The sequence below is a fragment of the Diabrotica undecimpunctata genome, chromosome 3, assembly GCF_040954645.1.
Source record: "Diabrotica undecimpunctata isolate CICGRU chromosome 3, icDiaUnde3, whole genome shotgun sequence".
Lineage (NCBI taxonomy): Eukaryota > Metazoa > Arthropoda > Insecta > Coleoptera > Chrysomelidae > Diabrotica > Diabrotica undecimpunctata.
Window position 1 is genome coordinate 66,780,726 of NC_092805.1, and position 235,429 is coordinate 67,016,154.

A 235,429-nucleotide genomic window follows, 5' to 3' on the forward strand; every position below is an offset into this window, starting at 1 on the left:
ATATATATATATATTTATGGTTGGAGTCAATAAAAGGGCTATTGGTAAACTATTCTTTACGTCAAGCTTTCAATTGTGTTTACAATCTTTATCAAGAGAGCTTCTAAAAAAATACAAAAAATCTTACAAAGTGAAACTAGAAAAATAAATTTTAACTCACCAAATAAAATTAGTTTTGTTAGTAAATCTAAACTGCTAACTATTTTAAAAAATATCTAATGAATGTCTCTCTAAATTTAGTAATTTTGAAAACTTTTTGAACAAAAATAATTGAATTTATAAATAAGTTAGAATAGCGACCAATTACAAATAAGCCTCAATGTCATGAATGCCAACTTACAATTTTCATTTTTGACAATTATATTGCAAAAAAAATAAAATTTTGTTTAAAAAATTCTTTTTTATTTAGTAATAAAAAAGAATATTTATTCATCATTGATAGATGTCTAAACAATGTAACAAGTATATGGAATATTAAATTAAAATGTGATATTTTTGTGAATAAACTATAGAGAAATAATATAATTATAAATTTTGCTTAGATTTCGAATTACTGATCTTTTGTTTAAATTATTATCACTTCTGCTAATACAAACCATTTCTAAAAAAGTCCTTTTGAATTTATTACTTTCATTACATAAAATTTGAATGTTATCAAAATCCATAATATGGTCTTTGTCGATTACATGCTCTGCTAAAGCACAAGATGGTTTTTTTAATTCTACAGTCACTTTTGTGAGAAATAATACGGTTTGACAGATTCCTTTCGGTCTCACCAACATACACAGCTTCACACTGAGTACAACTAATGCTGTATACTACATTTGTTTTATCTAATTTATCTATAGGATACTTAATTTTGGAATATAAAGATGAAATAGTTTTGATGTTCTTTGTTGCTATTTTTATATTGTCAATAACCTTTAGTGTTTGTATTAATTTAGGTGTTAATGATGGTATAAAAGGTAGTGAATGATAATAGGTTTTCTGATTATTGGATACAATGTTCTTGTTCTGAGATTTAGCAAAAAATGGTGTTAAGTTATTTATATTAAAAATATTAGAAAAAAGCATCCTATGTAGCATATCTGGAGGATGAGAGTTCTCAATTAAAATATTTTTTAACAACTGAAGATCTTCTTGTAGATAATCTGGATGGGAAAGCCTTAAAATATGTTATTTTAATCCTGTTGTAAGGTTCATTTTCATCTTATTTGGATGATGTGAGTAATAGCTTATAAATCTATTACTACATATAGGTTTTCTGAACCAACTAGTTTTCAACACATTGCCTGTAGTTCTTACAATTCTCATGTCAAGGAATGGTAGAGAATTATCTACCTCTTCCTCAACTCCAAACTGTATATGTTGATTATGATTGTTGAAAATGTTAACTGTTTCATGAATTTTGTGTTTAGGAAGTGCCAAACTAAATCATCTACATATCTTTTAATAAAAGGAATGAAAAAAGTGCAATTGTTGATACAATCACTAATAACATCATCCATGACATAGCTACTTAGAATGGGTGAAAGACTAGATCCCATAGGACTACCAAAAATTTGTTTATAAAAGACACCATTAAATATAAAAATATTAGAATCAAAAACAAAGTTGATAAGTGTTTTGAAATGTGATAAGTCAATATTAGTATGTTGCGAAATCTCATTCCAATGTTTTTCAACACTACTTAGGATTAAATCTAAAGGTTATATATATATATATATATATATATATATATATATATATATATATATATATATATATATATATATATATATGTTATTTTGATTAATCAGAAACTATTAATAATATTATCGGAAAATTATTAACACTAATCAAAAACTAGGTTAATGTAATAAATGTATCAAATTAAGCGGTAATTATTAATAAAATTTGTACACCCGCTTAGTAATTATAATGAAGTTTAAACGATTAGTCGCAGTTTGATTGTGTATACTCTAAGGTTTAATGAGAGGTATGGGAGATATGCAAATAAAACTTAAAATGAAGAAATGTATAAAATATAATTAAATACAGAAAAAAATCATTGCAATTGTTCACCAGGGAGTATTTATCACTGTTAGCCAAATTGAAAACATCCAAGAAGAAAATTATACTCAAGACTAGTAAAGATTATCAAAGGCCAAGTGTGACATAATAGAAATTGTAAATGTTCAAAACCTACTACAAAAATCACTTGAATAAATAACGACTGAAATAAAAGTAAACGACTTTACAGGACTACATGATAGCGAGGAAAGAGGACTAACATTTCTCACTATATATTAACAAAACCTAAGGTCTACATTTAAAATTTCCGAGATCATCAACAATAAAAAAGGAAGTGATAATTGCGATTAAGATAAAAAAGTTGAAATTCTCCAGGTCATGTGATGAGAGGAGATAAGTACATATACCTACAGTACAAACTATAATACGGGGAAAACACAGTATTGGAATAACGTCCATTTCATGGACGTTGAATAAGCTCAGATTGAATAAGCTGAGAAAATAGTATAAATGTGATTCCTTTGACCTTGACAATACCCGTAATGATTACCAACCTCTTAAAAGAAGATGGTACCTAAAAAAGAAGAAAAAATTTTTGACACTATTCACGAAACTCATATTTGCGGGAGGAGGGTTAACTTGAATAACAAAAGAACAGAAAATATAAGAATACCACTACAAAAGTTATCGACATTTATTTAAATATGTGTGAACCATGCCAAAAACAATTAATGTAATTCGAGATTTTAAGTCGACTTTACTGATATGCAGTCAAAAGCAGATATTGAATTTAAATGTTATATTAATACCACCTCACCAATTTTGTACAGCTTAGTAAAACGCTAAAAATTAAACATGTCGAGGAAGTTGCTTATAATTTATTGGATGGGTTTACAATATTTGGAGCACCGTGTATATTATTACACAGTGACATTGAACGAGAATTCGCCAATAAAATAATTGTATTACATGTGGAATAAATCAAAAATTGTAATGGAAAGCTGCGACACCACAAACGCGCGCGAATACTTACGTATTCATGATTAGTGGGTAAAGTACAAAGAGATTACAACAACTCATAACACTATCAGTGCTGTGACTACTGCAATCCCCAATCCCCGAAAGTGTAATACCATGGTGCCCAGGAGATCTATGGTATAGGAGGAAACGTGTTGCCTTAATCTTTGCCCTAGAGAGCTCGCGAACTTTGGGATTTATAGTCTTAGCACGGTAAAGGCTCACTGCCGTATTTGGCAACATTTCGTCACAACTCGTGGAAACCAAAATGGCCAGCGAAACTAAAAAAGAGATGTTTCTAAACCCTACGGAGTTTAGAAACCAACACGTACCAGGAACAAGCAGATGGGCGATTCCTGGCGTAGAGTCTGCCTCCGTTCTAAATATTAAGCTAGTGGGTTTCCCGACCACTAACGAACAGACTAGGTCCTATAGCATTAGAGGTCTGGAAGCTCCGAAGAGTCCTGCACGCGAACCTTCAGCGCAATAAGGCAGTATCGATAGAACTTACTGTTCCTGTGGGAAGAGTCGATATAGCTTTAATACAAGAGTCCTGGGTTTACCAGTGCCAAATAAGAAGTCTACCGAGCTTATAGATAGTCGATCTGCCAAAGTTCCAAAGACTTGTATAATAGTAAAATGACATATTAAAATACTGTCATTGACGAATTTATGTTCTAGAAATTTAAAGACGGTAAAGATGAATATCACAGAGGGAGGGAATATGAAGGAGATAAGTCTCGGATCAGCATACCTTCTATGTGATGACCCCAAACAATCACCACCAAGGGATCTGAAACAGCTACAGGATTGCAAGATAAATGGAATGTAACCACTGTGATCTGCCATTATGCGAATGCGCACCACCAGATCTGGAGCAGGTCAAAAGGCAATAAAAGAGGTTAGTCATTACTGCAGTTTGCTATGGAATATGATTCCGACATATTGGCATAGTATTGAGGCACAGTTAAAAAGAAGATAAGACCTAAGAAGACCTACATATGGTTTCCAAACAATTTCAGAGAGAGGTTATTTCAGATGAATCACATCCAATGGCATTTCAGATGAAAGTTTAATAATAAGAATGTAAAAAAAACAAGGAGATACTAAATACATGTATATAATTAAACTGTCAAGTAATATAAAGCTCACAGGTTATACTCAAGTAGACTTGATCGTCAACAAACTGTAACAAGCAGTAGATGAAGCTACTATCAGAAATCTGTGTCAACTTCTACAGTTCCATAAATCAACATTTAGAGCAATGACCTGTGCTAATGAATATATTAAGAAACACTTTGATGTTATGAAGACTATCGAGGGCATGTGGGACGTAGTAGACTTGTCTATAGTCAGTTTCAATAATGTGTCGAAGCATCCCATGGTCCTCGACATCTCGACCGCGTTTTCAAAAAAGAGACTGACAAAACAACTATCAGTAACTGCATAGGGAAACAAAACGAAGACCAAATTGGTAGGGTTAAAGCGAAGACAAGGTATACACTGGACTTAGACATTGCTGCCAAACAATTTCAAGAGGTTGTCATGTCAGCATTTGAAGATAACCGATAACAGAAATAGTGAGGAATTAAAACAAGAAAGTGCCCTGAAGCAACAGCCCTGCAAATGAAAGTGCATAAGTCTGACAAAGCTCTGACTGAATATAATAAGAAACTGAGAAGAGACCATAAAAGATCTATTCAATGTGCACATTCCTTAGTCTGAAACAAAACTTTAGAAATTTATAATTCTAGAGAAAACTGGCTTGTAGTAAAAGAAGTGGTAAATCAGTACAAAGATAAATAATATACTCATTCAAGCCATATAAATCACTGTATCTGGACAGGATTTATCCAATACTTCTACAGAAACGAAATGACCAAAATATACCCAAATATACATAAACGGAAGTCTGAAAACTCTAAAAAAAAAACTGCTCAAGAAGCACATTAGATATGGTGTATTGGTTGAAAGTCTGATACCACTGCAAAATGGCACTGCACCATGCACTACAGAGAATGGAGTACATTTTGGAAAATCCAAGAGATGATGCTGGGTGCACTTCTAAATATAGAGGGAGCATTCAAAAACACCTCCTATGAAGTAATCACATGGTGATTACTTCTACTTGGGTTTCCTAGCATACAGACGTCTATTACTCCCTTATCAATAGTACTACGGAAAGTATGAATCACAAAAACAAAACAAATGAGCTTATTAGTGTAATGATAAAAAGTGGTCAACTAATTGACTAACAGATAAAAATGAATTCATTAGCTGCTTTTAATGGCCCAGGAACCAATAGTTATAACCAACCAATGAACTTACTATACAGGCTGTCCCACCTTGCACCACCCACCAAGTAGATATAACCTCAGTGTATTGCAACTCAATTCCCACACAGTATGCAGCATCACCTAGCAATGAAGAATTCGCATGATTCGATGAGAGCGAGCAAAATAAAGAAAATCCTTGGCAAGAAGTCAAAAAAAACCTTAAAAAGTTTAAAAGCTTGTGTCATGTATTGATTTGAAACAAATCACCTTGTGAACCTCCATACCTGTCTTCAGATGCCACAACTACCCATCCAATCATTAATTCCCAACCAGTATCCAGAGCAGTTAAGACGATAGGTTGTCATCATGGCTTCATGCTCTAGAATAAGATGTAGATAAGGTAAATCCAGCAAAGTGCCGCGGTGGGAGTGATCCTCATGGCTCCTGAGATACCAATGCATGCCAACGCTGGAGGTGACTCAGCTGAGCCTTAGCTGAAGCCAGTCTAGTCTGGGGCCATCACACAATGGCCGCATACGTCAGGATATACCTTATCATGCACTGATACATCCAATATGAAATTTTCGGAGCAGAACCCATTTGACTCCGAAAGCTCTTCTGCACGCCCAGAAGGCTGCCCTGCCTTCTTCACCTTAGCGTCGAGTTGTTCCTTCCATGAAAGATTAGAATCCAGGATCACTCCTAGGTATTTCACTGAACTGGAAAACGATACAGTTTTACCATAGGTCTCTAAGCTCTTGTAGGTCCGATGGCCCATCTCAGAGTGAACAGAACCACAGCAGTCTTCTCAGAGTGTCTGCACCCGACACCATTCCTTAACGAACCCGAGGCTCATCTGGGCGACCTCGTGCACCGTTCCCGGGAAGAACCCTTCAACCAGTATAACTACGTCATCAGCGTAGGCTTGCGCATATATACCTTGTTGGGACAGTCGCTAAAGAAGGCTATCAACCACCAGACACCACAACAAGGTGGACAAAACTCCTCCCTGAGGCGACCACGAGATGTCGACACCCGAACGCAACCACCGTTTCGGTACACAGCTATCTGTCTCGGAGAAAGCAGAACCCGGATCCACCTGATCAAGCTGCAGTCAACCCTTCCCAACCTTTCCGCGGCATCACACATGGAGTCAAAAGAAGCGCAACTAAAGGCGCCCTCAATATTCATAAAGATACCCAGGCTGTATTGCTTCCGATCTAGCACCCGCTCCACCTTAGATTCCCTCTAGACCCTTTAAAAGGAAAGATAAGGGGCTGATTGGTCGGAACGATTTAGCAAGGGTAAAATCGTGTTTACCCGCTTTAGGAATAAATACGACCCTAGTCCTTCTCCAGGGTAAAGGAATATATCCTATCGCAAGACAGGCCCTAAATATCTGACTAGTGTGGGGGCAATAAGGTCTAGACTCTGCTGAAGCAGAGCCGGAATAATGCCGTCCTCGCCTGGTGATTTAAACGGGGCGAAATCCCTAACAGCCCAACACACCTTCGTATACGATACTACCTCCTTCGCCATCCAAAAATGGCCCATTCGTAGCCTAATCGTAGTTAGGGCATTATCATCATCCTTGCTCTCTGGGAAGTGAGTGTCCAAGAGTGTCCTTAGGAACTCCTCGTCAGTGGATGATAGATTTCCACTGGCAAAACGCACCTGACCCACGGCAGGAGTAGGATCTTTGGAGAGGACATAATGGAGCTTAGCTGCAGCGGACTTGTATTTCACGCTGTCACAGTACGCTCTCTTTGATCTCTTAATCAGAGACTTGTATTCCCCCTGAGCCTGTTTAAAGGAGTCCCAGTGCTGTCCCAGTAAAGTGAGTCCCGATCAGTCCTCTTGACTTTGTTGAAGAGAGCCCGAGTCAGCCTGCGCTGCCTTGCTACCAAAGATGTCCACCAGGGAATAGTCGAACCAGCAGCCCTCTGTACAAGAGGGCAGCTAGCTTCAAATACAAAGGTCAGGGCTCCAAATAAGTGATATAAATAGTACAACAAAACATGACGGTCCTAAACTTGCTGGCAACACTTATACCAAAAATGTAAGATTCATTAAAATAGAGTGGAATACCAATAGACTTTCACAAAAAATGAGGTTGAGTTATTTCTACTACACAACGAAATTGACATTCTATTAATCAGTAAGTCTTGATGTAAGTGAAACTTACATCAAGATACCTCACTACGCAACCGATTCCTCAAACCACCCAGACGCTGGATCGGCTGTTCTGATAAAAAATACCATTACACATGCAGAACTACCAAAGTATGCTTGAAATTACTTGCAAACTACAGTTATCAAAGTCAGCATGAGGTTTTATGAACTAACAGTCGCAGCAGTCTACTGTCCACCCCAATACAACTTGAAGATTTCAAAAACTTTTTTAAAATTCTAGGACACAAATTTATTGTAGGGAGAAACTTCAACAGCAAACATGTATTATTTGGATCTCGTCACACAACAACTAAAGGCAGAGAACTAGTAAACCTAATACATGAAAACAACTACCACACTTTGTCAACAGGCTCTCCAACATGCTGGCCAACGAATCCCAACAAAACACCTGATCTGATGAATCTATTTATCACGCAGGGCATCTCTCCTGCTTACATGGAAGTCATGCCAAGCTATGCATGCCTTTCATCCGACCACTCCAAGGCTGCACAGTGGGAGAACTAACTGGGATAAATACTCTATTAAATTAGAAGAAGATATCAGTCTACAAGTAAGCCTCAAAACAACAAGGAGGACAGATAAGATAATAACAACCTTAAACAACACTCTCATAGAGGCCATACAAAATGCCAAACCTGAGAATAATACAGGTAGCAAAGCCCAACACATCCCAGCCGAAATAAAAAAAGGTGGTAGCTCAAAAAAGGAAAGATAGGACCAAATGGCACTGAACCCATGCCCCAACAGACAAGACTACATTAAACAGGCTAAGCAATCAACTAAAATCAAACTTAAAGAGGCACAAGAATTGTCATTTAAAAACTACATACCAAATCTTAACCAGCACAACAACTCAATAGGGAAACCGATCAAAAACTCCAAAAAATCTAAAACTCTGAGAAACCAACACTACAGTGGGCCAGAAGTAATGAAGAAAAAACAATGCTATTTGCCAAACAGCTAGCTTAAGTATTTACTCCCAACAACGAAGCTCCAGACATTGAAATTAAAAGATACATAAATAACATTCTAGCGGACATACCAGTAATTAGACCACTAACCAAAAATTAAATTCAAAAAGAAATTCAATATTTAAACATTAGAAAATCTCCTGGGCTGGACAAAATAACAGCAAAGATGATAAAGGAACTGACAGATAAAGAAATCATATTGTTTAATCACATCTTTAATGTCATTCTATGGTTAAATTACTGACCAAAGCTCTTTAAAACCACAGAAATAATATGGATTCCAAAAGAAGGAAAAAATCCAAACGGGGTTTTATTATATAGGCCAATAAGTCTACTACCAATCGCATAAAAAATACTTACTGTTACAAAAAATTAACTCAGACCCCAATACGGAGGAATGGATACCCAACCACCAGTTTGGATTTCGAAAAAAACACTAAATGATACAGCAGGTTCATAGAATAGTACACTCCATAAATTCTGCAATGGAAAGCAAACAGTACTGCACAGCTACCTTTCTAGACGTTAGTCAAGCCTTTGACAAGGTTTAGCACACAAGTTTGATTTTCAAATTCAAAAAATATATTCTTATCACCTACCTGAAACTGTTAAAGTCCTATCTGAGAATTCTGAACAAGAGTGAATGAAAGTAATTCCAATAATTATTCTATAAAATCTGGTGTCCCACAGGGCAGCGTTCTTGGACCAATATAATATGTGTTATACACAGCAGATCTACTGTCCAATAATGAAACCATCACTGATACATTTGCAGATGATGCTGTCATCCTTGAAGTCGACGAAAATCCAACTATAGCATCCAACATATTCAAACAAGTGGAGAATTAAAACGAATGAAACAAAACCAGTCCAAGTTACTTTTACCATGAGAAGAGACCAGTGTCCCTGTTTCACTTAACAATATCCAACTAAGCAACTAAATCCTCTAGCACCAAATACCTAGGAATACTTCTTGACTCAAAACTCAATTGGAAAGAACATATTCTTAAGAAGTGGAAACAAATTGACCTAAGAATGAAAGATCTCAACTGGCTAGTCAGTAGTCGGACTCATGCACCCTAGTATTAAGACCTAAGAATTTCGTTCATATATCAGAAGCACCCTGAAGGACTAGAATCACACAGTAATCCCTTACTTTAACCTCTAATAGAACATAATGCCAATAGCAGACTTAAAAGGAACTGGTTAACTGAGATGATAAACAGTTAAAATGGTCTTGTCACTGGAGAAAACCTCACCAAACCAATAGGATCCCTTTGCTCTGCAGCCAGTAAATTAGAGCTATGAAACTTGACTGTAAAATTTTGAAATACCCAAGTAAATGTGGAAGGGACATTAAAATCAATCAAAGACAACAGATTATTGCAGCTGTAGAACACTGATTTGCTATTCGTGGGATTGCAGGTGAACTTGAAGTTTCGCTTTGAGTATTGGGATCACGAGATACATTAGAGTGAGTACGAGAATTTGGAGTATCATGCATATTGTGAGACTGGCGAGTATTTTGAGAATTATGATTTTCTTGTGAGTCTTGAGAGTGACGAGTGTTTTGGAAATGAGTGTTTCTAGTGGGTAGACTACGAGAATCTATATTTGTTCTGAAACTCTAACTATTTGAGTTATGAGTAGAAGCGTTAGAGAAGTGGAGCAATGTGTGATGTCTCCTGTTACATTTAGCGCAATTTGACGCAGAGGTACATGAGCTTGCTGAATGACCACTAGCCAAGCAGTTGAGACACGCTTTCTTTGCCTTGACCGTTTGAAAACGCTCATCTTCAGACATATTTAAGAATTCCCGGCAAGTGTATATTTTATGAGAGTTATTTTGACATAAGAAACATTTAAAATACTGATTATTACTACTATACTGCAAATTATTGCTAACTGTGTTAAGAGAAGTAAAACGAGAAGGTTGTTTTTGTTTCGGAGAATGAGAGTATTCAGGAACAAGATTTTCGAGAATTTTGCATTTTCTTTCAATAAATTCAAGGAACTCCATTAAACTTGGGAGTTTGTTTATATTACGCTCGGTTTCAAATGATCTTTTAGTATTATAGTCTAATTTTTGAGTAAAGAGATTGATGAGAATTAAATCAGTGAGTTGATTCGAGATGTTGAGGTTTTCTAAGGCAGCGAGATGGCTTTTAATTTGAGTTAAGAAATCCCTTAGAGCATGTGCATTGGGTTTTGTAATGAGTGGAGCATTTAATAAACTGTTCAAATGACTGTTTACTATTAAATATTTATTTTCAAATCTATTGCATAAATTTTGTATTGCAATTTCAAAATTGGAATCAATTATTTCTAGATTGTCAATTAACTTTAACGGTTCATTCCTTAACACTGATTTGAGATAAATAAGTTTTTGAGCATTAGATAACTGTTTATCATTTGTTATTAATTTGGTGAAAACATCAAAAAAGCTGGGCCATTCTGAGATTTCGCCCGAGAAAAAAGGTATTTTTAATTCTGGCAACTTTACATTTTGAATTGTGCTAACAGATGGTATTACAGTTACAATAGGTTGAGTTTGAACTGGTTTTGCAGATAATTGCGTGATTTTCTCGTACAAATATGAATCTAAATTATAATACTGTTCTTCAACTATGTCTCTATCTGAACAATATTTATCAAAATCTTCTAATTCAAGTTCCTTTTGTAGGTTGAGATACTCGCGATAAGTTTCATTTAATACATTTTTGCGTGCAATATATTGACCGCAATCTAAAACTACATTTTGGTTTTTTGAGACAAATGTTTGAATTCTAGTAATACAAGCTTTAGTATGCCCTCTCAATTTTATAATTTTTGCAACATCAGTCATTTTGAACGTGAGAAAAAATAATACAAATTTTAAATACAACAAGAGATACTTAGTATCATGAACTAAATAATATTACCATAAAAATCTACTTATAATCACTGCGAATCTAAAATCTAAAAATAAAATGACATGCGACGATGCAAAAAACAATTCGTAAAAGTTACAATAAATGATCAAACCGCACATTAAGTCCAACCGCGACCTCACATAAACTCCTTATCCCTTGCAAGTGTCGATGTCGATATACCGGCCTCCCGGCGCTAATAGAACAACCTTGGATCCTGGAACCGCCAAAACTCCAATGTGTGTATATGAGAGAATAAAAACTATGTCTTTTCTTTGTGAAGAAATGAGGAAGCGAGTGATGTTTTTTACGAATAGTGTGAGAAAATCTTGAGTACTGCGTGAAAACGCCTTTGCAGAAACGAGAGATGATCGCCCTCGTGCTATAATTAATGAAAATTCAGCTTCCAGCTTTACATAAACGGGAACAGTTGCTGTATCCGGCTCGTTAGGAACATGTAGAACACCGGGGGATTTTATCTTCTCCTCCTGACGTGTTGCTCACTACCTGTTGGGGCAGTACCTTCGATCTGGTTCTAATTATATCTATTAATTAATTAAAATGTGTTACCTTACATTTGGCGATCACACTTCCCGTATTACACTTTAAAAAACATCTTACTACTTGAGAAACTTTATTTTGCGTTAATTGAACATTGTGTGTTGAAAAATGAGCGAATTAATTTTAATTAATCAAAAATGTGACAGTGACACAATGACTGATGTTTTTTTTCTAATAAAATTGAGAAGAGAATACGTGATAATCTCGCAATTATGTGCAAAGAGTATATGCAACATCTATCGTGCATTCTCGGGTACAACTCGACTTAAAACTAAAAGTAGTATTTTTTAAAAAAGGGTGTTCGTCATTTGGATCATAATTTTAGGTTGCGCTACGCAACATAGTCCCCCTCTTGATGTGAACGCATCAAAAAAAAAATATATTTATGTACAATTTGAAGAAAGGTATAACTAATCTAAAAAAACTATTAAAATTCTTGAAGGTGAGTCATAGGAAGAGGACACAGTTTAGCAATAGAGCGAACGTATAACCCTTCAGGAGTTCTGACCTTAACAACTCTTACCTTGTTGTCCTTTCCCGGATATGTCTCAACTACCCGTGCTATAGGCCATTTGAGAGGAGGCGAGTTTTCGTCCTTAAGCAAGACGAGATCATCAGGCTTTATGCCTACCTGAGGAGTGAACCATTTAGGTCTATTGTGAAGCCTGTTAAGATAATCGCGAGTCCAAACCTTCCACATATGCTGCTGAATTCTTGTGCATTTATTCCACAAAGACAATTTATTTTCTTGAATATCAGAGAGATCTAATTCAGGATAAGACATTAAGTTAGATCCAATAAGGAAGTGTCCGGGAGTAAGAAAGGAAAAATCGGACGGGTCGTCTGAGAGCGCACAGATAGGGCGTGAATTGAGCACTGCTTCAATCTGTGAAAGTACAGTGGATAGTTCTTCGAAAGTAAAATTGGAGTTACCCATTATTCTTACGAGATGATATTTGAAGCTCTTTATGGCAGCTTCCCAAATACCACCGTGGTGTGGTGAGCGTGGAGGGATAAACTTCCATTGAATTTGACATGAAGTAGCGAAAGAGCGAATAGATTCAGAGGTATCACCTTTGAGAAGCAACTCATAAAGTTCTTTCAATTGATTTTTCGCACCTAGAAAGTTGGTGCCATTATCGCTGAAAATGATACTCGGATTACCCCTTCGGGCGATAAATCTTTTCAGAGTCAATAAGAACGCTTCAGTAGAAAGACTGGAAATTAATTCCACATGCACGGCGCGAGTAGCTAAACATACAAACACTGCCATATAGGCCTTAGTAAGGGGAGCTCTCTTGAGTTTAGAGGTCTTGATTGGAAATGGACCACCAAAATCAACTCCAACGTTTATAAATGGACGTGCAATTTGAACTCTTTCCCTCGGGAGATTAGCCATGATTTGGGAAGCGACTTGTGCGTTAAAACGGTAACAAGTGAGACAATTTTGTATTATACGTTTGATTTGTCGAAGACCATCAAGAGGCCAGAATTTCAATCTAACATTGGACAGTGTATTTTGAGGGCCAGAATGTAGAAGTCTTCGATGTTCTCGGGTAAGTAATAAATTGACAATATGTGATTTTGAGGGCAACAGTAGAGGGAATTTCTGATCATAAGAAACATCTGAAAAGAGAAGACGACCGCCTACTCGTATCATTTGAGACGAATCTAGAAAGGGATTCAATTTACGAATAGACTTATCGTTAAGCAGACGATTATCCATTAAAAATTGGATTTCCGAACTGAAGAAATGAGACTGGGTCAATTTGATAATCATTAACTCAGAACTAGAGAGTTCATTTGGAGTGAGAGGACCTGTACGTCTATGAGACTTAGCTCTTACATTGTGAATAAAACGAATGCAGTATGCAAAAGCTCTCTGAAGTCGAGTGAAACATGAAAATTTGCAGAGGGCATCATACACTTGTGAAGCTGGTTTTCTGATCAGATGAGTAACCCTTTTGAGTTCAGGCAGTTCATCAACATTAATACTCGAAGGATCATTATATACAAAGAGGTTGAAATCAAAGTGTGGATCTGACAAAAATTGAGGACCATTAAACCAAAGATCACAATCAAGCAACTGCAAGGGTGTAGCACCACGAGATAATATATCCGCAGGGTTGTCTTTCGATCGTACATGTCTCCATGTATGGTTGGAGGTGTTCTTGAATTTGAGTTACTCTATTGGCTACAAAGGTAGACCAACGAGAAGGGTGTGAATTAATCCATGCGAGGACGACTTCGGAATCTGTCCATAAATTGACAGAATTTATCTGAGATTGGGATGGAATCAAGACAGAAAGAATCTTCGTAACAAGATTAGAGAGTAATAATACTCCTAGAAGTTCTAATCGAGGAAGAGTCACAACTTTTACAGGACTAACACGACTCTTTGAGGAGATTAGATTGCAAGAGATAAAGCCATTTTCATGTGATGTTCTTAAATAAACGCAAGCACCGTACGCGCTAAGACTTGCATCCGAAAACCCATGTATTTGAGTACTTGTTACATTGCTAGAATTTTGCAGCAACCTAGGAATCTTGAGATTGGAGAGGTGAGGAAGTGTTTGTAAAAATAGATTCCATTGTGTAAGCAAATTTGGACTGAGGTGGTCATTCCAATTCGACCTTTCTAACCAAATCTTTCTCATAATTAATTTAGCAGATACCACTACAGGGTTAATCAATCCGATAGGGTCATAAATGGAAGCAATTAAAGAAAGAACTTCTCTTTTTGTATAGGTATCCTTAACGGTAACCTTTGGCACAAGAACTGAAAAATGATCGGAGTGAGAATTCCAACATAGGCCGAGAATTTTGTTCGTGTTATTTTCAGGATTGATTACATAACTAGCTTCATTAGAGATATGAGACATACCTGCGAGAAATTCAGGTGAGTTTGCACACCATTTATGAAGCGAGAAACAAGCGAGGTTCAAACATTCGGTTAATTGACGATGAATTTCGAAGAGTGTTTCAAAATCGTTACAGCCATACAGCACATCATCGATATAACAGCAATTTAAAAGAGCATCACTAGCCAAGGGAAATTTGTCGGAATGTTTTTGAGCTAATTCCTTAAGACATCTAGTGCTGAGAAAACCGGAGTTATTTAATCCATAAGTGACAGTTTCAAGTTGAAGACATTTCAAATCCTCTTGAGGTGAATCACGCCATAAGATGTTCAACAGAAATACCTGTTCGGGATTTACTCGAATTTGTCTGTACATATGACGTAGATCTGCTACAATACAGTATTTAAATAATCTAAAATTTATCAAAATATCGAATAATTCGCGTTGTACCGTATAACCAGGAAGCATTATGTCATTAAGACTTAGATTTGAGGTAGTTTTCATACTGCCATCAAAGACAACACGCAACTTATTTGTTACGCTATCCTTTAAAACGCAATGGTGAGGAATAAAGTATTTTAAATCAGAGTGAATATTTCGAGTGGAGAGAGGCACATATCTGCAATGTCCAAGTGCAATATATTCATGAATAAATTGTTTATACTGTGCGTATAATTGATCTGACTTGATCAGTTTCTGTTCGAGGTTTAGGAATCGCTTCTTTGCGAGGAAAAACGATTCGCCCAATTTTTTATATTCGTTGGGAGATTTGAAAGGGAGATCTACTTGGAATCTACCAGATGATAATATTTTAAGTGACGATTTAAAAATATCTTCCGCTTGTTGCTCCGAAGGAGTTAGGATTTTTGGAGTACAAGTAGAAGACGAGATTTCTTCTATTTCCCAAAACGACCGTACGAGTGAATCGGTATTTTGAGTTTGAACGAACAAGGATACTTCATTTCGAGGTTGAGTATTTTCTTGAATGTTAAGTATAGAATATGAGTCAATTGACCCAGATGATTGAGGTACATTTCCACCTACAAGATAACCGAGATGAGTATTTGTTAAGGTAGGAAGATTAGGGCCTAATTTTATTAACCCGTAAGTAAGTAAGTCGAAATAAACATCTGCTCCAAGCAGCATTTGAACTTCGGCAGGAGTACAAAATTCTGGATCAGCTAGGTGAATGTTTGGTGGAATTTTGAGAGCATTAAAATCCAATGTAATTTGAGGGTGCTTACAAGTGATGGTTGGGAGAATCGCACAAGAGAGTGTAAAATGTTTTGTGGGATTAACATTTGAGAAAATATTTAAATCCACCATTTTATTCGACGTCGAACAGATTTCGGATATTCCAGAAATTTGAAGACTTTTTGTGTAAGGAATACATTTCAAGCGACTTGCTAATTCCTCAGTGATAAACGAAAGCTGACTAGCTGAGTCTGTAAGGCAGCGAACCTTAACGGGATTATTATGAGAATCATAAATTGTAACACATGCTGTTTGGAGTAGAACCTCCTTTTTGCCTGAGAGTGTAGAGAGAGATGATGCTCGGTAGACATCATTAGACTGAGATTGATTTGCTATTCGTGGGATTGCAGGTGAACTTGAAGTTTCGCTTTGAGTATTGGGATCACGAGATACATTAGAGTGAGTACGAGAATTTGGAGTATCATGCATATTGTGAGACTGGCGAGTATTTTGAGAATTATGATTTTCTTGTGAGTCTTGAGAGTGACGAGTGTTTTGGAAATGAGTGTTTCTAGTGGGTAGACTACGAGAATCTATATTTGTTCTGAAACTCTAACTATTTGAGTTATGAGTAGAAGCGTTAGAGAAGTGGAGCAATGTGTGATGTCTCCTGTTACATTTAGCGCAATTTGACGCAGAGGTACATGAGCTTGCTGAATGACCACTAGCCAAGCAGTTGAGACACGCTTTCTTTGCCTTGACCGTTTGAAAACGCTCATCTTCAGACATATTTAAGAATTCCCGGCAAGTGTATATTTTATGAGAGTTATTTTGACATAAGAAACATTTAAAATACTGATTATTACTACTATACTGCAAATTATTGCTAACTGTGTTAAGAGAAGTAAAACGAGAAGGTTGTTTTTGTTTCGGAGAATGAGAGTATTCAGGAACAAGATTTTCGAGAATTTTGCATTTTCTTTCAATAAATTCAAGGAACTCCATTAAACTTGGGAGTTTGTTTATATTACGCTCGGTTTCAAATGATCTTTTAGTATTATAGTCTAATTTTTGAGTAAAGAGATTGATGAGAATTAAATCAGTGAGTTGATTCGAGATGTTGAGGTTTTCTAAGGCAGCGAGATGGCTTTTAATTTGAGTTAAGAAATCCCTTAGAGCATGTGCATTGGGTTTTGTAATGAGTGGAGCATTTAATAAACTGTTCAAATGACTGTTTACTATTAAATATTTATTTTCAAATCTATTGCATAAATTTTGTATTGCAATTTCAAAATTGGAATCAATTATTTCTAGATTGTCAATTAACTTTAACGGTTCATTCCTTAACACTGATTTGAGATAAATAAGTTTTTGAGCATTAGATAACTGTTTATCATTTGTTATTAATTTGGTGAAAACATCAAAAAAGCTGGGCCATTCTGAGATTTCGCCCGAGAAAAAAGGTATTTTTAATTCTGGCAACTTTACATTTTGAATTGTGCTAACAGATGGTATTACAGTTACAATAGGTTGAGTTTGAACTGGTTTTGCAGATAATTGCGTGATTTTCTCGTACAAATATGAATCTAAATTATAATACTGTTCTTCAACTATGTCTCTATCTGAACAATATTTATCAAAATCTTCTAATTCAAGTTCCTTTTGTAGGTTGAGATACTCGCGATAAGTTTCATTTAATACATTTTTGCGTGCAATATATTGACCGCAATCTAAAACTACATTTTGGTTTTTTGAGACAAATGTTTGAATTCTAGTAATACAAGCTTTAGTATGCCCTCTCAATTTTATAATTTTTGCAACATCAGTCATTTTGAACGTGAGAAAAAATAATACAAATTTTAAATACAACAAGAGATACTTAGTATCATGAACTAAATAATATTACCATAAAAATCTACTTATAATCACTGCGAATCTAAAATCTAAAAATAAAATGACATGCGACGATGCAAAAAACAATTCGTAAAAGTTACAATAAATGATCAAACCGCACATTAAGTCCAACCGCGACCTCACATAAACTCCTTATCCCTTGCAAGTGTCGATGTCGATATACCGGCCTCCCGGCGCTAATAGAACAACCTTGGATCCTGGAACCGCCAAAACTCCAATGTGTGTATATGAGAGAATAAAAACTATGTCTTTTCTTTGTGAAGAAATGAGGAAGCGAGTGATGTTTTTTACGAATAGTGTGAGAAAATCTTGAGTACTGCGTGAAAACGCCTTTGCAGAAACGAGAGATGATCGCCCTCGTGCTATAATTAATGAAAATTCAGCTTCCAGCTTTACATAAACGGGAACAGTTGCTGTATCCGGCTCGTTAGGAACATGTAGAACACCGGGGGATTTTATCTTCTCCTCCTGACGTGTTGCTCACTACCTGTTGGGGCAGTACCTTCGATCTGGTTCTAATTATATCTATTAATTAATTAAAATGTGTTACCTTACATTTGGCGATCACACTTCCCGTATTACACTTTAAAAAACATCTTACTACTTGAGAAACTTTATTTTGCGTTAATTGAACATTGTGTGTTGAAAAATGAGCGAATTAATTTTAATTAATCAAAAATGTGACAGTGACACAATGACTGATGTTTTTTTTCTAATAAAATTGAGAAGAGAATACGTGATAATCTCGCAATTATGTGCAAAGAGTATATGCAACATCTATCGTGCATTCTCGGGTACAACTCGACTTAAAACTAAAAGTAGTATTTTTTAAAAAAGGGTGTTCGTCATTTGGATCATAATTTTAGGTTGCGCTACGCAACAGCAGCCAATCTTGGAATTGAGTAATTTGTGCAGAAACATATCAGCTTGGGTTCGCTTTATGAGACAATTTAGGAAGGTTAAATATGTTTCTTATCCCAGAGTATAAACATTCACCTATAGGTCTGTGTAGTTTAAAGCTTAACTATCCAATAAAATTATTTTGAACTCTCAAGATTCAAGGAATCTGGTGATAGATGGGCTGATAGCTGATACAGTTACCAATTCCAAGCAGACATATGCCTAGGAGAAGGATGGGGAAGAAGAACACATACCTCAGGCTGCAGGGATAGCCTGCTTGACAGAAATGTGTAAAACTACAGATTTGGCTGTAGGAAATTTCAGTAGTGGTGGAAATACATTTCTATTCCGCTAGGAGAATATATCTCTATATTCCAGGCCGAGATACATGCACACCTCGCAGTGTGCAAGAGATATTAACATGAGGGCTTTCAAACTGAAACATAACAATATATGCGCACTCTAGGCTAGTGTGAGAATGTCATGAAGGACTCAATAGACTGGCAGATCATAACACTGGCAATGAATAAGTCGATGAACTTGCCAGAACATCAGCTACAAAATACTTCAGTCCAAAGCCAGCATTAGGAGTGCCAAAAATTACTGTCTCTGGACATAAAAAATCTTGCCTGGGCACAACTTAACTATTACCAGAAATGTAAACCAGGTAAGCACATGGTAAAATGTATATTGGACAGAGATGCTGTAATACAGCTGGAGTACTGTGGAAAAGAAACAGGAATCAGCTCAGAGTCATAACAGGGCATAACTTCCTTACTGGACATGTGCCAGTCAAGGTACATGTGCACCCGATGGAGCTGATTCATGAATACATATGCTGCAAACGCTTGTGTGCTTGTGAGGCATTAAATCACAAGTGGCATACACTTTTTGGGGACTTCAATTGAGTCCAAAGCATATGGTACCAATCCGCTAGACCCATACAAGCCTGTACATGGTTCCAGAATTCTGGAATGGGTATCACGAAATAACAAAAGTTATTTATAATCACATAAAAACAGTTTCCCAAAAAAAGTCCAGATCATTGTGACACATTTTGAAGCCCCCATTATAAACCAATAAAACTTCGAGTGACACTGAGGAGTAGGCAGATTGAGACCTCAGTGCCGTTTGACGCTTCTTGTACTTATACAGAATAAGATACTGGTATGTCACGAGTGAGGGGAGTAGGCAGATTGAGACCCCAAACTCGAACGGAACCGTATCACTCTTGATAATGGCTCCAAAATGGGTGCCGAAACGTCGAGTTTTCAATTCTCAACGCAGTTCTACAGTATACTCCCTCTATAACGAACACGGTTATTACGAGGTTTCGCTTATAACGAGGTACATGAGATGTCCCGTGAAATTTGTATTCAACTATAGCGCTCTATAGCGAGGCAAATCTGGTTATAACGAGAGAAAATAAGATCAAAAAACGTGTTTTTTACGTTTTTGGCCCGGCGGTAGCTATAAATAAACCCTTTTAAATGCCGCCCGCAATAAACTCTTCGGAAATTTACAATTTATGATTCACAAGTGTCATTGTAGGGGGTTGACCATTCACACTTAATAATAAGAAGGTCCTAATAGACAACATGTGGAAAGTGCTTTGAACGTTGTAAGAAACTACCCAAAGACAAAACGCAAATGAAAAAGCATACAACTGTTTCACATCTTTAGAAAATATGAGAGATAGAATACTGGACAATTTAACGCAGTCAAAAATGACAGACTTCTTCCAATTGCAGAAGCAATAGTTTATGTTATCCTTGAAAATACACTTTATACAGATTTACAGAATACATATTTTTTGTTTTAACGTATATCATTGACAATAAAAGTAAACAACTTTTTTTCAAAAACGCCATTCAAACAATATTTAGCATCTTATGTTGCTCCGAATGGCTTCACTATAGGAAGTTAATGTTTTAGAAAACTACATATTCGTATGTATGCACAGTATTATTGTTGTTTGATATAACGAGATCGGCTTATAACGAGGTAATTAGTCTGGCATTTCAGTTCTCGTTATAGAGGGAGTATACTGTATATATATATATATATATATATATATATATATATATATATATATATATATATATATATGTATATATATATATATATATATATATATATATATATATATATAATATATATATATTGGATTTGAAATTTCCGCGGGAGCTATATGTGGTTTCAGTTGTTTTCCGGGTTTGACTCCGCGTTAAATCGTTTTGGTTTTTAGAAAAACTATTGTTTTGGCGACGTTTCGGCAAGGTCACACTTGCCATTGTCAAGTCAGATTAGTTCTGCTTCTTCTTGATGTTCCAGTCGAACAGTTCGACTTTTTCTATTATACTGTGAACTGAATCACCTTCATTTTGGGTGTGACAACGAACAAGGTACTTGTTAGTAATAGAATCGATGTCCAAAATATTGACAGCAAACAGGTACATGGCTATTAGAAATTTTTTTTTGTTGGTTCCCACAGTTATCGGAATAAATAATTACATCAACTTCTGGGCTGGTTATTGACAATTTATTCTTTTAGATATTAATAAACGCAAGATCCGATTTCTATTGCCCCTCTATTCCCCATCATTTTATTTCAAGATTTTTAAAAAATTTAAAACTTTATTAATTTCACAATTTTTTGAGAATTGGTCTTTTTTCGCCTTTACTTTTACCACTGTAAAGTTATAACAGTTTAAGCGAGATTTGTAAAAAAAATGCAGAACTTTGTCCTATTGGTACAGGTAACACTGCTTGTAAGTCATAAGTAGCCAGATGTATATTGTTATCAGAATTTTTTGTGTTCAGTTTATCATTAGTTTTTTCTTTACGACTAAGATCATTTTTGTCTAAGTGACTTTCAATAGTTGTTTGCATATTGTTTTTCTTCTGCTCCGGCATTTTTAAAAGATTCGCATTGGTCACAAAGATCTTTTTTCAGGATAAAAAACCATATATTAAATTGGCTGTTGAAAATACGAGAATAAAAATCGTAGGTTGCTGACTCTTCTTCTTTTGCTTCTTTTCGTTCCTTTATATAGTTCCTGTAAAGTTCCGCAATAGTTAAACCACCGTCTATGTATTGCCTCGAAGAATCAGTTGTAAGATAGTGAGTTTCAATTTGTGGAATTGAACTTATATGGCTACAAACAGGATCCAAAATTTTGTCACTTGATTTTCTTGAGACTCTCGTGCTTCCCACTTTTATCTTCTGGTATAATAGTAGTTTTTTTACTTGAAACTGCTTTAATTATAGAGCGAATAGCTCTTTCATTTATTCCAAAAGTATTAATCAGAAACGTTTTACAAAGCTGTTCTTGTTTTCCCTTGCCTGTAATGAAAAATGCACAATTTGTATTTCTGAAAGTGGTTTTTGATGTAGAAATACGTCAGAAGCTCAACTTATGTGGCTAAATACAAGAAGCCAAAAAATCTCGCTGTCTTTGCAAGGACCCTAATTACCAATACTCTTTACTGTGTCTCTCTCTTCAGATACCCTATTTGGACATTTCAAACGGCAACATTACGTCAATGTTGCCTCTCAATAAGGAGCAATCCAGATAAAAAATGACACAGAATACAGTTACGTCAATATTTCCGCGTATTTGTGAAAACACCTTGGATCAACAATAACATAAAATACAATTGCGTCAATGTAGCACCATAGGTAAAAGCACAAACTCGGCCTATTGAAGCACAACTATACATTATGTCATTGTTTCTCCGAGATCGGCTGATTTTTCAAATATGAGGCATCTGCTCCCTGGTATCCTAAAGCTGAACAACACGTCTGACAGTGATCTGACGAATGGGGTAACAAAGTTTGGACCCAATCACGACATAAACTCTTTTTCAATAAATTTGCAGTTATGTCAATGTTCCACTGCGACAGCGATATCTAGATTAATAATTAGATTCTTAAGTTGCCTTGAAAGTATTAATGTTTGGACAGAAAGGATCCAATAGGAGGTCATTGCAAGAGCTGAGCATATTCGACAAGGGAAAATGATGAGCATAATCAGTCCTATGAAAAGGTGCAGTGCAGTGTGTCGAGTTCTATGTATTGTGTTTAAGTGTACATTGGCTAATAATGAGGGACAATTAATAACATTGTTTAGAATTTTAAACAAAAATAACATATCAGCTCTCAACCTGCGGTTCTTCAATGTAGCAATTGAGACATTATTATAGTTCTATATATATATATATATATATATATATATATATATATATATATATATATATATATATATATATATATATATATATATATATATATTCATATCTATATATTCATATATTATAGTTATCTATGAAATAATTTTCAGTATTTTTTATATTAATATGTGCTTTAAAAGCTAAAGATCTTAGAAACTTCCTCTGAACGCTCTCCAATCCATCAATGTATACTTGATGAAATGGGGACCAAACAACAGAGCAGTATTCAAGACCTGAGCGTACTAGAGAGCAATACAATAATTTGAATACAATAGGTGAGAGATCATGGCTGTTACGATAAATAAAACCAAGGAAATCCTGTTTCCCTAATTTTAAGAAAATTGCTTCTAAATGTCAATGCACAATCCAATAATACACCCAAATCTCTTATCTCAGTAACTGAATCCAAGAGTACATCATTAAGAACATATCTATTAGCTATTTGATTATTTATATGACCATAAACATATATTATTTACATCATCTTGCAGAAGATCTCTATCCGATTTATTATGTATACAACGAAATAATTTATAGCTTAACGAAAATAGTAGGTGCTGTTATCTACCTCACTTTCTGTTATTCTGGGTCTTTGAAGGTTAGAAAACTTCACTTTTGCAACAAAAAATAATTGATGTTTTAAACAAGTAATAAGGAAAGACAAATATTAAAATCGTGCACTGTTTATAGCATAATTTTAAATTTAGTCCAGTTTTAAAATTAAAATATAATTGCATCTGATATGACTAAAAATATAAAAAATGTTAATAATTATAGGGCAATTGTTTGTAAAACTAATACAAATTTTTTAAAACTAATTAATTAATCCCTTCATTAACCTTATCAGAATTTAATTATCCTGTTTATGTCAACAGACTAGAAAATACATTTGTGCAAACTCCTATGAAGTATTTTGTTTTTGATTGCTATTCTCTTTTTATGGAGGCGTTAAATTTGACGTCAGCCTTGACGTTTGGCATACCAAAGTGGGTAATAACAGTTACAAATAAATATACATTAAATATTCATACTAGTATTAATAAGAAATGAAGGTTGTTGATTTTATTCAAACTACAAAAACATACCAAAATCATATAACTATGTGGCAAAGTAGTCGATGAAACAATTGAACATACACAAGCACTGTACAGTTTATTAACACATCGTTATATTACATTTAAAGATAGTTTCCACAAAATTAAAATATATTTTAAAAACTTGAATATAAATTCACATTATATATCTATCTTACTGACAAATGAATACAAATCAGAGTACATAATAGACCATATTGAGACGTCACGTGAAGTGTGATTTCCATACATCGTACATCGTTGCCAGGTTGCCACATAAATAGTATGTATCGTCTTAACATGAGTTAGAATCTATGGAGAAGCTATGAGCATATTAACGTGTGTATTAAAAACGGCGTAGGTAGGCGTGGCTAACGATGATACCAATATGGCGGTGGGATCATGGCCGGACTCAATAATATTAAAACTACTACAAAAATATGACTAGTTATTCAGAAGATTTAATCATAATCTAAAAAAGTGCAATATATTTTTTATAAACTATGATTTATTTATCCAGCGGTAAACACTAAAAATACGATATATTATACATAAAGATAAATTAATACAGTCAAATACTATTAATTTATTCTCTGAAGTACGGGCCATTACTTTGTGTACATATTTGTATACTAACCCGTAGAACGTTATCACACGTTATTCCTGAAGATTTTTTATTAACATTGCTTCTGCTACTGCAACTTCGTTGAGAACAAGAAACCATTATTATGCACTATCACAATATATTATTACAGTTTCTATTAAAGTATTATAAAACTAAAAATATTCGAAAAACAACAAACGTAAACAAACATATACGATCTGTCAAAAGTGACAAAACAATCTTAACAATATGGCCGAAGTGAGGTCGTTTTTGGTCACGTGATGCCCTCTCCATAGATTCTAACTCGATGCGTCTTAACCATAAATGGGTTGAGTTTACCAAAAGTACAAGCTGAAAATAGCCGCAAATGTCAAAAATATTTCGGTTTGGCAGTGTTGACATGTTTTTATAATGCATAATATGTTGTATGCTTCAAATATAAAGAGATAAAGCTTTTAAAAAGTACATTTTGATTATATTATTTTGTGAATTCTGTAATTTTTAATTTATATGAAACAATAACGAGTAAATATTTGTCTCTTTCGAGATTAATTGCAAACATCTGTCGTAATCTGGCAACTGCTGATTGGACGATTGTCAAATGTATCCTCGAATGTATCAAAGGGTAATTGCTAAAAAAATTTATATTAATTAACTGCAATTAATCTACAAAGAAACAAATATTTACTTATTATTGTTTTATATAAATCAAAAATTGCAGAATTCATAACATAATATAAACAAAATGTACTTTTCTAATCCTTTATCTTTTTATATTTGAAGCATACAGCATCTATATTATAAAAACATGCCAACACTGCTATACCGAAAATTTTAGTTCCATGTTTGACATTTGCGGCTATAATCAGCTTGTACTTTCAGTAAACTCAACCCATGATACTATGATTAAGAAGATAAGATATTGCCAATGACGTATAATATATATTATAGACTAAGCAGTCCCGTATTCTCCCTATATAATCGGGTGTCCTAAAGATCTCCACTCAAGGTATGTTTACCAAAACAGCGGCGTGCTCATTTCTATTTTAATGACAATAATTATTTTTTTAATTAAAATTAAATATTTATGATTTTTTTGTAGTATTATTATTAAATTTTTTTCTCTATAAGAGAAAAAATTATTTTTATAATGTTTGTAAAGTACATTACCTGAATTTTAATCATTTTACCAAGAGGAAATATTGAAGTTTTGCCTAAAGATTAAAAATTCTCATGTTTTAAATTGTATTAAGGACTATTGATTATTATTTAGTGTGAAGGAAATTTTGATAAATAAATCTAATCAGGTTTGCATTTTTATTAAGTGCTGCGAGTCTATTTAGAGAGTCGAAAGATTGCTAGAAGTCTATAAATAGTAAGTGAAAATTTATATCACGTTCATGTCACTTTTCAATCAGCTGTGTTGGCATCTATGGTTGATTTTCTTTTTCTGAAGCCTGGCGGATATTGCCCTAGTGTATTTTCGGTAATTTATCTATTTCCCAATGTGCTTGACAATATTTTGTATGTGGTGTTCAGTAACATGATTCCTCTGTAGTTATTGATATCCTTCGGTCTCCTTTTTTAATATCGTTATTAGATGACCCTTTCTCCACTACATCAGTATTCTTTCTGAGTTCCCTGTATTTTTTATTAGTTTAAGAATCCAGTGCATCAAATTGTCTTCTTAATTTTTTATTAACTCATTTTTTATTATTTCCTGGTGGTTTTCACTGTTGCAATAATTTCCTTGTATAAAGCAACTTGTGAAGTTTATATTAAGGAATTAGGAAGAAAATTAATAGGTTACTTGAGTGCAAACAAACAACACCACTTTTGAATTCTAATTTCGTGTTTTGTTGTAATGAATAAAAAACAAACAAAAAAAACATCAAATCAATTATACATTTTTAACAAAAAACATACAAAAAAAATAAATCATAAAACATTTTGCAACATAATTAGTAATTTAATTAACGCATTAATGCACACAACGTAATAAATACAGTTTCAATTACTTTCTAAGACATACAATATGTTGTATATAAAGATACAATATGTTATAATAATAAATAAGTTGTATACCAAAGACTTGGATAATTGTAATGGTGGTGTGAATATACAAAATAGGACAAGATAATGCCCTGCCTAAATCGCACAGGCCGATCAGTCGTACATCATTTTTGTTGAAGGCAACAGAAAAAATTCTTAATAGACATATTAAGGGAAGACCTTTGAGGGATCATTCTCTCAATGGCAACCAGCATGCATATCAAGAAGGAAATCAACAGAAACAGGAGTGGACAAAGTAGTTCAGAAAATCAGTCACTCAATTAATAATGGAGAGAATATTTAGAAGGCACGTTTAATAATGCCCTATCAAATAGATCCACTATCAATGTGTGTTACTATGTGTAACTGGATCAAAGCAATGCTGGAAAATATATTGTTGAGTGATTAATGAGGGCTATATGCCTTGTTATCATTAACTAAGAGGCGTCCGAATGACCCCTAATGGACTGTATTAATTTCACCAACGCTTGATTTTAATCACACCCCGTCCCGGGATGGTAAGTTTGTCTAATCCTTTTTTAATATAAATTAGAATAAAAAGTTGAGTATAGTAAATACAGATTTTATTTCTGAATAAACGCTAATACTAAAAGCATGGACCTTATATAAATATTAATTTAGCACAATTTTGTACCGAAATATGAAGTCATTAAACACTATACAGATTGAACGAATTTAAAACGGAACATACAAATTAATATATGTCTGTTTGAACTGCATTTAAAATAGTGGACCAATATAAAACTTGGACAAAAATAAATCCATACCCGGTGATAGACATTGTATAAAATATAGTTCAACTATCTGTCTCCTTTAAAGGAAAGAGGAGCTTGCCTAATAGTCGGAGAGATAGAGCCGAAATTTTGAACTGATCAGTAATATCACATTTCTCTATTGGAATATATTCATTGTAACTGAGTTAAGACTTTGCCTTACAGGCGGACGCCCCTCGTGGTACAGGGGGTGGCTATACAGGGATGAAGTTGTCATTTTTTTCGGAAAAATTAACGATCGATAATATGGCTGAACATTTGCCCAGAGTAAGATCTTGGTATAACTAGACGAAATCCCAAAGGGCGGACGCGAGAGTGGATACATAAGGGGTGGCGGAGAGGGGTGAGGTTGCAATTTTTTGTGGAAAAATTAACGATAAGTAATATGTCTGTTATTTTCATGGCTCATTATTTAGCCCCTAAAAACTCTAAATCCAAAAGAGCGGACAGCTGGGTTGGTACAGAGAGCCATAAAACGGGGTCAAATGTACCACTTGCCTGCGCATTTTAGGTCTCGGTAACAATTTTCAAACTGATTTTATTATGATATTTTTATACCGATTGATTTGAAAATTTGTATGCTCACTTCTGTTACTATTCTGAAAAGCGTCAAGTAGAGTTTTCCTCAAAATTTTCCAAAAAAATTTCCGTAAATGAAAATTTTCGTATTTTTTGAGGTAAAATCTAATTTGTAGAATCCTTTCGATTTTCTGTCAGTTATACCATGAATTTTTCCAAAAATTTTCAAATGATTTTTCCGATAAGAAAAAAAAAATTTAGAAAAACTTTAAAAATTTCGTCATTTTTCTCACTCTCACTGATGTCATCACATTCATCATCTTCGTCACTTTCACTTTCAATAATATCACATTCATTATCTGCTTCATTTTCAATCACTACTTCTCGAATTGATTCTGGCATCTGAGGTCCACTAAACCATTTGAATTTATATGTTTCATCTTCAAACTCCCAACCATGTTCTTCAACAATCAATTCTGTTGGTACTTTTTTATGAGCATTTGTCCAAATATTTGAAATATAATGGGCTCGCAGTAGATGTTGGTGTAATTCATCTTAACATGGTGGTAAGCTTGAAGCATCGAAATTTTTTAGTTTTTTTTTTTTAAAGGCTCGTTTATATCATGCAACTTATACTGCCGGTTAAATAGTGAAAATCTGACATCGTTTACTTTTCTTTTTGGAATTGTTCTCGTCAGTCCTGTTCCATATAAGTGACATATGAAAGTTTCTAAGGTTTCAAAAACTTCATTACAATCGAAGTCAGTTCCACCAAGTTGGATAAAAGCATCTTGATAATTTTTACATTTAGCGCATGCGTCTAGAATTACTGATCTAAATGGAACGCGCATCATTATTATTTTAATATTTTAAAATAATAATGATGCAAAATTAATGTCCAAACAGAATTTGTAAAATTATAATTAACTAATGAAAAAAAAATTCAATCAATTTGAAAGTTAAAAAAAATATTGAAAATATCTAAGTACAAAGTAAATTTCAAAACTTAAAAAATTGATAATTCCACTATTAAATTGATTTTTATTAATAATTATTTGTAAAACGTTAAAGGAATTCTACAAATTGAATTTTACCTATTGATAAATAGAAATAATATATTTTGTATTTGATTATTAATGTAATAATAAATAAAATTTTTCTTATATCTGAACAACCATTATTTATGCAATATAAATTTAAAAACCTTTTTATTGTAATAAAAAATTACTAATTAAAATAATTAATAAGTAAAATTACTATTTGTTATACCAAAAATATTTAATAGTTAACATTATAAAATTACTTTAATTTAATAAAATATCAAATATCAAACATTTATTCAATTAAAAATTAATTCGTAAAATCTTTATATTTAAGAAAAAATGTGATTTGTAAAGTAAATCTAAATAAATAGTTTGAAAAAAAAAACATTATCATAATATCATTTTAAAACTACAAAATATTCTATAAAAGATTCAGACGATGACGTAGAGTTTTATCAAATGTTTTAGAAAAGTTTTTCTAATTTTTTTTTCTTATCGGAAAAATTGTTTGAAAATTTTTGGAAAAAAATCATGGTATAACTTACAGAAAATCGAAAGGATTCTATAAATTAGATTTTACCTCAAAAAATTACGAAAATTTTCATTTACGGAAATTTTTTTGGAAAATTTTGAGGAAAACTCTACTTGACGCTTCTCAGAATAGTAACAGAAGTGAGCATACAAATTTTCAAATCAATCGGTATAAAAATATCATAATAAAATCAGTTTGAAAATTGTTACTGAGATCTAAAATGCGCAGGCAAGTGGTACATTTGACCCCGTTTTATGGCTCTCTGTACCAACCCAGCTATCCGCCCTTTTGGATTTAGAGTTTTTAGGGGCTAAATAATGAGCCATGAAAATGGCGGACATATTACTTATCGTTAATTTTTCCCCAAAAAATTGCAATTTCACCCCTGTCCGCCACCCTTTATGTATCCACTCTCGCGTCCCTCCTTTGGGATTTCGTCTGGTTATACCAAGATCTTACTCTGGGCAAATTTTCAGCCATATTATCGATCGTTAATTTTTCTGAAAAAAATTACAACTTCATCCCTGTATATCCACCCCCTGTACCACGAGGGGCGTCTGCCTGTAAGGCAAAGTCTTAACCCAGTTACAATGAATATATTCCAATAGAGAAATGTCATATTACTGATCAGTTCAAAATTTCGGCTCTATCTCTTGGACTATAAGGAAGCGATAAGTGGTTTGACAGCATAATAACTGCTTGTTTAGTCTAGTTTTCACAGTGATTCTAGGCAACCTATTTGGGTGGAGTTTTGACTTGTTCTTGAATGAATTCAGCATCCAGCAGCCCGCTGAAGTATTGGATTTTTATAATATAATTATTTGACAACCTTTTGTTGGCCAACCACCTAGAGCGGAGTTGAGCCGAAATACATTGATTTCGTATGTTCCGTTTTAAATTCGTTCAATCTGTATACCATGACGAAATAGTTCAGAATTCAAATAAAATGTCAAAATGTTTTTATATCTACCAAGTCCTGTCCTGAGCAAGGTTAAAACTGGAATCCTGGCTGTCCTTACAGGTCCTTCTTGTTGTTGAACCTTAATGTGGTTGTAGCACTTATAAACACTTGGATTTATTCTTGCATGAATACGGCACTCTTAGCTAATTTTTACACTATTACAAATACTTCAAATTATAATGTATGGTATTGATACGAGTTACCATAGATGAACTATTACTATTCTCCACGCTACGTGCGAATACTTTCCAACTACTTGCGAACATATTTCATCGATAAAAAAACCATGATTCTCATTTCGAGATAACTAGCAACATTTTTATAACCCTCAACGGTGTAAGGCACTTCTCGACTCTCAATCTCCGAATCTTAGCGGAAACGACAACGACAACGTCTGTACGCCCCAAAAGTGGACTGGTACTGACTGTTTAAAATTGATTCGACCTTCTTCCAATGCATAATAATTCCCGTGATCTGTGACGTAGTTTGTTTACGTTTAATTTCTAAGAACATGGCTTTCGAAAAATAGCCTCTGTTTATCTAGGTAGATTCTCGGAACATTCTCCCCCCGCTGGCTTGGCCAGAAAAAATCCATATATTGAACTCCCCAGCAACTTAGACGAATTTCAATGCGAATGATACCTTACACGTAAAACTAAACTACAAACGATAAAAATATATATATAATACAATGTTTAATCCAATCCTATAGGACTACAATTCTGAAGATGGTAATCGACAGATTTTGGTGATTGGTCTCACATACTCTCCGACCTGAGTTTTTACTTTAACGGACCTAACTTTGTTATCCCGTCCCATGTAAGTCTCTATAATTCGTCCCAGAGGCCAAAGCAAAGGAGGATTGTCTTCATTTTTAACAAGTACTAACTCATTGAGCTCAAGATTTTTGGTAGGTATCCTCCACTTTGGTCTATGCTGTAATTGATTTAAGTAATCCTTAACCCATCTTTGCCAAAATAATTGCTGTGTTTGTGCAATCTTCTTGTAAAGATTTAACCTATTTTCCTTCACCGAAGTAACATCCAATTCTGGATACGCTGTCAAATTGGTGCCAATCAAAAAATGTCCTGGGGTAAGACATGTAAAATCATTTGGGTCATTAGATAATTGGGTAAGGGGTCGTGAGTTCAATATAGCTTCAATCTGTACAACTACTGTATAAAATACTTCAAAAGTGACAACATTTTTTCCAATTAAACGATAAATGTAGAACTTTGCACTTTTAATCCCACTCTCATGTAAACCTCCCCAGTGTGGAGCCTTTGGTGGTAAAAATTTGAATTCTATTAAATTTTCTAAACAATAATTTTTTATATGAATGTTTTGTTCCTTATTTATTAAAAACTCATGAAGTTCTTTAAGCTGATACCGTGCTCCAAAGAAATTGGTTGCATTATCACTATAGATAACGGTAGGATTTCCTCTACGAGCAGTAAAGCGTTTCAACGCTAAAAGAAAATCTTCGGTAGTCAAACTTGAAACTACTTCCAAGTGGATAGCATGAGTAACCAAGCAAACGAAAATAGCTATATAAGATTTTATAATTGGCGCTTTTCTAAGGTTAGAGCTTTTTGTTAAAAAATATCCACCGTAGTCAATGCTTACCTTTTTAAAGGGCCTAGAGACAGTGACCCTATCCTTGGGCAAGTCTGCCATGATTTGTGTCATTGGTTGACATTTAAAACGAAAACAAATCATACAGCGATGTATCACTGTCTTCGCCTCTCTTAAACCGTTTAGAGGCCAAAATGTTAACCGAAAATTTGACTGAGTGGTTTTGCGCGCCTGCATGTCCTAATTTTATATGCATATCCCTTATCATAAGCGAAACAATTCGGTTGTGAGCCGGTAATAAAATAGGATGCTTTTGATCATAAGGAACCTCAGCATTCTCCAATCGCCCGCCCACACGTTAAAAACCATCTTCTAAATTGTACATAGGTGTCAACGCCGCTAAGTTTTTATTTGAACAAATTTTATTTGCTTTTAAATCAGAAATTTCTTTACTAAAATATTTTTGTTGAAGCTCCCGTACTATAAGATCTGTTGCGTTATTTATTTCCCTAGGAGTTAAATTCTCGGTAAGTTTATCTAAACCCGTTTTCGAAAGCCTACAATTTTTTATAAATCTTAAAACATATGCGAAAATGCGTTGAGTTTTTTTATACGAGGAATATCGATCAGAAGCCAATAACCAAATGCTATCATCTACTTGAATAGCTGACAATACGACGTTTTCGCTTCGGGAATGTTTTGCAACTTAAAGTTTATTCTAAACTGTTCGTAGTTTATATTTACTAATGACAAAAAGGGTGGGCCATGCCACCACATGTGCGAAGCACCCAACAGCTCTTTCACTGCCACACCTCTACTAGGTAAGTCTGCTGGATTCCAATTAGATCGCACATGGTGCCAAAGAAAATTCTTACCTATTGACTGTATAGCCGCTACCCGATTCCCAACGTAAACATTCCATCTCGACGAACTGGAATTAACCCAATATAAAGCTATCTCCGAATCCGACCAGATATGGCTTTCTTTGATCAAAACACGATTTTTAAAAATATCTAGAAGAGAACTAACCAATTGGGTACCTAAACTAATTGCACATAATTCTAGCCTGGGAATCGTCGTTTTCGATAAAGGTGCAACTCGCGATTTTGACGTAATCAATACCGACGAAACTGTTTCATTGCTATAAATCGTTCTCATATATACTACTGCCGCATATGCGGTCTCACTTGCGTCACAAAATGCGTGCAATTCTATTTGACTAATATTTTTATCTACAAAAACTAAGCGAGGAATATTTATTTTTTTCAATTCACTAAAATCAGAGCAAAACTCCTTCCAAATCTTTAATAAATGCGGTTCGGTAATTTCTGAATCCCAATCTAACTTTAACAACCAAAGCTTTTGTATCAAAATCTTTCCTCTAACGATAAATGGTGTCAATAATCCCAGTGGATCAAAACATTGAGCAACCAACGATAGAATTTTTCTTTTCGTGATTGGCCCGGTTTTGTTAATTACCGGTACGACAAAGCTTAAGGAATCACTAACGGAATTCCATCTCAAACCAAGAACTTTATTGGAGTGTTCTTTTGATAAATCTACATCTTGTAATTCCGAATTTTTTGCACGATTTTGATAATTTTTGGATATTTCGGTTGAATTTAAAACAACTTTATGTAACGTAAATCCAGATTTGTTGAGCACTGTGTTCAAGTCAATATTTAGTTTATTTAATTCCCCTATGGTATCACATCCAGCTATGATGTCATCCATATACGTTTGTTGTGTTAACATGAGCGACACTATTGGATAATTATCTTTATTTTTATCTGCGATACCTTTCAATACTCTCGTAGCCAAGAAGGGAGCACAGTTCGTGCCAAAAGTTAATCTTTGCATCTCTATACATGACAGCTGCTCTCCGACATTATTTCTCCACAATATATTTAACAAAAATCTGTGATTTGGATTTATTTGTATCTGCCTAAACATTTTTTCAACGTCCCCTACTAAGACAAATTTGAAGGTTCGAAATCTCAATAAGATATCGTACAAATTAGGTTGCACCTGATATCCTTTTAGCATGGTATCATTAAGTGACAGACCGGTAGTGGTTTTCCCACTTGCATCGAAAACAATCCTAACTTTAGTCGAAAGACTCTCTTCTCGAATCACTGCGAAATGAGGTAAAAAGTATTTATTCAAATTATTATTAAATCTTTCCAATGGAATTACTTTGGCGTGATTTAGTTGTAAATATTCTTCTATAACCGATTTATATTCGGCAAAGTGAACTTTATTTTTACCCAGTTTCTTCTCGAGATTGAAGAAACGGTTCCTAGCCATAGCTAGCCAATCTTCTAACTGTTCAAAATAGTTATTAGCCCGAAACGGCATATCTACTTGATATCTTCCGTCCGGAAGTATAACCGTGCTATCTACAAAAATTTGCTCGGCCATTAACTCATCTGAGTTTAAACTTTGCTTTCCTTTCGGTATGTCCTCTGAGTACCAGAACTTTTCTATAACGTCTTCTAGAGCTTGCGAATTTCCCGAAGAGATACACACGGCGCTGTATCTTCGCTTGTGTGATGAGATTCTTGTGAGCTTGATTCAAAACACGCGTGAATTGAATGTTTTTCCTTTTGTAAAGGACTTTTTACGAACGAATTTGGTATTGTACCGGCTACTATCCACCCCATTCGAGAGTTTTGAAGCGTAGGCATATTTTTACCTAAATGATGCATACCCTCAAGTAATAATTTGTAACAATAGTCTGCTCCAATTAACAACTCTATATCTGACTTTACGTAATAGCGACGATCTGCTAAAACAAATTCCGATGGAATGCTAAATTTTTTTACGTCGATGTCAAACTGAGGTAATTGACAAGTTATTTGATCCAAAATACCACAAGACATTTTCAATTTTTCCGAATTATTCAATGAGTTTATTACAATATTAATTATTCTGTGAGACCTCGCTACGCTAATCCCGATTCCGGTAATAAAGGAATTACTTTCTTTTGCAGGGTATTGTAATCTTTTTGCAAGACCTGCCGTAATAAATGATAGCTGACTTCCAGGATCAATTAGCGCTTTTACGATTATCTTACGACCATATTTGGAATACACACAAACACTGAGAGTTCCAAGTAATACTTTATTGTCAATAGAAGTCGATGAAAGAGCTGTCGGCATAGAAGCGCCTTCTTGGAACCCGGCGGACAAAGTATTTGGCGAATCAGAGTTATTTATGGTCGGTTCACCCACTGGTGACGAAAAATGTAAAAGTGTATTATGCTTCTGTTTGCAAACGAAACATGAATGTTTATTCTTACAGGAAGCTACAAAATGCCTTCCAAAGCAATTTACACACAGTTTTTTTGTTTTAATGAAATTAAATCTTTCTGATACAGATAAATTCTTAAATTTTTTACATTGAAATAACAAATGATTTTGTAACGAACAGAAATTACAGAATATTTTGGCATCTGTGCCAGTTGCAACAACTTTATAATTTGTCTTGTTTTGCGAAAAAGAACTAGAAGATTTATTTTTTCCCGAGGATATAACGTCTGGATTTCTAATTGGAGCTAAATTCTCCAGATGCGTTGATCTTTGTTGAATTTGACATAAAAAACTTTCCACTGTGATTTCTACATTCCGATCACGTGAAAACTCTAATGCCCTTAACGTAGCCGAATCAAGTTTCTGTTCTATCAAGGATATAAGTATCCAGTCTAACTTATTCCTATCTGTTAGCCCTAAATTATCTAGAGCTTTTAGTTTATTTGATACATGTGCATACAATTCTCTGAGCTGCACATGGTTTGCATTGTGAGGTAATGTTTTAACATCGAGAAGTTCTAAAAATAATGTTTTTGTTAAGATATGTTTGTTTCCATACCTCTCTATTAAAATATCCAAAGCCAATTGCAAATTTTCAGCTATAACCGGAAAATTCGAAATTAATTTAGCCGGTTCACCACGAACATACGATTTCAAATACATGAGTTTCTGAATATCCGACAAAGAAACGTTTTGTAAAATGGTTACCTCAAAAATTTGAAAAAACGAATCCCATTCTGTTATTTTACCCGAAAATGGTTGTATTGAAAATTCTGGAAGTCTAACCGCTACCGGCGAGATATTTTTTGCTATATTTGGGATTACCGCTTCTAAATTTGAACTAGATTTTCCCAACAGCTCTATTTTTGTACTTAAGATATCGAAACACTCCATATACACAGTGTCCGTATCTTCCCGCATTTCTAACAAATTTTCATCTATCAAATTAGCTTCTAAGTATTTGTAAGCTTCGTTAAAATCTCGATATGCTTCTTTAAGCATATCTAATTTGACAGTTATCGCGAATTTACTATTAACTTCATCTAAGTGATCCCTAATCCAAGTTTGTACACGGGTAATGTTTGCTTTACCAATTTTTTTATTGGAGCGAGCTGTTAGTTCATCCATGTTACCCACAAATATTTCCAAACAAATATAAATCGAAAATTGATATAAAACCTGTATTTACCTCAAACTCTTATATTTTTTTTTATATCCGGCTCGAAGGACCAAAAATGATTAATGAGGGCTATATGCCTTATTATCATTAACTAAGAGGCGTCCGAATGACCCCTAATGGACTGTATTAATTTCACCAACGCTTGATTTTAATCACACCCCGTCCCGGGATGGTAAGTTTGTCTAATCCTTTTTTAATATAAATTAGAATAAAAAGTTGAGTATAGTAAATACAGATTTTATTTCTGAATAAACGCTAATACTAAAAGCATGGACCTTATATAAATATTAATTTAGCACAATTTTGTACCGAAATATGAAGTCAGTAAACACTATATACCATGACGAAATAGTTCAGAATTCAAAAAAATGTCAAAATGTTTTTATATCTACCAAGTCCTGTCCTGAGCAAGGTTAAAACTGGAATCCTGGCTGTCCTTACAGGTCCTTCTTGTTGTTGAACCTTAATGTGGTTGTAGCACTTATAAACACTTGGATTTATTCTTGCATGAATACGGCACTCTTAGCTAATTTTTACACTATTACAAATACTTCAAATTATAATGTATGGTATTGATACGAGTTACCATAGATGAACTATTACTATTCTCCACGCTACGTGCGAATACTTTCCAACTACTTGCGAACATATTTCATCGATAAAAAAACCATGATTCTCATTTCGAGATAACTAGCAACATTTTTATAACCCTCAACGGTGTAAGGCACTTCTCGACTCTCAATCTCCGAATCTTAGCGGAAACGACAACGTCTGTACGCCCCAAAAGTGGACTGGTACTGACTGTTTAAAATTGATTCGACCTTCTTCCAATGCATAATAATTCCTGTGATCTGTGACGTAGTTTGTTTGCGTTTAATTTCTAAGAACATGGCTTTCGAAAAATAGCCTCTGTTTATTTAGGTAGATTCTCGGAACATTGAGTGAATAGAAGATTGTCACAAAGGTGCAAGGAGAGGTTTTGGCCAAAACTGCTAAGGGTGTCCACAGGGGGAGTGTTTTCTCCCCTCCTCTGGTCACTCCTGGTGGATTACTTGATGTCACTTTTTGACGCACACGGGGGAAGAAGTACATGCCTATAGGGATGATCTAGTAATTATGGTAAGAGGAAAATATGGTAATTTTCTTTCCAGCACACTCCAAAGATCATTAAATATCCTTAGTAGGTAGTATGACATGGAAAAATTCTCTATCAATCTTAGTAAAATATGTAGGAGTAATATTAGATAAGCAGCTTACATGTCACGCCTAGTTGGAAAGAATAACCTACAAAGCAAAGGTTTCCCTTTCTACATGTCAAAGAGTGTGTGGAAAAATTTGGGGTTTGAAACCCAAACCGATGTACTGGCTATATATGACTAGTCAGATCTATGATTACGTATGGCGCACTTATATGGTAGTTTAAATAACAACAAAAGACCACTTAATAGAAGCTGAATAAGCTTCAAAGACAAGCATGCTTAATCATAACACGAGCAATGTTGACTACCCTAACTGTCTCATGGAGGTCATGCTTGATCTCTCTTCATTACATATATAGATGGAGAAGGATGTGAAGATAGGAGCATACAGAAGGTGGATAAGATGTCAGGAAGCAGGGCAAAAGGATACCTGGATCAAATCTGGAGAGATAATTAAAAATTACCTAGATTTAGAAATAGTACCAGATGCAATGCAACCTAAATATAATTTTGAAAAATCAAAAAAAAATGCATTGGCCATTGATAAATTGTTGGCAGCACCATCAAAAGTTAATGAATAGACTTTTATGCCTGAATTATAAATAAAATTTAAGCAAAGATTTACTAAGGATGCTTTTTCTTATCCACAAAAACTCTCAATTAAAAAATATGCAACTGGCACTTTAAAATTGTCATTTAAGGCTACTAACATAAACACCAGTGCCTCTCATGCTTCTGGTATATTATCAGATTCTATATCTGTACCAAAATCTACAGAGCCAATACATTTTTTCCCATCCCATTTTACTAGCTTACGAATAGACATTTCGTTCAGCACTAAATTACACACAAGTGTAACACAAGTGTTTTATTTTGCTTCCCTGCTTCTTCAACTTTGTTTTTTAAAGCATTTAAAGCTTCTTTGGAAAATCCGGGTGCGCCATCAACAGTTTGGTACCATTTTGTTATGGTTGATGGGTGTGGTAATGAATTATTAAAAGCTCTTCTTACAAAATCATAGGCTTTTGCTGAATACAATTTAAAGCCAGTGCAAATGACCTTAATTCTGGAGAATATTTGACACATTTGGCACCCTTTAAAAATCGTTGAAACAATGCTTCGGCTGATTCTGGTAAAGAGGCCTAAAACAATAAAAAATACAAAAATAAAAGAATACAATAATAATTTAATTTTGTTCTTTATGGAATATGTGAAAGTAAACTTACCAACATCACAGATTCAGCATTTTCTGTAACATACAGTTTTTCTTTTAATGATTGTACCAATGCGTTTAATGTTGTTGCTTGTGGTTTTCATCTTTTAGTAGATTTTCTTAGGGTGTCAATTTGTTTCTTCTTTTGCTATATACATGTTTACTGATTCCATGTATCTTTTTCTTTTTCTTGGGCAGTCTAAGTCCGACATGGAAAAATCCCCCACATAATGCTTCCTAAAAATAAAAAGATTTAATGAAGGAAAAATTGCTTATTCAAGGATATAAATATAATGCAATGCAAATGAAAAATTAAATGAATATTGCCTCTTGTTATTTTTTTTAGCTATTAATTCTCTATCTGCAGCATGCCCTTCAATATTTTCCTTGCCTAAGAGTTCCTCAGTTTCTGAGGCAGACAAAGTTAGTTCACTCCTAGCAGTTCGAAATTTAAATTGTGGGTGTCTGATGGACTAGGGAGAGCTTTAGTTTCTACCACCTCTTTAACGTCTTTAGAAGACCTGTAACAAAAAAAAAAAAAAAATTTAGAAGAAAAAATAAACAGAAAATTTATATAAATATTGAATACCAATGTAAAAATTTAATAAAAACATTGCCCACCTTGGTATAGGTACTGGTTTTGCATTTTCTTTTAGACGAACAAAGCTAGATTTCATGATAACATCATTTGGATCAAAATGATCACAACAAATACGCGACCATCTGGAAGGCTTGTTATTATTGAATTGTAAAATGTATATCCAAATTTCCTGTTTTTCTTCGTCAAAAGGAAATCTATGAAAAAAATTAGTAAGAAAAATTATATTTAAATGATTTTAATAAAAAAAACGACAAAAAATTTAATGGAAATTGTTATTTCAGTATAATGCATAACAATTTATTTATTTATTAAATAAATAACAACTAAACGCCTCCACTGGCTATCAAAACATAACCTAATATTTATAAAACATAAATATAAAAAATAACTTACTTGAAAAGTGATAAAGTTTCGCTCTTCGAACTTCAGCGACCACAAACAAGACACCTAAATGGCATTTTACTAAAATAGTAGGTAAATGACTCTCAAAATTTTTAAATAAAATTTGCTTGTCACAAAAAATATGTAAACACACAACTTCATATCAAAACAATAAACAATAACAAAGGTATTCATGTTGTGGACACTTTTTAAAGCATTCACGGAGTCTATATATTATACATTGGATATTGCGCATAAGTCGTGACGTAATTGGAGACTTGCACGTTCGTAATGTCAGTTTTTTGTATGTGTCAATAAATAATCTTTATTAAATAGTTTGGAGATATCCTTTTGTGTACGATTATTGTAGTTATTAAACCTTTATTTAATATTATTATTTTGCTAATTAAATAATTTCATCACAGAATGCATAAAAATCCCATTTAACTTTAACAAGAATTCAAATTCTACTCTCCAATGACGGCATGCGCGAACACGACCGATTTTGTGCTACGGGAAGATCCTATCTTGTTAGTCATAGTCTTAGATTAAAGAAACCATAGATATAACGTTCTGGCAAGAAACAGATGCGCAAAGCCTGCCAAATATTTCACGTTAGGGCTAATGGGTGGGAGGAGTGACAGGTACGTATTCAGCATAATTTTGGAGTAATGAAATAACGGCGATTTAATTATTAAATAATTTATTTAAAACAATAACTAAAACTAATATGAGTTAATTTAAAGTAAAGTATTCGGAAGTTTTGCGGATATTAGTGATTATATATATATATATATATATATATATATATATATATATATATATAGTGTGACAGGTACGTATTCAGCATAATTTTGGAGTAATGAAATAACGGCGATTTAATTATTAAATAATTTATTTAAAACAATAACTAAAACTAATATGAGTTAATTTAAAGTTTTAAAGTAAAGTATTCGGAAGTTTTGCGGATATTAGTGATTATATATATATATATATATATATATATATATATATATATATATATATATATATATATATATATATATATATTATATGTCAATGGTGAAGTTAATTGGGTTAGCAGCTGAAATGAAAGCCAAAGTGTGCTCTTTACAACGAGTTCGTTATATTTCATTAAATTTCTTTAACACCTTCAGACGAAAAGCTATTTGAGGTTTGGAGGCCATGATGGTATACAAAAAAAACCATGTTTAAAATTTTAGTGAATAAAAAACACATCGAGTTATTGGTATGTGTAGTGCAATCGAAGGCTGAATTCCCCATACAAATTAAGTGCATACTTTCCTGTGAGTCAGTACAATAAAATTATTTTAAATACATTTCTGTCCCATATCCGGGGCTATTCTACGCGAACGAAACATTGGTGGTATTAGCAACCAGAAAATAGTGTTAATTTATTATACAGTATCCTCTTACTGACAGTCTTATCTAATAAATTTTTATTATAATGGTGTATTCTAATGTTGGTGTAAGTTAACACAATCATTTTAACTAAATTAGTAAAATGTGACGTTAAAAAGTTTTGTTCGGAGAAATGGATCTTGTTATTCTCAAAAAGCTTTTTATTTAAAATATTATAAAATACTTGGTTATTTACAACATTTACATTTATTCTTTTACCTATGTTGATGTGATATTGTAAAACTTTTTCTGCGGTGCTACAAATTAAAACAACATCAGCTGAAGGGTAAGTTAATGCATTCCATTTATCTTTCTGATTAATGAAAGAAATCATAAAATCATTTCTGTCTCCACACAGGCTCTCAATACAGTCCTCGCATTTTAACTGGGCTGCAATTTTACGGGCATACCCAGAAATGTATGTTATTACCTCTTTTTTATATTCAGAAACATCTATACAAAATATAATTTCAGACAGATTATTGGTCTCGTCCAATGCGTCATCAAATTCATCAACCATTCTCTCCTTGCTACATGATTTATTGATTATTTCACAAGGCTTCATAATTGAAATCATTTGCAAAGGAATACAATTGCCCATAAATGAATCTCTTAATTCAAGATGCAGCATCATTTTTTTATACGCGCTTTTAAATTGTCTAACTGTTGGGTTATTGTTGTGACCCCCCATCGATCTAATCAACCCAAAGAATAATTCGACATGATCTTCACTCAGCTTGTATGTAGGAATGTATGCTAACAATTTTGTTTGAACTAATTCTTTATATAAATATCTTAAACTTTTGATGCAAAACAAAAAACCAATAATACCCATTTTTCTTCTACTTTTACATACCAGTTCCATATCTATAAATGTAAGTGATTCCAAATAATCTGAGGTTTCCTTTAAGAAGTTTTCCATAGAAATGTAATTTTCTTCATTAATAGGTTGCTTGTATCCCTTTTGGTAAATAGTTCTAGAATTAAATATATCAAATAATTTATTAATAACTCGGATAAATTTAACAGTTGCTTCGGAGTTTTTAAATGTTTCTATTTGTAATCTTTGATTTAAAAATTCGATAGCATCAGCTACAGAATCGCTAAGTAGTTGTGTTGCTAATCTTACTTTCATTTTTTGATTTTTATATGTTACGTGCTCTTTTCTCAATTTATTAGCTAAATGAACACCCTCCTCTTGTTAAATTTCATTAAGTTTTACTACATAATTCCATTTTATAACTTCACCGTTGCCATCACGTAAAAATAATTTACCTCCTAAGGTATTGCGTACAAGTTTAACCATATGGCAAGGATAAAAAAATACAGCAATTTCACGACCTGATGTAGGATCTAAAAAGGTAGATTTCAAATTTGTTATGTCGAAAATACATCCCAATTCTTTAGCCATTGTAACATTATTGGCTGCCCCGTCAAAAGTGACAGAAATTATTTGGATACCTGTTTCATGAATCAGACTTAAGCACTGAAGTAATAAATTCTTCTTTTGAACGCCTGTTAGACTGTCAGTTAGAAAATATCCTAGCGGTAGCTTCCACGAGTCATTAATACTAACTAACATGAAAACAAATGCGTCTTTAGCAACTAAATTGCATTCAGTTTCAATGTCAACTCCAAAATCAACGTAGCCGTAATGTTTATTTCCATCCCACTGTATCTGTCGACGAATGGCCATCTCATCTATAGTTAAACTACACACAATCGTATGCTCTGATTTGTCAGCCTTTACTTTAAGTAATTCGAATACTTCGGCAGTAAATCCTGCGTCCCCATTTAAGTTTTGGTACCATCTAGAAATTGTTTTTGGGTGTGGAAGTGCTGAGTTGAAAGTATCACGGACAAAACTGTAGGCTTTTGGGGAATAAAAATTTAACGTAAGTGCAAACGTTTTAAGGTCAGTTCCATATTTGCCTTGATTAAAAATTTGCCTTTTTAAAAATTCTTGATTTGGTCCAATTTGGCTTAAAATTTCTAAACTTTCATCTGACACTTTTCCTTTCAAACTATTGATTATTATATTTAACTTTGCAACCCTCTTCTTGTAATGCTGAAGACTTACTCTAAGCTGTTTTATAGTTTTATTGGCTTTTTCTAAACGATCTTTCATTTTTCTCTTTCTTGGTGTGCTTTCCTACGACAATTATGAATAATTTAGATAGGTACTTACACACCACATAAATTCTAATTAACAAATGCTTTTTGCGTAAAATTAAAAAAAAAATATTTTTCTTTTACAACTTTAATACCCTGTATATCTATTTATTTTTAAGTAGTAAAAACTTACTTGTTCTTTTTTTGATTTAGGTGAACTTGTTGGCGTTGTTTGTGTAATGTTAGAACTTCCACTAGGTTTTTGTGCGTTTAATAAGAGTTTCTGAAAAAATGCTATATTATAACAAATGTTACAAAATTCAGTAAGTTCAACTTAGTCAGTTAGCTAGACCGGTTAGCATAAAATTTACCTGTTTTTTAGGTTCCGGTTGGTATGGATATGTAGATATTTCTACATTATGTTCTTCACGCATTGCAGTATTTTTTAAAATTGGTTGATTCTAAAAATATATAATAGTTTAAAGACTTCAATAAGTTATATTGCATGCATATGGATTTCAAATTTATTTATTGTAGGTACCTTAGTGGTTACAGCATTTTTCTTTAGATACATTTTAAACGGCGATTTTTCTCTGTCCAACGAATCTTCAGTAAAATGCAAATTACACATACGAGGGATTTTTGGTATTTCTTTTCCCTCTATATTGGAAAACAATATCCATGCCTCTCGTATTTCTTTAGATGCAGGGAAACTAAAACGAGTTACATTAACTAACTATTGATAGCAACTACCTCACCGAAAATTACAAAAAAAAATAATATCTATATAAGAAGAATGTAATGGTTTTTATAATTGATAATTACTTTATATTATGTCACTTTCAAATAAACCGTAGAAGTATCAAAATGATGACGTTAAGCGAAATTAAATATCATCACTCATTAATCTGAGATCACCACTCAAAACAAATTGCAGTTTATAAAATTTAAAAGTCCGGTTCTGAAGTACAGCGTCGAATACTTCCCCTCGATACAAATATGGCTACTAATGAATACAATATTACAAATAGAATATTTTAAACTTACCTAAATAGGTGAACTGACTTTTTGTCTTTCACACAATTTGCAGTTGAATGATAAATACAGTTCTTAATTATACACCGTGGAATTTTATAAAAAAAAGACACTAACACAGCCGAAAACTGAATACACAAAACACACAATTTAACGTAAAAATTTTAAAATAGTGAACAAGTCGTTGCCGGCGGACCGTATAGGGGTATACTCTGTCTGCTATTTTGATTGGCAGGACAAAGGAGTGTAGATTAAGGGGAAACGGACAGGCTGCGCACTTGTCGATGTTATATCTACGGTTTCGTTAATCTAAAGTAGACTTTACACTACATGATTTTATCATATGACAATATCATATGAGATTTGTTATGATTCCTCGTTTCTATGATGTTTTAAAAAATCGTGTTTACATTGCATGATAAGTTATGACTTATGATATGAGTGACAATGAGTGAGGTTTTATTGATTTTTTTTCTTTATGGTCATAGAGATATTAGACACAGTATAGATATCAACTATTAGATTTTGAAACCATTATAATGGAAGATCAGACGCCTTTGGTCTTGCAGGTGGCTCTTACAAAGAAATCGTGGACAGGGTATATCAAATTTAGTGTTGATATTATACCAAATTAAAAATAATTAATAAAGAAACTAAACTAAAATTATGACTAAGAAGACTATAAACCACTAAACTAAGAATAAAATAAACTAAATAAATATTAAAAGAAAAATACGACACAATAGCACACATTAGATAATAGGTTCAATATCAATGCAACAAACAAAAAATAAATAAATAAATAAAAAATGTTGTCTCTGGGTAAGGGAATGTTACTGAATTGACATAAGAATAAGGCGCGATATTTAAATATGTTGGTGTTACCCGTATTATTACCGAAAATCATATGATTTTATCATGCGGAATAGGCACCGTCCTATTCTCCTGTGACAAGCTATGACGAGCCGCATGACACTGCTTATGACAAAATCATATGACAAATCACACAGTGTAAACATGTAAATTTCACTTTATGACCAAACTTATAGACAAATCACATGATAAATCATGTAGTCTAAAGTGTGTATAAGGTCATAGTATCATGACTCAACCCATAGATAAATAATATAGTTGGTCCTTATCATCGGTCCTTATGGCCTATACATGATAAGGTCCATTCCGTATAAACCAGATATTTTACATATCTCTGCTATAAACCTACGACACAAAAGTTCCTATGGCACAGAATGTATAATAGCTTAAATAAACTTTTATTACAGACTTCTTTCATTGAAAAAAGAAGAATCATTATAAATATAATGGACAGTGGAAGTGTGACGTCACAACTGTCAATTACTTTCCAAACAAAAGTTGAAATGCCCAATCTTTAGACTTTTTAATTTCTATAAAGTTAACATTTTGCTTCCTCTGCTGCTTTTTCTTTTAAGTATAGTGTTTTTTACGATAATACCATGATAATTCAGTGTTCTATTTCTATGAAATATAGTTTAAAAGTTTAAATTAAAGACATTCTAACCTTACTTTATTGATACATGCATTTTATTGTTATTTTTATAAAACAACATGCTTTATTATTTACACAACCTTGTAAAATTGTTGTAGTAACTATTAGAATACTTAGATATTGCAAAAAGCGTAAAGATTCTGTAAAAAAATGAAAAAATAACGAAAAATACAAATTATCCACACTAAACAAGATTTGTTTGGAGAGTGAAACTGACAGATGTCAATAAAATCTACGTCATCACTTCCACGGTCCATAGTGGAAGTGGAAAGGAGTACAATATTCCATGATCTACGCATGTCCTCAAAATGTCAAATAATATGTTGGCGCGAATTCACCAGATTCATTTGTAAACAACATATTTTTGTAAAGTAAGTAACGTGTAACGTTGACGACGATTAAAATATTTCTTGTTCTTATCTTGTACTTGGCATCTAATAAAATAAAATGTCAGTATTTTGTTTTGAGTGCGGAAAAACTTTTTCATTTCAATACAATCTGAATAAACATTCCAGAACTGTACGTAATAAGGAACCTGAGAATATTGAATATATGTGTGATACAAAGTATTCTTGTGTTGATTGTAATAATGACTTGAGAAAACATTTGGTTGATAATCATAATTTCGAGAATGGTGTGGAAGATTTATATTTTAAAACTCATATGGGTATGTAGCAAGTAGATACTCTTTTACGACCCCGGTAGAAGACAGATCTGCTAAAGGGACGCAACCCTGCCTTAAGCAAGCCTTGACTTTCTCCACAGTCCCCTACCAAGGCGAAGTCATGTCCTAACCCAAAATTTCCATCAAATTCGTACATATCCATTACACATCCTAACCCACTACCAATACCATAGCACACTACCACCTAGCATTGAAACTTCCGTGTTAACGAATAAAACAATGATTGGCGCATCACCTAGTGATCGGGCGCGGAACTATATATACATGGCGCTAAATTCAAAAGTTTAGTAATATTGCCTAGGATTGTGAACTCACTTTAAAGTAAAGGAAAATCGATATAATCCTAAAATAACAAGAAAAATCCTTATCATATACGATAATAAATATTTTTCGTATACTTTTTGGGTTTTCTTGTTATGATGAGACTATATTTATTTTCCATTACATTAAAATGTCAAAGTGATTAAAAAAATTAAAGAATAAAATATAGAATAAAACCTTTATTTATAAAAATATTACAAGAAATGTTATATGTGTTACAAGAAATATGAATAATACAAGCCAAGTGTAGTATAATTTAGTTTTCTTAATGTTTTGACAACAACTGGTCAGTATTTAAATAATTATTTTGTCATTCTTATGTCAAGTTTTATGTGAATAAAAGCCTAATTCTGCAAAAGGCTTTTTACGATAATTTTAGTTGCATAAATTTACAACAGAGAAGTACTTTAGACAGGGACGGACTAAGACCTAGGCAACCTAGGGCCGGTAAATTTTGGGGCCCGGAAATTAGGTTTTTAATTTTTATTTTGATTTACCAGAATAACGCGGTATTGATTAATTAAAAATCCACCAAAATAAATAAATACATCTTTGGAATCATCTTCTATTCGATTCACCAAACAACGCTAATGACAAAAGGAACGAATAATTGACAATGACCACATCAACCTCATATCAATTTTTATAACAAGATCTAAAAATTACCGGAACCATTGACACTGGACTGGAAAAAACAAATGATAAATGAAGAAAAATATTGGAATGAAGTACGTAAACGCATGGTAGCGACAATTAAATTTATTTCTTTATATTCTTTAGCGTCTCGTGGTAAAAATTAAGTGTTTTTAGTAAAAATAATAGTAATTTTATAGGTCTTTGGCATATGTATCTGGGTTTGATCTATTTCTGCAGGAAAACATGCAAAAATATGTAGACTGCGGCACCACTACCAAACTATTTGTCGTGTATAATATGTGATGAATTTATTTCTATTATATAGAAAGATTTACAACTCAAAATAGTGAGCGAAATAAAGGAAGCCAAATTTTAAGAGCAAACACTTAACTATTTAACCTATTTGTGACACCATGCGGTTTGCTCGTACCGATGCTTTAAAATCCTTAAAGGAAAATTATGAAGAAATTAAACATTATTTGTGCATTTTTCTTCAAATAAAGATGAAAACCCGCTAACAAGGTGCGAAGCTGCCGATTTATATACAAACTTCTAATAATACGAATATGAATATGGTTCATTGATAGATGAAATCTGTTGGAGATGATATTGACCATTTATAAAAAGAATCCGAAAGAGTTAAAGGAACTGCATATACTAATGATAAAAAACGGCATAAAATATGAAAAATATTTTATCATGAAATTCCACAAAATAAAGTAAAATTTAGTGGCAAAAGCTCTACACGTTTAGAGCTTCTGTACGAGTCCTCTGATAATTCCTGGTAGGAATTCCTGGTCAATAAAAATTTTCGGATTACTACTTTTGCGATTTTTGTTTATTTTATTTAATAGTTGACCAAACTGACAAATAGGCCCGGAATTATAATTTTGCCTAGGGCCTTCTTTAGCCTCAGTCCGTTACTGACTTTACACCAGATAAACTAGAGGCTGATCCAAACTGTCAAACTTTTACCAAAGAATTCAAACATTGGTATAAAACATTCAAGAATTTTTTGAAAAGCAATGAATCTAAAGATAAATCGCTAGAAGATAAAAATAAGTACATGCTTTTAATAAATTTTGTCTCGCATACAGTCTATGATTACATAAGCGAAGCAATCAATCTGGAAAACCCATTGCTTTTTTCACACATACCCTCACAGATTCTGAATGAAAACATTATGCAATTTAAAAAGAAGCATATGCGTTGAAGTATTAAAAAAATGCAGACATTATCTGGTAGGAAGGCAATTCAAACCATTCACAGATCAAATCACTATTTTGTTTATATAGAATGCCGGCATATATAAAATCTGACAAGAGAACTAGCTTTACTTCACAAGAATTTATTAATTATCTACACTCTAAAGGAATATGTTCAAGTAGAACAACACCATATAACCATGAAGGAAATGGTTAAGTCGAAAGATACAATGAGTTATATGAAAGTTGGTGAATCTAGCAGTGAAAACCAAAAATTTAGACATCACTAAATGGGAAACTCCTTTACCAGGTGCTCTGCACTAGATACGACGTTTACTGTTGAATTGAATTGTTATATTATTGAATCACGATAATGATAAAGATGAAAGTCCAAATAACACACTAGAGAATTCTACTACTAAATCAATACCAGATGAGACAAAAAATTTACCTGTTCAATAACCTGATGATAATTATGAACCAAGATTGGAAAATTTAGATTTTCAATCTAGCTGTAAATCAGCTGCAACTAAAAAAAAAACCAAGATAATTGCAATATTTTGTTCAAAAATAGGGACGGGTGAATGTAGTATAATTTAGTGTTCTAAATGTTGTGACAAAATCTTGTCAGTATTTAAATAATTTGTTTGTAATTCTAATATCAAATAAAAGCCTAATAAGCAACAAACATCAGCCAGACATTCTGAGTTCTTTGTAGCACTTACACCCTAATCTAATAACACAAACTACCAGCGGTCAGTGAGAACTCTTACAGTCTGGCATTCTACTCACAGAGAACACAAGAACTCTGCTAAGTTGGAAACAGAAAAATTAAATGATTTAGTTCTAGAATGAAGTTTATATACATATTTTTTTATTCTTATTTATATATAATATACATATATAATTATATATATATATATATATATATATATATATATTTATATATATAATATATATATATATATATATATATATATATATATATATATATATTTATATATATATATATTATATATATATATATATATATATATATATATATATAAGTATATATATATATATATATATATATATAATCTTTGCAGACAAGTTAAATAGTAAACTCTTAATACATGAACAATATAATATAATTAAAAAAGAAAATCTAAAATAATATTTCCCTATACTGGGATTTAATTTCATTCGGTTTTACCAATGAACCTTAACCACATAAATATTCAAAAGAACTACAACTTGAATTTGTCAGCACATGCGTTCTGGCTAAAACAGAACCTCACATTTAAACTTTCTAACAATCAAAAAATTTAGTTATTGCCGACAATTCAAAGAATTGCCTCCTTTTAAATGTAGTTACATTGGGTTTTTCGATTAACCTTGGGTAAACCTTTACGTTTTAAGTTCAAAGCTACTATACATTTCCAACGTTAAAAAAAACTTTTTTTTGCACATAGTAACAAAAAACATCATTATGTTGTTACTAGCAAAGTTTTTTAATATTCTAACTCTACAATTCTAAGTTAAGGCAGGTTTACACGTATCCAGTAACTGGCGCCAGTCTCACTGGCATTCCAGTGCTTGACTAGGACAGCGCTGAACAGGTAAGTTTACACGTATCCAGTAGCTGGCGACAGTCTCACTGTCACGTCTGTTCCTACTATGTGAAGTCAGTCGTTTGTTATCATTTGCCAGTATCGTGTCGTGTTACTTTTGCAAAAATGGAGCTACAGCAAAAGCAGTTGTTGAAAAGAAAATGTGTTAAGAAAATGTTCGTCCTATTAAGGGAGGAGCTGATTAATATGTTGGAAGAAGAAGTGGTAAAGGAAAAACGATTGTGGGTAAGAAAATGGATCAGTGATAGATCTATAACAGGAGCTTCGTCTTTCTTATTAAAACAACTAAGAGTAGAGGATCCCACTGAGTACTGGCGTTACGACTTACGTCAGAAAATTTTGACCAACTACTTTCTCTAATAGAAAGTTCTATTCAGTATCAAGATACCGTGATGAGAGAGGCATTACCTGCAAAAATAAAACTTGAAGTAACATTGACTTATTTAGCTACTGGAATGTCTTACCGAAGCCTGAGTCACTTATACCGTGTGCCCAAACCTACTATCTCAAAATTTATACCCAAAGTGTGCAGGGGAATTTATGCAGCCTTAAAACAATATATTAAGGTAAAGTATTTATTAATTTTATTTACAATTGGCAATATTATAAGCTATTTTAATGAGATCCCTAGCGTCTTCTGCTTCGTCAAGGCTTTCAATAGGTGATGGAACACTGCAGCAGTCATCCTTGCAGTGGGAAGTAAAAGTCGATGAAGTTGCAGCACTGGATGGACTACCTTCTGGCAGTGCACAACTTGCAACTGGCGGGAAGCGTGGTGGATAATTTCTCAAAGATATAGGATCCCATTCAAATTGAGTATTTGGAAGTTGTTGCATCGATTTTGGAAATTGTTGCATACATTCAGAAAACTGCGAATTTTGATTAGCATTTAACTTCTTCGCTCGTATATCAGCAAGTCGGCATTGACTCAGTATGCTCTGTATCTTTTCCTGGGCACTTGTTGCCTGTTTATCTGATATCTTTTGTAATTGTGATGCAACACTCTTTCCAAATATTTCAAGGTCGTTTGGTTCCACTATCGGCATATTATCCTCTTGCATATTTTTTAAATCCTTAACCATTAAGGCCATTTGAGATAATTTGCTGCGTTTAGTACTAGTCGTTGAGATTATTTATATAAAGCTTTGACACTCAACATTAATAACACACATATAAAATAATGGACAAAATACATTTTAAATAAACGAAGTTTTACTATCCTGAATAAAACTTTAAAATGTATTTTGTCCATTATTTTATATGTTATATATTATATGTGTGTTATTAATGTTGAGTGTCAAAGCTTTATATAAATAATCTCAACGACTCGTAAGTTGCACTGACGAATTGTGATATATTGTAAATATTTACACATTCCTCTTATTACAGTGTTTTGAAAAAGGAATAAAACAATTCCGAAAGCTAGACCAAAAGTCAAAAGAGTGTTGCTGTAACATCCCGGCCAAACTTCTGACTGCATATATATACATATATATATATATATATATATATATATATATATATATATATATATATATATATATATATATATATATATATATATATATATATATATATATATATGAATATATATATATATATATATATATATGAATATATATATATATATATATATATATATATATATATATATATATATATATATATATATATATATAGAAAAAAGTGAGAACTTACATGTATAACATATGTATAATTGATCAATATCTTTCTTCCTGTTTTGAGCATGATAATCCATAACTTGTTGAATATATTGCGTCCCGTTTGAGATATTGATTTTCTAGAAAAATGAAAATGCGCAGAAACAAACGCAAATTTTAACAGTGTTCAATACGGTGTTTAATAAAATAGCATGATATTATTCGGGAATTAAAAATGGAAGACCTATTATCGAGTATTGTTAAAGAAGCTGGAAATTTAAAACTATACAACCTCAAACAACGAGCACAAGAAGCGCATGGTAATTTTTTTAGTTTTAGTAATATGTGTTTTAATGTTCTTTGGAATGTTTGTCCATCAGTGTTTTTCCAAGAATTGTATTTTTGGCATTAGGTATTATATCTGTATGTATCAGAAGCTCATTCAGTATGAAATATATCGCTGATATTCAAATAAATAGAGACAGCCAAAAATATGTTCTTGGAATAAAAATACTAAAAAACTGCATCGGAGTACCTACTTTAAACATACAAAAGGTTGAATTATTTATTAAGGCTTATTATATATTTTTAATAAAGGAATTAATTTTGAATACTAATTTTAATGACAATTATGACAATCAATTGGATATATTACATACTTATTTCACATTTCCATTTACTTCTAGAATAGAAAATTTGCAAGGTTGTTATTCTATTTTCAGCAGATTTACATTTTTTATTGTATCATAATGAGTATCTATGTCTGAGAGTTTGGTTTACAAATCTCGAAGTATCTGCTTTAGGTAACATTTCCATATTTGTGAATGTTTTTGAAATTTTTTAAATTAACTAGAATCTAAATCATTTAAATCTAAACATTTTAAATAGAGTAGTTATTATATTTTCAAACATCTTTAATATCTTTTTCTGCAATGTTACCATGGCTTAGTGATGATGATATCCAATTAATATAATAGGCATAATTTTTTTTTCGAGATCACATAGGTATGTACTATTCGGTAATAAATGAATCAACGTTTATCTGAACGTTTATCAAATCTGAAGAAACTACCAAAAATGTTATACATAGGCATCCAATCCGATACCCTATTAAATAGTAGTTCTTCTAAGGAGTTGAAACAATGTCAAAGTAGTAAACAGCTAAAAAAATTCGCATCCTTTATCAAAACAGGCACTGCAATTTTTTATCTGGAGATCTGCTACTGTATAGTTAATATCTAGATTACTTTTTCAATCATAACGTTATTTTTATTCGGCTCTTTATTTTACTAAATTTCTGTTTTGGGTCTTTATTGGCTTGAGGTAGTATAAATTTCAACTGTAATGAATATTGATAAAAAGAGTAGATGATTAGTTTACAATCCATCAACCTAAAATGTTGAAGAAAGAACTCGAGGATTACTTAAAAATGTCGTAACGATATAATTTTTATGGTCGGAAAAAGCTGGAGCGTTTTCTTTTCAAACGCTGTGAAAGTTCTCAATCCAATGACTATTGGATATATATATATATATATATATATATATATATATATATATATATATATATATATATATATATATATATATATATATATATATTTATTATTATTTTCTCATTTTTGTCACTTTGGTTTTAAAAATCAAAGAATGGAAAAATAATAATATCTTTTTTAATATTGTTTCGATAATTTTATACATTATTTAATTTTTGTAACTATTTTATTTATCATTGAATATTTAGTACATATAGTAGTCATGGGCGTAGAGATGAAAGGGACAAATATAATGATTGTTATTTTAAATTTCTTTTATGTATACGTTTATATGTATGGAGATAAATCTCAAAAAAGGTCGATTTTATTTTTAAATTAAGATTTTTTGGCATATATATGATACTAGTGACGTTATCCATCTGGGAAGAAAGAGTTATTCTTTCACCGAGAGTTAATTTAATAAGATTTTCACAATTAAGTAGGGATTTTGAAACGGTGCCACAAAGAATCAAAAAAAATCCAGTGACCTAATGATTAATACAAGTGCTTTCAAATAATATATTAATTTCTCCATGGTCCCATTTAAAAGTATCTTACAAAATGGCGCCAAGACGCTATTAATAAAACTGAGGCTTAGTTCAGTTACCTAAAAATTTAGTAATTCAAGTTTTAAGGTTCAGAAAAGAGTTGTTCGGGCGATTTGTGTTGTAATTATCTATTGTTATGTTATATATTTGTTATGTTGAATATGTTGTAATTATCTCCACAATTTATGAGAACAAACTATATACTAAGATTTTTGAGCCTTTTAATATTTATTAGTAAGGACTCAATAGTTATTATCTGTCTGTTTTTCTGCCTTTATGTGCTATAACTATAAAGGAAAAATCCTAAAAATTTGATACTTGATACATAGCTTGGTCCAAGGTCGAACCTTATTGAATTTCTTCTTCTTATTCTTATTCTTTATAAGCAATTCTGCTTGTTCATTGGCGAATTAATACATCTATGGAAGGTCGTCAATCCGTCTTTTGCCCGGCCGTCCGATACTTCTGGTGACTTACCTCTGGCGCTATTTTGACGACACGGGTCTCCCCCATTCTGCTTATGGGGTTATTCCATTTTAACTTTTTCTGTTTATTGTCTATTCGCTTGTACACTGTACGATACATTTTCTTCCAATGTACCGTAGTAATGTACCTAGGTAATGTTTCTTCTCAGCGTATTTCCTGTAACTCTTCTCAGTACTCTCACTCTAATCTCTGCCGTTTCCAGTAGCATTTGTGTTGTGGCTGTGTCGGGTCTTGTTTCTGAGGTATATGTCATTATTGGTCTTGCACTGACTTTATAAATTCTTGACTTCATCTCAGTGTTAATGTGTCTGTGTCGCCATATAGTGTTATTAATTCATCCTGTCAGTCTATTTGCTTTTTGTACTTGATTTCTCACTTCTTTGTCCAAGACTCCATATCTGCACAATGTAGCTGCACATTAGTAATAATGGTATTTTATTTCCATTACTTTTCATCAAAATAGTGATTCAATTAGACAAGGAGACCCAATGTCACCTAAACTTTTAAATACGGTGCTAGAACATGCTTTTAAGAATTTGGATTGGATGACAAAGGGAATAAAAATAGATGGAGAATATCTAAACAACTTACGTTTCGCCGATGATATACTTATAATAGCTGAAGATCTAGTTATGGCAAGAGAGATGGTACAGGAACTCGTTGTGGCTACAGAAAATGTAGGTTTAAATATAAATATCTCGAAAACAAAAATCATGACCAATTTGGTACCCAACCAGAACATCAGTATTGGTGGGAAAGAAATAGAACTCGTAGATAGATATAAATACCTGGGACATGAAATTATGATTGGCAGGGATAACCAGACTCATGAACTGAAGAGAAGAATCGGCCTTGGGTGGGCAGCATTTGGAAAATTGAGAGAAACTTTTAAAAGTGAGCTGCCCACATGCCTAAAGAGAAAGGTATTTGATCAGTGCGTCCTCCCAGTCTTGACGTACGGAGCAGAAAAACTTACCTTAACAAAAGCAGCAGCTACCAAACTGAGAGTCACGCAGAGAAGAATGGAGCGGTCCATGTTAGGAATAACTCTGCGAGACAGAATAACCAACGAAGACATCAGGAGAAGAACCGGAGTGACTGACATCATCGAGAAGATAGCCAGACTAAAATGGAGATGGGCAGGACACATAGCCAGAATGACAGATGGGCGATGGACAAAGAGGTTATTGGAATGGAGCCCAAGGGAAGACAAGAGAAGCGTCGGTCGACCACCTACAAGATGGACTGACGATTTAAGAAGACTCAATAAAAACTGGATAAGAGCGGCGCAAGATAGACGGGGTTGGAAACATGAGGAAGAGGCCTATGTTCAGCAGTGGACTCTTGAGGCTGGATGATGAGTGATTCAATCCTTCATTTACTATACTCCTCTATACTTGTCTATATATAGCAAACGATGCACCGTATACCTATATACCTAATTTTGTTTCTCTTTTTGCTCTCTCTTACCTATATCATTACATATGTAATGATTGTGCAGATTGACTCCCATATAAATTTGTAACGGCGAACGCGTGTATAGAAATATAACTTCTACCGGCAGTCCCACTGCACTGCCACACCCGTTTTTTTAATGGGTATTTTTCGGTATAGTATTTGCATATTGCAATTACTATGCCGAAAAATACGTTGTTAAAGATGCAAATAAAAAACTAGCCAGAAACAAATTACTTGGATCAGATATTCTCCCAGCTGAACAATATAAAAAAAAGGTGTCCTCGATGAATCCTTATTTAACAGTTAACAACTTTTATAATATTAATTTTCGTGTGGACATAGGTGCAAATGTCTCTTGTGTCCAAGAAAGTGACGTTTTAAATGTCATTAACAGTATCACGAGTGCTGCTACCGGATGCGATAAAATAAATATACTAACAATTAATATGTGCCTTCCGTTTTTGGCCGTATTTGACACATATTATGAATGCTTGTATTATAAGAGCAGAGTTTCCATCGATGTGGAAAACTGCTAAAATTGTATCGTTACCGAAAACTAATAATCCGACAGGTTTTAATTAAATACGGCCAATTAGTATACTACCTACGTTTTCAAAAATACTTGAGAAAATTATTTTAAATCAGCAACTACAGGTTCAATTAGATAAACATAAAATTCAGTCAGAAAATCAGTCCGGTTTCAAAAAGGATCATAACTGTACTAGTGCCCTTCTAAAAATAACTGATGACATATTTGGAGGATGCGATACTGGCTTAATTACAGTGCTGATTTATTGGATTATTCCAAAGCTTTTGATACGCTTGACCATTCTCTGTTGATTTCAATGTTTAAGCATATTGTCTATGCAGTTTATAGACAAGTTTAGTATTGTTTAAGTATATGTCTAAGCAGGCATCTGATGTTATTCAGTTATCTCAATAATAGAAGTCAAACTATTTATTACAATGGTATGACATCGAACTATCTTAAAACAAATAAAGGGGTACCACAGGGCTCTATATTGGGTCCGAAATTATTTAGTATATATACTTCAAACTTTCCTGCTAATTTTCTCTCCTGTAATCAGCACTATTTTGCTGATGACACTCAGATCTACTTATCCTTTAAGCCTGATGAGTTTAAACAGGCAGTAACTGCAATTAATTTCGAAAGAGTTTCTCAATTTTCTTCTAGCCATTGTCTTCGTCTTAATAACAATAAATCTGTAGGTATAGTTTTTGGTCCAGTGACACAAAAAGAAATATTTCTGAGAGATGTGGCTCATATGATCACCATTGATAATTCTTCGATAGAATTTAAGGCAACTGTCAAAAACTTAGGCTTACATATAGATCGAAACTTAAGATTTGGTGGTCATATAGACAAGTGCTGCAGTAAAGGTATGTACATTTGAAATTTATATTCCAATCTCGTCAAATATTGACTAAAGCCTTAAAAAAATTGCTGTGTGATACCTTGGTGTTATCACACTTTAATTATTGTGATACTATTTATAATTCATGTATTACAAAACGTGATAGTTATCGTATACAAAAAATGCAAAATTCTTGCCTTCGTTTGATACATGATATCCGTAGAAATCAACCAATAAGTTACAAACTTAAAGAAACAGGTTGGTTAAGTATGAAACTCAGTCGACATTCAGCTTGTTAATTCCAAAAAATTATTATTTTTAAAAGCCCACCATATCTCTATAATAAAATAAAATTTTGTACTGATGTACAGTATATTAACATTAGACATAAAAACACCATTTCTATCCCTTATCATCGTACACAGCACTACAAGCGATCCTTTACATATCATATAGCCCAAGTTATGAATAATTATACCACTGCTCTCAATTTTACTCAAAAGAAATTTAAAAAGTTCGTTTTTGCAATTCATAACATTAGCAATTATTGTTGTTACTGCACAGTAAATCAGCATATGCAAATATTCCAATGTATGAGCTTCCCCGATGTAATTGGGTAGGACTTCAGTGTTCACAATTTGTAACAGCGCACCTAGTTTTTTACAAGAATTTATTTTTGGTAGTGGTGGTCTGCTAACTGGGTTCGTCCCATTAAACTCTTGTACGGCACGTGCCATTTCACTTACCAGGCTATCATGCAACTCGTTACTATCCTGCTGCGTATTAACAGGTTGAGTTTCTTGTATGAGAGGTTCAGGAGTCTGCCCATTACAGTTTTCATTAGGGATTTGATCTATAACTCGCTCTGGGTTATGGATCTCCCGTTCGACTTCGCTTCTGATGGTATCGCGTCTAGTCTCTGGGATAATATTATTTCTTATAATTACCCGGTATTGATCTGCTATTCTCTGTTCAGATACTTGAATCTCTGGGTACTCCCTGCAAAATTCGGCATACAGATGTTGTCGATAGCCGATCGATTCTTGACCGAGGTTCGTCACCTTGGAATAGAAGCGCAAAATGTTTTCGTTTATAGAAACAGTCCACGCTGCCTCGGTCGTCCCGCTTAAGTGAGCGCTGGCTGATGTTCCAGCTCAGCATCTGCAGCGAGTAGAGCTTCTGCTGTTGTTTGGCTCACTTGTGGTTCTTCTTGTTGTTGGGCTATAGCTGATTGTATGACAGGGGTCCGCCTCTTCAAGAGAGAAAAAATATATCTTCTGTCTCTCTCTTACCTATATCTTACATATGTAATGATTTTGCCGATTCACTCCCGTACAAATTTCCAACGTCGAACGCGCGTATAGAAGTATAACTTCAATAATTTTAACTAAAGTTAACCTAGAAGATATAAAGCTAATTTTTGCTAGCCAAATTTCCGTTTAAGCACAAGAAATGCAGATAAATAAATAAAAACTATCTACCTTATTAAGTTATCTTAATACTTACATCCAACATCATTTATGGTAATTTCTTTAACTGAATTTAAATTTAAATAATATGTTGTAGAAAATCTAATACGTAAAACAGCTATGAAATGCCTTAACCAATAATCTATTTTTAACTATATTTTGATATATTGTCATTTTTGATTTAAAAAGTAGTAATATTAGAATTACCTTAAACAAAATTTCAACTTTATTTGTAACGAATCGGTAAATATTTTTAGATTTGCTTCAATCGCAGAATTGTTTAATGAGAAGTCCTTCACACGAATTAAGATCAGTATGTTTCGTGCCATTAAAATTATCATTCGAAAGTAAGAAAAGCAAATTGGTGTCTTTAGCTCTATCTGGATTTAACGTAAGTATGATCTTTCAATTTATGCAAACTTGTTTATAAATTGTTATCTTACATATTGACTTGTCCATACATTCAATGTATAATAAGTATATATAAGAAATACAGGATATTAGTGACTGTCGATATAAACAAAACCACCAGTTTATTAGGGCTGCAGTCAGAAGGTTAGAGATGTTAAGACACTGTAATATATATAAAAAAATGTGTAAATATTTACAAAATATCACAATTTGTCAGTGCAACTTACTAGTCGTTGAGATTATTTAAAATAAACTTTGACACTCAACATTAATAACACAAATATAAAATATAATAATGGACAATATAGGTATTCTAAAAATTTTGGCCAGGATAGTAAAACTTAGTTTATTTCTGACATATTTTGATAGTATGTTTTAACTCTAATACATAGAGAACAGAAAGAAAAAACAATGTGATTAAAGTGTAATTAGTTGTTCTTGATATTATATTTATTTTCAAGAAACAAGAGGCCCATATTGGGCTAGTTTTGATTTTTAATTATTAAACCTGTCTTAATGGTATGCAACCAGTTATGCATACAAGAATATGTAGAAGTTAATATTTATTTATGTTTTTTTATTTAAATATATTTTATTATTTAAATAGTATTTAGAATAGTATTTAAATATATATTATTTTGTTTATTTTAAATAATTAAATAAAAAAAAATGAAATTTTCTTCATGAAATAAAGTAAGTTTTACTATCCTGACCAAAAATTTTAGAATGTATTGTCCATTATTATATTTTATATTTGTGTTATTAATGTTGAGTGTCAAAGTTTATTTTAAATAATCTCAACGACTAGTAAGTTGCACTGACAAATTGTGATATTTTGTAAATATTTACACATTTTTTTATATATATTACAGTGTCTTGAAAAAGAAATAAAACCATTCCGAAAGCTCGACAAAAAGTCAAAAGAGTGTTTCTCTAACATCTCGGCCAACCTTCTGACTGCAGCATTAATAAACTGGTGGTTTTGTATATATATATATATATATATATATATATATATATATATATATATATATATATATGTATATATATATATATATATATATATATATATATATATATATATATATATATATATATATATATATATAAACTAAGGAACACTCGAAGAGTGGTGGGTTTTTCGGTCAAAGTGGAGAAATAAAAGACAAAGAAGGTGGCTACTTCATCTATTTATTGAAGACGTTTCGCTTCTTAATCAAGAAGCATCATCAGTTCATCTAAAAAGAACAATATGAAAAACCAAACATCCATGGAAAAGTTATGGACAATGGATATTAAATATTATGTTGTATAGACAATTAATTGAACTGAATACAGTTTACAAATTAACTCAACTTAGCACAGCAAAAGACATGTGGTAATGGTACATGTATATAAAAAATATGTGAAAAAATCTAAGTAAAAAACATTAATTTATAGAGAACCAAAAATATCATATGATATTTTCACTTCCAAAAGTATATAATTATTTAAATTTGACTTTAACTTTAGGTAACATTATTAAAATTGAATTATAGATATTTAAAAAAATATACAGTATACTCCCTTTATAACGAACACGGTTATTACGAGATTTCGCTTATAACGAGGTACATTAGATGTCCCGTGAAATTTCTATTGAACTATAACCCTTTATAGCGAGGTAAATTTGCTTATAACGAGGAAGTAATAAGATTGAAAAACGTGTTTTTTACGTTTTGGCCCGGCCGTAGCTATAAATAAATACCCTTTTTAACTGCGGGCCGTCCGCAATAAACTTCTTACAATTTATGATTCTTAGTCGGAAATGTAAAATTTATGATTCACAAGTGTCATTGTATTGGGTTGACCATTCACACCTAATAATATGGGTCCTAATAGACAAGATGTGGAAAGTGTTTTAAAGGTTTAAAGGGCAGAAACTTTATCCAAGGACAAAACGCAAATGAAGAAGCATAAAACTGTTTCACATCTTTAGAAAATATGATAGATAGAATACTGGACAATTTAAAGCAGTCAACAATGACAAAATAACTTTATACGCTTTATACATTATACATATTTACAGAATACAGATTTTTTGTTTTAACGTATATCATTGACAGTAAAAGTAAACAACTCTTTTTGTTTTAATGCATTTCATTGACAATAAAAGTAAACAACTTTGTTTTAAAAACGCCATTCAAACAATATTTATTAGCATCTTATATTGCTCCGAATGGTTTCACTATAGAAAGTTAATGTTTTAGAAAACTGCATATTCATATGTATGCACTGTATTATTGTTGTTGGATATAACGAGATCCGCTTATAACGAGGTAATTAGTCTGCCATTTCAGTTCTCGTTATAGAGGGAGTCTACTGTATAATGAAGTTACCACTCTTAAGCTTCTCAGTCGCTGTCGGTGAAATGCGACTAGAAATTTAGGTACCACGCCGAACGAGAAAAGACAGTAACCTTGAGGTCAAAAAAGTGAAAGAACAGCAAGGCAGTTTTTAAAAAGTTAATGTTGTGGCAGAATAGCCAGCAACAGGTGAAGATTGATTCAACCTCCATCAGTCCAAGGTTCATACATTTGGAACTGAGAATAATATAGATTCTATGAATCTATTTTATTATAAAATTTTATTAAATTATTTGAGCAGAAACAATTATTTAAATATGTAAAGTAAGTAAAGTAAGAAATTATTTTATTTTATTTGAAATTATTTAATATGAAAATATGATAAAAACTACACCTTAGGGGACAATTTTTAAAGTAAACAACATATTAAGCCTAATTCTGCAATATTAATGCATGATAAATTTGGCTCAAGTTACTAATGTCCGTTCTCTTATTGAGAGCGTTAGGGTGTTTAAGTATTGAACACATTTCCAAAAACTGTCTTTTAACGATATTGCGTTCATTGCCAAGAATCTTAACTTCATTAAAGTCCACTGTGTGTTTAGTGTTAATAGCATGCTGGGCAAGAGCACAAGTATGCTTAGATATATATATATATATATATATATATATATATATATATATATATATATATATATTTATATATATATATATATATATATATATATATATATATATATATATATATATATATATTTCAGAAATTTATTTTGTCAAATTGTTTGTAGAAGTTAATCCGAGACGAACGTTTTCAATATGGAACTGAACCAGAAGACGATTCTTTATGGTTACCAGCTCAGCTACTTTTAGCCACTTCATCATTTTTATTACAATGCGAGGATACACAAGTTCATATCTTAAGGGTATTTTTAAATTTAGCCTGCTCTACAAGTTGGGCTTTAAACGGAAGACTTGTAATGCTAATATTGGGAAGATGTGGAGATGCCTATGATATTGGCACTCAACCAGTTAAAGCCTCAGCTCAAGCTGCAGCAAGTCAAACTTTGACTGCATTTTGCTCTTTTCTTGGTAAGTTTTTACGAGCAAACTTAAATTGTCTTCATACGCACACACACACACACACACATACACACACACACACACACACACACACACACACACACACACACACACACACACACACACACACACATATATATATATATATATATATATATATATATATATATACAGGGATTCACCAACATACACAACATCACAAAAATATAAACATACACGAAAACAAAGAAACAAAGCAGAGACATAAAAATATACATAACACATACATAGGAACGTAAGAATATGTACTAATATACACATACGTACGGTTATATACATACATCGATAGAAACGCACAAAAACACATACATGGTTAAACAAAGAATAAACCATTTTTATGAATTATATTCAATAGAAATAGTCTCAGAATAACTTATTTTTGCAGATATCACTCATCTACATAATTATGTACCAATAAACTTGCCTAAGAAATTCTATATTTATATTATAATGAATTTCTTTTATATACGCATAGTTTCAAAAAATAATCATCACCCAAAATGTTTGCTATTATTAACTACTATTTTCAGAAACTAATGTTATAGATCATTTATAATAAAAATATAACGAAAAATATATATTTCTAATTATACGTATTTAACAGTTTTAATATCGTATATTTCCACTACGGGTATCGATGAAAGCCTGGATTCGAACTCTAATACTGTTAACAAGTCGATCAATCATTTTCTGTGACAGATTCTCCCATTCTTCTCTGCAGTCATTTTTAAGTTTATGTTAGGCTCTAGGAGGATTGCTTCGGATATAAACAGCTCTGGAGAGCACATACCATGCATGTTTAATGGGGTTAATGTCTGAAGACATCGAAGGCCACTCCAAATGGCGAATAAATTCTGTGTCAAGATAGTAATTAACCGCTTGAGACCAATGTGAGTGGGCGTTATCAACCATAAATATAAAATTTTCATCCACAGCTCCTCGGCACAATCTCGCAAGAAGTTCTAAAATCCGTGTGATGTACCGTTATCCTGTTAGAGTCTCGTCAATAACCACCGATTCCGTGCGTCCATCTAACCAAAATCCATCGTAGTACCTGCCCAAAACATAACACTGCTATAATATATACCAGCGAAAGGAAGTATGGGACGGACATGTGCTAGCTGTGCAGCTCTTATTGGCTCTCGCCAAATACGAATCCGCCAGGTATTATCACTATTTAACCAGATTCTGGTCTCGTCTAAAAAATCACAAAATTACAAAACTGTTGAGGGAACTGTATGTATACTTGAGCCCCACTAGGGACGGTGCACAGCATGTCTAGGTTATATTTGAGGAACCTAGGTATGGGTTGACACCTATAGCATGCCAATTACACCTTGAAAAAACCAGATCAACTAAATGGGTATTTAAATAAAATAGAAAACCAAAAAATATGTGTTTTATATAAAAAAGGCTTATTAAATATGTGATCTGATAAGGATAGAGATTTATAAAAGAGTAAAAATTGTGAATAAAATTTTTAATCTTTTATAAATCTCTTTTATGTTATATTATATATAATCTTTTATAAATTGTGAATACCAGGGGTGAAGCATAATTTTTGAAACTATCTTTTGTGTGCGTTCTATTGATAAAATAAGTCACTATAAGAAAGTTTGTATTTATTGATTTGCAATGTGTGTTTATGTGTATCTATGTGTAGATATGTGTATGTATGACCGAGTATGTATGTGAGTTTATGATCAGCGCATGTATTGTCTTATGTAAACAATAACTAAAGTTAAGCAAGTCTCTAAAATTTTCAGATGAAGAATGTGAAGAAATCCGCCAACAACAACAAAAACATATGAATTCTGGTAGTAGTACAGAAATGGTATACACAAAAACTTCAGCTGTTGCTTGTTTTAATGAAGCAATACCTGTTATGCAGTATATTTGCAGTAAACTTGAGGAAACAAAAGTGTGAGTGAATTTTTAATTTATATAATTTTAATCGTATTTACGTTAAAATTATTTTCAGTTTAACTAAATCTACGGATATAAAAATTTTTTTATTGGAATGTTTGTTAACATTTGTTAGCACTTTACCTAATACGGTACATTCCAACATTCACTTTACAACATTTTTGTGGCAACGATTCTGTCCATCATTAATAGCAATCCTTGGCACCCCTGGAGATTCTATGGTCCATTCTTTAACTACAAATCAGGCTAAAATTATATACAGGTAAGAAAAATTATTTAAAAGTGAATAATATAATTTGTACTATTTATAATATTTTTTTTAAATAAAAATACAATCACATGATCACACCTACACTCAAAATTAGATTATTATTCAGATTTAAGCCACACGGCTTTCACACCCTCTAAGGGGAAAATTTGATCATCCCAGATACCTACAGTATCAAAAGAAATGAGCTCTCATGGGGCTTTTTCGAACCAGTAGAATATACAGTTAAGACCACAGAATACACCATCCCAACCATTGGGATGGTGTATTCTGCGGTTAAGACGAACTTTATGTTGTTCCAAAAGTAAATACAATTGACCGTTTACATTTTACCAGCCTTAACTTACTGTAAATGACATATTGCACTAATATTTAAATTTTGTTTAGTTGATATCCATATTTCAATATTGGCATCTTCTGATTGTATTTAATAGATAGATTATAATAGATTATTCTTGTTAAGTTCGCCACATTAATTAGTATTGTTGGTCTCTAATGTGTCACTGGTTCGTCTGTGAATATTTTAAGGTTCTGCCTAGTTTGTAGTTGTCATTGTCAACCATACTATCTGGGACATATTGATAATAAGGAAGATGGTTAGTTTGAAGGTTCAATTTGTTGACTAGCTCTTCATAAAGGATCTTTGCTACTGAATCATGCCATTCTTTATAATTTGTTCCGATAAGTGCCTGGCTACTTCCGACCTCTAATCTTTTCGTAGACACTAATGTCAACCAATAGTCCTGGCTGACATCATTGGGATACTGCCCATGGAAATGTTTTTCCATTCATAATAATATGCGCATTTTTTCTTCCCTAGATAAATGGTTTTTGCGCATTTCTTGTTTCGTTAGTTTAAGCGGTGTTTGATATTGTTTTTACTCGGTATTTAAAAAAAAAATTAGTTTTCCAGTCTGTCATTCTTCTTTTAAATGTGCCTATCTTCTAGAGATGTTGGTGACCACATTAACCCATCTTATTATATTCACAGCAGCTCGAAATAAATCAGTTGACGTTAGACCAGTCCACTTCCTAAGATTAGCTAGCCAGGATATACGCCTACGTCCAGGGCCTCTCTTACCCTCAAGCTTGCCTTGTAGAATCAACTGTAAAAGTCGGAATTTATTATTACGCATGATGTAGCCGAAGTAAACCAATTTTCTGTTCTGTACGGTGTTGATAATTTCTTTGTCTTTTCTTAGCCTCTGGAGAATAGTTATATTCCTTGTGTCGTGTATATAAGAGACCCTCAACATATGTCTGCCTCTAATCGTTTTATGGTATCTTATGTAAGGCTCTAGCTTTCTACTCCATAGAGAAGGACACTAAAGACGTAACATCTAAGAATTCTTATGCGTATATAGTTACTTAAAGATAGGTTGCAGAGAATCTTTTTAAGGCTGTTAAAAGAGCTTCTGGCTTTTTCAATACGAGTTTTTATTTCGCAACTACGATCCCAAGTATCCTTTACATTGCAGCCCAAATAGCATATATTTTTTTTACTCTTTCTAACGGTGTATCGCCTATTGTAATTTGGGCGTTTATGTTGGTGTTCTTACTAATAATCATTATTTTTGTCTCCTTGCAATTAAGTTTTAGGCCGTATTTGTTACATGTTTCTACAACGTTATCCATGATCCTTTGGAGCCCCTGCGCACCATCTGCCAGCAACACTGTATCGTCTGAATATCTAATATTGTTTATAAGTTGGCCATGTACAGTCTGTCAATATATGATTTAAAAAGGTTAACTTAATTATCATTACTTTTATATATCTATAAGTTGTTCATGTGTCGAATATTTTCATTTTTCATTCCTTTAAAAATATATTAAAAATTAATTTCTGTATTTTAATTTTAATTTTATAAAATTATGAAAAAATTTATTATTTGTTTGTTGAAAGTATACCTAACTAAATCTTACGTTAGATTCATGTAACATGTAGCATACAAACTAATTTAGGATTTATTTTACATTCTAGCATTGGAATTCAGATAGTTCGTCTTGTTGGTCGAGAAAGAGCTCTTAGGCCAGTATTAGAAGCACTGTTTCACAGAATGCTTTTATTACCTAGTCCTCAGAAGAGATTAGAACCATTAAAAGCTGCAAAAGAGCTATTGCGCTCACCCGGAAGACTTGCAGATTTGCTTTTGTTAAGTGGACCAATAATCCGCCACGCTGGGGACGATATGGCAATTATAAGATTGTAAGTTTCATTATTTAATTCACATGTATTATAAAAATAATAATTTTAATATTATATTTGAGATAGCTAATTTATCAGCTACTACTGCGGTAAGTCCCAGAACAGTATAAATAGGTGAACTTAAACACAAAGCCGACTGATAAACGAAGTAAAAAGGTCAAGGAAAACTTTTTAGTAAAAATTGTATTTTTTATTTATCTATATATATTAAATTCAAGTATATGGAAGGGATCTACCAGATAGAAAATACTATAAATTTAAAGATGTAGCAGTTGGATAAGCTTCTCGGTACACAAGGTTTATATATATATATATATATATATATATATATATATATATATATATATATATATATATATATATATATATATATATATATATATATATATTTATATATATTGTTATGATATGTAAAATCGAGAAAAATGTTGGTTTGTTTAAAAATATTTCAAAGTTCAAAAACATTAAAATAATTCAGATAAGTAGGATAATATCCAACAAACATTTCTAAGAAGGAAAGTTATTAAATTCTTGGATTACCTGTACTAAACAAAATGTAAGCTTTGCATAAATTATTTCTTTGTTATACTTGAGTGACCCGCATAATTTTAAGTGAAATCCAAAGACAATTGAACCACATTAATGCAGTGATTAGAGACAAATAGAAGAGATTTTAGAAAGAGGTTTTTGTTAGTTTTAAGAATTATAGAAAATATTATTTGTAAATAAGTTTTAGGAAATTTTATAATTATAGGTAAAAATTTGTTTGTTATCAAAATGAAAAAATGGGGGAATTGTGACGATTTTTGATTGGCGGAGATTGAAAAAGGTGGGATAAATATGTAGGAAAAAGTTTAACGAGATTGAGGAGAGAGAAAAGATAATGAGTCGGTTTTCCAAGTCTGTAAGACGAACAGTGATTGTTCTCTGGCGGTTCCTGAAATGTAGCAAGCAGTAGTGTTGAATGTTAGTGAGTTTTTGTGGAGTTAGTGTATCTGACAGAAGCTGAAGCAGCAAAATATTGTAAGTCATATTTCTCTACTTATATTCCAAGAGTCACTGTCAGGCCAACGAGAGATTCAGTTTATCGTAAAGAGAAGATATTCCAAGAGTCATTTTTCACTCGGGCCAACGAGAGATTCAGTTTATCGAGAGGAGAAAGGCTATCATAATTTGAATGATTTGTGCTTTTGAAGGAGATCATTAAGGACGATATACTTGCAACAATCTGTGTAAGATTGCTGATTACATAGGGAGCGGTTGAGAGGAGATAATACAGTCTACAAGGAACAAGGATTTGGACCACTCATCATCAGAGAGAGATATTTTTGTTTTTCTGCAATTTTTTTCTTTTATTGATAACACAATTTTTACACGTAATTTAGAAAGGATATAAATATTTTGATTAGAAGAGTTAGAATAGTTTGGGATTTTGAGTTTTCAATGAATATTGTTTGTACCATTAATTTTGATTGTTCACGTACGGAGAACAAAATTTTGAGAATCCTTATATGAGATTTGTTTATTGAAAACTTTTGAGTGTGAATTATTTCATTATTTTTATTTCAATATATAGTGTTAGATCATATGTGTTTTTTATTATTACGGTATTCTCTGGACCTTACCTTTCACATGTAATAGCATAGATATTGAAGCACGAATTTTAACCCTGAGATAAAAGAATTAAAAATTGTGATAGAGTCATAATCATATCATTTAAATAATTTTAATTAATCAAAAAAATTAATTAGCTAATTATTGCTTGGCGCACCAAGACTTTAAATATCACAATAATATATATATATATATATATATATATATATATATATATATATATATATATATATATATATTTAATTAACTTAAATAATTTTATATATATATATATATATATATATATATTTCTAAAGTATTCAACTAGTGAATTCAGAGGTTTAATCGGTCATTCAGGTTGGCAAATAAAAAAAGAAGTCAACAACTTCATAAGTTTATCGAAGACGTTTCGCTTTATATTTCTAAAGCTTCATCAGTTCTTTAAAATATAACAAATGACATAGAGTTTATAAGAAATACAGATGTTTATAGTTCATAACTTACAACTGAATATGTAGTATTATCGATGTTAGCATATATCTACTGTACACTTTACTCATTATTTAAAACTAACTTAACCAAAAAAGGAAAAACAAAAAACACACAAACTCTACAGAAAATAATGTTCGTAGATATGAATATTTAAAAAATTTTAAACGAACATTTGGCTTCATTTAGATGCGACAATTAAGCGAAGACTGGCGAAACAACATAACCATCAGAAACGCTCCTTTATTGAAATGTGTGAGATGCTCAAGAACTCATCGGCAATAAACAAAAGAACCGACATCGACAATTTGAGCCAGGTTTACCACTCTCTCATCTTACGAAATAAATGATACCAATTATTCTTCAGTTAAAATTTGGCGTATTTTCCATTAAAAATAATAACAAAATCATCCCCTATTTCCAAGTTTCATTAAAACATACATTAAAAATAATATATCAAATATTTCCGCCATACAAATCCACCCGTCCAACTAATTATGCAATGTCCCCTGTAGAAATTCATAATTGTCTCAATCCTTGGAATTTGGTGACACATGGCCCTTATAAAAAAAATTTTCGGTATCGCGTCAAGTTGTTTGCTTAGATTGCAATAAATCAGAGCTTTGTTGGTCTTCATTGGAGAAACATCTAAATGAAGAAAAATGTTCGTTTAAAAATTTTTAAATATTAATATCTACGAATATGAACATTATTTTCTGTAGAGTTTGTGTGTTTTTTGTTTTTGTTTTTGTTTTTCCTTTTTTGGTTAAGTTAGTTTTAAATAATGAGTAAAGTGTACAGTAGATATATGATAACATCGATAATACTACATATTGAGTTGGAAGTTATGAACTATAAACATCTGTATTTCTTATAAACTCTGTCATTTGTTATATTTTAGAGAACTGATGAAGCTTTAGAAATATAATGCGAAACGTCTTCGATAAACTTATGAAGTAGTTGACTTCTTTTTTTATTTGCCAACCTGAATGACCGATTAAACCTCTGAACTATTTTGCTGTTGTTGTTAACAAATTTCTGTTCTAAGCTGACTAAGAAAATATCAGCTAGAAAAGGTGATAATGGAGATGCCATTGCTAAACCTGTTGGTTGTTTATATATTTTTTGATTAAATGGAAAAAAGTACTGATCAAGACAGAATTTAAGTATAGTTAAGATAGCATCTTTGTCTTTTGCTGATATGTTGCAATTGTTTAGAAGGTTATGTACCAAAGGTAATGTTTCATGTTTTGGTGCAGAAGTAAGCACATTGGAAACATCAAAAGAAACTAAATAAAAACTCTCTTCCATTTTAATGTTATTTAAACGTTCTATTAGATCTAAAGAATTTGTAATGGAGAACTTAGGTTTAAAATTAGTGATAGACTGAATTGTGTTGTAAACAAACTCTGATAATATAGAAACTAGAGCAAACAACAAACAAATTAATATGGCTTTTAAAAATAAATATGGTATGCACTATAAACAAATATTCTCATATCACAAATAAGTCACAAATGTTTACCTCACTTTCTACCGATTATCAATACTTATTCTTAGGCATTAAAAATTTATAATCCCGTGGTCTTTTACATGAGAAAAATTATTTTATTTTTAAATTAATTTTGAACTACAACAAAATCCCCGCCTTTGCAACGATAAAAATTCTCGGCATATGCAACTGATTTTTCTCGAGGCAAACAAATTTCCCTGTATATTTCCTTCCTTTACTCGCAATATTTGTATACATCGTGAATATTGTAAATTCCTCTGATCTTTTCCGATTCCACATGCCTCAGAACATAGCTCGAAAATAGGCATTAACTTCCCACAAAATCATTAGTGAGGTTTGATCCTCGTAATGCCCTTACAAGCACGTTCTCACCCCTCTGGAAAGTCTCTGGTCTTCGTCTTCTATTTCGATCCTGCTTTTGGACATATTTCTCATTACTTCTCCGCAGCCTTCTCTGCACCGTTTGCAAAACCTGTTGGTATACTTTCGGCTCTGTATCTTTCCACGCTCTTATCGGTAATAATCCTTTCATAATGTACTCCTTGATCTCTTAAGTTACCGTACTCGGAATGGTATTTAGATAGTTTTCTATTTCCGCCCCTTTCCTATCCCATCGTCGATGATGTTCATTCGTCGCAATACGAAGAAATTTTGTCACTTCCTGAATAAATCGTTCAGAAGGATTGCTTTGAGGATGTCGGATGCTGACAAAGTTTGTCTCTATTCCCCTTTCTCTCAGCTGTCTCTTGAAACGGTCATTGCGGAAATACGTTGCATTATCTAATAAAATTCTTCTTGGTGTTCTTCTCCACGGTGGCTATAAAATTGTCGATATTTCTCATTATCTCTCCTTTTTTGGTACGGCAACTATATAATTTTACATACTTTGAAAAAACATCAACCATCACCAAAATATGCTTATTTCTTTGGGTCGTCATAATTAGATCACTCAACATATCTATTGCTACAATGTCCAATTTGTTATTGGATACAACATTTTTTGCGATATTTTCATTTTTGAAGTTCCTACTTTTATATCTTTGACAAGTTTCACACTTTTGGGTAATTTTCTTAGCAATGCGGTAGTCTTGTCGGCAGATATAGTTTTCTCGAAAAACTAACCAAACTTTCCTGTTGCCGATATGTTTATTATCCTTATGTAATTTCTTTATAATTTTCTCTGCCAATGTCTGTGTCACCAAATACAGTTCTTTTTCGTCTATTCTCTTGAAAAATATGTCATTTTTCCTCTCTGCTCTTCTTGTTTCTCTTTCCTCTAAGTCTTCGTGATTTGTTTTTAGCTCATTTAAAGAAAATATACCTTCCTCTTGAGTTAAGATGTTTAGTCCCACATGTAGCGTAACTGCTTCCTTTTTTCCTGTGTCTTCATCTCTTGTGAGAGCGTCGGCTATGATATTCTCTTTTCCTTTGATGTATCGGAACTCAAAAGCGTATTCTGTAATAACAGGATACCTCTATATATTCGATTATTCACTAATCGATTCTTCATTATGTGGACCAACGCAGCATGATCCGTCTCGATTGTGAATTTAGCGCCCAACAGATAGAACCTTAATTTGTTCACACAAAATAGTACGCTGGCAAACTCTAATTCTGTCCCACTATATTTTCTTTTATGTGTTTTTGTCACCCGAGAGATAAAACATATTGGCACTTCTTGATCGTGTTGTATTTGCGACAATACTCCTGCAAATTTTTGGATAGACGCATCTGTTCGAAGTATAAGTGGTAAATTATACATGGGGTGATATATTTTCGTTCCTTTTGAAAATTCTTCTTTTAAAATTTGGAATGCTTTCTCCTGTTCTTCTTTCCAATTCCATTTTATCCCTTTCTTTAGTAGTTTTATTAGAGGTATTTCCTTTTGGCTTAAATCAGGAATCAATTTTTTGAAATAATTTATCGTACCGAGAAAATCTCTCAATGTTTTCAAATTTGTTGGTCTTGGGTATTAGTCGATGAGCTTGACTCGGTCTTTGGCCAAACTTATTCCTTTCGTTTACAATTTAAAACTCAAATAGATAGTATGTATTGATTGAGAATGCGGTGTAGTTTCTACATTTTTCGGCCTAAGGTATCACCCAAAAACTATGTTTAAAATCTATTTTAGAAAATATGTGTGAACCCGTAATTCTTCCAAAAATGGCCTCTATGTTTAAAGGTGATTCATAATGTGATACCGTGTGTTGGTTGATATTTCTGGCATCTACGCATAGCCTCAATTCTCCACTGCTTTTCTTTACTATCACGATTAGATTGACATAAGGTGAGTTACATCGCTCTATGATTTGATCTTCCAACATTTTATTAATCTCACCTTTCACCTCTTGTCGATATATACTTATACGGAATCGGGTATGTTTTCGATCGAAAGTTTTTCACCTCAAATGAATGTTCATACTTTTTAGCCATCCTATTTTCTTCACTTATTAAATTTTCATAGCCTCTTAAAAGCAAAGAAAATTTCCTTTTCTTTTCCTTCTCCACAGATCAATTCTCTTTCTTTTCCCCCAGATTCCTTACACATATTTATCGTGTATTCTGCATCGTCGTTTTCATACACCTCTTCTTCAAATATCACTGTTTCAATTGTGCACGTTTCATTTTCTTTAATCTCCTTCTGCCGCTTTCTCCTCTTCCTTTTCTGTCCTCGTTTCGTTGCCAAATTCATCTCCACTGTTTGTTCTTTATTTGAATCATCAATTTTCCGTTTAATATGTTCCTTATCCCTTTCCAACTTGTTCTGTTCTTCTTCTTTTTCCTCTGTGAGTTTCATCTTGTTATTTTTGAAATCAATCACGACGTGTTTTTCTGCCCATTCGGCAACTCCTACGATCATGTCATGCAACATGTTTGGCATTATCACACATTGTAGTGCATAAAATTTCTTACTCAATCGTACCTTTATTCGCATGCCTTCATTTGTCGTTGTCAATGTCCGTTTATTTGCGCCCACTAAATTTACCCTAGGTATTTTATAAATTAAATTAGTTAAATTAACTTCTTCAATTTAATTTTTGTTAACTAGCGTTATTTCCGAGCCAGTGTCTATCGTGATTTTAATTGGTTTCTCGTTGATAAAACCATCCACAAATTTTAAATTTAATCCACTTTTTTGATCATTATTTTATGCAAGTTTTATAAATTCCTTCGGGTAACAAAAAATTCCTGTTTGGTTCTTTGTTTCTAGTGAGCGCCTTCGTGAAAAGACGACTGTTGCTCTTCGGTGTTTCTCCTTCCGTCGCTCTGTCTTTCTTGCCAATACTCTTCTACCTGGGTATTATTTACCTCTCTTCTATTTTCTCTTGGTCTATCGGATTTGTATCTATTTTCTCGATATTCATGTTCCTTTCGTCTATTATTACGTCTTGATATGTGCGGGTGGTATTTCGATTCTGGTTTTCTCGATATCTGTCCTCATTCCATTGCCGATTTCTTGGTTCATAATTTTGTCCTCTATCTCTATATTCATGTGTTTCTCTGTAGTTTTCATGTGATCTTCTTGCCTTTCTTTCTAGCACACGCGATTTTCTTATTTCTCTTGTTTCTTGCTTTTTTACAATCTCCTCGATTTTCTGTACCATTTTCTTCTTGATACTCTCTATATTTCTGTTGTTTTCTTCTAAGGCTTGTTTTGTCTCTTGTTGATTTTCTTTTACCGTTTGTTTTGTTTCATCCATTGCTAGTTTTGTTTCATCCATTGCTCGTTTTGTTTCTTCCTGGTTTTCTTGAATTTTTTGTGACTGTAATTGCATAAGTTGTAATATTTTCTCTATTCCTGATTATTCCTGTTGTTCCATCTCCATATTTTTAATTCCTAAATTGTCTTTGCTTTTGCTTCTTGTCGTCGACATTTTATTTTCTTTTGACATTTTATCCCCGCCAGACGTAAAGCTTTAAAACACCCTATATGTTGCAGATACGAAAATTTTTTTCTCTCACCCAAATATAATAAATTTTCAAATATAAAAAAAAATTGTTACCAAATGCACATATCAAATCAAAAATAAAATATTATAAAATGTGTACCTAAAGAAAATAAATTTGTCATAAAAATTCAAATATATTAATTTTGACCACTCGATAAATAAATTTTCAATCACCTGTTTTTTCTTTGTTTTTCCTTTCAAAATTGCAACTAGAACTAACTTTAAATACCTTGAACGTTGGGGGCCATGTTATTATGATCTTCTTTCTGTGCTTATGGTATGATAAAGCTGATTTTTATTAATTAACTTAATTAATTAATTACTTTAATTATTTATTACAAAGCAATTAAAAAATAAATAAAATTATGCAATAGATTAATTTCTCAGGGCTAATTTGTCATATTAATTACCTTTATTTCGTGGCTTCTAGCATTTCCTAGTTGCGTGCCTTATCCAGGATAAACAAGGGAAATAAATATAAGAAAACACAAATATTATAAAACATAAAATACCATATATTTATTATACCAAAAAAAATCAAATATTCTTTCTAACTTTTATCGTGTATAGCTTTCTTATCTAACCGCTAATAAAAAAGACATTTTCAATTGTTTTATCTTATTCTGATGGATGAAATTTATTTTTAAAACAATTACTGTATAATTCTAGGAATTCATGGATAAATTATTTATGTTCCAAGACTAACAAATTAATATGGCTTTCAAAAATAAATATAATATGCACTATAAGTTGACCAACCTTTAGCGCTCTGCTACGTTTTTCGACGGACGCCAATAATTCTCTCCTTGACTGTTTTATCAACCACCGGTCCCAATTCTTCAACAACAGCTATGTTTCAAAACAGCACTCGTTCAGATTTTCTCCACCAATCAAATCTCCGACTTGTTCAAAATTAAAAACAGCAATCTTTAGCCCCAAGGATTTTTCTCCTCTACTTGGTGCCTCGTGCTAATTTTATATAATAATTCTGTTCTTTACTTACAGAAACTGGAAACTTCTGAAACACAAGGAGTTTGGAATTCTCTACTTGGTTTCTTTTCAACTTCCTTAATTCTGCTATCATAAAAAGTAACTACACTAACAAACACATTTTGTAACACAACTTTTAACTGGACTCTTTAATCTCGAAGGTAAAAACACAATGCTCCAAATCTTCTCGTTCAAAATTATTCTAACAGTTTATAGGTATCAAAACCTATTGCAAACGTTAACTGATTATTCCTACCACACGTAGGTTCGGGTAAACATGAAATGATGTCACTTTCTGGTAAATCCCTAATATCATCTACTACTGGCCACCTAAAAGTTGTAATAGTTTTGGAAGCTCTCCTTGCTAATTTTATACTATACGACCCATATTCATTCGGAATCCCATCTACAACCTGACCAACACAGAATATGATAGTTTTTTTACTGGCAAACATAACAAGCACCCAGTGTCCAGCATTGATAGCTGAAATGTTGTGACTCAAGTTCGTTTTTAAGATCACTCTTACCGGAATCAAATAATTTATCTGGCTCTTCTTCTAATACGTCAATTATTGGCTTGCATGACTTTGGCTTTTTTCTACCTTTGGATGTATGAATTGGTTTGATGTTTTCTTTTTTATTTTTCTTGGCCTTTACATTTTGTTTCAATCTATTTATTGCCTCAATCGAAGTAATTACCTCTACTCCAAAATAGACACGTTTTCTTTTCATACTAGTTGAAGGTTTTTGTTTAATAGTTTCCAATAATATATCCTTAAAACTTGTTAAGCCGAATGAATTTTCTTGTGTGGTTTCTGGTTCAATATCATTTTGTGTGCTGTTAACAGATACTGATGACTCAATTATTTCTTGTGCTTGCTCCATGAACATGGTTTTGCGTATTTGGACTTAATGATGATGGTATCTCTGCTAAGCTTTGCTTTTTATCGTCAATTACTGTAGTTGAGGTACTGGCAGTTTGAACAGGAAGGTTCACCATGTCTGACTAATTGTCTTCGACTTGATTGTATCTGCATTTATTTATTCATTGGTGATAAATTTGAGGCCCAAATAAATCCTTCTGGATAATTTGGTCATTAAACGGGACTATACCAGCTTTTTTAAAGCCATTTATTATGATAGTGGGTTCGGTTTCAGTCCATATCTTACATATTATAGCGGAAAACACACGTTTTTTTTCCATAATTTTGCCTTTGCCACTTCACGAGCTGTTGATCCCATCTTTCTTTTAACGATCTAAATACGCAAAGATCCAAAGGCTGCAAAACGTGACTTGAATGTGGCGGAAGCTTTAGAATAATAACATTTTGTTCATTTGCTTTCGATATGTGAATTGTGTCCATCATAAATCAATAACGTAGGTCGTTTATCTCCAATAAATTTTAAAAAACTTCTTTCAAAATAATTTCTATAGGTCTCTAACTCCATCCAGCTATTTTTTGTTGCAGCATAGGTTATTCCTGTAAATTCATGATCTCTAGAAGCTATCCACGAATCCCAAACATGTTTTCCACGGAAAACGGTTAATGGAGGAGTATCCATCTGCATTACACGCCATTAAAACAGTAATGTTTTCTTTCCCGGGCCCTGCTATTGCTCGATGAGTAGGAAATCCGGTCGGTGCTACCACTTTGGTCTTACTCGGATCCAGACAAAAACTTGTTTCATTAAGATTTCATATTTGACTAGGACTGAGATTTTCATAAACACGTTTGAGCAATTTAAAATACTCGTTGATGGACAAAGGATCGATACTTTTTTTCTTGCAGCTTCAACACTTTGAAGCGTGAAGCGTTCACTTCGTGAACGCCGTCACGAAATGGTGTACGTATGTTATTTTGACTAACATATTTTCCGATCAACTCAAGCACCTCCTTTTTGGATAGTCCAAATGTCTAATTCCGTCTGCAATACATTTTTCAACATCTAGAGAAAGTACGGTGGGTCTTCCTTGTGTTTGACTTTGTACTCCTCGGGTGCCGTTTACATGAGTAAAAAGTTTTGCTTTGCGTATCGGGTATACTTTTGCTGCTCTATATAAGGTAAGTCTTCCACTCTTGACCTCTTCTACAGCCACTTTTAAAGTATCAGCTGAATACAATGGCTGTCGCCCTTTCTTTACGTAATTGCGAACCATTTTGAAGCAGAACAGTGATCTGAAAAGAGTAAATCATTAGAAACAAATCGTACAGCCTAAAATTTGTATCTGATGATTTACCTTAGAGGCAGTTTACACTTTCCCCTATGTAACCGGTTATACTTTCCCGCCAAATTATTTTTAAGGGGTAAATGTAACCTACATTCTTTTTTACTTCAAACCATAAGTAATTTCAAGTTTGATACTAGAATTAAAAACAAAGAATAAAATTGTACTACTTACCAAAATCTAAACTCCAAGAAACAGAAATGACTAAGTATAATTAAACTAAAACTCCACACCTCGAACTATGAATCCAGTTTCCAGATACTAGACAATAACTAATTATGGTTATCTTGAAAACCAATAGTTACAGTTAACCTTTCAAATTACAGAGACACAGCTAATATAGTGCCACTACTGTTTTGTAGATGTCACCAATGTAACGCATTTATAATAGTCAAATAAACCCATAGGTTACACTTGTCCCAGAATTACACTTACCCTGGTTCACCTTATATATATATATATATATATATATATATATATATATATATATATATATAAAATTATATATTATATATATATATATATATATATATATATATATATATATATATATATATGTATGTATGTATGTATATGTATATAAATTGTTATGATGTGTCGTATCTTTAAACTGAAGTTCTTATTACAATAATTAAATAATACTAACAAAATTTGGTACTTTCTGTCACTGAATGCCTAAACAAAATTGTTTTCCAAAATAAAGTTTTTAATTGCCACTCAATGTCTCAGTTATCAGCCTCTGGATATCATTCTTTTTATGAAATTGCTTTCCAAAATAGACCACAATGTTTCAATTATCAACTTCCACCATTTTTCTTCTCAAAAGTTTTTCCTTCTCAAAAATTAATCCCGTCCACGCTCAAAGTGACAGCCTATTTATAGATATTTCAATGCTCGCGAAAATTCTCGAACGAAAAGAAGTTAGATTCTTTCTATTTTGATATATTAGACTTTTTGACGTTTTATTTTTAAACTTCTAAAACGTTCTATTTTTCTATTTCGAATTTTCATCGAAATTTAGGTTTTTCAGATCAGAATGAGAACTTATATATAAATTAAACATCTTAAATTAGTAAATAACATTATTTTAATCCATAATTATTATTTCAAATGTCCACTTTCTGTTCAACTTCATCTGGATTCACTGTCCCATATTACTTTCATTCACGAAATGTCCCAATATAACAAATTTACTCATCTTAATCTATTTATAACATCATAACTATCCAAATAACCAAATACTTTGCAAAATAAGAACTTTTAAACAAACTATTATGCTAATTTTTTTAAGGATGCCCTCCGATTAAAGAAGGAAATTACTTCTTTAATCGCTATTTAAGTTCATTCTAGGTTTCTAAACATTTTGATTACCTTTCTTTTTCTGATATCTGTTAAAACTTTAACAACACATCATCTTATTACCAACGGTGTAAGAAATATTAAATTTTGCACAATTTTAAGTGCTTTTACCCACATATTATTTGCAGATGATGTTGACATAATCGCAAGATCAAGAAGAGAAATGATAGAGGCATACGACCAAATAGAACGAGCTGCACAAAATAGTGGTCTTAAAATCAATCAGACCAAAACAAAATATATGCAGGTAAGAAAAAACGCAGAAATAAGGCAGCCACAAAATATAACAATAGGAGAATACAACATAGAGGAGGTAAAAAACTTTATATACTTGGGATCCCTAGTCACGTCTGATAATAACGTTACGGAGGAAGTGAAGAGGCGAATATTTATTGCAAATAAATGTTACCATGGCTTAATTAGACACCTAAGATCAGATAACGTCGCAAGAAAGACAAAATGCCAAATATATAAAACCCTAATAAGACCGGTACTCACATATGGCTCAGAAACCTGGACACTTACTAAAAGAGAGGAAACGTTGTTAGCCACCTTCGAAAGAAAAATCTTGCGACACATATATAAGGTCACAAAAGAAAACGGAATATGGCGAAGACGATACAACTCTGAACTATACAAAATATACCAGGATCCGGATATTATAACATTCATCAAAATAGGACGGCTGCGTTGGATAGGACATGTAGAAAGAATGGAAGAAGGCGAAATACCAAACAAAATATTCAAACAGATGCCAGTAGGAAAAAGAACAAGAGGAAGACCGAAACTGAGATACTTAGAACAAATAGAAAATGATATAACAACCTTAAAAATAAAAAAACTGGAGAAAAAAAGCACGAAACAGATCGGAATGGAGAAGAATCCTAGAACAGGCCAAGACCCAAAAAGGGTTGTCGAGCCAGTGATGATGATGATGACCCACATATTATAGTCCAGTCGTCAGAGAGTTGACCCCTAAAAATCATACGAACAAGCTGAATTTTGCAGAGAATATTAATTTTGGAATCCCAAAAACGATGCAAAAAAGTTTACCACTTTTACCCCCGGGCTTCCCCCTAAAACCCCACCGCAGAGGGGTAAAAACGCAAAAAAATCGATTTACTAAGAAAAGGGTAAGAATACTAAAACGCTTGAATCGACCGTCGAGTTTGCATGTCAGTTACGAGCGCTAAATCAATTTTCAATACAATTTATATCAGCTCGACGGTAAAAATTCGATATCTTTTGATTCAAGTGACCTATCGACAAAAATCAAGAGGCGTTTTAAAGGTAAAGAGTTGACTTCTATTGACCAATTGTAGTAAATTTTTCCATTTTTAGAGATTAATCTTTAAAACCGATGATATGAAATTTCAATTTTGATTTGTGGTAACAAATATAAGGCATTTGAAATATGAATAAAAAATGCAGATTTAAATGTTTTACATTACAAACGATCACACGTCAGGGGAAATGCATTTAAGAAGGGAGTTTTGGGTATAGTTTATAGCAGAAGTTTTATTCTTTTGCAAAAGGTACTAGTGTAATCGAAAAAAAAAAGTTTTAAATGTTTTAGATCATTTGTTGTGTGAAAGTTTAAATCCAGCGTTTTTCAGCATATTTCAAATGCCTCACATTTGTTGCCAAAACTTAAAATTAAAATTTCATACTATAGGTTTTCAAGGTTAGGCTCTAGTAATCGAAACTTCATAGTGGCTAGTCAATGGAAGGGATAGATTGTATTGATCTCGTGAGAATCATAAAAAATGGGAAAAATCGCGCCACGTTTATTTATTTAACACCTGTATAAAATCTGAGTTTATTTGCGGCAAAATATGAACTGCATACGAAAGCTGGACTCTTCGCCTTTAAAATTAATCTTGATTTATGTTGGTAGGTGACTTGAATCAAACGATATCGAATTTTTACCATCGAGCTGATACACATTTTATTAAAAATTGATTTCGCGCGCGTAACTGACATGCAAAATCGGCGGTCGCTTCAAGCGTTGTTTCTAAGAGAACGGTTCATTCTACACAAAAAATTCTTATAAATATTTTTGTTTAAAATTATCTCAGCTACATTTTTTATTTGAAACATTTTTTACGGTGTACAAACTCTTGGTAAACCGATTTTTTTGCGTTTTTACCCCCCTGACAGGGAGGTTTTAGAGGAAAGCCCGCGGGTAAAAGTAGTAAACTTTTTGCATCTATTTTGGGGTCCCAAAATTAATATGCTCAGTAAAATTCAGCTTGTTCGTATGATTTTTAGAGTATCAGTGGCATTTTCGTCTCTAACGACTGGAGTAATATTAAGTGGCTTGACTCATGTCAACAATGCCTGGGGTGATTGCGAGGTGGATTGAGTAGCTCTGCAGTTACAACAGCTGGTACCAAGCCCAAATAAAATGTGGAGGGTGATTAGCAAGGTTAGCAATCTACCAATCGTAAAAACAAATACTGCTCAAAGAAAAATGAACAGCCTCGGAACCGGATTGATACTATGAAGACGACTATGGCAAGAAATAAGGAAAAGCGAAAAACATCTAAAACTCAGATGAGAATTACTACTTGGAATATCAGAACACTCAAATCAAGGGACCAAGAAATAACCCAAGTGCTGAAAGAGAAAGAAATAGACATTTGTGCTCTACCGGAAACAAAAAAGAAAGGAAAAGGTCAATCCAAATTAGGTGAATACATACTAATCTACAGTGGAGTAGCAAAAAAAACAGGGACAAAGAAGGTGTAGCCTTACTAATGCACCAAAGGTACCAAAATCACATCAAAGAATGTCAATACATATCAAAAAGAATAGTAACAGCAAAGCTAAGAATAAATAAGGAAGACCTGAACATCATCGGAGTATACGGCCCAGAAAAAACAAGTTCCAAACAACAAGGAAAGCGTTTTATGACCAATTACAACAAGTAGTAGATCAATTCAGAGGAAAGATGATAATATTGGGGGATTTTAACGCTCGAATAGGCAATCAAGTAATACCCGGCATTAAACAAAAACATAACGAGAATATTAAAAACGACAATGGATAACTGATGATCAACTTCTGCAGGAATAACGAACTAAAAATAAACAACACATTGTTTGACCACAAACACCAACACAAATATACATTTAATAACACCCGTGGACAAAGGTCTATGATAGATTATGTTATAATCAACAGAGATATACATCCATCGAAAATAATCGACGTCAGATGCCTCAACTCAGCATATTTAGGTAGCGACCATTGCCTAGTATTGGGTAAAATAAGAATCATCCTGAAATACTTCCCACGCAAGAGAGCGGCGCCAACACAAACAAAAGTCAAAGTCGAAGGACTAAATACGGAATCCACGGAATACTTCTACAGGAAAAGAATATCAGAGAAAATCGCTGGGAATGAAATATTGGAAAACGATAACATAATAACTGAGAATAACTGAGAAAAACTCAAAAATAACATAATTAACTCAGCAACAGAATCACTTGGAGAGAGGACAGTAACGAACACCGTGGTTTAGAGAGGAAGTGAAGACAAAATGTGAAGAAAAGAAGAAAGAATTTTTACAATACAGAACAGAACAAACGCAACAGACATACAACCACTATAAAATAATTAGAAATGAAACGAATACTTTAGTTAGACAAATAAAAAAAGGACACTGGCGGAGTTTCTCAAATCAGATGGAACACGACTTCTACGGAACACAAAAAGAAATATGGAGAATGATCAGAGGACAAAGAAAAGATATGAACAAACTTATAAAAACGAAACATATTAAGAAAGAAAATAAGCATTAAGGAAATTAAATAAACAGAACATCACCAGCAGAGGACAGAATACAAACAACTATTAAGACTAATTAATTTCCCGCAAAAAGACAAAATGCGTGGTCACAACAGCAAATTTACTAAGATGTAGATTGGAGCTAGAGGGTCAGATCATAGAACAGAGTTTAAATAGAGTTTGAATAGAGTTTAAATATCTAAGCATCACATTATCTAGCTACGGAAAGCTGAAACTGAAGTGAAAGATCAAGTGAATAGAGCAAAAACAGAGCCGCAGGCTACCTAAATGAAACAATATGGAGAAATAAAAATATCGGGAAAGAAACGAAATGACCTGACACAGAAAGGACAAAATGGATGTTAGAAACAGCACAGATGAAAACACTTAGAGAAATTGATGGTAAGAAACTATGAGACAGTATCTCCACTAAGGTGGAGAACATCAAGAACTGGTTAAGAAATAGAAGAGTAGAATGAAACGATTATATAAGCCGAATGACAACAAATAGAGTAGTAAAGACGGCAAGAGACGGTTCCCCAATAGGAAGACGATCAGTAGGAAGTCCACGAAAACGATGGAACGACAACTTACTGGAGGCACAGTGAAAAACGGACAGAGTCGTGTCTATATAAAAAGAAGAAGAAGACTCATGTACACCTATTAAAGACACTGATGATAGAATTTTATTCTGAAAATGTTCTATGCTACATATTCCAAGCCAATCATAGAATCCAAAATAGAATGTATGAAAATTCTATTTCTGTCTGCAATTTCGATTTAATTTCAGCTATAGGTCAACACTATCTTCATATACGTCACAAAATTGATTTTGAAAACTCTGAACTCATAGTCTGAGAGTTCAGGAGACTGGGAGTGTTTTTCAGTTTTTGTTTTATAAACAATATTTTTTAATATTTATACATCTTTTAATTATTTAAAAGAAAGCAGTTTTTGTTAAGAATTTCTATTTATGCATTTATACAGTCTTTATTAATTATGTAAGATATCTAACTATATATTTGAACAAACGGCATCCAACATTATATTGGCATTCTAATATAAAATTTGTTCAGTTAATACTTTTATTGGTTTTAACAATAGTTTTAATCTAAGCCCCGCATATATCAAGTTTTGAAATGTGATGCAATTATACTTGGAATATTGAAGTGTTTTTATTCTTACTTAATAGTACCATTTATTATGGAATCGTACAATACCTTATATGAACAAAAACAGATTTGACAAAAACAAATTATTGTAGGATTATGGACTCAATTGAGGAATCTGCCCAATGCAATGACACTAGTGTGTTACTAGCTAGTGTTGACTGTGTAGGAGCCCTTTTAGAAACACTGGAGGCGTTGTGTAAAGGTGAAGGATTAAATCATGAATCAGCCGATATTACGAATAGTCGATATATAACCCTAAAGCAAGCGGATTATTCTGGACCTCTAACTTATGAGTCCATGGCTAGACTTCCCACACCATACAGGTAAATAAATAAATTAAAAATAAGTAAGCATTATAATTAATATTCTCATTTATTTTAATTTTACTAGCCGTTGCAATTTTAGTATTTGTTAATATAAATGAGTTACTCTAGTCGTTAGAAACGAAAATGCAACTAAATCTCTAAAAATTAGACGAACAAGCTGAATTTTGCCGAGAATATCAGTTTTAGGATGCCAAAAAAGATGCAAAAAAGTTTATTATTTTTACCCGCAGGATTTCTCCCCTCGTAGAGGGAAGAAAACGAAAAATAAATTAATTTACCAAGAATCTGTAGGCCATAGTTGATAGTAGCACAAAGTTGATTTTAAAAACTTTTTAAAAACTTTATAAACCAAGAATTATCCGAAAAGTCATAGAAATTGAAAAAAGGCAAAATTGTCTCAATTAAAGAGATGACATCAGGTTACCTTCGATATGGTAAATTCTCATAAAGAAAATATCGTCCGCTCGATCCTCCTTTAAAAATCCCGCCGGCAGAAATGTTTGCCCCAAACCCCCCGCCAATCCCCATGCCAACCTTCAGCCAAACCACGTTACCATTGACAGTATAAAGTATAAATGAACCGTTCGCTGTTTCCAGTAGCAGTAATGCATTGATTAGTGATGAGTGTAGTAGTTTATGGGGTCTTGGAAGCTCTGAGGAAGACATTGAAGAATATGTCGAAAACTCGGCGCGGTGATAATCCAGAAGGTTCAACCCGGAAGCCTGTTGAGTTTAAACTTAATTCTTGTAATATTAGTAATCTTAGCTTTGGATTATATATATATATATATATATATATATATATATATATATATATATATATACGCCAAATTATATTTTTAGAACTTTATTTTTCAATTTTTTTAAGGGATGTTGTAGCAAATCTGAAGTATCATAGTGATTCTGATAGTAGTGGTATAGAAGGAAATATGCCAGAAAATGAAGGTGGTACAGAGTCTGATTGTTCTGGAGCTACAGAAGGGCCTGAAGATATTATTCCTTCAGACGATAGCATTATGGATGATGAAAGTTTTTTAACTAACCAAGAGTTACAGAAGTTGTACAAATTGCCTAAATCATTTAACTTGGTAAGTATAATGTATTGTTTGGTAAGTATTAACGTAATTAACGTATACTAGCAGCACTAAAATGTAGCTTTTTCAAAGATTCCCTTGGCGGTACATTGTTTTTTCGGTTTTACATAAATGAACACTCCTGCTGCTAGATGCATGCATATAAAAATTTTATAGGTTAATATATAGCATAAATTTACTTAAATTTATTAAAAGTAACTTAAGTTTACTTTTAAATTTTACTTAAATTTGAATATAAAATTATTTTAGACTAGCAAAATAGATAAACAACAAATATGTTTGAAATTTTTAAACAGAAAACAATTGTTACATGCCTTTACCAAAATGTTTGGCAGTAATAAATTAAATCCAGAACTATCCTATACCGTTAGTCCCCCGAGCTGATCGAAGACCAGAAATGGAAACAGTAAATTTAACGTACCTAGAATTGAAGCCAACATCTGAGGTCAATGCCAAAAACGATGGAAGCCACGAGAATTACGAAACTGAAGAGGATGGTGAATTCGATTTGATTCCAGCTGAACAATTTCATTTATCGTCCAAGGCCTCCCCAGAAAATAAGAAGAAAAGAAAAGGACAAGGCTGAGCTCACGCCATCACGAAAAAAGGAGGAACCTTGGCTTGGATGATATAACCCCCAGAAAAAAAATCATGTAAGAAAGACAGAACTAAAACCGGCATGTGGGGAAACATGTGTATTAAAATGTTCGGAAAATGTTGACAATTCTCAGAGGCAGCTGTTATTTGATTAGTACTGGGCTATGGGCAATTTACAAGCCCAGAGGGGATTAATACACAACAATGCCACAAGTAAAAATCCGGAGTACCCGAGGGTAGTGCAGAACCCAAAAATAAATAGGGCGCTTAACCACATGTTTTTTTTTAACACTTCTGAAGGAGAAAAAATCAGAGTTTGCAAGATTTTTTTTTAAATACTCTGGATGTAACCGATAGGTGCTTGCGAACAACCCTGTCCAAGGTTGACGAAAATACAGTTTTAGCAGGAGAAAAAAGGGGATGCAAAATTCCCGACAGAAAAAACTTAGTACCTAAAGAAGACATTGAGAATGTGCGCAAGTATATAGATAACATCCCAAGAGTGGAAAGCCTCTATTGTCGAAAGGAAACCTCTAGAGCGTATATAGAGGTGGCAAGACAGTTGCAGATTTGCACAAAGACTATGAAAAATATAAACAATCCTCAGGGGAGAAAGTTTTGTCTTACCACCAATATTATAAAATATTTCAGACCTATAACATCAGCTTTTACAAGCCGAAAAAAGATCAATGTGAGCATTGTGTTATCTATAAAAATACTCCACAAGACAAGAAATAGGATATTTAATATAATACGAAAACCATAATTTAGAAAAAGATCTTGTTAGATTAGGCAAAGACAGGGACAAAAAAGAAACAACAAAATTAATAGTTGTCTCTGCTGTTGGTCTCTGTTTACGACCTGCATGTAGTCTTGCCTTTCCCACAGGGTGAAAAATCATGTTTTTATTATTCTCAAAAGTAGCGAGGTATGATTTGTAACATAAAAAATATGGAGACTTATTGTTGCATATGGATAGAAACAGATGGGAAGAGAAGAACATGTGATATTGCTTCATGTCTTTGGAAATATTTGGAAAGTTTGAAAGACTATTCGCTAAACATTAAAAAACCTTTGGATATTATTTTTTATTCTGAGAATTGTTCAGGGCAACAGAAGAACCAATATGTACGTCGAATGTACTATGCTCTTAAGAAATTCGACTATATATCCAGTACGACACATAAATTTTTAGTAACGGGACATACTCAGAATGAAGGTGATGCCAACAATACATACATACAACCCAATAAAGTGGTTGAAATGTCATTCAAAGACTTTAAAATTTTTAAACCTACCAGCAGTGAAGCTTAGTGATTTTAAAAGTTGCCAAACATCTATGATTAGAGTGAATAAAAATGAACCGCAGACAATTTATTTCAAAACTAACCATGGTTTTGAATGGGAAAGGGAAAATTGGCGACCTTGAACTTCTACTGCTGTCAATGAGCAGGTACCAGCTCTTTACAGTAAAAAACTTAAAGTCAAGGAAAGCAAAGTGAAGGCCGTAATCAATTTAAATAGATTTGGGTGTAATTCCTGAAATGTATAGAATTTCTTACGAAAACTTGTGATTTGCTCATTTTTTTTGTAAGCTTAAGCAGTTTAATTTTTGTTCCTGAAAATGTTTTTGTTTAAGTCTTAGTTTTGCTTGGTATTAAAAAACTTAGGTTAGTTACTAGTGTTACCAATATACTAAATAAATATCTTATAAAACTTGTTTTTCCGTGTTTGGTGGTCACCTTACGAGAAAGCTTTTGTAATTTAAAAAAAAATAATTTTGAGTTCGTGTAACAAGCCTAAGAAACAACTTAGGATATTATTTTTAATTGCCATTAAAATTTCATAGCGAAAATGTAAGTTAAGTCGGCAATGGGCAAAACTTTTGTTATCATAACGGTACATTTTTAATGAGATAAGGACGCAACTGCACAATTTTTACCGACAGATTTTTCATAATTTTTCCCCCTCTATTGGCACATAAATACAGAATTATCGATTGCAAGGATACAATATTTTCTATTTGTATGAAAGATGGGTAAATATCGGATATACAGTAAATAAGGTATGGACGGTTTCAACCATAACCAGTTATAAGGATGCATTTTTAGAAGGCTTGATTATTGGTCTAAAAGATCCAAAACAAATAGGTCCGAGATTCGTCTGGGTATATATTGGATCTAATAAAGGTTTTGTACCAAATTCACAATGTCTATTTTTGGAAAAAAAAAAAAGATTCAGGCGACTACCATGACGAAATGAACGACGAGTCTTTCAAAGATTGGTTTGAAAATAAACTAATCGCAAACCTCCCGAAGGGAGAGTTAAATCTAAAGGTATGTAAGGATGGTAGTAATGGATAATACTCCATATAATTCATGCAAACAAAATTTCCCAAGAAGCTCCTGGAACAAACATCAAATTCAAGAATGGTTACGAGAGAAGGATATATTTTTTTAAGAGAATTATTTGATGTCACAACTATTGGATGTAGCCATCGGTTACGCAGATAAATACGACAAGTATAACATCAAAACTTTGTGTAGAAGTATTCCGATTACCTCCCTTATTACTGTGAGTTTGGAGTCCAGTTAAACATTACGTTGCTGCCCGAAATACTGACTTTAAAAAGACCGTGTGCAACAAGTCATACATGAAGCGTTTGCCAATGTATCTGATGAATAAAGGCAAAATTATATACAGCATGTTAACTGCATACACAAAAGAAAAAACGAGAAAATAGAATTCAAGGCAACCACAAGACAATGCAGAAGTCAGAATCGCGACCTACTAACAACAAGGAAGGATCTATTGAATAGATGGGTGAAATACTTTAATCAGGCACTTAATATAGAGGAAAAAGAAGAAAACCTGGAGGACGAAAAAGATGAGGTAAGGGGAACAGACGAGGGGGAAGACGCTGTTAAAAAACTAGCCAGCATCAAATCACCCGGAATAGATTATCTCTCAACTGAACTATATAAAGAAGGTTGCCACGATATTATAATGGCGTTACAGCAGCAGTTTTTTTGTATGTATGTTACAAGTGATATGAATTTATTATGGAAAATATCAAATTTTAATAATTATTTAAATTAAAACGGAAAGTTTCTATTGATATCTGTTGATATAAAGTGTTTATTTGAGATTATTTTTTACTGGCTTTATTTTTAGGGTCGACCTGGAACAGATGAATGCAATACCGATATCGAACGGCATAATGCCCGATATTTTGTCAAAACTTTACTACAATCTCTCTTACCTAATATTTTATCACTTAGATCATCAATACAGGTATGTAGATTATTATTCATTAACAGAAAAAATGCAATTACATTAAATTTAAACCTAAAACATTTATCAATAATTACATATTTTGACAACATTTTTAAGATGCAATCTTATTATAACGTAGTATGTACTAAACTATGTAGATGAAATAATCTTAGTGTAATGAGGTTGTCGATCAAAGAGAAAATGAAGAATGGCCTTTTCACGAGCTCTCAAAATCACAATGAAACAATTGACATTTGTGGTGAAATTTTTCAACACAAGATCATCGTTGAAATAAAGGAATCTAAATTATTTGCATTTCTTGCTGATGAGATGACTTGTGTATGGAGCAAGTCTCGTTGTTCTTGCGATATGTTGATTTAAAAATTATTAAACAACCTAAGGTAAGGAGATGTTCTTAGAGTATATTCCAACTGTTGACGTGGCAGGATCTGTTCTTCTCTTTCTCTCTCTATCTACAATGTCGCTACAGCCCAAGTCGGAACCTGGACCAATTATCTATCCTCAATATCTCTTTAGCATCGGTTCTCACTTTGTCTATCCACCTCTTCTTTGGTCTTCCTACCAGCCAATGTCTCACCATAGTTCCACTAAGTATTCTACTAGGTGTTTTGTTATTATCCATTCTTATAAGCTGACGTTTCCAGCGCAATCTTTATATTTTTGGATAATTTTCTATAGAAAGTTTAATTATAAAAAGTAATATTGATAAAACTCCTGGTTGAACCTCAGCCTCCACATAACACTGTGGCAGATGGGTTTCTATATCATTCTCAATATCCTTTTATTTAAGTAATAATAGGGTTTATTGTTTTCTCTATCATTATCCATGTTTCTGGATCCTTATAATTACAGCTCTGAAAAAACATGGACTTGAACGTTTTTATGTGATTGGTAAAGGTTACGATTGAGCTGTAACTATAAGCAGTTATTTGTACAGTGCTCAAACACATATTCGTCAAGAATGTCATCTTCTTCTTTATGTACATTATAGTAAACATTCTTTAACCTTACTATTGCCAACTCATGTTGACAAGCAGATGTGCGAAATTGCATTGGAATCGTGCAGTTTATGGGCTCCTACTTTAGCCATTCGGCTAATCTCACCGCCATTTTAGAATTTTGTTATGTGCTTAGGAATTCTTCAAAAATTCGTGAGCTATACATTGTCGCCATCAAAGTTACTGCAAGCAATTAACACAGATCTCATAAGAGCATTTAGCCACGTGACTAATTCTTTATAACTTTTGAGACATAAAGTTGACCAAAAGTATCTCCATCTCTATAAAGAAGCAAATGGTGGTTTCTCGAAGAAAATGACAGTATTCTGCTTATTCAACATATCGTCGGACAGCAGTTGAATCGCTTTATTACTCCTAAATCTAATATATTATTATGCTAAATATCAACCAGATAGAGCAAATAGTTCATAAGTTATTCAATTTGTTTATCTCGGAGAGCGATTTGTTTAGCTTACAAACATTTATAACAACTTTGATATTGTTTATGCCACACACTTATATAGAGGCTCAAAAGCTCACCAAAAAACACATTCCCAAAAAAAAAACAGAACTTTCTATGACCAAAACAAACCAAGACAGCGTTTGATTCTTAAAACCATAGCATTTTATTCTTAAAATCATACTTCCATTGTCTATTAACATTAATAGTTGAAAACTAAAAGGATTCTAAATGCAAATCTAATTTATAGATGGCATGTACAGTGAAGAAGAAAAAAGGTAAAACTCGTTAAAATGATGGTACTTCCGGTATTCCCGAGAGTACACTTTAAAGATTTTATGATAAACGGGTCGCCACCTGGAACTTTAGGACTAGCTTCAAAAACAGGTTAGATAAATACAGAGTGCTTTGTGCAAGTTGTTAAGCATTTAATTAAGTACACTGGTAGTACCAGAGAAAACCTTTCTTTATTGATAATGGATAATCATCAAAGTAATTTATCGATTGAGGCAATCGATTTATGTAAAAATAATGGCATTACAATCCTAACAATACCGCCACACTGTACAAACAGATTACAGCCGTTGGACGTAGGCTTATTAAAAGCATTTCAAACTTTCTATAATGCTGCAGTAGATGCATGGATGATGAACCATCTCGGTCAGACATTTACAATTTATAACGTAGCAGCCTGTGTGGGCACAGCATATCCACGAGCAATGACGCCAGTTAATGTCACAAGCGCTTTTTAAAAAACCGGAATATTTCCATTTGATCGGCATGCCTTCACTGAAGAAGGTTTTTTGTTAAGTATTATGACAGGCAAGCCACTTGTTGCAGTTGAAGCTGCTGCTGAAAATATAAATGAATCTCTAAATGTAGAAAATCCAGGTCCAAGTAATACTGATACTACGATAACCTTTGTTAGCTCAACAGTTTTTAAAGATTGTCCTAAAGCTCCGACAAGAAAATCTGTGGAGGGCAACAAAAAACTCAAAGAAAAGACAATGATAGCTACAGATACCCAAAAAAAAAATTGAACTGATTAAGTCTAAAGAAAAAACACCAAAAACAGAAAAAAGTAACTATGCGCGTATTAGATAGTGATTCTGATGAGCTAGTTGAAAATGAGATGGAATTACAAAATTCCAGCGGAGGAGAGCATTTTGTTGGTGAAGATCCCGAACCAATTAGTTTCGAAGATCTTGATCGCTATTCCAATAATGGGAATTATGTGCTTGTTGAATTTAACTCCAAGCAAAAGACATACTATGTAGACAAAGTCTTGTTTCAAATCACAGAAAATGATTTTGAAATATCGTTTGAAAAAAAAAGCGCTAAATATGAACACAGGTTCTTTTTTCCAGTTGTCCCAGATGTCTCGCATATATTAAAAAGAGAAATTATAATGATTTTGTCACCTCCTGTAATACAAGGGTTAACTAAGCGCCAAAATTCGCTTTTAAAATTTGAATTAAACTTTGACAGTCTTAACGCAAAATAATGTTAATTGTTGTGTCTCAGTGTTCCCACATTGAAAGGAATAGTGACACATTTAGTAATTTTTAGTTTTAATATTTTTGAGGTGTTAACTTCAGTTTTTATCAAAAAACGGCATGATTTTTCAGTTCTTGTTTATATACCAATATACAGGTACAATATAAGTTTAAAGTAGCATTTAATAAAAAAGTTATTATCATTGAAAGTTTTGCGTCTGAGTTTCCTACAATCCCCCTAATATAAACTTACTAACACTTAAAAAAGAAAAATATATTTCCTTTACACTAATTAATTCCATACCCAGTATTAGGTTGAGGTTTGTTGATTTACTGAGTTTTGAGGTATTAAAGTAGTGAATTTTTAAATGCAAGTTCTGAACAAATGAAAATATTGAAAATAACATTATTTTTATCTGCCATAGTGAAATTTCATTTTTGACAGTCCCTTTAGGGCTTACCAATTTGTCTATTTGCTTTATGGTTTTTTATCGAAACAAATATTTACTGCGTAAAGACTATTTTGCTGTAAACAGTTCAGTAACCCAGCTTCCTGTGCATTTCCTCCACCGTACCCCTGTCTACCCATTAAAATTTCGGACCCATATTGTTTTTTTTGTACTTATTTTTACGTTGAAATCGCCAACTAATGTAGTATAATGAGGAGGATGCTTTTAAAGAGCTTGATTTATATCGTCATAAAAAAAAGTTCGAGTTCTACGTCATCAGAGCTTGTTGTGGGAGAATAGTCTTGTATTATTTTGACGTTATAATTGAAATTACCCTTTAGTGTATAATATATATATATATATATATATATATATATATATATATATATATATATATATATATAACTCATAGGCTTATACTTTTTATGTTTTGTATATTTTTGGTTGCCTTTCGTGGTCAATAAATCGTACTCCTCCTGAAATGGTTTCCTGTACTCTGTAATAAAACGTTTGACCTACTTTTACGATCTGTTAATTTTCTCTTTTTCTGATCTTGTTAGGAACTACAATGTCGCATTTAATGTTTTCATTCCTTATTCAAGTTCTAAGAGTTTCTGATTCCATAAAAAAGTTCGCGAGCTCTAAAAAGCAATTTGCAATAATTATCGTCTATATTAGTAACCTGGTCTACTTAAGAAGTTTTTTGCCTCCTTTGCTCCTGATCGGGCTTGAACTCTACTATAGTCAGGGATTTCTGACCTACAGGAGATTGAGGACCGTTTTTCTTATTTGTCTGCAGTTGGTCTTTAGTATTTTTTTAGTCATATACCTACCACTCTGGCCAGTGCGAGTTGACAGGTAGATTGCTGCAATAGGATTATTTCGTCCATCCTCGGTTGCCAGAGCCTCCTTTGTTTTGAGCACCAGGTATCTTATAGGTTAACACTTGGCAGGTGGGATTGACATAGCAAGTTAAAATCAAGCTTAGCATGATACAGGTAAAATCAGGCTTAACTTAATGCAGTTACAGTTAAGTTTTTATGACAAAAAGGTGTAAATATATTTAGGGATTTCATCGTTTCTTTTAGGTACACACTTTAAATATAAATTAGTAAACGTGGTTAATTTTTAGTTATGAAATGGGAACATTTTTGGATTTTATTAAGTAAACTTATACAGTGTGTCCGTAAAGTATGGAATAAATTTCAGGTTTATTAGGTTTCGTTTTATAAACAACATTCTTTAAATGACCCCACGTAAAATATTCCAAAGGATTGAGGTCTTGCGACCTCGCTGGCCATTCAATATGTCCACGTCTTCCAATCGACCTGTTCGGAAAAAAATTCGGTTAGGTACCTTCTAACATCTGCAGCATAATGCGGAGGCACACCATCCTATTGAAACCATAAACTTTCATCAAAACCTCCAGGATTAATTCCACTGGGGAATAAATTAACTAATGTAGGTACTGTAATGTATGCCTCTTTAGGACTGTGGGTGGGATATAATATAACATAAAGCTATTTACGATAGGTTTTATTAAGCTTTATAAGGATAAATAAATTAACATTACTATTCTTGTTCACATGGAGTCCATAACCTAAGTGTGTTGTCAATGTCTGGTTGTCATGTCATAGCTGTCACTTGTGGTTCCGTTTACCAAGTGCAACGTTGCCAAGTATACGCGTACATGAGAACCATACATAACACGTCCCCTTTAATAAAAACAAAATAAACTAAAAATAATTTACATAATATATCATAGGTACATAAATAACAATAATTCACAAATATATCAATAGAATAGAATAGAATAGAATAGAAATATGCTTTATTGTCACTGAAAATTATTGAACAATTTTATGGACAAAGCTTAAAAAAACAGTCAAAAAGTACAAAAAGTATAAAACAAAAACAAATATAATAAAAAAACAGAACAATACAATTTTAAATTAGTAAAATTATTGTATAAATTACATAATTTGTACAGACAACAACAAATGAGACAAATTGTAGCCACTGCTTGAGACACGCAAATGTAATTATAAACAATACTAAGTTTGTTTCTTTGTTATACATTAAGAAACTCGTCAACTGAATAATATGGTCTTTCAGAGAGATAGATTTTTGTCATCTTACGAAACTTAATGAAAGATGTTGCGGATTTAATTTTTCTTGGAAGGTGATTATAAAGTCTTTTTGCACTATATAGAATAGAATTCTTTACTAGCTGAGTGGACGGGATAGGTAAATAAACGTTACCATCCGAATTTCTAATGAAGTAGCCATGATCAGGTCTATCGGGAAAAATGTTTGCGAATCAAACAAACCGTTTAAAAAATAAATAAAGAGGGAAGCGTCAAAATTCCGTGATTTTTGAAGTAGGTCTTGCAATGAGTTGTTTGTTTGAGACCACATATATAACGAATTGCTCTTTTTTGCAACTTAAAAATAGTATCAAATTGAGCCGCTGTACTAGAACCCCGAAATGGAAGCCCATATCGAAGATGAAACACAATGAGAAATATGCCATTTTGACAGAAGTTAAATTTAGTTCCTTCGAAACAGATCTGATTGCAAGGCTAGTTTCTTCCTTAAGGAAATGCAAGGACCATTTAAGATCGCTGTCGACAAGAATACCTAGAAATTTCACGGAATTAACGATACTGATTTGGCTCTCATTCAAAAGCAAGGGTTGAATGACTCCTTTATAAGATAATGCTACTGTCTTATCCACGTTAAAGCTAAGTAAGTTGGAGTCTGACCAAGCCTTGATTATAAGCAAATCAGCGGTTATAATTGAATGAAGCGTTGAAATATTAGAGTTGCTCCAAGTAATACTGGCATCATCAGCAAATAGAAAAATTTTCCGTTTAATTTTCAAGTAAGTGATGCCATTAATGAAAAGTAAAAAAAGAATGGGACCTAATACTGAACCTTGCGGTACTCCACACTCTTTTATTCTAACCAATTGTTTCCTACCTACCAAGTAAGTTTTGAACCAATTCAAAGACACACTCCGAATTCCATAGAAAGTTACCAATAGGTACCAATAGGTAAATCTATCAGGAGGGCGAATGACTCTACCACTTCTGGAGGTTTTCAAACCAGGTGAAGTACTGTATGATGTAGAAGGTACATTAATGCCATTTATGGGCGACGTTCTATTAGATGTTGAAGGTACATCAATATCTTTGATAGTCTTATTTGTTTTACAGTCTCTTGTATCATCGGGTACATCTGGACAAACAACTGTTCTCGTATTTCCCATACTTTTCCTTTCAGTAGTCACAATATCATTTTCATGACTAGCTTTCACATATGCTTGCTCACAATTTGCATAAGCATGTTGCTGTGCTTCTGACCGTACACGTCTAAGATAGTGTCTGTTACGTCTATAATCGGTATCATTTACTTTAACCACATAATCCCTTGATCCTTTCCTTGCCACAACCACTCCAGGGTTCCATTTCCTTTTCTTTTCTTGAAGTAAAATTTGTTGTCCAGATTTTAATTCTGGTAATCTATTTATTCCTTTGTCATAATAGTGTTTTCTTCTCTTTGATTTTCTCTCAATTGTGTAAAATATCTTTTATTAAAATGTCTGGGCTTTAAAAATTCCATACTGACTGGTAAGTTGGTTCTGAAATTTCTTCCAGTTAGCAAAACATAAGGAGCAGGTAAATTTTATTTTGGAGTTGTATTGTTTGTATTGTTCTTTCCACCATGCCATTGCTACGAGGATATTGTGGACTTGATGTTGTTACTTCAATATTATACATACGGACAAAATTTAAAAATTCATAAGAACTGAATGGAGGACCATTATCAGAAAATATTTCACAAGGCAGTCCAGTCCATTAATAGGAAACATATTTTTTAATTGTGTTACAACACTGCTAGCCGTTTTGTTCATTAGTTTGTTAACAATTGCAAACTTCGAAAAATAATCCACCACAACTAAAAAGTCTTGTGAGGCTACTGTCTACTGTACTAATTTTTTGCCAATGTATTTCAGGTACATCATGTTTAATGGCTCCCTACTGTTGCTCTTATAGCTCATTTGACAAGTCAGACAGTTCAGAACAATGTTTTCTATATCCTTTATCAATCCCGGATAATAAGTTGCTTCTTGAGCCTTCTTCTTACATGATACTATACCCTGATGAGACTGATGTATAACATCAAGAAATTCACCCTTCAATTCTTCAGGAATAATTAATCTTTTTTCATAAAACAATACATTCTTTAATAAATCTATATCATGTCTATCAGAACAGAATTTTTTAGAAAGTACAGAGCTTTTATGCTCAGGCCACCCATTTAAAACATAATATTTAACTTTTTGTAAAGATGGGTCAGTATCAATTGCATTTTGTAATCTTTTTTCATTTTCTTTTGATGTTGCTACAATAGAATTATACTTTCAAATTATTTTCATCATCTATTAAATTAGTATTTATGGTTTTATTCAAAGGATCTCTACTTAAATTGTCAGGAACTTTGAGATTCTTACCAGGAACATATTTGAATGAAAATTTATATCTTATTAATTGCAGGTAAATGTAAGGTAAATGGTAAGAGAGGACCGGGAAGAAGACGCATTTCCTGGCTTCAAAATTTACGAAAGTGGTATAACACGACTACCACTGAACTGTTCCGCGCTGCAATAAACAAAGTAAAGATAGCGGTGATGATCGCCAACATCCGGAACGAATAGGCACTTTAAGAAGAGATTAATTGCATTGCCAGTCCTTGGATCCTAGGTGACATTTCATCTAAAGGTTTTTTTAACAAACCTAAAAGAGGTCTGTGATCTGTCTCTATTTCAAAATCTATGCCATAAATATAAAATTAAAATCTTTCACATCCATACACTATCCCAAAAAGCTTCTTTTCAATGCGGTTATATCTCCTTTGGGTTGGAGTTAATGACACTGATGCAAATTCAATTGGAAACCCATCTTACGAGACCATGGCCTCCAAACCATATGGGCTGGCATCAACAGAGAGTATGGTTTTTTTGTCAGGGTTAAAATAACACAAAGTAGTGGCTGACGCCACAATCATGTTTACTCTTAGAACATTCAAAAACCAAAATATCATCAAAATATGTTATTGTTCCTGATACACTATCTAAAAGTTCAGACATATATTTTTAAAAAATGTCAGATGTACAGGTAAGACCATATGGTAATCTCAGATATCTATAACGACCAGAAGGTGTAGTAAAAGTACATAAAAGTCAACTTTTATAATTCAAAGGCAACTGAAGAAAAGCAGATAATGCGTCTAATAATGTGAAATAATTAGCTCCTGTAAGCTTAGCAAGTAAAGTATCTTGAGTAGGAATTGGAAACCTTTCTCTTTTAACATATTTATTTAGATAAACAGGATCCATACATATTCTAATATCAGATCCCTTATTTTTCGGAACAACTACAATAGGATTTTGCCATTCTGTGGGTTCACTAACTGGTACGATAAAGTTTTTACATACCATATCATCAAGTTTATCTTTAACTTGGCTCCTTATAGCCAGTGGAATTTTTCGTGTCCCACTTATGAATGGCACTGCATCACTAGATAAAGTTATATTAAAATACCTGTTGACCTTTCCTACCCCTGAAAAAATACTCTTATAACTATTTATAATATGGTTTGTTTCATTGTCTATCATACTAACACTAGGCTGATCACAAACAATTTTAAATTATCTTGCTGCCTTTAGGCCTAATAGAGATTTTTGTTTATCATTATCTAAAATATAGAACAAACAATCTTTAAATATGTTCTTAAAAGATCAAGGTATATAATTTTTACCAACAACATTAATAACATGTCCAGTATAGCTAGACAATGAACTATTAGTATTTTCAAGCATATAATCAATATTTAAATTTTTAAAATAACTACTGTTCAATATATTGATTCCACTTTCAGTATCAACATTTAAAATACTCTCTTTACCATTAATAATAATTTTTTGGAACCATTCTGAAGAGTACGGATTAATTTTATTAACGGTCCACACTAGCACCGGTTCATCAGTTAAATCAGTGTTAGAATTACTACGACTACTATCGTTATAATTGATTTCATGGACTTTGTTGTTACTATCAGGACAAAATTTACGGTAGTGTCCTTTTTTGTTACACAAAAAACAATATCTGAAAAATGCAGGACACTTACCCCTAATATGCCGAAGTCCACATTTATAACACAGAATATAATGGTTACCTGTATTTTTGTCAGTAACTTTGTGGCTTGTAGATTGCTTCTTCTCATACTTTGAACCATACCTTGACTGTCCTGTAGTCTGTAGTGTAGGTCTGCTTTCTTCATTTCTTTTCTTCACAACACTAACACTTTCACTTTATTTGGATATTTTACGTTGAGTAACAGCACTATTTTTCATGGTCCTACAGATGTCTATAGCTTGTGCTAGTTTTAAATCAGCACATTGTAATAATATTGTAATAAAATTAAAGTATTCTTTTCTTTAAACTCACATGTTGATGCTAATTGTTTCAAGGCAGTTACAAACTGATCGATAATTTTAGTTTGTAATCGATCTCTTTTAAAGAATTTAAAATGTACATAAATTAAATTCTTAAGAGGGCTACAGTATGTATCAAACTTACATAAAACAACGTTGTACTTCTGATCATCTCCATCATTTTCATACTCGAAGGTATTAAATATTTTTAGCCCTTCATCTTCCAGCTGATTTAGAAGAATGGCGATTTTTATGTGGACTGGTTTTTTACTTTTGCCGGAGGCTGTTAAAAATGGACTGGGACTTTTGCTCCAAAATTTCCACTAGTGTGAAATATTATTTCCTTGGAAACTAAACGGTTCTAAGCCTTTACTGGTATCTGTCATCTTGATTCGAGCACAGTATAGCTCCTTTACTTACGTATATTTTGTATAGGTTTTTTCTCATGCACCGGCTTTTAACACAACTTAACCTATCGTCACTTTTCCGCTGCCACTATGTAATGTATGCTTCTTTAGGACTGTGGGACATAATATAACATAACGCTACTTACGATAGGTTGTATTAAGCTTTATAAGGATATATAAATTAACATTAATATTCTTATTCACATGGAGTCCATAACCTAAGTGTGTTGTAAATGTCTGGTTCTCATTCATGTCTAACACTGTGTGGTATGACACTTTTGTGCTGATACTTTACGGTGCGTCATGTGTATTGACACCGCGACAATAAAGTGTCATGACACAGTAACACCGTCGTAACACCCCCAGTGTTCCCGAGCAATGCAATTCACTGCAATAGTGCAATTTGATACAAGATACAAAGAAAAGAGACAGTGTGTTCCTTTGCTTTGTGTCCTTTGTTCTCAAAATGGTTTTATTTGTGAAAAGATCAACTCTCGGTCAGAGTTTCGCACAACTATTAAGTAAATGCAAAACAGATATTACTGCTTCTTCATCTGTTTTTACAATATTTGTCCTTATTTCGATGGTTTAGCAAAATATTGTCGTTTTGTAAGGATATAACCAGTTGTGGTATTATCCCTAAAATATTACAATTCATAAAAAGATTAAGTTTAAAAGGAACGTGTAACACATTTCGCATTTGTTTATATAAAATATGTTTAATAATTCAAATCGAGAACATTCATAAAAATAGCCTCGATTAGAATGTGTAAGTCAGCAGAATTGTGAATCGTAGGTTGATAACACAAACTTTACCCACTAATGAATGACTGCTGATGTAGCAAGGAATATTATAAAAGAGACAACGAATATTATCTTAGAGAGCAGAACTAAATTAACGTCAAAATGGCAAGTCGATATATCACGTATTAGTAATTATGAAGTAGTCTCATAGCAACGTTAACTAAGTACTATTACATTTAAGATTATTAACTTGTAAGAGTGTACAGTAGTGTTTTAAATAAATGTACCATACGATACCATAAGTGAAGGTTATTTATTACATGGCGATCCTGCCTTTTGAATAAGGAGTCTTCTGATCCGAAGAAACAAATGAAAAATGGCAACTACATACTGGAAATTTAAATGGAAATTTATATACTAGATGTTATATGGAACCCATTGTACCAGTTTCGAAATAGAAAATGCATCAACAGTTAAGAAAATTCCCGCCAAATTCTACGCGACAGCATCCCAGCTCATGATAATGGACAATAAATAGAAAAATGGATAAATGGACAAAAGTGAATTAACAAAAACCATATATGAAATATACTATGTAAGTAAATTTTATTTTTTATCCCTTATATAAATTATACAGTCTAACAGATCTTATTACTTAGTATTTGAATATAAGAATTTAACTAAGTCAAGTTCAGAATGTTGAGTACACAATTTTTATTGCTTTTAAAAGTACAGAATATAATTTATTTTTAAATTATCGCTAAATAACTGTTTATATATCAAATTCTATTTTTTAATGAAACAAAAGTGCCATATAATTTTATTTGCTTAAGGTATAGTTTTAAAAATATTTATATATTATATTTGACCATGAAATTACACTGTGACATAAGTCGGAAAATATTAAATTACATGAATATGCTTGGATGACAAATTCTTCTAATAATATAAACGAATAAATATATGACTTTTTATTTTACTATTTAGCTACAATAAATTAGGATATTTAGAATTATCGTTATATTTATAGGAAGGAAGGAAAAGAATTTAAAAGAAATTTTAAAGATAATTGACCATGGCGTCAGAAAAAATTTCATTATGTTGGAACAATTTCCACGAAAATATGAGTTCAGGAATAAATTCATTATGGGAGAGTCAAGATTTTGTAGATATAACGCTTGCAGTGCAAAGAAAATGCATAAAAGCACATAAAATGGTTCTTTCAGTTTGTAGCCCATATTTTAAGGAAATTTTTAAGGCAAATCCCTGTCAACATCCTATAGTAATTTTGACAAACGTGACTTACGAAGCGCTAAGAGACTTGTTACAATTTATATACCATGGAGAAGTACAAATTAGACAAGAGGATTTAAATACCTTCATTGAAACGACCGAATCATTGTAAATACAAGGACTCACGGGAGATAGAAAAGTTTTAAACAATAATAACATTATGGAAATTTCGGATGAAGAATATACTCAAAATGTAGAAGATTTTAAGCCAGTTTCTTTACCTGTGACAAAGAAACAACAACCTATAAAGAAGGAAGAACATAGTGACACAGAGCAAGAAATAAGTATGGCTCTTACAATCAACAAATTTTTAAATATCGCAAGCAAGGTGTTACCCAGCGAGTCTGATGGAAGATGCATTGTCATTTGCCAGAATGTCATTTTTAGATGCATTAGAACTCCTTGAGAAAATAGCGATAGGATACGAGGAAACAGTGTTAACATTAATAAAGACAAGATTAACCAATAAGGCCAGAAACCTTATAACTACAGAGGATACAATCCCAAGAATAGTGGAGACACTAAAGAGAGAACTGAGAGGCGACAATCCGAAGACAATAATAGCTAAATTGGAGAAGAAAAGACAAGGACATAAAGATGAAGAGGTCTACGCATCTGAGGTTGAGGAACTAGCCGAACAACTAAAAGTGGCATATATAGCAGAGGGAATGCCAGGAGATTTGGGCTCAAAAATACACAACAGAGGCAGTAGTGGCTACAATGAAACGTAATGCCAGCACAGACAAAGCCAAACTAATATTAGAGGCAGGCAACTTTACAACCCCACAAGAGGTAATGTCCAAATTTTTATCGATTGACGAGACAGAAGATAGTACACAAGGAAAAGTGTTAAATTACAGGAACAAATACGATTTTAATATGAGAAAAGAAGGTAAGAATGCAATATATGGATATTTTAAAAATAAATTCGAAGGAAGAAAAGAATATAGGAACAAAAATTATGGAAATATAAGTGAATATGAAAGACATAATACGAGGATATATCGTAATAGATTTTATAGGAACAGAGGAGATTGGCAATCACAACGAAGAAGAAAGAATAATCAATGGACACAGGTGAGATGCCACAGAAATAGAGGCACAGCGAGAGCATATATTGCACTGCATGCAAATACGAATACAGTGCCAGAAGTAGATTTTTTTTGACAGGAATGTAGGCAAACTGCATATGGTTCGACCTTAATGGTTAAAACCTACATCGAGCAGGAGGCTGCTAAGAGGATAAGCTAGGGTGGTACTTGAATCCCAACCCGCTAAGAGTCCTACGGTTCCAGCACGGCAATACAGTAACTACAGAATCGATTAAAATTGCGGAACGAATTTTGAATTATGATTTTTTTTTAATGAAGTAAATGGAAAAATTATTGAAAAAGAGGTTTGTCACAATGAAAGACGATTCCCTACGATTATTGTATTTATATGCAAGAGAAGAAAAGATGTTGAGTAAATTAAGTACGCACAAAGGCGAAAAATGATGAACAGATTATTCTGAAAAGTATATGTCAGTATTATTACATATTTGACGAAATTAATTTCGAGATCGAACTGAAAAATAGAAGAAACAGTTACAGTAATATAGAAACAAGAAGTTGCGAAGGAATTTACAGAAGGCTCAATAGATAAACCGATTAAAATTATGTTACCTATAGGAATCATAAATGTAAATAATCCAGAAATATAAATTAGAAGTTTTATTCCGAAGATACAAAACCAGGAAAAATTTTTATATATTTTATATGGAAGAAACAAGGCAAAGAGTAAAAAAGAGTCGAATGAATATTAAGCACAGTAAAAACCATCAATATTTGAAGAAAAAAGGCCCATAGAAAAAGTGCAAAATATGCAGATGTTTTTATTTGGGAAAAGACCCATATGTACAAAGTAAAAGAGACGAGAAACCAAACAAAAAAACCATACCTATAAAATTTTATCACAATAGCAAACACAGTATTCGTAATATAAACATTACATAATGGCATTAGGTTAACTTTATAGCCGACATATTATATAATAGTCTAGATGATATTTAAAAGAGTTGGAATGTACGTAGTAAGCAAGTCCATAAAATTTGAAATGAGTACAATATAACTGACCAAGTTAAATATTTAATTATTATGATCCGTATGTTTAAAATTTTATTTACGATGCAAGAAGAACTAACAAGTATGGATTTTTTTTTGCCAGAGAAGAAATACGATGAACAGAAATATGTTCATGTTTTCTAGAAAAGGAACTCTTAGGACATAAGATTTCGAATAAACAATATCTTTATCACACCTCAGAATGCAAGAAAAAGCAATTTTGCGGAAGTAGCCGCACCAAGTAATAGATTATCTAGGAAGAAAGTAAAGTTTAATGGACTACTGAATGTCAAGAAGCATTTAATAAGTCCAAGATATACCTAATAAGCCCCGGTTATGGAATTCCCCGATTTATCGAAAAAAAAAACAAATTTATTTTAAGGATTTATGCTTCAGGAATAGCATTAGGAGACTTTTTGAGATTTTGGCTCACAAATGTGAGTGCAAAAGATTATAAAGAAAATGATGATAGAATATAAATGAAGATAAACATAATACAAGCAATACATAATATAGTACAAGATAAGCAGGTCAAGAAGAGTTATAATTAACGACTTCCACATGTTACAGGAAGGATATGGAAGAATAAATAGGATATATATAGTACAGAAATATAAGGAAATACTATTTCTGGATCGAATTACGAAGAAATGTTGAGAAATATGTGAAATGTAAATAGATGCGATGACTGCCAAAGGCATAAGCACTCAATTATAAACCAGGAACCCATGAACAGGCACATGGATGAAAAGGAGAACAGATATATATATTGACTATGCGAATTAAGCAACTACATAGAAAGATACATAATACAGAATAAAATAAGCCGAAACAGTAGCCAAATCATTGGTAGAAAAATTTATCTTGAGGTATGGAGTACCCAGAAAAATAATAGCAGACCAAGGCACAGAGTTTATAGCTAGAATAATTATTAAGGAAGCAATACTTGGCATTGCTGTAAAAAAGGTCAATGAATATACTCGTAATATATAAATGTACTTTTAAATGAAAATAATATATAAAAATATATTTAAATGAATATAATGTGTAAATATACTTTAAAGTTCGTACAATATATATTTAAAATGTGTATAACAAAAGAAAATGTTAAACTGTATAGTAGTTAAACAAGAGAAAGAGGGATAAATGAATAAATGGATAAAACGGTAAAACTTTATTGTGAGATGTTGAAGTGATTAATCGTGTATACGAAAGGTGAAAACAGAACTATTACTTGGTACCAAGAATTAATACAAGAATTAATATAGGATTTTATTATTATAATTTTGATTTAATATGTAAATATTATTGTAAATATTATGTGCACATAATATCAAAATGGGGTTAGTATGTAATATAATCTAAATAATTTAACGTAAGGTAAAATAACGTAGATAAAATATTAGAGGATATATTGAAGGATAATAAATAGCATATTACAAGGGAACAATCAGGGTTACCTTATAATATGCTGATGTTAGATTAGGTTAGGTTACTAAATTTAAAAAATAAAATTTTTTTTTTTACTAAATATAAGGAAATATGTACCAAAATTTATATAAATATGTATACGATAGCATAGGTAAACAGTACTTATTTGAGGTTGAAAATTTCTCTTCTTCCAAAGGGAAAGGGAGAGAGGAATGAGATAGTTGTAAGAGAGAAATTTTTTCCGTAAGGGGGATGGTGTGGTATTATCCCTAAAATATTACAATTCATAAAAAAAATAAGTTTAAAAGGAACGTGTAACACATTTCGCATTTATTTTTATAAAATATGTTTAATAATTAAAATCGAGGACATTCATAAAAATAGCCTCGATTAGAATGTGTAAGTCAGCAGAATTGTGAATCGTAGGTTAATAACACAAACTTGACCCACTAATGAATGACTGTTGATGTAGCAAGGAATATTATAAAAGAGACAACGAATTTTATCTTAGAGAGCAAAACTAAATTAACGTCAAGATGGCAAGTCGATGTATCACGTATTAGTAATTATGAAGTAGTCTCATAGCAATGTCAACTAAGTACTATTACATTTAAGATTAGTAACGTGTAAGAGTGTACAGTAGTGTTTTAAATAAATGTACCATACGATACCATAAGTGAAGATTATTTATTAAACAGTATCTTTATTTAGATTATTTTTTATGGGCCACTCACTTGAATTGATTCCAAATAAAAGTTTATACTCAGATATATATTGTTTTGACCCAAATGAATTTTAAAAAGAACATTTTTATTGAAATAAATTTGTATGCACAAATATCATGCTTCAGATATTGTTTAATAGAGTACTTAGGTATTCCATTTAACAGATATCCAACATAAAGGATTAACAATATAAACAGGTTAACATAATAAAACAAAGGACTAATTTTTGAAATTCTAATGGCTTATAGATTAGTATTTATAAATAAAAACTTTTTAATCAAAAGTACCTACTACACTAAAATATCAAGAGCATTCTCATTTGCCAGTATTTCCATGTTTTCTCTATTAACTACAATGTTATATAAAATTGAACAACCTGTTAGGTATTATTCTTTGAACAAAAGGTAACTTACATCTCAATCCACATGTTAAAATGGTAAATCTCTTTAAAATACCAAAAGCTGTCATTCACAATTCTTGACGCAATTTGTAATAGATTATACAGCACTTCAAACTGCTGTCTAAAGATTCTACAATGGTATTTGAGAACTGGATATCCACTATTTCCTAATAATCCATAATCCATAAATTCCCTATTTTATATACCCATAATAAGCAAAAGTATTTAACAAGTCCTAAAATAGCTACTTCTAATAATTGCACTTTCATACTGTATTATGGGTTATGGTACCTATTCTTTAAATGAGAAAATAATTAAATTCAACGTTTTACTCTTTTCAATGATCTTATTTTAATTTTTATTATAGGATCCTATAATAGGTAACAAATACAATTTATAGTGTATAGATTATTTTTATAGTATAGATTATTTTTATAAATCTGTGTTTGCACGAACTCTCTATTGACGACATACGCATTAGGGAAAGTTTCAAACTTTCAAGTAGTGTCAATGGATTACTGTGTTATATGACAAAATAGTATTGACACACTGAGGTGATACAATAAGCTGCGCCAGTGTTGCTCTATCAACACCCAAAAATTTAGTGTGTTACCCATGGTTACTGGTTCTGGTTGTCATGCCACAGCTGTCACTTGTGGTTCCGTTTACCAAGTGCAACGTTGCCAAGTATATGCGTACATAAGAACCATACATAACAGGTACGAGATACCCTCTTAAAAACTGAAGGTATGCTAGGACCCTTAAGCTAGCGGGGACAAATGAGCGGAATCCAATTTAACCTACATAATATTTTTTCACCAATTTTTCACTAATTTATTACCATCCTAATAATTTTTCACCACCAAACCACCCTTAATGGGAGCGATTCTGCTGGCTTAAGGTTCAAGCTAGCAGAATTCAGAAAAAAACTTTCTGCCGATGGCATGTTTTTTACCCATTTTTCACTAATTTATTACCACCCTTATATTTTTTCAACACCAAACCACCCTTAAGGCGAGCGATTTTGCTAGCTTACGGTTAAATACTAGTAAAATTCCAAAAAAATATTTATTATATACCACATAGCTCTGCTAGGTTTTTATGAATTTATTGCCACCTTAGTCATTTTTCACTACTCCTTATGGAAAGTCAAAATTTCTGTTAGATTAAAATTGAGGGGGAAAAATTATTTTTTTTAAATTCACTCTTCTCTACCTATAACTAAAATAAAAAACTGTTTTTTAAATGTTTACTAAACTTTAACCACCCTAATAATCTTGCACCCCTAAACCAATCTTATTTGGAAACGTTGCAGTTGGCCTAATATTTGAGCCAGCGAAATTAGAAAAAAATGTGTTTTTGAAATACCAAAGTGTTTTGCTAGGTTTTAACGAATTTGATTACCACCCTAGTAATTATTCACCACTCAACTGCCTCTCATGGAAAGCCAATAATTCTGTTAGATTAAAATTTAAGGTGAAAAATATTCTTTTACAATTTCATTCTCCTCTACTTATAACTGAAATAAAAAAGTGTTCTGTTAAGTTTAGACTAAACTTTGATCATCATGATAATTTTTAACCCCTAAATCTTATTTGGAAACATTGCTGCTTGCTTAATATTCTAGCCAACAGAATTAATACAAATTATTTTTGAAATACCACAGTGTTCTGCTAGGTTTTTACGAATTTATTATCATCCTAGTAATTTTGCACCATCAACTAACCCATGTGGAAAGTGAACAAATCTTAGGTTAAAATTTAAGGTGATGAAAAATCTATTTTTACAATTTTACTGTACTCTATCAATCAATAATTCTGTTAGGTTAAAATTTATGGCGAATTTTTTTTTATATTCCACTGTACTCTACTTACAGTAGTTGTAAGTTGAGTAGTGAATAATTACTAGTGTGGTAATAAATTCATAAAAACCTAGGAGAGCACTGTGGTATATTATAAATATTATTTTTGGAATTCTACTAGTTTTAATCGTAAGCCAGCAAAATCGCCCCCCTTAAGGGTGGTTTGATGAAAAATGGGTAAAAAATATGACATCGGCAAAAAGTTTTTTTTCTGAATTCTGCTAGCTTGAACTTTAAGCCTGCAGAATCGCTCCCATTAAGTGTGGTTTAGTGTTGAAAAATTATTAGGGTGGTAATAAATTAGTGAAAAATGGGTGAAAAAATATGCCATAAACAAAAAGTTTTTTTTTAGAATTCTGATAGCTTGAACCTTAAGCTAGCAGAATCGCTCCCCTTAAGGTTAGTTTGGAGGTGAAAAATTATTATGGTGGTAATAAATTAGTGAAAATGGGTGAAAAAAATATTACGTAGGTTAAATTGGATTCCGCTCATTTGTCCCCGCTAGCTTAAGGTTCCTAGGTATGCTGGCCCGTTTAAATTACCTTCGAAAAGTAGGGTCCGATGATTCTATTTATTACAATGCCAGCCCATACGTTTACCTTTTGCGGGTATTGTGTATGATGTTCCCGCATTCAGTTGAGGTTTTCTTTTGACCAGTATCTACAATTCTGACGGTTGACCTCGCCATTTAATGTAAATGTAGCCTCATCAAAAAATAATAATATTTTGAACCAAGAGTGGGTTGCAGTTATCCATCATGGTTTCGCAAAATTGTATTCTTTTATCTGGATCATTCGTTCAATTCCTGTACAATTGTGCATCTAAAAGAGTGCCATTTTTCAAGTTTTATTACTTTGTGGAATAAAATTTATTACTATGTGTAATAAAATCTCGATGTTTTGCAAACATCGAGGTCACGACTAACTTTATGAACAGAAGTGTGCGCATCTTCTTCAAAAGCAAGTAGAACATCTAATGTTGTATCATAATTTACAGAGGGACGACCTGATTTGCGTGTATTTTTAACCGTACCAGTTTCTTTAAATTTTTTTTCAATCTTACTTACTGTTGACTACGTTATGGGATCTTTGTCTACATATCCAATCATCATGAGTATTTCAATTCTTTGCTTGACACTCAAATTCATGTCTACTTCAAATTAATTCTAAGGAATAATACAGAACATTCACGAATTAATACAATTATTGTACTACTTAATTGTAATCGAACGTTACTAAAAATAATTACATTCAGTATTCAGTATCTGTAAAAACTAGTGCTACTTTTTGCAATTGATAATAAATAATTTATTTTTTAAGCGCATATCTTTCAAATTATATCCATTAGACCCCGAGTATTATACTTTTTGGAATCAGCTAATTTTTATCTATCTAAAAATTTCATGAACTATAGGGTGTTACATTTAAAAAAAGAGTCGATGGCGTCATCATCTTAATGTGTATCATCTTTTATAATGAAATTTTGTTGTAGAATGTAAAACATTAAATTTAAAAATCGACGTGTTTAAGATTTTTTTAAAAAGGCTTTTCATTTAGGAAATATCGAATGTATTCCATACTTTACGGACAAACTGTATAAATATAAATTATAAGTTGATATAAGGTTGAATGCTGGAATAAATGAAATTTCAAAGTTCATAAATTATAATAGCTACATATTCTATAAGTTTATTATGTTTTATATTACCTGTGTGTTACAGTTTTACTTTTCGATCCAAGCTATCCTTTTTTTACTAGCTTCCTTTCAATTAACTTAATTCCTAGGTATATTAAAATAAATCAGAGGAATGTGAATCAATAAGAGAACCATTTGGTTTAAAAAGGGCATAATAAAGAACCGGCAAAGTAAAAATAATAAACTAATATTTTTGTATTAGTATCAATGGCTTTATAACACAAACAAAATAAAAATACATACTTTAATTTTATTGCATATTACATATACCTCGTGTAGGTATTTTAAAATAGTTCGCTTTTGTCTCTTTTGCATTTGAAAAAGTTTTTTACTGGTTATAAATATCTATCTATCTATATTTTTTGTTTGTTAAGGCCGAGGGTAACGTAGAAATTCTAAATTAACTTTTTCAGGTAGACGAAGTGCTTCAAGAATTTGCTTCCAAATGTTGCCAACATAATTCTACTTCAAATTACGAAATCTCAACAATAATGAATGCTGATGGCATTTATTTAGCAACATACTCAGCGTTACTTTTAGATTTAAAGTTAATACAATCTGGACAATACGAAGACAAAAATGTATCTATTTGCATGTTTTCTCTTTAAATAAATTCATAACAACTAAATTTTATAAAATTGTTTAATGCACTAATATATTAATTTAGAATCATTATTGTATGCCCATTTAGCATATGTTTTAGATACCAGTTCCCATAACAGAAGATCAATTTGTTGAAGAAGTTCATGGAAGTGGTGTTCTTGTGTATGTTTCAGCAACTTGGTTATGTGAATTATACCAAAACATCCTATCAAAATCATTATTAATATCTGCTGGATATGATCCAACCAGCTCTTATCAACCAGCTTTAATAAATATGCTGATTGGTACATATTTCTTTATATTTATTTTAATATTTTATATTAAAAAATCGTAAATTAGAACAGTTTAATAATTATTATTTTTTGTCCTGTGGGCTAGTATGACTAAGGAGTAAGGAGTAACAATTTTTCAGTTCTATTATTTGAATGTTGATCTACCAGCAAGTTTCACATAGGTATTTAAAATATCTGTCTTACAGAAACAAATGTTTGTAATTTGGTTTCTACAGAATAGCGTAGACTGCATGAATACCTTGTTCTTGCTAGCTAAAGTTTATACTCTGATCGAAACGAATACTCATACCTACATATAGAACACAAATAACAATTTGTTTAATTTTTTTTTAACTTAAATTTATTTTCAGTATGATTTGTATAATTTTAAACGTTACATATAACGTATTTTTAAAATATTTAATTAAAATTGCGGTTGCTTCCCAATAAAATGTCTGATAACCGTCACTATTATTGTAGTAATTTTCAATAGTCTACCATGTTACCTTAACATTTTAAGCCAATTTTATAATTTTCATTTGCGAAAAATCATTGGGGTGCAATTTATAATTAATCTAACTATTCTAAAATATATACATATATACACAATAATAACTGAAAATACGTAAACATACATATACCACAGATGCAATTTGAGAATATTAATGCCAGTTAATAGGCAACTTAAAATCGTACTGTTAAGACCTATTCACATTGTTTTCTTTTAATATGATGGTAGACGAAATAGTACATAATATGGCATTATGTAATATTATTTCAAAAAGTTATATAAAAAAACTAGAACTATCGTTTTTATAGAAATGAATTTAATTGATAAATAGTTTAACTATTTTTACATATTAAAATTTGAGAAACGGCTCTTAAGGATAATTAAATTTTAAGTTGATATACATTATAACTAATATACGGCCATTGAGGCTACAAGTATTAGAGTCACGGTTCGTAGACTTACTACGGTTGCCTCTTCCGACTAACCAATGAACATTAAGCCCGAAATTCCGCCAGGAGAGTACAGTAATTTGAATCGTAACATTGTTAATCGTCGTTTTTATGTCTTTGATGTGCGGAAAATAGTAAAGGTAGTTATGAAATAAAGATGTCTAGTGGATTATAATACCTAATTATGGAAAACTGTTGATATGTAGGAAGTTTGGTACTTAAAATTAATAAGAACCGGTTGTTAACGTTTATCCAATATTAATGCAGGATTTACGTAAATCTAGGACTTCAATCTCCATTTTACACTGAAAATTTGTCGCGTATACTGAATTTCCATCAATACTGGATTAACTAGGTTGTTTAAATTCAAATATGGTTGTGTGAACTAATCAAAACATTTGTCCTCCCTGTATTCCTACGATCCCTATAAGTACCGCCATCGGGCTCGTGGAATGTTTCCCTTTAAGGGAGAAGAGCACCAGTCGTTGAAAAGAAAAGACGCAACCCGGCACGTGAACCCATGCACGCATATTGAATTGATTTCGTTCGTTGTTTTGTAGTGCAAACCCTGGTAATTAGACCCAGCGGTAAGTTTTTACCTAGTTTTACCTAAACCTATAAATTGTCTTTGATTGTTTATTGCAACCATTTAAATTTTAATAATTATTTGCACCAATGAGTAAAGGTCCATTATTTTCTCGCCAGAGTTATCGAAGGAATAGTTCTGTTAATTAAGTACTATTAATTTGTAATAGTACATTTGTTTGTTAATACCCCACATTGGCCTATCTATCCGGATTTGAACTCATTTGTTGAAAAAATATTTTTGTTTTATTTAAATTTGAATGGTTGGTTTCCTCGAATGTAGTATTTTTTATCGTTTTGAGGGTTCTTATCTTAAGTTTGCGTCTCTTGTCGTGGCTCGAGAATAATTTATGACCTTTTTGTAAAGTCAACCATATGGGACTTTTTAAAAGGGGATTATCGTCGTTTTAATAAAGTATCAAATTACAAATCGGTAATTTCGGGGTTTTAGACCACATTTTTATACATTTTCGTTTGTATAATATTATTGAAACTAGTTAAAAATTTAAAATGGAAAAACTTGAAGAAAAGAATAGGAAACTCAAATTTTTAAGAAAAACTGCGTTAAATGATATTCAGTTAATTTTCGATTTAGGTTTTAAGTCCCTTTCAGACGTTTCTATTCGCCCCTTATTTAAAATTAGACTATAGGATTTAGATTCGATTCGCGAAGAGTTCTTAAAACATCACACTAATATTATTAGTAATATTCTTTCTGTACCAGACGCGGATACGAGGGTTGAAGAAAATGTTCGGGAATTATTTTTGGAACAATTTTATAAAATAAAACTATTTAGTGCGGAATTATCTGAGCCACAATTTGAAACTCCAGAACCGTTTAGATCAGTAGTAGTTCCACAATCAAATATTCGCTTGCCTAAAATAGAGCTGCCTAAATTTAAGGGTGATTTTAAGGAGTTTAGTTCGTTTTTAGACTTATATAATTCGGTTGTACATAATAACGCAGGCCTAGCAGACGTAGAAAAGTTTAAGTATTTGAAAGGATGTTTAGAAGGGACTCCACTTAGTTTGATTCGTAATTTGTCAATAAATAGCGATAATTATCAAATTGCTTACGATCTAATTGTTAAACGCTACACAAATGTTCGTCGTTGTGCGACCGCGCATTGGGATGCGATCTTGGGCGTACAGAAAATATCGGTAGTTAATTCGAAAAATCTGGCTAAATTAGTAGATACGTTTTTAGAAAATTTAGCCGCATTGAAAACATTAGGTCTTCCGACAGAACATTGGGATTTTATTATGTTTAATTTACTTTTGTCGAAATTAGACGCGGATTCAGTAAAGTTATTTGAGTTAGAAAATAAATCGAATAAAATCCCGTCATTTCAAAAATTGGTAGAGTTTATTGAAACTCAGTACATTGCTTACGATAATTTGAATAGTAGCTTAAGTGAATCTAAGAAATCGTCGAGGGCTCCAACTTATACGGAGCCAAAGTGTAATTATAAACATTCCAATGAGTCAAGGCATAATAGTAGTTCATCCTTTGTTACAAATTCGTCGTCAATATGTTGTGCTTTATGTAAACAAAGTCATTTTCTTAACCATTGCTCGTTGTTTTTGAAAAAATCTCCATAAGTAAGATACCAATTTTGTAAAGAATCTTCCTCGTGTTTTAGGTGTCTTAATCAGGCTAATCATTCTGTCAAGTCGTGTCCAAAGGCCTTTAAATGTAGTAAATGTAATAGTCACCTTCATAATAGTTTGTTGCACTTTGATAGAAATCGTTCCAATAGTCAGTCGTCCATAGAAAATACTAATAATCCAGGGGCATCGGGAGTCGAACAAAATTCGCCTGAAATATCACATTGTGCTGCTAGTTTTATAGGGAAGAAAAACGAGACAAAAAAGGAAATTTTGCTCGGTACCGTTTTAGTTCACGCGATTGATAGTAAGGGGTGTAAACAGCCCTTGAGATGTCTGCTAGATTCAGGTTCAATGAGTTCGTTCATTAGTCGTAAAGCTGCCAGTAGATTAGGTTGGCCTAAAACTCCTTGTTCATTTGAAGTTAACGGACTCAATTCGATGCAAACGAAACTGAATCAAGGTCAAATAAGTTTTTCTATCCAACCTCGTCATCAGGAGTCACCGGTGTTTCATTTGGAGGCTATTATTACAGATCGGGTTTGCTCGGATTTGCCGAGCACCAAAATTGACATATCGACGTGGAATTATATTAAAAATTTGAAGTTAGCCGATCCCGAATTTAACTGTAGTCAATCTATAGATTTGTTAATTGGTTGTAGCATATTTTCGAAGGTGTTGTTAGAAGGTAAAATTGAAGGTAAAGCGGGATAACCAGATGCCCTAAATACCGTTTTTGGTTATATTTTGTTAGGACCTACTAGCACACCTAACCTTTCGTCGACTTCGCTTGTTTGTCTTTCAAATATTGAATACCCACTAAATTCTTCGTTAACGAAATTTTGGGAACTGGAAAACGTACCGGAAAAGCCAGTTTCAGAACCAGAAGACGTTCTGTGTGAGAACATTTATCTGGAAACGCATAATCGGGACGTCTCGGGTAAATATGTTGTATCTTTGCCTTTTCGTGAATCGCCGCCTTGTTTGCAAGATAGCTATGATATTGCTTTAAATAGATTGCTATCATTAGAACGACGCTTATCTCGTCAACCAAGTTTGAAAAAAGAATATTCTTTTCATATGCAGGAGTATCTTGATTTAGGTCATATGCAGTTAGTCTCTAATGCCGAAAAGAAAAGGGGAAAGTATTATATTCCACATCATTGCGTTGTGAAACCAGATAGTGTTTCAAGTAAAATTCGAGTTGTATATAATGCGTCTCAGAAAAGTCCCAGTCGCGGTAAATCTTTAAACGACTATTTACTGGTCGGTCCTAAGCTGCAACAGAACATAGTCTCGCTGTTGTTGAATTTTAGACTTAATCGTTTTGCGCTATGTGCGGACATTCGTCAGATGTATCGTAATATTTTAGTCGCTCCTGAACACACGGATTATCAACGCGTGTTATGGAGATTTTCTAGCGCTGAGGAAATTCAGGAATATCGTTTATTAACTGTTACTTTTGGAATAGTATCTTCGCCGTATCTCGCTTTAAGAACTCTCCAACAATTAGCATTAGACGAAGGCTCTCGTTTTCCTAACGCCGTCTCGCTTATTCGTCACGCTTCGTATATTGATGATTTTGTTTTTGGTGCTTCGACTCTCGAAGAAGCACAAACTTTAGTTGACGAATTAGTCGCTTTGTTAAAGTTAGGAGGCTTTGAATTACGGAAATGGTGTTCGAATGAATCCAAATTGTTGTCGCAATTTCCTGAATCCCATATTAATCCTCACTCCATTAATTTAGATCCAGAAGCAAATGGTCCTTCATTAAAAATCCTTGGTTTGAAGTGGATTGCACAGTCCGACGTCTTTCAATTTTCAGTCAAATTGCAAGACGTCCCTTGTACTAAAAGATCGTTTGTGTCACGAATTAGCTCGAATTTATGATCCTTGTGGTTACTTAACACCTATTACCTTTTTTATTAAACATTTAATCCAACAACTTTGGGCAACCGGTCTTAAATGGGATGATCGTCCTCCTTCGGAAATAATTCGGGTATGGGAACAATATAAGAGCGAACTATCTCTTATTTCACAGTTCAAAATTCCTCGTTTTTTGAATATTTCCTCATGTCCCATCTTAGAGCTTCATGGATTTGCCGATGCTAGTGAAAAGGGATATGCTTGTGTCGTTTATATTCGTAGTATTGATACTCGTAACCTAGTTCAAGTTAATTTACTGTGTGCCAAATCGAAAGTAGCTCCTATAAAACAGATTACTATACCTCGATTAGAATTGTTAGCTGCTGTTCATTTGGTAAAACTTATGTCGTTTGTGTTAGAGTCGTGGAAGCATATAATATTTCAAAATGTGTATGCTTGGTTAGATTCTCAAATCGTATTGCACTGGATTAAAAGCTCCCACTCGAGATTCAAAACTTTCGTCGCAAATCGCATTTCGTATATCCAGTCCCATAGTCAAAATTATTCTTGGCATTATATCGAATCTCGAAATAATGCAGCCGATGCGCCTTCGCGAGGCATGCTACCGGCCGCTTTTCTATCAAAATTAGACTGGTTAACAGGTCCTTCGTTTTTGTATAATATTCCATTAATTTTTCCAGAGGTTCCTCCCTCATTGCAGGAAAAATCCTCTTTGGAAGAGATAAAGAAAGCTTTAGTGTTTGTTTCCACTCGTGAGGAACATTTTCTGTCTTGTTTGCTGAAAAATAAATCGTCTTTTACCTCGATCCAAAGAATTTTGGCTTTTATGTTGCGATTCGCGCACAACTCTCGTTATAAAAGGTCGAAACGGTCAGGACCCTTGACTTTCGTAGAATTAGAAGACTCGTTGATTATTCTTGTCAGATTTACACACGAAAAGTATTTTGAAGAACATCTTCAATCAAATTCTTTTCCAAAACCATTTCGTAAGTTGGGAGTATTTTTAGATGATAGTATTCAGTGTTTAAGAGTAGGTGGTCGTCTATCTCAGTCTTCGTTATCGTATGAAGCAAAACACCCGTTTTTGTTACCAAAAAAATCTCGTCTTACTACTCTTCTAGTTCGTCATTATCATGAGAAGTATTTACATGCTGGATTTAAGAGTACTCAGTTTTTGGTTAGTCAAAGGTTTTGGATAATGTCTTCTAAACAAGCCGTTAATTTGGTATTGTCCAAATGTATTAGATGTTGGAAACAATCTCCTAAAAACTTACAACCCCCTATGGGTAATTTGCCTAAATTTCGTCTCAGTGCCATTAAACCCTTTTCGATTTGTGGGTTAGATTATGGTGGACCGTTCTCGATAACCATGTCTCGTTACAGGGGAGTTAGAACTCAAAAGGCCTATTTGTGTCTATTTGTATGCTGCGCTACAAAGGCTTTACATCTTGAATTAGCTAGTGATTTGACCGCGGAAGCCTTTTTGGCCGCTTTACAACGTTTTATCGCTCGGAAAGGTCGAGTATCGCAAGTGTTTTGTGATAATGGCACTAATTTTCATAGTGCTTATCGACAGCTTAGTAGCTTCATGGAGAGCGCTCTCGATAAAGAAAATATTAAGTTTTCATTTGCTCCTCCCGCTGCTCCACATTTAGGGGGTTTTTATGAACGGGGAATTCGTTCTGTAAAGGAACATATTGTTCGTATAGTCGGGGCTCAAATTTTGACCTATGAAGAATTTTATACCGTTTTAACTTTAATTAAATCGGTCTTAAACTCACGCCCTCTCACCCCATTAACCAATGATGTTGAAGATCTTAATGCGTTGACCCCAGGACATTTCCTGACTCTTGAACCCTTGACATCTTTGTCTGTGCCTGATTTTTCGGAGGTATCCTTCAATCGTTTGTCCAGATGGCAGTTGTTACAACGCATCCATAGGGATTTTTGGGCTCGATGGCGAAAGGAATATTTGCACACCTTGCAACAAAAGTCCAAATGGTTAGATTCTGGCTTTGTACCTAAAATCGGTGCCTTAGTTGTTTTAAAGAAGGATAATTTGGCTCCGTGTAAATGGCCTCTCGCGTGTCTTGTTGAATTACATGAGGGCAAAGACGGTGTAGCTCGAGTGGCTACCGTGCGTACGATCACCGGAACCTTAAAACGGCCTCTTGTCCGAATTTGTCCCTTGCCAATAGAGGAAGACTAGATGGTCAGCATTTTTTACTGATTTTGTTTTGTTCGGCTTTTATCAAATAGAACCACGACGAAACCACCATTTTAATTTTAATTTTTTTTATTTTTTAGTTTAATTTTGAATATTTGTTTAAGATTTGTATAGGAATTGTTTGTATTCATTATCGTTTTAGTTGTTTAAGTAAGGATAGTATTTAGAATTCGTTTTGTTTTTTAAAGACCTTATGGTCTTTAAAGGGGGGAGAATGTTTAAATTCAAATATGGTTGTGTGAACTAATCAAAACATTTGTCCTCCCTGTATTCCTACGATCCCTATAAGTACCGCCATCGGGCTCGTGGAATGTTTCCCTTTAAGGGAGAAGAGCACCAGTCGTTGAAAAGAAAAGACGCAACCCGGCACGTGAACCCATGCACGCATATTGAATTGATTTCGTTCGTTGTTTTGTAGTGCAAACCCTGGTAATTAGACCCAGCGGTAAGTTTTTACCTAGTTTTACGTAAACCTATAAATTGTCTTTGATTGTTTATTGCAACCATTTAAATTTTAATAATTATTTGCACCAATGAGTAAAGGTCCATTATTTTCTCGCCAGAGTTATCGAAGGAATAGTTCTGTTAATTAAGTACTATTAATTTGTAATAGTACATTTGTTTGTTAATACCCCACATAGGTATTGCATGAATTACCGATGTACATAACTATTTTTTCCATTTTTTTAATAGATAGTTTTTAGGCCCTCTACTTTTTGATGTACGTTAAACGTAAAACGTTATACTTGTCATGCGCATTGAGTAGGAAATAAGGGATATCTTTTTTACTTAAAATCGTTTTTCAATACTTTCAGAAATTACTCTAACACAAATTAACGTTAATTGACATTTGACAAACGTAACCTATAAAACGGCAGTTTGATAACTTATTTTATTTGAAGTATTTGCCATATTGAAAGATTATATTGAAAATATATTAAGACGACGAAAACACGGAGAACTAATAGATCACAATTTGATAAGAGGCTTAATTCTTCACAATATTTTTGATCCTGTAATACCTTTTGCATCAAGACCACATTTTGTGATGGAAACATTTAAAGACAAATATGGTGAATTAAATTTTCGATTTAAGAAAAGGGATATTCCTCGACTAACTCGGTCCTTACGTATTCCAAATCATATGACATTTAGCTCATATGACTTTTTTTTCGTTTTTTTACGATTTAGATATATGGCATTTGACAATTTTACAAACACGTAATCCCTTAATACCGTTAACCTTATCTTTACCTAAATAAGGGAATACCTTATCCACTAATAAAGTAATCCGTTATTTTTCTGTTAATGCGCATGAGCAGAATAACGTATAACGTTTAACGTTACTGAAATAAGGGGCTTAAAAACTCTCTAATATCTTTCCTTGATTGATCATTAATGATTATTTTAACAATTGGTCACACTACAACCTGTGCCTGGCATTCTAAAATTTCATCAACATTATTTTTACGTTAATACACAATGAAATTTTAAAGTTTTAACCTACCTTATAAAAAGATATGAAGACAATAGGTACGATATACAACTACAATAAATAAAGTTTCTTCGTTAATTCAAAATAAGTTTTTATAGAAAACAACACCAAAATTTCAAATACAAAAATATAAAGTAAACTGAGATATTTAAGACATAAATAACGATAAATAATAAAGCAAATAATAAACTGAAAGATAATTACCACGAACAAACTGTGATAATAAATGGGTTTTGTATTCTTGTGCACTCTGGTGACGTAAATCAAGCATCCCCACCCCAGTCGGAAGAGGCAACCGTAGTAAGTCTACGAACCGTGTATTAGAGTAATCTTTTTGACAAAAAGCCGTGGGTTGAGATTTCCACAGAAATCTTAACTCTCGATTTCCAGTTTCCAAACAATGCCCCAGAAGAACATACTTAACCTAGCTTTTTGCTTTTTGATTAAATTTATATTTCAAATTATTTTCGACCGTACTGTATTAAATATTGATTTATAGTATCAGCAATCGGTCTACAGGAAATAAAACTCATGTTGCTAAAATCAAAAATTCAACACAATTATATCTATGAAAAATAGTGTAACGACAATTTGTGATCGGAGTTTCCTAGATATCAATTTAAAGAAACTTTTTGAGATGTTTTTAAACAATGGCTACCCAAAACATATATTAAAAAAACTTATTTATAACACTCACTTTTACAATAGAGCTTTAATAAATAATCCACAACCAGTTTTATACAAAGAAATACCTTACATAAAAAATTTAACAGACCAAATTGTCCCACTTTTCAAAACATTTCCGAACATTAAATTAATTAAATACAATCCACTTCTAAATCCAAGGTTATTCTCAAAAATAAAAGTTAAAACTCCAAACTCACTAATGAGTAATATAATTTACAGAATAAATTGCAGTCAATGTCAAATTTGTTATATTGTTCAAAGTCAACAGTGGCTTAAACAACGTGTCACTCAACACAAAAGTGACTATAACATACGAAAAAACCCGTGTGCCTTAGTGGACCACCACTTAAAGACAGGACATAACTTTGACTTTAATAAAGTAAAAATCTTGGAACAAGTTGATAATTATAAAAATCGACTTTTCCTTGAAATAGTACACATTAATAAAACTCCTGAATCTATCAATTATAAGACAGACACCAACTATTTAAGTAATATCTACTGCAACATACTAAACAATATATGATATGATAGATCTTAACCTTTAAAAACAAACTCAGTAATCCTCTAGTAACTCTACTTATAATTTTATTCCATTTCTAAATATCAGTATTACAATAACTGACTACGTACCATCAATTAAACTTTATAGATCAATTTACCATGTTCCTGATTCTTTCTCAATTCTCTACTATCTTCCTACTACTTCTATATATATATATATATATATATATATATATATATATATATATATATATATATATATATATATATATATATATATATGTATATATATACAGTGTGGATATTAAGTCTTACCCCCCCAAGTGAACTCCGTTATTTAAGACAAACAAAGATGATAAACGCTCGGACCCGTCAATTTTTATTTTAATAGAGGTATTTTATAAAAAAATTGTCACCCCTTTCATCCCCTTCACTTGACAGCTACCCCCTCAGATTTTTTAAATGGCAATGGGGGTCGTGCGATAGTTCGTTGGAAAGGGTTTGAAAAGAAGAATTCTAAAATCTACACACTTTACTTTAACTTTAAGGATCTGTTTGTTAATAACGATTTATTGTTTGGAGATACACTGCGATACAACAATACAAAAGTAGGTACACTGGTTTTGCTTTAATATGGGACATTCGGTATAACAAAATTTATTTAATTTTTATTCTTGAACGTTTATACCGAATTATTTTTTTACAGAATAAATACTTTTGTGTCGTTAAAACATATCATGGTTAGAACAATTTTTTAAATAATCTAGTTGGCGTGTATAGTTTTTGACAACTGTCATAAAAACCAAGCAATTATCACTGTTGATTGTAAAGAATATTGACAAGAACTTGAGATTTGGTGAGCTTTAGCGGTAAACTGTAAATTGTTAGTGTTAAAAATTCAAAATAATCAAAATGGCACCACCTCGTAGATTAGTAGACAAATGTGAAGCAATTTTAATATTTAGCGAAGCAGGCCGTAACTACCATGAAGCTGTGAGAATATTTAATGAACGTTTTTCGAATCGTCCAATTGATCGACATTACTATAGACTACTTGTCACCAAATTTTGTGAAACTGGTTCTGTCGAAAACAAGAAACGGGATGGTAGAAAAAAGATTTCTAAGGAAAAGCAAGTAGATATTTTGTCTCAATTTGTAGTAAATCCATCCAGTTCAACTAGAAATGTTGCTCGCGAATGCGAAGTAAGTCACAGGACTGTCTTAAACATTTTAAAAACGCAAAAATTTCATCCCTATAAGATGAAAATGGTGCACGAATTGACAGAGGATGATCCAGATCGACGACTACAATATTGTGAAACTATGGATAATAATATTTCACAAGATCCAAGTTATTTAAGACATATTTGTTTTTCCGATGAAGCTACATTCTATTTAAATGGTCATGTACATCGACAAAATGTAAGATATTGGTCTGACGAAAACCTTCGATTGTTTTGAGAGTGTCATACTCAATTTTCCACTAAATTAAATGTTTGGGCAGGTATACTAGGGGATCACATTATAGGTCCTTTTTTTATCGAAGGCAATTTAACGGGCGAAAGCTATCTTAATCTGTTGGAAACACAAATAATTCCTGCAATTCATGATGTGCTTAGAAACAATCCAGGCGAATTCACCCAAGATATTATTTTCCAGCAAGATGGAGCTCTGCCTCATTACGATGCTGGCGTTCGAAATTTTTTAAATAATTTGTATCCGAGAAGATGGATTGGACGTCGTGGATTCATTGAATGGCCACCAAGATCACCAGATCTTACTCCTCTAGATTTTTACCTATGGGGTTACCTTAAATCCAAACTGTATGGGAGCCAGTTGACGACAGTTGATGAACTCCGTCAAAGAATAATCGAAGAATGTGATAAGATTGATATGCAGACCCTACAAAGGGTTAGGGAGGCAACGAAAGAAAGAATCTACTTCTGCCAGGAAGTAAATGGAGAACATTTCGAGCATCTCCTGCAGTAATTTAAGTTTTCTTTAGGGTAATTTGCCAGTTCCTTTAATTTTAAAGATGTAATTTTTTACATTATTTTTTGTATATTTTATTTTAAATAAAACCAATATGCCATACAAAATTTCAAACTTATACATTTTTGAATTCTTCTTTTCAAACCTTTTCCAACAAACTATCGCACGACCCCCATTGCTATTTAAAAAATCTGAGGGGGTAGCTATCAAGTGAAGGGGATGAAAGGGGTGACAATTTTTTTTATGTTATAAAATACCTCTATTAAAATAAAAATTGACGGGTCCGAGCGTTTATCATCTTTGTCTTAAATAACGGAGTTCACTAGAGGGGGGTAAGACTTAATATCCACACTGTATATATATATATATATATATATATATATATATATATATATATATACATATATATATATATATATATATATATATATATATATATATATATATATGTATATATATATGTATATATTTATATATATATATATATATATATATATATATATATATATATATATATATATATATATATATATATATATATATATATATATATATGTATGTAAGCGAGGAGCATTTCGACCGCCATCGTTTTCTGTCCATTCATTCGTCTTCTTTGATGACTCTATCTCTAATTATGTGCCGTACATTTTCTTCCCAGGCAACTGAAGGCCTTTCCCTTCTTCTTCTTTGTTGTGGTATGTAATTCAAAGCTTTCTTTGGCCATATATCTTCATTCATTCGCTTCACGAGACCATACCACACTAGTTGACTCTTTTCAATTCTGTCTACACTGTATGAATATACAGTATTTGGTCTCCTTCTAATATCTTCATTCCTGATATGATCTTTTTTGGATACACGCTCTCCTTAGAAAATCCGTTTCTACTACTTCTATTTTTTTGGTGCTCTACCAAGGTGCGATAGATTGTCAGTTTCGTTTCTTGTCTAATATCTTTAGACCGTAGTAGAGAGTTTAGAATGTTTACCGCTTTTTTCTCTGCTGCGTTCTGTTTTCGATGTCTCTTTTGGTAGTGCCTTCTTTAGATATTGTTACGAACATGCTTTCGGCATGGCCCAGGTAACGGTTGCATTGCATCTCTAATACTCTTCGAGAAGCGTCGCGATGTATCGAGTGCGAGAGAGAATAACCGGTCACGTAGGCGAATTAGAGGTGGGACTACGCCAGAATATTCTCGAACATAATACTTTTGGTATATATAGAGAGTACCGAACTGTAAACTTATAAATAAATATATTTATATAAATTCGAACCGCTCGTTTTATTTAATCTCGCTACAGTTGGTGTCCGGTGTGAGATTTTGAAAATAAATTGAGCAGTGACTTTTGAAAAAGACTTTTGGACTTTTGAAAAGTATTGTTTGTCGGGAACATCCGCGTAGTTCGGCAGTGATCTTTGTACGAAAGAACATTTAAAAAGTACGTGTGTGCTTGATCAAAGATGCTGCTAGTACAACCTTCAGTAAAACAGTTGCGTGAGCAACTGGAAGAACGCGATGAAGACTGAAGCGGCTCCAAGAAGATACTCCAAGAACGACTGAAGACTGTTCTTAACAAGAATGGAGATGACCCAGAGACATTCCACTTTCAATCAGCAGAAGAAGCAGTTTTAATGAAAATAGAAGAAACTTCTAAAAAAACTGATGATAAATTCGAGAATGTTTCCAAAAGATTCGATGAAACGTCTCAAATGATCGAAGAAACTTCTCAAATTATTAAAAAACAATGAAAAATTTGAAGAAGTCTCAAGAACATTTGATAAGATACAGAAAAATGTAAACGACAAGATAGAAGACGTAGAAGAGAAGATCAAACAGTTAGAGAGCATGATAACTAATACAAAAGTGCTACCACCAGTTAATACAATAGCCTTAGATCCGATAGTGAAAGAAGAATCACCTAAAGACGAAACGACACATAATATGAGATTCAAATTGCCACCATTTGATGGAAAGTCTTCTTGGTCCATATACCTTAGAAAATTTGAAGCTATTTCGACAGCCAATCATTGGACAGAACAAGAAAAAGCTGTTTCCTTGACTGCTGCTTTACGAGGTGATGCTGCGGATATCCTAAGATCGATTCCTAAGGGTCAAGAAAAATGTTACCAGACCTTGTTCACACAATTAGACAAACGTCACGGAGATGCCCATATGCAACAAGTCTACAAAGTACAAATAAGAAGTAGAATCCAACGAGCAAGTGAGAGTTTGCAAGAATTTGAAGCAGATGTTGCTCGTATAGCGCTGTTGGCCTATCCAGAGGCACCAGACAACATATTGGAAGAAATTGCTGTAGATACCTTCATAAATGGGTTGAGAGACAGTGAACTACAGAAAGCTTTACGACTAGCAAGACCGAAAGTTTTAGATGAAGCGCTCGCTATTGCCTTGGAACATGAAACAGCTAGTCAAGCTTCACGGAGCTATCGAGTACGAACCTCTGAAGAGAGCGACGAACAAAACGAGAAACGTCTGAAGGAAATCGTACGGAAAGTAGTTCGTAACATAATGCCGAAGAGACGTGAACCCAGATGTTGGAATGGTAACGACGTAGGTCACATTCGTCGTAAATTGCATAAAAATAATAGAACAGTCAGAAAGCTAGAACAGATCGAACACTTGGCTGGAAAAAGTCATTCAAATACTGAGGCTCAGTCAAGACGGCCATACAGTGCAAATCGTAATCATTGTCTTGAATTAGAAGAACGACTTTGCCCCGTGAGACGAACCACCGTCATTAATGATCAAATGCAGCTTTAACAGCAAGACGCTCAAGCAGATGATCCATATATAAAAAGATTATTAGATTGGATGCGCCGAAGTGAAAGACCTTCTTGGCAAGACATTAGTGCATGTAGTCCAGAAGTCAAGTGTTACTGGAGCCAATGGAATTGCCTAGTGCTGAAAGATGATCTTCTGTATAGAACCTTTGAGAACCATGATGGTACAGAAACTAAGCTTCAGTTGATTGTACCTAAAAGTAAAGTGTCAGAAGTATTGCGTCAGTTGCATTACGGTGCATCAGGTGGGCACTTTGTAATCACGAAGACTCTGCAAAAGGTTCGAGAACGGTTCTATTGGGTGAACTGTAAAGATGATGTAAGAAGATGGTACCGGCAATGTGAACTGTCTGCAACCAGTAATGGTCCAGTTGGTAAAAAGAGGGCACCCATGAGACAGTACAATGTTGGTAGTCCTATGGAAAGAGTAGCAATCGACATTGCAGGTCCACTTCCAGAGACAAATGATGGAAATAAATATATCCTGGTAGTCATGGATTATTTTACGAAATGGACTGAGGCCTATGCGATACCAAATCAAGAAGCTGCTATCGTAGCAGAGGTACTTGTTAAAGAATTCTTTAGGCGATTTGGTGTTCCCTTGGAGATCCACCCCAACCAGGGCGAAACATCGAGTCAACCCTTTTCCAAAACGTTTGTAAATTGATTGGTGTCAATAAGACCAGAACGACACCTTTGCATCCTCAATCAGATGGAATGGTTGAGAGAATGAACCGAACTATGGGTAAACACCTGTCCAAAGTTGTATCAGAACATCAAAGAGATTGGGACCAGCACATTCATTTATTCCTAATGGCCTACTGCTCTGCCGTGAATGAAACTACAGGCCAGACTCCAACCTGCCTGATGTTAGGTCGTGAAGTTCGTTTACCCTGCGACCTAGAGTTTGGCTGCAGACCTTCCGAAGAACATGTTGCAAGCGAAGATTATGTCGACCGCCTGAAGTTAAGAATGAACAACATTCATGCACTTGCCCGACAACACATCCAAATAGCCAGTGACAGAATGAAAGATCAATATGATTCTCGATGCAAGAGTGAAAGCTATGAAGTAGGTGATCTTGTTTGGCTTTATAATCCACAACGTCGTCAAGGCTTGTCTCCCAAAGTGCAAAGACAATGGGAAGGTCCGTATGAAATTAAAAAGAAAATAAATGACGTAATATACCGAATTAAGAAGTTTTCGAAAGGTAAACCAAAAGTAGTTCACATAAATCGTCTTGCACCATATGCTGGCTCAAATGAAACAGAAGAAGCACGAACCCTTCAACATTAGATCAAAGATGACCGGCGACCAAGCTTTAATGAATTTATGTCAAATTATGCAGAGAGAAAGAGTTCTAGATTCGGCGTGACCACAGAAGTTCAGCAGGATCTTTTTAGTGTTCCGCATAACGTCTCTCTAGCCCACTGTGTTGCCCAAGATCTTGAGATGACTAAAGGAATCTCATCCGTATTTTATAAGAAATTCGGTTGTTTGGACGAGTTAAAAAACCAGCAGCCTAAAGTTGGAAGAGTACTGAGATTAGAAGATGGTTCTCGATCTTTGCTGTATATGGTGACTAGGTGACTAGGAAGTCGTATACAGACAGGGCAAGCTACGAGGATATATGGCGTGCTCTAACTAATTTGAAGAAAATTGTGTGCAATTACGACATTAAGAATTTGGCCTTACCCAAGATAGGCCATGCACTAGATAATCTGGACTGGAAGATTGTTAGAAGCATGCTTGAAGTGATCTTCCGAGAAACCGGCGTACGAATTACTGTGTGTTGCATTAACCCGATGAGATCGTATCCTTCAAAGTCAGTAGACTGTTATTTCTCTCTAAAGGGTTCATGCAGAGCTGGAGAGTCCTGTAGATTACGCCATCCTGTGCCTACATATACAGTTGCTCATCGGAACGGTCAGATTTAAGAGGGGATCAGTGTTACGAACATGCTTTCGGCATAGCCAAGGTAAGGGAAAAGGATCGCGATGTAAAGGAATCTCATCTGTATTTTATAAGAAATTCGGTTATTTGGAAGGGTTAAAAAACCAGCAGCCTGAAGAAAATCGTCTGCAATTATGACATCAAGAATTTTGCCTTACCCAAGATAGGCCATGCACTAGACAATCTGGATTGGAAGATTGTCAGAAGCATGCTTGAAGTGATCTTGCGAGAAACCGGCGTGTGTGTTGCATTAACCCGATAAGATCGTGTCCTTCAAAGTCAGTAAACTGGACCTACATATGGAGTTGCTGATCGGGACGCTCAGATCTAAGAGGGGAGCAGTGTTACAAACTTGCATTCTACGTAGCCCATATAACGGTTGTAGGCCGGGACGAGGATAATCTGTCCTTCTAGAAGCGACGGGAACTGTCGACCGCTGGAGAATTCGACCCGACAAGCAAACGAATTAGAGGTGGACTACGTCAGAATATTCTAGTACATAATAACTTTTATATATAAGCATACCGTTCATGAGTTAAGTTGAGTTGATAAAATATTTTCGTGCTGTAAACTTACAAACAAATATATTTATATAAATTCGAACCGCTCGTTTTATTTAAAAACGGTACAATATGTATATATTCTCCTATCTCTTCATTTCCTTTTCCCTTTTTCTTGGTCTCGGTGAGAATATATATATATATATATATATATATATATATATATATATATATATCAATTTTTCTTTTCGCTAATTCTTTGTATACTTCTGCTTGTTTGGTTGTACATTTGGTTTCCTTTTACATTCCATGTAGTCAATATCATTTTCCTTTTTCGTTGCATTAGTCGTCTTTGTTTTGATCCATCCTTTGTATTTCAAGGCTTTTGGTAGAAATCTTTAGCATTTATTTCCTTTGACAAGGGATGAGTTGCTAGCCCATCGCATCAACCCTCCTCCTTTATCTGGGCTTTGGACCGGCACCGGCATTTACTGAGCTACTCAGTCCACCCAGTACTTACTGGATGCGGAGTTTAAAGGTATAGTTCACATTCTAAATCATTTAGTATTTCAAGTATTTATTCGGTATTAAATTTACTAATACTGTTTTCATTACTATTTCTATTTTTTGTATATTAGATAAATATAAAACATATAGATTTCTGTTAATTGGATTCTAGTAGTTGGTAATATTTTTGTAGATATTGGAGGTCTCTCCGTATCCCAGCTTCTTACTGATTGGCAAAAACTACAGAGAGTCCAGGCATCAACTGAAACAAATCCAGAAATAGAAGCAGGAATCAAGTTATCAAGAAGAATTTTAACTTGTTGTTGGACTTCTGTTATATCTGTATTAGGTCTACCTTTAGCTGAAAATACTGATTCGAATGGTCCACCATCAGCATTGAGTATATTGGTTGCTAGGAGAGCTAGATTAAAACATAGACAAAAGTTAAAAGATGATATAACTTCATCTTGTTTGGAAGGACTTCATAAGGTAAATATAGGTTTGGTGGTAAACTACGTGTTATAACGAATAATTATTAAATACAATCAACAAAATGAGAACAATGACTATAGAAATAAAGAAATTATACCAAAAAAAACTTTAAACATTACACTGCATGTTTGTTATTAGTTTGCCTTAAAATCTTTTATAGGCAAGGAAAGCAATATAACCTTTTTGTACATTATTTTTTGTTTATTTAAAACAAAATATTTATGTAACTTGTTTAAACAAATAAATAAAAAAACATACACATATTATAACTAAATGTTCAAAGTCAATTTCAATGTTTGGATGAGAAGCGTTATCGTTTTTAAAAAGATTCACGGGCATATTTTAATTTTATATAAATTACAAGACGACATAATACAAGAAATATATTTTTTAAGTAGTTCTCGTTGTGCGTTAACTTCTTTTTAGCAATTTAGGGGATAACTAGCACTCTATGGTAATAGAGATTAAGCCCGAGATCTGCTCGGGACTGGGAGCCGATTGTCTATCTTTTTCTACAATAGTGAAATTAAGACATCATGGAAAAATAAATATCTATTATTGTCACCGTTGTAAATTCCATTTACTTTCTCTACACTGTTACCTTCAAATTCAAAGGGGTCTTCTGTTTGCCATATTTTACTCACTGCCATATACTTTCCATTACATATATTCATAATTAGGCCTATGTACTTGCTTGCGTTTCCAATGCTCATTAAAATTTCTTTTACTGCATTTTTGTGTTGACCGATGATATCTAAATCGCCTTCGTAGGTAAGTTGTTGTATGCTTCTATAAATTACGGTACTTGTGATGTTGATATTTACATCCTTTTTAATTTTTTTCAAAACTATATTAAACAAAATGCATGATAATGTATCTGCTTGTAGTAAACTGTTTATCAAAAACTGTTTTGCAGTTCCACTTCACACTTTATGTTTACTAATTAACATTAATATGAAACTATTTATCTACTGTAATGCAATACTAATATAAATGTTTCTTGGTAAGTATACAATACAATTAAAATTAAAAAAAAAACAAATTATTTAAATAAATACGAACTAACTGATTCTACTTCTAATTCTATTCTATTCTGATCTAATTCTATTATAATCTTATCTAGATGCCATAAAGAATAGTTTCATTCTTAAAAGTAATTGATTCATTTAACATTAAACAATTCAATGATACTTTTTTATTAATTCCATTATTTAAAATGTTGCCCTAAATTTTATCAGCTTCATATTCTTCATCTTCAACACTTTTTTTATTTTATAGTTAGCTCTTCTAGTCTAGTTTTCTAGTCTTTAATGGTACTACGCTTGGGTTTATGTAATTTCTGCATGACATAAAGACGGTCCTGCGCCGTTTGTAAAGATGTGGAATCCAGCAAATTATGCACGTTAGCTACCACTGCGCCCACTAATCTTTTACGTGACCTATATTTTGACCATCTGCTCTGAATTTTACCATCTAGGACTTTTCTTCACTTAAACCAACAGGATGCGATAAGATAAGGCCTAAATAGTAGTAAATAAAGAATGTTATAAAATCTAGACTCAAACAGGTTGTGATAAGCGCGGAAGTGATAAGATAAGGCCTAATTAGAGAAAATAGATTAGGAGCTGGTTATCTTTTAAGGTGGGTACACATATGCGAGCCAAACTGTTTGCGAACTGCTCGTGAGCTGTTCGCGAAGAGTTCGTTGAAAATATGTTTATGTTCAGGCTATCCAATACCCTAAGTATCTAATAACAAACCGAGAATTAATTTACTTCGTTATTCTAAACATTTCGGTATTTTGTTTAGATTATCTATTATTAATTTCTCTCGTTACTTTTGAATAAGCCGCACTCGTTCAGCAATTTTGTTTAACCGAATGATCTCATCGCACACTTAGCAGAAACAATTTATAGACACAATTTATAGTTCTGTGAACATTCTTTGTGTTCGTCCCAAAAACCGACAGGCTGTGGTTCCTGACGAGCAACGAACGAACAGCTCGCAAGCGGTTGCTCCCGTCGTACAAATTAATGAATATAGCGTTCACAAACGGTTCGCGAACAGTTCTGCTCGCATATGTGTAAAGGCGGGTACACATATGCGAGCAGAACTGTTCGCGAACCGTTTGTGAACGCTATATTCGTTAATTTGTACGACGGGACGAACCGCTTGCGAGCTGTTCGTTCGTTGCTCGTCAGGAACCACCGCCTGTAGGTTTTTGGGACGAACACAAAGAATGTTCGCAGAACTATAAATTGTGTCTATAAATTGTTTCTGCCAAGTGTGCGATGATATCATTCTGTTAAACAAAATTGCTGAACGAGCGCGGCTTATCTAAGTAGCGAGAGAAATTAATAACAGATAATGTAAACAAAATACCGAAATGTTTAGATTAACGAAGTAAATTAATTCTCGGTTTGTTATTAGATACTTAGGGTATTGGATAGCCTGAACATAAACATATTTTCAACGAACTCTTCGCGAACAGCTCACGAGCAGTTCGCAAACAGTTCGGCTCGCATATGTGTACCTACCATAACAGGAAGAGTCGTGTCCATTGTCGTCATTGGTATTAACTCGAAATTGATCAGAAAACTAATTAGTGATATTTTCCATGCAAATTGTGTAAACCAAAGATAATAAAAACAGATTGATCAACAATCTAATTATTGCGCGTTATTTTAAATATAAACCTCTATTTTCATAACAACATAATAGCATAAAGCGCGCTACGCAGATATCATTATTCACTAATAATAAGTCAAAGATCATTACTCGCTAGTAACCAACCAAGAGTTATTATATTTACAACCAGTTTGTGTTTTTGTTTGTACTATAACTAGTAATCAAGACAGGTAATGTTTTTATTCGTTTTACATATTAGACAACACATTTTGATGAATATAAATGTCTTTAGCAGCGTTATTCTTAAGTTCCTTTTTTTGTATAAAGTTAATAATTTCTTTACTTTTTTAATAATTGCGATTTATTTAGTATTTACTTTTTTTACCACACTCTTTGAATACCGATTTTTTTGGCGTCGTTTTATTTATTTAAAAAGTTATTTCTTAGTTCATTTTTCTACACAAGTTAATAAATAGTTACTACTAATTTATCAGTTTTTTTTACTACACTTTATTACCACTATTTTAGCTGCATTTTATTGATAGTTATTTTTTAATTTCTTTTTTCTATACAAGATAATAAAGTCTGATAATTGTTATTATTTACTAATTGTAGAATGGACCTTTCAGCAATTAACAAAATAACCAGTGTAACCTATAAGATTATCAAGCGGCTAGTGGATTTGCCGGTGGGTCAAAGCTATCAGGTACCATACTTAAAGGACAAATATTTTAGCAGCTTTAATTGGCTAAATGACCATGAAAAATATTGTTAGAAAATCAATGAACAATATATAAACAGACAACACCTTTTGTCGTCTATGCAGACTTTGAGACAATACTACAAATAATTAAGAATAGTCTACTTGAAAGAAAAACAATTTAGCATCAAAAGCATAAAGCCTTTAGTGCCGGTTATTACGTTAAATGTTATAAGTAAGTAAGTTCATGTAACCTTCTGGCTAAGGTCTAGTGTTAGGATTTTCAAGCGCCCCTAACATGACTTAACGACTACTTTCGTAGCCGGGACCGACGGCTTAACGTGCCCTCCGAAGCACGGTGGCAGCTCAGTTAAATTAGACATTGAAAATTTTGTCGGTGCTAGGATTCGAATCCGGGCCCTCCAGCTTGTTAAGCCAGTAACACAGCCACTGAGCTACGGCTGCCACAATGTTATGTTATGTTATTTGCCACGGAAATAATAGAGTTGTGACAGAACAAGTTGTTTGTACAGAAAAAGGTAAAGCATATTGTGCCCATAAATAATAAGGCAAACAGTAATGAAGCAACGACTTGTCACATTTGTGAAAAAACATTTTTAGAAGAAGACCTCGTTGTTACAGATGAGTATCACGTCGGTGTGTGTAACCTAAATTAAAAAAAACTTTTTTGTTCCCGTATTTTTCCATAACCTTAGCGGTTACGATTCATACTTTACGATAAAATATTTGTCAATAAAAGAAAGCATCAGTCTACTTCCAATAAACAAGGAAAGATATATTTCCTTTACTCTAAACAATAAAGAATCCAAAAAAGTTGAGATTTGTTGATCCGTTGACGTTTTTAATTTTTTTATTACAGAAGCTAGCCATCACATAATATACCGAAGGTTTGAGATACTTACCCCGAGAATTTTCAAATGCCAAACCCGAATGAATGGAGTTTTTACGAATAAAAGACATATTCTTCGATAAGCACATCTATACTATGGTTTGGTTAAAGGGAACTCAACTGACATATATTATTAATTAGTTCGCTAATAGATGAAAACATTTATAAAGATATGTACCAGCATGCGCAGAATATTTGGCAATAATTCGATATTAAAAATATGTATTTTGAAATATAATATATGTTATATATGAAGACCTATAAAAATATAAGGATGAGTTCATAACATGATTATGGATGAAATAATAAAAAAAGTAAGAACTAAAAAAGAATACCAAGTGGGAGAAAAACAACTTAAAATCATCTGCTATGCAGGCGACGCAATACCTACTACTCTCCCAAAGTGAAGATGATTTACAAGCTATGCTGCATCAATTTAATATACCCGCCAGAAAATTTAACCTGTTAATTTCCCCCCAAAAAATACAAAATGCATAGTTATAACAGAAAATTTATTGAGATATAAATTAGAGTTGGAAGGTCAGATAATAAAACAAGTGATGGAGTTTAAAAATCTGGGCATCACATTATGTAGCTACGGAAAGCTTGAAACTAAAGGAAAAGATCATGTGAATAAAGCAAACAGAGCCGCAGTTTGCCGGAATTAAACAATATGGAGAAATAAAAATATCGAGAAAGAAATGAAAGGCAAAATTTACAAAACAGTCATTAGACCAATAATGACATATGCGGGAGAAACACGACCTGACACAGAAAGGACAAAAAGCATGTTAGAAACAGCTGAGATAAAAGGTCTTGGAAAAATTGATAGTACAGATATACGACGTAGATGCAAGGTGGAGAACATCAAGAACTGGGTAAGAAATAGAAGAGTAGAATGGAACGATCATATAAGTCGAATAAAAACAAATATATTAGTAAAGATAGCAAGAGACAGTTCCCCAATAAGAAGACGATCAGTAGGAAGGCCACGAAAACGATGAAACGACAAGTTACTAGAGGCATATTGAAAAACAGGCCGAGTCATGTCTACATAAAATGAAAAAGAAGAAAACAATATATGGACACCAATATAATGTTAACTTGTTTATATCTCCTAAATTTTCCACAAAAATGTCGAAGTACATACGGCCTTGATCCTGCTTGGTATTACACTATGCCAGGATTTTGCCTGGGATGCGATGCTCAAATATACAGGTTGCAAATTGGAGCTGCTGCAGGACATCAACAAAATAATGTTTATCGAAAAATCTATTCGGAGGGAATTATTCAAGCGAGCAATCGATACTCGGAGGCTAACAATACGTACATCTCTAATTATGATCTATCAAAACCCAGTAAATATTTACTCTACCTAAATGTCAATAATTTATATGGTTGAGTAATTTTTACCGGATGCAAAGTTTGAGTAGGCGGACAGTAATATTGGCGATGGAGATACGGGGTAGATACTACAAGTTGATTTGGATTATCCAGAATACTTATACGACTTACATCGAGATCTTTCATTTTGTTGACAACATCGTGTTTTAACAGGATCTAAGTTGAATAAACTTATGACTACCCTACATCATAAGACAGAATACACGTTGTATTATCTCAACCTCAAACAAGCTCTCAATGCACGGCTTAAACTAACAAAAATATATAACGTGTTAAAGTCCCAACAGAGCGCATGGCTTAAGCCGTATATCGACCTTAATAAAAACTTACAAACCACAGCAACAACTGCATTTAAGAAAGATCTTTACAAACCGATAAATAACGCCATCTTTTGTTAAACAATAAAAAAACATACGTAAACATTGCGTAGCAAAGCTTATTTCTAAATGGGAGGAAAGACAAAGTGACAAAAATTTGATTTCCAATCCCCAATTTTAATTTAATAGCGATTGAACTAGATACAATAGATCTAATATTCAAACCATTATACATTACAATGTTTATTCTGGATATATCCAAAGTTTTCATGTATGATTTTCATTATAATTTCACGTTAGATAATGAAAATGCATTAAGCCAACATGACGATAAACAGTATTTACAACAAAAATCATATGACACTTTACCTTTTGGTCAATATGCCACTACAATAACAGAATAAACAACAAAATAGAATACTATTAACAATATAAATGTTAAACCTGGTCGTTAAAGCTAAAGATGTTGGCATTGGCTGCATGTAACTGTCACTGAATATGTATGTAATAATAACTAACTTTTAATAAATATATATGTAATCATTAGATAATAAAAATTACTAATAAATATCTAATTTTAATTTTTTATGTTTATTCATATCACCTATAATATAAGACTCGGGAAATAGAAAGCATATATTTTCTGAATTAATAAGATAATAACCTATAATACAAGAATCAGGAAATAGAAAACAAATATTTTCTGAATTAATAAAATAATAACCGATAATACAAGAATGAGGAAATAGAAAACATATATTTTCTGAATTAATAAATAATTAATAAAAATAGTTGTCTACTACTATTATAGGCATTAATTCATGAAAAAAATAACTAACTAGACAATAAAAGTTTTAGCTGTTTAACTAAAACCCCTTCAAGACATGGTATTCTTAAGATATTTCAATTAAATGCCCTAATTTCCACGATGTTTTTTGTAAATTTATTATATTTGTAGTAGGTATTGCTCTTCAGAAAATAAATATTTTCATCTATACATCTAAACGATGAGTTAATATTACTTGGTACCCCTGGAAAAACATCTTTTATATGACTTCTGTTAACATCCTTCTCTTTAATTTCAAGAATTTCGAACTCAATGAATGAACCTCCATTAAACCAAATATATGTCTTCTAGGGTTCGTTTGGAATGCTGATTGTAACTATATGTGGTAGTTGCAACAATGGTATGTCTCTCAAGATATGTATACTGGCAAAGGAATCAACATACAATATTTTGCCACTTATTATAATCAAATAGTGGTTAACGGCATCATAATGCAGAAGGCAACGAGAAACTACTGCATTAAAGGTCCCTGACGACATCTCTAGTATAAATTTTAATGGCTAGCACTGTTTGAGCAAGAGACATTATTGATTATGGTAATCGGAGACCAAAATCCGGCAGGGGAGGACAACCACCAGAACGCAAGGCCTCCTCGGTCGTCAACATGCGAAATGCTTGCACAAAAAACCAAAAAAAAAATACTTAACCCTCTCAGATAAAAAAAGCTATCTGGAATGTAAGAAGTATGTGTAAGCCTGGAAAATTACATAATGTTATTAAAGAGAAAAAGAGGCTAAATACAGATATACTTGGGGTAAGCGATGTACAATGGTCAGGAAATGGAGAGATATCAATAAATAACCACAATATTTATTACACTGAAGGAGAGAAAACTGATCATCGATACGGAGTAGCTTTCATCATAAGCAACACTATTAGAAAATCAGTGCTAGGTGTGATTCAAATCTCAGAAAGAATATTAATGCTTGAAATTCAAGCACAGAACTGTAATATTCATATGATCCAAGTCTATGCTCTCGCGGCTGATAAGACCGAAGATGAGATCAAAAAGTTTCATTCAGAATTGCACAATACAATTAAGTCCTGGCTAATTGGCTTAGTTCCAGTGCCATAAAACAAAACACACACACACACACACACACACACACACACACACACACACACACACACACATACATACACACACAATTAAGTTAACAAAAACTAGAAATATTCCTTACATCTTAGGAGACTTTAATGCAAAAATTGTAGTAGGTGCAGTTGAAAATATAGTTGAACAGTTCGGATTAGGAACTAGAAACGAGAGAGGAGAAAGGCTCATAGAATTCTGCCAAGAAAAGAATATGGTAATTGCCAATACTTGGTTTCAGCTTCCTAAGAGAAGACTATATACATGGACGTCTCCTTTACATACAGAAAACCACATTATCAGAAAGCAGATAGACTTTATACTCGTAAATAGCAGATATAAAACTCCATAACCTCAGTTAGAACTGATCCTGGAGCAGATATTAACTCAGACCACAATCCGTTAGTTGCTGACGTGAAAATAAAATTAAAAAGAATTAACCTGAGAAAACAACAACCAAAAATTAATGTAAGAATGAAAAAGCGAAGAAATGAAAAACAAATTAAAAAATAATGTGAATGTTAATATGCAAAAAATACTAACTGACAACAAACAAATTAGGGATTTAAATAAAAAGTGGTATAATATATAAAACATATTACTGAAATCAGCTCCAGAAAGTTTGATACAACATAGGTCAGATGCTAAAAAATAGTGGATGACAGAAGAAATACTATTACAAATGGAAGAAAAAAGGAAATATAAAGGAAAAGATCTACATAAATATAAAGAAATACAACGAATAATTAAGGACAAAATCAAAGCAGATAAGGGATAGAAGAACTAGAAACAAAATATGATATGAGAAATATGCACAAAAAAATAAAAAAAAAGTGACTGGAATGGGTCGAAATAGACAGCAAGGTCACATAAAAGACAAAAAAGGAGTACTACTAACTTTTTCAAGATAAAAGAGGTGAAATGCAGAAAATACAAGAATTAAATCCTTTAGAGAGACAGAAGATCACGATAGATGAAATCAAATATGCTATCAAAAACTCTAAAGAAAATAAGGCAGCTGGATTAGATAAAATACCAGTAGAACTGTTTAAACTAGTGGAAGAGGATAACTTGGAAGTACTGGCAGATTTATTCAACACGGGAATAATACCACAAGAGTGGCTGAAGTCAGCATTTATACCCTTCCCTAAAAAAACAAGCAGCAAAAGAGTGCTCTAATTATCAAACACTGAGTCTCATGAGTCATACTTTAAAAGTACTGCTGAAAGTAACACATAAGACAATATACGAAAGGCTAGAGGAGGATATTAGCGAGACGCAGTTCGGGTTCCGAAATGGAATGGGTACTCGAGAAGGACTATTTGCCATCAACATATTGATTCAGCGATGTAAGGATGTAAACGTTGATCTACACTTGTGCTTTGTTGACTACGAAAAAGCTTTCGATAAAGTAAGACATGAAAAACTAATATCAATACTTATACAGTATTGATATTTATATAGTGCAAAAACCTAAATTTGGAAATCAGACTACGTAGCATTCGCTGTTATATATTTTCAATATTATTATATGGAGCTAAGACTTGGACATTCAAAAAATGCAATTTAAAAAGAATCGAGGCTTTCGAACTCTGATTATAGCGCAGAGTATTAAAAATATCATGGACTGATAGAATTACAAATACAAAAGTACTGGAGAGGGTTGGTAAAGAAACAGAACTAATCACTACTATACAAACCAGAAAACTGGAATACCTAGGCCACGTGATGAGGGGACCAAAATATGAAATTTTTAGACTTTATAAAATATAATACAGGGAAAGATTCAAGGAAGAAGATCTGTTGGACGAAGGCAGAACTCATGGTTGAAGAATCTACGGGATTGGTATTAATGCAGATTGATTGATTTGTTTAGAGCAGCAAGTTCAAAAATAAAAATAGCCATTATGATTGCCAACTTCCGTAGGGAGACGACACTCTAAGAAGAAGAACAATCAAATATCCTATTTTGTTTTGGAATACATGGAATATATTACTATCAATATATATACAGTAATGTTTAAGTTTAGGGCTATATGCCAAAAATACTAAATCTGTAATATTCTAATTCAGACAAACTAATAAACTTTTTATTAAAACGTGTAGGTGTGGAAAACAAGTAGAAAGAGTGAATAACTACAAATATCTGGGAACCTGGGTAAATGAAAACAATGACCAAGGTAGAGAAATAAGGACACGCATTGAAATTGGAAGACAAGCATTTATAAAAATGAAAACAATGTTCGTTAATCGAGACCTTCTTCTGGAGCTGAGGATAAGAGCCTTAAGATGCTACGTGTTCTCGACTTTGTTGTATGGAATGGAAAGCTGGACACTAAAAGTGGATAATATAAAGAAGTTTGAATCATTTGAGATGTGATGCTATAGAAGGATTTTGAAAATGCCATGGACCCAACGAGTTACAAATGCAAAAGTGTTAAGAAGGCTACAATAGGATTGCGAGATCATAAAGCACATCAAAACAAGAAAACTGGAATATTTAGGCCACATTACCAGAGGTACGAAATCTGTGATATTAAGACTCATAATGCAAGGTAAAATCGAGGGTAAAAGATCCATAGGAAAACGAAGAATTTCCTGGCTAAGAATCCTAAGAGAGTGGTATAGTTGCAGCTCAGTAGATCTTTTCAGAGCAGCCGCCAATAAGGTACGGATAGCTGTGATGATAGCCAACCTCCGATAGGGGAAGGAACTACAAGTAGAAGAAGAAAAATCTGAAAGATAGTAAAATATTAAAATTAAACCCTTTTCTAGATAACAGTGGCTTTTTAAAAGTGGGTGGTAGATTAAATAATTCTTAATTTTCATTCGAGAAAAAACCTCCCATAATACTATCATCACAGAATCATCCTAAATTAATACATGGAGGGCTGCAACATATATACATAAGCAAGTGTTCGTGATCAATATTGGATTATAGGGCAGAGTTAAAAATGTATTTCCTCAATTCAAAATTCAAGCCTCCTACTGTAAAGCCATTTATGGCAGCACTACTTGAAACGCGGCTAAATTTAAGACAACCATTTGAACACGTAGGGGTTGATTATGCCGGTCCTATAATGATTAAAAATAAAGCAGGACAAGGAAACAAGGTACCTATACAAAACTTATATATGTTTATTTATTTATTATGTGACAAAAGCCATACATATTGAGTTAGTCGGCCATCTTGTATATATAGCGACAATGGAACAAATTTCGTGTGGGCAAGAAACATGTTAAAAGAAATTAGATAGATAAAAAAAAATTTTAGCTGACCGAAGCTTCACGTAAAATGGAAATTAATTTAAAATTCACTGCTTCATTCTCCCCTTACTTTGTTACATAATATTTATGTTGGCAACGATGGAGTAGCTAGAGTTGCTACTATTCGGGCCACATATGGAATGATCAAGAGATCATTTTCAAAAATTTGTTTACTACCACTGGAAGCATAAAGAACATTCACTTGTAATTTTTAAGTGTTACCTTTATTTTATGTACTTTTATGTTTGAAAGGCATCCTCTTTCAAGGAGGGGAGCATGTTTGGAATCCAGGGACTAAGAAACAAAGTGACAACATTGTGTGCCAAATTGGGTACCAGCAATTTGGAGCAGCATACCTGCCAACGGGGAGGATCAGAGAAACGACCATCGACGATGAGACAAGAGACACAACGAATTTCATTAAGTTTGGTTTCAAATATTTGTTTTATGTATAATACCAGTTAGAAATAAAGTTTATTTTACAATCACTGTCTTCTAAAAAGTTAATAACTTCGAATAAATCAATAACACTATTTATGACTATAACCTTAAAAATAATAGACTTTTATATAAATTAAATTTATTTAAATTCACTCGTTAGTTTTAAAAGTAAAGATTTGAATTTTTAATACCTTATTTATTTTCAGGTGGCCAGTCTTAGCAATGTTTTAAAACTTCAAACTAAAAGCAGCAGTATATTGGCATTACTTTCAGCCTCATCTTGTAAAAACCAGGGAAGTAAATTGCTAGCATCGCATGCATTGTCACTTGATGTTCTGCTATCAAAAGGTATATATTTTATTAGACAAAATAAATAATTATAACAGTACAAGATGAATTTTTAAAATTATCTTAAAAAATTAGGTACATCCTAGTATTTTCCTGTATGTTCTTACAGATATGTTCACTACGACCAAGTTGTTTTATGCTCCTAGATGAACATCATGTGAATACTTTGCATTCTACATTATCTCTTTTGTATTTCAAGATCTGTATACTTGGCCATCTTCTCCTTATACTTTACACTCAAATTGGGTAATAATAAAACGACACCTTAATCGTGTAACTATGAAAGGACACTTAAGATACCAATTTTATTTTTAAGGTTTCGAGTAACACTTCTTAGGTGTAGGTACCTACGTCTTATCTTAATATAAATTTTAAATTGAGAAATTTGAAAAAACCAATAAAAGACTTTATTAAATAATCACATTTATTAAAAACAAACATAAACATAATTAGTCAGCCAAACTTGCCGATGATTTACAAGTAGATAAATAAAATAAATGTAAAGATTTACTTATATGGCAAATAAATATACTGTTACTTCTAGAAAGAAAGTTATTGAGGACTTCAGGTTAATTGTAGGTTTAAATAAAAAAGTTTATTAAAATAGTAACAACCAATATGACCATGTTGCTTGTAGGCCTGCTACATTGGCGTGGCGTGGCGTGGTTTCTATATGTGAAAATCCTATCCAAACAAGGAATAATAGTAGACTAGTTATCAGTAGTTGTAGTATAAAGAAGAAGGTTGAGAAAGCGAATCACGTGCTTCTGGGTACAAATAAACCGTAAAAAAGTTGATTAATAATATAAAAATAAGAAACTTTTCTCTCGGAGGTTGTAATCAAAAAACGTGCATCGCATAAGGTTAAAAAACGTGCATCATGTGACAGCTCTCGGGTCTCCTATATGGCGCGTCTGGCATGATACTGCGGGACCTTGTATTTTTGAATTAAGGGCAAGCAGAAACGACCCCAGAGTCTATACGAAGAGAAACGTCAAGAGAAAACCGCGCTGCTGTGAACAAAAGAGTAAACATAAGGTCCTGGGATGGCAGGATGGCACCCAGAAGCCGATTAACTACGCAGTCAATTGGTTGCAAAGTTGAGTCTTTTATTGTATCATTTAAGCTAGCATATCCAAAAATGTCGTTTAACCGCATATTGCGGTCTCAAAGCCGTAAGGCTAATGAAAGTGACTCCCTCACCCTAGTCGCTGAAGCATATGTCTTGATTACCTTAAGGCTATATCTTGCATTTGTAAAATTATCAATTTGACCATGTGGCATTAATGAGAAATATAGTCTATATTATTCCGGAGTACCACAGGGTCACAGAGCAAAAGAAGGAGTCGGTATAATGGAGAATAAAAGAATAGAATTAAGAATAACAAACTACGAAGCAGTATCATCTAGAATAATCACAGCCCAAATAGAACTAAAAGACGAGATAGGAATAATACAAATATACGGGCCAACAGAAGGCAATGAAGAAGAGATAATGATAGAATTTTACAACGAACTCCAAAACGCATTAGACAAATTAAGAGAGACAAGAGAAAAAATAATAATCTTGATTGGAATTCAAGAGTGGGTAAGGACATTAACAGGAGATTAGGATGCATTGGAAAATATGGGGAAGAAACATTAAATAGAAATGGAATTAAAATGCTGGAATTCTGCCAAACCAATGACCTGATAATAGGAAAGACATTCAGTAAACAAACCATTAACGACAAATATACATTTGTGGCTGAAGAGAGAATTGCGAAATTACTATATAGTCTATACGAGAAACCTATAACAAAATATAAAAAAACATTTTAACGCAAAAGGAGCCGAAACTGTCTACACAACACAGGATGGTCACTGCAAAACTGGAGAATGAAAAAATGGAGAAAGTGGAAAGAAAAAAGTACAAGAAGGTAAATGTAAACAAACTAAAGATAGAAAGTATGCGAAAATTTTACACGGAGAAAACTAACAAAAGACTGAGACAAATAGAGTACCAAAAAGAAACATGGACAATGGAGTGAAGTATACATACAGTACATACAGTGAAGTATTAAAGACAACAGCAACTGAGGTGTGTGAAATCAAAAAATATAATAAACAGTTGAAAAGGACAAGATGTGGGACAAAAAAGGTAGAATAAAGAAGTGAAGACAGAAATAAAAAAGAAGAAAATAGCATGGAAAAAATACATCGAAACGGGATTAGAAGAAGATAAAGAAAAATACTATAGGCAGAGACGATTGGTAAAAAAGGCAGTCACACAAGCAAAAGCAAAAACATGGAAAGAATTTGGAGAAGAACTTCAGGAAGAATATATAACAAATAATAGAAACTTTTGGACGACAATATGACACATAAGGCAAGGAAAACGAAAGAAAATAAACGCAGTAAGAGATACTTAAAACCAAATACAAATAAGCCCAGAACAAGTAGCTAGGGTATGGAAAGAATATTATGCGAAAAAATTTGATACCGAAGTGATAAAGGAAGACAATATAATCAATGAAGGCGAAGAAAACACAGAGCCAGAGCAAATAAGTAGAGAAGAAGTAATAGAAGGATTATCAAATATAAAAATAGGCAAGGCAGGTGGAGATGATGAAATTGAACCGGAATTGGTAAAATGCATGGGAGAATAAGGAATAAACTGGCTATGGAAAATAGATAAAGAGGCGTGGGAAAAACAAACAATCCCTAAAGACTGGCAGAACAATATCATCGTACCAATATACCAAAAAGGAGAACATGTAAACTGCGACAACTATAGAGCAATATGTCTGTCATCGGTATGCTTTAAAATATATACGAAAATAATAGAGAAGAGACTGAGACAAGAAGTAGAAATGGTATTGGGAGAAGAACAAACAGCATTTAAACCGGGAAGACAGACAAATGACAACATATATATGATTAGAAACCTAATAGAAAGAAGCATAGATACGAGTGAAAAACTAGTATTAGCATTCATAGACCTAAGAGCAGCATTTGACACGATAGAAAGACATATTATAGGGAAATTAATGTGAAATTTCTTTCTCCCCTTCCTTTTACCCTATCAGTGTGTCGGATTTGGGCTAGCTATTTTAATTTCTATTTACCAACCTCTTCCATTCTTTTCTATTTCCTGCCATTATTTTCATTCCCTCGACTGATTTTTGTTTAAGTTTTCCCGCCTCTACTACTTGCTGTATCCATTTTTTTCTTGGTCTGCCTCTTTTTCTTTTTCCGATGTTTTTTGCTTCATAAATTTTTCTTGTTACTCGATTAGACTGCATCCTCATCCGATGCCCATACCAGTTCATTTGTCTCTTTGCTATTTTGTTCATTATCGGTTCCTGGCTGGTTGGCCAATCTCCTAATAGTCTCGTTGCTTAATCTATCCAATTTTGTCTTTCCAACTATCCTTCTTAGATGTCTCATCTCCATTGCGTTTATCCTGCTCTTATGTTTTTCCAAAATTGTCCAGTTTTCACTTGCATAGAGCACAATCGGTATTACTATTGTGTTATATATTTTTATTCTTGTTTCTCGTGCAAGTTCTCTTTTTCCTATTATTGGGGCTAACGCATAATATAACTTGTTTGATTTCTTTGCTCTATTTGTTATTTCCCAGTCTATTTTTTCGTCATTAGTTATTATACTTTCCAGGTATTCGTAAGTTGTTACTATTTCCAAATCTTAGTTTTTACATTTTATCTTTATTTGATTATCTTCCTTATCTCCTTTGCCGCTGATTATCATTTCCTTACATTTTTTCTCGTTTATCTCCATTTTTAGTTCTTCTATTTGTTCTACCCATATATCCATTAGTTTCTGCATTTTATTCTCGGAATCTGATATTAGTACTATGTCATCTGCATACATTAAGGACTCTATTGTTACCGGTTGTAATCTGCGGTAACCTATTATTGTCTGTAGTTGATTGGTTCTGACTCTAGTGTTTCTTATCAATTCGTTCATTACTATTATGAGTAGCAAAGGGCTGAGACTGTCTCCTTCTTTAATACCTCTCTTTCAATTAAATGCTTCCGATCTTTCCCCTGTTATTTGTACCCTTCCTTTTACCTCTTTGTAAGTACTTTCAATAATTTTTATCAATCCATTAGGTACGTTTATTTTCCTCAAGCATTTTCCTATAATATGTCTTTCTATCGTGTCAAATGCTGCTCTTAGGTCTATGAATGCTAATACTAGTTTTTCACTCGTATCTATGCTTCTTTCTATTAGGTTTCTAATGATATATATATGTTGTCATTTGTCTGTCTTCCCGGTTTAAATGAAGTTTGTTCTTCTCCCAATACCATTTCTACTTCTTGTCTCAGTCTCTTCTCTATTATTTTCGTATATATTTTAAAGCATACCAATGACAGACATATTGCTCTATAGTTGTCGCAGTTTACATGTTCTCCTTTTTTGTATATTGGTACGATGATATTGTTCTGCCAGTCTTTAGGGATTGTTTGTTTTTCCCACGCCTCTTTATCTATTTTCCATAGCCAGTTTATTCCTTCTTCTCCCATGTATTTTACCATTTCCGGTTCAATTTCATCATCTCCACCTGCCTTGCCTATTTTTATATTTGATAATCCTTCTATTACTTCTTCTCTACTTATTTGTTTTGGCTCTGTGTTTTCTTCGCCTTCATTGATTATATTGTCTTCCTTTATCACTTCGGTATCAAATTTTTTCTCATAATATTCTTTCCATACCCTAGCTACTTGTTCTGGGCTTATTTGTATTTGGTTTGAAGTATCTCTTACTGCGTTTATTTTCTTTCGTTTTTCTTGCCTTATGTGTCATATTGTCGTCCAAAGTTTCTATTATTTGTTATATATTCTTCCTGAAGTTCTTCTCCAAATTCTTTCCATGTTTTTGCTTTTGCTTATGTGACTGTCTTTTTTACCAATCGTCTCTGCCTATAGTATTTTTCTTTATCTTCTTCTAATCCCGTTTCGATGTATTTTTTCCATGCTATTTTCTTCTTTTTTATTTCTGTCTTCACTTCTTTATTTCACCTTTCTTGTCCCACATCTTGTCCTTTTCAACTGTTTATTATATTTTTTGATTCCACACACCTCAGTTGCTGTTGTCTTTAATACTTCACTGTATGTATTCCATCTTTCTTCCATTGTCCATGTTTCTTTTTGGCACTCTATTTGTCTCAGTCTTTTATTAGTTTTGGTAGGTATGTGCTTTTCTAAAAATAGCTTTATAGATACAAAAGGATTTCATTACCAAATTGAATGGTTTTTTTCATATGCGGAAATTTCCTAATGTATTTTGTTAACGTGAGTATGTCTTTATACGTTTTATTTAAGAATCCGATTAATAAGAAATTGTTTTATTTAATCCATAGTGCATCCATGATGCAATTATCCATATATGCATCCACCAACAAGTGGAGTTAGTGTCAAATTTGCAATGATCTTTATAAAGAATATATTCTTTACATGTTCAGTTCAAATAATTAAACCTTGTCCCTTCAGAAAAGACCGATTTAAATGGCAAAGTCAACTAAGAAGGTCTGAAGAATCTTCCACCTCACATTCACACAAGTTATCCGGTGTTTGCAGGCAAGAGTCCTCTCGACGGTTCAGATGGAGAAGAGCAGCTTATTTTTTTTGGTATATCTTGCAGATGTGTTGATCTGGCCAGTTTTTTCTCGATTTTAGTCATAAAATGGGCTGGTATTTGTGAAGTGGATGTTGCGAATCTAGACTTTGTTTCTTTCGTTTTTTAACTACTTATCTTCGGATATTAGGTGGATTGATATCTACGATATTGTAGAGCTTATGTATGGATGTGAGTCTTAATATCCGCTGAATATGGCTGTCTAATTTATAGCTAAATTTACGTGTTAACAGAAGCATAGAGTGCAAGCGTTTACATTTTAAGAGTGGAAGGATGTGCTTCTCAACTTTAGCTGACAAGTTTGCGGAGAAGATTATTTCTGGTCCTCGGTTTACCTTTTAGTTTTAAACAAAGTTCTGTGAATGACTAAGTGTGACACAAACTACCTTCAAGATATTTATAGCAAGTTAAGAGTTTAAGAATTTCATGACACTATTGGATGTTCAGATTTGTGAAAACGTCTCTGTTAGGGGCATTAACGGAGCATACTTGAGTTTCTCTGGGGTTTGGCTTAAAATTGATTTATAGTCTATTTTTATTGTGTTTAAGGTATGATTTAGATTTTTCTCCACTTCAGCAACAAAAGTTTTTGGTTGTGCAACAATAGATGTATCGTCTACATAATAAAAGTCCTAGTATTTACTGGTATGGGTTGATGGTTTGTGGAGATGTTATACAGTGTAGGTGCCATTACGCTACCACAAAGGAGACCATTCTTCTGCGTTCTCTATCTGCTATTCTTACCATTAAGTGATACCAAAAATATTCGGTTGTGTAGGAATACGCGGGTAATACAAGTGAATTTATTACCTAAGGGGATATCACATAAATTTTGAAAAAATGCCCTCTTATTTAAGGTGTCGTAAGCTGCATTTAGATTGACAAATACCACTCTTCATACCTGATATCTTTCGTACCCATCTTTGCTATGTTGGGCCACCTGGGCAAGATTTAGTCTTGTGACGTACATGATCTTCCCTGTCTATAGCCACTTTTGTCTTTTAATTAGAGTTTTTCTTCTGTTTTACTTCTTGAGAAGTATTTTGTATAGCTGACTGGTTTGTCCTCTCTCATTTTAAGTTTTTCTTTGCTTCTTTGCCGGCAGAGATAGCACTTTCACATTTATTATGTGATTTTCAGCGATCAGCTTAATACCAAATACCTTAAGTTTGGCCCTCTATGTATTTCCTGCACTAAAAATACATCACATTTGTGCTAAGCGCATATGTCTGATAATGTTAAGTAAAGTAAAGTGTCTTTATCTCTAGATATGCCCTTAATATTTATAGAAATAATTAGAATAGTTGGTCTTAAAAAGGGCCGATTTGACAAAAATCATATTGAACGGGTAATTAGCCGATTAATTAAATATTCATTACCCAGGATACGCCCGATTGCTGTTGTCTTATTAGTACTCAAATTTTCGTAAAGGCTTCTCTTTTGAACTCCATAAGAAATGGCCAATCTTTAACTTTTCATTAAAAATTTAAATTTTACATACTGTTACTTTTCGACGATATTTCGAATCAGATTTGTATAGTAATAACTATAATAACTATAGTTAATATAGAGTCTTTTTGTGAAAGGTAAATGGGTTTGTAATATGGGTCACAACTTATATATGGATAATAAGGACATTAACGGTTAAAATAAGTGTACACAATTTTAACTAAATATATCGGCACCATTGTTCAGGAGATGGGTTTATCCCAGAGATCAAAGGTTACATGTATATTCCAGGTTCTATTTACGTATTTTCATTACTAAAAAAGTATATTTAAAATAAAGGCCTTAAGGTATCTTTAGATTCTATGGAAATTAGAACCTATGGAAATTAGCAAATTAAAAAATACATACATAATTCTGAATGACCAACTTAAGACAAACAGTTGTCCCCTCCTTAACTTATTCAATTACAGACTATAATATGTAAACGCATACCTGTTTTATTATTAGATAAAGTTAATTTCCATCAAGTAACTGTTGAATCCATCACTTACTAAAGGAGTGGGAAAAGACATGCTTATGCTTTAGAGTATGGATACTTTAGTACAAAGTACCCTTTGCTTTTGGCAATTGCTTTCTCACTTTCTCAGCGATGGGTCTCCCTTTGCCTCATCAATAATGTTTTCGCTCGATACTATCTGAATATCTTATTCCACGATATTTAGATTTCAGTATATGCTCTACATTTGGTTTTATCTCCTATGAATTAACAACTATGACAACATTTTTATAATATCTGATTCATTAATATTGAACTGAAGTAGAATACTTGGTCGATAATATTTATTTGTTTTGAGTATACTTATTTTACAACCTAGTACATAAAAAAATTAATATTTGTGTGCTTAGTGTTTTCTAAGCCTGTAAAGCATAAACAGGCTGCCATATTAGATTATACATTTATTAAGAATGTCCAATCTCTGAATTGAAGATTTTATCTCAAAATATGACATGTGCCTTACATGTTTTATCCAAACATTATTCTTTTCTGAGATACCGGTATAAATATGGATTTTATCATTAATAAAAACAGCTGTATTTTTATGCTGATTCGTTCACCTTTTGTAAGTGAGGTATGAATAACTACTTTTTGTATTTTTAGAAGGCATACTTTAGGCATACTTCTACCGGACATAATTTAATGTGTAAATATTAGAAATTTAAATAATCTTTTTGTATATATAATTTGTTTGGATAGAGTTTCATAATTATAGTTCCCTTGCTTTTATTTTTTATGGTAATACATATACATACCCAATTAGAAAGGAGAAAATCAGTGAGTTGTAGATTGTACATAGACATTCTTCTCCCTCTCTAGATGTTATATAAAGGTCATGGTTATAGTATAGTCAGAACGCAAGAAGGTTCTATTGGCTTTTCAGCTTTTTGTCTCCTCATTCCTATTGAAAACTCAGCCACGTGAATAATGTTTTACAAATATATGTCAATATTTCTAAAGTGCCTTTCCTGGGACAACTTTTTTAAGCCTAGTTCGTTTGATTACATGTAATTGATTTGATAGTTCCTAACAGATAAGTATTGATTGTAGGTTGGATAGCGGGTGGTTGTACAGGCATGTGTTGATAAATATGATGGGTCGGTAGGTGGTCTCATTATTCCTAAATCTGACCATATGTTATTTCCCCCCTTCATTCGTGGACGTCCTAAAGGCATTTTTTCTCTCGGTGCATTCTCCCAGTTTAACTTGACAATGCAGTTATTAGAGAACCTTTGGATATAGCCAGCGCAACTTTGGCGTTGATTTTAGCTTCTTGTATAACGTTGCTATCTTTATAGATCTGTATGACCTTGGCATTAGTTCTGGTTTGGTATTGGTTAGTATTAGGACCTTTGTATGTCGGAAAATACTTCTGATTGCTTTTCTAGTAATCCTGATCTAATTAATACCTAAGTTTTACTTACATTAATTTGTCAGCGTTCTCTTCACATATTCAGTCAATAGCACTGGTTTAATCACTGTTTTATATATCCTGATTTTAGGGATTCGTATTAGACTTCTGGATTAAAAAGTGTTATGAGGGTTATGTATACATCAGTTAGCTACCTGAATATTCCATTTTATTTCTTATGTGACAAGGTTATCTATGATACCTAAAACGCTGCAATCTCTCAAAATTATATGGGTCTTTATTGTCACGTTATGCCCTACTCTACATCCTCTTATTTGTATGTTAAAGAAAATTTATTTAGTTTTCTCGTTACTGATTATTAGTCCGTTTTTTGCTGCTAATAGCAATATTCTATAGCATTTTAATATTTAATCTATAGATTAAATCCGGATAGCAAATAAATATTTTTCACTTTCTCGGAGAAATAATATTCTAACATACAAAATTCTATTAAATTGCTAAAACCTTTCTTGCTTATTATATTCACTTATGAGGGGCAGCAGCTATATCAGTACCATAATAAGGCGTATAGTCCTGGACTGGCTAATCGTTGGATAATAGGAAGCATGAGTGTAGCAGTTTTAATGTTTTCGGGACTGCTACCTGGTATCGGGGAGCAGAGATATCAGTACCAAGTTATTGCATATATGAATTGTTGCTTGAACTTTATTATTATTAAACAGCACTATATAAACAGCACTATATTTTATAACACAAGAAACTCTGTGTTATAAAACAGTCGAATAAAATACAGATTCTCAATTCAAATATTCAAAAAATTAAAGAACAGCTTACTAAAATAGAAATCGCCTATTTAAAATGCAATCCATTAATGGCCCAAGGTATTAAGAACTTCTAGCCTATGTTAATGATATTGATTTCATAAGAAACTCTCTCCCGTCTGTGAACAGTATTTGTAGTGAACTGATGATGCTTTTAAAAATAAAAGCGAAACGTATTCGAATAAATCAATAAAGTAGTTGACGACTTTTATTTGCCAATTATTGACCGATAAAACCTCTACTATTCAACCATTGAATATATTCCAAATATATTATATATATATATATATATATATATATATATATATATATATATATATATATATATATATAGTTTGAGTTTAGTTCTTGAACCTTAATATATATTTTTTTAGTGGATTTTCTTGGGCTTAGGTTCATAAAAAAATTTTTGATTTGGTACTAAGGCATTTTCATATATTTATTCGACGTTTCGGCAGGAAATCCATGCCTTTTTCAAGAAGTAATATTGACTAAAAAAACATTTTATGACAGACATAATACGATTTTAAGGGTTAAACTTTTGACTTACCAAGCATGTAAAAATTTGTTACTAACAAGTAGACGTCACAATTAAAATAATATTAAAAACATAGGACATACCCACTAAGTCACTACATGTAAAATATATTTTAGATCTAATGTGTTGTTTATTGAAGTTAGTTTATCGTTTAAACAACCAGTTATTTTAACATCATAGGCGTTCTGAGATTGTCTTATTATGTGTTTTTAAACTAAGTTAAAATATATTTTGTTCAAATTTTTGACATCTTTTTTATCATTTATTGCATTATTATTTTTTTTTATTTGTATAGACTCTAGAAGCTCTCTCTTTTTCCTGTTGGGTTCACTTTTTAGGATCTTGGTTTTCTCAAAATCAAATTTATGTTTTTTTTCGTTTTCATGTTTTGTGAGGGCGGTTGAGTTTTTTTTGTCATATTTGTGGGAACGTATTCTTGAGTTAAGTAGCTGACTGGTTTGTCCAATATAAACTCCATCACAATTCGAGCAGGGAATTTCATATACAACATGCGATCTTTTTAATAGAGGGGTTTTTGTTTTTAATCTTGTAAATTTCTTTTTCAAAAGGTTGTGCCCTTTATGAGCAACCATAATATTATGTTTGGACAGAAGATTTGCAATTTGTTCTGATAATCCTTTTATATAGGGAAGAGACATATAGTTTTTCTTTACCGTGTTGGTTTCATTGTTATTATTGTTATTGTAAAATTTATGCAGTCGCGATTTGAAAGTGTTGTCGATAAGGTGGTGTGGGTATGAATTAAGTGTTAGTGCTGTTTTTGCTTTTTTAATGGCCTGAGGTCTATTAATAGGATCGGATAATCTAATAGATCTATCGGCGAGTCCGATAACTACTGATTTCTTTTGAGACAGGGGATGATGAGAGTTGAAATTCAGATATCTCGATGACCAGGTTTTTTTGGTGTACCATGAAGTAGTTATAGTGCTGTTTTCTCTATGTAAGGTCAGGTCCAGAAAATTAATTTGATGATTTTTTTCAATTTCTAATGTAAATTTTAGTTTTTGGTGAAAGTTATTGAATTCATTTAGTAAAATATCCATTTTATCCTCTGGTGCTGCGCTCAAGCAGTCATCTATATAGCGATAGAAAAAAGGTATATCAAAATCTATTTTATTTAAAACAATTTCCTCTAGATGCTCTAAAACTAATTGAGCGATGGCACTGGATATGCTAGCACCCATAGCACATCCATCTGTTTGTTGGAAGATTTTGTTTTTATATAGGAAATAGGTTGACTTTAATGTTGTTTCGACTGCTAGCAGAAATTCTTCTAGAGGGATGTCTGTGAACGCTTTGATTTCATTCCACTTTTTTTTAATAATGTCTTTCGCTAAAGCTATTGGAATATTGGTGTATAAAGATACCACATCGAGAGAAACTAATTTATAATTTGGATGTAAATGTATATTTTTGAGTTTTAATTTAGACGCTGATCACCTGAAATTAAAACTCAAAAATATACATTTACCTCCAAATTATAAATTAGTTTCTCTCGATGTGGTATCTTTATACACCAATATTCCAATAGCTTTAGCGAAAGACATTATTAAAAAAAAAGTGGAATGAAATCAAAGCGTTCACAGACATCCCTCTAGAAGAATTTCTGCTAGCAGTCGAAACAACATTAAAGTCAACCTATTTCCTATATAAAAACAAAATCTTCCAACAAACAGATGGATGTGCTATGGGTGCTAGCATATCCAGTGCCATCGCTCAATTAGTTTTAGAGCATCTAGAGGAAATTGTTTTAAATAAAATAGATTTTGATATACCTTTTTTCTATCGCTATATAGATGACTGCTTGAGCGCAGCACCAGAGGATAAAATGGATATTTTACTAAATGAATTCAATAACTTTCACCAAAAACTAAAATTTACATTAGAAATTGAAAAAAATCATCAAATTAATTTTCTGGACCTGACCTTACATAGAGAAAACAGCACTATAACTACTTCATGGTACACCAAAAAAACCTGGTCATCGAGATATCTGAATTTCAACTCTCATCATCCCCTGTCTCAAAAGAAATCAGTAGTTATCGGACTCGCCGATAGAGCTATTAGATTATCCGATCCTATTAATAGACCTCAGGCCATTAAAAAAGCAAAAACAGCACTAACACTTAATTCATACCCACACCACCTTATCGACAACACTTTCAAATCGCGACTGCATAAATTTTACAATAACAATAATAACAATGAAACCAACACGGTAAAGAAAAACTATATGTCTCTTCCCTATATAAAAGGATTATCAGAACAAATTGCAAATCTTCTGTCCAAACATAATATTATGGTTGCTCATAAAGGGCACAACCTTTTGAAAAAGAATTTTACAAGATTAAAAACAAAAACCCCTCTATTAAAAAGATCGCATGTTGTATATGAAATTCCCTGCTCGAATTGTGATGGAGTTTATATTGGACAAACCAGTCAGCTACTTAACTCAAGAATACGTTCCCACAAATATGACAAAAAAAACTCAACCGCCCTCACAAAACATGAAAACGAAAAAAAACATAAATTTGATTTTGAGAAAACCAAGATCCTAAAAAGTGAACCCTGTAACCGTTTCAAAAGATTTAAAAGAAACTCATTATATATTTCGATTATATTTTTTTTAATAAAACTAATAGCCCCATCTATCTGTCAAGTACCTACCTGTAGCCGACTCAAGGATTCTTCTGTAATTCCCAAATATATCCGGTAGATGAGCATATTTTTCAACTTGTCACTCACGCCCAATTTCCAGATTCAGGCGCCATGATAGCGCTTCGCTCTTTTCTGTTAAGACCGTCCAACCGTTAAGACGTGTTTCCAAAGTGGGTCTCAATAATTCAGAGGTGAGCTAATAAATCCTTTTCTTGTCCATATTTCAGATAGATATTTATTTTTTTAGACCCTTATTGGAGAGGCTATAATGCTGATATTATATTTTTAATACTCGTCGCAAAATAGTATTGCTATGGAGTTATTCCAGATCATGGCCCAGTAGCAGTATCTTTTTATGGAACCCCTAACCCCTCTTATCTAGGATGGTGGTGATTTGATATAGTACGTAGCTGAATCAATTTGGTGACTGATTAAATAAGAAGAGAAACAGAGCAGATTAAGGTTGTACCAATTTTTATTATACCTACTCTCAAGACAACAGACATGATTATGAACTCAAAAAAAAATGAAAATATAGTGAAGTGTTCTAATTTAATTTAAAGGTTTATTTTCTTCATTGTTCCTAGTTGATAAATAACTATATTATTTTCAATGTAAACAAATTTCGAAATTTGGGGTTAATATATATATACATTCATTTTCTTTATAACCAATTCTTAATTTAATACGATACAAAGATTTTTTTGTTTATGATAATGTTAACATAAAATAATATTTTGGAATCCCTTTGGGATGACGTAACTTTTAATGTTTTCTTTTTGTTCATTACTAAGAAATAATAAAGAATAGTTTTCTTGTAAACTTTTAATAAATCTTAATTTTTTTTGCTCTTCCCCTTCGAGGATAAACCAGGGGTGGCGTCCAATAATAAATAATAATTTCATATTATCTAATTGTGCTTGAATTTAAAATACGATATAGTTTCTATAACCCCGCCCTATTCTCTTCGACAACGAGCGATTCTGGCCTTGTAATATTATTGTAGCACGGCAAGTGTTACATAAATGGCGCGCCAATCGTGGAGCGTGTATCTTCATTATAAAAACAACGTAATATGTTTATGATTTCTGTTTACATTTCGTATTTTAGACTCAAGTTGTTTGTGTATTTGCTTTTACCCAATTTTTGTTTAATCAGTTTAACTGGTACGATTTTCGTTTTCCTTTAATTTAATCTTCGTAAAATTGCGTAGAAATATTCTCGTCGTATTTTTAATTTTGTGAAATACATAATACGTATTTGGAATGTTTATTACGTGTGCATTTTAAATTTTAATGGTCGTATTTTGAATGGTAAGATAATCGTCTGTTTATTCCCCGTCTGCCTAAGGTAAACATCTCATAAATGTGAGAAATGAATTTTGTTTATGTCCCTAAATTAATTCGTATCTAAACGATGGCTTTCTTTGCAGTTCAGTCTTATTTGTTGATAGAACCATAATAATTATATTCCTCAATGTGTTTATTTTAAATAAACGAAATGGCTCTTAGCGTTTCTTATTTGAAGAATCAATTAAGTGAATTTTATTTCTTGACCTTGATTCATGGTTTTTATTTGCGGCAAACAGCCGGGAATTATACCTATATACAGGCTGTCCCGACCTACCTAATTTTAAAATATGTTATCTGGATTCGTGTAGAATACTTACGCGAAATATTTTTTTGCGAGGATTTGAAGTTGAGTTCTTTGATAATAGGATGTTTTTAATATGTTTTTTTAGTCTGTTATCTGTTAAATTTTCTTTTTAATTTGTCTTTCGTTTATTTTAAAAATTTATTTTTTCATAGTTTAACTTTTTCGTACTTTGAAAAGAAAATTTTATTTCCTGAAAAGGAAAATGCTTTCTATATTTTACAGTCCATGGTTCTTTTGTTTTGCATGTATAAGGAAGTAATGATATGACTTCGTTTCTCTCTGCCTAAGGCGTCTTTGTTGAGAATATAGAGCGGAAATATTGTTATTCTCCTTCTGTTATGTTAATTTTATGTCTTTGTGTGGTCAGATGTAGTAGAAGTATGTTTTTGGTACTGGAACTTATTTTTATTTTGTGGTTTTACCTTTTTCTTTTCTCGAGATGTCCTGTAGGACGTACAGGCACGTGACCTGTATTATTGTATCTTGAGTTATTTGTGTGATGTCAGACTACTGGTATACCCAGCAGCTTTCTTTTTTTTTTTTGTCGTTGACATTTTTGCGGTCTTCTAATAGTTTATTAGACCACATATATCTTTTGCTTTGAGACTTTTGGCTAAGGCTCAAAAGCTTTCATTTATTATCTTGTGTTCATGATATGGCACAAGTAAGGTTGAAGTAGTTTACTGTTGTCTATTGTGACTCTTTGTATAAACAGAGGTGAAACAACCCGCTGCCGCCTATTGTGAATTTATCTTTTATCTTTATGTCGACGTTAAGACCACGTTTGTTTAACAATTAAAATAGTTCTGGTACTACCGTTAAATGACCCACTGAGAATTAAAAGTTAATATTATTTTGACTCTATTGGAGTTCTGCTAAAGAATGGTAAACATTTCTTTGTGATTTGTATGACGACCATATTGGATTCAATTAGGTGTCAAAAATGTTTTACTATTCAACTTTTTTTATTGTTGTGGTGTGTTACATCCAACATCATGATTCTTTATTATTGACGATGGACTGTAATATTTTTCTTTTTCTTTGGAAGATTGTAATGACTCTTCCGTTCCTTTTAAGTCTTATCGTAAGTTTTGGTTTCGTGGAAGACTCTTACGATTTTTTTTTGTTTCTTTTGGAAACATCAGTCTTAGACTGAACTGTTTGTGTAGCGATTGGGGCTTGTATGCCATATACCCATTTTCTTTCTTCTTCTCCAAGATGTGTATTAACGGTTTGGATTTATTTTCTTCTTTTGTCCTTTTGGGAGTCTCCTTGTTGGAAATTTTCCGCTGTGATCAATCCCAGAGGATATTCTTATGGAACTATTGGCCATCCTGTCTTTCTTCTTTTGCGTTAGTTCAATTTTCAACCAGTGGTTGGAAATTCATTCATTGCTTGACTGTCATAGTCAACTTTATTATCGTTTGATGCTATTTAGGTTGTCTACCTAGTGGATAACCATAGCGAAGTTTGCTAAAGCTACTTAGTTGGCCACCCGCCTTTGTTGAGCTGGAAGCATCCCTCTTTTCGCTCCCAGAAACTTTAACACTGGTCTGTTCCACACTTTTGGTTAGGTTAGAGCCATATTTATAGAAATCTGCCATTGGTCGTTGTGCCTAATAGCCAACGAACTGTACCTGATGTCGATTCATCAAATCGAGCATCCAGTTTAATTTTGCATGTAAATATGTCGTGATTTTTGTTTATTTTTTATTGTTTTATTTAGACCTAAAAGCTTATCAACCAGTCAGTGTTTCGACGGATAATTCAGATTTGTCTGAAACCGAATAAATCAGTTTTCTTAAATTTTTAATACCTTTCTTCTAAAATGTTCAGTCCATTCTTAATTTTTAATTTTTTAGTTGATTCCCTTTACGCCTTGCGTACTTAATCTTTGCTACCTTCTCCAGCGACTATTCAATCCCTCCGTGGCCCGTGTACAGGAAGAGTTGCGCTAACGCGAACTTTATCCTGGAGAGGATTCGTTTCCTTTCCAAATTTTTTTGGCGTGGGGTCAGTACAGCACTGATACCCTAGTACTTAGTACATTGAATACCACTTTGCTTCGGCAAATCTGTCCCTTAGTGCTTCTTTCCCTTCAGGAAGTTGACACGTTTCAATTTTTTTTTGAGCTGTCTCGACAACCCTTGTTTTATGTCGGTGGTGTTGACTATTAGTCAGGGAGCATCCTGCTATAGTCAAGTGGATTAGTGGACCTATCCCTATTCCAATTAATAATTTTGTGTATCTCAGATGTTGTCGCAAAGAGACGAGCCTCTGGAAGTAGTGTAGGAGACTCCGCACGTCGATCTCCAGAGCAACTCAGTTTGGCTCGCACCCCAGTTCGTTGAACTGTTTTACTTTTTATTATTATAATATTGATCATTTATTGTGTTCAGTATGTCTATATATATGTCGTATTTCTTTTCGACATAAATTTTATTTTTATCTTATCTTATTCTACTTCGGTATTATTCTCTCTCTAGTTTGTATTGATCGAGATCTTAAGTTTATGCTACCCCGACCAAGAACCTATATTGATTTTAAGGGTGTTTGCAAAATTTAATCTCATTTTATTTTTAGAATGCCTTGGTAGAATGTGATATTTTTATGCTTATGTTAGTTTATATTACAATAAATTGTACATACCTTTAGTTGTCTTCAAGTGGATACAAAATTCAATTTATCTTATTTTACGGATTTATAAATCCAAGTAATTTTTTTGGTATCTATACCAAAGATATCAAGATTCCTCTGTCTAGTTACCAATGATAGTTCATTATAGTATCTGTTCATTTGCCTAAGTTTTACTCTTAGTGTGAAGACCTTCGAATTTCGACTCTCTATTCGAAACCCCCCAAAATAATGTTTGAAAAGATTATTGCTGTCTAACATCCTATATTCTGAATGGCCAGACACTGAGGAAGGCTAGGGATGAAGTAAGCGGATTCCCGCTAGTTGACTCGTCGGAATGATAAGCCATTCATAATTGTATTTCAGTAATAAATCTAGAATAACAGCTTCCCGCGTCAGGAAACTTTTTTTTAGTTCTCCAATACCTGTTTAGTTATGTAATCTAGAATTATTTAGACCCTACCCGAAGTTGACCCTACCCGAAGTTGACCTACCAATGTTGTCCCTATTATAGGCGGATGATACACGTTAGTTATCACAAATTCTAGTTGTCATACTAATAACTAAACATCAGCCTTTTTTTTGTTTCTAAATATAGATGTGTCTTACAGAAATTCTGATGTCTACCTTTCCCAGTAAACTTATTAAGGCTTGTCTTTGTAGAACTTTAATGTACCAAATTTTGAACTATTAGTAACTCTTTCCTTTTCTTTGCGTATTTCTGAATGTGTCTATAATGACGCGCTGCGTTATTACCTTATGTTATTCGTGGATTAAGTCATAGATGAAAGACTCTATGCTTCCGAACAAACGATGACACATTTGTATTTTGTATTTTATGGCGTTAATGATACGATTGTATTATTATTCTTATGTTATTCGTGGATTAAGTCATAGATGAAAGACTCTACGCTTCCGAGCAAACGATAACATTATTTTTTTTTTGTGTTTTATTGTGTTAGGTATCATAACGACTACGCAGTAAATTATCTGTTTTGTATCTTGGTGACAACACTAGTATGTTTTGCTTTATATTACTTATGAAATTTCAAATAATAATATCTTAATTATATTGTTTCGATTGAATGCGAGCATTTGGTCTCAAATAATGATTTGTAGATATGTTTTGTTTTATTCCGCTTTGTTCATGATATTGGTTATAGGTGAAATACCCTATGCATTTTGAGAGTGAGCATGCAATTTTTTTTGTTTACATTTTTATAGTTGAGTCATTTCTATGCGTTCTGTTTCGCTTTGTTCTGAAATCTTTGAGTTGTTCCCACGTGAGTTGTAAAAGAAGGATTCTGTGAGTCCAGATTGTAGCTATATTTGTCCATTCTGTTTGTCTTACCTCTCCGTATATCTATTCCCACTTTTGAAAAGGTTAGTATGGTGTGCCACCATGCCTAGTCCGATTCCACGCTGGTACCCAGTTGAAATCGTGGGGAGGGCTGTGTAACCGTTTCAAAAGATTTAAAAGAAACTCATTATATATTTCGATTATATTTTTTTTTAATAAAACTAATAGCCCCATCTATCTGTCAAGTACCTACCTGTAGCCGACTCAAGGATTCTTCTGTAATTCCCAAATATATCCGGTAGATGAGCATATTTTTCAACTTGTCACTCACGCCCAATTTCCAGATTCAGGCGCCATGATAGCGCTTCGCTCTTTTCTGTTAAGACCGTCCAACCGTTAAGACGTGTTTCCAAAGTGGGTCTCAATAATTCAGAGGTGAGCTAATAAATCCTTTTCTTGTCCATATTTCAGATAGATATTTATTTTTTTAGACCCTTATTGGAGAGGCTATAATGCTGATATTATATTTCTAATACTCGTCGCAAAATAGTATTGCTATGGAGTTATTCCAGATCATGGCCCAGTAGCAGTATCTTTTTATGGAACCCCTAACCCCTCTTATCTAGGATGGTGGTGATTTGATATAGTACGTAGCTGAATCAATTTGGTGACTGATAAGAAGAGAAACAGAGCAGATTAAGGTTGTACCAATTTTTATTATACCTACTCTCAAGACAACAGACATGATTATGAACTCAAAAAAAAATGAAAATATAGTGAAGTGTTCTAATTTAATTTAAAGGTTTATTTTCTTCATTGTTCCTAGTTGATAAATAACTATATTATTTTCAATGTAAACAAATTTCGAAATTTGGGGTTAATATATATATACATTCATTTTCTTTATAACCAATTCTTAATTTAATACGATACAAAGATTTTTTTGTTTATGATAATGTTAACATAAAATAATATTTTGGAATCCCTTTGGGATGACGTAACTTTTAATGTTTTCTTTTTGTTCATTACTAAGAAATAATAAAGAATAGTTTTCTTGTAAACTTTCAATAAATCTTAATTTTTTTTGCTCTTCCCCTTCGAGGATAAACCAGGGGTGGCGTCCAATAATAAATAATAATTTCATATTATCTAATTGTGCTTGAATTTAAAATACGATATAGTTTCTATAACCCCGCCCTATTCTCTTCGACAACGAGCGATTCTGGCCTTGTAATATTATTGTAGCACGGCAAGTGTTACAACCCAACAGGAAAAAGAGAGAGCTTCTAGAGTCTATACAAATAAAAAAAAATAATAATGCAATAAATGATAAAAAAGATGTCAAAAATTTGAACAAAATATATTTTAACTTAATTTAAAAACACATAATAAGACAATCTCAGAACGCCTATGATGTTAAAATAACTGGTTGTTTAAACGATAAACTAACTTCAATAAACAACACATTAGATCTAAAATATATTTTACATGTAGTGACTTAGTGGGTATGTCCTATGTTTTTAATATTATTTTAATTGTGACGTCTACTTGTTAGTAACAAATTTTTACATGCTTGGTAAGTCAAAAGTTTAACCCTTAAAATCGTATTATGTCTGTCATAAAATGTTTTTTTAGTCAATATTACTTCTTGAAAAAGGCATGGATTTCCTGCCGAAACGTCGAATAAATATATGAAAATGCCTTAGTACCAAATCAAAAAATTTTTTATGAACCTAAGCCCAAGAAAATCCACTAAAAAAAAAAATATATATATATATATAAATCGAGCGGTTAATGTGGGCTCCGTACTAAAACGGTATTATACTAACTCCAGGATAATATAGGCCGTGTATATTATTATCTGAGTAGCGCTTTATGTATACTCCGACCAACACGTCGGATTAAGTGGACTCCGTAATAGGATTAAACATTTTGGGGACCCGTATATAACTTTACGCATACACTTCTAAACTCCTACGATGTTGGCAATAATTGTATTAATAGTAGATTTTCAAATTTTATTGCAGGTACATTTTGGAACTTATTAATTGCTTTAATTATTTTCAAACTTAAAAAAGTATTTATTATAAACTTGGAAATGGCTAGTTTTCATTTTATATATTATTATTTTTTGTTAAAGTGCATGGGCACTTAAACATTTAGTGTCTAAATGTACTAACATCGAGTAGAGTAATCATGTAACAGCTTATGAAAGTAGAAGCCCTTCGGTAGGATTATAATAAACCACATAAAATTAAAGAAAACTCTGTAAACTGGAGATCTTTGTAATTTTTCAATTACTGCAGTTTATGACGTGAATATTATCGTGAATCTCCCGTAAATTATTAAACTTATTCTTAGATTAAAATAACAAACTTCTTAATATTTAGGTACAATATACCGTTCACAATTATGTGATAATGTGTAGGTGTAAATATTCTTTTAAAAGAGATTTACATAAAGACACCGCTACATTGCACGGCCATGTGTCATCTGGTGTCATCTGTCATATAAACATCGATAATTTTTAGCTTAAGGTATATTTGTGTCCACCGTGCTGTAACAGATCTACCTTAAAAAGTGTTATTTTACATAAAATTAGCACGTTGGCTCTGATAATGACGTATAAATATACACTGTTAAAAATTGTATACATTTATCAATTTAAAACGTTCTTTGTCGTCTTCTGATTCTTTATCTCCATTCGTTTCTAATTAAGCACATGTTGTCCACAAGGTACCTCTCTCATTTTAAAAGCATTACTCTTTTTGCCTTTTGCCATGGTTTCCTTAATTTTGTTTATTCATATCGTTTTCACTCATAACAAATATTGGGTAGTTTATTGTTTCATTAAACTTTCTCCTTATATGTCCGTATCATATAAGTTGTCTAGTTATGATACCGTATATAATGTCGTATGCTAATTCCATTTTGTTTAACAATAAAACACCAACACTTCCACAAAATTAATTCTATCTTATCAATACAGCTGTTTTGGAGAGTGCCTTTCTCAAGTCTCAAGTTTCTCGAATCCATCAATCATCCATTGTATTTCTTATACTTTCATTTAAATCCTCTCCAATTAAAGATTTTGAAGCAGCTCTGCTCCATAGTCCATTTTTGTTGCTTTTTGTCACTGTTTCTCATTTCTCTTTATCATTATAAATACGTAGCGCTACAACACTGGGTGAGTCTTCGCTGACTACAACGTATCTCGAAGTTGATCGATTTTCCACGACTCTGCAATCAAATTAAATGTTCATTTTTTGAGATATGATTGGATGTTTTCTCTCCATTGTATACTGACATGCCCACGTGGCATTCTTCTGTGCTAACGTCCTTCCATACCAGTTATACAAGTTTGACATCTTGGCGTCTATGCATGTGTCCGATATACCATATAGAATGACGACTTACATTAAGATCTGCAGGTACTAACAGTGTCTGAAAAGTACAAAAAAAATTGCTGATCAATGTCAAAAGAGGTTGCACGTGCATCCTGTCACCCTGGCATACAATCTTCTCCACAACCAACAAGCGAAGAGATTGAAGCGATATGATCCCTTGGACCTACCAAACCGTTCCTGACAGTGCCCACAGTAGTGGAAGCTACGCCTTCATTGGTGCCCATGCCCAGCCATTGTAATCTGTGACGCTTTTAGTATTTGTGTTCGCGTATATGTGTATGGTGCGCATCCCACTGGTAAACAAGCGAATATTTGTGGTATGATGCTTTGGTTACTGGATCTTACATATCTCTGATATTGTAGTAAAGACAAACAATTTTACTTATTATTTTTTATATAAAACAGATTGTAAAAAATCTTAGATGTTAATAAAAAAAATTATGTATATTTATATTAGATCTTACGGCTGCAAATATATCTATTACTACTTCTGAAAAGTTTGTCCATAATTATCTAAAACTCTAGTTAAAATAAATATATCATTCCTTATAATAATAAAAGCAATATGAAATTGGTCACTTTGTTTTCACACTTAAGTACGTCTTTTCCATTCAGTGTGAAATCACCTACTATTGTCAACGATCATAGCGATAATAGGAAAACATTTTATAATGTAATAGAATAACTTACTTTATTTTAAATATTTACATTTAGTTTGACATAGCCAAATATTTAATTTAGATGTGCTTTAATTTGTTTTGTTGTATATTTTTATTATTTGCAGGCATCGAGTTAGGATGTCATAGTTCAGCATGTTGGCCTCACGTTTTCAGTGCATGTATAGCTGTCTCAACATTGGAGCATTCATTGTTTAGTAAAACTGGTTCAACACAACTATTAATGGTAGCCCAAAATCCGCAAAACAATGTTATAACATCTACAACTCGATCAGGTTCTCAAGAAAAATTACATATGCCATTTAATATTACTGGAGATGAAGAAACGTAAGTAAAGATCCAATACACACAAACACGCAATACAGTGTGCGACAGATAAACTTCCAATTAGAAATATCTCGAGAACTAAAGATAACTGCATCATGAAAATTGGAATTAAGGGGTTTTGAAGAGTGACCTATTCGGGACTCCCTGTATATTTTTAAATTTCAAACAATCAAACAATTTCACGTTATTTTAAAAATTTTAATTAATACTTCCCTATACCTACTCCCTACACGCTATATCGTTTTTGAGTTATAATGGTTTTTATATGAAAATTATACTTTTCTACCATGTATATAAAGTTCAATATCCTCTAACGTAATTTGAATAAAAATTTTAATTCCTTGTGAACTTATTCATTAGATACAGCATTATCGTTTACAGTGTAAAGTTCCCTATTTCATTATACAGGATGCTGTCAAAATTGGCATAAAACCGTCATCCTAAATTTTTTCCTATTTGCTTTGGGCAAAAGTTGAGGATGCCGGTTTTATGCCAATTTTGATAGCACCCTGTATAATGAAAAAGGAATCTTTATACTGTAAACGATAATACCGCATCTGATTAAGTTCCTATGGAATTTAAATTTTTATTCAAATTAAATTACAGGATATTGAACCTTATATGTATGGTAGAAAAGTGTAATTTTCATATAAAAACCATTATAACTAAAAAACGGTATACAATAGGTATTATCAAGTAATGTTCAAAATAACGTGAATATTTCTAAAACCAAAAAATTTACACGGTGTCCCATTAAAAAAAACGAAGTTATAAGCAACATCCGATATAACCGGAAGTAACACATACATGAAAATATTTTTATTAAATAAATTTTCTTCACTCTTCAAAGCCCCTTCATTTGAATTTTCATACCTTTAGTTCTCGAGATATTTTTAACTGGCCGTTTATCTGCCGCACCCTATATATTAGTTATATATATATATATATATATATATATATATATATATATATATATATATATATATATATATATATATCGAGAAAAGGAGTACGACCGTCAATCCAATATAAAGTAAGGAACACTCGAAGAGTGGTGGGTTTTTCGGTCAAAGTGGAGAAATAAAAGACAAAGAAGGTGGCTGCTTCATCTATTTATTGAAGACGTTTCGCTTTCTTCTCAGAAAGTATCATCAGTTCATCTAAAAAGAACAATATGAAACCAAACATCCATAGAGAAGTTAAAACATGTGTGTTACCTTACAAAGACATGTAGCAGTCAATGATATTAAAAATGTGAAAAAGCTTACGATACTGGACATTTAGAGATAAAATTGTGTAAACAATTAATTGAAACTAGGTATAGTTTACAAATTAACAGAATTAGTACAACAACAGAACATGCGATACTCATACATGTATATAAAAAAGCTATCATAAAAAACTAAAAACTTAAAAAAAAAAACATTAAAATTTTGATGTGTAAAGAATTACAAAGATCATGAGAATGCACTTCCAACAATTTATTTATAATCAGTTAAATTTAAAATTTTGACTTTAGGTAACATTATTAAATTATTTAAGATTAAAATATAGTATTAAAGATAAAAATGAAGTTACCAATCTTTAGCTTACTGAATGTCGCAGGTAAATGAATCAACAGGTTTAACACCCACGCAAATAACGTGAAAAGACATAGCCTTGAGGTCAAAATGACACAACAGCAAGGCGAAATACCAACCTCTAGTGCAATAGAGCGGTACATTTAAAGAGTATGATAAAGTTGGTTGACAACTTGTCATTAAAAAATGAAAGGAAAAGGTGGTTAAGATCACCATTTTCCCCCCAGTGATTGGTTTAGTAAACCAAAGAACAAAGCATGCGAGGTCAATCTAAAATATCATATATTATAATATTTACGTTGTCACTGGTTAGCCAGCCAACAGGTGAAGATTAATTCAACTTCCACAGTCCAAGGTTCATAGCATTTGGAACTGTGAATGAAAAAGATTCTATGAATCAGTTACAATTTAAAATTTTACCAAACAAGTTAATCAAAAAAACAATTACTTTATGTATGTAAAAGTGATATTGACTATATAAAAGTGAACTTGTTTGGTATATATATATATATATATATATATATATATATATATATATATATATATATATAACGGTTCCACCCTCGATTTAACAAATTTTTCGATATTATCTAGAACTGTCCGTAAAAGCTATACCTTTACGAATATATTTGTATTATATTTATAAAAAAAAACATTTTTAACATTTGTTAAAAAAAGTCATTATTGTAGGACAATAATATAGGTCTTATGTGTATTTTTAATTTTATTGGTGTTACTGTTTGAGCTACTGTTATTATGTAACTTATAACGGATTTTTGGTAAAAGGAATTTTAAAAAGAAGCTCTTTCATTAACGGTTTTTGGTGACAAATTTAATTCTGCTACTTGAGTAGTTTCTGTTAATTTGAAATATATAGGATATCTCAATGACTGTGGCGGCTAATAGTTCTTTTTTTCTTAAGGGATAGCCTAGCTTTTTCATAAGGGATAAGGGATACAGTTTTAATATTAGATAATTTAAGATGTAATTTTATTATTAGATAATTCAAAATGTAATATACGGCTAATTTTAAATAGAACGTTATATATTTTAATAATTCATAATTTAAAAGAAATGTCTTTCGAAGTATATAAAAGTACCCTATAGTCTAGGTGTTATATCTTTTTGATACCAACAATAATATTACAATACTTAATACAACTTTAACTCAATAACAACTATTGACATGAAAAACTCAAATATGTACTACTACTGCCAACTTGCTATGTTTATATACATTTTCTGACTTTCCAGAATTTACAAGATATTTCGGGATTTTTCGATGGCATCTTGTATATTCTAGAATTTTAATACTTTTTTCTTTTTCGTCAAGGGACTTTTTCTATATGGAACAAATCTTACGGAGTTTGATCAATGCACATGCCCCTGATGATAAACAAGAGGAAATACAAGAACAGTTCTTCGAAGACCTAGAGCAAGCCTACAGGATATGTCCCAGAAATGGCATTAGGATTGTATTAGGTGACATGAATGGAAGAATAGGACGAGAGCAAGTTTTCATGCCTACGATAGGAAAGCATAGCCTACACAACACCAGTAGCGATAATGGATTACGACTGATAAACTTAGCAGCAGCACCTATTTTGAACACAAGAACATATACAAGGTAATCTGGACCTCTCCTGATGGAAGAACAACGAGTCAGATTAATTACATCTTAATATATTAAATACATGAAACAGACGTAATAAACTGCAGAAGTCATAGAGGCGCAAACATAGATTCAGATCATTGCCCAGTGATCTCAACATTGAGTGCTAAAATTTCAAACACCAGTAAAGAAAATAAAATGGATATAAAAAAATGAAATGTGCAAAAGCTGAGAGATGCGACAATTGCAGAACGGGACTCGGAAAACATCACCAACAGGCTAAGAAATTAAAATGTAAATGAAGAAGGCCAGACAGATATAGACTCCTACTGGACCAGAATAAATTAAGACACTGAAGTAGCAGCGAAAGATGAAATAGGAACAGAAATTTGTGCCCATAAATATCATTGGTTTGACGATGAATGCAAGAATGCAACAAAAAAAAATGAAGCCTACAGAAAGATGCTTACCCGATGAACTAGAACAATTGTAAAGAATTGCCAGACAAAGAGAAGACAAGAAAAGAGGATACACAAAAGAAAAAAACGAAACCAACTAAATACAGAACTTAAATATATAGAAAACCTTAACAGAGAGAAATAATTCAGAGCATTCTATAAAAAAATTACCATTAACAGAAAAGAATTCACAGCAACCACAAGACAATGCAGCAGTTGGAATGGCGACCTATTAACAACAAGGAAAGATGTATTGAGTAGACAGGTGGAATACTTTAACCAGGCACTTAATATAGAGGAAGAAGAAGAAAACCTAGAAGATGAAAAAAATTAAGTAAGGAGAGCAAACGAGAGGGAAGAGGAACCACCAACGATTCTTAAAGTTAAAGATGCAGTTAAAAAACTAGCCAGAAACAAATCACCCGGAATAGATAATCTCCCAGCTGAACTATATAAAGAAGGTGGCCATGATACCATAATGGCATTATAGCAGCTTTTAAAAGAAATATGGACACAGAAATCCCTCCCAAATGATTGGAATATTGGAATACTTTGCATCATACACAAAAAAAGAGATATCTTTGAATGCTCTGGAATTGCGCTTCTAAATGCAGCGTATAAAATATTTTTTACAGTACTGTGTCGGCGTATGGCACCATATGCAGAACGGATAGTAGGAAAATACCGGGCTGACTTCAAAGGTGATGAATCTACAATTCATCAGATTGCAACCCTGAAACAAATTTTGGAAAAACACTGGAATATGGAATTGATACTCATCACATATTTATAGACTACAAAGCAGCCTACGTGAATAGAAGAGAAATGTTCAAAACAATGAAAGAGCTAGGAATACCAAATCAGTGGGTAAATTTAACAAAACTAACTCTTGAAAAAGTTGAATGTAGAGTACGAATTCAGGGGGAACTGTCTGAACCTTTTAAAACAAATAATTGGCTGCACCAAGAAAACCCTCTCTCATGTATACTATTCAATCTGGCTCTGGAAAAAGTAATACGTATGTCACAATTCACAACCACTGGTTCAATATATAATAAATCAGTGCAAATCCTGGCGTATGCTGATGATATCAATATTGTTGGGAGAAGAAAACGTTGTACGAGAGGCGTATGTAGCGTTAAAAGAATCAGCTACAAAAATGGGTTTCATGCATAAATTAGTAACCAAAATCTGGCAACGGAAGGAAACACCCGCGACTGGAAATTAGGTGTAATGCAACCCCTTCACAAAAAGGGAGATATTATGGTATGTGATAATTATAGAGGCATCACCCTACTTAACGTGGCATACAAAGTATTGTCCAACGTATTGTACAGAAGATTGCCCCCCTATACTGAACAAATAGTCAGTAAATAGAACAATAAATTAACAACGGATCAAATCTTCACAGTCAGGCAGATTCTTGAGAAAACGTTTGAGTTCGGAGTCGACACCCACCAAATATTCGTGGATTTCAAAGCCGCATACGACTCAGTCAACAGACAAAAACTTCTACAGGCTATGGTGGAATTTCAAATGCTGCTTCATCTTGTTCAACTAACGGAACTTACACTCACAGGCATAGAGAGTGTAGTCAGAATCCAAAACGACTTTTCCAGACCCTTCCATTGTAAAAATGGACTGAGACAGGGAGATGGACTGTCGTGTCTCTTATTTAACCTTGCACTAGAAAAAGTAATTCGAGAGTGCCATATTAATACGAATAGCACCATCTTTAATAAATCTGTCCAAGTGGTCGGATATGCAGATGACATATACATTATTGCTAGGTCCACAGAATCTCTGATCGAAGCATTTCGATCACTAAGGTCGTCTGCACTTAAAATGGGATTAAAAATAAACGCACAGAAAATTAAGTATATGTATTGTACTAGATCAGGCAACCAGATACCTAGACTATTAATTGATGATCGATTTGGAATTGGAAGGTGTGGACACCTTCGTCTACCTGTGCTCGCTGCTGACCAAAGACAACAATGTCAGCGAAGAAATTAAATGAAGAATAGTGCTTGCCAATAAGTGCTATTATGGCTTGAGGAAACATTTGGCCCCAAAACTACCCAGAAAAATTAAAGTTACCATATATAAAACAATAATAAGGCCAGTGTTAACATACGGGTCTGAAACGTGGTCACTTACACAGAACGACCAACAATTGCTTAAACGTTTCGAGAGAAAAAATTCTAAGGAAAATATATGGAGGAATCCAAGAACAGGGTTTGTAGCGTAGGCGCTACAACTTTGAGTTATATAGAAGTTTTGGAGAACCTTACGTTGTAAAATGTATTAAATTGACACGCCTTCGATGGATAGGACATGTAATAGGCGAGATGAAGATGCAACGATCAGAAAAATTTTCGACTGAAGAGGACCAGTAGGAACACGAGCCAGAGGAAAACCAAAACTTAGGTTTCAAAATAACATAGAGGATAATCTAAAATTGATTGGAGTTAAAGCATGGAAAAGAGTTGCCAGAGACAGGGGCGAATGGAAGATTGTTGTGAAGAAGGCTTTGGCTCATAACGAGCTGTAATGCCACTGATGATAATGATGACAAAAATGGGTTTAATAATAAACACCAAAAAAACGAAGTATATGAAAATAAGCACGCAACCACAAATCCTACGGCCACTCGTTATAGAAAATGACGTCATCGAAACAGTGAGCGAATTTATGGGGGGTTTATATACATAGGAGACTTTATATACATACTTAACACTCAAAATAATTCTACCGCAGAGATAAACCGTAGAGATAAACCACAGGGATAAACCACAGAGATAAACTGCAGAATTTGCTAGGCCAACAGATGCTATTTTGGACTTAATCTCCTCCTTAAATCTACAATTATATCGAGAAATACAAAAATAAAACTCTACAAAACAATAATACGCCCAGTTCTAACATATGGTTCAGAGACCTGGACTCTAACAAAAAATAATGAAAACATGTTAGGATGATTCGAAAGAAAAGTTCTAAGGCAAATCTATGGAGCAGTGAATGACAATAAAGTATGGAGAAGACGATACAACTTCAAACTTTATGGAATATACCAGGAACCTGATATCGTAAAACATATTAAGATAGGACGTCTGAGGCGGATAGGACATGTAATGCGTATAGAAAAAAATGACCCAGCTAGAAAAACGCTCCTTACTAGACCCATTGGTCAGAGAAGAAGAGGAAGACCAAGAACAAGGTTCCTTGATAACATCGATGAAGACATGAGAGATATGGGAATACGTGCTTTGACTAGAAAGGCGATGGATAGTGACGACTGGAGAGAAATTCTTGAGGAGGCTAGGACTCACGCAGGGTTGTAAAGCCAGAATGAAAATGATGATAAATCTTAAGGAACTGTCATAACAATATGTAATATAGTTTGATGTATTTTATAAATTTTGGTGTGCTGGCTCTAAATAATCCTGTCTTAGTTTTAAATACTTATTGAAATAGCTACTTATTTAATGTAAATTAACCACAAGTTTAGTTGAAAGTACGTTATATTTTTTATTCCGATTGCTACTTCACAAATCTACATTCTTCATCACATTCTTCTTCATTCTTCATACATCTTCACATTCTGCAAATACCATTATTAATAATAAGTATAATTGGAGAGACGAAGTATTTTGAGAATGAAAGTTGCTCAACACAAATCTAAAAATGCAGTAATATTATATAGAGTATATTATGCCGTAAATTATTTAACAGTTACAATTTATAAAAGGTATATAATTAAAAAACCCAATCCCAATTTTTTGTGATACATGGTATACAGTCAGTTACAAGAACTTAGTTTAGTTGTTTATTTAACAGTTATCAACAGGTACATTATCATAATATACAGCAACTAAAGAGTTGTTTAGAGTAAAGAGTCACCAAGAGTTATTTAGAGATCATTAGTTATCTTAATCGCCTACAAATTGCATGGTTGTAAGAATTTTGTCTTTATGGATTAACTTTAAATATTTACATTGTATTGTTGACCAAGGCGAATCTGTTTGAGGTAAATATGAGAGGTGGAATTCTGATTTTTGCAGAAAAAGTTGTGTGATAACGTTAATAATAATACTCGACTTGTACGCACTCTCAAATAGATTGGGACTATTAATAAAATAACAAAAATATTTAAAAATTATTAACTTCTTTTTTTTTACATTCCTTGCTTATTAGTTTAAAACATTTTTTATTTTGGAGCAAAGTCGTACTGAAATAAAGTAACGATAATTGAATTTCCTATAAGATATGTCTGCTTAAAAGTGTTTTAATTTATTACTCTTGCTGCAAAATAGCAATAAATATAAAAATAGGGAAATACAAGCCTGTTCTTATTTAATGTTTTTTAACCACTTAGATTGCACTTAGGACCTTCGTAATTCGCCTAGAAAATTTTATAACATAATAAAACAGTCTACCAAATTTCATTAAAATCTCGAGGCACGACGTAACGTCAATTTAAAGGATCCTCTCATCGCTGAACATCGTTGAACCGTTTCTGTGATCGTGATGCATCTGAGCTTGCTATTGCTCATGCATTTACGATCGCTCCATTGCGTTTGGCCAAGTTCAAATCGAATTGCTCTCTGCCAAATTTATGGTAGAACTTTTGAAAAGGGTGACAATATCTCGTCTTGAGCTGGTCAAAAAATGGTTCAATTAAGTATTTTACAAAACGAACTGTTATTGTAGATTTTGACGGTAATATACTGCCTCAGTATTATTATTATAAATCGGGTTTTTTGTCCAGTAAAACAATTTGTAGGTAGGGTTATCCAGTATTACAAGTATTTGAAATAGGACCACATTTCAAATTAGTTATCAAACTTTATGCATTAGTTTTGGAGTCCATAGAGATGAAAATCACTCATGCGAAAATACAGACATTAGTTACATTTACTGCAAGGAGAATGAATATGTTTTAAGTTCAAAAAATGTCCTTCTGACAAAAAAAACATAAAATTAAAAGCATTATGGTCAAAAATAAAATTGCTTTTATACAGGCCAAGCAAATTAATATAAACTCTTAGGTTTTTAATTTTATTCAATTACGACACAATTTTCCTGATATCACACAAAATCAAAATTCTCTAACATCCGCACAATCGTCTTCACATGTAGCTAATAAGTTTAACCACACCGTTCCGATTCTCACAGTGGAAATTCTCAGAGTGGAGTTAATTTTTAAACCTGTCTTAATGGTATGCAACATGTTATGCAGACAAGTGTAATTTATGTACAGGTAAATATTTATTTTATTTTGGATGTTTTTCCAGTAAGTAAAAATAAATGTTGCTCAGTTTATCTATGTCAGACTTTTTATTGATGCAAGATGTACTAGATTGAATGGAACACATTTCCAAGAAAACACGTTTTGAATGGTTCTTTTACTTTGCCAAAATACAGGAATCCTCGAAATTAAATTCATGTTTCAACATTAATGCATGTTCTGTCAGTCCACATGCATTTATTTTTTTGGTTTTTATATCACTACGATGTGAGATCACCCTACTGTGAAAATTACGAGATGATTCTCCTATGTATATTTTGTTACAATTGGTACACGGTATAGAATAAACAACATTCGATTACTCCTGTATTGTGTTGTTCTGAAGCTATTTTCTTGTGGCATTTTAAAGTAATTAAGTACGTTTATTGACGTTTTAATTTACACTTCGGAAATCGTTCTCAAAATACAATTCTTTTTTGGCGGTAGTTTTTGAGTCTGCTTCATAGTTGACAGTTGAGTAGTTCTTATTAGATAATTTCTTATATTCTATTCTGTTATTCCTAAATTGTAAAATGTAACGAGGATCCAGAAATCTTACCCCTAAGGAATATACTCAAGCCATTGTTTACACAAATAAGGTTGGAGTTATCACCGAATAGGTAAAAGATTCGGCTGTCTCTTATATCAGTATCGCGAATGATTAAATCATACAGGGTAATTGGTGAGAATACCAAAAGTTGTCAAAGACAGAAATCGTGTCAAAGCACAAGTGATATCGAAATATACCTGGAAAAAGTTCAAAAACATCTTTTGATAGAAATTTGTATCCTAGCACTACTGTTTAAAGTCCAGTGTTATCCAAAGATCGGAAAAATTTTGGCAGAAACCCTATAATACAATTTCATTAGATAAAGTCTCGTTTATGGCGTGGAGACACATTTCATTAAAAGCACGCACGAAATTGGTGGTATTGAATAATAGAAATCTTACCGCTAAGTGCCTATTATATTATATTATATTATATTATATTATATTATATTATATTATATTATATTATATTATATTATATTATATTATATTATATTATATTATATTATATTATATTATATTATATTATATTATATTATATTATATTATAATATATTATATTATATTATATTATATTATATTATATTATATTATATTATATTATATTATATTATATTATATTATAATATAATATATTATATTATATTATATTATATTATATTATATTATATTATATTATATTATATTATATTATATTATATTATATTATATTATATTATATTATATTATATTATATTATATTATATTATATTATATTATATTATATTATATTATATTATATTATATTATATTATATTATATTATATTATATTATATTATATTATATTATATTATAGTATATTATAATATATTATATTATTTGCATCCCGAGTAATCCTAGACTATTCCTTAGAAGTTGGCATTGAAACTATGGGCAGACCAGCACTTATCACCACACTTATCATATAGAAGATGTCTGAGTTATGCTGGTAAGAAAATTGAACTGAACCAACAACTTAAAGGACGTGGGTGACTTCCGAATGAAGTTTGGAAGAATATACCAAAATATAGTTCAAAGTCTTATGAATCTCATATGTCATCAGTATGCCTGTATTTTAGATATAATTGCCAAATATCTGATGGGCCTATAGGATTGGACACATTTAGCTGTTTTGCCAAGTTTAAGTGTATAGTAATATAATTTGAGCTACTTTTCGTGGTTGATGCCTATTATATCGAACGGTAAAATCTTGGAAGAAGTAAACAAAATAAAGTACTTGGGTTGCTGGATACACAACTTACTAAACCCAAATTTTAAATGTAAAATTTAACAAGCAAGGGGCATATATATATATATATATATATATACATATATATATATATATATATATATATATATATATATATATATATATATATATATGCATATTAGTAGACCAATGTATAAAAGGGTTACTTTACCCTACTGAGGCTTCAAGTGTAGGATAATCTTTTTATATTCCGTCCAAAAATATTATTAATTATTCTTACAAACTGGATAACATATTTTCTATATTTAATGCTGAAGCTATTATAATCTACGAAGCTTTGACTTATGTAACACAATGTGCAATCGATTTTGCAATAATTATATCGGATTCCCTGTCTGTTTTAAATTCCTTTGTTTTGGCTAAGTACACAAGTTACTTCTCCAATTATATTATATATGCAATTTAAAAACGGATTCTGGAACTGCAAAAAGTTAATAACAATAATTTTGTATGGGTTAAAGCACACATTGGTCTCAATCATAACGAGCTTGTTAATATGCTGGCGAAAAAAGTGTAATAAATGGTTTGACTAATAAACATCCCCTAAGTGTTTATGATGCCCCTCGTTTATATTAAAATGATATTTTTTGATATTAAAATGAATGTTGGTCTCAACATACTTATACCAATCCTTTTAGGTACAGTAGAATAAAAAATCAAATAGTTTCAGCCATAGAATTATTCAAGAAAATAATTGATCTTTATGATCATTTATGATATTTATTTATAATGAAATCTAAAAAAAGTTTATCATACAACTTTTTTTGCAAAAAATCATGAATGCCACCTCTCATATTCACATGTAGTCGTTTTTTCATAGATGCGTCTGGTCTGACGATGTTTGTGTAATAAATCTGTTCATTATTAGGATCGACATATATAGTTTTCTGCATAACTCAAGTCATAGTGACATAAACGATACCAGTATATCAGACATTGTAGAAAAGAGTGGTGCCAATAATATCCAAGGACAATGCATATTAACCGGAGTCTATGCTGCCAAAATTTGTTGTATATTGTCACAAAAATCTGACGAGCTTTTTCACACAGCTGCCTTAAGGTTGTCGTTACCAGGATTATGTAGTTTCCTTACGGAGTTATGCCAAGCGTCCCATATGCAGGTAACAAACCATAAACAATATAATTAATTAAATTTAAATTTATATATATATATATATATATATATATATATATATATATATATATATATATATATATATATATATATATATATATATATATTGTTGTGATCTGCTTTATGATGTTTTATTATTAATTAACACTAATTTAATTAATTAATTCACTAATTTATGCAGAGTCATACAAATCAATTACTATTAAAAATTCTCAGGGTGCCTTCTTAATTTCACTTTAATCAGTTTACTTTATATATCTCTTCTAGTGGGTTCAGTATCTCCTAGTTGTTCATAATCGGGATAGAACAGGAAACGGAACTAACATTAAAACAACATAAATGTGCACACAAATTATTATTTATTTTCAATAAGCAATACGATGAATATTAATAAATAACTTTTGTGGGCAATTATCTTTCCGAACAAACTCCTATACTCTAAATTTAATTTTAATTACAAACTATCTATTGATCTGTTTTATAATAATATCTACTAAAAAATTGACCATATAAAATATAATTTATTCACAAAAAAATAACTCTTTGAAACTTGGAATCTTAGTTCGTATGCTTATATTTGATTTTATCTTTAGAATATCTTAAAGTTTTCTTTCATTCAAATTATTTGACTGACCTTTATTTTTTTTTACATCAATGATGTCTCCTTTCGATCAAACCACAGTTCCTTCCTTGATTGATTATGTCCGGCTACCATCAAATCTTTCCCGTTCTCAGCATCGATCCAAACCTCATACCAGCAAACTACTCCTCCGAAAACACAAGCCCAAGCCTCTTTTGACCGGTACTCTTTATTCACAAATTCTCCTTTCTTTCTCAATTATGTCTCGTGGACTATGCAGACTCAAAAGAGGTATTAATCTTCTCGATTTTGATCTGCTCTCAGCTTCCACCTTTTTCACTAACACACGAAAACACTGGTACTCAGATTGACTACACGAAAACACGTCTTCTCTTCTGGTCTGCCGGTCACATAATAATGCTTTTCAATCTCCCCAGACAACCTTCTCAACTCTCTCATTCCCCATCATTCCTTTTTAACCAATCATAAGCATTCATCTTTCCCACTTATTTTCGATTTAGAAAATTTCCAACATAATATTTAAAACAAATAAACTACTTTCACTCAAATTACTTTTCAGAAACCATTAACAATTTTGCCTTTTTCAACACAAATAAGTTTCCAAATTCTTGTTATCTCATATCTAAATCTAATTCTTATTTACTTTCGAAAAATGCCCACCGCAAAATACAATTATAAGTTTATTCTTAAATCTATAAAATTATACGGGTTCCATTGTCCTTTCACTATTCACTCAGTCTTTCAAGGAAAAACTGTTCTGTCACGGAACAATGTCTTCTCTTATTCTAACTATTAGAAATAAGTACAGGGTTGTATTTTAACTTATATGCCCGCGGTATATTAAAATAATAAAAAAAACTCTTTATTCTATTTTTGATCGATAAACTGATCCATAACAATATATATGTATATATATATATATATATATATATATATATATATATTATATATATGTATATATAGGTATATATATATATATATATATATATATATATATATATTATATATATATGTATATATAGGTATATATATATATATATATATATATATATATATATATATATATATATATATATATATATAAAATACTTTACTAATTTTTTAACCAAATAAATTGAAAAAGAATGGGTTTTGATTTTCATAATAATAATAAGCGTAGAATTTTAAAAAAGAAACATTTTATTTGCAATAAAATTTACTTTTACAAGTTTTATAATTTCTGTATGACACAAATTTCACAAATTCGTAATAAAAAATTTCGTTCCTAATCAGCTGTCTAACTTTTCACGTAAGACATCTTAAGCCTGCTTAAACTTCCTAGTGAATGTACGGACAGGTACATGTAATCTCTGCAGTTGTATGTACACCATTGTTTAGTACTGTAGAAGCGTAGATACAAAAGTGAGGATATAGGAATAAGAATGATAAAGACAGTTGTAAAAATGGGAGTGAAACGATTCGCATGGATTTGTGGTGAAATGTATATGGCTAGACTGGGATGCCAAACAGTTGGGCATCAGAAAGAAAAGAGACTCATTACTTATGTAGTTCTCTACCATATAATTGGCCATTTTTATAAATGAAGGCAGGTTAGGGATATGCGCATGAAATCGTTGACAAAACAATCGCCGGCTCGTCCTGGGTATAAAAATGGCAAGCTAAATAAGTGGTGCAGCCACTTGCCATTGGAATCTCCCCTCTTGTAGGTGGTTACCAAACCAAGTTTTTGGATTTTGCCAACCCAACTTTGAGTCAAGTGAAATAAACACCTTATTCGCTTTGTAGATGGCCGAACGGCAATTACGGCTTTGTGAATCGAAATTTCAAAATCAGCCTCAAGTTTTCATGGACTTAAAACGACACCAACTTCTTCGAAGTAACGAATTAATTGAGTAAAGAACGTAACGTAGGTTTGTATGCGTTTGTCGAGAAGAACACAGAATATAAAAGACACGTAATGCCCATTTAATAGGCCATGGATGGTAAATAATTGCAAAAAAAAATTTTGGAGCATATTGAAATGTACTATCCATTTAATATGCCTCTGCTTTCGCCAAGTAACGTAAATTCCCAAGAATGCCAAACATAATAATATTTTGTTGCGAATCATTATGCAACACACACATTTATCGTGGTCCGTCTTTAGATTCATCTGTTGTATTTCTTGATACTCTTCCCCATTATTTTCGGTAGAGGTGGCATAAAAGGCAAACGATCGTTGCTTATATTCCTCCGAATACAAGAGATGTCCGTTGTTGTAAGGAGTTCTTTAAAAGAAGAAGTTGCAATAAAAGTTGATATCTAATAGTATATGATATATTATTATAGAATATTATAGCTGTGTGTATTAGAAAATCTGGTAGCGAGTAGGAACTCCTCTGGATAGTCCTATCAGACGACCACGATGTATTCTATGTAATGACAGAGGAGACCGTTTGGTAGAATTCTGCGTAGAGAACAATCTTTGTGTGACAAATACATTCTTCAAACTACCCAAGCGTCGTTTATATACTTGGAAGTCACCAGCAGATACTAAAGAAAAGATCATAAGAAATCAGATCGATTATATAACAATTAACGAGAGGTACCGAAATTCAATCAAAATTACTAAAACACTACCTGGAGCCGATGTCCCTTCAGATCATAACTTATTAATCAGTGACATAAAACTAAAACTTAAAATAGTAAAACGCCAAGAACCGACTAACCGAATAAACACTGACTGTATTCAAAATAATAGTCATGAAATTACACAAGAGATAAAAAGGAAGTTCGAAAAATCAAAAGAAACACATAACCTCGAAGACCACTGGAATCATGTCAAAAGCATTATGCAAGAAACAACTAAAAAGTATAAAACTATTAATAATCGCAAACAACAATGGATGACTGATGGAATATTGGGACTAATGGAAAACAGGCGAAAACAAAAATATAAACACTGAAGAATACAATAAAGTTCATAAAGAAATCAGAAGGAAAATCCGGGATGCAAAGGAAAAATGGTACACCAACAAATGTCTTGAAATAGAAGAACTGTAGAAAAAGAATGACACGTTTAATATGTACAAAAAGGTAAAAGAAATAACTGGAACATATAGATCAACTGCAAGTACTTTACTTGATAAACAAGGAAATATTATAGTCAATGAACAAGACAAATTAGAGAGGTGGAAGAATATATTAAGGAGCTGTTTGATGACGATAGAACAGAAATTCAAATCAAAAACATATCGACTGGTCCAAACATAACACTCGATGAAATGAAAAGAGCTATAAAGCTATCAAAGAATAGAAAAGCAACCGGTCCAGATGAAATTCCAAGCGAAATAATCAAACTGCTCGACGATAAAGGCAAACATTCTCTTCTAAGCCTGTTTAATAAAATATACGAAACAGGACATATACCAACAGGCTGGCTACTGTCAACATTTGTAATGATACCGAAAAAAATAAATGCCAAACAGTGTGGCGATCATCGCATTATCAGTCTGATGAATCATGTACTGAAAATTTTCCTAAGAATACTGCACTCGAGAATTTACAACAAAATAGAAGTACAACTAAGTGAAACGCAATTTGGTTTCAGAAACAACCTCGGAACCAGAGAAGCATTCTTCAGTTTGCAGGTCATGGTTCAAAGATGTAGGGATATAGAACAACCAGTATATATGTGTTTTATCGACTTCGAAAAGGCCTTTGACCGAGTAAACCATGACAAACTTATAGGTGTCTTGCAACAGGTGGGAATTGATGACCGAGACCTCCGTATTATCAAAAATTTGTATTGGCATCAATGTGCAAACATACGAGCTGGACACAACACGACAGAAGCAGTGGAAATACGACGTGGAGTGAGGCAAGGATGTATTCTATCGCCTCTACTTTTTAATATCTACTCCGAACTTATTTTCAAAGAAGCCTTAGTTGAAGATACAGGCATTAAAATTAACGGAATTAATGTCAACAATCTCAGATATGCAAACGACACGGTACTTATTGCCTCCAATGAAGAAGACCTGCAACGACTTATAAACAGGGTAACCGAAGCATGTAATGAATATGGGCTAAAACTTAATACTTCTAAGACAAGACTTATGGTTGTCAGCAAAACGGAGTTACAACCAACGAACATCAGAGCGTATGGAATAGAGTTAGAAAGAGTCCACAATATTACCTACTTGGGTGCAAATGTTAACGATAACTGAGATATAAATAAAGAAATAAGAATACGTATTGAAAAAGCCAGAGCCGCCTTCTATAAATTAAAGAAAATTCTAATTAATAGAGATATTACGTTAAACCTTAAAGTCAGATTAATACGCTGCTACATATTCTCCACATTGCTGTATGGTATGGAGAGTTGGACCCTTACAGAGACATTAATGAAAAAATTAGAGGCCTTTGAGATGTGGATTTATCGACGAGTATTGCGGATAAGTTGGGTTGATCGAATAAGAAATGAAATAGTTTTACATCGAATGAAAAAGAGCACAGAATTAACAAAAACGATAAAAATTCAAAAGTTACAATATTTCGGTCATGTAATGAGACATCCAGAGAGGTATAACCTTCTACACCTCATAATACAGGGTAAGATCGCCGGAAGGAGAGGCCCAGGCTGACGAAGAACATCCTGGCTCCGAAATCTCCGTGAGTGGTATCAAGAGACCACCGCTAATTTATTTAGAGCCGCCGTAAACAAAGTTATTATTGCCAATATGATCGCCAACGTTCGATAATCGGACAGGGTACTGAAAGAAGAAGAAGAAGAAGTATTAGAAAAATAAAAACTTTTTATTTTTTGGTATTACTTGCTTTTACTATTTTCCTTACAATTTAATAAAAGGGTCCTAATGGATAAAGTCCTAATAAAAGTGTATAATGTAACTGTTTGTGTGGGAAAATTAAACCGTTGTTTCTACTATTATCTTTATAATTTCATCATATTTTCTCACCTATTATACCTTCCCAGAACTTTAAAAAATTCTTTCAAAACCAAAATAAGCCAAATCGATTCAGTCGTTCTCGATTTACTATAAAAGAAGTTATAAAACATAAAATGATGTTTATTAAACATCTTTTATGATATTTTGTGTGTAGTTATAATAGTTATTTATGTACCAAGGGCATTAAGTAGATGTTTATGACCGAGGGCGACTATCTTATCGCCCGAGTGTATACACAAATATTAAGGCCCTTTGTGCATACAAACTTTTATGTCATACTAGTTTGTTATCGTATTCACAATCTAAATATTTTTACAAATTTAGAAAATTTATTATAGTATCGTGAGCAATATCGTCGTTAGGGTGAAACATATAATGACTGAACATCTGCGACTGTCAAACCTAAAAAGTGAAAATGTCAGATATTTCTATCACCGCATCTTCCCAAAATTACCAATTTTATGTGAATTCTACTAAATAATTGAATGTAGTTATAATAATTTAATTCCATATTTTGTTACCTTAATAATAAGGTTATTAAGAAGTTATAATTTTTTTTTGTCTTTATGTTAGTGCGGACCATAAAGTGCACTTTATACCCGCAAGGGCATAAAGTATTCTATTATGTAGTTGGTAACTAAGCAATAAAAACACGATAATGAACTAGTATGACATAAAATATCATAAAACGACTTTTAACAAATGGATCAAATGAACTAAAACTGTAGATGTGAAGTCGTATAAAACATTTTAAATTTACAATTTACAAGTCATTTACGAGTCATTTATCTAGATAAAAAATATCTTATCTCGTAAGTTGGACCAACAAATACACTTTTACAAAATGTTATTGCAATTGGTTCAGTGGTTATTGAATATTAAGATAAATTTTGAGTTATGTACTAATGGCTATATTGCATCTAGGAGGAACTTTGACAGTTTGCTACAAGGAGAACCCATGTGGCTACAAATTTTATATTTCACATTGTGAGAGTTTTCTTGAGCTTTGTATATTTTTGGAACTCCGTATAGGTGTAGTGTCCTGTTGTTGTGGGTTGTTACTGTACTTCTTTACAAGTCTTTGAGATATTCCTTAAATTTGTGTATTGTTTTGTACATTTTGTTTTCCAAAGATTTGGTTGGGTCCTTTTTTAGTCTTGTATAAGGTTCTTATGACTAATTCTAAAATTTTCTTCTGATATTGAATTTTTTCCACGATTAAAGTTGTGTTGTCCTTGTCAGCTAGTAATAGCTGGTGTCAGCAAACATGCCTGAGATAATGAGCATAAAGTACAATGGAAAGATGCATCAATAGTCATGCAAGAAACAGATATCAAAAAGAGAAAAATCACAGAAGCAGTCCATATCTTACTCAATATAGAAAAATGTATAGCAAAGCCAACAACAGAATTTAGCAGGCTTTGGTAAGGAATACTAAAACAAGTCGGCAACAAGAACATACCAACATTAATGGTTAAATAGAAGGCCAGAGACAAATCATCTACAATTATACTGTAATCCTTTTTATTTTCATGTTGCTAGAAATGTCACCCATCGATATAATGCGAAGAGAAGCTAGATGGTTGATAGAAAGGAAGTCATGTGTTTGAAACTAGCTTTTGAAATTGGTATTTAGTTGAACAGAACAAATTACTGTAGATAAGAAGAAAAAGATATAAAAAGTGGCGGCTTAACTTTTTGTAAATAAAAGGAGAAAGTTAAGAAACCTAGATCTTTAACGACAAATTACGTTCTGAAAATCAATAATTTAAAAGATATGGAAGTTACAATTGTTGAGTAAATATTGCTAACACACTCTATAAATAAAGAATAGATATGTTCGGTGGAAATAGTCCACACCACACACTTAACTACTTCTTATACAGCCGAATCTTTCTGTCTAGTCGAAATATACCTCTCAAATTGTTTAAATTTAATATTTAATCGGGGGATTTGTTATTAGTAGCAGAAATAAGGACATCAGTTCAAAACAAAAACAATTTATGTTAACAAATGGTTGAAATTTAAATAGACATAAAACGAATGAATAATTTATTTCAACAAATATTTGAAATACAAAAAAAAAATATAAACTATTAATTTTCACAAATGATTGAAATGCATAAAAATAAAACAGCTTAACCATTAATTTAAACAAATGGTTGAATTATAGTCCGTCCCAAACCCTTCTTTCAGTGCGTCATAGTTGATCGAATTCTCTCTAACGCATTAAGCTAGAAGGTGCTAGAAGTGACAGAAAAAACGTGAGTCTGTGATTATTATACATTGAACTTAGAAAATTATGTATCGTTCACGGGTATTTGTATATTAAAGCGAATTCTACTTACGGATGTATAATTGGTTGGAGTTTAGAATACGCTAAATACATATCCAATCAATGATGCGCATAAATATAATTTGACGCATATGGTCTCGATCGTGAGAGTACTTTTAGCATGTCGTGTGTTTCAATATTTTAAATATGCCGAGATATACCGAGAAAGAACAAAGACTAATATTAAAATTATTAAATTATTTTCAATTAGAAAAAGAGGCTGGAACAACTTTATTACCAGCTTCTGCCGTTCGTGAAGTAAGTTTTAAATTATTCTAAAAAATATTAATAGTATTTTAAATACTATACATTTTAGCGTGTTGATGAGGCGTTAGGAGTTTCGTTGGCCTTTGGAAGCATTTAAACAGATGCTAGATATTCTGTGACAATGAGTACTTTAGTATGTGATAATGAACTTCATTAACCAATAAATATGAACATGTTATTAGAACTCTTGTATACAGAATGTTTAGTGAACGTTTGTATCAAAATATTGTTTGCCATAACCTACTGAAATATCACTAGCGTCTTTACATTTTTTCTTGTTCATTTTAGGCCAACATGTTACCCTTCATACCCTTCAAGAAAAACTGAAGGACATAGATGAAATTACCATTTCTACTAGTTCACTAAGTAGGGTTTTAAAAGATATGAAATTCAGATGGTTAAACTGCAATATATCAAATCGAAAATATCTAATGGAACAATCACACGTGGCATATAAAAGATTACAATTTTTAAAAAAATACCAAAAAAATCAACATGATTTATACCCATTACAACCAGTTTTCTTGGATGAGACCTGGATATATAGCAAGGGAGGATTCCGTAAGAGTTGGCAAGATGGCAGCATTAATGCTGTTAGAAAGAAGACCGAGAAGATGTACGATATATTGGTCTCCATACGGGTTGTAAAAATGGATTCATTGATAATTGCAGTCTAATTTTCAAAAGTGGAAAAAAAACGAGATTATCATGATTCGATGAATGCAGAAAATTTTGAAAAATGGTTTGAATATCAACTTTTGCCAAATTTAGAAGAACTGTCGTTAATAATTATGGACAATGTACCTTACCACTCTAGTTTAGTGGAAAAAATACCAAATTCAAGTTGGACTTAACACTCTTTGGTAGAATGGTTAAAAGAGAGACATGTACGTGTTTTAACAACCATGATGAAACTTGAATTATTGGAGATGCTAACAAAATATTTACCACATAAAGTTTCATCATCATCATTTTGGCTTTATAACCCTGTGTGGGTCCTAACCTCCCCAAGAATTTTTTCCAGTCGTCCCTATCCATTGCCTTCCTCCGCCAAGCTCGTATTTCCATATTTCTCTTATCTTGATCTATGTTATCTAGGAATCTTGTATTGGGTCTTCCTCTTCTTCTTTGACCAATAGGTCTATCAAGGAGCGTTTTTCTAGCTAGGTCGGTTTGCTCTATCCGCATTACATGGCCTACCCACCTCAGACGTCCTATCTTAATGTGTTTTATGATATCTGGTTCCTGGTATATTCTATAGAGTTCGAAGTTGTATCGTCTTCTCCAGACGCCATTTTCATTTACCACTCCATAGATTTGCCTTAGTATTTTTCTTGCAAAACATCCTAACATGTTTTCATTACTTTTCGTTAAAGTCCAGGTTTCTGAACCATGTGTTAGGACTGGGCGTATTATTGTTTTGCAGAGTTTTACTTTTGTATTTCTTGATATAACTGTAGATTTAAAAAGGAGATTAAGCCCAAAATAGCATCTATTAGCCGTGCAAATTCTGCGGTTTATCTCTGCGGTTGTGTCATTTTCAGTATTGACGAGCGTTCCCAGATATACAAATTCGTTAACTGCGTTGTTTTCTATAACAAGTGGCCGTAGTATTTGTGGTTGCGTACCTATTTTCGTGTATTTCGTTTTATTGGTGTTTATTATTAAACCCATTTTTGTAGCCGCTTCCTTTAGTGCTACGTACGCCTCTCGTGCTGCGTTTTCCGTTTTCCCAACAATATTGATATCATCAACATATGCTAGGATTTGCACAGATTTGTTATATATTGAACTGGTAGTTGTGATTTGTGACGTACGTATTACTTTTTTCAGAGCTAGATATAGTATATAGCAATAGTATACAGGAGGGTGGGTCTCTTTGACGTAGCCCGTTATTTGTTTTAAAAGGTTCAGAGAGTTCCCCCTGGATTCGTACTCTGCATTCAACTTTTTCAAGGGTTAGTTTGGATAGATTTACCAACTGATTTGGTACTCCTATGTCTATCATTGCTCTAAACAATTCTCTTCTATTTACAGAGTCGTTTACACGTATTTACGTGTTTTAACAGCCTTGATGAAACTTGAATTATTGGAGATGGTAACAAAACATTTACCAGATAAAGTTTTTAAGTATGTATTCAGAGATATTTAATAAATGAGATTATATTTGTTTTATTCTACAAATTAGATGTACTGGTACTTCAACATGGTCGTAGACAATTGAGAATGTTTGGTCAGATTAGTCAGAAAAGATATTATGATGCAAAAATAAGTTCTGCAGGTACTGTAAATGAAAGTACTAAAGCGTACTAAAATTCGTAGATAATAATTGGATAATAAGTTTGGTTAAATATAAGGTTACACCAGAAAAATGAAAGGAATATGTAAGACATGCAGAAGATATCATAAATGAATACTGGGAGACAGCTAAAAAAATTGATGCCAGCCACATATCTCCTATAGTTCTCCTGTGAATTCAGGAATGATATTGAGGAAATATATTAAACTATTACCATTATGGATATTTTTAAATGTATTAAACCGGTTCTTTTTAGAACCACGACATTTTCTTGAAATGTAAGATATAATTGATGCCAGCCACATATCCCCTGTAATCATTGATTTTAATGAATCAGATTCTGAATCGGATTGTGGAATGTTTGAAATATAATATTCATTTTTTTTATTCATAAAAAAAGATGGTAAACTTACATTCGGTATCTTGTTTTTTAACTAAACTCCATTAACACTATTTCATTCATAACACATTCAATACATTACAGAGGAGGAAAAATCGCTTAAATCTTAACAATCAAAACTATTCTTATAATAATTTTACATTAGGTAAGAAACGCTTGACAAAGACCTTAGATAGTAAAATTTTTCTTTTGATAAAGACTTTGTCAATATATCTGCAAGATTATTTTCAGATCAAATAAAATCAATACAATCAATCGTTTTAAAACTAAATCTTTTATATAATGCTCTTTAATGTCAAAGTGCTTGGCACGTTTAGAATTTTTAAAAGACTGGCACATTGCTATTGTACTCAAATTATCAGTTAAAAGTTTTGATTTTCCATGTACATTAAAATCAGATGAAATACCTTTTAAGTAAATCAGTTCTTGAGCTGAGGTAGCCGCAGTTATGTATTCAGCTTCTGCAGTTGAAAGAGCAACACAGTTTTGTTTCTGGGACAACCATGAAACTGGATTGCCACAATAAAATACAATACAATCCGTAATACTTTTTCTGTCAATTTTATTTGATGCCCAATCTGAATCTGAATAACAAACTAGTTCCCGCGGTTTCTTTTTATATGCCAATGAAAAATTTTGTGTCTCTTTCAAATATCGCAGTACTCTTTTTCCTGCTTTCCAAGTTTGTTTTGTTGGTTTATCAAGTACTCGACTGAGATATGAAACGGCGAACAGAATATCAGGTCTAGGTGTAGTTGCTGTATACATAAGACTACCTATAAGTTTCCTATAAGGAAGATCAATTACCTCTAGAGTGTTATCTATCTGAAAATTTGTTTCCATTGGTGACGAGACACCTTTACAATCACTCATATCAAATGAACTCACCTTTGATATTATTTTGGGATATACTAATGTGAGATTACCACTTTCTCCTAATATTGTCATTCCTAAAGAGTTCTTCACTTCACCCAGGTCCTTGGCACAAAAATTGTTTTTCAAAATATCTATTGTTCTTTTATTTTTTGTCCTGTTAATATTATATCGTCCACATAGACAATCATAAATATGTCTTCTCCTATACAGGGTGGTTAAGTAATTGTACAAACAGAAACCGTAGATTCTGCACTTTAAAATATTACGATTTAAGCCAACTTGCTTTAATAAAATGTTGATATTAAGAAAGATACAGGGTGTTAAAGTGGAAATTTAAAATTTTATTTTTCGCTATAACTTTTACGTTTGTAAATATGTTTAGACAAAAATTTACAGTTGGGTGCTTTTGAGTAGGATAAATTATAATTGTATACATACTTTAATGTAACTGATCCAGGGCACCACATATGTCACATGTGTGACATAAATTTGCGCTTAACTTTTTTCCTATTTAAGTTAGGTCTATTTGTGTTAAAAAATATTAAAGATATATTATTTTTAAAAACAAAATGTATACCTGTTAGTAACTTCAAACTTCAACCGTTTTCGAGATAATCGCATTTTATAAGTCAGCTGCAGAATAATATTTGTGCGGTAAAGCACTGAATATCTGTAGATAAGCATAATTCATAGTTTATTCTTATTAAAACAATTCAAAGATGATAATGTTACACCACAAAATGCTTTGTTATGGCTGCTAAATGTCTTATTGGAGAAAAGATTCTTTATCTTCTTCTTTAGATGCCGTGTCTGTATTCAGACGTTGACCGTCATTATGTTTACAATTTCCCTTTTCTATCGCTTCTTCAGTTTCTATACTGGCGTTGTATTACTTTTTCTCTATTGTAAAATGCTGAAAACCCAAAATATGTGGTTAATGCAAGATGGTATACGTCCACATTCTAGAGAGAAGGCAGTGAGAACATACTTAAATACAACTTTTCTGAACGTTTAATTGGTCGTGGTAGTCATATTGCTTGGCAATGTGGTGAGATATTGATATAATTACTTAATTTATAAAAAAATCCCAAAAGAATACCTATTATTCATTACACAGTAAAGACCCAGACAATGTAGTTCAGCATAATATTAGTTCGTTAGTAAATCATAATAGACCATTTGTTCGAGATGTAATTATAGTTACTCGTAAGCTGTAACGTAATCATATAAATAAGTAATGTCATCGATAGATTATTGTGTGTATACAAGTAACCAATGAACGAGATACATCACAGTTTAATACATTATTGAACCTCTGCGACAAATAAGATGTAGTTCAACAATATACCATAAGATTTGGATATGTAGCCAAAGGAATATATTCATCCATTATACATTATAGCCACCACGTAGCCCAGAAATTAATCCGCTTGATTTTGGTGTATGGAGCGTATTAAAACAACGTGATTTTAAGAATCCCATAAACTTTCGCAACCAACCATATGAAGAAATAAATACTGCAGCAGTTTCTTTAAAACAAATGATGCTATTTAATATGAGACGATCTTTTATAGAATATATTTACAAATGAATTAAAGAAAATGGTGGACATATCGAACACTTACTTTGACAAAAAGTTATGTTATTTAGTTTAACAATTTCTTAATTTGGTTTGTAAACAAAATGTTTTGATTATGACTTTAATTTAACATAAAACGTAAAATGTTTGATGTAAAATCCTATTATTAATTATCCTGCTGATATATTTATTTTATTTAATATTGCGTTAACTATTAACTTAAGTTAAAGGTATTTTATACCAAAATTCAGAAGTATTAATGTTTTTGTCTATTTTTCCTTCGTTGCCTGGAGTAATTGCCTTAAATCAGAATTAGGCAGCTGATTTGTAAAATGCGATTATCTCGAAAACTGTTGAGTTTTGAAGTTGTTAACAAGTATACCTTTTTTATGTTAAAATAATGTATCTTTAATATTTTTTTGTCACAAATACAGGTAACTTAAAGAGCAAAAAGTTAAATGCAAATGTATGCCACATATGTGGCATATGCGACGCTCTCTATTAGCTACATCAAAGTGTGCATTAAATTATAATTTCTCATATTTAAAAGTACCAAGCTGTAAATTTTTATACATAAATGGTTACAAACATGAAAGTTATAGTGAAAAATAAAATTTTAAATTTGCCCTTTAACACCCTGTATCTTTCTTAATACCAACATTTTATTAAAGCAATTTGGCTTAAATCGTAATATTTTAAAGTGTAGAATCTACTGTTTCTTTTTGTACAATTACTTAGGGACCACCCTGTATATAGACAAAAATCATGTTTAGATCTAATTAATCCATTCTCTGTACAACTCTATTAAACGTATGATTCCAGTATTTTGGTGATTCTTTTAAACCAAATAGCACTCTATTTAATTTTAAAACCTTTCCTCTGTCTATTATTAGTCCTTGTGGAGGATAAATTTATATTTCTGAATCAAGTTTTTCATTTAAGAAAGCGGTGGGCACATTAAATTGATAAATTTTTAAATCTCTTTGCAGTGCATGAGCCATAATCATTCTCACTGTGCTCATCCTTGCCACAGGTACATAGGTTGATTTTAGTGGATTCTCCTCCTGTACTTGAAAACCCTTTGCAACCAACCTTGCTTTATGTGTTTCATCATCTAATTTTAAAAACCCATCTTGTATCTATAATCTTTTTGTTATCAGATAAATTAACTGGTGTCCATGTGTTTAGGTTTTCCAATGACTCCAGTTCTTGATTAATTGCATTATTCCACTCTTCATTTTTCTGCGCCTCCTTAAACGTCTCTGGTTCACCATTCAATGTTAAAATGTTCTGGCCATTTTACTTCTCTTCCTTTTCTAGTACATATGAGATCCTCTTTATTACTTTCTATTTCATTTCGAATTAATTCTTCGTTTTCAGCTAAACTTTTATTTTTGTTGCTTCAATCTTCAGTACCTTCAGAATTTCCTTCATTGTGGATCCAAACTGTTTGATCTTTACTGTTATCATTAACATTATCAGTTACATTATCTTTATATTTAACTTGTTTTTTATCAAAAATATCATCTGTAGATGTAATTATTTTGTTATTTTTACAATCCCACAATCTATATCCTGAAGTAGAATAACCTACCATTATTAAGTTTGATGTTTACTGTTATCATTAACATCATCAGTTACATTATCTTTATATTTATCTTGCTTTTTATCAAAATAACATGTGTAGATGTAATTATTTTGTTATTTTTACAATCCCACAATCTATATCCTGAATTAAAATAACCTATCATTATTGTTTTTGTTATTCTAATATCAAATTTATTCGGCTTTGGAAGAATTACACTTCATGCTTTAGAACCAAAAGCTCTAAGATGATTAATATTATTCTCGCCATACCATATCTGAGATGGTGTTTTACCACCATTAGCTGTTGTAGGACTCCTGTTCAATTCATAAGCTGAACATCCCATTACTTTACCCCAGAAATGTTTAGGCAAGTTAGTATATGCTAGTTTAACTCTAACTTTATTACTCAATGTACAAATTCATTCTTTCAGATGTACCATTTTACTGTGGTGTATATGGTTGAGTATACTGCAACTCAATACCCATTTGCCTACAAACATTTTTAAATTTATGTGATGAGAATTCACCCCCATTATCTACTCTGATACTCTTAGTTTTAACATTATGTTTTCATCTGCATCAAATTTGTTTACTTTCATTAATTTCTTTCCATTGCACAGCCCTCTGAAATTGACTAGGTTCTTGAATATTCGCCATCTTGGAATAAGGGGTGCAAAGGATTTTCGGTTTGTATCTCGTAAACTAGCAACCCTACAGAAAATTATTAATCAAATATTAATCATTGTTTATAGCAAATTAAATTGTCTACAACTTTATACCTATTACTTGGTGTAAAATGAAAAATAAAAATTAAAAAAAAACAACTAAAAATTTTTGAAAAAAATTTCTTTTGTGCGTTATAACTTTTTTCTAATTATTTTACGATAAAATGACATCAGAGCAATATTATGGATTATTTATTAATTAATTTTTCGGAGTTTTACAGCTCTCTCTGAACGGTTTCTTGATTACTCTTAATAATACGGTAAAAACGAACGAATATACTTAGTTTTCTATTATATATTTTTTATTCATATGATTTTAAATCAATTTATCATTTTCTTAACATTACTCCTGTATTATTTATTATGGACCCTTTCCGCCATCAAAAAACTTATTATTATTAATTATTTTAAGATAAGTTTCTTAGTAATGAAAAGAACAAAACAAACTTAATAGACCATAAAACCGCTCTTTAATTTAGGTACTTAGCAACCTGAATAATAATAATTTTCATATGAGTTTTCCAGCCTCGAAAGTGGGTATTTTCGCTTTTTTGAGATTTTAAATTGTTTATAACTTAAAAATGATCATTTTTAGAGAAAAACGACAAATAACTTTTTTGTTTGAAATAAATCAATAAACCTAAAAAAGGGTTTGTTGGAGCGAAAACGTTTTTGGAATTTGGTAAAAAATATTGTTTAAAGCATTTCTGCACAAAGATTTTGTTCGGCACCCTTCTGATTTGCTTAAAGGGGACATTTTGAAAACAGGAATACGTACACCGAATCAGCAATTTTTCTACGGGAGCGGCCTCACAGCCTGGAGTATGATACTTTTAAAGCTATTTAGAACCATTTTTTTTTTGTACGGCATTTTGTTTTTGTTGATAACTGATGTCAATCATAACAAAATATATCAATGATGTAGAGAAATTGTTGGTCGTAATCTCCTACTTATCAGATGGAAATTAATTTTCCTCCCATAAGTACATGTACCGTGAAGAATGTACAACATGTCCAAAAATGTTATTATTTTATGCAACTAAATTTAAATCAGTGGGTTTCATATTGGCGCAAGTACCTTGCACTTGATCTCTGTACCTGACGATATGTACTGCACTGCAAAAAAGTAATTCAAATAACGATCCGAAAATATGTGAAAATATCCGAAAATGGGTTCAAAATTTTCCGAAAATCAAAGATTGTCCCTGCTACTGGTACCAATATGTTTTCTACGGCGTTAGATTACACGTCATTATTTTTGTATTACCAACCTAAGTTATAAATGCCTTACAAATGTGTTTGGACAAAAAGCTTCCCCCACCCTCGAGTGGTAAGTTTACTTTAACTGTGTAGTCACCTGTACCGATAAAAATTGACGGCATAGTTATTATTAGATATATTGTAGTATTGATTTATATGTGATTCCTGCTGCGTCAAATGACCCCTTAGAAATGTCCCATGGGCTTGTAGTCTATTAAAAAAGTATTAAAATGAGAATTTGCCGAACTCTGTATTATATGAGTGCCGGGGACTAGGGACCTAATTTTATTTTTGACTTGTCATATTAATTTACTTGGAAAATAATAAATAATAAAATATTAATAACATTAATGCGATGGTCTCCCTTTTTTACGATTTTTTTCTCCCCAGGGAGAACACTGTACTCTCCGAGTGACGCTAACGGTTATACCGGCATTTATTCGAAAAATATATATCAACATTATTTATCGAAGATAGAGACGATATTACCTTTATAACGAAGGAAAGAAATAAATTTTTATACCAATAACAAAACATCTAAACTCGAAAAAATATAGACTAATAAGTCTGATGAGTAAGGCTCTTAAAATTTTTGAAAGATATTTTATAGCAGGCTATACAGAGTTGGACATTAAAAACAATTAATCCTTATAGTTGGCAATATTTATTATATTTTGCAAATATGCTGAGATAAGGGAAATGGAATAACAAAGTTTCACGATTAAAAAAGACCTGTTGACCTTAAGTTTAATATTCTTTTTTTTTTCTTGTAGCAGTAGGAATCTATGTATTATGTTTCAAGACTCCACGACTTTTCTTTCAAAAAAAGAGCAAAGGCAAAATATTATTACAAAAAAGGATCTATTGATCTAAAACTTCGGATAGTTTTTCTTTTCACTAAGTGGAAGCTATGTACCAAATTTTAAGACCGTCCAAAAGTGTTCAAGATATTCAAGAAAAGGAAAAGGTATAAAATTGTGAGAGAAAAGAGAAGATCTATTGATTTTAAATTCAGTATATTAACTTTCTTCTACCGAGAGGAAAATGTGTAAGAATTTATAAGACTCTAGAATTTTTCCTTCTAAAGAAGAAATCGCATAACTATAAGTAAAAGAAGAAAATATATTGTCCTCAAATTCAATAGGTTTCAATTGTATTACGTAGTGGAACATATTCACCAAGTTTCAAGAATCTAGGACATTTTCTTAAAAAAAGAAGGTCAACTTAATAACTACTCAGAAGTAGACAACTTAATAACTACAAAAAGTAATCCCACAGTTGTGAAAAATCATTTCATATTTCTCCAAATATATTTTCACTCCAGAAAATTTCCTCAAAATAACCACCCACTTAAATGTAGTACTAGTCCAATGCCCAAAAATAATCATTTAAAGTTATACTTTATATATTTTAAACATATTTTAGCTTTTTACCAAATATGAAGAATCTCCTAGACAACAAAAAAAGTGGTGGAAAAGAGAACTAGAAATTCAACAAAAACCACCTGCCACGTTGTTACTGCATCGCATAGGAGAAGTTACTCTAAAATCTATAAAATCTGGTAGACCATTATTACACATTATGAAAATATGGTCCATCGTTGGTCCTCACTTTATGCAAGCTGCATGCCATAAAGAAAGAACTATTTCAAAAAAGGCCGTAACATGTATCCATGATGCCGTGACGACTCTTTTAAACGAACAAGCTGAATTGCCTCATTTTCACTTCAATGAAGCTCTTATAAAGCCTTTTGAAAATCTCCTTTGTTTAGATATGTGTGATATGGATGTACAGGTATTTATTTATTATTTAATTTTGATATTCATCTGTTTTTAAACACTTGTCTATAACGCATTAGGTACTTTTTTAAAATTGCTCAAAATGTTTTTCGCTTCGCTGATCATTAAAAAATTTAAATTTCTTATAAATTGAATTTTACTTGTTAAATTGCAGAGTAAATATTTAAACTTAATGTTAGAGTAATGAGTGAAAATATCTGTCACCTATATTCAGCTAACTAAAAAGACCCGTCTAAAACGCCAATCGGTCATAAATAACGAGAAATATTTGCAACTATCTACATAAGTGATATATTGTATAAAGGAGTAATTAATTATTGAATAGTGATTATATTCGCGAGGAACCGCAAAGTGGGCGACGCCTGGTGGTAGATTTCAAGAGCATCCACTTCGGGAAAACCTTGAAATTGTCATTATCTTGTATACATATTAGCGACCGGTTTATATTGTAATTAACAATGACTTCGGTTTTAAAAAACTGTTCCTCGATGTTCCTCCTATTCACAAAAAAAATTCCATACATAAGTTTCCGCTGGACGAGAATATGAGAAAAGTTTGGCAATGCATTTTGCGAATTGGCAAACCTATAACCAAATACATGACTGTGTGCAGTTTACATTTTACTAAGAAGGATTACTTTCCAAGTGTTATATTTTAATATATATATATATATATATAATTTCGGTTTACAACGTTCTTCGACGTCTTCCGATTTCCAATCTCCATCTCATTCTATCGTTCCATAGATCGTCTTCCAGTTCTCTTTCTCTGATTTCTTTATCAACTCCTTCTCTCCAACTTCTTCTAGGCCTTCCTGGTCTTCGCCTACCTCTTGGTTGCCATTCAAGAATTTGTCTTGGTATTCTATTCTCCGGCATTCTCCTTACGTGTCCGTACCATCTGAGTTGTGTCGTTTTGATGTCATCAACAATATTATGTGTAACCCCCATGATTTCTCGGACTCTCTCGTTTGTTATTCTGTCGCGTCTGGAGATTCCCGCCGAGCGGCGCCAGAAGTCCATTTCTGTTGCTCTAAGCATTTTCTCTGATCTGTCTTTTAGGGGCCACACTTCGCATCCATATGTTGTGATACTTTTTATTATGGTGCTGTATATTCTTCTTTTGTTGTCTTTGGAGATGTTTTTATCCCACAGTACGCTGTTTAGTAAGGCTATGCCTTTCCTTCCCTGTGTATTTCGTTCCTTAATGGCTGCATCTAATTTTCCGTCTTAAGTGATTTTTACTCCTAGGTATTTGTAGTTATCACATATTTTGATCTCTTGATTTTCCTCTACGAGAAGGTTATGTTGATCTCCTCCGATACTCATGTACTCAGTTTTTTCCATATTCACTTCCAAACCCCACTCTGTAAACTCTTCTAATAGTTTTCGCATCATGTAACTAAGGTCTTCAGAGTCCTGTGCGATGATGACCTGGTCATCTGCAAAGCACAGAGTGTACAAAGTTAAGTCTATTAGTGGTATGCCCATATTCGTACATTTTTTCTTCCATTTGTTGAGTGCTGCTTCGAGGTATATTTTGAATAATGTTGGGGATATACAGCATCCTTGTCTTAGTCCTTTAGTCACTTTGAATCCCGGTGTTATCAGATTTCCTGTTTTAATTCTTGTTGTTTGTTGGTAGTACAACGTTTTTACTGCTTCAATCAATTCTATATTTATATTTGTTTTCCCCAGTGCCTCCCATAATTTATCAAGCGGGATACTGTCATATGCTTTCCTAAGGTCTACGAACGTCAGATGGACTTCTTGGCCACGAGCAACTTTCTTTTCAATTATCTGAGTAATAGAGAAGACATGGTCTATTGTAGATCGACCTGCACGAAAACCAGCCTGTTCTTCGGCTTCCATATCTTGGTATTCTTCTTCTATTCGATTTTTTATTATTTTCCCATATATTCTGCTAATACTACTAGTAACTGCAATTCCTCTATAGTTTTCAGGTTTCGATTTATCTCCCTTTTTATGGATGGTGCTCATATGCGATTCTTTCCATTCCTCAGGTATTTCATGTTTATTTATGCATTCCTGGAAAAGTTGTCGTAGTCGTTGAATTAGTATTTTGGGTCCATGTTTAATGAGTTCCGGAGCTACATTTCCGGGGCCAGGTGATTTGCCATTCTTTAGATGTCTGCATACGGTTTCGACTTCTCTCTCATTTATTCTGATTGGTGACCCTATCAGCCTGACGCCTTGTAAACCATAGTTCTCTATCTGTTTGAAGGGCTCTCTTGTCTCTGTTAGTAAATCTTTAAAGTATTCTTCCCAAGTTTGCGGTGATATGGACTGGATAATATCTCTTTTTTTGTTGTTTCTTAAATTTTTTAACAGTTTCCAGCTTTCTGAACTTTGGCTTCCACCAATGTATGTATTTATCATGGTGCACTTTTTTTCCCAGGATTCATTTTTCTTTTGGCAAATTTTTCTTCTGACCATCGCTTGCATTCTTTTGTATTCGATTCTGTCTTCCACATTTTTTGTGTTCAGATATTTTTGATACAATTTTCTTTTCTGTGTTATTTCCTGCGAAATATCTTGATCCCACCAATATGGTTTTTGTTGTCCGATCTTTTCATATCGCCCTAGTGCTTCTAGGGCAGCGGCGTGTATACATTCTTTGATGGTTTTGTATAACTGATTAACATTCCTGGTATTATCTTCCGTTTCAATTAGTTTTTGTTCCAGTCTACGTTTATATAGTTTTCTAACACTTTCTTGGTGTAAACTATTCAAATTGTATCGTACTTCTTGTACTTGCTCCTTTGTATGGTTATCTTGCGGCGTTTTCTGTTCTCTTTTATGTGGGAATGAAATATCTGAACGTAGGAGGTAGTGGTCACTGCCACAAGTGGGTCCTCTACATGCTCTTACGTCTTTTGTTTTCAGTCGACTTTTTTGTTTAAGGATGACATAGTCTATAACTGATTTTAAGTTTCGGGTTTCCTGAGTCCACGTATATTTATGAATGTTTCTATGTTGGAAATATCCATTCATGATTCTGAGTCCATTCTGATCACATATGTCTATTAACCTTTCTCCGTTATTGTTTGTATTATCTTCTCCATATCTACCTATTACTTTATCGTTGTTCTTTTTTCCGACTCTGCTGTTGAGGTCTCCCAAGATTATTATTTCTCTTGTGTTACCCACCTTTGTGATTTCTTCATTCAGTTGTTCAAAAAAGTTATCTTTCACATTTACAATCGCATCGTCATTGATTGCATATATGCCCAGAATGGTCAGTCTGTATCCTTTTATACATATATTCATTTTTATCATTCTTTCGTTGATACCTTCCCATGATGTGATGTATTTTCTAAAGCGACGGTGTATCATAATGGAGACTCCTTGTTGAGCTCTACGTTCTTTTGTGACTCCGGTGTAGAAATGATCGTATTTACCTAGGTTTTCTGATCCTTGTCCTTTCCGTTTCGTTTCCGTAATAATAGCTATGTCTATCTTCATTTTGTTTAGTTCTTCTAAGATTTCTGGAGTTTTCTTTGAGATCCCTTGGACGTTCCATGTCGCAAAAATCATTTTCCTGTTCCGTAGCATTTTTCGTCGTCGTATATCAGTCCGGTTCCGAGGCTGGATTTTGGAGTTTTTAACCTTTACCATTTTTGACGAGTATCGAGTGGTTAACCCGATGCCCCAACCCCCAACTTGGAGGACCAGGGTTTGATTTTGGAGCTTTCCTTCTCCTAGACGGTTTGCTTTCACTGCAGCTTAAGAATATCGTCTGTCCTATATTATATAATAATATGTTATATTTTAATATATTTATACTTAATTTACTTTATAGTAACACCTGAAACCAAATTGAGAAGACTGAAGGTAAATGCTGTTCCATCAGCTAAATTGCCCCTACGGTCTCATGAAGTTATTAGTAGAAAACGTAAGGCGTAATTTACAAAATATAACGTGGCCAGCTCCAAAAACTGCCTCACCCTAAACTAAACTAAAATTAATGTAAATTTTACTTCCCCCTATGTGTTTCAGACATACTGTAGAAAAACAAACATTTAATTTTATTTTTATTCAGGTTTGGGAGTCAATTACCTTATCTATAAACTCGAGTCACAAACAAATAAACTTTGAAGAACGTACTCCAACTTTTACTTTGGCAAAACAAACGTGTAAATGATTTATATTAAAGGTTTTATAGCTTAGAGATCAAATGACAAAATGATTTGTTTTCCCGAAGTTATCGTCCATCTTTGAAATCTTCAGCGCCCCCTGTCGAAATTGGCTATTGCGAATAGGAAGTATATGCCACAGAAAAGAGGATAGATTTGACAAAACATTTTAGTACCTAATTCAATTATTGCATTCGTAAATTTGAACCCTTGTTCATTCATTTTTAACTTTGATGTAGGCGTTTGCTCACTACAGTTTTTTTGGCGATTATGACTAAATTATTTAGATTGCATTTGCACATGTTGTTAGAATTATTAATTAAATTTAGTCGGTTTTATTTGATAGTTTAACCCTAGATTACTACACATTCGTAAATTTTACGACCCGCATACTTTTTTAAATGTTTTCGACTACTTACGGTCACCGCTACTTTTTTTGCGTTTTTCATCGTCTTCGAATAAATTTCGTAGAGGTAAATTGTTAGCTTATTATTCCATTTTGTATTTTTGTATTAAATATATATTTTGGAGTTTAGTAAAATGGATTTCAAAAGGCCACTGTCACAAAAATGGAAAAGGAGGCTGCGCGTATTACGAATGGTAAAGACTTTGACTCAGATCAAAATCACATCTTCCAATATACAACCCTTTGGAAAACACACAGAGAAAATCAGAGGTTTTTTCACGACTAAAACTATAAAGCAACTAAGAGGATTCATCGGCACAGCAAACTGGTTGAGAGATTTTATCCCCCGATTTGCAGATACCGTCACACCGCTCACCAACCTCACTGCGGGAAACAAAAGGATACTCAAATGGAATCCAGCAGTCGAAACAGCAGAAAAAAACATCAAAAAAGTAATCGAGGGACAACTAGAGTTGAAAAGACCAGACGCTAGCAAACCCTTTAGTCTTCAGACAGATGCCTCCGACATCGCCATCAGAGCAGTCCTTTTCCAAGAGACACTTAAAGATAATTATGTCATTGCCTACGCTTCCACCAAATTTCGGCCAACAGAAACAATGTACCATATTAACGAGAAGGAATGCCTCGCACTGATATGAGAACTCAAAAATTCAAACATTTTCTCCAAGATAAACACTTTACCTTCTATACAGACAGCCAAGCCCTCCTATGGCTCGACAGGTTTAAAGAAGACATGGCGAAGCTGTCAGGCCCTTTTCCTCCATGAGTTCAACTTTTCAAATAAACATATACCTGTCAAAGAAAATGAACTCCCGGACCATCTCTCAAGCAACCCATCAGAGGAAAGGAAAGAAGCCGTAAACCAAGACAAAGAAGTGAACCGTCTAAGCTGGCCAAACTAAGACACAGAGAAAACAGAATTCCCATTACTCTGCCTGCTATAAGATGTGGAAGAAGGCCAATACAACCCCATTCTCTATAATTTTACAGACCTGCCTCTAAAAACCGATACAAAGAAGCCACCAAATCCACCACGGGATGAAATGCTTTGGTAGACGATAGCAGGAGATCAACAATAGAGAGCCAAGGAACGAAGTTGAAAAAGGCCTTCTACGCGAGTTTATAGTGGAAGACAATACAGCCTACTACAAAGCAAAAGATGATCAAAAAACTCATAATCCCACAATCCTCACCGTCAGAGGTCCACCGAGCATACCACGACTCCGAAAAAGCCAACCACCCAGGACAGGACCAGACCATCAGAGCAGAAACATATATTACTAGCCGACTCTGACAAAAGACGTCCGAAACTACGTCAAATCCTGCCTTACATGTGCCACAACAAAAGCAGCAGCTCGACAACCAGCAGCTTCCATCATCCCTAAAAAATCCCCTCTTTCTGGGAAAGGGTATCGTTCGACGTCTTGGGACCATACCTAGCAGCCCAAGGCACTCGCAACAGCTACATCTTGCTAGCAACAAATTGCCTGAGCAGCTAGGTAGAATTCCGATGTATTTCAACCGCCAAGTGATCTCATTCCTTCAGGATGAAGTCTGTAATCGCTGGGGGAAACTACCAACAATAATTACAGATAGTTGTTCTCACTTTCGAAAAGACGCTTGGGAGAGGTTCCTCAGAAGTAACAACATTAGAACCGAACTCAGTCCGATCTACTACCATCGGGCCAACTTAGTAAAAAGGAGAACTCATGAACTGAAGAAAGGACTACGTGCCAGAGTCTCATCCAATGATGACACAAGATGGAACTCCTACGTGTCTAGCATCATCTTCAGTATGCGGACCAAGAGGAACGAGATCACCTAGAAAACAATAACCGAACTCCTACTCAGCTATCGCCCCAGAAGAGCAGAAGAAACAAAACAGCAATAGAGGGAAGTCAACACTGCAGCAAGACGATAGGAAAGAGTGAATAAGGTCGTCCAGAAAGCTATGGTGTACGCCAGAAATCTATTCCCTAAAAATTCAGACGTCCCACCAGCCACACCATATATACCAGGCGAGCAGGTAACAATACGGAACCACAACCGTGTAAACTTGGACGCCACATGGACTGAACCAGACACGATCATGAGGGTCCTCGGAAATCATACGTATGAAGTCCATTGAGACCAGGAAATCAACCGGAACATTCATGTGTACGACATCAGACTTGCTTCACTACCCAGGGACGCAGACCTACAAGAAAACTAAATGATTTTTTTATACATACTTAACTACATTTTTTGTAACATTTTACTCTTTTAATAAAGACCACACGACTTTGGAGTCTTTAGAGGGGGATGTTCACTGACCAATCAGCTCCGCGACAGCACCTCTCAGATTGGTTAAATTCACCTATTGGCTCTCTGACTCGGAAAGTCCAAAAACGCTTCATAATTTCCTGGGAGAAATAGATTTTTGGGGATAAAAGAATGCATTTTTCCAGTCAGAAACCAGTTAAATACTTAAGGAAATGAGCAAAATAGATCAATGAGTCCATATGTTGGACATAAGGAATCCTATGTATTAAATATATGTGATTAAGAACTACCTTGATGTTCTCCATTTACTCATAATGTATGCCTATTATCATAATAAAGCACGCTGTATAAAATGTATAAATATTTCTTTACACTTTGATTATGTAATAGTTTATAATAATAGATTTCCTTCATAATTTTAATTGTGTTCACTCTTTGGAATAAAAAATCGGCATTAATTTAACTCTTCCGACAAAGAATTTATGTGATAGGTATATCATAAAAAAGAATAGAAATTGTTACAAGAAATACTCTTTATACCCTGTTCAATAAATGTAATATTTTACTACAAATCGGCCTATTTATTACATATAATACAATAATTATTATTTTTTAGGATCAAATTGTTGCTTGCCTTTGTGAATTTGTTGAGACAAACAGAACAGAAATTTGTTCCGGTTGGAAACCACTTTTTGGAACTTTAAGGGTGGCAAATACAAGAAATAACGCAGCTGCTATTTTAGATGTATTTAAAATTTTTCTTTCTACTGATAATACTTTGGTGTTTGCTAATGCTGCTCTAGACTATATTCTTTGTCTTCTTTCACATATAAAAAATTCGAATGTAGAAGAAATGTCTGAGTTAACACAAAATATTACGCAACTAAACGACTGTAATAAATCTATGTTTTTAGAAAAAGAATCAGATTTTCCTTCAAAATTTTTGCTTGGACCAGTAGATGTATGTATTGAATCGTTAAAGCTCCTTCAAAAATGTGCTTCCATATTATCTGTTATCTATAATATGCCCAAATGTCCAACTTTTAACTTAACACACAGAATAAATATAGAAACAAATCCACAATTGGTAGATCCCGTTTTACAAAATTCTGAGATTAACTACTTTAATCAAGTAAATTTTAGTAAACTTAATTATGATGACCTTTCGATCAAATATGATCTTGAAAATTGTGAAAAGCAAAAAATAACTTTAGTAAAGATGGACAAACAGAGCAATATTCTCAAAATCTACTATATATTACTAGAAGGTTTAGCATCAGCCTCTACTTTGGCTGTTACAAAGAATCAGTCGTATGTAATAGAAACTTTGTTTAAACTTATAAGAAATTTAACAAAAAACCCAGGTATTAATTTTGGATTTTACTGTATCAATCATATTCTTTTACCTATGCTTCAGAATTGGTTACGACAAAACACAAACATTCAAAAACCTGGCGAAGTTTGGCAAAATTTTAAACACTGTTGTGGCTTAGCTAGCGAATTAGTAGTAGACTACTTATACGATCTACATAAATCAGACGCAAGTTTAGTGAATAAAGATCATCCAGGTGCAACTCTTGCACTTAAACAACTACTTTTTATTTTTATTGATTGCATATCTCAACCTTCCGAAAATATTGCTCGATTAGGATCATCATGTATCAGACACATTATTCTAAGCGCTGGAAAAATTCTTTCTATACAACAGTGGGAAATATTAGTCTTAACTCTACATCGAGCTTGTGCAATAAGCTTAAATCCCTTGTATCAATTATGTTTGGTATTTAAAGAAAATTCTAATAGTTTCTATGGAGATCTTGCTACTGTAAAAGTTGCCGCAAGGAAAGATACTGACTTATCTGAAAATGAAAGATTATATGAATTAGCTCAGCAAGTTTTTTCATCGCAATGTCAAACACACTGTACTAACTGTCAGATAAAATCCTGCGCATGTGATGTTAATAAAGGAAAAGTAATTGATGACAGAAACTTTGTGTTTTTATTATATCCATATGATTCAAGTACTATTATTAATCCAGATTTATATACCATCAGAGTACCATTTAAAAATTTGGTTGTTGGAATTCTGGCTCATCAAATGTTGATTCAAACGGTATCGAGTGTCTTGTTGCAGAATCTTAATCATATTACACCTATCTTAAATATTCTTAATATAAATTCGTGTAGCTTACGAGGAATTCTAACTACGGTAAATGCTAAACATGTTGATATTCTTTTAAAATGTTTGGAAATATCGAATATTAGGGCTACAGAGTTTGATGTAAGGCCTGGTTTAAAATTTCTAATACAAAAAGTTGGTAACTTCAGAAAAGCTGCCAATCTGTATGTCCAAGCAAATACGTCTGAAGTGGTTCAAATTATAGTCCTAATTGAATTATGCCTTGATGGAATTGAGAAGTATGCAATTGACCCAAAAAAATTGAGAAAAATTTTAGGTGAAAAACAGGATGAAAAACGGAATTTTTTGACAGATTTGGACTACGTAGAAAATTTTTTAAAAAAACTTTATACTAAATGGAACAATCTCTGTAGTTCTTATATGAGCCTTACTATTGCCATACCAGAAGTAACAGATGATCTTAATAATGGCCCGTTCGTTTTTTCGAAGAAATTAGAACCCGATTTTAAACAAGAAGAAAGTGATAACGTTAGCGTTAGTACAGAAACCGACAGTTATTTAGAAAAAGACACCTTACCGTATATAAAAAGTGACGAAACTATTATTTACAGCAACGAATCAAATAAAACACCGTTGTCAAAAAAGAAAAGTTTAAATGAAAATATAAAACAAAGGAGTAACAGTGCAGATAATTCAACAGACGATGAAACCAATGAAATGGCAGAAAAATATAATAAACTCACATATAAAAAGTACAAAACAGAGATAAATGCAATAAAGTATGACAAAAATACTTTACTTCAAATGAGAAAATCAACTATATCAAGTGATAATATCAATTCCATATACAACAAATCCCATGAACTACCAATTATGACTGCGGACCAAAAACAAGTAAAAGATGATCCAATTATAACAGATAACAAGCAAATTTTCGATGCTTTAACAGTGACAAATTCATTTGTTTCCAATAATAATTTGCCATCAACACAACCTGTACCCGCTGAGATTCTACAACAACGAAGTATAAGCATGTTTAAGGTAAACAATTTAATTAATTTCAAGATATTTTAAACTTCTTATAGAGTATTTATTTTATTACTACAGGGCATTATCTATTTTCATAAGCATAAAATTTAATTTTGCTTATTGCTTATAATAAGCTTAATTTTAAGCTTTTCTCTGTGGTAATTAAAGTCACTGTACAAAATTAAATCTTAAGAGAGAATTTCTGCAAACTACATTTGTTTATAATATTCCGACAGCAGGGTACCTTTCTGTATACATAAAAGGGTGGATAGTTAAAAACTATTCTATCTTATGTAAAATTTTTCTATGAATACGACCATGTAGATCCCCCATCCCAAAATGTGGTACCAATTTTTATAAAAAAAATTTTATAAATAAATTTGAATATTTTTATTTACAACTAACAAACATTTTTATAACAAAATATAATAAGAATGCTATATATGTTATAAAGAAAAAGTTTATAATTTAAAAGCTATTAAAAATTTAAGTCTAGAAATCAAAGATTTAACCTATTTTTTAATCCTCATACCTTTTCTCATAGCTAATCTCTAATATCATAGCTTTTCGCCCTTGCAGAATCAAAAGCACAAACTAGTCTGGTACCTGTTGTCGTCACCTGCATGGAGCAGTTATTGAAATTTTAAAATATACCCCCTTTACATGCAGCTCACTTCCGCGGCAGTAAGCAGGAAATTGGGCAGGCAATTTGTCAGCTTGAGTATGTAAATAAGTCGTTCGCGCTGCCATACTCATGCCACTGCCGTTGTCGTACGCTTCCTCCGTTGGCGTTTTTTTAGCGGAAATCAAAAGACTTGCAGTGCGAGTAACAGTGACTGTTTACATGCTGCTCGCTGTCTTGTCGGTGCACGGACGTATTTGTTTATTGTTTGGTAAATTTTTCGTTAACTATGGTTGAGTGAAGCAATGATCAAGTGCTGAAGTTTTTGAGCTATATGCTAGTAAGAGACTGTTTTGGGATTCTTCACATAAAGACCACAAAAAAAGCACAATGTACCCGATGCGGGTTGTCCTTGAAATTTAAATTTGGTCTTTTGAAAAGATATTAATTGCTTCACAAACTTCCAGCACAATCAGCGAAATTGCTGGTGATGATAATTTAAATAAATAATGCAAGCTTTGGTAACTGTCCACAGTGGCCAAATATCGTAATGTTATTGCCAAGCGTATTTTTGGTGGTATTGGAATTCTTACTTTAGTTTGTTTTTTTATCATGGGTTTAATTTGCTGAAGCAAAAATTTAAAAACTATGCGACATTTTGCAAAAGTTAAAAAATTCTCCGGATTCCTCACAAGTCAGTTTATTGAAAAAGTTTATCATATTTCCTATGTAAAAAAATGTTTGAAGCTATTTTTAGATTATTAACCAAGTTAAAGACTTTTTCGACATTTTTTCTACATCATATATTTTTAAAACGTTAAGATAATTTTGTAAACTTAAAACACACAGTGCTGTCGCCGCAGTAATTTCTATGTCCTCTATTGCTGATGATACACTGAAGCAGCACTGTGGTAGTTGTATGTAAACAGTCATTTGCCTTAAATTCTGGCGTGGAATTATTTCGGACAGGACAGTGGGCAACGCGATTGGCAGCAGGAATGGCTGCATGTAATGGGGATAATAGATAAAGTTCTTCTCACAGCCTTCTTTCAGTGCATCACAGTTTTTTGATTTCTTTCTAACGCATTAAGTTGGATGTGACAGAAAAAGCGGTAGTATCGTGATTAAACACAAAAATATTGTAGCCTTAGACAAGGAACTCTCTTTCCTTGTCTAAGATTGCAGCGTTTCATACATAAACGGTCTATTAATAACCTACGTTTGATTCGTTAATATTTAAAATGCGCACTTTCTAAAGGCAATCAATTACGCGAATTACGAACATTTTAAATTCTTTATTTTCTTTCTGACGAACATAGTTTGTATAGAATTAGTCATAAATATACATTGCTAAAAACTAAACACTAAACTAGACATGAAAATTTTATAAAACGTAAAACTTCATCCATGATGGCTATCCTTTCGAAATGTAAAAGAGTGAAGTGTTCGTTGTCCTTCAGGTCAGTATTTGACATTATTTCACAACGCTACGCAGTATTTTGTGCATGGGCGCCCATAGGGGGGGGGGCAAGAGGGGGCAGTTGCCCCCCCCCCCCCTATCATTAGTAATATTATTTAAAAAATCAGTATGTATGTAAGTATATTTAAAAAAAATACATTATTTACGCATATTGTGGCGAGAAACTTGCAACAATACCTCAAAACAGCAAACAACCGGAAACTAATCTAGCGAAATACCGAGAAATGCGGTAGGTACTTCCTTAACAATGCCTCGAATGTAGCTACCTACCATAATAATAATGTACAATGCAAAGAGGGATTTTGAGATGTCGTAGGTATCAAGCCTTAATTGGTAGAAAGTGTACCTGTACCAACAATTTTAAACTTTATTTCGTCCCATGTCAAATGCAAAATTTAGTCTCACAAAAAAATATCTGCTTAATAAATGCTACACGTTTTTACTTGTTTGACTTAAATATTTGGTATAGTGGTCTATTCGCATAAAAAATACCACAATAGAATTTCAATTGAAAATTTAAATCCTCTTATCAATATCTGTAAATTTTTCCCTGTAATCAGAAAAGGGTTTTGTTTTCTACGCCCGTTTTATAGAAATCATTATCTTCTTAAAATTTGTCAATACGTTCCTTGTGTTAATTTTCGTTCTTTGAATTTCAATAAATTATAATACATACAATACTAACTGAAAAAAAAATTTTATATTTTTTTATAATAAATTATAACAAATAAATTTTTAATTAAATTTCTTCAATTGTTTACAACATAGTACAAATTTTTAATGTCAAATATAAATAAGTTGGCACCCAGCGAAGTATTTGAAGATTGCACACATTTGACTATTTATTATGCAATTTCGGCTAAGCATGGATTAGAAGGGTGTACACCCTACCCTAACCCTTTCAACGTAGTACAGTTTTGAATATTTGTTTTAATTTCCTAGTAAAAGAAATTTTTCAATTCAGATATTATGTTACTTACATATTATTTAAACTACACTATTGCTTGTGTTGCATTTCGTATCCCAGAGTACCTGCTTTTTTTATTACTATTTTATAACATCCTTGCTTACAATTGATTTTTTTATTCCTACATAAAAAATTTTGTATAATAAAATTTGTATGTATAAAGTCATACCATAAAATATGTTGTTAATAATTTTTTTTTTAAGATTACTTTTACTTTTCTGGTATTTCTTTATTGTTTGTAAATCATGTTTATATTTTTGCATTTTTGCAATCGGCTATTTTAGTTTTTATTAAGTTGTATGGATCAAAATAAAAATTTGAGTTGACTTGCCCCCCCCCCCCTGGATTTTGATATATGGGCGCCCATGATTTTGTGTTTCGGGTTATATATTTTTTCATTAAAATATTTTAGAAATGCCAAGATATACGAAAAGGGAACAAGTACTGATATTCAAATTACTTTACTATTTTCGATTAGAAAAGGCAGCTGGACAAACTTTATTACCAATTTCTGCTGTTGGTAAAGTAAGTTTAAAATTATGCTGAAAATAAAATTGTTTTACCTACTGATCAGCGTGTTGCTGAGGCTTTAGGAATTTCTTTGCCAACTATAAGACGATTGGCAAATAAAGATATCCAAAAAGATTTTGATTATTTCGTCACATAGAGCGAATCGGAAGCCACAACCCAATCTTAAATCTAATCGATTATCTAATCAAATAGAATCGATTATCGAATTGAATCGATTATCAAATATAGTCGATTATTGAATTAAATGGATATCGAATCAATTATTGAATTGAATCAAAATGCAATAATATAGAATAATATTAAATAAAATAAAACATAACAAAATAAAATAAAATGCAATCGAATCGAATCGATTATTAATCGAATTGAATCGATCATGAATCAGAATTAAATCGAATCGAATCGATTATAAAACCTAATCGAATCGATTATCGGTTCAAATCGAATACAAATAAAATAAAAAAGAATAAAAAAAAATTAAATATAGTTCATTAAAACCATCGCTCCTTGTTTAGACGATAAGAAAGCTATGCTTCCTCTCCTCGGTCACTCCCTGAGTGCCACATCCCGTTTTTTGTGTCAGATACATCATTCGTTGATATTTCGTGAAATAATTATATTAGTTACCTAATAAAAATTTTTGAAAACAATCTTTTTTTGTGTTGACAAAAAATGACGGCAAATTATTTAATTCTATAACTAGAAAACGAACTAACTATGTTTGTATTATATACGATTATAAAAAAACAATAAATGGATCGTTTTGTTGTCATTTTTAAAAGTTTACATATTTATAAATTTAATAAACAATATTGTTTACTATTTAATTCACCTTGCAATAAAAGCCATAAGCCATCATAAGCCGTAACCGCCATAACGTCATAATTAACGAAGCACTGAAAGAAGGCACCCGGTCTAGATGGCGTCCCGCCTTCAGTTCTCCTTATAGCGGGATTCTAATATATATATATATATATATATATATATATATATATATATATATATATATATATATATACAGATATATATATATATCTATATATATATATATATATATATATATATATATATATATATATATATATATATATATATATATATATGTTCGGATAAGTTGCCGCGGTCAGATAAATGAACATTACTGAGTTCTCGGGAAGAACCGCGTTGAGAATTTAAAACTTGACGTTTCGGCACCCATTTTGGAGCCATTATCAAGAATGATACGGTTCGATTCGAGTTCGGGGTCTCAATCTGCCTACTCCCCTCACTCGAGACGTACCAGTATCGTGTTCTATATTGCAAGAACTGTCTCTCGGCACTGAGGTCTCAATCTGCCTACTCCTCAGTGTCGAGTGACACTGAGGCACTATATATATATATATATATATATATATATATATATATATATATATATATATATATATATATATATATATATATATTATATATATATATATATATATATATATATATATATATATATATAGCACACGGTACAATCAAACATATCTAAATTAAGAATATATATTACAAAAATGAATAACAAACTTATTTTCGGGTTGGACCGCGACAAATTTTCGACGCTCTCTGTTATCTACATCACAAGCTTTATGCTCCACTACAGTACAAAATAAATCAATGTCATGTTCCATTACAGTACTAAATAAATATTGTAGGACAGATGTAGTATGGTAGAGCATAGCATAGAGATCCTGTGATACTGAAGTAATCTGGATACTCAGAAGTCTCCCGTGAAAGGAAGAATCGAAAACACGACGTTTCCAAATTCGACGCGGTTCAACCCAGACATGTATTATTAATTTATTATTATTGATTATTATTAATTATGATTATTAAATTTTAAGGATTTGGAAACATATAAAACAACTCGGATCGAGACTATGGAAGCTTGTTTGGAACTGTTGACCAGTCTATCGACAGAAAAATTATCTCCTCTGGCGACAGTGTTAAAAGATGGAGCTGTTTCACTAATTGGCGCCCAAGACGAAAAGATAAAAAATTCTACTGAGATTTTGCTACAAAGAATGAATATTTCGTATGTTGATCACGATAATTATTAAAAACATAAATGTGATAATATATTTTTGGAAACTAAGTTTTAATTAAATGTGACCATTCTTTAAAAATAAATATTAACACAAAATAAATAACTTTTTGTTTCTAATAGGATATGTACTTTAGATTTTAGATTATATCTATTTGTATTTTTTTTTTTTTTGCCTTTTTACGTATGCGTTAATATACATAAATATGTGCGTATGTATGTGTTTTAGTGCGCTTATGTGTAAGTAGGTACATATCAAAGAATATAGACATGCGTCTATATTCTTTGCTGGTATAATGGCCATAACCGGACCGGAGTTTCTACTCTATGTGAAGACCGTAAAGCAACAACGGTACATGCCACAAAAGTAAGTTTTTGAGAAAACCAATTATAAAGGTTTTAATCAAATCAATAAAATTTAGAAAAAATATGGCTTGCGCCTTTATTAAAAGAAAAATGTATGAATGAAACAAGTTGTTAAATAGGTATTTTAATATGCTATTAAAAGTTATACATAGTATTAAGAGAAAAAACACAATTAATTGCAATTCCATACTTAGGATTGTTTTAAAATCACTTTAATTTTCATCCTCCAGATCGCTAAAGTAATCCAAATGTTCTGTATCATTATCTATGTCATTATCTGTTCCTATATTTTCAACACCAATTTCTCGATAGTAATTCTGGTAAATAGGTGGTATATACCGAAGAAGCATTGAAAGATTTGAGACATTTTTCACATTTGGTCCCAGTGAAGATAGTATCAAATTTACATTACAAATGAAACATATGCAATCAAAAGCAATAATATATTTATAAACTAATATTTAACAATTACCAAAAAAGAAAAAGTACATAGTCTTAAAACAGTTTTTAAAAGTAAATAGTAAAATGTCAGTATAAATAATTAAGTTAAAAAGACATCTGTTGCAATCTGGCAACTGGTGGTTTGAGGCTGACTATTGCCAAATCTGTTGGCTAACCTATCAAAGGGCAATTGCCAACAAAATTTTCTAATAATTAATTGCAATTAATATTAAACGATATCATGGACAGACAAGATAACCAACGAGACCGTATTACGAAGAGTGGGCAAAGAAAGAGAGGTGATGTATACCATTAAAAGGAGAAAGTTGGAATATCTCGGACATATAATGAGAAACAGCACTAAATACAGATTACTGAAGGTAATCCTACAGGGTAAAGTATTCGGAAAGCGAGGAATTGGGAGAAGGAGAATATCATGGTTGAAGAACCTGAGGAAATGGTTCTCCACAACAACAGAGAATCTATTTAAAGCATCAGTCAATAAAATAATTATAGCCAGAATGATTGCCAATATTCGGAACGAATAGGCACTGAAAGAACAAGAATATCAAACGAAACAAATAATAATTCAATAATGTTTTATATAAGGTATAAAATTGCAGAATCCATAAAATAATATAATAAAAATGTATATTTTAAAAGCTTTATCTCTGTATTTGAAGCATATAACATATACATTATAAGAACATGGCAACACTGCCATCGCAATATTTCTTTCTGTGAAACTTAATTGACAGTTAATTTGAGGCTATCTTCACTGTGACCAAATGTGAAAAACAACCAGGGCCCTGATTTTATTTCATTTTCATGTCGAAATTTAAAAGCGACTACGCCATGGCAATCGCTAACGATTCTCATTCATTTCGATTGTAGTTAAAACTGGGGATATTTACTTTATCATTTTGACACTGCTGAAAATTTGGGTTGGCCCTCTTGTTTATTAGCTGCACGCTGCACTACGCTTGTTGAATGTTTGTTTTGTTTACGTTACGTGAACGTCTTTTTTTTTTCTTGTTTTAGTTGTTAAATCATAAATAGTGGCCATTCTCAATATTATTTTGAATTGAAAGATGACAAGGAAAGAAAAAAGGCGATGTGGGAGATCCTTAAGCTATAACCACTAAGATTTGACTTAGTGGTTATATTCTAGTTTAATTTAAAATTTACTGCAGCTTAATACTTACCCTAAACATTTTGGGTATCCTAGAGGCATAAACACCCTCCTCCAAATATGGTTCTAATACCCTTATCAAATAATTTGCAGCTTGTTTATTAAGCCAGAATTGCTGCCTAAATTGAGCATCACTTAGTGAAAAAGGATTTTGAGTATCCCGTAACATTCTTCTTATCCTCCGTTGTGAGCGTCTGATATCTATCCTCTCTAATTCCTCCAAAACCAGCAAATGTCCGTAAAACGCAGCCATATTAATACTTTTTGCCTCAGTTTTCCTTGAAAGGATCAAAACACAACACCGCCTAAACTGAACCTAAGTTCACTTCTCCCAAGCCCAGCCAGTCATGTCAGATTAATTTCGACTCAAAATGAAATTTCAACCACTTTCTTGAAGTTGAAATTAATTTCGATAAATCGAAAATTAGTGACGTCATTTGGTTAGTTCAGCTGAAATCCACAAGGCTCGCAAAGTCGCATTTCGACGTCGCCATATTAAGTTCGACATGTTTTGAGTCGAAATCTCAATTAGAATCAGGGCCCTGATTAGATATATTTTTTTTGGATTTAATGGAATAGGTGCTATTTAATTTTTAAATCTCTTACACTCAGGTTTCCTGAAGTTCTTACACCTCTCCTACCAATATTGATAGATTTAAATTCTTAGTTCCAAAGATGTTGATAAAACTACATAAAACATAACATTTGGAGTCTCTTGAATCAATTTAAATTTACAGATTTTACTGAAATTAAGCTTTTCTTTATTTTCTGTTCGAGATTTTTTGGTAATATTTTGGATCTGTAAGTCCTTAAACGACAAAATATCTTGTTGCTGTAGAATAATGACATTGAAAGGATGTTTTCTTTGATTGTAAAACTGCTTGATACCAATCAATCAGCAGGCGTATACACTTGATTTAAATAACGATGTTTATGCTTCGTGCAAAGTCACGATCAGAAGGAAGATGTGTGTGTCCCACTACTAGAAATCTATGCTCTATTCTCTATTGTATCAAAGACACTGTCTTCAATTAGTTGTTGCTACGAACTCACGAATATACAATACAATGGTCAAATTTTTGTTTTGTCTTCATATTTCATAATGTTGGTTAACTTAGTAGGTCGCGGTTCGTAGACTTATTGCGGTTGCGTCATAGATAAATAATATAGTATATTATGTGTATTCATTGTACCATGGTATATTATATAGTTCGTCCCAAACCATAGATAAAATTACACCTAGATCACAGACCACTAATAACTAGACATTTCACGCAGGTAGCTCAAGGTCAAACTAAACTAAATGTCATTTGTAGTACCGATACAAATCTTAAGATGTCGCTATACTCTGTCTATAGTCTATACTCTGCAGTTTAGGTTTAGAGCCAAACTAAAAAATTATAATTGTCAATCGCAAATTGTCAGTAGTTGATTAGCGTCAATATAATCAGATTTCGGATGGTTATTATTCGTCTAAATTGTTTGATTTAATGGTTATTATTGCAAAAAAATCAAACTAAACTTGGTTTAATATCTCTGGGTTATTGTTAGCATCAACCTCAAATTAGTTTGTGTTTTAAATGTTCCTGGACTTCAAATAGTATTTTGCAGATTAATAATAATTAGTTAAATATAGTTTTTTACAATAAATGTTGTATCCTACAATGTACCAATTTGTCAACAATTAGACATGCCTTTCCAAATTCTGCTAAAGATATTATACGATTTAGGAAGTGGCTTAGTGTTTTAAATAATCCTAATTTTGATATGATGAATTCCACAATCCCACTACAGTTTTTAAAACAAAACGAATATGCCACAGCCACTTTGAAGATAAGTTTGCTTTTACATGGAGTCATAGCTTGTACCAAAATGCAATTCCCGAGAACAAATAGCTGATTGATTTTAGATTCCTGCTCTAATCTACATACCAGAAGTATTTCAATGTTGTATGCGGAAGCAAATGTAACAGAAAGTAAGTAACCCTGATATGTAATTAATAAAAATTATTTTATTTGAAGTGAATCATGGTATAAATTACTATATTAACTTTTTGTTTTAGTTAAAAGTTCTTCAACAAGTAGAGATGAACAATCTACAATCTATGTACAAGTAACTAAAGTATTTGTATAAATATATATTTCAGTATCACATGCAGCAACTAAAACTATGCAATTTGCAATTTATTTAAATTTTGCAATATATTTGCAATTTGTGTATTTTATTATCTTTTATTTTGTGATATTTACGATTTATGTAATTTCAGTACATTTTAAATTTTGTTGTTATTTTTCTGACTTTTTGTAAGCTTTGTCCATAAAATTGTACAATTCTCAGTAGTAATAAAGCATATTTCTATTGTATTCTAAATTTATGTATGTACAAAGTTGTTCTATATGTATTAAATAAATAAATAAATTATATTTGGCCTTATTTTTTCGTAAATGGTATCGTGTATATTTGAATTTAAAAATAATTTGCACATTTTAAAATTTTAAATGCAATTTTTTTTTTTAAATACCAAATTATATTTAAATATTTTAAGCTTTATATAAATTTTCCCACCAAAATTAAATTTTGAAATTCCCGCGTAATTTCCCGCTTGAATTAGTTCCGATACAAATCTCTTGGAGCGCTGAATTTCATATCTTACTAAAGTATTGTCGTGAAGCATCTAGAGGTAGGTGATCTGTGACCTAGATTGGTAACAGGGATAGCCAAGGTCAAATCACGTTCGAATTAGGCGCCCATTCGTTTGGTGGCGCTGCTAGTCTCGTTCCTGCGCGGAGGGAGTGTGCTGTGATCATCGAGCAAAAAGACAAAAGAGGGAATCTAATCGTTATGAAAAGGAGACCAAACAAGTGGCCTCTGATGGCTGACATATCCGGAAATGCGAATGCGCCAAATTTAAATTTTCCGACACTTATTAACAGTAGCTATAAAATAGTTTTCAGAATGTGTCTTAGACGAGAAAATTTTAATTAAATATTAACGATAACAGTCTAAAATGTGAAACAATTGTTAAAAAACTTCAATATAAATAAGATTTCATGTGACAGTTGCATCGAGTTAGAATCTATTGGGACACATAATAACATAACCCAACTAAATTTCATTTCTTAAACAAGGAAAGACTCTCTTTCCTTGTTTAATTTGGCCTCTCAAGATGGCACTTACTTCCTGTCTAACAATATTTTTGCCCCCACTACCTTTACATTCCCTCTTTTGTCTTTTTGCTCGATGGCTGTGATCAAGTCAAAGTTGAGTTTAGACAAATACGGCGCCATATTTGTATTTGTTTTATTTTTTATAATTTATTTTATAATTTAAAATTTTTTATATAAGTAGTGCAAAAATGTAAAATTTTAGACGATTTATTATGGCATCGAACATCGAACACATTATATAGAATACCAATGGAAAAACGAAGAAATGAACAAAGATGTTGTGTTCCAGATTGCATGGATACTACTAGCAAGCGTTACCGTTTTCCAAGTCCACGAAATTATATGGATATGTTTGATAAATGGGTGAATGCTGTTAAGAGCCCTAATTAGATAATGCTGCAACAGAAACTATTTATAACAATTTTAGCGTATTCGCTAGACATTTTAAAGAGGAAGATATAATCATCAATGTTGGACATAGCGGTATACAAGAACAGCCGTTCGAGTTTGTTTTTACCAGGACCAGGTAAGAACTATTATACCAATATGTGACCTTTTACTTATAAAATTAATTAATTATAAATTTAACCTAAAATTATATATTATAAAACCAGTCTTACTTGGCTTACTATTTGAATTATTTGTAGGTGGTGGTTCAACAACTATCTTAAAAGCATCACCTTAGAGAGGGTTCGGCATAAATTTCTACAGGTGTGCGCCTTTCAAAGTTGGATTAGATTAGCAGACCATGACTACACTATCATGGAGAGGTCTATGAGCTTGCCTGCTTTAAGTATGAGGAGGGATATGTCCCTCTCTTGTGGGTGAGATTGGTCTTAGAGTACCATATTACCATTGGTTTGCCTCATCTATGTACTTTTAATGTTCCATTTTGTGGAACAACCTATGGTGCTAATAACCCACTGAATAGATACTTATCTTTGTTAAACAACCTAAATGTAAATGTATTTAATATGTCTCTCAATAAATATATAAAATTAGTAGAAAAGATTTACTGGTACCATAGAGTTTGGAAACTTAACTTTGTAAAATACTTCATGTTTTTATTGTAACTAGGTAATACTTTACATATTTTTTTATTTTAATGTTATTTTTCCATCTTTATAGTGCTGGATCTTAGAATTATAGAACTAACTGCTGGGTTTATAGGTTTTAAAATTTAATTTTTAATTACATGTTTAATTATATATTTATATATATATATATATATATACATGTGTACATACATGTGTTTGTATACATAATATATTTTTAGTCCACATTATTTAATTTTATTATCTTAAAATACTGTGTACTTAACCACTATTTTGTATATTATTGTAAGTTGTAACATTTAATTGGTTTGTCCCTTATATTAGCCCGCATCCACACAGACAGCGGTTCTTGGTTCATAATTATCATCAGGTTATTGAACAGGTAAATTTTTTGTCTCATCTGGTATTGATTTAGTAGTAGAATTCTCTAGTGTGTTATTTGGAGTTTCATCTTCATCATTATCGTGATTCAATAATATAACAATTCAATTCAACAGTAAACTTCGTATATAGTGCAGAGCACCTGGTAAAGGAGTTTCCCATTTAGTGATGTCTAAATTTTTGGTTTTCACTTTTAGATTCACCAATTTTCATATTGTATCTTTCAACTTAACCATTTCCTTCATGGTTATATGGTGTTGTTCTACTTGAACATATTCCTTTAGAGTGTAGATAATTAATAAATTCTTGTGAAGTAAAGCTAGTTCTCCTGTCAGATTTTATATATGCCGGCATTCTATATAAACAAAATAGTGATTTGATCTGTGATTAGTTTAAATTGCCTTCCTACCAGATAATGTCTGAATTTTTTTTATTCTTCAACGCATATGCTTCTTTTTCAATTGCATAATGTTTTCATTCAGAATCTGTGAGGGTATGTGTGAAAAAAGCAATGTGTTTTCCAGATTGATTGCTTCGCTTATGTAATCATAGACTGTATGCGAGACAAAATTTATTAAAAGCATGTACTTATTTTTATCTTCTAGCGATTTATCTTTAGATTCATTGCTTTTCAAAAAATTCTTGAATGTTATATACCAATGTTTGAATTCTTTGGTAGAAGCTTGACAGTTTGGATCAGCCTCTAGTTTATCTGGTTTAAAGTCAGTAACAGACTGAGGCTAAAGAAGGCCCTAGGCAAAATTGTAATTCCGGGCCTATTTGTCAGTTTGTTAACTATTAAATAAAATAAACAAAAATCACAAAAATAGAAATCCGAAAATTTTAATTTACGAAACCAAAATTAAGATTTTTGCTTTAATCTGTGCCTTCTATAAATTGTAAGGCAAAACAGCAAAACAGACGATGCTAAAAGATATAAGAGAGATATGGAGAATCTAAAAGTTGCATTCCACAGTATATCTCCTCATCTAAGCAAACATCCTTGGCGAATTGGTTTCTTGTGCTTATAAAGAGTAAACCGAAATAAAAGAAAACAGGTAGGATTTGATTTCACATATAGTGCCTCTGTATCTTCGCTTACACGTATTTCATCCTACCAGGAATTATCAGAGGACTCGTACAGAAGCTCTAAACGTGTAGAGCTTTTGTCACTAAATTTTACTTTATTTTGTGGAATTTCATGATAAAATATTTTTCATATTTTATGCCGTTTTTTATCATTAGTATATGCAGTTCCTTTAACTCTTTCGGATTCATTTTATAAATGGTCAATATCATCTCCAACAGATTTCATCTATCAATGAACCATATTCATATTCGTATTATTAGAAGTTTGTATATAAACCGGCAGCTTCGGACCTTGTTAGCGGGTTTTCATCTTTGTTTGAAGAAAAATGCACAAATAATGTTTAATTTCTTCATAATTTTCCTTTAAGGATTTTACAGCATCGGTACGAGCAAACCGCATGGTGTCAGAAATAGGTTAAATAGTTAAGTGTTTGCTCTTAAAATTTGGCTTCCTTTATTTCGCTCACTATTTTGAGTTGTAAATCTTTCTATATAATAGAAATAAATTCATCACATATTATACACGACAAATAGTTTGGTAGTGGTGCCACAGTCTACATATTTTTGCATATTTTCCTGCAGAAATGGATCAAACTCAGATACATATGCCAAAGACCTATAAAATTATTATTATTTTTACTAAAAACACTTAATTTTTACCACGAGACGCTAAAGAATATAAAGAAATAAATTTAATTGTCGCTACCATGCGTTTACATACTTCATTCAAATATTTTTCTTCATTTATCATTTGTTTTTTCCAGTCCAGTGTCAATGGTTCCGGTAATTTTTAGATCTTGTTATAAAAATTGCTATGAGGTTGATGTGGTCATTGTCAATTATTCGTTCCTTTTGTCATTAGCGTTGTTTGGTGAATCGAATAGAAGATGATTCCAAAGATGATATTTTGGTGGATTTTTAATTAATCAATACCGCGTTATTCTGGTAAATCAAAATAAAAAACCTAATTTCCGGGCGCCAAAATTTACCGCCACTAGGTTGCCTAGGCCTTAGTCCGTCCCTGTCTAAAGTACTTCTCCGTTGTAAATTTATGCAACTAAAATTGTCGTAAAATGTCTTTTGCAGAATTAGGCTTTTATTCACATAAAACTTGACAATAATGACAAAACAATTATTTAAATACTGACCAGTTGTTGTCAAAACATTAAGAAAACTAAATTATACTACACCTGGCTTGTATTATTAATATTTCTTGTAACACATATAACATTTCTTGTAATATTTTTATAAATAAAGGTTTTATTCTATATTTTATTCTTTAATTTTTTTAATCACTTTGACATTTTAATGTAATGGAAAATAAATATAGTCTCAACATAACAAGAAAACCCAAAAAGTATACGAAAAATATTTATTATCGTATATGATAAGGATTTTTCTTGTTATTTTAGGATTATATCGATTTTCCTTTACTTTAAAATGAGTTCAGAATCCTAGGCAATATTACTAAACTTTTGAATTTAGCGCCATGTATATATAGTTACGCGCTCGATCACTAGGTGATGCGCCAATCATTGTTTTTGTCATCGAATGCGATAGTCTGTGGACTAGTACGCATTTCGATGCGCATCGCCCCGCCTCGAATTTTCCCATTGGCTCTTGACCTGGAAATCCCTATTTATCGCTCGAACAGCGCATATAAATATTGGCGATTTTCAGGTCAGCCAAGTCAGTCCCTCACGGGCTCTCCGAGAGCTTAGTGCTCTCGGGGCTCTGCTTCCTGCATTTATTTTCCATACCCAATTCTCGGGCTGAGAATTGTTTCAACTTAACTTGGTGTTTTTATTTCGACGAAGAAATTGTCATGTAAGAAATATCTTGCCTTTTTCAAGGCAAGACACCGAAGATAAATGTTTTTCAAGTCCATAACCCGAAAATGGACTTAAGTAGAGGAGCTCTCGACAGTATATTCGAAGCCCTCTACAGAGCACCCGGAGACAACAGAAGGTGGTTAGACCCTTATTTGTTCCCCCGAGGTGACATTTTATTCGTTAATACGGAAGTTTCAATGCTAGATGGTAGTGTGCTACGATTTAAACAAACTTCAATAGGTCACGTGACAAAATCGTCGAATGAAAAGATGGAACATACCACGTAGACTTACTACGGTTGCCTCTTCCGACTGGAGTGGGGATGCTTGAGTTACGTCACCAGAGTACACAAGAATATAAAACCCAGAATCACAGTTTGTTCGTGGTAATTATCTTTCAGTTTATTATTTACTTTATTACTTATCGTTTCTTAAATGTCTCGTTTACTTTATATCTTTGTATTTGAAATTTTGGTGTTGTTTCCTATGATAACTTATTTTGAATTATCGAAGAAACGTTATTTATTGTAGTTGTACATCGTACCTATTGCCTTCGTATATTTTTATAAGGTAGGTTAAAACTTTAAAATTTTAGAATGCCAGGCACAGCTTGTAGTGTGTAGGAAAGATATTGAAAAAATGGAAAAAATAGTTATGTAATTCGGTAATTCAATATTTAATCCAGTATTGATGGAAATTCAGTATACGCGACAAATTTTCAGTATAAAATGGAGATTGGAGTCCTAGATTTACGTAAATCCTGCATTAACATTGGATAAACGTTAACAACCGGTTCTGATTAATTTTAAGTACCAAACTGCCTACATATCAACAGTTTTCCATAATTAGGTATTATAATCCACTAGATATCTTTATTTCATAATTATCTTTACTATTTTCCACACATCAAAGACATAAAAACGACGATTAACAATGCTACGATTCAAATTACTGTACTCTCGTGACGTAATTTCTTGTTGATAAAAATTATACTTTTACTTTTAGCAAACTTATATCACCGTGGTAACTAGCATAATAAAACAATTGTAACGAAGTAGCTAGAAATAAAAGATTTTTACACTTTACCTAAAAACAAAAACATGTTTTGGATATATTAAACTATACAATTTTTAATTAATCATGATTTAATCTTTTCGCTTTTAATTATTTTATTAACGTAAATAATTTTTTATTCAATTGAAATATTTGCTATTTGATCCAATAATTGGTAAATGTCAGACGTCCAGAAAATGTCCGAGTTCGGACGTCCAGGGAGTGTCCGAGTACGGACGTCCATATTTAGTCCACCCAAAGTACGTCCATTTTAAGTCCAGGGACGTCCGGACCAAAACTGGACGTATATTGGACGTCGCCGTCGTGTGTTACTAGGTATGCAATATAATTAAGGTGGAATGAAGTGGTGATACAAAAAGATTCCCGTGAAAATGAATAGAAAATTCTATAAAATTTTTATAAGACAGTTATGGAACTGAATGTTGGGTAGTTAAAAAGAAAGAGGAACTACGAAAGCATGTGGTGAAAATGAGAATGCTTCTAGATGGATGAGTGGAATCACAAACAAGGATAAGAAGTGACTCCAATTGATGCAGTAATAAGAAAGCATAGGTTAAGATGGTAAGGTATGTTAAATGTTGAGACTTTAATCACCCAATAAAAATAATTGATGATTTGTATGTTTCTACGAGGGGTAGAAGAGGAAGACCAAAGAAGACATGGAGGAGACGATAAAAACGTGACATACCACAATTAAAATTAAAGTATACTGTTCTAGTATAAACATAATTATGCAATTGCTGCATCATACCTCACAAATATAAATGTTAAAAATTGAAAATGATCCTGTTTTATAATATATTAGCTTATCTGCTAGATATGCTTTTGCATTTCTCCTGGGAAATATTTATTACTTGCCATGATGTGCAGTCACACACTTTACACAATAGCAGTTGTTTGTAATGTGTTTCCGTTATCATTGAAATTCCATATTCTTGCTATTACACAGTGGGAACTTTTATAATTCCCCTATTAGCATATTTTTGTCTAGATTCTTCGAAGCATCACTTTCCAGTTGGGATTGTCTCTCTTAGAATTTGTAAAGTGCAATTAGCCCTAAGTACGTCTGATGCCTGATAACTGCTAAAATTACCTGTTTATTTGGTGAGTTTCTGAATGTGACTGTCTTCTGTCTTTGGTTTTTAATTTGTTGAATTGGTACTATACAGACAATAAAGAGTTAAAAAATGGTGAGATTAATGATATACCTGGTACTGGTCGTTTTAAAATTCACCCGGTATAAGGAAGGTTAACTAAAGAGCATTTTTAACGAGTAGTTACATTTGTAAACGTTAAGTACGATTTGCTTTGCATCCTGTGTTAGATGAATATAACCAGCACGTTTTTCAGATTCAGACTCGTCTTCACTTCCTGAAATAGTGGCAGGAACGTACAGGACATCGTCACTAATCATTTCTATATCACTCATATTTATAGTTATTACACTGACTTCTGTTCTAAATGAACGACAAAAGAAAAATGAAGTTCTTTTCAAATAAACTTTCTTCTCACAGAAGCGCATTTAGTGATAATTGGTACAACTCTTATAAACGAAAATCGTGTTTTTCAAGTTGTGTAAGCTGATCTTCTTTTTCTCTTTCTGCTCTCTCTTACCTATAGCATTACATATGTAATGATTGTGCAGATTGACTCCTATATAAATTTTTAACGGCGAACGCGTGTATAGAAGTATAACTTCTACCGGCGGTCCCACTGGACTGCCACACCCGTTTTTTTTTTGTTGTTAATGATAGTAATAATACCTATATAAAAACTTTAAACAGTTTTGAACGTTCTTATTTTATTTAAATTTAGTGCAATTCCGTTACATGGGAGGGCAACAACGAATAGATTCACAAACCAAGTGTGAACACAGGTTTACATTGGGAAAAAAGTGTACCAGTTTTGTATGACGGGAACTGTACCTTTAAACTTTGGATAGAATTTAAAATTGAACCTAATGTAACGAAAGACTAAGGGTGACTATTCGTTACAGCATTAAGGGAGTAAAGTCATTTTATGCTTGAAACCGGCCGAGTCTCTTAATCTGGGGAATTCCATCCGAATTATGCTTGCAACGGATAGTACATTGAAATACATAAATTTGATTTAAAATGTGTTTATTTGCGGATCCGTAACATATACATCTATAGTCCAGAATAGATTGATGTAAGATTTGTAAAAAAGCAAAGCTGTTGTTGTTAAGTTTGCATATTTTATTGGACTTGCAGAAATTAAAAGTTTGGTTATTTGATAAGAGTATTTATGTAGAAATATTATGTCGTGAAAAAATACACACACTAGATTTATTAGTGGGTAAATTAAAACCATTTTCACAAACCAGTTTGAGAAATGTTCATATAATATTCTTAGGATTGTAAGGGAGAATTCATATTTTGTCCTTTCAGTAGAGACGAGAAAATCATCAGCATATTGGATTGTTTTATAAGTATATTTGGTGCATTAAGATTATGAAAATCAGCAGTATACAGATTAAAAAGAAAAGTGCTTAAGACTGATCTCTGGGGTAATTCCCAACTATTATAACGTAGTCCAAGAAGTTGGAACCAGGTGTACTGACTCGAGTTATAAACAGGAATCACTCCACCACGCTCAAATGCTGGACAATCCATTTCCCCCCTATAGCACTCTGATGAGCGATAGGGGCACAACTATCAGCAAAATGCTTTTCATGTGGGAGTCCTGGGTAATAGAACAACTCCAACATGGTACCCTATCCGATTAAAAATTCAGTTTAGCGTTAGTCGCTTTATTCCTGTTATCTTCATGTGACTTATCCGCGAAACTAAAATTGCTTACTTGGGCCTAAAGTCTCCGCTCTGGGCCGAGCCCAGTTCGGACACGTGGTGTTCAAGGGTTTGGGCCATACGTACCTGGGTTTTTTATGGTTTTGTTAATATTTTTTTGTTGGCTTTCGCCGGTTTTTTGTTAGTAGCTTTTATATTTTTTTGGTGTCCGACCATAACCATAATTAGTGCATATATATGTATATAAATCAATTTTACTGGGTCTTATACGGTGCTGTGCTTGTCCACGTTGTTATAGAGCTACGAACTATCCGCTTTTATGTGATGTTTTATTTTCTCTCCGGCGATTTTTGCTTTCTCCCTGATATAACACTCTCGTTTGTATCCAAACTGATTGTTTGGTAGTAATTTTTTAGTATGGACCCATCATTTTAGTCTTTGTTTTAACATCTGTTCTAAAATTTTAAATACACACGAAAATAGGTCGATAAGATTCGGCTTAATTCGGATCTTTTGCAGCTTCTAGAATCGGATTAACAATGTCTTTAAAAATATCTACGTCAGAATATTCTTGAAAGATACGATTTAGGAGATCTATGTAATAGAACATGTTTTGCTACTTCTGGAAATTTACTAAGCATCGAGTATTTGATGTGATCGCATCCTGGACTATTATGTTTTCAATTATTTATAGCGAAAATTAGTTCATTGTAAGTGAAGAGATTTAATAGAAAATAATTTTTGTCAGCTTTGGTTGATGCTACGTAGCTGGGAATTATTTGGGGGTCCGCAGTTGGGGGTGCAATTTTACTAAAACAGTATTTACCCATTTATGTTCGAAAGAGTTTATGCTTGATAACGGTATTCTGTAAAGTTTTTTAGCTTGATTACAAATGGTACTAGCCAAGATTTCATGATATTGAAAGTAATTTTCAAAATTAGTTTTTTTTGTAATTTATTAAAGCCAATTTTCGTTGTTTGATAATATTGTCACAATCAATATTCTACCAAGAATATGGATGCCGTTTACATTTATAGGGTTTATATTGGGGTATAGCTGTTACGGCCACCGAATATTCATCTTATGAAGGAGTACTGATCAGTTAGATTATCCGAGTGAAGGTTGTTCGCATTCTATTTATTTTTATGAGATAATTTATTTTTATTAATTGGAAAAAGTAATTCTATAAATATAATATAGTGATTTGATCCTAGGGTATCAGGGATGATATTCCACGATGTCTTGTTAACTAGATCAGGTGAACAAAAAGTTACATCAACCGCTGAAAATTGTTGATCAGACGTCTTAAAATTGTAGGTTCGTCAATGTTTAAAACGGTTAAATCATCTGCGACATTTACAAGTTGTGACCCTGTGGTATTATAATAGCCCCATATAGAGCAGTGTGCACTAAAGTCCCCTCAAATTGTTCAAAAATTTTAACCCAATTAAATATTTTTAATATTGATTGTATTTTTCAAGGTTTATAAAAATAGATAAAAAGTTTAACAATAAAGTTCCATATTTAATTTGGATAGCGCACACTAAAATATTTTCATTGTAATTTATATTGAACTTAAATCGAAGAGATTTGTGCACCAAAATTGCCACACCAGCATAGCCATCCTTTCTGTCATTACGGACTATATTGTAACCACTAAAAATATATTGTTGATTTCTATAAAAAAAACACGTTTCGCTTATAAAAGCAATGTAAAGAAATTGTACCAAACTATTTTTGTTAGCTATAGCAGAACGTGCATTCCATGAATTATATTAAATTGAATTTATTGGTTTTTAAAAGTATCCTCCAATACCTGTTCGATACTACTTATAATTACGTTAATATCAAAGTATTTTATTTAAAAAGTCCATGATAAAAATCTGTTTGTAGGCTATACTATTTTTTTTGCTCTCCAAACTAGAGTAGTTTGGTTTATTTGAATTTATTGGCAGAGTTTGTGACGGTCCAAATGGGTTGGGAGAGGGAGTTATTTTGATTGCCACTGAAATTTGTAGAGATTTGATTAGGTTGAGATAACGACATACTTTGGTTATTAAAGAGTACTGGAAATTTGTCATAATTTATGAGCGGTGAAAATGAGTTGTGACTTATTAAAACTGAATAAGGAGTTTTCAGATATTTCCGTGGCTCCTTTAAAGGAGGTTTTTTGCCCTATAATTATATTTTTAATCTTTTTTGATTATCATAAGAGGGACACCTTTTTGAGATAGATACGTGATCTTTGCTTAAAATACATAAAAAAATCAAATTTTTATCAGAATTGTGTTCTTGTGATCATCGTTAATTTCACTACAATTTATACACCTTTCTTGAGTACTGTTACATTGTTTAGACACGTGCCCATATCTCAAACATTTATAACATTGGGTTACTCTTCCTACAAATTGTTCAACCGAAAAAAAAACTCGAAAAACTCGTAAAAAAGAAATAAATTAGACTTACTCACAATCAGTTTAATTTTACTACCTAAGACGACCGATTTCGCTTTCTAAAATTGCAAAGCATTATCAGGTCAGTGGTACAAAGTAAATTAAATGCTGAAATTATAAAAAGCCCATATTAGGATGCTGTCTTATAAAGATAAAGATCAAAAAAGTTATAGATCAAAAAAAGGTTTTAGTAATTATGTCAATATTACATGCCTGTGTTAATTAATATGCATAAATTGCATTAGCAGACAGAGTAACAACCCACAAATTGGTAAGAGAAAAAAATCTGTTGAATTGTAATAAATTAGAAATAAACAAAATACTACTTACATTCCGGCACAAGAGTTATTATATAGTGATTGTTGATTCATAGTTCAAACTATCCCTTATTACTGATGATGAGTGATCTTCGGTCAATGTTGTAACTGTCTAACAACTTAGGAGGAAGTTTCTTGAGGGGAGGGATGTTAACAGATGATATAAGAGTAAGGTATATGTTATTGTTTGTTGAAAGAAAATGTGATGTTTTATATTATTTAAATTATTAAAGTTATTTATATTTATTGAAGAGATATATTTTGAAATGTGTGTTAAAATATTAGATTTTTTTTTACGATAATAGTTTTTTTAGGTACGAATTCGACTGTTTTGTCTTCTTTTTGGAATTTTCTATTTAACCTGTATATGTTAGTAACGCGAGTGTATGATTAAATATTTTCCATGAGATAGTTGATATCATAACGAGTATCAACATCTTTTAATATCGTTTAATTTCAAGTAAATGGTTCGGTATATATCGTCGGTATACTGCGAAAACCAGGTAAATGTCGGAATACCAAAATCGAGAAAAAACGTTTTTAAAGTTTAGTTTTTTATTGTGAATTAAGTAGTCAGCCTGTTTTTCATATTAAGTATTCTAATGAAAGATGCATATATCTGAAATAATATTCTATCATTAGTTTAAAAAAGTTGAGACACCTAGCTGACTAATCCTACATTTAAGTTGGAAATGCTATCACTTACCTGGTTTTACCTGTAAATCTAAATAAATCAGTTACTCTTCAAATAACATATTTACCACAAATATATTAAACCAAGTATAATATTTTCCAGTTTTGTGATCGAGATATGAGGCTTTTACTAGGTAATAGCAATGTTTTAAGGTATTAGTCGATATTTATGACATTTAACTGGTTTTTCCTGGAAAATTTTATTAACAGCTGTTTGTAGTTATAGTTATTATTTATATGAATGGTAGGTTTTATAGAAAAAACAAATTTATTTCGAATATAATAATAACATTATATATTATATAATATATATTATATTATATATTATATAATAACAATATTATTATTACGAGGCTTCCTCGTGCCATTCGTCACTGAAAGCAGGCTCTGGCAAGATATCTTTTCCTCTGTTACATCATTTCCCGTTTTCAAATTACGATACCAACCGTGATATTCCTCCAGCATCACTCCCTTATAACATAGCTGTACCAAATCTCTCTTTTTTGCTATCATCATCATCAATTAGTCTATATTTGTCCACTTCTGAACGTAGGCCTCCCGTAAAATTTTCCACCTATTTCTATCTTGAGCTTCTTGCATCCAGTTTGTGGTGATGCGCTTGATATCATCCGTCCATCTAGTCGGTGGTCGTCCTCTGCTTCGATATGCCTCTTGCCTTGGTCACCATTCCAGAATGGCCGCCGTTTTTTGCTATGCTAATTGGCAAATGTGCATCATAAAGTCGCTTAAGTTCTTTAAGATTGCTTGTATTAGTTGATAACTTGGCGTGCTTGTTTCTTGACTGCCGTGCAGTATCAGTAAGGAAATAATTGAAGCTTATTGACTGTCATAATTAAAATAGATTCATAGGTACATATTTTTTTATCACCAACCTTGATATTTTTAGTTCCTCTTGCATTTTGAAAAACAGACAAGTAATCTGGCATCCCATAGATAGATCTGTGTTTTTTAGCGGTTTCAATACTACTATGCACAGAGTTTATTTCCATATAGGAATGTCCAGACTCTAAAAATTTGTGTTCAATAATATTTAAATGGTCTATGTTCTGAACAGCCCATAATAGTAAGGCTGCAATATGCTGATTCGTATAAGATATGCTGTCCCTGTAAAATAAACTTATTTCACTTACATATTCTGGAACACATTTTGATAAGTAGTGGAGTATAATGCTTCCTAATTCAGAACTTCCTCGTCTACCGTTAATTTCTGACCAGGCAAAACAGTAAGCTGCATTTGGTAATGCGGCTTTATATACACACAAATTGTAGACGCATAATTTTCGAGAATAATATAGTTGTCCAGTCAATCCACTTGGAATCTGTAGTACGGCCTGTAGATCGAAAGTAATTGAAACAAAATCCCGTTGTTCATTAGATCGTTTCTTATCATTTTGTTTTTCAAGATTACATACTTCTTTTCTTTTCTAATGTTCTTTGTAACTGTCTTCTAAATCCGATTTGTCAGTAGGATTAGCCCTATCCTATTTATTAAAACTAAACATTGATCTTTTTTAGGAACAAAAAAGCTAAAATTATAGTCGTTAGAAAATATTCTTCGATATGTAATTTCGCTAACACCTTCCAGTTTCTTCGGCTCACAGTCATTTATATAAAGTTGGTAAATTTTTCTTATACTTAAATTTTTGTCCAAATATCTACGCTTTTTAATTTTTCGGGTTTCACTGCTTGTTTTATTTGGCGGTGTATGCTTGCCTCTTTTATCCGTATCTGCATAACAGCTTAGAATATCAGTTTTTCTTACAACATCTTCTATTAACGAAGCTGATATACAAAGTGTCTTACAAAAAAAATTCTCACATACCTGTATGTCTTGATCATTCAAAGAAAAGTAACACTTTTTGGAAAATGCACGTGTTTTTTTTAAACTTCGACGAACTGTAACGACTCTCTTGGTGGCTCCGTTTTAATACGTGCAATAAGAAAATTTTTCTGGCCTATATATTCTAACTTCCAATAATCACGACATAGTGTTTGTCTGTAATCTTCGCTGAAATAACTGGCACATTTGTAAAAGCACTCTGAACAATTAACTGGTTTTGGCAATTTTGCTGGTCTATTCTTTTTTTTTATCTCATAAGGAAAACCCTCAGCACGCCTCCTTTTTGCGACATTTATTACCCAATCTTAGGAGTTAGCTTTTTTCCAACGTTTTAGTGGACGTACGTCTTTCCATACTTTGTCAAGAAGTAGATTTAATATCCAACTAGCTATTTCAGTTGACACTAAATTGTTCGTGGGTGCACCTATTTCAGTATTTTCTTTCCCATCATTTAGGCTATCAAAGTCAGCTGTTTGTAGCTCGTATAGACTTCCTAGAGAGAGTGATCCCTCTTCACTTGGCTGATATGTGGGGTCTACATCTGAAAAGTCACTATCAAAAATGGATCCCATCATTGAGACTATATTGTTCTGAGAATCATCAAGAATTGAACTGCTGTCTTCCGTTTTAAAGAAATCTAAAAAACAAAATATATTGCACAAGTAACTAATTAACACCTATTAACAAAGTATTTCAAAACTTTCTTCCTATTCACAAATATAGAAGACAAGCAATTTTATTTAATAGTCTGCTTAATTGTAGCATAATCTTTTAGCTTTTTTCCTAATATAAACATGTGAACACCATGACTATTTTTCTGTATTGATTTTTATGCATTGAGAGTATGATTATGTATTTGTTTTGTATAAAACTTAAGAGGTCGCTGGTTAAATGATATTAGATAAATAATAATGAAGAAAAAATGCAATATTTTATTTGTAAATAAATTAACGAAAAATAGCAAATACAACTGTGAAAAATTATTATATTAACTAGCCTTACTCATTATTGTTGTCTGTACAAAAATATAGACTCACCTTTTGAAATATTGATGTCGTAAGATTCTTAGCCAGTGGAATCTCGTTGGTACCACGTCGTGACGCCGAGGCTCGATAGCACGAGAACCAAAAAACTCGGTGCGTTTCGTTTGTTGCTTAGAGATGAAGTGTAAGTGTCGTCTTGAGATCGTCAGAAACCACCCTCTGTCCACACGTCGAGGTGGTCGGTAGCAAGAGGGTATACCCATAAATCACTCTATTGTTTTGCGATTTTGAGTGGCGATAATTTAAGTTAATTGTCATGGTAATACGATACTTTACTCTTGTGTGTATTGGCGACACAAAAATAACAAAAGAAATCAAATTCTCCGTACTTAAAACATAATAAATGAGATAGCCAGTTTAACAATTTTACGAAATAACAGGAAGCAATATATTTTAACAAAGTCGTTAGAATACAGCATTGAATTAGATCACATTATAGTACACTAAAAGAAAAATATTAAATGTAAAAATATGAAAAGAAATAGTACATACTTTCCCAAACAGTATTTATGTATAAAAAACGATCTCTTACGAGAAATATAACAATTATCTAGATTTGGAGTTGCATTACTCTACAACATTAGATGTGGCAGTGCATTATGGCGATTTTATCATAAACTAAAGCAGTTAAGATCAATCAACAAAAGATGGTTATGTTGATTTATTTGATAACGTGCGCAATTTAATCCTAAAACAAATCTGCACAGCAGATAAATTATATCATAAACACCATTAAGATCATTTATGGTTTTAGCTTAGTAATCATTTCTAAATTTTAACTCAACCCGTTTTCTGGTAGAATAAAGTAAGTGTACTTAAAGGTTTTTACTAGTCGACATGAAAGAGAAATTTTAATAAATCATACACGTAAAAGGTATTAAAGACACTTATCACCTTTTTACTGAATATGGTATGCAGGAATAGAAATATATTGTTGTCCGCCATAATAATATATATGGGCTTACTTTGTTTTACATGCAACAGAACTTTAATTTTATAGAAGTAAGTAGCGATATATTGTTTTATTTGAAAATGAAAAGTTGGTTAGGTGTAACTTATTTGTTTATTACACAAATTATCTGCTGAATGGTAAGTCGTATCATTTATTGGGTTTTACCTGTATGTAGAGCGGAAAATAAAAATAAAAACGTTTATTGCCTTAAAAATATATGTACATGTCAAACTTAAATAAAATTTCAGCCTTCTTTCTTCGGCGTACCGCGTTTGCACCGCCAGTCCAGAGCGGAAAAGCTGAGAATTTTGGTATACTTAACTCAATATTTTAAAATTTGTCATTTACCTGGTTTTCGTAGTATACCGACGATATGATCTTAAATTTTCTGATTTCAGTAGACTATACTTAACTAAATTATTTGCCTCTAGTTTCTAGTAGTGTTTTTAATAAAACCTTATCCGGTTTCGGGATATAATTTTAATTTCCAAAATGGTTGTAAGTTTAAATATTTTAAAAAGAATATATCCTACTGTCATAGAATGTAATCTCCCTATTTTGTTATGTTGTACTTCCAAATATTTTGAATATTGTACTTATCTGAAGAAAATTGAATGTTTTCGGTTTTAACTGCTTTGTTGTTTTCTGGAAGTCACTTTAATTTGAATTATTATTATTAACACTTGAACTTGAATACTGATATCCATATCACTATCTGTCATTATAAAAGACGTCCCTTCTATATTTGTGTCCTCCATCGGGGACCGATATTTTTTGTATTAGTTATAAGTATATAGTTCTTGTCTTTTCAATAAAAATTAAAACTTTATCTATTCGAACAGGTGGAAATACTTGTTCACTGAACACATTATCACTTGTCCTAATCAAATGAAGGTTTAAACAATACTCGAATTAAACTTTAAAATGTGGAGAAACTTTAAAATTTGTAACCACACTTTGACAGTTGACAAGTTTCGACTAGAGTGTAATGGGAATAACTATTCATTAATAAATAATACACAATATTGTTTATTACTTATTTGGTTTAGGATTTTGTATTATACATAATATATTGAATAATTGTTTATTGTTCTGTAACTGAAAGTGGACTGTGCGAATATTCTTAAAGCTTCTATTGTGTAAGCAGTGTTGTGATTGTAAGCATTCATTTTTACATTAAATTGGTAAATTGTACACGTCGTTGAATAAAAATGTGAACTCTCTTTTAACTACTTAACATTGGAAAGATTTTGAACCAATTCTCAAAGTAAAATAATGCTTTAGTTTCAACGATAGTACCCCTAAAAAATCACTTACTTTTAAAATATTCAAGTAAATAATAAGTGGTCGAGCCATTTGGAAACGTCCGTTGTTTTGTATGAATAAAAGAAGCATAAGACATCATGTGAGGTAGGAATGATCTTTTCCCGGTAATAATTATATTAACCCATTTAGACCCACCTGTAGAAAACATAATAAAACAAATGTTTTTTATTAAATATATATTTAATTAAACACAAATAAAGATAACTCAAAATCTACATAAAGAATAAAAAATTACACGTACATTTTTTTAACGCTGCGTTAACGCAACATTGGAAGTATACGTATATAGTATTTTTCATATAAAAATGCGTGCAGGTTACAATTTATATAAAGTGACGTCACATATTTAAAATTTCCAGAACGTCATCCTTAGAGTTCAAATTTTCCTAGCACAGCTAATAATATGAAACTCATACGGAACTGCTCGATCTTTGATATGCGTCAACATGGTATAATAATCAGAAAAATGTAATCATCATTATATTGGGAATTTTAGAATTATATTGATTAAATAACCAAAAACATTTGTTATTATTAATAATATAAATTTTATGAAATAACTCTTTAAGTCTAATATTTCACAAAATAATAATTTTAATTAAATATATTAGACAGTTGTACGTAACTGATACGGGAATACTTCAAATTTTTTGACAGTTTAGCGTGTGGCAAAAGTGTTGCCGCTTTTTTAGAGTAAGAATTTTGTTTATGTTTTCATTTCTTACACAATTTGATAATAATATATTATATATTAATAAATTGTATTTATAAATACATATTAAATTTAGATTAAAAGCTCTAAAAACTAATTATTGTTGTGTATTGCGATTGTGCTATGCCAAAACAACTAAATAGTTTGTAGAAGGCTGATAAGCTTTTATATAAGATAGATTATTTTGAACAAGAAATAATGGCGGGACGTTTTTACTATTAATGCTCTATAAATAGAGGTAAGTTTAAAATTTGGAATATATAATTTTGTATTAAAATCTATTCTTATGTATTTTAGTGTGTTGCAGTAGTCTTAAAACTAAGTGTATTTACTGTTAATATAACAGTTTGACAAATAGTTGACATTTTAAAAATTCCTCACTAACTATTCTGATATTTTGGCAACGCTGTGGGGTTCTGACGTCGTAAATCTTGAATGACGTGCACGCTATACTATAGTATTTTTATATAAATTGTGACGTGCACGCATTTTTATATGAAAAATACTATAACAGAAACATATTGTATTATCACTTGTGGTAATCTTTGAAACAATGTGGATGCAATGGTATATTACATTTTGTTACATATAAAAACACTTGCTCTTTTACATAGCCTACAACGCCTTCTCCAGTTTTCAGTATTGCGTTCAATCATGTGGCCCACGTTATCCAAACGCAAGGTAGATGGTAAGAATGAACTAGAACCACGACCTCTAACAGATTTTGTACTACTTTTGTTAACACTAAAAAGGCTTCCCACAAGTTCTGACCTAAAATCTAACTGCGAAATTGGATTTTACTCATTAACAATTATATAGAGTTTCCAGGAAGGACACCAGAGTATTTACAAAGACACAGACATATTTACAGATAACGGCCACCATCATTTTTTTCCCACGGATATTTATTCTATAGTTAGCTACTCGTCATATAAGTCTACTCCTCCCTGTATTTATTATATTAAGCTATCAGGTTGGGTTGCGGGATAGACATCTTTTTTTACCTTGCGATTGTATCGTCTTGCTGGAAGAACAGGCTCTATTGAATTACAATTGGTTGCCACCGTCACCACAGAATTATCGTTACAACATACATTTATTTTATTAGTTTGATCATAGCGACAATGTATAGTAGCGCGATCTTTTTTTCCAATGCATTTTGTGTTCCCAACGGACAATTTAGTAGTCTGTTTTCACCTATTGTTCCAGTGGCGAAGTATCCTTGTTGTTTCAAATAAACTAACTAGCTAGCTGCTGCTAGCTAGTTAGTTAGTTTAATTAGCTGTTAAAGAAGGTACCACGTTTTGTAGCCGAAACGAACAGGCTTCCCTTTTATAAACATTTTTGCCGAATGGCGGCCTTTATTCAACACGTCGATCATTGGACGAACTTTTGCAAATTTGTCTTGTTTATCTAGCTGATCGTTACTCTCCCTTATACTCATCGGAAGACCAGTAAAGTTTTAAACGTGTAAGAGTGTAATATCCGCTCAAAATCAACAATCCCAAAAATATTTCTAGATCATTTCGATTCAAGTCAGTTGGAAATTTGAGATAATATACTGCATAACATCTTCATTGAACATTTCCATACTATACAAACTATATGTTTTATGCGATTTTCTTCATTCGAATTAGCATTATTTCCGTAGTCAACGGGTTTTCTGCACCACGTTACGTTTTCGACTCGAGCTACTTTTCTGGATTTTAATCACTGCAGATGAGACTGATTTACACATGTCTCTTCTAGTTCGTCTTTTTCATTTATATTGGTTATTTTTAAATGTTCCAGGCAAACTTATATTACGTTTATAAATATTATATAACCCATATCATCCTCATCTGTTAGGTTATCAACTTTTTGAGGTATTAAACTAACATCTATCTCATCATCTACATCCAGGTTTTCAACAATAGCTTCAAGCTCTTTCATAGTCAAGAGTCTTTTAGGATCATCCA

At 32.5% G+C, this 235,429-nt stretch overlaps 4 protein-coding genes across 4 annotated transcripts; 1 reads left to right on the top strand and 3 right to left on the bottom strand.

Moving 5' to 3' along the window:
• Window positions 1–12,367: 12,367 nt before the first annotated feature.
• Window positions 12,368–16,484, bottom strand: LOC140435844 (uncharacterized). Its single transcript, XM_072524560.1, has 2 exons — window positions 14,084–16,484; window positions 12,368–13,980 (listed from the first exon to the last, which is right to left on the bottom strand). Exons 1-2 carry the CDS (start codon window positions 16,482–16,484, stop codon window positions 12,368–12,370), a joined length of 4,014 nt encoding a protein of 1,337 aa, XP_072380661.1.
• Window positions 16,485–32,849: 16,365 nt separating this feature from the next.
• LOC140435845 (uncharacterized) lies at window positions 32,850–34,616 on the bottom strand. The gene has a single exon (XM_072524561.1). It carries the CDS (start codon window positions 34,614–34,616, stop codon window positions 32,850–32,852), a length of 1,767 nt encoding a protein of 588 aa, XP_072380662.1.
• Window positions 34,617–34,690: 74 nt separating this feature from the next.
• On the bottom strand, window positions 34,691–36,634 carry LOC140435846 (uncharacterized). The gene has a single exon (XM_072524562.1). It carries the CDS (start codon window positions 36,632–36,634, stop codon window positions 34,691–34,693), a length of 1,944 nt encoding a protein of 647 aa, XP_072380663.1.
• A 15,830-nt stretch (window positions 36,635–52,464) lies between these two features.
• LOC140436877 (brefeldin A-inhibited guanine nucleotide-exchange protein 3) lies at window positions 52,465–210,868 on the top strand. The gene is made up of 18 exons (XM_072526035.1): window positions 52,465–52,615; window positions 59,424–59,557; window positions 62,711–63,011; window positions 64,808–64,964; window positions 65,023–65,229; window positions 67,217–67,441; window positions 84,619–84,849; window positions 85,721–85,940; window positions 89,718–89,837; window positions 110,814–110,981; window positions 111,104–111,287; window positions 129,174–129,469; window positions 141,283–141,424; window positions 164,261–164,480; window positions 176,127–176,379; window positions 194,697–195,065; window positions 202,532–205,096; window positions 210,550–210,868. Exons 1-18 carry the CDS (start codon window positions 52,531–52,533, stop codon window positions 210,763–210,765), a joined length of 6,093 nt encoding a protein of 2,030 aa, XP_072382136.1. The 5' UTR covers window positions 52,465–52,530; the 3' UTR covers window positions 210,766–210,868.
• Window positions 210,869–235,429: the final 24,561 nt, after the last annotated feature.

What these genes read in the sequence shown, in the direction of transcription:
- LOC140435844 (XM_072524560.1), bottom strand. Translation starts at nt 16,484, where the DNA reads ATGCATGATACTCCAAATTCTCGTACTCACTCTAATGTATCTCGTGAT. An exon ending in CCAACCATACATGGAGACAT is followed by an intron (nt 13,981 to 14,083) that starts GTACGATCGAAA and finishes AATTTTTGTCAG; the next exon opens with ATCCACACTTTGATTTCAAC.
- LOC140435845 (XM_072524561.1), bottom strand. Translation starts at nt 34,616, where the DNA reads ATGGCCGAGCAAATTTTTGTAGATAGCACGGTTATACTTCCGGACGGA.
- LOC140435846 (XM_072524562.1), bottom strand. Translation starts at nt 36,634, where the DNA reads ATGGATGAACTAACAGCTCGCTCCAATAAAAAAATTGGTAAAGCAAAC.
- LOC140436877 (XM_072526035.1), top strand. Translation starts at nt 52,531, where the DNA reads ATGGAAGACCTATTATCGAGTATTGTTAAAGAAGCTGGAAATTTAAAA. An exon ending in AAACTTGAGGAAACAAAAGT is followed by an intron (nt 64,965 to 65,022) that starts GTGAGTGAATTT and finishes AATTATTTTCAG; the next exon opens with TTTAACTAAATCTACGGATA. An exon ending in CAGGCTAAAATTATATACAG is followed by an intron (nt 65,230 to 67,216) that starts GTAAGAAAAATT and finishes TTTACATTCTAG; the next exon opens with CATTGGAATTCAGATAGTTC.